General features: G+C 55.6%; 3 protein-coding genes across 6 annotated transcripts in view; 1 reads left to right on the top strand and 2 right to left on the bottom strand.

Moving 5' to 3' along the window:
• Nucleotides 1–37152: 37152 nt before the first annotated feature.
• On the top strand, nucleotides 37153–217880 carry EPHB2 (EPH receptor B2). 4 transcript variants are annotated; one of them, XM_070510731.1, is made up of 16 exons: nucleotides 37153–37382; nucleotides 96226–96290; nucleotides 99333–100017; nucleotides 173607–173762; nucleotides 174905–175240; nucleotides 192347–192471; nucleotides 200273–200435; nucleotides 201076–201184; nucleotides 202122–202189; nucleotides 209294–209416; nucleotides 210006–210253; nucleotides 211205–211420; nucleotides 212244–212393; nucleotides 213630–213823; nucleotides 215386–215541; nucleotides 216072–217880. In XM_070510731.1, the coding sequence occupies exons 1-16, from the start codon at nucleotides 37322–37324 to the stop codon at nucleotides 216178–216180; spliced, it is 2964 nt and encodes a 987-aa protein (XP_070366832.1). In that variant the 5' UTR covers nucleotides 37153–37321; the 3' UTR covers nucleotides 216181–217880. The 4 variants fall into 4 exon arrangements, with proteins under 4 accessions (XP_070366832.1, XP_070366830.1, XP_070366828.1 ...); XM_070510729.1 differs by having other exon boundaries at nucleotides 37188–37382; nucleotides 200366–200435; XM_070510727.1 differs by having other exon boundaries at nucleotides 37188–37382; nucleotides 202125–202189.
• Nucleotides 217881–242327: 24447 nt separating this feature from the next.
• On the bottom strand, nucleotides 242328–253988 carry LACTBL1 (lactamase beta like 1). Its single transcript, XM_044769332.2, has 6 exons — nucleotides 253925–253988; nucleotides 251397–251506; nucleotides 249443–249600; nucleotides 248229–248467; nucleotides 244292–244397; nucleotides 242328–243309 (listed from the first exon to the last, which is right to left on the bottom strand). Exons 1-6 carry the CDS (start codon nucleotides 253971–253973, stop codon nucleotides 242328–242330), a joined length of 1644 nt encoding a protein of 547 aa, XP_044625267.2. The 5' UTR covers nucleotides 253974–253988.
• Nucleotides 253989–270569: 16581 nt separating this feature from the next.
• The window catches only part of TEX46 (testis expressed 46), a 2942-nt gene continuing 2605 nt past the window's right edge, over nucleotides 270570–270906 (bottom strand). The window contains exon 2 of the mRNA XM_014855189.3: nucleotides 270570–270906. This exon is cut by the window's right edge and continues 76 nt beyond it. Coding sequence (XP_014710675.1) covers nucleotides 270686–270906 — 221 coding nt within the window. The 3' untranslated portion in view covers nucleotides 270570–270685.

The raw sequence follows: 270906 nt of genomic DNA, 5'->3' as shown, positions 1-270906 counted from the left end.
AAGCCTGGCCATCAAGGTTCTCTACGGATCGGCCTCCCAGTGTCACTCCCTCCTCTCCTGGATGAAGAACATCTCCGCCCAGACCAACCGGGCCCTTTCTGTCTTCTAGGCAAGCCCGTGCTTTCTTGCCTCTCGCTGTTCTTTCTCCCCGCTCGCTATGCCTATCTAACCGCCCTTTCAAACCTCCTTCAAGCCAGCCCTCCGGCTGAAGCCGCACCACTCCAGCCCTCCCAGCCCTCGCTCCTCTGACCTCACAGCTAGGCTGTGCACGCCTCACCCTGCCCGTCCCTGAACCCCGCAGAGCCCCAGATGCACAGCAGCCGCTCAATAAAGACTCGTTGCCTGATTGGCCAAGACCACACGCTCAGGACCCGCCCGCAGTCCCCGCGCCGCACCTGCTCTCTGCAGCCCCTCCTACCAGCCCTTCTCCACCGAGGCCGTCGACCAATCCTGGCCCGAGGTGGGCGGGGTTTGCGGTGCGCTAGCCGGTCACACAGGGTCAAGGCACCAGTCGGGACTCCTGTTTGGCTGCCGTGTTTCTCAGGACCCCATTCACTGGGCGAGCTTCTGACTCATCTTCTGGGTCTCAGGCCTGGCCTTTGACCTGCCCCACCTTCAGACTTTCCGACAGGGCGTCGAGCATTTTCTCCAAGGACTCAGCCTTCTTTTTGCTGCTTGACTCCTTTAGTATAAACTGCCTGCCTGCCCTGTGAGTGTAGTAATAGCAGTTAGAATCATAACAACAACACCGCAGTGATTTACTGTGCACCCAGTGCTTTAGGAACGTCAGCTCACTCAATCCCCACCGCAAACCCTAGGAGGTACATAGTATTATCCCCATTTTACAAGTAAGAATCTGAGGCTCAGAGAAGGCAAGTGATTTGCCCAGGGCCACACAGGTGACAGGTGCACAGCCCAGACTGGAGCCTGCTTCTGTTTGTCTCAAAGCTCTTGCTAAACGTGTAGACATACCACCTCCTTGCAGCCCCCCTCACCTGCTGGAATTCTCTTCTGCAGCCCCCCTCCACGGTCCTCCAGCCTCTTACCTGAACCCATGGGACCTCAGGAGTCCACGTTCTCGAGCTTCTGCAGGTGGGTCTGTCCAAACAGAGCTACACTGCACACCAGAGCAGATCTGGCTGCTCGTGTCGAGCACATGCAGAACACCCTGCCTCGCTGCAAGGCCCCCCCACCCCGACTCGCTGAGCCTGCCACCTTTGCCCCACCAGACGCCTGGCAGGACACTGAGCAGTGCCCCTCTCGTGCCCTCCCCACCCAGCTTCCGGGGTTTCTCTGCACATTCAGCCCGTTACACTCAAGCACCCCTTGCTTGGCACAAACACGGGTGTATCTAAACCCTTCACCTTTATTGCTCTTTTCCACCCGGTGGGGAGGGGTCACCTCCACAGCTCTCTGGGGACACGGCCGAGGTGTCATCACAGGAACCAGGACCAAGAACAACGGAGAGCCCAGAAGTGACCTCAGATGGGTCTCCAGACCTCGCCTACCCATCACTGCCCAGACGTCTCCTTTTCCCCTTCGCCCTTCCTTGTGTGGATGGGGACGGGGTTGAAATCCAGATCTCCTGGCTGGGCTAGCGGCTGGACAGGGGGAGGAAGGGAAGTGCTTCCCCTCAGGGCCGTGACCCTTGACCTTCGTACACCCACCTTGACCCTGACTCAGAGCCCTTTTAGTTGCAAGTGACAGAAACCTCCTCAAACCAACTTAGGAGAAAAGGAAGGACTCATCAGGCGAGCCCAGAGGTGTCCTTCAGGACCCAGGAGCAGGTGGGACAGCCCAGTTCAGTGGACAGGGACGCCCCCAGGCCAGGGGCGTGTCCCTCCGACACCTCCCACTCTGAGCCTCTCTCTGCAGATTGGCCTCAACGGTTAAGGCAGGTGGAGGAGGACGGATGCCAGCAGCACCAGCCTTGGCCACCAAGTTAGCCCCTCCCCTCGTGAAAGGGACATGAGACCAATATCTCCAATTCCAGTTCCCAGGAGAGGGGACCTGGAGCGAGGATCCTCCCGGCCTGGTCAGCCGAGGCCAAGAAGGAGCGGGCTATAACAATAACCCTAGCTCGCGATCGTGGATCTAAACGCCCGGCGTGTGCTCTCTCCTTTACTAGTCACGACAAGCCTGTGGGGGGAGATGTTCGAGTCCCGTGGTTCTCAGCCTTCATGAGCATCACCAGGAGGGCTCGCCAGGATTTGAGTTTCCCAAGGCCTCCCGCGTGATGCCGCCTGGAGGACCACACTCCAAGAACGGCTGCTCTAATCCTCTTGCTCCCATTCCACAGATGAGAATACTGAGGCTTGGGGAGGGGGTGTTCCTTGCCCCCGTCACACGGGAGATCTAGGGTTGAGACCCAGGCCTGCTTCGCCCAGGGATCCTGCGTTAAGCTCTGCGCCCTATTACCCAGACTGCAGGGCCCAGCCTGTGGGCAGGGGCAGTGGTGGGAGCAGTGTGGGCGGCCCCACTGAATGTCTGTTGCCTCCTGGCCACAGTGCCCCGCCCGGGCTTCTCTGCCTCCACCCCGGGGGATCCTGACCCGCCTGCCCCTCCCGGTGACCCGCAGTGCTCTGAGCCAGTTAAGAAGAGGAAAGGAGGGGAAAGGGCAAAGAAGAAGGAAGGTGGGGGCTTCCTGGGTGATAATGATAACGGCTCGCACAGTGCACGGTGCTGAGCCCTCAGTGAACTCACGTTCCATTTTCCAGAAGGGAACAGAGTCCCAGAGCAGTTAGTGACCTGTCCGACATCACACAACTAGTAAGTAATAGAACAGGGATTCAGCGGGAGGCAGCCCAGCTCTGTTGTTGATGCTCTCCTTGCTGCTCCATTATGGAAGGCGGGGGACCCCTGGGGGGCTGTGTGGTGTGGCAGTCGGGGGTACTGGCTCTTGAGTCGGAGAGACCCAACTTCAAATCCTGCCCAGGCTCCTTACCAGCTGTGTCAAATGACCGCCCCGGTCTCCTGTTTTACTCTTACAAATAACGCGTCCTGGTACGCATCCTCGATGCTTTTCTTGGATTAAATTCCTAGAAGTGAATTCTCCAGGGGAAAGGACGTGCAAACTTTGAAATGTGTTTCCAGATGGAGAGATGGGCTATTAAGGTTGAACATGCCAGGCCAGCTCCAGGCTTGCTGCCACCAGGGGGGAGCAGACACCAGGAGAAGAACGGCCTGGAAGAGGGGCTGGTGGGCGGGCGGATGAGATGGGACCCAACCATGGGAGCCCCTCCCTCTCCTCTCTCTTCTCCTCGAGCCCGTCCCACCTCCTGGGTGGGCTATGGGCTTCCAGGTGGGGCTGCGGGCCAGCTCTGAAGACCCAAGTCCCTCTAAACCAGGGTCCTCAGGGTGTGGCTCCAGCATCGGCACCACCTGGGAGCTTGTCAGAAATGCAGGTTCTCAGGCCCCGCCCCAGACTGGCTGAAGCAGAAACTCTGGGGTGGGGCCCAGCAATCACAGGCCCTCCAGGTGGTTCTGATGCGGCCACCATTTGAGAATGGCTGCTCTAGGCCCGGGGGTAGCCGAGTGGTTAAGTTCACGTGCTCTGCTTCAGTGGCCCAGGGTTTCGCAGGTTCGAATCCTGGGCGCGGACATGGCACTGCTCATCAGGCCGCGATGAGGCAGCGTCCCACATAGCACAACCAGAGGCACTCACAACTAGAATCTACAACTATGTACTGGGGGGCTTTGGGGAGAAGAATGAAAAAAAAAAAAAGCCACTCGGCCACGGGGCCGGCCCCGTAAAAAGCAATCTTAGCTAGCAAGCTGCACAAAGTCTGTGGGCTGGACCTGCTGCCCTGCTCTAAACCCAGGTCTGGCTCCAGCCTTGGAAGGAGAGGAGCAGGAATTTGAACCCAGAGCTGCCTGATCCCCAAGCCAGATGCACCGTCCGTTAAGCGAGGCTGCCAGCTTCCAGTCTCAGGACAGCGACTGAAAAACTCTCTGGGCCTCATTGCCCTTGACTGTAAAATGGGCCTTGCAGTCCCTGCCCTGAGTGATCTCAGGTGCTGGGTCCCCAATTTTAGTGGGCAAAGAAGTCGCCTGAAAACTTGCGGTGCCTGGGCCCCATCCCAGAGGTTCTGACCTGTAGGATCGGCGGGGGGACCCAAGAATCTGCACTTTCCTCAAACGCCCCAGGGGGTTCCACCGCAGGTGGCCCCCTGTCCCCCGTGAAAGGGCTGAGTGATGGCATGGACGCTGTGACTAGAAGTTGCCCAGCCTCCACCCTCAGGCGTCCAGTGGCTTTATGGGGTCAAGGGAAAAATGGGAAACAGACCTCTTGTCTGTTGAAACCCACAAGAGACGAGAAATGCAGCGAGGGAAGAAAGCCTGGGGGCTCAGGAATGAGAGGGACAGTGGTCCCAGAGAGGTGGTATCCAAATCCCACCTCTGCCACTTACAGGCTGTGTGTTCTTGGGCTAATCACTTAACCTCTCTGAGTTACCATTTCCTCATCTGTAACATGGGAGTGATAATCGTACCCACCCCAGCAAGCTGATGAGGGTTAAATGCGATTCAACGTGGGAAGCCCCCCAGCACACAGAATGTTCTCCACAAACGCGAGCTACAGTTATCGATGGTGGGCTGTTATCGGAATTGGGGTGCTGTGATGGAGCAGGGCTCCTCAAATTTAATGTGCACAACACCCACCTGGGGTCTTGCTGGGGGGCAGTCGGTGCTGCTGAGCCCAGGACCCTTCAAGCGGCGAGGGTCAGGAGCGCTGGCTCAGCATGTGGACGTGCCGTGAGCTGGAATTCTCTCGTCCGCGGGCAGCACAGGGGCCCGCACTCAGTGACGAGTCTCTTACTGTTATTGCTGCCGTGGTGGTTGTTGTGACTGTGTTCTGACGGCCATGGTGAGGGAGTTGATGGGCAGATGGAGGAAGGACGAAGTGGGGACAGTCCGTTTCCCCGACGCTGAGCACCCCTTGCTCTGAGCACTGTGGGTCTCACTCCCATTTCTCCTCTAAGTCCTCATCTTTCTGGTCTCCTGCTGACAGCGGGGTACCAGGTGCCCTGCCTTAACCCCGTACCTAACACACGCGCAGACACATGCCCTCCTCTCAGAGCAAGCGGCGAGCTGCGTTTATTTTTGCACGTAGCCAGGAGGCACGCTGTTGACCAGATCCTGGAGAAAAGGGAATGTTTGTTCAAGAAATCCAGCAGGGCCCACCCAGGGAGGGACACCCACAGGGAGGGGACCTGGCAGAGAGCAGGAAGCACCCTGGACGGCAAGTCAAAAGCTCCCAGTTCTAGGCTGGCCTTGGAACCTACTTACTGTGTGACCTCAGACAATTCGCTGCCCCTCTCTGAGCCTCAAATTTCCCCACAGAAGGAGGGGGTTGAACTAGATCAACTGCATTAGACTCACTTGTGACCGAAACAGATTCTCAGGCCCACCCCAAGCCTACTGATCAGGAATCGCGGGGAGCTTGTGACACGGACAGCCAAGGAGGACATGGTGGGCAAGTCCCCCGTCATCCTCACTCACCCAGCATCCTCACTTATACAGAACACACCCGGGACCCAGCAGGGAACGAAGGAGGCCAGAAACTGACACTTCACAGCCCAGAGAGCCCAGAAGACTCATGTTTATCAAATGACTGAATGAACTCATGGGTGTGTTAGTCAATCAACTGATAGATGAGTCTTTCTTACTCCAGAGAGTCCAGGGCCTAGAGACAGATATAGTGATATATGCTCAGAAAATAGTTCCTGAGTGGAAGGAACAAAGGCGAGCCAGAAGGAATGTCAAATTATGTCCTGCGTAGAGAGGGAATGTAACCATGTCTCGTAGGCCCTCGGGACAATTCCCACCAGAAGGCTCGGCACTTCCAGGGGAGACAGAGGCAGGCTGGCAGGGAGAACCTTGACCGAGATCGTGACTGTGCGGGTGGTACAGACAGTAACCATTTAATCCTCACGGAACCCCCCGACGCGGGCACGGTCCCCATTCAGACACAAGGAGACAGGCTCTTCCCCAGGGTCGCAGTAGAGGACGGAGGCCCCGGATCTCCAGAAAGAGGCGCCAGCAGCCAGTCTGCTGGGGGCGTATTTCCTCCTTCCTCACGTCAGTTCTAGATCTTTCTGCCTCCCCCTCCTCTTTTTCCTTGTGTCTTTCTCAGATTCTTCTCATCCACGCCATCACATCACGTATTTGTCCCTATAAGCAATTACGGCTTCTGGGGTGCAGGGAGAATGTAAACAAGCCGACGGCAGAAAGAGGACAAAAGAAGGAAATACGCCGTTCGGAGAACCTACCTGGCGCCAGGCACGGGCCCCATGCTTTGTGCGCGTTCTCACTGGCTTCTCACAAGAGCCCCGCCAGGTTCATTGTGGCTTTGCCACATTCTAGCTGGGTGACCCGGGGCAAGGACGTCACCTCAACCCTGAGCGTCTGTTCCATTGGCTGTAAGATGGAGCCAATGTTGGTTTGAGCCGTAAATGAGCCGGTGTATGTAAAGCGCCTGCCTGGCGCCTAGTAGGCACACAATCAAGAGTGGTTATTGTAAAGAACCGCACGCCACACCTGACACGTGGTAGGTCCTCAACAGATGGTGAGCATCCTCATCTGCATAACGAGACTTGTGGTTGTGGTGAGGTTCGGATGATGTACAAGAGGCGAAAAAGCTTTGCAAACTGAAAAGCCCTGTGCTCACCTTGGAAGAAACTTCGCTTTCGCCTTCCAGGCTGGGTCCGGCTGGGGTGCATGGCTGCGCTGCGGTGCGGGCTCTCGTTCCCGGGCTGGCACCTCGCGGACGGCCCTCCCTGTGGGCAACGGAGTCCATAAGACGGACAGTCGGGCCCTTGTTGGAGAGCTGTCTGCAGACCTCGTTTGGACCACGTCAGCGAATGTGATTCAAGACAGTACATAGAAGCCAGCCTCGCTGGGCCCCGCCCCAGCGGGGACGTCTGCCCTCCGTCGGGTGGGGGGCTGTGTGACCTGGAGTCACCACTCCCCTTTGAGCTGTTTCCTCATCTATACAATAGGGACAATGGTCCATGGGCTGTGGGCTATGAAGAAGATAAAGGTAACGTTTGTAAGGTACCCAGGGTGGTGCCACACAGGTAGGTGCTCAACGCAGCCAAGAAAGAGAAACGCAGACACCGTGGGGAATCGAGTTGCCCAATTTGTATACCCAGGTGCTCAATGCATGTCCTTTTAATTGGACCCAAGCCAGTCGGGCCTTGGAGACCCAGCGCAATGACGTTAAAATAGCTAATGGGGCAGAGTAAGTCCAGGAGCAGTGGTCCCAGAGTCATCGCCTCACTCGGGTAAGTGACTCTACTCTCTGGGACTCGGTTTCCTCATCTGTAAGATGGGGGGCTTACCCCTGGCCTGTCGGGCTCTTCCTTCTGGGGCACTGAGATGAGGCCAAGGACTGGCCTGCCCAGGTCCTGCTCCCCCGATGGACGAGGCACAGAGCTTGCTCAGGTTCTGGTGCTCCCCAGGCCTGGCTTTGAATCGGGCCCCTCTCGTGGGCTGTGGGGCTGTGGGCCAGTCCCCTCACATCTCTGGGCCTCCACTGCTCATCAGTGGGAGGGGCCATGAGTTATGGCCAGGCCCCCGGGGCAGCCTGCTGTGGAGGGGGAGCACTGGACTGGGAGCCAGGAGACCCGGGTTCGAGTTCTGCCTGAGCATCCACTTGCTGTATGACTTTGGGAACCACCCTTCCCCTCTTGAGCCTCAGTTTCCCTTTCTGTAAAACGAGGAGGCTAAACCAGATGACCTCTGGGTCACCTCAGCTCAGGCACATTAAATTTATTCCAGGAAGTGATCGATGGTTGGAACCAGGCTGTCCAAAAAGGGTGGATTAATGATTAACAAATGAGTTCACCAACGAGTTGGAGTCCCCCAGCCGGGTTGAAAGATAAACCCAGAGTGGGGAGTGAGCTCACCGTGCTACAACCCCAGGCCCCAGCCAAAGGTGGCCTGGTGACCTGCCTCCCAGAGCCAGGAATGGCGGGATGAGGGCAGGGGAGGGGAGTTAAGACACCTTTTCACAAAACGCCTCTTAACCTCAGAAGAAGAGAATTGGAGCAGCTACCGTTGACTGAGCTCCTCCTCTGTTCCAGGTGCTGTTCCATCACTTTCTGCGTCTTAACTCGTCTGATTCCCATGAGGCAGCTACCATTATTATGCCCATTTCACGGATGTGGAAACTGAGGTACAGGGAGGTAAAGTAACTGGGCCAAGCCCTCACAGCTGGTACGTGGCAGAGCTGGGACACGGACTAAGACAGGGTGGCACCTAAGCCACTCTCTTGAAGCATCAATGGTAAAGAATCATTTAATGAGCACCTACTGAGTACCAGGCTCTGTATTAGCTCCTTTGCAGCATGATCCTCGTTCACTGTAACAGCGTCCTTGTGAGGAAGGTATCTCATTAATCATATTTTGCAGATGAGGAAATGAAGGCCCAGAGAGGGAAAATGCTTGCCTCCGTCACACAGCTAGAATGTGGCTGAGTTGGGATTCTGACCCAGGTCTGTCTGAGTCCAGGGCCCATGCCCCTTGCATGCCACCAGGCTGGACAGGAACCCTTCCCAGAAACCTCGAGGGGGTGCTCAAGCAGGTGGCAGGAGGAGACACGCTGTGGCTTACACAGAATGTGACAAAAGCCCACCAGGCGCCCTCCAGGGCTGGAGAGGAGGGTCCAGGACATCAGCTAGGCAGCGGGGAGACCCCTACGAAGGATGCTGGGAGCTTTGAAGGGCTGTTACTGGGTTCACACCGTATCAGGGCCAGAGGGCAGGTCCCTTTATTGAGCACCTGCTGTGTCCCGGGCGCCACACTAAATTCTTTGTGTTGACTGTCACCAGATTCTTATTGGTGACGTAGGTGCCCTTATTATCATCCCCATTGTACAGATAAGAACACTGAGCCTCAGACAGGTGGAGTCACTAGCCCGGGGTCACACACTTAGCAGGAGCCAAACTCACGTCGGGGTGCCTCAAAGCCTTTCCCTCCCAAGTTCAAGTGCTCACGCCACCTAACGTGCACAGCACAGCATCCGCTGCGTGGCAGGTACACCTGCGCGGCCCCCTCCCGGCTCCCTCTCAGGGCCCTTAAAGGGTTAACTTCCCTGCAGCCCCTGGTTGTCCCTGTTGGTGCCCCATCCTCTCCCCTGCATCGTGAGGACCAGACCAGATCCTTGCTCCGGGCAGCTGACGGGTTCTCTGCTCAGTGGTTCGCGCTCCAGATATTAAATTACTCATAAAATATTTGGCTTATCCCCAAAGCGGCCGCACCTCCTCCCTGCGCCGGCATTCACCTCCCACCACAAGGTCAAGTTCTGCAGCGGAGGGGGCGCTCAGAATGGGAACCGGACTTCATCTGGAATTAGCCTACATTGGGAGATGGAGGAGCCCAGGAAGGAGGAGGCTCTGGTAGGGTGGAGATTTTCCGGGGGAGGGGGATCCTGTCTGTGACCCCCCACTCTTGGTTCCCCAGGCCTGGCCTGAGCTGAAGACTGCTCCCCCAAATCCTGATACTGCAGGGTGCGAAGAGCCCAGAACTCCTGGGGGCCCCCAGCCCCTCAGGACAAGGGCAAGGGTGACCTGGAATAGTTTCCCATTGTCTGAGGGGCAAGTGGTCTCTCCTCTCCTCCTGCCTCCCCCACTCGGTTGTCATGGCAACCACGGGGGTGGGGGAGGCTGGACCGCTCAGCTCTGGGCCGGGCTACCCAGCATGCTCTGCTTTCACCCAGTTTCTCCCTCGCTGCCCTTGGGGCAGGCGAGGGGGTGGGGCCCATCCCGCCCTGTCACCAGCGTGCCGAGGGTTCACATCCAGGGGTCACCACCTCCAGTCCGCTGGCTCCAGGCAGGAGGTTTTCCTGCACAGCCCTCAGGAATGGGACTTCTATGAATGTGGGTTGACAGAGAATGATTTGGGGGGTCTCCGTCAAGCCCCCTGCAGTTAATGAAGTCAGTTAAGCCCTGGGATTAGAAGGTCGGGGTCATGGGTACAGACCCATGTTTGCAGAGCAATACCCACCCCACCCCTAGCTCCCACCAGCTGTTTCAGAAATGCCTAATGCCGGTCGTCTAGGGAACTGGTGCGGGAGTGTGCACGGGGCCTGGCAACCCCATCCTGAGCCCCCACAGTCACAGCCCCTCAGAACACTCAGCATGCGGCCTGGGCACTGGGAGCCTCGACTCCTTTTCCTGCCCCACAGAGGACTTACTTTCACAATAGTCGTTTCTACCTTAGCAAGCCCTCATCACTCTGGCCTGGGGTTTCATAGATTCGACGCCCAAGGACACTGGGCTCGGCCTTTGCTGTGGGTACGCTGCCACCAGGTGGCGGTAGTCACTGCCAAGATGCAGGGTTTCCCTGAGACTCCAGAAGGCGGTTTTCCAGTTTACATCGCTCCGCAACAACCAGAAGACGGAATTCCATTGCTTTTCCACTTTTATATTAAGGTTCTAGAACTGTACCAATAGCAGGCTTAAACAAACTCTACATTTTGGCAGTCTAACAGCAGACAGCACAGCCTCTGGAACCAGACTGCCCGAGTTCAAATCCTGGCTCAGCCGCTTGCTGGCTGGGTAACCTTGGACAAGTTACTTACTCTCTCTGTGCCTCAGTGTTTTTCTCTGCAAAATGGAGATGATAAAAAGTGCCTCCTTATAAGGTTGTTGTGAGGACTTAGCAAGTTAATGCACAGGAAGTTAATGCACTTAGAACACGGCCTGGCACGGCATTAAGCTCTTAAAAAGTGTCGGTTGTTAATATTTAAAGATGATGCAGGAGAGCGAAGTTTCAAAAATAATTTGTGTTCTGAGATTCACAGGCATATCCTTCTCCACTCGCTCTGTGACCCGCTGTTTCTAATCTGGTGAGTCGTTTCGGGGCTGCACTGCCAGGCACCCGCAATCCACCCAGATGCCGCCCCCAGCTCTCTCAGCCCCACACTCAAGCCCGTATCCTAAGGGTCCGGGATCTGTCGCCTCCACTCCAGGCCCACTGCCGGCCTGATCTCACTCCTGAACTTCTGCAGCCGTCCCCTGCCTCTTGTCCCACTCCTCTCAGATCCAGTCTCCTCAATGCAGCCATAGCGAATTTTCTAAAATAAAATACTCCCCTGCTCGAACACCCTCTGTGGCTCCCCAGCGCCTCCAGGATCAAGTCCAGACTTTTTAGCCGAGTCCCTCTCCCCCACCTCCCGCTCCAGCCTTGTCCTCCTCCCTCTGCTGTCAGAATGCTGTGCTCCTGTCCCAAAAACCTCCTTGCAGTTCATCCAAACCCTCGGGCTCTCTCCCGCTCTGCAGCCTGTGCAGGGGCTGCTCCCTCCCTCCCCTGCCTGCCCAGCTCCTGCCTGCTCAGCCTCAAGACTGGGCTCCTGTCTCCCCTTCTCTGGGAAGCTCTTTCTAATCCCTCTGCAACCTCCAGACAGGGCAGAGACCTTTGCGCACCCTGAACCCTCCGCGTGCGGGAAGAGGCCTGTCTTAGTCCGTCTGTATCCCCAGAGATGCCCCTGCACGCCCTCTGTGAACCTCTGGGGACCAAACCCGGAATGGCCATCCCTCCCTGTTCAGCCTGGGAGGTCCTCTTTCCCACTTTGTTCCAGTACCTCCTACTGATCCTTCCAGGCTTGGCTAAATGGTACCTCCTTCAGGAGCCTGTGGGTACCCCTGGCCCCCATTTCAGCCCTGCATAGAATATTTCACTCCGTCCTCCAGGAGGCAGATGCAATAGGTATGAATTTGACACCCGTCACTCCACGGCTGTACCCCCAGGCCCTGGAAGAGCTCCAGCACACACTCGGAGCTCAAGAAACACGTGTTGAATGAGTGCACAGACGCATGGCCAGGGTTACCAACTAGACCAACGGTTCTCAACCGAGGAGATTTTGACCACCCCCCTCCCCACCTCGGGGGACATTTGGCAATGTCTGGAGACATTTTTGTTTGTCATAGCTGGGGGAGTCAGGGGGTGCTACTGAGATCCAGTGGGGAGAGGCCCAGGATGCTGTCAGACATCCTGCGGGGCACCGGACAGCCTCCACATGTCAGTAGCACCGAGGCTGAGAACCCCTGGTCCAGGGCTTGCTCCCTACAAATCCACCCCCTGCCCCAGCACACTGAGGACCCCCGAGGGTGGAACCTGATCGCATTTCTCTGTTTCCTCAGCACCCACCGGAGAGCAGGCACTCAGTCAACAATTTTTTAATAAACTCACGGGGTAGGTAATTCCTGTCCCTTCCTCTCCCCAGCTGCCACCTCTCGCTTGGACCTCGGCCCCAGACAGTGTCATCAGATGCCCCTCCTGGGGCTGTTTCTGGGGCTCAAGGCTCCAGCTTCCCAAGTCCCTCCAGTTTCTGTGGCCCAACCTTCCTTGTCTCAGATTCTTCTGAGCCCCACAGACATGAGGAATAAGCCAGCAGGAAAGGGAGACCACATTTTCAAGATGGCAGGGAGCCCAGCTGGGTGCTAGGGGCCCTGGGAGCCAACGCTGATGGGCCACTAACTTGCTGTGTGACTTGGCTGAGTCCTACCGGTCTCTGGGCCTAGGGTTGGGGGGGTGGAAGGGCAGGCCCCCTCCTCCTGCATGGAGCCCCTCCATGCAGACTGCCTCCTGCAACCTGGGGTGGAGCGAGGCCCTCGGGTCCTCCCTGGAGCCGGGTGCTCGGGCGCTCCTGCTCACACAGGGTGCCGCCGTCTCCAAGGGCGCCTCTGTCAGCCGTGACCCCTGCGCCCCCAGAGGCGGCCGAACAAGCGGCCTTTGTGGTCTGGGCGCAGGCGGCCGCGGGGAGCCGCACAAAGGGTGGGAAGAAAGGCGCCGATCCGCTTAGGGCCGCCGGCGCTCCCACTGCGGCCCATCTGCTCCGGGCCGGCGGCGGGGAGCAGGCCGGGCTGCGCGCATGAAAGCCGCCGGCGCGATCCCCTCGGCAAACACAGGCCGCCCGGGGCCTGGAGGGGCAGGGCTGATCCCGGAGGCCGCGGTGAAAAGCGCGCCCCGGGGGGACCCGGGGCTAATCCCCCTGCCCCCGGCTTCCCTTCCCACACCCCTGCGCCGGCGGGCGGGGACAGGAGAGGGGGCTGGGACGCAAGGCCCTCCCTCGGCGGGGCCCTGGACGCGCACCCCTGTCTGTCTCCAAGCGCCGCAAGGCCAAGTCACTTGCCCCAAGTCGCCGGTCGCGGCTGCGACGTGGCAGAGGCGGCATCTTAGCCCGGGGCTGAATCTGACTTCGTTCATTCATGGCACTGAGGTGTGGCTCTACAAACACCTGCTTGGTACTGCAACCCTTGGACATATGGGGAAACTGAGGCCCAGAGGCAGGCGGTGACTTGCCCAAGGTCGCAGACCTGATGAGGTCCGGGCTCTAGCCTGCCTCCTGGTCCCCGGCTGTGTGGCCCCACGTGCAACCTGGGCAAGCTAACAGCTGTGCTTGGGACCCTCGCCTGTAAAATGGGGATGAGATTAATCACCACCAGGGAGGCGGGGGAGGGGGGTTGTTGCAACCATTAAGTTAACTAAATCGTTATCATACTTGCTTAGAATGGTGCGAGGTCATGTTAAGTGCCCCAAAGGTGAGCTATTATTAGTTATGGAGAGTGGACACGTATTATTTGTCCCATTTTGTTGATGAAGAAACTGAGGCTCAGAGTGGGGAGGTGACTTACGTAAGGGTAGTAGCCAACCAGGACCTCAGCGCCCTGCAGTGCCAGAGTTGGGGTGATGTGGGGAGAGCCCTGGCCTTCGACCCAGCCAGACTCGCGTCCCAGGCTCAGCTCTGCCATCTCTGGCTTCCGTCCTCAGGCTGGTCACCTCGCCCCACGGAGCCCCACTTTCCTCGTGTGTAAAGTGGGCATCTGTTACAGAGGGTCATCCTGAGAGTTTGATGACATGATTTATTGAAGACTTTAGCTCCAGGCCAGGCACACAGTAGGCGCCCAATAATGGCAGCCACTGTTGGTATTAAATGGCCCAGAGCAGGATGGATCCCAGAACAGGAAGAGAAGGAAACAGTGAGTTTCCTCCGTTAATGACTGGCCCCAAACACTCATTTTTTCCATGTTGGAGTTCGTCTGGCAGTGAGGAGGGAGCCGGGAGCCAGAGGGAGGGAGGCGCTGGGATGAGCAGTGGGAGGCAGCTGGGGCCCTGGCTGCATCTCTTCCAAGGAGGGGACTGCGGACCAGCTGACCCCCTCCCACGTGAGGCCCAGAGCCCAGGAGTAGTGGAATCCAGAATGTCAGAGCCCAGGTGCTGTCTCTTATTCACGTGCACACATGCATGCGCGCTCACACACGGGGCCCAACTCTGACCATGCTACAGATGCCTAAACTGAGGCTCAGGAAAGGGTCTGTGCCTCCTTGAAGATCGCCCAGCTCCTGAGCACAACCCAGGCCTCCGGTCCCTTGAGGGGCTCCAGCCCTGAACCCCACCAGCCTCCCTCCACGCCTTGCCCAGCAAGGAGCCCCACGGGGTCAGGTGGCCAATGCTCTTACACTCCTGTCAACCAGCTGAGGAAGCCGTCCCTCCCCTTCCATTCCGTAGATCTGGAAATGGGCTCAGCTCAGAAAACGGAGGTGAGGCCATGTTCCGCCTTGTCTCTCTCCTCCACCTACCCTCCTTCCTTCCTTTCTATCTCTCCCTGCTTGCTCTCTCTGTTTCTCTCTTCATGTCTCTTTTTATCCTCTCACACTCTGCCTCTCCTCTCTCCGTTGCTGTCCCCCCCCGGCCCCCGCAGGCCACAAAACACTTTCCCCAGACACCTGGCTGTGTGTCCCTCTGGGTCTGGGCCTCCTGGGAGCTTCCCCACTGATCCTGTCCCCCTCTGGGCCATGGGGGTGAGGTCGGTGCAAGGTCATGGTTTGGAGCCAGTTCCAGCCCTGTCACCAGCCCCAGACTACTCTTGTCTCCTCCCTGAGCCTCTTCCTTTATGCACAAAGCTGGTGCCAACGAAGCACACGGCCCCACAAACGTTCCTGTCCCCAAGAACCAGAGCCGCTGGGTGACTGGAGGAGTTATGTGACGACTGTGTCCACCTTTGAAAGTGGGCCCTTCTCTACATCCTAGTGTCCCTTCCAGACCCCCCTAACAAAACTCCCAAGCCTTAGCCCCCAGCGACCCCACTCAATGTCCCAGCCTGACCTCTGCCCGGGCTCTCAGACAGCCCCCTCCCGGTGCAGAGTGGGCCTGCAGGTCCTGACACCCCAAATGTCAGCGGCTGACCACAGCATTCCCAGTTAACTTTGGTCTTAGGGTCATGGGAATAAGCCAGACCAGGAGTCAGGCGACCTGGGATCCAGTCCCGCCTCTGTCCCATACCTTGGACAAGCCGCATTAGCTCTCTGGCCTCACTGTTCCTCATCAGTGAGCTGGGGGGAATAGCTGATTTGTAGCTGAAATTTAAGAAGGGGACATGCCAAAAGAAACTGGGGCTAAGGCGGCATTTTGCTGAATTCATGGATTGGCTAATTTACATACAACAGAATGTCTGCTCTGCATGGGCCCTTTCGAGTTATGGGGAAACTGAGGCTGGGAGAAGGAAGGCCACCTGCCAAGGGTCCAACAGCGAGCGGAAGCAGAGGCCAGCCTTGAACCCCCGCCCGGCTCTCAGCAGGTGCTCAGTGCAGGCTATCAGAGACAGCCAGTGCCAGAAGGGAGATCAAAGGCTTGCTTCTTTATTCACAAAGAGGAATCCTCATTAAAACATGGCCAACGGCTGAGGCAGCCGGGGAGACGGCCACATATGCACCGAAAGAACATTAATGATCCCAGGCAGGCTGTGCCGAGCCGCAAGGGAGCCGTTCAGAGATCTGAGCTGGGAGAGCCGGGGCCGGGGCAGGGGTGGTCTGGGAGGGCTTCCTGCAGGAGGCAGGGACTCAGGCTAGCCTCGTGGGGAGGGTAGGACATCCAAGGAGAGTTGACTACAGCTCCTGTTTCTTGAGCACCTACTGTGTTCCAGGCACTGGAAGGATGGGGATTCTCTCCCCATTTTCCAAAGGAGAAAACTGAGAGATGAAGGACTTGACCGAGTCCTGTATGCTGTAGGGCAAGCCAGGGACACGATTTAAACCCGGTCTGGGGTCGCCAGGCCTCCAAGCTCATCACCAATGGGCTACACTTCCCCTGTCGCGGTAGCCTGTCTGGGTGCGTATCTCTGGGGACGGGGACGTGGTCTGCACCGGAGCAATTTGTCAGTAACAATCTGTCTAGGCGGTGGGGTGGAAGGGCCTGAGGAGGGCCTGGCTAGAGCAGCAGGTTTGGGCCGGTCTGAGAAAAAGGGTCCTTCGAGAATATGCATTCGCCCATTCTTTGACTCGACCAAATATGTCGGGAACACCTACTACACAACAGGTACTGTTCCAGACACTCGGAACACAGCAGTGACAAAGACAGACGGTCCCTGGCCTCATGGAGCCGATCCCTTGGGGAGAAGGATGGAGAATAACACATGAATAAATGAAATCATTTCGGATGATACATTCGTCTCCTAGGGCTGCTGCGACAAAATGCCACAAACTGGGTGACTTCAAACAACAGAAATTTGTCCTCTCACAGCTCTGGAGGCCAGCAGTCTGAGGGGAAAGGGTGGCAGGGCCGTGGTCCTTCGGAAGACTCTCGGAAGCATCCTTGCTCACCTCTCCCAGCCCCTGGGGGCTCCCGCCTTTGCCTCCGTCCTCACGCGGCCTCCTCCCTGTGCCCTCTCTTCTTGTAAAGACTCGCTCCATTTTACAGAGGAGGAAACGGAGGCTCAGAGAGGGGAAATGACTCACTCAAGGTCACACAAACAGGGGGCGGGGGGCCAAGCCGGACTGATCCCCAAGTGGTGTGTGGGTACCCCGGCTCTATACTGCAGGTCAGGGGAAGGGGGGACACGCATTACTTCCAGGCACGCAGGCCCTCAGCCCCGGGAACGTCAGCCCAGTGGGAATGGCTGTCACCTCTCCAAGGTCCAGCCCCTTCTCCCGGCAGCAGCCTCCTGGTTTTCCTTTGGGGACCTCCCGTCCTCACTTGCTGTCTATGCAATTTAGGGGGCCTGATGTTGCTGCCCCCACCCACCCCACTTCCCGTTCCAAGAGGGGGCCCACGTCTTAATCCTGGCCGAGTGGCACAGTCCATTCTCCAGTGGCCACGATGACTGGTTCAGAAATGGGCGTGTGACTCCTGTCAGGCCAACGAGAGTCTATCCAGGAATTTTGTGGGGGAATATTGAGAAAAGGGAGCCCTCTTTTTCCTGGGCTTACTCTGCAAGGAGCCATCTTGCCAACACATGGGGAGAGAATGTTTGGGGATAAAGCCCTTGGAGAGGAAAATAGAGGCAAGAGATGGGGGACCGATGACATCATGTGAGGGCCTGGATCCAGCCAGGCTGACGGGGGCCAGTACACGAGCAGAGGTCACCCCACGGCCTGAGGAAGGACCAGGGCAGCCTGGGACCGGCATTCTTACAACCAGATCAAGCGTGCGAGACCTCACGGAACAGAACCAGAGCGCAGGGCTGAGGTCAGGCCCACTGCTCGATGCTGGAAGGCCCACATTGGGGTCGCCTGGCCCAGCGCCTGCCTCCACTGGCAGGGTATCCGGATTCTCAAACCACACGAGATTCAAAGATGAGAACCCCCTGTGGCCCCTTTTCCACTGAAGCCCCTGAACATGCTCCTCCCCTGAATTTCCCCCACCCCTAGCTGGGCACATTGCGTACCCCCAGAACCCGGCCCAGTTCCTGGGCCTCCAGCCACCCCTCCTCCTGTGTCCCCAGTTCCCCTCTGGGCTGAGTCCTGCTAAGCCTCTCCTTGGCTGCTCCTTCTCGGAGCTGGCTTGCATGACGAGTGTCTGCTCAGCAAGGCCGGGAGGAGACAGGCCCTCACGTCCGCCCCTTGCCTGGCCGGTGCGCAGCTTCCAGACCACACACCCCTTCCCGTCCCCCTGTAGGTCTCACAACAGCAGTAGGTGTCCCCCAGCTTGGGGACCCTCCTCCCTGGTCCTGGCAGTTCTGTCCTCAGCGACACTGTCCCACCCACACAGACTCATCCTCTTTATGGCCAGGCGCCCATCTCTGGGCCCTGCACATGGGCGTTCACAGACACTCTAAACTCAACAAGTTCCAAGCATGATTTATCATCTCCTCCCCAAACCTGCTCCTCCACCAGGGCCCCAGTTCGGCAGCCAGCACCCCGGCACCTAAGCTGGAGCCTGAGCCTGCTTCCCAGCCCCCCAGTCAAAATCGTGCCCCAGGCGCCCTCCCAGGCCCCCTCCCAGGCCCCCTAGCATCTCCCAACCCTGCCCCTCCTTGAGGCCCCCAGTCTCCCCTCTGCCTCAGCTCCCATGAGGGGATGGGACGCGAGAACTGCCTCCTCGCCGGCCTCTCTGCCTCCAGGACCCCCTCACCCAATCCCTCCTCCTCAGAACGTGCTCCGGGATCCCCAAGACACTTTCGGGCAGTTTGCGAGGTCAAAATTTCATCACGATAATAAGCCAGACATGAAAGAGATCTGCAAAAAAGGTAAAACAATGCCACTCTGCCCGCTAAATACTTTTATTTTGGAAAATACACATCTTTCATAAAAAGATATTTATTTTACTGTGTAACGGGTTTATTATTGTTACTTTGAATGAATTAATAAATAAATAAGTTTACATTTTCTCCATCTGCTAGATGGAGTCCAAGCCCCAAGGTCTTTTTGGAGTTCCCGGAGGTGCTGTTCCCTCTTTCTTACCCAGATCTCTGCCCCAAACACCCCCTCTGTCCTTCTTCACCCAGCTGCCACCTACCCCTCTTCAAGGTGAGAGTCAGGCATCGCTTCCTCCAGGAGCCTGTGCTGATCTGGGCTCAGGCCCCCTGCGCTCCCACCGCGCTCACACTGCCCTCTTTCAGAGTGCCTCTCGCCCGATGTTGAAAGGGTCTGTGTATGTATCTCCCCCACACTGCAAGCTCCTTGCTCGTCTCCACATCCCCCGCCCTGGCTCAGCCTGGCACAGAGTAGGCGCTCAGTGCGTGAATCACGCAGCATGTAGCTGCGTGAGTAGCCTGTGCCAGGCTGATAGAGACTGCTGGGTCCAGAGTTTCTCTGTGGGACGAGCTGGGAGGCGGCTGTCCTGTTAGGAGGTGTTCTGGAGGACGGCTGGGGGATTTGCCTGGCGTTGTGGCGGTTCTCACAGGTGAAGCCACTCAAGCTCCCTGAGCCTCTGCTCGCTTGTTTGTGAGACGACACTAATGACAATACTCTCCTCTATTTCACAGAAACGGTTTGTAAACTGTAAAGGACTCTGTGCATGTGAGATTTTTCATTCTAGCTATTAGAACTGGGGAAGAACTTGTAAACGGGGTGGGGGGGTAGCCTTGATCTTAGAGCTGGAGAAGACCGGAGCAATCGACTCATGCAGCCTCCTCGTTTTAGAGGTGGGGAAACTGAGGCTCAGACAGGAAGAGTTACTCATCCAACGTCACATAATGACAAGGAACACAGGGGGGCATTTTCCATTCTCGATTCATCGCCTTGTATCTCCCTCTGTCAACTCAAGGGGCCCGAGAATCACGGGGAAACCTCCTCACCTGGGCATCAGAAAACCTGCTTTCCACCCTCGTCCTTCCCTAACTTTCTTGGGGCAGAAGCCCCTCACCTCTGTGCACGTTTCTATGGCTTTCAAAACGAAAAGCGATAACAGCCAGTGTTGGCAGGCATGAGCAGAAATGCGCGCCTTTGATCCTGTTCACGGCAGCGTTAGTCAGTGACGTCAAATCCTGTAGCCAAAGTCTCTTAAATACGGTATGCACACCCTTTGGCCTAGAAACTCCACTTCTGGGATTTCATAAAGAAATAATGAAAAAATTGACTTCAGGATCTGTTTTTTTGTTGTTTGTTTTTAAAAGATTTTATTTTTCCTTTTTCTCCCCAAAGCCCCCCGGTACATAGTTGTATACATATATATTCTTAGTTGTGGGTCCTTCTAGCTGTGGCATGTGGGATGCCGCCTCAGCACAGCCTGATAAGCGGTGCCATGTCCGCGCCCAGGATCCGAACCGGTAAAACCCTGGGCCGATGAAGTGGAGCGTGCAAACTTAACCACTCAGCCACGGGGCCGGCCCCCAGGATCACTGTTTATTGTTTATAATAGAGAGGGAGAAATTGAGAAAGAGAGAAAGAGAGAATAAGTGTCCAACCAAAGGACGTTGGTCCCGTCAACTGCCAAACACAAACCCCATGGAATACTCTGCAGCCACTCCAGCTGATGATACCGTAGTGCGTACAGAGAGGCAGAGAAATTGTTGAATGGAAAAAGCAGATTATAAACAATACAAGTGGCACATTCCTGCTAATGTTGTTGTTTTAAAATGTGTGTTAAAAAATAGGCAAAATATTCACTAAACTGTTAAAGGTGATTATCACTGGGCGCTGGAGTCATGGGTGATTTTTAAAAATACATATGTATGTTGTCTTTTGGGGGTTGTTCTGCAGTGATTGTGTATTACCTGTGAAATAAGAGAAAAAGTAGAATCCAGTCCCTTTCATCTCCCAAATGCTGCAGTGTGGGGCCCCTCCTTGGTTGCATCCTCATTAGAGTCAGCTTTCATTCCTAGTGTGAGTCATGGCAAACAGGTGTGACCGTCAACCCAAGAGGAAGGTGGATCTGGTGGGGAAATGCCACGAACCTTAGGGCAGGACATGAGCAGTGGAAGTTGCCCGTGTGTGTCATCCATGAGAAGGCCCTTCTGTGGCTGCAGAGGCAGGAAACCAGGTGTCAGTGGAGACAAAGGAGCCCTCGGTGCATGAAATGGGACTTGGAGCAGGGCCCACTGGGAGGGGACAGAGGGCGTCTGCCCAGCCGGACAGCCGGTTCCTGCCTCGGGGAATTCCAATGACCAGGGCACCCGGGGTGATGTGGCTGCAAGTTTTTCAGGGCATTGCTACTCAATCACCCCCTTCTGCACTTGGAGAAACTGAGGCCCGGCAAAGTGAATCGGAAATGCCTCTACACCCACCTGTGCCAGAGGGGCCCTGTCCTGGGCCCTGCACTTTGTGGGCTGTGCTTCTGAAATTATCTGTTGCACGGGACCATTTTGCTTTTTAAATTTCCAATCTGTCGCAGACCGATACTTTTATAAAAGAGAATAAAAATGAATTACTAGTAAGCTATCTAAAGTAGTCAAATTCATAAAAACAGAAAGTAGGATGGTGGTTGCCAGGGGCTGGCGTGAGGGTGGGAAGGTGAGCTGGTTTTTAAAGGGTATAGAGTTTCCACTTTGCAAGATGAAACATTTCCAGAGACTTGTTTCGTGACACTGTGAATATACTTAACACTATTGAACTATTGAAGTGTGCATTGAAAAATGGTTAAGATGGGGCTGGCCTAATGGCGCAGTGGTTAAGTGCACACATTCCACTTTGGTGGCCTGGGGTTCTCTGGTTCTGATCCTGGGTGCGAACCTACACACCGCTCATCAAGCCATGCTGTGGCAGGCGTCCCACATACAGAGTAGAGGAAGATGGGCATGGATGTGAGCTCAGGGCCAGTCTTCCTCAGCAAAAAGAGGAGGATTGGTGGCAGATGTTAGCTCAGGGCTAATCTTCCTCAAAAAAAAAAAAGGTTAAGATGGTCAATTTTATGTTACGCATTTTTTTACCACAATAAAAAAAAAAGTTATATAACTTGGAATGATAGAGATGCCAATATATAAAGTGCTATTTTGAAATGACAGTCAATGCTTCATATAGCAGTGGTACTGAAATTGCACAGGAAACAAGAGAAACCTATTACATTTGTCTTAGAACATTTTATAAAATAATTATAAAAAGATGAATGACTGGAAAAATGAACATGAGTTTGGCTGTAACAGCAATGCTATACTGCCGTGATGAAAGTTTTTAAACTCTTACTCTGGGTTTCTGCATAGCCAGCTCATGCCCCAGCCACAGTCCACCAGACCACACATGAGTAGCACAGAAACCCACCCATCACAAGCACAGACAACTGATTCAGGAACACGGGGAGCCTCTGCCACTTGGCCCAGCACATCCCATTGCCATCAACATCCACTCTCGCGACTAACACGCTTCAGGCCCCCAGGAGGCGAAAGGAAAGGCTTCTGCTCATGTGGTGCTCTGTGTGCTCGACGCAAAGCATGGCTGCGTCCAAATGTTTGTGGGTTGTATGGCCACTGACCTTGCCAATGGATGCTGCTTGGAACAGCGTAAGAAAAGCCTTTGCTCCTAGGTAAGAGAAAAGACAAATTAATTAACTTATTAAATCCTTCCTCTTAGACAGCACAAATGCAGTAAATTCCCAGGAGTCCTGAGCATCCGTGTGCTTGCTTCTCTTCATGTTCCAATTTGTGGTTCCAGAGGTGCTCAGAAAAGGGCGTGGCATCCGCGAGAGGTGCACGGGAGCGCGGAGGGACATTTTGCAATATTAAACAATTCGTATTACTCTTAAGTGTGCAGATATGTGGGTCCCTGTGTCACATGTTTAAGGCATGGCATCAGTTGCTTACCTGAACGTGGGGTCTAGAGGGCAGTCTGAGTAACAATAAAAACCAAGACATACGTGATAGGATTTACATGAAGAACTCCAATAGTTTGCAGTATTTTCTGCACTAATCATAATTTATCATCTGAAACCCTGTTACGACACTTAAGCTTGCTATGCAAGATTGATGGCTCGTTTCCTAACCTAAACATTGCTTTAAGAATATTGACAATTTCTTGCCTCATCCTCAACAGAGCAAGTGTTTTCCGACTGAAATTAATTAAGAACTATCTAAGAAATACAATAACTTGAGAAAAGTTGTCTAATTTCACATTACTATCAACGGGACAGAAATGATGTGAAAATCTTGATGATAACAACACAATTACTGATTTTGCTGGAATAAAGGCAAGAAACACAAAATTGATAGAATAAACAGAGACTCATTTATTAATCATGTTCTTGTTTATTTCATCACCCATTCAAACCCCATCAGCCATCAAGATGCGACCCAGGCCTTGCAATAATAATTAGATTCGTTGTCTTTGATACTTTGCTGACTTTCCATCATAAAAACCATAGCTTTACACATATTTTATCCTGTGTTATAATGAGGGTATATTTATCATAACTCATTTACTGTTGATTAGTTTGATTCATAACTTTTAAATATCCAGATATATGGTATGAGGAACACATTTGCGTGTTGCCCTGGACCCCACGAGGGTTTGGAAGGGTTTGCCCGAGGGACCACCCATCATTAAACACCACGTGTCTCATTCGAACTTGTGTTTAATGAGCACCTACTGGCTGCTAGGCGTGGGAATTAGTTCCAGACGTGTAGTTTACAGCTCCTGCTCTTGGGGGCACGTGGCTCACAACGGAGCCCAGACAGACCTGTGCACAGTCATTGAGCCCCCGGAGGAGACGCTGGCACACGGCTCCACGCACACCAGCTTCTAATCCAAATGGACCAGGGCTGAGGGCCCGAGTCCACCACGTCCTTACTGAGTGGCCCCAGGCAGTGGTCTCCTCCTCTCTGAGCCTTGGTTTTCTCATCTTTAAAATGGGCCATGATCACAGTATCTACATCATTATGTTATGAGAGTTAATGAGATGATGCATGTGTTCTAGTTGTCTATTACTGTGTAACAAATTATCCCCGAAACTTTGTGGCTTAAAACAACAGCTATTATTTCCCGGTTTCTGTGGGTCAGGAATTCGGGAGTGGCTTTGATGGTTGGCCCTGGCTCAGGGTCTCTCACCAGGCTAAGGTCAGAATGTCTGCAGGGGCTGCGCTCACCTGAAGGGTTGGCTGGGGCTGGGGGACCCGCTTCCCTGATGGCTCCCTCACTGGGCTGTGGCAGGAGCCTCAGTTCCTCACTGACTACTTGTAGGATGCCTTTGTTCCTCACCCCTGGGCCTCCCGCTGTGTGCCTGAGTGTCCTGAAGACAAGGCAGCTAACTTCCCCCAAACGAGCAGTCTAAGAGGGAGCAAGAGGAGGGAGCCACAGTGCCTTTTCACGACCCTGTCTCCAAGGTCACTATCCTCACCTCTGCTTTATTCTATTAGTTAGAAGCTAGTCACTGAGTCCAGACCACCCTCAAAGGGAGGGAATTAGGCTCCACCTCCTGTAGCGAGGAGGATCTAAGAATTTGGGGGCGTATTTTCACATCACTGCAGCATGAAAATGCTTAGCTGAGGACCTGGTAAATAAGCACTCATAGTGGGTGCCATAATTATTTCCCATGTTTGTATTTTATTTTATAGTTACCAGGGTTCTTTGCATCCCTGTTTGCATTTAATGTTCATAAGAACCCAGCGGTAGCATTATTTCCACTTTACATCTGAGGAAACTGAGGCTCAGAGAGAAGTGGCTTACCCAGAGGCACCGAGACGGTGGTGGCAGCCTGGCAGAACAGCAGCGAGTCGGGCTGCTTCTGGTATTGCTCCCACAGGAGTCGGGAGCCCCAGTTCTGCATTCTGAAGTAACGGGGGAAGTCTGAGACGCTGTAGAAATCCAGCAGGCCACCCGCAAGGGCAGAGGGGGGACAGGATGGGAGGGAGGGGACGAGACAGGGTGTGGCTGGCACAGAGAAGCTGCGGTTGGAGCATGAAGTGCTGAGGGATGCGGGTGGGGAAGGGGCGACAGAGCGAGACCTGCCGCAGGTGTGGGCAGTCCCTCAGGACAGACCGATGCAAGTGACCACATCTGGGGGTTTCCAGCAGGGCGATGGGAGTCGGGTGGGCTCTTGGTGGGGGTGGGGGGTGCAAGCCAGTGTTAGCCTTGGAGGGGCTCCTTGGAGACAGATCCCCCCGCAAAGGAGGGGGCAGACCTCGAGGACAAGGCTGGGGCTTGGAGCCAAGCCTATCTGACTCGACTGCCTCCAAGCTGTGTGCCCTTGGGCAATCTCTAAACCTCTCTGAGTCTCCCTTTCCACAACTACAATGAAGACAGTCACATCCACTGCGCCCCTCCCAGCGCCTCCATCCCCAGTAGAAGCACATCTATCAGGATGCTAACACACTGTAGTCCTTATTTATCATCACGGGGCAGGAAAGAGTAATTGTCCGGAGCTGTGCTGTCAATATGGCAGCTGCTAGCTGCATGTAGGTACTTAAATTCAAACATAAATTAATTACAATGAAATAAAATTAAAAACTCTTTTCTCAGTCCCAATAGTCATATTTCAAGCTCTCAATCGCCACATATGGCTCATGGCTACCACGCTGGACACGCAGAAGGGAACATTTTTACCGTTGCAGGAAGTTCTATCGGACAGAGCGGGTTTGGAGCGACTGTCAAATCGGAATCTAACGCAAGCCGCACGTGTAATTTTAAATTTTCTGGTTAAAAAAAGTAAAAGTAAATGGGTGAAATTAATTCTAATAACATTTCATTTAACCCATATTTAACCCAATAATATTATCTCGAATATTATTTCAACGTGTCACTAATATTTTATTTATTTATTTATTTATTTAAGGAAGATTAGCCCTGAGCTAACTGCTGCCAATCCTCTTCTTTTTGCTGAGGAAGACTGGCCCTGAGCTAACATCCATGCCCATCTTCCTCCACTTTACACGTGGGATGCCTACCACAGCATGGCTTGCCAAACGGTGCCATGTCCGCACCCGGGATCCGAACCGGCGAACCCCAGGCCACCAAAGCAGGATGTGCAAACTTAACCACTGTGCCACCAGGCCGGCCCCAGTAATATTTTTTTAAAAACTATTAATGAGATATCTTACATTCTTTTTTTTCTTACTAAACCTTTGAACTTCGGTGTGTATTTTACATTAATGGCAGATCTCGATGCATACTAGCCATGTTTCAAGTGCACAGTAGCCACATGTGGCCTGTGGTCACCATATCGGACCGAGTAGTAATAGAGCACAGGCCCAGGGACCTGCAGAACTGGGTGTGAATATTGCCTCCCTCACCTGCTGCAGTGCTGTGTGACCTTGGGCAAGTTATGCAGTCTCTCTGAGCCTCAATGCCCTTATCTGTAAAATGGCTGTGATATTGTATAAATGAAATTATTACACGGGTGACACTGTTCTACAGGTGACGTTATAGCATTATTGTTACGTCATCTTATAGCTGAAAGCTACGCCACCAGTATTTCAAATACCAGCAGGGTCATCCACGGGGGACAGGTTTCAGCGGAGCTTCCAGACTAGACAGAAGGAGACTAGAAAGAAGGACCCGGCCACCCACTTCTGGAAAAATTAGCCATGAAGACACTAGGAATAGCAGCGGAGCATCATCTGATACAGCACTGGGAGGTGAGAGGACGGCCCAGGAGGACCAGGCAGGGTTCCGCTCTGCTGTGCACAGGGGCGCTAGGAGTCAGAATCGACTCAACGGCACTAACGACAACAACAACAACAACAACACTATCTTATATATTATTATTATACCAGCCAGTGCCTGTCGTGAAGATTGAGGGAGAGAATGGCACAGTGCACAATGCTACACACGAGCTCTTGATAAAGCCCTCGTGGTGCTGGTTCCCGTCGCGGTCGGTCTGCCTGGCCAGACTGAGCTCCTGGGGGGCAGGGACCAGGGGCTGCTCATTCCCTCCCCCATAGCCCACCCCCTTATCCCCGGAACCTGACCCAGAGCTCCCCTCTCTGTCTGGGCCTCTCTCTGTGGTCAGACGGGTGTGACGGCTGTTTGGCTCTTGCGCCTGCCGCCACCCTGGGGTCTCGCTCAGAGCTCGTGACTCAAGCTCAGCAAACATTTTCAGCCCATGAGGCAGCTGGTGGTTCAGAAATCGATTCCCCGGTGGTGCATGGGGGCATGGAGGGAAGAAAGCTCCGGGCTGGGAGGCCAGAGACCTGCTGGTGACCTCGTCTACTGCCTCGGGCAGATGACTCTCCCTCTTTGGGCCTCAGTTTCCCAACTGTAAAACAGGCGGGTCAAACCTGATGGCTGTCAGGCCCTTCTGTGGCATCTACACGGCTGGTGACGAGGGCCCCTGACCAGCCAGGCTCTGCTCAGAGGTGGGGGCGCAAGAGATGCGTCCCTGCTGTACACACACTCCCAGGGACGCCGTATCAGGACGCCCAGTCCGTGCACTCACCAGCTGTGCAAACTTCAGCAAGTTTCTTAATCTCCCTCAGTTTCCTCATCCACAAAATGGGGGTATTATTACTTACCTCATAGGGTTGTCGTGGGCTTCAAATGAGCTCCTGTATGTAAAGAGCAGAGAGCAGTCTCCAGCCCTCGTAGGAACTGTTTGCTGTTACGTCATTTTTCACTGTTATATTATATATATAGTGTGTATAGTCACATAGTTTAATGTTACATTATTATATTATATGTTATTCTTTAAAGATTTTATTTTCCCTTTTTTCTCCCCAAAGTCCCCCGGTTCATAGTTCTGTATTTTTTTTTTAGTTGTGGGTCCTTCTAGTTGCGGCATGTGGGACGCCGCCTCAGCATGGCCTGACGAGCAGTGCCGTGTCAGCGCCCAGGATCCGAACCAGCAAAACCCTGGGCAGCTGGAACGGAGTGCCACTCGGCCACGGGGTCGGCCCTGATATTGTTATTTATATTACTCACGTTATGACATTACATGAATTACAGTTATATTCATTCCGCATGCAGCAGGTGGAAGAGGAGGCAGAACCAGCATTATCAGCCTCGCCAGGCATCTGGAGGCCTTGACCTCATCCCATCCTCGCCTCGGCTCCAGGAGGCTGTCGCTGCCTCCCATTTCACAGGCGAGGAGACCAAGGAGTGAAATGACTCACCCAGGGTCACACGGCCAGCAAGCAGCAGAGCAGGGATTCGAACCCAGTTCTGACTCCAAAGGGCTCGCCCTTCCTCCTAAGCCTCTGTCTTCTCGGAGAGGAAGAACTAAGCTCTGGGTTTTACGGCCGAGTTCCCGGGCAGCGACCCCTCTGAGCTCCTTTGTGCTGGGAAACCCGCTCCCCCCCCCACCCCCCCGCTTCCCTCTGCAAGCTCTGGCCTCAGGCCGGGCCCTGTCGAGTCAGGGTCCCTCCGGGCGCCTCCCCCACGGCCTTAGTTGCGGTTGCGGCCTTGGTGGGTATTTTCTGGACTGGCCTTAACTGCAGCCGGAACAACCAGGAGCTGGGAAATCTCCCTTTCTATGGCCTCATTTGCATAATCCCCACAATCCAGTGCAGACCGGCTTCCCTTTGTGATATTAATTAAGTGGAGGAAAATGTCCCAGCAAGGAGAACCAGCTCTCGATTTTCAACCATTGTCCCCTGGTGCCACTGCCACTGCTCGCCCCTCCCACATAGATCTTGGGCATGGCGCAGAATCAGAATTCAGCCGCAAGAGGTTTGAACCTGCAGCCCTGCATCCCTCATTCCTGTGTTCCCCTGGGGCCGCGTGGGGCCCTGGAGCCACTGCAGGGAGGAAGGCCTGGCCCCTGCTCAGAGATCGGCCATCGGTGGATGTTAAATGTGCAAATGTGTGATAAAACATACCATTCGCATTTAAAAATTAATCCCAGAGGAAATAATAGACTACTAGCTAATAGGTGGAATTGACAAGCTGGCTGCTTTCCAATGCTTTTACCGTGCCAAACTCTGCCCAACCTTCAAGATGGTCCTAGAAAGATGAGAACCACCCTGCTGGGCTCCTTGGACGCCCCCTGAGCTCCTTGTCCCAGCCCCGAAGCTGGAAGTCTGAGGCCAATTGCCAATTCCACCCCATAACCCAGGGAACATCTCACCACCATTGCCTACGAACTTGCTGTGTGACCTTGATTTAGTCACTTTCCTTCTCTGAGACTCAGTTTCTTCATTTATAAAATGAGAGGGGTGGAGAAGTCAATGCCAGGTTTTTCTGGATTTAAAACTTCTAGGATTCCTTCATCATCAACATCAAAGGCTTGGACTGAGGCACAACGTTTCGAGCCCACTTCTCAGGAAGAGAGTCCATCCAGGGGAAGTCGGGGAAGGTTGAGAAGTTTGGGCCCACAACCTCGAAGCCCATCCTCCTCGCCTCTTCTCAGAACCTCTCCTGGGCCCCAGGTGCCTGCTCCCCTCCTGGCGCAAAGAGAGAAAGGCACCAGGAGATCTGAGTTCTAGTCCTGACACGGCCCCCACCCACCACGAGACCCTGGGCAGGGCTGTTCCCTCTCCAACGAGACCCAGGGGCGGCAGGAGTTTGGACTGGCCAGGGGCCCTTGTGGTGGCCTGAACGCTCCGCCCACACTGGGCTCACGTCCTGGCTGGGCCAATCCCACCTCTTGGGAGAGGCCCGGAGTCAGGCAGTCGGGGTGGGTGCGGAGGGGAACGGCCTGCAGAGAGAGAGAGGAGCAAGGGCAGGGAAGCCTCAAGAAGCATCCTGAGGGAATCTGTTGAGGGGTGAATGAGACACCATCTGCAAAACGTTCACACGGCCCCCGGCAGCTATGGGTACTGCTGTCATTATCTCAATGGTTAGAAAGGCCCTAGATTCTGAATAAGCACAAATTAGGTTCAGGCCTCCTGAGGCTTTTGCTGGGTCCCATTAAGTCCTGATCACAGGGTAGCGATTCCTGTTTTTGATTGCAGATGTGTCCTTCCCAAAACTCCTGAGTCAATTTCTTGCAATCCAGAGAATTGCCACAGCTCATACGTCACCACCTCCTGGAAGCCTGTTTGTCCTCATCGTCTGTCCTCTGCACCCATCCATCCATCCTTCCATCCACTCACCCCTTTGGCTAATACCTCCTTGTGCCTGGTCCTGTTTCAGTGTGAACCAGTTGTTATCTCTGCCCTGTTGGGGCACTGTTATCCCAGATCTTCTCAGACAGCTCAGCTACTCCTGGCTTGAGGACTTCCTCTTTTCGTGTACAAGGGTCCTTCAGGAAGGCCTCACCCTTCCGTGTTTCCCCAACCCCAGCCCGCTCCAGCCTGGGTCTTTTCTGATCGTTCCCAGATCGGGGCAGCTCCCCTGGCCTTCAGAGCCTCCACACCCAGCCCCCCAGCCAGCAGCCCCACCCTGCGGCACCTCGTTGCCAGGCACCCACCGAAATAGCTCTTTCAAACTGCGAGAGGGAGGCGCGCTGGGAAACGGCTGGCCCAGGGAGCCGCCATAAAACCCTGTGTAGGGCCGCGCGGCGCAAAGATCAAAGCAACCCGTATCAGGGTCGGTGCGCGCCAGTAACAACCTTTTACCTGCACACGGCACCCCACAGTTTACAGAGGCATCTCCCATCTCCTGGCTCCTTTCATCTCACAACAGGGCACCACCCCTCTGCCACAAGGAAACTGAGGCTCCAGAAGTGACGCAACCCAAAGCCGTGCAGAAAGTAAACGGCGGCGGCGGGATTTGAACTCAGGTCTCCTTACGTTTAATCCGGTGCCTTTTCGACCAGATGACAACGACACGCTTCAAAGGACCAGCATCTGGGGATCGGGAGACCTGGCTCCCAGCCCAGTGTTGGTGAGTCTGTCGAGTGACCTTAGCCAAGTCCCTTCCGTTCCTGGCTGCTGTTTCCTCCCCTGGTAAAGTGAGAGGGCTACCAGGCTCCCGAGATTGCTGTGAGGATCAAAGCCGATGATGGATGGGAACAGGCTGTGGAGACAGGCTGCCCACTGCAAGCCAGACCCCCACCCACCCCTACCGGCACCCTCCCCGATGAGCTGGACCATCCAGGCCCCCCCAGCTCGCAGGAGGAAATGACTGATTGGCTCCAAGTGGTAATTCCCACGGCTCAAGGATATGGGTAGCATTTTACCACCCGTTTCCAGTGCCAAGAAAGTTCTTTTTGCTGATGGGAGAGAAGCTTCCATTCACTACAGGAAGCGATCCCTCGGTGCCCATGTGCCAGGCCCTCTGGGATCCAGAGTGAACAGGATGCAGTGTGCCCAGAGGGGCTTCCGTCCAGAGGGCATGAACTGGCAGGGGGAAAGGACGCTGACATCGCACCCGTGTCTAAGGGGCAGGCGCCTTGTGTGTGACCTCTGGTTCTACACTCATAACACACCTGTAAGGACGAGGCCCATGTTACAGACAGAGAAACTGAGGCTTCAAGAGCTTGAGTACCGTCCTGCTCAAGATCACACAGGATCTGCACACACACCCCTGTCACCCCAGAGCCCAGGCTCTTTCTACTCCGAGAGGCTGCTTTGCAAGAATACAAGATGAAGGAAATGGCGGGGGGCGGGGGTGTGGGTGAGGGGGTGCCGTGAGCATGCTGGGGAGCTTTAAAAGGGGGAGTTGATCAACAGCAGGACTCCTGGAGGAGGTGGTCCGAGAGGCGGTCTTTGGAGGGTGAGTGATGTTCTGGAAGGCAGGACGAGGATGTGGTCCAGCTCGAGGCTGGGCATGAGGAGAGCTGGGGTCGGGGGATGGAGGAGGCTCCTGGAGTGCTAAGGACAACAGTCTGGCTGCAGCAGAGGGGACCCGGAGGTGAACGGTGGGAGACGAGACTGGGCAGGTGGGCTGGGTACCATTCCTGAGGGGCCGTGAATGCCAGGCTAGGGAGTTTCTGTTCATTGCAGGGAGCGATGGGGAGCCGTTGAAGGATTTTGAGCAGGAAAGTGGCTCAACTAGAGCTTTAGAACTTCAGGAAAACTCTCCAGGGGCTGGAGGGTTAAGAGCAGAGAACTAGAGACAGAGGATGAGACAAAATAAGATCCATCCCCTCTATTCTGCATTTAGTTTCCCTCTGACGTCAAACAATGAAAAACATCAAGCTCTCGACTGTGGACCGGGCTCCCTGCTCAGCATTGCACGTATTACCACATTTCAGCCTCCCAATGCTAGGGGATGGACACCATGATTAGCCCATGCTACAGAAGAGGAAACTGAGGCACAGTAAGTGGAGGGGCTGGCCCACAGTCCCGGGGCTCCTAGGAGGTGGAGCTGAATTCAAACCCAGGCATTCTCTCTCCCAAAGCTGCAACCCTTCAGCATTAGAGCAGGAGAGAAGCTCTTCTCAAGAATAAAAGCTCAGATGACCTCCGCCCCTGAGGGCTGGTCACCGGGCGGGGTGGAGACCCAGGGGTCAAAAGTGGGAACCCAGGGCGGAGGCACCTGCTGCCTGGGGCCACGGTGGCTGCGAGGGTGCTCCCGGAGGGCGCGTTCCCATCCAGGGCCACCAGGTGGCAGCGGGGAGACGGGCTGCTCGCGGCCGCAGCCCAGCCCAGCCTGCAGCTCCGAGGCACAAAGGCCCAGGGCTGGCAGTGCAGCGTATGGCCCGGCCTGGCTTTCGGGGTCCCTCCTGGTCGCTCCTCTCCACGACCCCTGCAGCCTCTGTGCTCAGAGGGCATGCAAAGCCGAGCAGCGGGGAGGCAGGGAGGAGTCGCAGATCTTATGGCCGTCCCTTTCCTGGAATAGTACACAGCCAATAGCAATGCTGTCGCCTGAGTTTCAACGTCCCCAGGGAAATGCTCGCTCCGCGGTGCTAGGCGGGAAAAAGTAGGACGCAGCAGGGTGCATACGGCAAAACTATAGCTATGTGCAAAACACTGTGCCTAGAAAAACGCCTGGAAGGAAGTGGATCAGAAGGTGAACAGTGGCTCTCAGGCTGGGGAAATGATGGGTGGTTTTAGTTTTCCTCCTTAACTCTTCTATCTGTTCTTAATTTGCAACAATGAGCAGGTGCCACTTTTATCATGAGGTAGAAAAAAGTTTTCTTAAAAGAAGGAGGAAAGATATTAACTGTCAAAATTTTTTTTGAAGCTTTCAACTGTCCCCTCCTCCAGGGAGCCTTCCCTCTTTCTCCAGGCAGAGGTGGTGACTTCCTCCTCTGGGCCCCTGGAGGGTTTGGATAACCTCTGTCAAAGAGCACTTTGTACTCCATAGAGTAATTATTGCCGTCAGTGTCTACATCGACGCCGTTGAGTATGGTAACCACCAGCCACCAGCCACACGTGGCTACTGAGCGCTTGCAGTGTGGCTGGTGCGAACTGAGAGATGCTGAAATATAAAATACACACCAGGTTTCAAAGACTTAGTATGAGAAAAGAACGTAAAGTAGTTCATTAATTACCTGTTGAAACAATGGTATTTTGGATATATTGGGTTAAATAAATAAACATATTAAAATTAACTTCACCTGTTTCTTTTTACTTTTTTAATGCGGCTATTAGAAAATCAAAAGTTCCCTCTGGGGCTTGTCTATGGTGCTTGGTCCATGAGCTTCATTCCAGTGCAGGCCCAGAGAGGGGAAGGGGCCTATCTGAGAACACACAGCAAACCCGTGGCAGAACGAGACCTGAGCCAGGTCTCTACTGAGACCCCTGGCCTGGCACTGGCTCCAGGTGTGATCTGATCCACAGCTGGCCGTGTGCCCCCATCAGTCCCACACTGGGCAGGGAAGGGGCACTGGGATGGGGTCAGAGACCCAGGCACACTGCGAGGTGGCCTCCAGGCTCTGTCACTCAGCGTAACACAAGCATCTCCCCCCCCCCACCCCCCGCCAGGAGGAAGGCCTCAGGGAAGGCCGAGGGGGTCCCGAACTCATTGGCATCCCTTGATATGGCTGAGATGAGGATACAGGTCCTGCTGTCCCCACTGAATCCACCACAATGAGTGAGTCAGGTCTCAAAGTGGCCTCAGAGAAACCACCTTGGCTGGGGCCCTCATTTTGCATTCGTGGCAAGTGGGGCCCAGAGAGGGTGAGTGCCCTGCCTAAGGTCACACAGTGAGTTAAGAGAGGGCTGGGACATACCCTGGAGTCTCAGTCTAGGGGTATAGAGGCCAGGCCAGCCCCATAGGCCAGGAGGATGGTGGCAGGTTAGTACCCAGGCTGCCCCCAGGCCCTGCTAAACCAAGCTCACGCTGCCTCCCCTCCCTCAGATCAATTCATTCTCTACTTACGATCCTCCATGGCTCCCCATTGTGCTCAAAATACAATCCATATTCCTCCTCTACGACCTGATCTCCACACTCCAGGTGCTCGCCACCCCTCAGCTCCTACTCCTCCAGGGTACCCAGCGCATTCCCACCTCAGGGCCTTTGCATCTGCTGTTCCTTCCTTCCATCTGGAACTCTTTCGGCAATCTTGTGTGGCGGACTCCTCATTGTCCAGCTTTCAGCTGTCACGTTCCCCCTTCAAAGAGGCCTTCTCTGATCCCCTGGCTGGAAGCCCCTCCCCTCAGTCACCCACTGTGCCATCACCCTGCGCACTGTCTTCCTTGCATTCACCAGTGTCTTAATTATCTCGTCCATATAGAGGTCTTACAGCAGAACGCAGGTTCTGGAAGAGCCGGGCCTTGTCGGGCAGGTCCGCGGCTGTGTCTCTGCCTCCCCAGGGTCTGGCATGTGGGAAGTGCCCACTTAATGTTTGTTAATCAAATTTGATTGAAAGAGACTCGGACCAATCAGGTCACTGAAGCCTAGTTCCAGCTGCACCTCCCTAAAACCTGCTGTGTGTGTCCTTGGGCAAGTCCTTTTTTCCCTCTCTGAGCCCCGATTTCCCCTTCCGAAAGAAGGAGCTCCTGCTGCTGCCGGCCGCCTGGCAGGATGGGCTGGCTGTGTGAGCATCGTGGAGCTGACGGGTGTGAACGCTGCTTTGTAAACTGTTACAGTGTGATGGCAAATGCGAGGAGCTGTTGTCATTAGACAAATGAAGCTTAAGGCGCCTCTTCCTCCGCGGAGGAGGGGACGGGGTCAGATGCTCTCTGGGGCCGCCTGCCCCAGGGGTCGAGCGGTGTCCCGTCCTGGTGTTCCCAGTCGAGCACTGCAGGCCGCTCACAGTCTGCAGGGGTGTAGAGACAAGATGCAAATTAGAAACAAACAAACACCGACTGTGTGGGGCTGACCATCTTTCAGGAAACAGATAATAGGTGCAAATGGTCTGAGGCAGGGGTGAGACCAAAGTCAATTAAAGCTCTTGGTGGGGAGGGGGGGTGGAGTTGGGGGGGGGGGGCAATCCAAGACATTAGAGTGGAGAGGGCAACCAGGTGGAGCACACAGCTGGGACAAAGGCACTGCCACAGAGACCAGAGAGGACGGGCCTGGCCAGACTACAAAACCCAGCCATCCCTTGGGATCCCAAATGGGGCACAAATTCACGTTTGGGGAGAAAAAGACAGGAGAGAAGGGGCCTTACTCTATAGTTATCACTACTTTTCTTTTCAGCCAGTTAAAGGCCCTGGACTGATGTCTATTTAGTTACATAACGTTGAGGGTGTTGCTTCCTTCTTTTGGCCTTGGTTTTCTTATCTGTGAAATGGGATGTGGGAAGTTTGACAAATGACTCCCTGAGCTCTATGCGTCTAGGAAAGGCACAAGGGGAATTGGCGCTGGGGTTGGACAGGCCTGGGGTTGATTCCTGGCTCTGACTGCTGTGTGCTGTGTGACCTTGGGCAAATTACTCATCTGGTCCTCAGTTTCATCATCTGAAAAGGTCAGCACCTCCCTCATAGGCTTGAAAGACTGAGGGGAGCAAGGCACAAACCAAGGTCAGCCTAGTGCTGGTGCCAGATCCTTAATCAATGCCACTTCTGTTGCTATTTTGAGTCAAAAAGGGAGGTAGATGCCGCTGGGGTGGGTGATGGTGACAAGGGCCTGGGGCATAGAAACTGGTCCAAAGAACTAAATCTACCCAGTGCATAACAGGCGCTCAAGAAACCCATCTTGAATTGGCAAGGGGCGGGGCACCTGGATGTTGGCGCTGGTGAGGGCAATGGCCTGCGGCCGCTCTGTCCAGGAAAGGGAGTCTTGCCCCAGGACGGCCAAGCTCAGGGGTTCTCAAACCCTGGGTTCCCTGGAGAGTCTAACAAGCAGGGACTGGAAATAAAGGCCAGCCCCATCCCAGTGGATGTTGACCGGGTCAAGGAGTCTGGAGGCTCAAGAGGGGGAAAACCTCCCATCTGCCTCACCCCATTTCCTTTCTCTCTGCTCACTTCTGCTTTCCAGGCAGTCTCTCCCAGCTTCCAAGGCCCACTTCCTCCTGGTGGCTTTCCAGGATGACACCCATTTCAGCTGGAATCTTCAAGCTTCAAAAGATGACCCAATTTTCCAAACCTTAGTTGGGGGTTTCAGAGCCTGTGGTGCCCTTTTCTTGGTATGGATGGTAGGGTGGGCCCTGAAGGGAGGGGACTGCTGGGACATTTTGGTCATTCGTGGGACAAAGGGACAGGAGAGGTCTTGGCGGCATAGGCTGAATTTAAACTATCTGTACCTCCACTGGCCTCTTACACCCACTCCACAGAGCAAGAAGCTTCTGGCTAAGTCTTGTTTGTCAGGAGTATGGCTTCTAAAGGCCAAGGGCCCTGGCTGGCCGGGTCAGTCCCGAAGGCCCCCTGCAGCCCGCCCACCATCCGGCCTCAGCGAAGCCTGTTAATGATGACGGTGATGAAGGCCGTCAGAGCAGGGCTGGGCCCACAGGGATGGAACGTGGGGTAGCGTCTGCCCGGAAGGGACAGCCATGCACAAAACCATGGCTGCACAGACAGGTCCATTCCAAGGGGGGGAAGGGGCTTCCTCAGATGCCCCCCATTGGCCTGCGCCACCCCCAAACTGCATGGGGAACAAGATGAACAGAGAGGAAATACAACGTACAGTTAGAAGGCTGCGCAGGGAGGGGCTGGTGGGCTCGCTCAGAACAAGGCAAGGAGGGTAGGCCTGGGGTCTGCCTGCCAGGGCCCGGCCCACCTCCGCCGGAGTGACCCCCCCAGGCCCTCGTGCCCGCGCCAAGGCCCGCTCTCCCAGGCGGAGGCCCCAGCCCAGCCCCAGCGCCTGGGAAAGCCGCCCGTTTTGTTCCCATCTTCCCCCCCCGCCCCCACCCCAGCCTTTTTTTTCATTCATTGCAGTTCGGTCCCTTTCGGAGCCGCAGGGACCCGGGTGGCAGGGCTGAGGCGAGGGGGTGGCACTCCCGGCCCTGACAGGTAAGGCCAGCCCCCCGCTTTGGGCAGCCCCTTCCCAGTCCTACCCCCGGGTCCCCGCTCCCTGCCCCTGTCAGCCGCGCCAGACGCTCTCCGGCTTTGCAGCATTCAATAAAAATTCAGAAACATTTGGGCTGAAATCGCTGCTTTATCTGGAGGAGCCACAGCGCCGGGAGAGACCACTGCTGCGCGGGGGGAGACCTGGGCCTCCGTCTCCCGGGGCGCGCGTGGGTTCCGCGCTCCGGCGCCCGCGTGGCCCCCGGGTGTCCCTGCGGACGCGGGGGGCTGGAGCTCTGGGGGCGCGCGCGGCCCGCCGGGGTCCCGGGCGCGCGCGGGGGGCGGCGGCCCGGCCGGGCTCCCCCCGCTCCCGCGGCTCAGGTGGGCCGTGCCCGGCGCTGGCGGAGCCCGGGTCCCCGTTCTGCCCGGGCTGGATGGCTCATTCTGCTGGCTGCGCGGTGGCGGCGGCTGTGTGTGCGCCGCGCCTCGCCGCTCCCCCCGGCCCCCCGAGCCCGGGGCGCGCGCTCCCGCCCGGGCCGCCCGGGCCCCCGCGGCGCCGCGGCCCGAGGCCCCGGGAAGCGCAGCCATGGCCCTGCGGAGGCTGGGGGCCGCGTTGCTGCTGCTGCCGCTGCTCGCCGCCGTGGAAGGTGAGCGGGCGGGCGGCGATGGGGGCGGGGAGCGGCCGGGCGCGGCGGCCGGCGGCGCCCACCTCCGCCCCGCGGCCCGCAAAGTTTGCCCGGGGGCTCGCGCCGGGCGCAGGTGGCCGCGGGGAGGTGTGTCCGGCCGCGGCGGGGGGCGCGGGCCCCGCGGGCGCCCGGGGAGCGGCGGACGCTGATTGACTGTGCCAGGAGGAGGCGAGGGACCATCTTGCCGAGGCTTTGTAGCCAGCCCGGCGAGCGCCGCCCAGGGCCGGGGGCTGCCCACGCGCGCTCGCCGCCGGGCCCGGGCACCCCCTTCGCGCGGCTGGGCCTTGCGCGGCGCCGAGTGGAGGGGCGCCGGCCGGGGGGCCCGGCCGCAGTCGGGGCTGGAAAGTTTGGCAGGGAGCAGCGGGAGGGAGGCACCGCGCCGGCCGGGTGGGGGCTCCCGGTCCGCGCCCCCGGGAAGGGGTCGGCGCCCCGAAGAGCGGGGACTGGCAGAGTGGAAGTGAGCGCGCCAGCCCCCCGCGCCGGTGCCTGCCCATCGCCTGCGGCGTACAATGGGGTCCTCTCCCCCAGAGGACTACGGGGGGATGGGTCGGTGGGCATCTCTCCGCTGCGCGGAGTCTCCGGGCACCCCTGCCGGCCACCGCCCCTCTGGCGGCAGAGCTCAGCGTGGCCGCCGGAGCCCCGGGAACTCTCCAGCTGCCGCCAGGGCCGGACCAGATGCTCTTGCCATGTGTTGGCCTTGGCCAGGGTCTCTGAGCCCTCTCTCCGTGGCCTCGCGTGTTGGTCCCTCCGGAACCCCACGGAGACTGGGTGGCTGCCAGGTCTCCCGAGCCAGCTTGCTCTGGGAAAGTTAGTGGGGTCTGGGTGTGTCCACCAGAAATGGCCGAGCTTGCAGGGCAAGAAATGAATATGAATAATGGTTCTCGTGTTTACTGCACTTTACAGTTTTCAGAACACTTTACAGTTTATGAAGTAGTTTGCGCTCTACACAGCTCTCTGTGCTTTACAACGTGCTGCACAGTTGACAAGGTACTTTAGGCTTTATGAAATGCTTTCCCACCCACGATTTTGTTGGATTCCCCAAAATCAGTCTCCCATGGAAGCCAGGTGGGTACGATTCCTACTTCCTCTTAATAGATGGGGAAACCGGGGCCCAGAAAAGTCAGTGTCTCCTGCAAGGCCATCGGGTGATAAAAATAGAAGCCGGGTCTGAGGTCTCTGAAGCCTATGTTCTGTTCATTTTGCTGGATCTTCTTGTCCCTAAACAGGGCCCTAAACAGGGGGACCCCTTCCAGGATTCTGCCACTCCAGGCTGAGGGGTGAAGCATGTGTACCCCTATCTCGGGCTGCGTTGGGGTGGTGGGAAGCCCCATTCCCTCTTGCAGCTCAAAACAAACAAACAAACAAACAAACAAACCGATCAGACCAGGCATGGGGGCCGCAGCCCCTGGGAATGGCACGGTGGGGGACCCCGTGCTATAACTTCAGTTTCTCTCTCAGGAATGAGCACTGTAGGAACTCTGGTTCAGCGGGTGGAGGGGTGTCGCTGGATGGCAGCCACAGTTTCTGGCACCGAGGCAGCTGTCCTCCGGCTCCTGGCGGGTTTGGCGGCTGCCTGTGGTTTCCCGGAGTGGGGCCACTGGGGCACCGGTGGTGCCACGGGCCGTGGGTGTGGAGGGCAGCCCCGGGGCCTGGCTGCTGGCGAGAGCTCCCTGGAATAGGGCTGAGGTACCACTTAATAACTCCGGCTTTGGGGAAATGACTCACGCGTTGGCCCGCTATGCATTGCGATGTTTACAGTATTATGGGGAGCTTGGCATAAATATTGCTTTTTAGGTTGCTGTCAGCGGCTGGAGGGAGATTGGCCCCTCTTTCATTGGAAGAGGGCTGGGTGTGTTTCTAATTACCGTGGGGCAGATAGAAGGGCCTTGTCTGTCCGCCCATGGCCCTGGCAGGGGATGGTTGCAATCTGGTGGGCTTTGGCCAGACTGGACCCTGGGCCCTGGACACAGGGCTCATCAGCTGCTGATGTCACAGGAGGAGATGACCACTTGGGCAGCCACTGGGGGCAGGGTGGGAGGGGGTGTGCAGTGGGCACCCCAAACCTTGTTTCAGTGCGCCCTGGACACTGAGGATCTGGTCCGTCAGGGGTTACAGGGAGCTGGCCAAGTGGATGGGGAGACAGCGTGAGGTGGAGCTCAGGGGCCTTGCTTCTAACTTACGCTGGGACCCTGGGCCAGCTCCCTTCCTAGAGCGGCCTCAGTTTCTCCGGTGTGAATGGTCTAATTTCTCTCTTGGGATTCCATCACACGCACCCTCCTTCCCTTTTCTGGGTCTCGGTTTCCTCATCCGTCAAAAGAGGGTGAACATAAGGCTGTCCTGCCTGTCTCACCGGGGGGTTCTGAAATGCAGACCAGAAAGGGGTGAGAGAAGTCCACTTTAAGGAACTGTGTGTGGCCTTTAGGGGGCGGAAGATGGACTGGGCAGGGCTGCTTGTGGCACATCCCAGAAGAGACAGGATCCTTCCAGGAGCCGCACGGTCTGTGGAAACAAGTCTGAACCTTGGAGGGGTGGAGGCCAGCTCCTGGGGCTCCCCGTACCCAGAGACGGGCGGCCACCACGCCTCGCCCCTCCCCCTCCTCATACTCTGCAGTAACAAGGCTGTCCTGAGCATTGAGGCCCTGGGAAGTCCCAGCCTTTGGAACGTGGGAGAGGAGAGAGTGGGTGTATATATTGGGGGTGGCGGGGGGAAGCCTGGCATAGGATGACGAGCTTCATAGCACCCCTAAACCGTGAGACCCCTGAGGGAAACACAGGTCGAGCATCTGGAGTGGGCGCTTAGAGAGGGAACACGCCCAACAGGGGAAGAGGCCAGGGACAGACCAGCCACTAGATGGAATCCAGAGGTGGAAGTCTAGAGAAAACCGGTCTCCTTTGAGCGTTTCTGCGTTTGATCTCCAAATATTTATGGAGCTTCCTCTCTGGCTGGCGTGGTGCTGGGCCCTGGGGTGGGCAGGGCGACGGGGGACATGCCGATAGGGAAAACAGGTGGCAAGATCTGATGTGGGAAGTGTGTCCCAGAGTACCACCAGGAGGAAGCTGGGACCCGCCTGGGGCAGCAGAGGCGGCTTAGGCTGCAAGAGAGTTGTTTCATCTTCATGGCTTTATTCTTTGCCTCATTTTCTCACTACCCATTCTCCCTGCAATGAAACTCTCAGCCACCTGTCACACTCACGAGCTGTGTTCTGAAAAGTTAAGGTTGACTTTGGGACTCAGAGGGTGAGGAGGATTTTGCCTGGAAAAAGAAGGGCCATGTGTAAGGACACAGAGGCACCGCCTTAGGTGTATCTGAGGGGGATGGGTGCCGAGGGCAGCAGTGGGGGATGAGGCTGAGAATGGAGGGCAGGGCAGGCCCTGAAGGGCTAGGATGGAAGGCTGGGAAGTTTGAACTTGATGCTGAGGGCAGTGGGGAGCCAGTGAAGGTTCTTGAGCCACTGAGGGAGCTGGCCAGATTTGTCTTTGGAAAGATCACTGACTTCTAGTGTGCGGAATGTTTAGATGAGCCAGACCCCGTCTTGCCCAGTCTAGAAAAGACCAGCTTCTCTGTTCTCTGCTAGACTGTGAGCTCCCTGAGGGACCTCATCTGGCTCACTTTTGTGTCCACAGTAGTGGTGAAAAGAGCTCCGTCCAGATGCCGCCTCCCCAGAGGCCTTCCCTGATTGCCTCATCTAAAATAGACCCAGTGCGGCCGCTCTCGCTCCCGCCTGCTTTGTTTTGCTTCGTAATGCCCGGCGTCACCTGAAATGTGCTGGCCTCCTTTTTCAGTGCCCACCTCGCCCTCTAGCCTGTAAACTCTGGCAGGGAGGGAGGAGGTTTCTGTCTGCCATGTTTGTCACGGCGTCCCCGGTGCCTGGAGCTGAACCCACTCACGGGGACGCCCAGTAACTGAATGACACAGTCAGCTATGGAACGTTGAATGAATGAATGTCGAGCGAACGAACGAATGAATGTAGTATACTGCGTTAGGCGGTAAGTATCAGGAGAATGATGCAGAGATGGAGGAGAGAGTCCTCTGGCCCGGGAGATGAAGGAGCTCTGCCTGGGGAGAAGCCAGGGGCTAGTGTGAGCAGGGGTCCAGGATGTAGGAAGGCAATGACCGGAGCAATTCAGCCAGAGCTAGGGGTTCAGATGGACCAGCAGCAGCCAAGCACTCGACAAGTCCCCTTCTTTATGGGGGGAGCCTGCCTGCCCGCCCCCATTCACTTCTTGTCTCTCCCACCCCCGTCCCAGCCCTCTGCCGGGCCCACTTCTTGGGCATTACCTATCTAAGACCCAGCGACCTTGAGTGGGATTAATTTGGAATTGGTTTTCCTTTCATGTTTGTTTCTTCTGCTTCTCATTTTTAAAGGAAGCTGCTTTCATGTATCCGTCTTAGCCGGGAAATCAGGGCTTAGATTTAAAACCCAAATGGTGTAGAATTCGAAAGCAAGTCGACTTATTCATTCATTCCTCCATCCGTGCATATATTTTAAAAGAGTCACCGGGTACCCACTGCACGTCAGATGCTGGATGGGAGAAGGGATTCCGGCTTTGGTGGGAACAAGGCCAGCCGCCTTCAGAGGCGTGTGGGGCAGAAAAAGGCACAGCCTCCAGCGCCGTCAGACCAGGTTCCAGTCCCAGCACTGCACGCCGTGTGCCCTGGGCGAGGAGCGCGGGCTCCCTGGACTTCCCCCCGTAAAGTGTCAGGCGCACGGCCGTGTGCATTAGACGCTGTTCTAGGCTCCTCCACGGTCCCCTTCTTCGGAGCACCCGTGGGTGTGGTCAGTGATGGCTGTGTCCTAGTGACCCCCGTTTTGGCATTTGGATTGTCCAGGCAACGGATCAGCCCTCGGTGTCTCCTCCAAACCATGGCACAGGCTCCCAGCTTCCCCGCGCCTTGGGACGGCAACCATGCCAGCGTGGCGGACCCAGGACACTGTCTCTGCCTCCTTCTCCAGGGCCCCATGGGGGCAAATACTCCGGCTCTTACACTAAGGGGCTCTCAGCTGCGGTCCCCAGGCCTCCTTAGTTCTGGGCGTGTGTGATCACCCTGAAATTATAATAGAATGTTGGACGTTAATGTGGATTTTCCTGGGAAGAGGGGCCTTAGCTTTCAGAAGATTCTCAAAACAGTTGTGACGAGGAGCCTGCATGCAGGCACACGGTGGGGACTTGCTTCCCCGTCTCTGGAGCCCTCGGTTGGCCCCTCTGCCAGCCTTTCTGCCCTGCTCTGGCCCCTGTGCCCCTCAGGACGGGTGTCTTTCCTGCCTCTGGCCCCCTTTGCATCAGCCTCCCAGCCACAGTCGGTACGGGTTCTCTGGGCAGTGGTGCGGGGCTCTCAGCAGGGCCTGGCAGCTGGTCAGCTCTGCCTGCCCAGAGCTCACCTATGAGTTTACACTGGAGGTCGGACCCCTGCACGCAGAGAGACCCCTCCAGGAAGGGGCAGGTGGAGCTGGCTGGGCTGGGCAAGGCAGGGGAGTGTGCTCCCTCTGAGGGTGGAGGGGTGAGATCCGGGCGGCTTCCTGGCGGAGGTGGGCCTGGCCCGCCCCTCCGACCAAGGTCCATCCCATCTCGTGGCCTGGCCTGCTTGCCTGACTTGGCTGGAGATTTGGTAGGTCAGGAACGAGGCTGCGGGATCCGTATTTTTAACACACTGCCTGGGTCTTTGCATCCGGCAGGCAGATATGCCTCCCAGTGACCCAAGATAAAACATGGGACTCCTGGGAAAGAGGAAGAGAAACCTCAGCGGGAAACTGGAAAAGACTGAAATGAAGTGACATCAGTCAGAGTTCGTGCGCACCGCCGGGCTGCCTCCCGCTGGTGAACAGGCGGGCTGGGCTGGGGGAGGGCAGGGCGGGAGAGAATGTTTGCACAGCCCAGGGTGGGGCGGGCCGTTGATCGCGACAGCACCTAGAAGCTTCTTGATTGGGATCAGCTCAGGCTGATAAGGCTGCCTTGAAAGCGTTTTAGGGCCTTTTAAAGCGGCTGCCTTGCGAAGAGTGGGAGAGGGGACACCTGTCTCTCTGGCGCCCCTGTGTCACCTGGGGGACTTGCCTAGGCCACCTTAGCCTGGGCTCTGTGAGGCAAGCTCCCTGGCGCCATCTGTTGCCCTGCTGCAGCCCCTGGGGGAGGAGACCTTATCTGCTTTGTGGCCTTGAGCAGGTGATGCCCTCTCTGAGCCTCAGTCTCCTAATCTGTAAACTGGAGGCGCTGCCTGTTGGAGGCTCCTGGTGAGGATTCAGTGGGATCCTGTATACGGTGCCCAGCAGAACAGCCTGACCTGTGGCTCGACCCGCTGTTCATTAGTTGTCATTACTGTGAACTGTCAGCACCCTCACTCCTTGCCAGACTTGGTCCTTAGCCCTTTCGCCTAGCGCTGACCACTTTTTCTCTTGTTCGACGAGCAGCAGCAAAGCCTGGGGGTTACAAGAAGGGTGTTTGGAGTCAGACCGTCCTTTACTGTGTGTCATCTGGCTGGTTACTTAACCTCTCTGAGCCCTCGTTCCCTCCTCTCTAAAATGAGGATGCTCATAGTTCCTAGCTCTTGGGGTGGTTGTGGGGAATGAATGTGTTCATCCATGAAGCTGACTGACCGAGTGCATGCCTCACATGTGATAAGCACGCAGTGAATATTAACTGTGGCTGTTATTGCTCGATACTGATGGGAAAACTGGATTCAGAGTAGGGGACATGGGTGCCATTTTACTGGGGGGACTCTGCCTCCGGCTCCCCACCGGCCCCTCTTCACTCGACCACAGGGAAAAGCCGAAGATAGAGTTAAGCTCGGAGTCTGTCGGACTCTCGTGGGTGGCTGGGCGGCCCTCCGGCCTGCCTCTCTGGTTCCCATCCAGGTTTTCCTCAAAGGCCCCTTGCCCCCGGTCCGCCCCCGTCCCCTCCACCCCAGTTCGGCCTCCTGATCCCAGGAAAGGGGCAGGATCTTCTGCGGCTGTGCCTCCTTCTTGGCCCTGTGCCTGCCCGGCACCGACCTCCATGCCGTGCTGATGACAATAGCCGCCCATTCCCGTGCCAGCGGCTCCGCTGAGAGCACTGTCTGTGTCATCTCCTGCAGTCTCTCCGACGGCCCCACCACACGGTTTCGTTATTAGCCCATTTTACGGATGTGGACGCCGCAGCTCAGAGAGTGACTAGCTCGGGGACACCACCTGAGAGTGGGATGCAGGGATTCAAACCCAGGTCTGGGGGGCTCCGGAGCTCATGCTCTTCACTGCCACTCGAGCCACTTCTGGAATGTGCCTCCCGGCTCAGAGGAAGGGCCCGGCTCTGGCAGGGTCTCCAAGGCAGCCGTCCAGCCTCTGACTCCATCAACATCCTGAGATAATGCGAGCGGGAGGGTTCTGGAACTCACAAACCTGCCATAAAAATGCAATCTCTGTCATAATGGTCAGAATAATGTTGTTCTAACTTAGACAAATCGGGTGTTAAGTCGTTACGTTGTACGGGGCGCCTCCATGGAGAACTGAGGCCGTGGAACAGTCACAGGGCTGTTTGTAGCCTGTGCTTCCAAATCCATTAGCTCATCCGGTTTTCTCAGCAGCTCCGTAAGTGGGCAGGAGTCGCGGGGCCACTTTAGAGATGAGGAAACTGAGGCCTGGGGGGGGCATCACGCCGCTGGTCCAAGGTCAGTGGCCAAACCAAGCTCGAAGCCCAAGGCCAGTCCCAATGGCCCAGAGCTTGTCATTCTAATTTGCATTTTCAGCCAACATTTAAAACTCAAGAGATTTTCCAGAGAAATCCTGTTTCTGGCTTCTGTGAAAAGTCAGACAATCTGGCTTCGCTGGGCCCACGTTCCCACATGGCCACAGTTGGCTGGAGCCGGATGGTGGCTGCCTCTTCAGACAGAAGACGTGGGCACTGGGGGTAACTCGCCACCAGCTTGAGTCCCACGTTTGCATTCCTTGCCGGCCTCTGTCGACTTCGAGTTGGCCTCCTGGATCTGCCCGTCCCTTGGTGTGACCTGGAGTAAGTTGCTTCTCCTCCCTGGGCCTCAGCAGCCTCGTCTATAAAGTGAGGGGCTGGGACTCCGTGATTGTGGAGGCCCCTTCCAGCTCCAGGACTCAGTGCCCAAGGCCAGGGTCCAGGCAGGGGAGGGCAGAGCTATAAAACGTCCAGGCTCCACCCCTCGAAAGTGTATCTGTTATCCATCGCTGCCTAACAAGCCACCCCAAAACATCTTGGCTTAAAACAACAATGGCTGGGGTTCAGCTGGGCCTTTATTCTGCCCCGTGTGGTGTCCGCCGGGATCGCTCATGAGTTTGAACTCAGCTAGGTTGTGCTGGCAGGTCCATCGTGGCCTCACATTCATCTTTGAGGCCCTGGCAGGGATGTCTGGAACCTGGGCCCCCTCTCTCACCAGTCGGTAGTCTAGACGGAGCTTTTCTGCGTGGCAGGCGGCTCCCAAGAGGGTGAAGCAGAGGCTGCAAGCCTTCTTGAGGCTCTGTTGTCACAAAACATCACCTCTGCAGCCAAAGCAAGTCACAAAGCCGGCTCAGATTCATCCGGGCTTCCCTATAGGTTCAAGGTCAGGGAAAATCCCCTGGGCCTGCTTTTCTGTTTAGTCGTTAAAGGGAAGCCTCGCTTCTTGCTCAATGATTTAACACCAAACATTTGGCTATGCGTTGCCCATCGTCTTGAACCTGTCTCTGGGGTGATCTCAGAGGTCTGGGTCCCTACTTCCCACCTGCTTTGTTTGCGCACGTCTCCGCGTGCTCTGGGCCAACCTGTGGTCCGGGTTGGTCTTAGATTTAGACGATGCTGAATGGGAGGTTAGCGCTGCGTTTAGCCTGGCAGGCTGTGTCCGTGGCCGTATTTGGAGACTGTCTGCCACAAGCAGTTTACGGTCCATGCAGGTGTGGGTAACAGGAAGCCAGACACCTTACTCTCTCGCTTCTGTCCCGCCCTACCCCCAGCACTTACCTCCCGGCATTGGCTTCCAGTGTTATCTGTCTCCCCAGAGAGGGCGGGACTCTCCGCTTATAACCATCCCTGGCACAAGACTCCCTCTTGATAGACGCTAAATAGATGTTTGTGCAGTGAAGGAACCTACAAATTAATGAAAAACAGCAGCCCAGAGTCACAGCTATTCAAGACCTGGCATAAGGCTTGAAGCCAGGGGAGGCGGCCCTGGGCTGGTAGGAGTGAATTTGGAGGAGGGGGGTCCATGGTGCCCCTGTACCCTGGAACAGGTCATGTCATGCCTCTGGGCCTCAGTTTCTCTATCGGCAAATCGGGGATCATGATTTCAGCCACGTCAGAAGGCTGTGCCAGGAGCCACTGTGTTCTTCTTTCAACTAGAAAAGAACCTGTGACAGTGTGGCTGTGGTTTGTCACTCCCGTCGTGGCCAGGGGCCACCATGGGAGTAGGGAAGCGTTGGAGGAAACTAAAAATCTAAAGGCGTTGGTCAGCTGCTCTCAGTTCTGAGTTTGGACCACAGGTTGGCCCAGAGCACGTGGAAATGTGTGAAAATGGTGAAGTGGGTGGGTGGGGGCCACTGAGCTCTGAGCATCACCTCCAAAGAGACGTTGCAGACAACGGCGAGGCAGAGTCAAATTTTATGTGTTAAATCATTGAGCAAGAAATGGGGCTCCCCTTGCTGACTGATCAAGGAATTAAGGCCAGTGTCAGGTAGAGAGTAAGTAACAGGGCTCCTGGCCAGAGACCCCAGACTCTCACGCTGGACCCAGTTGTGAGTGAGGTGAGCTGGGTGTTAGACAGACAGCAGTGCCCCTGGGAGAGCACGGGTCCTGTCTTAAGAAGGCGGGCGCTACCCACCCACTTCTGACCGTGTTGCCAGGATCAGTGTCCTATTTTACCAGATCCTCTGATGGGTAAAGTACTGATGTTTAGGGAAAAACTGAGTTTTATTTTTATTTATTTATTTATGTATTTATTTTTAAAGATTGGCCCTGAGCTAACATCTGTTGCCAATCTTCTCTCTTTTTTTTCCCTTTTTCTCCCAAAGCCCCCTAGTACATAGTTGTATGTTCTAGTTGTGGGTCCTTCTAGTTGTGGCATGTGGGACACCACCTCAGCAGACTTGATGAGTGGTGCTAGGTCCGCTCCCAGGATCCCAACTGGTGAAACCCTGGGCCGCCAAAGCAGAGTGCGCAAACTTAACCACTCGGCCACAGGGCCAGCCCCCCCAAAAACTGATTTTTAAATGTTTGTTCAGTTTGTTCTAAAATATAGTCCTGGCCAAACCAAACCATGTTTACAGGCTGGATTTGGCTCCCTGGCTGGCAGTTTACAAGCTCTAGTTTACGTGTTTGGGGGAGAGAAATAGCAAGGGTCTCGTTACTACCATGCTACAGATGGAGAAGTGAGGTTCAGAGAGCTGAAGTGACTTACCCAAGGTCACACAGCTCGCAGGCAGTGAGGGTGTGAGAAATGTCTTCTAACCTTGAAATGGGGAGTCTCTTTTTCTGTAACTTCCCTCCGTGGTTCCTGTTTCTGCCTTCTAGAACAATCCAGCAGCATCAGCTCCTTCTTGCAGGCGTCTACCATGTCTGAAAGCAGAGAGCAAGGCTTCCTTTGGTTTCTCTTTTGAGGGCAGAGTCGGTGGGGTGGAAAGCACGGAGTCCTAGAGTCGGGCCATGCCGTGGGACCTCTTGCTCTGACACTTAAAACAGGATGACCCTGGCCCTTTCCACTTACCTCTTTGAGCCTCAGTTTCCTCCACTGTCAAGCGGGGTTAGGAAAGGCTTCCTGGAAGAGGCGGCTTCTAAGAGGATTCTTAAGGAGGAGCCCGGCGAAGAACCGGCGAGGCAGGCATTCCCAGCAACGGGCCGCCATCTGCGAAGATCGAATAGGAGGCCTGCGAGTGTGTAACGTACTGGGGGAGCTGGAAAGAGGCCTGTGTGGCTGAGAACAGGGCATGCCAAGCTCTGGGGCGGGGTGCAAGCTGCCTGGCCTCAGCAGGGAGAGAGCGTGGGGTCAACATTCCCATTATGGCGACGACATATGTCCACAGCACCAACTTGTCACTTGGCCTGAGTCCATGGGAAGCCGGAAGGACAAAAAGCATCTGAAACGTGTAAGTGGGGAGAAAGCGGCTTAGCGCACAGTGGGATGCGTCCCGCCTGAATGGGGCTTCTCCGCCTCTCTGGGGGAGGCAGAGCCTGGGAACAGCCTCAGCCAGAGCCCGCAGGGCCCTTCTGGAACCCGCGAAACGCCGTGGCCCACGGAGTCTGTTCGAGTCAGGGCCCCGGCCGGCACGTCCCCTTGCCTGTCCCCATCAGCGTCAGCTGTCACTTCCCGTGGCCTCAGATGGCAGCTCCTGCAGCTCTCGGGAGCACAGTCGAAAGGCCCCCGAGCTGCCAAGGAGACCCTGACGCTGGGTGTCCCCGAGCCGGCCCGGAAGCCCCGCCATGCCAGCAAAGCTCAGCCCTCCCTTCTGAGCGGCCCCTTCTGGAGTTGAAAGGGTTCCGATGTCCCCTTGGCCTGGGTCCAGGGACAGAGAGGAGGCAGGAGACATGGGGGAAGATCCTGGACTTCAGGGACAGGCAGACTGTTCGAGTCCTGTGCCTGGCACACCGCAGGACTTGAATACTGCCAGCGATTGGGAAGAACAGCCCGTGTTACCTACAGCCGACCAAATTCTCCCCCGTATGACCTCAGCCAGTCCTCGCCAGGGCCTGCGAGGGGACTCTCAGTGGCTGCTTCTTTCCGGAAGAGGGAAGAAAGACTCAGAGGTTAAGTAACTCACAGCCACATGTGAGCTTGGGACCTACAGCCGGTCTGCTTGGCAGCAAAGCCTGTCCCACCAAACTCTGGGGGCCCACTTTTCTCCCCTCCGGGTTCACCCCTGTTGTAGCCACCAGAGGACAATCCAGGGCAGCAGATGGCAGCTTCGCTCCCTGATGGAGTCAGACATGGGCCTTTCTCTCTGGGAGTCGAGGCTGGTGGACTTGGGAAAACTGGGGACTGGCCCAGGGTCCGCAGTTAACCAAGAGGCAATGAGGACTCAGGCCTTTGGGCTTCTGGAATCCACCATGCTGTTTCACGTTGCCTGGGTACCCTTCTCACTTTCTCTCTCTGGCTGTTTCCTGCTGCTGCTTATTAAGACCAAGCTTGCGTCTCCTCCTGTTTGAAGACTGCCATGTCCTCTCTCTCTGGTCCCTCCCCCTTCTGTGTGCAGGGTTGAACCTCCTGTCCTTGGTGGCCTCTGTGTTCTTGGTGGCACCTTGTATGTACCTCTTTTATGTTGCCCAGGTTAGGCCATACTGTGCACTGTGTCATCATGTCTGGTTTCCCCCACCCATAATGGGAGATCCTCAACCATACTGGCTGGATAGGGTACAGTTGGATAGGTGGGTAGCAGCTGAGTGGTTGGATGGTTGCTGGAGTGATTGATGGTTGGATGGATGAGTGGCTGGATGGATGGATAATTGCATGGATTGGATGGTTGCGTGAATGATGGGCAGATTGATGGCAGTTGGATGGTTGGATGGGTGGATGGATGGATGGATGGATAGATAAATGGGTGGATAATGGCAGGATGATTGCATGTTTTAGATAGTTGGGTGGATAAATAGATGGAAGAATGAACAAACACCAAAAACCAGAGTTCATTTCTCCCCCTCAGATTCCCTTTGGTATCTGGACTGTGATATTTCCTTATTCTCCAGTTTCTGGGCTTAGAAAGAGCTGGCAAACAGCATACTCCCCAGGTTTGGAGAAACCTTCTAAGCCTTTGACTGTGGATTTGCCAAAGTTTCTGCACTGGGGACTTCCGGAGAAGTTGGCCCCCAAAGTGGATTTCTGTAAAGTAAATCCTATTTTCCCATTGACTTGGCTCACGCTTTTGGAGACACGTCCCTGCTGTCAGAGGCCGGTGCTCTCGGAGGCTGGTGACAGGTGGGGGAAGAACTGGAACTCCCCTGGGCATCAGCTGCCCCGAGGTTCCACTCACTCAACCTTGAGAGCAGACTGATGCTGGCCAGGAGCACGGGAGCTTGGTGCCAGGGGAAACAGATTTGGCATCTGGTCCCAGAAGCCTCAGCTGCCAGTGGGATGCTACGCTGCTAGGCTTCTGGGATAGCACGCTCAGTCTCCTCCAGACTTAACTGTTTCCATTCAACTGTCCATACATCCTTCCTTCCTTCCCATAATCTCACCCTCTGTCCTTCCATCCCTCCATCCATTCATCCATCCACCCACTCATTCATCTGAATATCCATTCAACAATCATTTCTGAAAGCTTCCAGGATGCTGGGGAAACAGAGAGGAGTTAAACAGAATTGACGTCATAATTTCAGAGTTATATCCCTGGAGAGGGGGAGGCAAGGTCTCCTTCCTTTTCCATCTCTTCCTTCCTTTCTCTTTCTCTTTCTCTTCTCTTCCTCTTCCATCATCAGCATCGTCCTCATAGCAGCCTCCCACTATTAAGACCCTATTAAGTGCTAGGCACCATACTAGCTGCTTTTCTGACATGTTCTCGTTTATTCCCCTCGACAGCCCTGCATAATAGTTACTAACACTTGTTTTGCAGATAAAAAAAGCAGGTTCAGAGATGTTCAGTGATGTGATTAATACATACTTGTGTGTAAGATGGAATATGTTGAGAGCAAGGGGAAAGAGTTCTAGCCTGGGCTGGCAGGGAAGGCGTATCTGGCTGGGTAGGATTTTTGACACACAGTGAAAGGAATGAAGGGCGTTCTTAGCAGAGCCAGCAGCCTGAGCAAAGGCCTAGAGGCCGGAAAGGGGCAGGTTTGTAGAAGCCACAGTGAATGAAAGTGTGCGAAGGAGAGAAATGGGAGAAGAGGCTGGTGGAGGAGGCTGAGCCGCGTACCAGAGGCCTTGAGGGACAACCTTTGGCGTTTGGCCTTGATGCTGGAGGCAGTAGGGAGCCAAGGAAGAAACCAGGGAAAGGCTGTGGGCACCCTGCTGGGGCTCAGCTCTTCCACAGAACCCAGACAACCCAAGCAGCACCCTGGGGACCATCCCAGAATGCAAAATATCAGAGCTGGACATATGGGGAAACTGAGACCCAGAAAGGGGCAGCACCGGCCTGAGGTCACACAAAGCCAGTTGCAAGCCTGGAACTTGGGGCTATGTCTGTAGCCACTGAAACTCTTTCTGAGGGAGATAAGACCTTCAAAGTCAGTGGCTCCCTTTTCTAGCTGTAGAGACTTGGATAAATTATTTAACATCTGCCTCTGCCCTTTTGAGAATGAGATAGGATAAAATAAATAGTGGAAATTTTAAAATTTACTTAACCATCTGATCTTCAGTTTACCGTTCTGTAAAATGGGAATAATAATGATGCCAAAAGTAAAGCATCATTTCCTCATCGTCTTTCTCCCCGTAAGAAGGTAAGCTTCATAACAGCAGGGACTTTTGTCTCTAGTTTGCAAGTATCCGGCATGGTGCCTGGGACGGAGCAGGTGCTCAGTAATAACGAATGAATGAATGAGTGAGGAGTAGCCATCATTCATGGGCTCCTTACAATGTGCCAGATGCGGCAAAGAGCCCTCTACATGCAGAATCCTGCTTCATCCTCAGGACAGCCCCACAGAATAGGAATGATTACACCCACTTTACAGAGGAGGAAACTAAGGCTCACAGAGATGACATGTGACTTGCCCATGGTCACAGGCTTCCTGGGCGATGGAGCTGGGATTGACAGCAGGCTGCATGGCTGCACGGCGGCTACAGAGCTGAGCCGTTTCTGGGACTGTTTCTGGGCCTGGCAGAGAGCGGAGGCTGCGTGTACGGTGTCCCCTGCCGTGTTCTTCCCGTTCCCTTCCCTGGACCTCACTTGCCCTGTCTGGAAAGCCCCGAGGCTGGACTCTGACCTTCTCAGGGTCCTTCCACATGGGCCTCCTAGGCTAACTGCTCTAGATTGTTCTGCGGATTGTGACCGACCCTCATCCCGAAGGGAAGAGACCTGGAGGGTTCTCGACGGTCGCTTCTCCTCCCAGGACTGTGGCACCTCTGTGCTCTGTCTGCCCGCTTCTCGAGGGGCCCTGAATCGGCCCCCAGACAGATCTGCCTGGATGGCAGCCGCTGGTGGCCTTCGGGGGGGCATTTTCTCTGCTCCCCGACGGCGTCCGTCCCGAGGTGCGAGGCTCCAGCTGCACGCGGCAGGCCAGGCTGCTGCTGTCTGGAGCGCCGCTCGGAGAAACAAACACAGCTGTGTTTATTCCAGAAATTACACATCCTGATAATCTGCTCACTCGGGGTAATGCCTCCCAGTTAGGATCACAGGGGGAGCCGTGCCGAGTTTCCTGGATTTCTGGGCAGGTTTTCATTCTCTGTGACAACTGTGCTGTTGAGCAGACCTCGGCCAGCGGGCAGACCTCAGGCAGCGGGCACCTAGACACCTTTGGGATGCTCAGTCCTGAGGGTGGTGGATGTTCTCACCTGGGCATGAGATGCTGGGAGGAGAGGACCTTGTGCCTTTAAATTCTCCAATTTGAGAGACTTGAGCCAACTCTGGCCGCACGGGGACAAAGAGACACGTGGACCAATATTAGGAGAACATGGCCTGGGACTGGATTTTGCATCTAATCATGTTGTTTCTCTAAAACATCTCTATGACTTCCTCTTGCTCCCGGGATAAGGACCCACCCGTCCCAAGGCCCAGTGGTGGTGGAGATGACTCACGTCCATCACCCACCTCAGTCTCGCAGTTCCAGCTGCTCTGCCCATTCAATCCCTTACACTCCCTATGCTTCCTCCAATCACTGGGGCTTTGCACTGGCTGATCCACCTACCTGGAACACTGTTCCCCTCAGTCATCACCTGGATAACTCTCACCCATTTTCCACTTTTTTTTTTTTTTGAGGAAGATTAGCCCTGAGCTAACATCCACCACCAATCCTCCTCTTTTTGCTGAGGAAGGCTGGCCCTGAGCTAACATCCATGCCCATCTTCCTCTACTTTATATGTGGGACGCCTACCACAGCACGGCGTGCCAAGCAGTGCCGTGTCTGCACCCGGGATCTGAACCAGTGAACCCGGGGCCTCCAAAGCGGAATGTGCAAACTTAACCGCTGCACCACCTGGCTGGCCCCCATTTTCCAGTTTTTAAGGTTTTCCCTGAGCAACTGACAGCTCCACAGGCTGATGTTTTGCAGCATTTGTCAAAGTCATAATTTAAAAATAATTGGTGTTGAATCTTTGACCATCTCTCTCTCTCTCTCCTGCCAGACCATAAACTCCACGAGAGCAGGGGCCGTGACTGAGCTGCTCCATCACTAGATTCCCTGGGCCTGGAACGGTGCCTGGCCCGTAGTAGGTGCTCAATAAATGGGTATTGCTTGGAGCAATGAATGAATGAATGAGCGAACAAACAGTTCTCAGGATACGCAAAAGAGGGTACGCTTCTGTTTGTTCTTCTGGGTGACAGTTGGCAGAGTGCTGTGACATCCATCATCTCCCTTAATTGAACAGCCTGGTATTGAAGTCTGCAGGGGCTTGGCACCGGGCCAGGCCCCCAGTGGGGGTGGGGGAGCCGAAGTGAGTCAGGCATGGTGGGCCTGGCCTTCGGGAGCTCACGCACTGGATGAGCACAGCCCCTGGAAGGAGGGCGCGCCGGGACTGCTCTTCTGGGTGGACGAGGAGGCTTCTGATACTCAGCGAGGTGGAGTGGCCGGGAGGGTGGGTAAGTGGGGGCAGATGTACATTCAGATCCGGGGGCATCAAGTCGGCTGACCCTTCCCCTCCTTCTCTCTGGTGTTCAGCTGGGTGGTGCCGGGGGTCCCTGGCCCCTGGGGGTCTGCAGCCTGGTGCCTTTGACACCTAAGCCTCTTGCCAGCCATGCGACTGTGAACAGGTTACAGTGGAGCTTTCCTTCTAGTGGGCAAGACTAGGACTGACGTCTGGTGAGCCGGTCAGGTGGTGACAGTGCTGAGAAGAAAAATAGAGCAGAGGAAGGGTGATGAGGGGGCGGGCCGGAGGAGAGGGGCCAGGAGGGGCCTTTCAGAGGAGGCCGTGTTTGAGCAGAGGCCCGAAGGAAGAGAGAGAGGGAGCCCTGTGGAAACCTGGGGGAGGGTGTACCAGGCGAGGAGACAGTCAGGGCAAAGGCCCTGAGGCAGGAACGTGCGAGGAGGCCAGTGTGGCTGGAGCAGGAGGGCGAGGGGAGAGTGGGAGGAGGTGCCATCAGAGGGCAGGGGGCCTCGGTCAGGACTTGGCTTCACCTGGTGTGAGATGGGAGCAGTGAGGGTTTTGAGGAAGTGACAGGATCTGACAGCTGTGCAGCGAATAGACTGGGGACACGAGCTAAGCCGGGGACAGAGATGAGGCTCCGCAGAGTTCAGGGGGGCTGAGGTGGCAGGCTGGGAACCCGCTGACAGACGGCCCTGGGCTTCTCCCTGCTGTGCTTCATTGGATTTGGGGGGAAGGAGAAGAGGCGAGGAGGCACCGTGAGCGTCTTCTCACCCTGACCCTTTGCCCCCCCTCCCACCCTGCGAGGCCCTCTCTGCGTTTGTGATGTGGAAGCATCTGTCTTTTCGTTTCTAACATAAATTAATAATTGATTGACACTGCGATACCTCGGCAGCCGCGTTGGCGACTCCAGCATGTGCTAGCCGTTCTGGGGGGTCTGGAGGGCAGAGGGGCGGGCAAGGGCCTGGCCTGCTTCCAGGTCCAACCTAGTCAGGACTCGCTGGGTGACTGTGCACAAGTCCTTTCCGTCTTTGGGCTGTGGTTCATCTCTCTGTGGGACGGGAGGATGAGACTTGGCACCTTCTATGCCCTGGCCAGCCTAAGCTCATGGCCAGCACCCTTGGATCTGCACACATTAAGCACCTGCTGTGTGCCGGGGTCCTTAGAGGGGTACAGAGAGGACTAAGCCTTTTCGCCATCCTCAGGGAGGTCAGAGGCTCAGTAAGAAGTCTGGGTTAAACAAGAGACGTGTGTTGGGCCCTAGGTGGTTGAATAAAGCGGGGCTGGGGCTGCAGTGCGAGGCAGCTGGCCGAGGGGCTCCACGACCACACCAACGGGGTTCGAGTCCCGGTGCCGGCTTTTTCTAGGCATGACCGGGGACAGCTTGCTTGCCGTCTCAGCCCCAGTTTCCTTATCTGCAAATGGGGATAATAATCGTCCTCACCTTATTAGGTTGTGACACATCCTAAGTGCTCAGTGAATGATCAGCATCAGTGTGTTGAGGGCAGGGCACAGAAGCCAGGGCTGGGAACACCTTTATCCAGGCTGTACCCTGACCCAGTCCACACCCTGGGGGAATTTGCCTGCTCCTCGGTCCAGCATCCTACGGTTCACGCTTGGGGGTCGGAACCTGCGGAGCCCGGCAGCAGTGGCCCCGGGACACAGCGCCCTCTAGAGGAAAGGACTGGGCTGCAGGGCCCTAGACCATTTGCAGGCTGTGTGACCTCAGGCTAAGGACGCAGCCTCTCTGAGCTCCAGGGGTGATGAGCTTCCCCATCTGTGCAGTGGGGATCATAAGGTCTGCCTCCCAGTGTTGCTGTGAGGATGAAATCAGAACCCATTTGGAAAGGGCTCTTTCCAAAGAGGGTGGGGCGCGCGAATTCTGGCTCCCTTCTGCCCAGATGTGTGGGCCAGTTGGCTCCCAGGAGTGGGAGAGAAGAGCTGCGGGGGCCTGGGAGAGGTGAGGGGGCATGGGGAAGGTGGGGGGCTGATGCCTGGAGGTGGGGGGCCAGAGGATCTGGGGGAGCGCCTGGGGGGCGGGGCAGAGGGCGGCTCTAACAGTTCTCTTTAACTTTGGAGAAAATCTTTCCATCTTCATATCATTAAGAGTATTTTTAAAATGCTGTGTTAAAACAAAATAGTCTGATTCCACATGACCTCATTGGTTCCATGCCCCCCAGCGCCTGCGCGCACACACACACACACACACAGACACACACACACACAGAGGCAGGACTAGATGTTAAAACTGCCTTTTGTGCCTCTGCTAGAGGGTTCTTATTTTTGTGTGGCAGGTGAATATTTAGGGACCCCCCTCCTTTATTTTCTGATTTGCAGTTGGAGGGCCTCTGGGGACCCTTAATAGCAGTTGACAGTGCAGCTCTGTGCAGTTCATGAGGCCTGTTCTCAGGCACTGTCTCAGTGGCCCCTCCTGGGAGGGGGTGTCACTGTGACCCACCACCTGGAGGTAGGACTGTGCCCTCTTCATCTGTTTACCAGCAGCATCTGCCCCAGGACCTGGCACGTGACACGCTCAACAGCCAATGTCAGCTGAATACAGATGAAGAATGAGGCCCATGATACAGAGGAGGAAACCAAGGCTCAGAGAGGGGAAAGGATTTGCCCAAGGGGGTTTTGCTCAGATTCAAACCCGGGACTGTCTGGGTTCTCTGTGTGTCGCCCTCCTCAGCTGCCTGTCTAGTCAGCCCCTTCATACTCAGACGGGGCGACCAGGACCCGGAGAGGACAGAGGACTTGTCAAGGTGACATGGTGATGAGTAACGATGTGAACGGCAAAAACCGTGAGCACAGTGTTGACTTTACAGAGCAGGCTCGCGTCGTGGTAACTGGCGTATGCTTCCTCTGCGCTAATTACCTTGCCTTGTGGAATCTGCTGCTGTGAGGCAGGACTATTATTACCTGTTTTCGAGGTGAGAAAACTGAGTCTCGGGGGGGATTCTGTAACAGCCAGTCGCTGGCAGAGCTGGGATTCGAACTCCCATCTCCTGACTCCAAAGCCCGTGCTCATCGCTGCTACATCGGGTTGCTGGGACTCGTGGGGACGGGGCAGGAGTGGACCCGGGACTCTGGACTTGGACTTCTGGCTTCTAAAGACACAACTACAGCCAGGAGGCCACCCCCATCAGGAGGGCCTGAGCCAGGGGAGGACAGAGCTCCGCCCTGGGCCCCACTTGGAGGCCAGCCCGGGGTGGGGCTGGGGGCTGATGTCTCTCTCAAGGGTCTCGGGAGCAGCCGCAGGGCTCCCCAGTCTTCAGATGGAGAAACTGAGGCTCTGAGAGGGGAGCGCTCGCCGAGCCTGCCTAGCGGGGCTTTGAACCTGCTCTGCCCCTCCGGCCTGGGCCCAGGGTTGCAGCGTCCTCCGGAGGCCGCTGGCAAGAACCAGGGGAGCCGGGAACTCCGAAGTCCGCAGTGAGTTTCCCTTTGGAAAAGGAGGGCGGGCTTCCCCCGGGGCCTGAGCAGGGGGAGCGGCTGAGGGCGGCCTCTCTGGCTCCCGGGACCTCCCTGACCTCCCTGAACGGTGACTCTCCTTCCACTTCGCGTGGGTCTGATCCGAGGGCCCTGGGGAGAGCCCCGCTCTCAGTTCTACGTGACTGGAAAATCTTCAATTTAACTGGACTCATTTGGCTGAAATTATGGGAGTTTGTCGCCCCTCCCACCCCAGGACAGCCTAAGGATTCGTGTCTTTGGAAGTCAGTCTGCCTGAGGGCTGGGAGTGGACAAGGCCACTGGACTTAGAAGAGAACCCCCCGCCTATTCGCCCCTCCTTAGCAGACGTGGTCTTATGTGGTGGTTAAGAGTGTGGACTCAGGAATCTGACGGACTTGTGTTCAAATCCTGCCTCAGCCACTTCCACGCTCTGTGACCTTAGATAGGCTGCTTTCCCTCTCTGAGCCTCAGTTCCCCATCAGTAAAATGAGGATGATCATATAGCACAAAGAGGCACATAGCACCGTGCCTGGCACAGAGGAAGTACTCAATAAAGATAATAGTAGTTGGTCATCATTATTGTTGCCCTAAGGGGGTGGGGGATGGCGTGTGGAAGGGAGGGCGCCACCCCGCCGCCTCTAAAGGTACGTGCAGACAGGTGTCTGCAGGAGGCTGGTCAGGTGAGGCCTCCCTTTTCCTCCTTGGCAAGACTGACCCTGGAGGGGGCTTGAGTGAGGAGCGAGCAGGCGCGTCTGGGGGAATGTTGGAGACCAGGAGGCCCCTCTTGCGTGGCTGGTGTAGGGATGAGGCCCAGGGGCTGGGCTCAGAGGCACAAAAGCCTTTCCCCTTCAGCTCTCCTCCCAAATAATTCTGGAGGCCGGACAAAGACTTCCTTCCAGTGCATAAGAAGGGGCTCTGTTTAGCTGCCCCCACCCCACAAACCCGCCTTGGTCACCATCCGGGCCAGAGCACGATTCCTCGGGGGGTGGGGAGGGGCCTGGGAGCATCAATGGGGCCCGCAGGCCGCAGTCTGGTTCCCATAGGCCCCAGGGGGAGGCCCTTTCGCAGCTTCAGCACCAGACCCTCTGGGGGTGGGGGCAGACCCTGCAGCCCGCTGCATTTGTGCCGCTGACACTGTGCAGGGTCACTGTGGATAAAGGCGCTGTCCAGACCCCAGGCCCGGTCTGGAACGCGGCTTTCTTGTCAGAGAGGAGCTTTTCTTCCCAGCGCGCTGTGGGGCGGCGGCAGGGGGTCCCCGGCCCCGGAGGATAATGGAACTTCGTTGATGGAGACGCAGGGCCCGGCCTGCCCCTCTCCCCGTCCTCCATCAGAGCTGGAGGGGAGGGGAGGCTGGGGGAGGCTGGTTGGCTCAGAAATCTGGGCTGCCACCTTGGCAATGGCTCTCTGGGCAGATTCCGAAGGGAAGACACAGCCAAGTACGTGGGATGCCCCCAGGGGCCTCTGGCATCTTTGAATCCAGCCATCAGCCCAACTAGGAGTCCTGGGCATCACCCAGTGCTCCCGTCTCCTAATCCGGCTGCCTGGTGGATCTCGGGGCAGAGGCCCTGGGCCAGAGCCAGCACGTGAGTCTCGTCTGCGCCTCCGTCTCTCCCTGGCTGATCCCACTCCTCCTTGACTCTCCATCCTTGCCGCCACCACCTGCCCTCAAGGCCTCACCCTTCCTCTCCTGGACCCCACGAACCATTGCCACTGAGTCTTCAGAACTGCAGCTCAGACCGTGTTACTGCCCTGCTCAGACCTTGGGCTCCTTATTATCTAAAAAATCCAAATCAAACCGCTTCCCTGGTTTACTAGCCCAGGTGATGGTGACCTGACCCCTGCTGACCTCCCTGCCTGTCCCTGTCCTTCTCATCCATAAGTTCCAGGTTTCATACACTTATGTCATAAACTCTTGTGCCCCCAGACCTTTGTTCAGGCCATAGCTGCTGCCTAGAATGAATGCCCTTCTCTCCTGTCTCTGTCTGGCGAACTCCTAGTCATCCTTCAAGGCCCAACTCAAATGTTCCCTCCTTAGTATATCCTGCTCTGTACCCACCCTCAGCCCTTTATCTACAAGTCTTTTATCGATGACCTTCTAACACCAGGGTGTGGCTAATCTTGTCAGCATCGGCCTCCCCACTAGACGGGAATGGAGAGACTGTCTGATCTTAGTCGTTCTTGGGCTGCCAGTGCCTAGCACAGGGTCTGTCACCAGCGGGCTCTCACCGCTGTTTTATGAATGAGGGCATGAATGAATACACTGTCTGCCCACAAAAATAACTTCCTCTCCTATCCTAGAAGCTTTTACAACTCAGCGTGACACCCCCTCAAGACCTTGGAAGTGGGAGGAAGTGATGATAATGCACAGGCTGTGTGATGCCTCAAAAACTAGGTGGACCCTGGAAGGGACTGGAGCGGGGTCTCAGCCAGAAGAAGGTGGCTCTGTCATCGGCCCCACCTGGCAGAGGCCTTCAGGGTCATGCTCTGCCTTGAGGCGGGACCCGATCAATCCGCTGGAAGGTGACAAACACCAGCTCATCTCAGAGTTGAGAAATCCCCACTTTGGGGCCAGAAGGATTCTTGGGGGTCCCTCCTGGCCGGCCCCCTCTTTGGGGGTGGTCTGCACAGAAGCACACACGGCTTTATTCGCTTGGGGGTCTGGTCCTCGCTTCCCTTTCTCTCTTTCCGTTGCCGTTTTCTTGTCCCTGAATAGGCCTGGCCGTGTGCGTGTCTGCGTTGATGGTCTTTCCGATGCCAGGAAACCTCAGGTGTGCTTGGTCTGAAGCCGTCGAGGACCAGTCGTAAAGGGTGATGATGGTCGTTGGGGTGACAGTTCCCGTCTCTGAACCCAGGTGCCGGGTGCTGTGCCAGCCTCTGCGGGTGCCTTATCCTGTTGCATCTTCATGACAGCTCCCCGTGGTCAGTACCACCACGGTCCCCATCTCATAGATGCGAAAACCAAGGCTCATGGAACCGAAGCGGTTTCCCTGAAGTCGCCCACCTGGTAAGTGGCAGAAGCGGGGTTCACGTCCACATATGCATCCCTCGTGCCTTCCTGTTTCAGGACCGCACCTCACCCAGCCAGCCACTCGTTTAGTCCTTCAGTAGCCACTTACGCAGCTCGAATGCTGTTGGTGGTCATTTTGATCATTTATTCCTTGCATTCAACGAATGTCTACTGAGGACCTACTGTGCGCCCGGGCTCTGCTGCAGAGGTTTCCAGGAGGGATGAGACTCAAGCTGGGCCTTGAGGTTGGCAGAGAGGAGAGGTGTTCGCAAGCTGTGATGGAGGAACCCCTGGGGCCGAGGTGCCCCCACATTCCTTGAAAGGTTGGACCAGTGGCCTTGGCGTCCTGTAGTCCCACAGGTTGGGGATGGCACCCCTGGGGCATCGGCAGTGAGCAAGCATTCTGGGGAGTCTTGGTTGGCTTACTAAAGCCGCTCAGAGCTTGGACCCCTATGGCTTCTGGCCTTAGTTCTGCCACTTTGCTTTTCACCCTGAGCCTCGTCTCTGAGATGGGCTAACCAGCCTGAGCTCCCCTGGCTGTCCCGAGGCCTCGAGGAGCTCATCCACCTGGAGGGCCTGGCACAGTAGATCAGACCTACGCCAGCCTGGGCATTTCTGGTGTCCCCAGCAGATCACCCCTGGGGAGTCGGAGTCAGGAGAAACTGGCCCGAGCCGGCACAGCAACCCTGGGGCTGGGAACAAGGCTCCCCGCCCCCACGCCCGGCCTGGAATCAGCTCAGATTTGATGAGTGATTCATAACCTGACGCTGCAGAAAGCTGCGCTGCGCTGCCCAGGGTTTGTGGTTTTGAGCGCAGAGAAGAATTCCCTCGTCGGCTCAGGGCAGGATAACTTACTTGTTGAGAGAGACATTTTCACAAAATAAATCCTTAGAGAAACCAGGCGCTGAGGCAGGGGGCCTGGGAGGGATTAGCTAAATAAACCCCGTTTTTGAAGCTTCAGGCCCAAACGATTTGCCTGAGCCTTTTGTTGCTTCCTTGTACTCAGCTTGTGGTCCCCAATGACCCTGAGATCTTTTTCAGTGGTACCAACGTGGTCAGGCCCTTTCCATCTGGGGGACGTCCCCATCATTGGCCTCACCGACATTCTCTTCGACTGTGGTCATTGGGTGTTGTTCTTCTTTTGGGGGGTGAGTGTCACGATTGGTCTAATCTGTTCTTTTTAAACAAGGTCGCTGTTCACGTTTTGGTCAGGACAGCTCTTCCTTTTGTGGGATTGTCCTGCTCCTTGCAGGACGCTTACCACCCGAGGCTCCAGCCTGTGGCGGCGCCTCCCATGGTCGTCCTGCCCTGACAGTCCTCAAAGGGTTGGACCCGTGGCCCTGGGGTCCTGCTGTCTGGCGGGTTGCAGGTGGCACCACTGCGGTGGCAGCAGTGAGCAAGAGCGGTCACAAGTCTCAGTTGTCATCGTGACCACCAGACCTGCCTCCACACATTTCTAAATGCTAACTGGCAGCGGGGGGCACGGTGCCCAGTTGAGACCCACTCATCTCACCCCAGCCGTGTGTCCTGCCACCCTCAGTGTCCTGCCATTCCCAGCACTCACCCTACCCTTTCATAGTGCCGGGTCCTGGCTACTGCTGTTCCCTCTGCCTGGATGCCCTTCCCCACCCCGCCTTCTCCTCCAGAGCCCGGTGTCCCTCAGCCCAAGAAGCACCCAGCAGGGCCAGCTCCTCCGCCCTTAGTCGTGGGCGGCCTTGGACTCATTTTGCCCGGCAAGTGTGAGCTGCCCCTGCCATCGCCCAGGCTGCCTTAGTTGAGGCGGGATCGGTACCTGGGCCCGAGCACCCTGCTCCCCTCTGCCCACCTCTGTTCCCCGAGCCCCAAGCTTCCCTTGAGCGGCGGAGGGGGCGGTCCCAGCTTCCACGGGCTCCTCCTCCCCAGCGACAGTGGCCTGGCTACCTAGGGTGCGTGTGGACCCACGGGTGCGGCCTAAAGGTGGACGGGGGGGGCTGACTTTGGAGACCCCCCAATCCCGTTACTCCATCCCCTCGCCTCCGCAGGCTCTCCCCTGGCGGCCGCATGGGAGGCCTCTCCTCTCACCCTGGGGCTGCTGGGACTTGTCTCCCTAACCTGACACCTCGAGACTCCGTCCCCTCCACTTTATCCTCCTTTTCAGTAAAACGCCTGAAAACCGCGTTCCTGGAGCGGGCTGTGTCCCCCCTCCCATAGCTGGCTGCTCTGCCCCAGCCACGCCCCCCAGGCTCCCTCTTATCTAATCCCAAGCCGGCTTGTCTCTCCTAGGGAGATAAGGGGGCCCCCTGGCCCCAGCCCGGCGGAGACCAACTAGTTACCTGTTAGATGCTCTTTGCCTGACACTTAGAATAGCTCCTGGCACACAGTAGGCACTTAAATACTTGTTGAGTGAGTGAGTGGACTGTGGGGCCATCTGTTCCTCCTGTCTGGAGATCTGGAAGGAAATCTAAGAGCCTTGGGAGCAGGATGTCTTCACTCGGACAGCCTGGTTTTCTTCCCAGCAAGGGAGCTCGGCCGGTTTCTCCCGTTGCCTCTGGCTCCATGTGATGACCGTGAGGACCGGAGCCGCGAGAGCAGTCACCCTGCCGGAGAGCGTCAGGTGCGCCGTGCGCTGGCTGCCTGCCGTCCGGGCCCGTCTCCCGGGGGTCTCTGTTCTTCCGGTTTTAGAGACGAGCCGTGAAGCTCAGTGTGGTGAAGGCACCTGCCCTCAGCGGGGAAGTGGTTGAGTCGGGATTTGAACCCGGTCTGGGCCTCTTTTGAGTGGGTGGGCGGGGGCCAAGCCAGGGCCTGACCCAGGCCCCCTGCCCTGAGGGCCCTGCACATCACCCTCCTGGCCCGTTGGAGCCCAGCGCCTGTAAAGGCCTTGCAAAGTCTGGGTTCATGGCAGTCACATTCTGTGATGTGAGACCGCCGGCGGATGGAGGAGGACGCCCAGAACGAGGCAGACTTCTCATCTGGGGTGGGCACAGGGCCAGTGGGGAGCAATGGAGGAAATGCCGATAGAAGGGGTGAGGGGTGAAGCTGGGAGCGGGAGCTCCGAGCAGTGATCCTGGCTCCTAGGCCACCCCTGGATCGGAAGGGGAATGGGGTTCATGGACTCTCTATTCCAAGGGCTTTCATGTCATCTTTCTGGGCAGAGAAGTTCAACCCCCGGGTTCACCCAGGGGTCCTTGTTCTGTTCCCACTTTGACATCAGCTACGCTCATTTGGTCACTCAGTTACCAACAGGCATTTATTGAGCACAGACTGTGTACTAGGCATCATACTCTTGCGAGTGCATTGGCTGTCAACAGTCACATTGACCCAGGGCTCAGGAACGTCCTGATGGGCTGCCAACCCCCAGTACCAGGAGGCCTCCCTTTCCAGAGACTCACTTCCTGTGGGACCCAGGCCAAGGCACTTCACCTCTCTGAGCCTCAGTTTCTTCCTCTGTAAAATGAGGTAGTCATGGGGCCCGCCTGGGGGCACAGCAGTTGAGTTCGCACGTTCCGCTTTGGTGGCCCGGCGATCGCTGGTTCGGATCTAAGGTGCGGACATGGCACCGCTTGTCAAGCCATGCTGTGGTAGGCGTCCCACATATAAAGTAGAGGAGATGGGCACGGATGTTAGCTCAGGGCCAGTCTTGCTCAGCAAAAAGAGGAGGATTGGCAGCAGTTAGCTCAGGGCTAATCTTCCTCAAAAAAAAAAAAGGGGGTAGTCATGACTGCTTCTCATACGGTTGGGAGGGTCAAAGGAGATGAGAAAGAGCTGTGAGGATGGTACCTGGCGTGTAGTGGGCTCTTCCCACCCCTCCACAAGTGGTCATCTCATCCGCTTCTGGCCTGCAGCCCCCAGGCTCTGCGTCAGGAAGCCTGACCTGGTGTCCAGGGCAGCCGTTAACGGAGCCGTGAAATAAAGGGGTTCATTTATCTGAACCCCTGAACCGCACATGGAAGGCCTGACAGAGAGTGATAATTGATCTGTGAATGTGTTTCTAATGGAAATCACCCAGTAGTATTAAGAATCAAATCTCATTTCATTGTTAACACAATAAATCACCTTTATCCAAAATATTAAAATCACCCCACATCATGATTTCCTGAAGAAACAGATTGGGGCAATGCTGTGAATAAAACCAGCCATAGAACCCCTTTGGAAAACAGTTCCGTGGTTTCCAGTAAAGCTAGATGTGTGCCTACCCCATGCCCAACCGTCCATCTCCTGCTTAGCATAAACGTCGATGACATCAGGGCACGTGAGCGCCGGCTAGGTGCTAGACTGCAAGGTTCGTGGACGCTTTGCTCATAACAGCCCCAGCTGGAAAAGACCCGAATGCCCATCAACAAAGACTCGGGAAATAAAGGGTGGCGTATTCACACGGTGGACTACGATGCAGCCATAAAAAAGAACAAATGCGGATACCACGCAGCGTGATGGATAAATCTCACAGTCGTTACGCTGAGCAAGACGGGCCAGACACCAAAGAACCATACTGAGTGATTCCATTTATAGGAACTTCCAAGGCAGGTGAAAGTAATCAATGATGGTGGAAGTCAGGCTAGTGATTGCGTGTGGGGGGGGTTATTGACGAGGACGGGACACGGGGAACTTTCTGCGTGGTAGCCGCACCGGTGTACACATTTGAGAAATTCATTGAGCTGTGCGCCAAAGATCTGTGGCTTTACTGTGTACGTGTTATTTCTCAGTTAATCTGAACACCCCTCTCCACTTTCTAATATGTGGCTCTGAGCCAGTGACTTCACCTCTCTGAGCCTCAGTTTCCTTCTTCTCTAAGAGAGCGTGACAATCCTTACGTCACAGGGTTGGGAGAATTTAATGGGTAATCATGGTCTGTGCAGGGCCCTGGCACACAGTGGGTGCGCAGCAGTGGCAGTCAGGTTGGGCCTCATGTGGGTCAGTAGCCGTGAACACAGAGGGTCTGGTGTCTTCGCACTGATGGGACTGGTGTGTCATCTGGCTTCTATGACAACCTGCAGCTTATCTTTCAAAGTCTGTCTGCCCACGCCCTGCCCCTGACCCCTGCCATTAGCCTGCAAAGTGGGGACAGAACACGATCAGTTTAACTTCTCTATAAGCCACCAAGGCCTGGTGGGAAAGACCGCCAACCACCGAGAGATCAGCTCTGCTCTGCTCAGGATCCGTCATGTGTGAGCACCTGCTGTGGGCCAGGCCAGGCCGGGGGCCAGGGGCAGCAGTGGGAAGACCACGCGAGAGCCCGGTGGCAGAGCAGACAGTCATCAAAGAACCTCCCAGACATGGGCCACTGCATCTGGGACCACTCCTCCAAAAGAGGCTGTAAGGGGGGATTGGATCTGGTAGGGAGGCCAGGGAAGGCTTCCTGGAGGAAGTGATGCACGAGTGCCACCTGAAAGATAAGTGAGAGCTGACCTGGCTCACAGGGAAGGCAGGGAGCACCACGCAGGGGGAACAGCCTGGGCAGACACCCATCAGGAGCGTGGATTCCTGGAGCTGAAAGGACCCAGAGTGGCTGGAACTGGGAGGGGGAGGGGGTGGGCTGAGTGGGGAGGCCTGTGGGATCCTGGTCCAGCCCCGCCCTGTGCGCTCTCATCCTTGGAGCAACAGGAAGCCATTCCAGAGTTTTCTGCAGGGGGGAGATGAGATGGTGAAACTGGCCTGATGGACCACCTATGGTGGGCCATGCTCCGTGCTCCGTGCTCGGCCCTCTGGCCATGCTCCTCACCCACACCGCCCCCTGCATGGGGGGTCTCACTCCCACCTTTCGGGGTGGAGAAGGCGGGGCGGGAAGGTGACCTTCGAGCTAGGGCGTGCAGGAGCCGGGAAGCAAGCCCAGCTCTGGGGCCGTGTCCACACCTCCCACCGCGCCCTTCGGATCCACGGCAGCCTCGGGTGTGGATCCCTTCTCTTCTCAGCCTCACTCTCCTCATTTCTGGAAGCGGGTGGGGACCGGCCTGCCTGCCTCCTTGGGGATGTTGCCAAGTCGGAAGAAATAAAGGATGAAGTGACAGACAGAGTGGGCGAGTCCCTCAATCTGAGCCTCTTATTTTGTGGAAGGGGGAAACTGAGACCCGGAGGAGGATTGGCCGGCCCCACATCACACAACCAGTCAGACGCAGGCCCGGGACTGGAACTCGGGTTTCTGCACCAGCTGCTTCGTACCAGAAATCCAGGTGGATGGGAGAGAACTGCCTTTGGCTCCAACCTTGGTCACTGGACCTCGGCCCCGTAAAGCAGGCTCGTGTCTGTCCATCATGGTCAGAGCGGCCGTGGCCCACAGATAGGCCCGGGCCAGGTTAATTGTAGCAATAATAGCTAGAATTGATGAAGCGTTATCTGTGTGCCCGACAGCGTGCTAAGTGCTTTCACTGAGTTGCGTTACTCAGTCCTTGACGTTGCTGCCGCCGGTGGAGCGGGCCGAGGTCAGACTCAGTCAAGGTCTGTTGACTCTGGACCAACCAGGCCTCTTTGTCATCCTGGGAGGGAAAATGAGAGGGGTTTGGGGTCCCCCAAGTCCCGTCTGCCCATGCCTTCACACGGCCATGGGCAGGGGGCAGGGGCTCTGAGATGACACACCCCCCTGGGGCAAAGCAGACACCTCAGCATGGCACGCAGCCTGTGAGCTGGCATTGCCAGACCCGCAGTCATCAGGGCCGTCTGCCAGCAGGGATTCCACTGCCTTTAGGGGACTCAGGTGTGACCTGTCTCGTCTCCTGAAATGAACTCTGCTTCCTTTTGTTGGTGGCATGAGCTCCAGAACCCATCGTGCTGTGGCGCTGAGCCAGCCTGCCAGCAGGCAGGAAGGTTGGGCAGGCCCCCTCTGCCACTGACATGCTGTGTAACTTTGGGCAAGTCACTTGGCCTCTCTGTGCTTCTGTTACGTCTTTTAGTGAATGAGGATAGTAACACAGCTCACCTGGGAGAGTTATGCAAAGCCAATGAGAAGGCACCAGTAAGGGGCCTGGCAGAAGAGTGTGGTGGCAAAGCTAGCCACTGAGCTGTGACTTGTCCTCTCTTGCCTCAGTTTCCCCATCTGTTAAATGGAGCAGATAATCTTATCTATTTCAGGGGGTTGCTGTGAATATTCAGTGTGTTTCTACAGATAAAGCTCTTAATACCTTGCACAGAGTAAGCACTCCATAAGTTTTGACTGTTGTTCTTATTTCCCTCATCTTCCCCTCTCAACCTGCTTTCTTTCTCACTTAGGCTGCTGGGAAGCTCAAAGCAGCAAACACTTTCATGATTATAGTCATTATCTCATCCCAGATTTATGGAACGGTTCTCTTTCTCTTACCTCTCAGGGCTTTCTGCATGCTCTTTTTATATAAATGTCATTCACATGTCACATATGTATGTTTTTTAAATTATAAACTTCCTTCCGATTCTTCTAGAAGTGGCAGAGTGTGTATTATTTGACGGAAACTAACAAGCTAGGCTACACATGTCATGGAGCCCGTTGTCTGTGAGCTCCTGTCTTCAGGGCCAGCCTGGTCCTTTGTACTTTGGGAGTTTGATGCCAGCACATGCTCGTGCCCTGGAGAAAGAGGAACGGAAGGCGGGGCCTGGGACTCGTGTTTCCGTTGGAACCCTGTCCCTCACGCTGCCTAGCCCAGGGCTGGGCCCCTCGTAAACACCCAGCAGAGGCCTGGTGAAGAGAGGGGTTCAAACCGTGTGTTCAGTTCCACAGGTGACGACAGAAGGTGTTTTTCTGGTTGTCTGATGTCACGGATCCCAGCATGACGTCAGCTCCCGCCGAGGAAAGCCGTCCGTTCTGGTTCCTCTTAGAAGGAAAAGGAAAGGAAGCTGAGGGTGTGGGCCCAGGATGGAGAGGGAAGGACACCACCTCCTCCCCAGCCTCTGGGGAGACATTACTTCAGTCATTCACTCAGCAAACATTCACTCAGCTGGGTCTCCACTGGGTTCCAGCCCTACACTGGCGGCTGCGGGGCTGAGAGGAGTCAGCTGATCAGAGGACGGACAGACAGAAGGATGGGCGTGAGGAGCGAATGCACGAAGGGCCACAATGACTGCGATCCAGACACGTGCTTTGACAAGGGACCTTTTTCTTGCACTTGGGGTTTATTGCTAACAACAACAACGTGAAGTTCTTGAGCGCCGTGTGCCCCGAGCTGTGCCAAGCCCTTAGCCTCCCCCGCCGCTCTGAGGGAGGCGGTTTTGTCCCTATGCGGCAGATGAGGAAATGGAACGGGGCAGGGATGTGACTGACGCGCTCCAGGCAGATCAGCCATGGGGTGTAAAGTGCAGAATCCTTGCTCTTAACTTGTGCCCTGTCCCGCCTCCCCGTGAGAGGACGTGCAGCGGACGGTTTAACTAGGGGCTGGCCGAGACGATCCAGGGCACGCGGTGGCTGTGGCGTAGGAGGGTTTCAGCAGACAAGGGGCAGGAGAACGAAGGGATGTGGGGTCCAGGGGGTGCCTGGCCCAGACCGTTCTGTGGCATCAGAGCTTTGCTCTCGTCTCTTCCTGGAGTCCCGGGTCATCAGAGTCAGACGTCGGACGTGCTTTAGTCCCGTGTTTACCAGGGTGTTGGACAGAGCAGACTCGGGGGGGACACGGAAATGGCATTAAATAACACTGAGTCACGGGGCAGGACGGCCCCTTCCCCTCCTCTGGGCCTGCTGATTACTCACGAGAAAGTCTCTGTTTCCTGCCAACATGTCTCTAACACCTCTCTGACAGCCCCTAATCTCCCTTTTCAGTAGGGAAAAAACAGGCCTCGGGCTCAGACCCTATTAGGGAGCTGGAATGCCTGGGCATCGTCTTGCTTTCCTTGTGCATAGTTGTTTATGTATTTTTATTCAGCAAACACGTCGCAGCACTTACCAAGTGCCGGTGCTTTGCAAATATTGACTCCTTTCATCCTTATAACAACTTTATGAGATGCGCACTATTATTATCTTCATCTCTCAGATGAGTAAGCTGAGGCACAGAGAGGTTCAGTCACTTGCCCGAGGTCGCACAGTTTGTGAGAGTCAGAGCAAGGATTATGAACCCAGGCAGCTGGCTCCAGAGCCCATGTTCTTAAGCACCTCTCCACACTACTGGTTCCAGGAATCGGTGCTGGCTTCCTTCTAGTTACAGTGGCAACCTGAGTTTTCCTTTGCTAATGAATTTCTTTCAGTAGAAATAAGGGAGTCAATTTAAAAATAAAGTGTAGTTCAGGTGGTCACATGGATATGGCCAATGTCCTAAAAACAATCTAGGAATAACTGAAGTTTGAGGAGCTCTGGTCTCATCCAAGTCCAAGCTCCTCACATGCCAAATGGGGAAGCTGAAGCCCAGAGAAGGATGGGATGTGCCCAAGGTCACACAGCAGGTGAGCCTGTGAGCCGCCAGGGCAGATGGGGCCAAGCTCGCACCTGCAGCCCACACCGTCTGCTTCCTGCACTCAGGGCTGATAGGCGCCAGGCGGCAGGAGTGCTGAGGTGTGCTCACCTGCCCGGAAGTGTCCCGGGGCTGTAACGTGATCCCCCGTGTCTCTGATGATCCCTGCAACACAGGAAGGCCCTCACCCCGAGGCCCAGGCCCGCGTCAGCATTTTGTCCACCACTGAGCTGACTTCCTCACATTCTCCCCCAGGTCTCATTGCAGCCTGCTCTTCGGTGCCCATCTTCCCTGCCTCCACACCTTTCCAGAAGGTTCCACGCCTCTGCCTCGCAGAGATGTGAGCTGACCTGGGTTCAGATCCTGGGTCTTCAGCAGGTGCTTGGCCCCTCCGAGCCTTGCTGTCCCCGTATAGAAAGTGAGGATGGACGAGCTCGAGGACACTTGCCTGGGAGGATGCACGAGGTGGGGTTGACCTGCTGCACAGAGGCAGGAGCTCGTGTCGCTGAGTCACCGAGCTGGGGGGGCCCCTCCTCGTCCTGGAGGGACATGGGGCTCCAGCGAGGAGGAGAATATTGGGGTCATCGTCCCCATCATAGAGAGGAGGAAACCAAGGCCCCAGGTTGGGGCCAGCTTCTCCCCAAATCCGGCCGTGGCCCTGCAAGGCTTTGGGCCCTGGCTGATCACTGGCTCTCGTGGCCCCGGGTGGGTCCTTTCTCCTCTCTTGGCCTCAGTTTCCTCATCTGTCAAATGAAACCTACTCTGCAGGCTCCTTGTGAGTCTGCAGTGTGATGCGTGTTCTTCGTAACGTCTGCGGCTCCCTTCAGATGTGATTTACGACCGTCTGGATGACTTGTGTAGACAGAAAAGCACTGCGCGGCACTCCTACTGTGTAGACGGGACATGCAGGGGAAATAAAACCCCCTTTCCCATAAGAGCCTCTGACAAGGGCCTGATGGGGTCGGATCCAGGCTGACATTTCGTTTCCCATGCATTCTTCCAGTCAACCATCTTTTTTCACCTGCTGGGTGAGGCATCCTGGTGCGGAAGAAAGAGCGTGAGCTCCCAAGTCCGGCAGCCCTGGATTTGCATCCTGGCTCCCCTATTTCCTGACTGTGTGACCCTGGGCAGGTGGCTTCACCTCTCTGAGCTTCAGGTTCCTGAAAAGTGGGAATGATCAGGGGACCTGCCTCACCATTCCGTTGTGGGGATTAAATGAGTCGATGCATAGATGCATATGAAACACGTGGCCCATGAGGGACGCTCGATAAATGGTCGATGTTCTTTGCTGTCATATAATTACTACCCCCTGGGCCCTCCAGTGTGCTCTCGTGGCCGAGGCTGGTGGGTTCGGCAGACATACAAGTCAGTCCGTCCACACCCAACCTGGGCGGCCGGAGAATTCCCCTGAGCCGAACGAAAGGGGAGGGGATGGCCAAGCAGGCAGAAGGATCGGCCCCTGGCAAAACCTCGGCGTCCTGACAGGGAGCTGGCCCTGCTCTGGCCGCACTCGGGCTGCCCGTTGCGGGGCCAGGAGAGGAGGCTGCTGAGTCGACGGCCCCCGGGGGACAGTTTGTCGGTGAGCTTGACAAGGTTAAGGATCTTCCTCGAACATCCTTTCACTTCCCCTCCGTAACCTGGCGCGGATCTCTCATCCCTGTATTTATCTAAACCCTTGCTGGACCCATTTATATCCTCAGCCTTTCCAGCTCCTCGGCGTAATGAGCTCCAGATGTGCGGAGGGGGGCCTTCCTGAAACCTCTGCCTCGAGCCCAGAGGGTGCTGGGATTGGGGAGACGAGGGGAAGGACCTTGGGCCTGCTCCCCAACCCTGGCTTCACCCTTACATGAGCCTATGACACCGAGTAGGGTGGGCGCGGGGCGTGGGGTTCCAGGCCACTGCAGGACCCCAAGTCCTGGGCCTGAGCACCGTGCCTGCCAGGGTGTTCCGTGCGCTCCCCATGGGGCACCCCACAGATGCTGCACCCACTGTGGCCACCCTGGGAGAGAGACGGGGCAGCCAGAAGCTCTTTCAACCCACAAAGATAATAGGAATGTCCCCAAGCCCAACCAGAAAGCTCGGGCTTGAAGGAGCGTCGGTCCTGTGGTTCCACGTTGTCAGCCTCAATTTCCACTGTTGGAGCTGTGTTCTCGCTGTTCTTCCTGAAATGACTCACTTTTCTATTTACTGGAGTAAATGTATTAGGAAGGAAGGTCCACATGCCCGCCGTAAATAAAACGCCAGTCTCTCTCGACACAAACGAGGTAACTGGCTGTAGGACAGCAGACCCGGGGCCCGGCCGCGCTCTGTCCAGCTCCAGCTGCCGCTCGCTCTCTCGACGGGGCTCCCTCCCGCCGAAAGGAGGGGCTGACACAGAGGCTGGGGGCCCAGAGGGACAGGGGAGCAGCAAAGGCAATGCCAGGGCGTGTCACGGAGCCGGTCACTGCTGTGGGCACCATCTCACCAGGGCGTGGCGTGGGGCCGTGGGGCTGACCCCAGAATCTCCACCGCCCTCCCTGGCCAAGGCTGCCCGCGGGGAGTGGCTTCCCTTCACCTCCCATTTGCTGCATGTGAGAGCCAGAGGCCCCCACAGGCACTAGGGTGGCGGCCAGAGGTCCACAGGGGAGGGGTGGTCAGGGGAGAAGGGGTGAGCCCCAGAGGCGGCCTGAGGCTCCCTCCAGCGTGTTCCAAGAGGTGTTGAAGCCTCGCGGCCCCAGTGGAGACTTTCTCTTTGAGGGATAAGGGGATTGAAGAGAACTCCAAAGGGGGAGCGTTCTTACGGAATAGTGTTCTAGAATGCAGCATCGGGTCCCCGTGAGGACACAGGTCCAGCGAGCAGGAGGGACTTGTCTGAGGCACTGGGACCCTGAAAGCTCCGTTCTCCTTGACTGCACTGACCTGCCTTCCCCAAGTTCATTTTCACTCCCTTTTACAGTTTTTTTTTTTTTTTAAACAAAGATCAGGAATTACTTTTAGATGGATGCAGGGAGGGGGTCCCCAAAGTGAATGTGTAGGAGGCCACCTTCAGCCAAGCTGTGGTCTGTGGAAAGGAAGGCCCATCTGTCCCAGGGGTCTGTCCTTCCCCATCCCCAGGCCCGGTGCCCTCAGGGCGAACCTCCGAATCCGTGTTATTAGAGGATGAGCAGGACAGAGAGGAGAGACCTCTCCCTGGCCTCAAGAAGGCTTCCTGGGGGCGCTAGGTGCATCAGTTCAAATCTTCATTCTGCCCTTGTCTGGTCACATGACCCTGGCAATGACGTCACTGCTCTGTGCCTCAGTTTCCCCATCTGTAAAATGGGGACAATACGCTGCCCGTCTCCTAGGTATTTAGAAGATGAAATAAGGTCATACGTGTAAATGCTTCCAGCTGAGCCCAGCACAAGCACTGTGTGCGTTTGCTGCTATCATTATTATTATTATTGTTGTTATTAGGCACAGAAAAGGCAGGAGGGAGACTAACACTTACTTAGTCCTTATGAAGGGCCAGGCACTGGGCCTGCAATGGGCAAAGCTCGTCCCATGCGGTCTTCAGGACGGCTCTGGACAGGTGGTTCTTTGTCAGATGAGAAGACAAGGCTCCGAGAGCGGAAGTGATGGGCCCAGGGTCACACTGCCGGGGGTGCAGCCCGCATTGTCTCTGGGCACACGGTGTTCACTACGGGGACTCAGCCAAAGTGGGGAGGTGGGAACCGCAGGGGGAGGAGCCAGCGCAGCGGCTCGGGGGCTGGGGGGCGGGGGGGACATGGACTGGAGGGGGCGGCTGGGCTGCCTCAGGAATTGCGGGGGAAGAGGTTTGCGCTTTCTCCCACAGGCGCTGGGGAGCCACCAGCAGGCCACGAGCAGGGAGTGACATGATAAAAGGGGTGTTCAGGAAAGGTCTGCGCGGCTGCGGTTTTGGGATGGATGGGCGGCAGGAAGGTCCGGAGGGGAGGCAGGGGGCTCAGCCGGGCGGCTGGACTGGAAGGGGCCCCGGAGATGTGCACAGGGAGCCTTCAGCCAGACTGACCCCCAGACCCCCGGGGAAAGGCCCAGCCGCGTCAGCGCCCAGGGACCCAGGCCTCCTTCCCTTTGCCAGCGTGTGGCTTTATCTGGGCGTCTAAGGAGGGCGGCCCGGCTGGGCTAGCAGATTTATGAGGTGTGGGGGAAGTGGGCAGGGCGGGGAGGGGGTGACAGGAGGGGAGACAGGCCTGTGGGAAGACGGGGGAGCAGGAGGATGTTCTCCAGCCACGGACATGCTCCGACCCCACTTCCGCCAGGGAACCCAGCTGGCCCCTGCAGGTGGCGCAACCCTGGGCCAGGCCGCAAACCTGGCACCTGTTGCCTCAGTTTCTCCTCCAGACACCCTGAGGGGTGAGTAGAGAGGGGCTACATACAAGAATCTTAGGCATGAGGAGGCTGTCCCCAGACTAGATTATCAAGCCTCCAGTAGAAAGAATGTGCTAGAACCTTCTGTACCAGGGTCAGAAGATGTCTATGGTACGTCGAAAGCAGGTTAGAAACGATATGTGGAGTGTGGCTGCGTTTGTGACTTTCAAAGGGATGAATATGCATTGGTGCCTCTCTCTCTCTATTTTATGCACAGTGAAACGTCTAAACGCTGTCTAATTATGACTGGCTCTGGGGAAACAGCATTAACTTTTCACTTTATACCCTTCTAAATTGTTTCAGTGTCTCATAATAAGCATATACTTTTTTCACTTAAAATCTATTTTGTTAGGACTCAGAGTAACCGCGGGGTGATGTCAGAGGGCGAGAGGAAGGCCTTCTCCAGGCTCGTGTGATCGGTGGGCTGCTCCTGCCGGGGGCCTGGGGGTGCTCGGAACTTGGGTCCCTCTCTCTCTGCTGGAGCCCTGCCCTCCGGGAGCCCCCACCCTCCCTGGGAGCCCCTGCTGACCCATGGGCACCAGCTCACAGGGTGACACAGGTGCAGACAGGCTCCAGGGAGCACTGAGGTCAATCAGGCAAGGAGTCTCCCGAAGGCAGTGGTCCTTGAAGGATGGGAGGGTTGACCGGATGGGAGAGAGCTGAGGGCATTCTAGAAAGGAAGCTAAGAGCAGACTCTGGGGCCTGGAGTCAGGTAGGAATCCACATCCTTGCTCTTCCCCGACCAGCTGGGGCACCCCGAGCCAATTTTGTCATCTCTCTAAGCCTCAGTTTTCGCATCTGTGTAACGGGGATCCTAATGTTATGAAAAATCAGACTGTGCTCACTGTGTGTAAGCTATTATTTTTTAGATATGGGGATCCCCAAAACTGGGGGATGGCCCCGGAGAGCTTGAAAGCACCCTGCCAGGTGTCCAGGACCCCAAGCTGGGAAGGCAGAAGGTCAGGGAGTGCTGTGCGAAGGGACACGGCGGGGAAGCAGTTCCTCCCAGGAGGGGCTTCCAAGCAGCTGGACGAGGGCAGGGAGACAGGTGGCACCTCACCAGGGCACCAGGCAGTCCTTGGATCTAGGCCCCCACAGGTCTGGGTGTCCAGGGACATCTGGCACTCATTTGCACAGGCACTGCCTCATGCATGGGGCTCTGGGACGTCCACACAGCAGGCACCATCATGCTCACTACTAGTAACACACCAGACCATCGAATCCAATCACTAAGATGCCCTCCTCAGGGCCTTTGCACTTGCTCTTTCCTCTGCTTGGAAAATGCTTTCCCTAGTTATTTTCCTGGGTCATTTCTCCACCTGCCACGAGGCATCCTGAAAGAGCACAGCCCAGCTCCTCATCACCACTGCCTTGAGCGAAGCCCTTGGCCTCACTGAGCCACAGTTATCTCACCTGCGAGATGAGCATGCCATGGCTTGCCTGTCTCCTGTGTGCCCCCGTGCACCCCTCAATGGTGGCACCTGTTACCCCGTATTGCGCTTAATGGTGGTCAGTCTGCCCCTCGCCCTTCCTGGCCCCTGCCCTGCCCCATCATCTGCATTCCCCCAGCACGAGGCTCAGCGAAGGTCTGATGAATGAATGAATGTCCATGTCGTAGGGTTGTAAGAAAAGCATGAGACGGTGAAGGGGAAAGTGCCTTGCAAACTGTGAAGTGCTGTGCCTGAGTCTGCTGCTGTCATTTTTAAGGAGCTCAGCCCACGGCCACGTCCATAATAACCGGCCCTCCGTGGCTGTGCCTCGGGCTACCTTACTAGGTGTCTCTGAGCCTTTGGGCAGAGAATCAAGGCAGTTTCCCCCACCCCTACCCCCTTGTGTTCTGGGACAGCTTCAGAGGAGGTGTGGGGACTGGTGTTCGCACAGGGGCGAGTAGCAGCTCACCTTCCTTGATGACAGTAGCACGTCTGGAGGGGCCCTCTCCCCACAGCCTGGTGGCTCCTGCAGCCTGCGGCCTGCAAAGCCAGACCTTGGGCACAGCAACAGCAGCCCTGGGTGTGGGGGGGGACCTCAAGGGCCTGCCCAAATCTCGCCCATGCAACACTCTCTCTGCCCATCAACTAAGGTCGGTGCCCTTTACAGTTTTCAAAATGCATCCACTTCCTCTAACTGCTGCAGATGCCGAACCTCTGAGGCAGGCGGGGCAGGTAACAGGACGCACCTTTACAGCCAGGGAAACTGAGACTTGGAGAAGCTCATGCTTAGTTTATTTAGACGGTGAAATTGGACCAGCCCTGCCCTCCCAGACCCCACAGTTTGGTGGGGGTGGGGCACTCAGAAAGAGGGGCTGAGGGAGCCCAGGAGGAGGACCATTGAGCCAGGCCCTGAAGGCCAAGCAGAATTTTGGCATGTAGGGTGGCCTGGGGGAGACTTTTGGCTAAGGTCAGCTCTAGGCGCGGCAGTGGTGACCTGGTTTTTAAGGACGGAGTGCCTGGTGTACGGAGTAGGAAGGGTGGGCTGGAGCGGGCAGGGGAATGGCAGGAGGTTCATTCCTGGAGCCCGGCACATGTCGGTGTTGATGGACGTGACCACCAGGCTCCTTTGCACCTTCACCTGTGGGTAGTGGGGAGCCAGTGACAATCCTTCAGTGAGGGGGTCTGAATTGTGTTGTGGAAGGGGACGCTCTGGGGAGGCAGAGGCAGGGCCTTAACCGACATCTCCGTTGGTTTTGCTCCTCAGAGCACCTCCTGCGCCATCTGTGCTCCCCTTCCCTGGCTCCAGGTGGCTCCCCCATGGCCTCAGGAAGCAGCTTCCTGTCCTTCCCAAAGCCTGAGCCCCTAAGACTCTGCGTCCTGCCGTCCTGTTCCCAGGAAGGACAGTGAGTCCTGTGGCTCCATGTGCCCTCATGTTCAGGGGGCTGATGCAACTGGGGAGAGGAGGCAGGTGGAGGCCCCATGGCCTGCGGTGGTCGCTTCCCCCTGTTGTAGTCCATTTTTCTCTCCTCCGGGGGCCTCTCCACCATACCAGCTGCACCCCAGGAAAGTGGCCTTAGGACTGTTAGATGGTGGCTTTGGGACAGTTATGACGACAGCGTTGGGAGGGTGGCAATATCTCAGGTGGATATAAGCTCCTGTTTGGCCTTTTTCTCTCATCCTCTCCACGGCCCTGCAAAGGAGGGCCCCATTTTTCCAGATGGGGAAACTGCAGCTCAGAGACGTGAATTCACTCACCCAAGGCCACACAGCTCAGACCATGGTCTTGCCAAGTGCAGGTCTGTGGGATGGTCCAGCTGGCTGCCTCAGGAACACCTGGGAAACTTGTTGAAAATACGGATTCACAGCCGCCAATTGCCCACCTGCTCCCAAGATTCTAATTCTTTCTGTCTTTTGGGGTAAAGGACAGCCAGGACTGGTGTTTTTAAAAGGCACCCGAGTCCATTGTGATGCTCAGCCAGCTGCTGCCACCAAAGGATGTGGAAAGCATCACAAATCATGCGAAGAGAAAAAGAATGGAAAGAACAAGCCAAAATGTTGGCTGTGGTCGTGAAGGGACGACGTGGGGAGATGATTATTGTTTTGTACTTTACATTTCCTTCTGACTTTTCTACATTTCCAAATTGTCTTTAATGAGCATGTATTGCTTTTATAATGAGAAAGATAAATAACAGAGCATCTGGCCGGGAGCAGTTTGGAGAAGGGCAAGCATGAGAACCGCAGATGTGCTCACGCAGACCTGGGTCCGGCCGGCGCTGGGCTCTTGGGCAGGGCTCTCCATTGCCTGAGCCTCAGTTTCCCCATCTGTAAAATGGGGATAGGAAGACCTCCAAATGGGGCTGGCAGTGTTACTGTGTCCCCCCCCCCCCGCCATGCCTCTCTTTCCCTGACAACGGTGCCCTTGACACTGGGTGCCCTTTGCTACCCGCGTCCAGTTGGCCTCCCCCCTCCTCCAGCCGAGACCCTCATAGACTGAGGGGCTGGCGGGGGCTCTGGGGGCCTCCTCAGCCATCCCCATTTTACAGCTGGGGAGACCAAGACCCGGAGCGGCCGCGGGACTCGGTTGCTGGCTCCGGTTCCCCGGGCGTGGGAGGGCCGTCCATGTGTCTGCTGCGCATCTCTCCTGTCAGCGCCTCGCTCAGTGTGTGTGAGGGGCAGCGAGTCACCATCTGTGTTTTCCAATAAAAGAAAATGAAAATTAAAGCACGTTAAAAATAGCTCGATTGGGATTCCGAACGGGGCTCTGAGGCCTGCTGTGGCAGAGATGCCCCGCCTCCCTCCTCCCAGCCTGGCACCGACGCCACCAGGACGTCATCTGAGGTGAACGTCTCCTGGGAGGGTCCAGGGTGCAGGCAGTGTCCCTGAGGGCACCAAGAGCCACTGGGGACCCGTGATTCCGACTTCCCAGCTCCCAGCTGCTGGGGTCCAGGGTCTTGGGTCCCACTGGAGGCAGGAGGAGATGGATTTAGAGCCATACGCCACCCCGCTGGGCAGACGCTGGACCCGCCTGTCCCCAGGGCCCTCAGCTGGACCTCTGCCTCCAGAGGATGTCACACCAAGGATGCGCTGTGGCCGAGAGGAAGGCAGACTCACCTCGGGGCCTGGAGATGCAGGTTCCCAGCCCAGCCCCACACTGAGACGCTGGGCCTTGAGCAAGCCAGGAACATCTCTGGGCCCGTGACCTCCTCTGTACAGTGAGGATATTCGCAGAGGCCGTGGGAGGGAGGGGTGCCTGAGTGGGCTTCTGAGCTCCAGCGTGCTAGTTAGAAAGGAGGGTGGTTTACGAGTTTCCTCCTAGGGGCTATGTGAGAGGACGGAAGGAGAGGGCATCAGTAAGCTCTTAGCTTGGGGCCTGGCGTGGCTAGAGGCTCCGCGAATGGCCATGATTATCATTGTTCTCATTATCGTTACTTTCTGAGGAATGGGAATGTGATGGCTAGCTGTAGGAAGCCTGCATGAGGCCGTGCGGGAGAGGACGTCACACAGGCTGCAGGCTGCTCGCCCTGAGGAAGGGCTGGCATCCGTCCAGGAGTGCTGGTTCCGTGATTCTCAGAGCAGCTCTTCCTCCCCCGGGGGGTCCGGCTCTCCGAAGGGTCTTCCTGCACCTGTGACCTCAGCTACTGTGCAGACCTCTGTGAGGCAGACAAGGGGGCACAATTTCTACCCCCGAGGCCCAGAGAGTGCTCAGGCAGGAGTAGCCCCGGTTTCCACAGCCCCGCCTGCAGCAGAGGTCCCCTGCCCGGAGGGCTGTCAGGAAATGAGTGGCCTGGGAGTGGACAGGGTGTCCAGGGAGGGCCGGAGCTGCCCATGCCTGGGCCTGTGCAAGCAGAGACCAGACCACATTCTGCTGGATGGCCTTGGGAAAGTTGTTTCACTTCTCTGAGCCTCAGTTTCTCCATCTGCAAAATGAGGCTGATAATAGTTCCCAGGTTTGGGGAAGATTGGGTGCTGGGCAGGGCTTGGCACATGGTGAGCACCAGATAGAGGGTAACCCCGAGAGTAGACCACGCCCATCCTGCTCTCCCATCCGTCCAGAACAGAGACGGTTGCTGGGCCCATGGGTGCCCAGTGACACAGGGTCAGCATTGTCCTCCCACAACCCCCAGCCTCTCCTGGAAGCGCACACCAGTGGGCAGGACGGGAAATCCTGGAGGGGAGGGCTCTCAGCCTCCCCCACGGTCCTCTCCGAGCAGGGGGTGGGCTTTTTCCCAGCCATGGGAGTGAGTGTGTGGGGTTCTTGAGGATGGAGCCGTGGCTGGGGTGCAGGAGGTGACCGTTTTCTCTGTTAAGGACCGTGTATTAGTTTCTTATTGCTGCTGTAACAAACAGGCGCAGCTTGGTGGCTTAAAACAACGCAAATTTTCCATCTTACCGTTCTGGAGGTCAGACGTCTGAAATGGGTTTCACTGGGCTGAAGTTGAGGTGTCCATGGGGCTGTGCTCTCTCCAGAGGCTGCAGCGGAGAACCCGTCCCCTTGCCCCCTCCAGCGTCTAGAGGCCGCCTGCATCCGGGGCTGTGGCCCCTCCCTCCAGCTTCAAACTCCATACCGGCACCCTCTGCTCCTGTCCTCGCATCTCCTCTCTGACTTGCCTCCTGCCTCTCTAAGGACCCTTGTGATGTCATTAGCCCCCCTTGGATAATCCAGGCTAATTTCCATCTCAAAATCCTTAACTTAATCTCATCTGCAAAGTCCCTTTTGCCAAGTAAGGTAACATTCACAGGCTCTGGGGACTAGGATGTGGACCTCTTTGGGGGGCCATTATTCTGTCCACCACAGATGGCAGAGCTAGGGTCTGCCTTAGCCTTGACCAGAGGCGCCTGGCTGATGTCGATAATAATTAGCAATGTTATAACTTCCATTTATTGAGTGACTGCTTTGTGCCAGGTCGTGTAGAAATCTGAGTTGTAATCACGACAGTCAGTATTTTCCTGAGCACTTACTATAGCCAGACCCCAGGCTAAGTGTTTTCCACGCATGATCTCATTGTCATAACCACCTGCAAGGCGGGTTCCACTGTCGTTCCCTTTCCACAGCTCAGAATGGGAAGGAAGTTGCTTGCCTGAGGTCACGGGGTCAGGAAGTGGGGACAAATGTGCATCTGACTGCTGAGCCCACGCGCTCAGTTCCCCGGGCTACGCTGCTTCTCCGGCGTTTGGACCCGACCCCTGGGTGGCACCGCCGGGCTGCCGCTCTCCTGCCTCTCATCCTGGCACCCAGCGTGTGCTCCTGCTCGATGGCGGGGACCAGAACTGCCTGCTCGGGTGTCGCCCTTGCTGGTCTGTTCCAGGCGGGGCCTTGGTCAGGGAGTGTGTGGGAATCGGAGGAGTGGAGAGGGGAGTGGGCATATGTCTCGATAATTCTGTGTCCAGGCGGCAACATGCGGCCTTGTCCCAGACCTTCTCTGAGGCTGTTCCTCTGTAGGATGGGGCTCCCTTTGTCCTCTGTCACCTCACAAGGCCTCCAGGAGGCACCTGCCCACTGAAAACCCCAAACCCATGGCTGTGAGTACCGTACTCCGTTCCATCCCTGGGGCCCTTCCTCAGTTCCATCGTTCCACCTCCCCACGAGCTTTCGGGGGCCCATCTCTAGGTCTGCGTCGCTCTGAGTTGCAGGCCCCACACACTGTGGCCTCCCCCTGGGATCTTGGACCAATCCCCCCGGCTGCCTCAGCCTTCCCATCTCTACATGGTCAAGCACTATCTTCACACCTCAGCTCATGGTGTGACCCCTTCAAGGGCCTCTGCAAGACTGACAAGGAGCCTTCCCAGCCAGGGGAAGCCCCTCCCAGCCTCCCCGCTGGCCCGGTCAGCTCCCCAGGGCAGGGACAGAGGGGAGAGAGGCCCAGGCACGGGGCTGGGGGGAGCGCATGTCCTCCGGGCTCATGCAGTCACAGGCTCAGGAACGATTCCTTGGGAACTCCTTGTTCGTGGCATGCTCCATTAGGGTCTCCCCGCCTCCCCGGAGAGCTCAGCCATAACCAGTGGGAAATGGGACAGATAATTGCAACTTTAAATAAGGCCAAGTTAACGCTCCCTGCCAGGCCTAGCACGGGGGACTTTCTGAGCTTTGCTGGGAGACAGCAGGAAGCCCCAGATGGCGCTCGGAATCCCCGTGCTGCCACCAACTCCCTGGTGACCCCAGGCAAGTCACTGCCCTTCTCTGAGCCTCAGTTTCCTCATCTGTTAAATGAGGACCAAATGGCATCACCCGAAAAGTAGCTCACACAGTACCTGGCACATAGTAGGTACTCAATCGCTGGAAGTCAGGATTATGATTGTTATCCCTGTTCAGGGGCAGCTGTGCCTCCCACCACACCCCGGAGATTTCCCTGGGGGCTGTTGTCAGTCCCGTTGGCCTCTGGGTGATGAGGGGAGTGACAGAGATGGTGGTACTACCCTCTCCTGAGCTACGCTGGCTGTGCCAGGCCTGTGCCAAGAGCTTGGCATCTGTGCTTGTGAGCGAGTCTTGTTAAGGGCTCTCAGTTCCCAGATGAGGTCGCTGGGGCTGCAGACCAGGGGTGGGGGTGGGGAGCAGAGGGCCCGAAGGGAAGCCCTGGTCGGCATAAGGGGACAGGACCACCCACCACACACCTTAACCCCGTCAGAGAAGCATCCATCCCCGCGGGTGCACGCCAGTGTGGCGGGATGCTTGAGGTTCCAGATCCAATTTCTCAATTAGAGCAGGAATTCCTGAGCCTGCTCCCAGCGTCAGCGGGTCTGCCAGGGCCGCCCCAGGCCGCCGATGCCGCCGCCACCACCACAGGGTTCCTGGCGAGGAGGAGCCCACATGTGGGCCTGGAGAGAGGAGGGCTGATCAGGGCAGGGAGCTGGGCCAGACCGTGCCCCGTGTGCCTGTGGTCTCCCGGGTGGATCAGCCGAGTGGCACAGCCACCACCTTGGGAAGGCTGCTCCTCGGTCCAGCTCTGAGGTCGGCCCAGCCCCATCGTGTTCATGGGCTTGACACGGACCACCTGCTCGCCGTCTGACATGGCCTCTCTTTGTGTCTGAGGAGAGCTGGCTCCTGGTCACACTGGACACCAAGGGCCTCTGTGTTCTGCTCAGCAGCCAGCATTGCAGGACCCCAGCCCCCATCCAAACACCAGGCGGGGAAAGGGCATAGACACACTCTGGAGGGGTGTGGCCCAGAGAAGGGGCATCTAACCAAGCGAGGAAAGAGGGGATGGTGGTCAAAGAAAGCTTCCTGGAAGAAGAGATGCTGAGCTAAGTCTTAAAAGGTAAAGAGGAATTTCCCGGGTGAAGAAGGTGGGCATCCTGGGCAGAGGAAGTGACTTGGGAAGGGGGTGAAAGGAGAAGCTGGCACGTCTATTTAAGCAGCCCTTCTTTCCTGCCCTGGGCCTCAATCTGCCTGCCTGCCTGCCCCCAGTGCCCCCATCTTCACAGAGAGGGTGTTCCAGGCAAGGGTGAGACCAGGAGCAAAGGCTCGGCAGTGGGAGACAAGAAGGCGTGCGCTCAACAGTGAGCAGACTGGCCCGTGCAGAGGGGAAGTGAGTGGGGATCAGAGGCTGGGGCCAGCCCACGCAAGGCCTTGACTGTCAGGCTGGTCTGGATGATCCTCTCAGCACAGGTGATGGAGGCATCTCTGCCTGGCCCGTCAGCACCCGGTCAGTGTCCCAGGGCAGCACTGGCCTGGAGGCCTGTAAAGCCACAGGTGAGGAAGGGGGCCCTGCCCCCCAGGATTGTAGCCCACCTCCCCTTGGAAGCCTTCCGTGATTCATGGAATGGTCTCTTGCACGGGCAAGAAGTCTCTGCGCCCCCACGCCCACCCCTCAGAAGCCCAGGAAAGCCCATTGTGAGGGGACTGTGCCAGCCCACCTTGTGGACCTCCTAGAGCGGACACCACCCTCCTCCTGACACTCCTCACGCTGCAAAGGCATCACAGGTTATGGCGGGAAGAGAACTGGACGGGTGGTCAGGTGGCCTTGTCCCCTGGCCACTCCTTCCTGGCAACAGCCTCCCACCTCCGGCTCAGACCATTCCTGCTCGCCGATTCCGTGCTGCCACCTTCAGGCCTGGAAGCCCCTTCCCGACCCCACCACCTGCTTCAGCCCTCACCTGAGACTGGACTCCCAAAGGGCTCCTTGGGGTCACGAGAGGAGTTTGGGTCTCACAGCCCAGAAAGCAAGGTCCGCTTTCCCCACCAACTTGCAGGACATCTTGGCCCGCTAACTCGTCCTCGCTGAGCCTCAGTTTGACTATCTGCAAAGTGGGGACAATGACACATGCCTTGAAATCAGGCTTAGATGAACTCAGATGCTGTCCCGGATGTCCGCTGCACCGCAGGGTCCTGGCCTCCAGTCAGTGGTCACCATGATGATGGAAATGCTGCTGTGGGGGTGGGGTGCCCCCCTCCTGGCCGGTCTCCTCCTCCGGGCCTCGTGCTCAGGGTGCCCCTTCCCCGGTGTCTCCTCCACCCTCAGGACCCCCTTCCCTTCAAGTCCTGTTCCTTCTCAGGCCCGTCCTGCTGTCATTAACCCTTCCGTGCTGGCCACGTCACGAGCCCCAGAGCTCGTGCCGGAAGCCATCAGGCCAGGCTCTTTGGCGTCACCTCGCAGGGTGTCAGGGGCGTTGGGGAGTGAACGGTAGCTGACGATGACGACACGGTGGCTTTGATCGTGAAGGCGACGATGGGAAATTGCTGGGCGACCCTCCTGTGAACATCAGCACGTGAGCAAACACCCCAGCAGAGTTGGGTCTGCTTAAGCGCGTGAGATGCCAGGCGTGGTTGGCAAGCGAGCCAGTGAGGGAGGGGGAGCAGGTGGAGTCTTGCTGAGCAGAGATGGCGCGCTGGGGGTTCTGTCCCTGGGCCCAGGCAGCCAAGGGCTACAGAGGCAGAGCTGGAGGGGAGTGTCAATGTGGGAGGGGTGCGGGTATTCTGGAAACGGCTCCTCCGAGGCAGCAGCTGCTCAGGCTTTGGAGCCATCAGACCTGGAGTGGAATCTCTGCTCTGCTCCTGACCGCTGTGTGGCCTGGGGCAGCTCCCTGACCTCTCTGGTCCCAAGGCTGCAATTTCTTCATCTGTAAAATGGATCAGTTACACAAGAGAATGCAGTGATAGCTGAATCAGGCCACCCCACTTCGATGGCTCCCTGCTGCCGTTTGGATTGTCTTAGCCCTTCAGCCTGGCATTCAAGGCTCCTTGTGGTGTCTGGAGTTCTCTCTCCTGGGCCTGGTTTCTCCCTTGTGGAGCTCCCTGCGGGGGCCATGGTTATTCTCTCCTCCCAGCCTTTGCACAAGCTCTTCGTTCACCTGCACTACCCTCTCTCCTTCTCTCCTTCCCATTTCCCTCCCCCAAGCCTGGCTGTCTCCTACTCAGTATTTGGGGTTCAGGTCAGGTGTCACTTGTTTGGGAAGTCTCCTCTGACTCCAGGTGGAGTTTGGGTCCCCCCTCTACCATGGGGTTATGTCTGTTTATGCCTGGGATCCCCCTTCCAGACTGTGCAGCAGGGGACCACAGTGGGGGAGAGGTTGAATCTGGGCTCAGGTTCTTCACTGGGTCCTCTGTGGAGTGGGACAGGCCTCAGCCGTATCCGTGCTGGATCTGATGGGGGAAGCCAGGCCTACAGGCCCAGAGGGGCCCCTGTGAAATGGGCAGAGGGAAACCAGATCCAGAGGCAGGAGCACAGAGGCTGGGATGCCAGCCTGAGCAAGGGGCCAAACGCAAGGGTGGAATGGGGAACCTGGAAAGTCCTTGGGAACTGGGGGAGGAGGGGCCGCTAAGCGTTTAGAGTTTGTCCCAAATCAGCACATTTCTTGAGGTCAGTGACTGTCTGTTTTTGATTCTTTGGTACCTAGCATGGGCCTGGCACGTAGTAGGTATTCAATAAACATAGCCTGGCTGGATGGGAGGAGTGGATAGATAGATGGGTAGCAGATTTTTAGATGTACAACTGAGTGGTGTGAATAGATGGACAGGTAAAATGAATGGTCAGGTGGACAGATAAAAGAGAGAAAGGAAGGGAGGGAGGGAGGTTGATTCAGTGGGAAGATGGATGGATGGATGGATGGATGGATGGATACCTAAGTGGGATGCTAGATGTATGGGAGAGCAAATGGGTGGTGGATTATTGGGTAAGTGGAATGATAGATGGATGGGGTAAATGAGAGGGTAGATGGATGGGTGGGCAAATGGGTGAGTGGATTGCAAGTAAGCAGAATGATTTCATAAATAGTAGCTTGGATTGGGTGGTTCAATGGATGGAAGGGTATGGGAATGGATGAGTGGGTCGATGGATGGGTGGCTGGATTGTTGGGTAAGTGAACAAGGGGATGGCTGGATGGAAGGATGAGTGAATAGAAAGGCATGCAGGTGGGTAAACAGGTAGGAGGGTGGCTGAGTGGACGGCGGGATAGTTCATGGATGATTGCAAGGATTGGGTGGGTGGAAAGGTAGATGATGAGTGGGTGTGTGGGTCAATGGGTGAATGAGTGAACAGTAAAATTTCATGTGGCTAAATGCCTGACATCTTGCCCGGAAGCAGAGGGGTGGTCTGGATTCTGGGATTTGAGTTAATTGTCCTTCGCTGGGAGAAACCTGTGCCAATTAGGCAAATAGATCCAGTCCCAGCAGGTCCTGCAGCAGGCTTGCTAATTGACTCCAACCTGACAGACCCCAGCCTCGACTTACAGTGGCCTGCGTCTTATTGATTTGTAATTAACACTCCACTCACATCCAAAAGGATTTGAGGTGACTTACAGTATTAAACCTGAATGCAACAGGACCGTTAAAAATAAAGCGAGAAAGTGAGAGACCACCTAGCAGCGTGGTTAAAAGAGTACCCAGTTTAACTCCTGGATCTGCCCCTTACTAGCTGTGTGATGTTGGGCAGGTTGCTTAACCTCTCTGAAGCTCCTTTTATACCTCCACCTATAGGAAGAGAGGAAGGAAGAGAAGTTGGTTTAGTGGGGAAATGTATGAATGGTGAATGGATAGCTAAGTGGGACACTAGATAGATGGGTGGGTGGGTGGATGAATGGGTGGTAGGTTATCGGGCGAGTGGAATGGTAGACAGAGGGATGGGGTAAGTGAGAAAGTGGATGGATGAATGGATAGATGAAAAATGGGCAGATGGGTAAACAGAGATAATAATAATTCTATCTCATAGGGTGTTGTGAGCATCAAGGGAGGTAATAGATGTGACAGTCCAGTGCACTTGGAATTGTGTGTGGCGCTGTCTTGATACCAGTGACCATATCTCCTGGAGGGAAATCCCAGACCCCCAGACTGATGGTGTAGATGGGAAGGGGCGTTGGATTCCTGAGTAGGCTGGGAGTGGGACGTGGGGGCGGGCAGTTTAACAGAGAGCCTGAGGGTACCACAGCAAACCAGACTCAGACCTGCCCGCAGGGCGCGTGGGGCAGAGTCACAACGGGAGATACACACAGTGCTGTGGGAGCCCCGGGGCAGGGGTTGTCGGGAAGGCTTCTCAGAGGAGGTGACATCTGAGATGGGTCTTGACGGATGTGTTGGAGCATCCCAGGCAGGCAGCAGGGCAAGCGATCCTGCAGGAGAAGGAGCAATGCCTTGAGTGCCGCACTGCAGAGCACGAGCTCTGGTCCAGCGGGCAGAGGCGAGATGCCGGATACTTAGCAACCGCTCAGAAGGGGTGCTGCTGTGAGCAACTGGGGTGCCCAGGCCCCTGGCCTCCATTAGCCAGCCCGAGGGGGGTCCTGACTCTGCCACGTCTTGCCAGGTGACCACCTCTCTGAGTTTCTGCTTCTCTTCTGGCAGATGGCTGTAACGATTGTTCCCACCCCATCAGCTCACTGTTAGGATCTCTGGACAGCTCAGCGCAGTGCCTGGCACACAGTAGGTACTGAGTACAGTGCCTGGCACACGGTAGGTGCTCAGTACAGTGCCTGGCATGCAGTAGGCGCTCAGTAATGCCAGCTGCTCTCGTGTTTTTATTCCCTACTTCATGGGTTGGAAGGTTCTGTGGATTCAGCAAAGTAAAAGCCCTTTAAGGATTAAAAGTCACAGGCAAAGGCTGACTGTGAGAGGCAGCCTGGAGTGTTGGGAACACTTGAGGGCAGTGGGCCTGGGTTCAATTTCTGACTTGCTGTGCGACCTTAGCCAAGTCACCTAACCTCTCTGAGCTTCAGTTTCCTTGTGTATAAAATGGGACCAGTGCCGGGCGTCCTTCAGGGTTGTCGTGAGGACTAATGGAGCTCTGACATGTTCAGGGCTGTTCCCATCCTCACCTCCCTTCCTTCCTTCCCCAGCAAGCCCTGGTATTCATTTACCGCCCACCCCACCCCCAGCAACCCCTTCCCAGACCCCCATCCATCATCCTGTCCTTTGCGGAGGTTAAGTGGGTCCCCAAGCAGCGAATCCAAACTCTCCCAGAGCCCTGGCTGCACAATGCGGCCCGCTGTTAGCGAGCGGCCCGGCTGGCCCGGAGGATTGGGTTTCAGCCGGGCGGCCGGCGCTGGCGGATGCCCAGGCCAGCGGTGGGCAGGCGGGGGACAGAGCGGAGGAGCCGGCGTCGCGGGGACTCCTCCGCCCCGGCCTGAGAAAACACGGGCAGGCTGCAGGCAGGCCACCAAGGCAGCGGAGGGAGGACAAGAAGGGGCGTGCGCTGCGGGTCCTGGGACAGAAGGATTTTGCATTAGCTGAGTCCCCTCTCCGCGCGCCCGAGGGCGGAGCAGGGGCCGAGCTGGAAAAACAACGCGCTGCCTGTTGGCAGGTTTCACTTTGGAAAATCCACAGCCTGCCCCGAGCTGGCCCGGGGCTGCTCTGGCATCGCCACCCCCTGCCGCCTTGCTTTGGACCGGTGACCCCCAGGCCCTCTTAGCCGCCTGATCCTCATCTGGTTTCCAGAGGAGAAGCCTAGGAAACCCAGTCGGGCTGATCTGGGTTCAAACCCAGCTCTGCTTCTTTCTGGCTGTGTGACTTTGGGCATGTCTCTTAGCCTTTCTGGGCTCGGTTTCCTCTTCTGTACAATGGGGATAATAGTGCCAGCCTTGCAGGGTGTATGGAGCCACCCACTCAGGCGCCGTGGGCGTGGGCATGGATGTGAAAGCTGTGATGTGTTCCCCGCCGTTTTGTGAATCAGCATAACCTAGTGTAGCGGTTTCTGGGCTCAGACCAAGCGGGTCAGATCCTGCTGTGTCGCCTAGCAGCCATTTGGCCTTGGGGGAAACTTTGGTGTCCCCGAGCTTCGGTTTCCCCATCAGGTTGCCCTGGGATGTCGACGTGCCTGCCCACTGTCGGCCCCCGCAGTGTTAGCGATGCTCGCTGCACCTCCTGTGGTCCAGCCTCTGTGCCCACTGCCGCCTCGGATCCTCACGGCCACCCTGTGAGGTCCACAAAGCGAGGATCTTGTGGTCCCCATTTTACAGATGAGGAAACGGAGGCTCAGGGAGGTGAAGTGACTTTTCCAAGTCGCCCAGCTTATTGATGGTCTTGAGCTTTACCTCCTGACTCCTGACTGTCGCCTCCTCTTGGAGTTTCCTGTGTGGACCGTGGAAGGAATGCTCCGACCCCCAGCCCGTGATAGGCCGCCGGCCGGGCCTCCAGGCTGCGGCTGGCACCTCGCAGGCTGTGGTCTGGGAAATAGGCCTGTGTTTGAGCCATCTCAGCCCTTTAGCCCCAGACAGGGAGCAACCGGAGCTGCTGGAAAGGGTCCACAGTGGCCTCTGCTGCTTGGGTCACAGGCCAGGCCGACTCGCTGCCTGGGTTACGGGCTGCTGGCTGATCTGTAGCAAAGACCCTGGGGCAACAGCTACCGTGTGTCCATCCATCTTCACGATAGACGGTGTTCTCCTGTCCATGTGCTCAGGACAGAGCACGTCACTACCCTCCTCAGGAATCCTTGATAGCTCCCCATTGCCTATGGGACAATCCACACTCCTTAGCCCCACATTCGAGGCCCTCCGTAGTCCGGCCCCATCCTGAGCTGCCATATCCTCCCACAAAGCATTTTGCTCCCACTTTGTGGGCCAGAAATTGCAGCGTGGTGCAGTGGCTGGGAACACCAGCTTAGGTATAAGGCAGACGCAGCCCCACCACCTTCTGGCCGTGGAAACCTTGAACGGCCTCCCCTAACTAGTTTTCCATCTGTAACGGGAGATACTAAAGTGCCTGCTTTACAAATATTTCAATGAAATGAAGTAATGATGGCTAAACGCTTAGCCCAGAGCCCACCGCTGAGAACCAGTCATCGCGCTCACAACGGCCCAGCCTCGCCCTGCACTTCCTCCCTCCGTGCCTTTGAGGCTGCTGTGCCCTCCACGTGGCGGGCCCTTCCCCTCTTCTCCCAGCTCAAACGCCATCTCCTCTGAGACGCCTTTGCTAATCTCCTGGTCAACGCTAATCCCTTCTTCCTCCGGCTTCCCTGGCTCCCGGCCCGGGCCCGCCGTCTCGCTCTGCGTCTCCCTGTGGAAAGTTCACGTCTCGGGCTCTTGTTTCGAAGCTGCCTGAGGGAAGGACCTGCGATCTGTTTCTGCGTCCCCAGCACCCAGCACAGGGGCCCGGCACGATCAGGCAGAGTAGATGTTCGCTGACTGACTGTGATCTCGTAACCTAACCCAGGAGAATTCAGGCACAGCCGCCAGGAAGAAGGTGCCTTTGAGCTAAGTTTTGGGAGAGAAGTTAGCCAGGCTGACAAAGCTGGGAGGGCCAGGCATTCCAGGGAGAAAAATCTGGGATGGTCAAGTCACTGAGGCCCCAGGAAACATAGTGCCTTCTGCAAGCAGAAGGAAATTCAGGATGCTGGACACCAGGGACGTGGGAGCGTGCGGCTGGCAGGTCACTCGCTGGCCCGGTTGGCAGGGGCCTTGAATGCATCGTTGGGGAGCTAGGACTTTGTCCTGCTGGCAGCGGGAGCGCTGGAGGGCATTCAGCTCAGTTAAGACGTGATCAGACGTGGGCTTTAGAAACATCCCCCTGCGGCCGCGTGGAGGTTGACACATCTGCTGTGCACCAGAACAGTGCCCGGTGCTGGGGGCACAGCAGCGAGCGAGTCAGACACAGAGCTGAACGAGGACCCGGGAGATGTCACATCAGCAGGACTCACCTACATGACGTCACTGAATTCTCACACAACCCATTTTACAGATGGGGAAACTGAGGCCCAGAGAGGCGCACAGGCCTGCCTGCAGCCACACACTAGAGAGTGTCAGGGCCGAGTTCTAGCCTGGACAGTTTGTGGCCTCCTCCCCTCCCTTCCTGCCCTCATGCAGGCCCACACAGAGGGAGAGAATAAACACACGCAAAAAGTCCCAATGAGTTTTTTGTTTTGTGCTGCATTGTCTGTTTTTTAAGCCTGTAACTGCGGCATCTTAATGATAACACAGATGTGGAGTGAGACAGATGTGGGCTCAATCCCAGCCCTGCCTGTGTGCCCTCGTGTAGGTCGTTCCACCTCTCTGGCCTCAGTTTCCTCATCTGTAAAATGGGGCTGCTCGTGTGTACCCCACAGGTTGTCACGGGGTTGCAACGGTATTTAAGTGCCCAGCGCAATGCCTGGCACACAGTAGGTGCTTAATGAAGGCTCCTCCACATGTCTTTGGAACTGTCACACGCTGTCATTAGGGCAGATGAACAGTGTCTGTGGCCTGAGAGAATTATGGCCCGAGAGCCAGGCAGACAGCTGAACAGGGGTGGATCGGGGAGCCGAGGGCAAGCACCCGCCCCAGCCTGAAAACGGGGTGGTGGGAGCGTCCTCCAGGGCTCCGAGCAGCCACCCGCCTGTCGGCCCAACGCTAACGACTTCAGTGTGTCTCCTCTTTGAGCTCAAATATTTCTGAAATGCACACTGCTCGTTCACACATAGCCGGAGGGGCCCGAGGGCCTCCCCTGCCCGTGCAATCAGGGCCTCCTGATTGCTTTCTTCTGTGCAGTCTCCAGGAAGGAGAGGGGGTGCGGTCGCAGAGGGGCTACAGCCAAAGTGGCCCCCATCGCCGAGCCCTGTTTTCCCACCAAGGAAGGCACGCTAGCCTGGTGGCCAGAGGTCCCAGCCTTTGCTCGGATGCTAAGGATATGTCCACACAGCCTCAGTTTCCTCATCGACCCCTGGGGATCGGGAACTGGACATTTCCGTAGGGCCAGCTGGGGTGGGAGTGCCCCAAGGCAGGAGAAGGGCAGTGTCAGGCGGGGTGGAGGGTGGCACCAGGGAGGCTGGCGAGGATGCAGGCAGGGGGACGTGGTCCAGCAAAGGGGCCTCGGAGAGCTGCTGACCTTTACTGGGCAGCCCCTGCTCCAGCTCTCCAGGTTCGACCCTCAGCTCTCACCCCTCCCTGTCTGCCCCCCCCGCGCCGCACCCACCACTCATCCCCACCAGCCATGCTATTGTTCATCTTGCCTTTGCCTCTCTGTCCTCTCTGCCCAGCATGGCCTTCTCACTCGGCCTCTCCCGACTCCCTTCTAACTTTAAGCCCCTATTCAAGTGTCACTTCCTCCAGGAAGCCGACCCTAAACCGGGCATTTCCTCCTTTCTTTCCACACTCAGTCCCGTAGCCCACGTGCCCCGTGCACATCCCTGCTGCCGTCTTTGCCACATCGTGCGGCGATTAATTATCTGTGTACATAGGAAACAGCTTCCCCTGCGTGAGGGGTTGTCATTGTCACAGTGGGGATGGGGATGGGGGCATTTCCAGCCCTCGAGAGACAGCCTGATGGAGCCTAGTGGTCCCCAAAGTGTGGGAAGTGGAACAATGTTAGGTAGTTTGGGGACGAACATTTTTCATTGTAATAGTCTTGGGTTATTTTCCTTCTTTTTATGGCAAGGGATATTGGTTTTCCATTTATAATAATGATTCCTTTTTCCTCTTTAAAATGCACTTAAGAAAAAAAGAGTCAACTGGAAGAAAAATAGTAACTAAATAACAGTACAGGTTGTAGGGGGAAATGGCTGAAGTCGTGAATGTTGTCCCGATGGAACGGAACCCTAGCATGTGCTCAAGTCCTACAGTTTAGGGGGAATTTCAGCCTTTGGCTGAAGACCTACTATGTGCCAAGCCCTGTGCTAGTCTTGGGGGCTCTAGAACCAGGACCCAGCACCCACCCTTCAGGAGACCATAGACCATTGGAACAGGATGGCAGGCGGGCAGCACCTGCCCAGGATGTCTGCAAGTGCTGGGACTTCTGGAAACGCCAGCAGCTGCAGAGCTGCGGGGGTGGTGGGGATTCAGGAGGACTTCCAAGAGGAGGTGACCTGGGTTGAGACTTCCCAGATGAGAATTCGGGCAGGCAAAGATGGTGCGGAGAGGGAACAGTATGCGTGAGGTGCAGGGGCGAGAGAGGGCAGCACACTGTCTGCGCAGCTGGAGCACAGCTTGTGGATGGAGTAGACGTGTGAGCTCCGGCGAGGCCCTGAGCCTTTGGAAGACTCGGTTTTCCCGTCTGTGAAACAGGACAGTATCAACTATCTCTTGGCATTGTTGTGAGAATGTCTGTGAGGGTATCTGGCTCCCAATAGTCAGGGTCTCTGTCTCAGGGGACATGACTTCCCTCCCTTCATAGATGTGTGGGATTAGAGGGGAGGTGTCTGGGGGTGATGAGGAGAAGGAAGGAAGTGCCGGTGGTAGAAATAGGGCTTGGCTTCCTGAACCCCCCTGGGGTCCTGAGGCAAGAACTGCCAACTCCAGACTCCCCCCGGGAACTGAGTTTGACTCTTGTGCTTGGTTTGAGAGGAACAAAGAGGCAACGCAGGGCATCCAAGAGGGCCGCCTCCCCAGAAACTGCGGCCCTCAAGCGAGAGGCTGACGTTTGTCGTCGTTGGCAGACATGGTCTGGGGGGGAGCGGGGAGCCAGGCAGCCTGAGCGGGAGCCTCTTGGACCCGCCTGCCCTTCTGGGGCCACCTGATGAGCTCAGAGGAGATGCGTGTGTTCAGGGTCAGTAGCAGTCGCTTACTGAGGAGCTGCTTGTTCTGGGCTCCAAGCTAACACACTTCCCATCATACTGAGTCCTCCTGTCCACACTCGGAAGGTCTCATGGATGTTTGCCAGGTGAGCAAACCGAGGCTGAGAAAGGTTACAAGTCCAAGGTTACAAAGCAAGTAGGTGGCTGAGCGGGGGTTAGAAGCGAAGTCTCTGACCTCCTGACCCCTAGTTATCTGCTCTGCTCACTGCCTTTTCTGCAGGGGGTGGAGGGACATGTCGTCATTGAAAAGCAAAAGGCCCGGGCAAGTGGGGGGAGTGCGCCCGTGTGTCCCCTCCCGCCACAGCCCTGAGGGCAACAGCTTCCAGGCAGAGCCCGGGACTGCCGTGGCAGGAAGGGAACACGGTGGGCGCCCGCCTTCTCGCATCCTCCAAGAAGATGCACCCACTGCACACTCCCCCTTAGCCCATTCCTGTCTGAACCGGCCAGCCCACCCACCTCCAGTCCTTTGAGATCCTCCCCTTGCTGGTTCCAGGTGTGGTGGGAGGCAGAGGGGGCAGTGGGGCCCCAGGGTCCGAGCACCCCTTTCAGTGTGTGACTTTTGGCAAGTCATTTGCCCTCCCTGGGCCGAAGTTTCCACCATACAATGAGGATGTCAGTTCATGGCCCCTCCTCTGGGCCGTGGAATCCTCTAGAGCTTGGCCTCTGGGTCAGCCCAGGAATCCAGCCAAGGGGTGGGGCCACCTGCTTGGCGGGCTTGCCTCCCCCGCCCGACCCCATTCTCGTCCCAAGCAGAGTCTCTCCTCTTCCTTGTTCGACACAGCTCCCAGCAGCTGTTCCTCGGGCCCAGGCAGAGAGCCCGGCCTGGCGCGTCTCTGGCTGAGGCCGATGAGAGAAAACAGGTTAAAAGTTCAGCCCTTGTTCTCTCCAGGAAGAAGAATCTGTAGCATTCGGAGTGTGAAAAGGAACCCTTTTTTCAGCTCCAAAGAAGCGCAATAGAACTTCCCTCCAATTTGCCATTAAAAAGACGCCCTTGGCACTGGACTCCACTGTCCCTGGCACCCCCACCCCCGTCTCCAGCCCCCAACGCAAAGGGACACAGTGACCGCAAACACGAGCCACAGGCGGTCATGGGGACGCTGCTGCATCCTCTCTTGTCAGCTCGCGGGTCTGACGGAGGTCACCTCCGGCTAAGTGCTTCCTCCCATCCCCGCCCTCCCATCCACACCGCCCCTGCCCCAGTTCAAGACCTTGTTACTCCCATTTCCACCTTCACAGTGGCCTGGAGACGGGGCACCCTGCCCCCACGCTCCTTGCCCTAGTTCATCCAGCCCAGGCTAAGTGTCTAGAAATTTACAGGGTCAGAGGCAGAATACCTGCACCACCCACTCTGCCACCAACTCCTCTGTGATCTTTAGGAAGTCTCTTCTCCTCTCTGTGCCTCAGTTACCCTGTCTCCAAAAGGAGGCAGTTGGGCTGACCAGCGATAGCATCTGTAAAGGTGGGTCTCGGTCACCTGGAGTGCCGTGGGAGAAGCATCATGTGCCACAGAGTGTGGGGATTGATTGGCGATGTCTGCCCTGGCACAGAATTGGAGGATGGCAGCAAGCCTGCCTCTCATCCACCCTCCCTGAGCTAGGTGGTGTGGAAGGGTCAGCTCTGACTTTCTAGGTCTCTCTGCCTACTCTCTCGTAGCTATTTGTATGCACACCTCATTTCCACACCAGACTATGAACCGCTCCAGCATAGGGTCTTGGTGTTCTCCCTTATCTGTCTTAGGGTACCCAGCACAGCGCCTGGTACCTAATGGGCATCAGGATGTATTTGTTGAATGAATGCGCACAAGAGGCCAATTTAAATCTGCTCAGTGCGTTGCAATTCAGTTCGAAGTGGTTTGAAGCCCCTGTGGCAGGGAAGGGATGGCGGGTCCTGAGCCTGATCTGGGATGAATAGGGGTCTCTCTGACCCTGTGGTCTCCTTCCCTCCGGCTGCTGGAATGAAGGGAGGCAAGTGGGGCCCTGGCTGGTTCAGAAGCTGATCTGAGTCTCTTGAGTCCCCGGAGGGCAGGTGATGGACTGGCCCCACTGGGCACAGTGCTGGCCCTCAACACATCTCCACCCCCAGGGCCGTCCTAGGGGCGGAGTTGGTCAAGCCCTGGGGGAAGGGGCCCCGGGATGGGGACTCGAGGGAGGACTCCAGTACCCAGAGAAGAGGAGAGGGTATCCCTGACAGGAAGTGTGGGCCAGAGGGCTGAGCTGGGGAACTGATGGGGCTCAGCTGGGACACAAGGGCAGCCCCTCTAAGGCCCATGTTCCAGTTTTTGAAAATTTGATGCAAGCGAAAAAGCACACAGGCGCCCTCGGTTTGACAACATTTCGAGGGTTTCCTTGTGGACTCTCTGAAGCCCACCCTGGAAACCCAGGTTAAGACCCTTCCAGATCAGAAAGGGAGGGAAGGGGGCGGTACCTAGGTTGGTGGGACATGATTGGTCGAGAGGTTGGGCGTGGCCATATGTAGAAGGGATGGAATTGGGCCCTGGAGGAACGGAGCCAGACAATTGGCTGGAGCGTGGGAGTGGGTAGGGTTATGGAGCGGGGGCAGGACCTAAAGGGAGGTTGATCTATAGAATTAGAGCCAGATTTGTTTGGAGCCATGGAAGTAGGTGGCGCTCTGTAAAGAAGACCCTCGAGGGGTGGGGTCTTGGGGTGATTGACAGCTCTTGGCAGGAGGGCCTGCGTGACTCTTTGCTCTCCCCGCAGAAACGCTGATGGACTCCACCACTGCCACGGCGGAGCTGGGCTGGATCGTGCATCCTCCATCAGGGGTGAGTCAGTGGTCCCCAAACCCTGCCTGGTCCCCCAGGATACCTCGGGTTCTGCTGCGGGGCCTGGATGCTCCCTCACGTTCCAGCCCTTTTCCCTTTTCAGGGCCCAGGGCGCGGCCTCTCATTGCCCCACCTGCCTGGTCCCCTACCGTTGATGGAGCGCCAGTTACCATGACAACATGCTGGATGCATTCAGCTCCCCCATGGAATCCTCAGGGTGAGGCTGAGAAGTAGGTGCTGGCACTACCCCCATTTTACAGATGAGGGAAGTGGACTGTCACTTCCCGAGCACCCACTGTGTGCCAGATACTGTATCAAGCACCTTACACACATCCTCTCCAGTCCCATGGGGAGGAATCACCTCCGTTTTATAGGTGAGGAAACTGAGGCTCAGAGAGCTGTAGCCACCTACCAGGAGCCCTACAGCTGGTAAGTGATGGGGCTCAGGTTTGTGTCCAGGGCTGTGACCGAGTTTCCTGGGCGTTCTTTCTGGGTCCCCATCACCCAAGGCTCTGCCTGCCTGAGCTCTTATCATCACGCTTCCTTGGGTCCAGTGGTCTGAGCCCATCTGACACCCAGCGCAGTGCTTACACACGGGCTGTGGAGTCAGATACTCCTGAACTTCTGCCGCAGTTTTGCCACTCACAGCTGTGTGATCTGGGGTCAGTTCCTTAACCTGTCTGAGCTTCAGTTTCCTCATCTGTAAAATGGTGATGATAATGTCTTCCTCACAGGACCGTTGTGAGGTTTTCCTGAAATGTGTCTAGCACCGTGCCTGGCGTAGAACGGGCTCCCAATAACACGTAGCTCTAACAACTGTCACCATCGTCACCGTCATCGGCTTTAATATCATTCCTTCCTCATCTCCCTCGTCTCTGGGGAGGGCCCTGGGCTCCCACAGCCCAGCCTTCCCCTCCCCCCATTCCAGCTCCTCTGCTGGGACTCAGCTGCTGCCCCAGGAGCCGCCCCCCACCCCCGCCACCCCCCTCAGGCCTCGCTCTCAATAGGCAGGGCCCAGGGTCAGGCCTCTTTCTGTGGCTCTTTCTTGTCACCAATTTTCCATCTGCGCAGGCGGCTGGGCCCACAGCCCCACCCTGCCGGTAATGAGGCCAGGCCGGGCTGCAGGGCCCCCGGACGCAATTATTTGGGGTGTTCAGGCTGCAGGGCCTTTGCATGTTAATTAGAGAGAGGGGAGAAAGGCAGAGTGCTCTAATTAAGTGCTCTAATTAAGTTCTGAAGAAGAGCAGTGGTTGTAACAAGGGGCTGACTTTGTCACATGGTGCCACCAAAAAAAAAAAAATTAAATGCAATGTAGGGAGTTTCAGAGCCGCCATTGAAGTAGAGGCCGGGCCAGCAGGCTCCAGCTCGGCCTTCCCCACGCACGCCTTTCACAGCATCGTCCCTCCCCAGCCCAGCAGCCACTGCTCCGCCCTGCGCAGACTTGGCCCAGGGAATATGAAAGAGGCAAAGGGACAAAGAATGCCCACTTGGGGGTGACACCTCTCCCATCACCTGCCTCCCTCACCAACAGTCACATTTGGCAGCTGGGGAAATAGAGGCCCAGAGAGGGGAGGTGACTTGCCGAAGGCCACACCTCAAGTTAGCAGAGCTGGGACAAGACCCAGGACTCCTGGCGCACTGTTGGGTCCTCGTGCATCAAGGCAGCCTGGGCAAGCATGTGAATGGGTCTGAGTCTGTGTGACTTGGGCCAAGTGGTCTCAATTCTCTGGTCTCTACTCCGTCATTTGTAAAATGGGGATAGCCGTGCGTACCACGTGTGCTAATTATGACAAGGAAATGAGAGCCTGTCCCAGCCCCGCCCCTGGCCCCACATGGGTGGGAGGCGGCGCTCCGCTGTTGGGGCTCTTTGGGGACTCGCCTTTTTGGGTCCACCCCAGGTGAAGCCAGCCCCACACCAAGGAGACACAGGAGAAGGCGGGAGCAGTCGCTCCCCTCAGCGAGCGTTCAGTCCCCCTGGGGAGAGCAAGCCAGGAGGGCTGGAGGGCCCAGCTCTCACCCAGGCAGATTGCGCCCAACACCCAAGGGAGGGTCGCTGAAGGCAGACGCTGCCGCTGGAGGGAGAGCCCGCGGGAAGAGATCCCAGAAGGATGGACTGAGAAGTCGAGGGGGTACTCAAGGAAGGCACAAGAGTGTGAACGGAATAGCGGTGCGAGTGAGCTGGGCCTGTGAGGAGAGAACATGGGCCCGGGGCCCCTCTACTCCCCACTTTCCCCAGCCGGCCCGGCCCCTCTAGCAGGGGGCTGGGGAGCACTCAGCTGGGTGCTGAGAGCCCAGGCTGGGTCCGGGGAGGGCACAGAAGCACCTGCCCCCGGCAGGAAGATTGGGAGGTCTCCCTCCACACACCAGCTGGCCACTTCAGGCTCCAGAGCAGAGCTGGAGCCCGGGGAAGGGCCCTGTCTCCCCGTCCCTGGGGTGAGGGCTCTTCTTCCATCGGACTGGGACTCCCCAGCAGCGAGGGCTCTATCTCCCTGGTCAGACTTGGAGCCCCCAGCAGGCAGAATCTCGCCCTCCCCATCAGACTGGCAGCTCCCCAAGCACAAGGCCGTGTCTGCTCTCAGAGAGGGAACTGGCTCGGGGCGGGCCGCTCCATCTTTTCCCTTCCAGGTGGGTGCTTCCCAGGAGCAGGGGCCTTGTCTCCTTTATCAGATTAGTGAACCCCGGGGGGAAGGGTCACATCTCCCGTACTGACTAGGGGGGTACCAAGAGCAGGTGTGCGCCCTTCCCAGCAGATCGGCGTGTCCCCCTCACAGATGGGAGAGTTCCTCAGGGCTGAGGCCATGTCTCCCGCTCAGCTTGGGAGTTCGCTGATGGTAGGGATCATGTCTTCTTCATCAGACTGGAAGATCCCTGAGGTAGAGTCTGTGCCTCCCCCATTAGTCTGGGAGGCCCCTGATGCTAGGAGTCCTGTCCTCCGCCATCAGACTGGAGGATTCCCTAAGGCAGGGTCTGTCTGTCCCCTCTTAGGGCATTCCCTGGGGCTGAGCCCCTGCCTCCCCCACCTGACTAGCATTTCGCCCACAGTGGGAAGAGGTGAGCGGCTACGACGAGGACATGAACACAATCCGCACGTACCAGGTGTGCAATGTGTTTGAGTCGAGCCAGAACAACTGGCTACGGACCAAGTTCATCCGGCGCCGCGGCGCCCACCGCATCCACGTGGAGATGAAGTTCTCGGTGCGCGACTGCAGCAGCATCCCCAGCGTGCCCGGCTCCTGCAAGGAGACCTTCAACCTCTATTACTATGAGGCCGACTTCGACTCGGCCACCAAGACCTTCCCCAACTGGATGGAGAATCCGTGGGTGAAGGTGGACACCATCGCGGCCGATGAGAGCTTCTCCCAGGTGGATCTGGGTGGCCGGGTCATGAAGATCAACACCGAGGTGCGGAGCTTCGGGCCCGTGTCCCGCAGCGGCTTCTACCTGGCCTTCCAGGACTACGGCGGCTGCATGTCCCTCATCGCCGTGCGCGTCTTCTACCGCAAGTGCCCCCGCATCATCCAGAATGGCGCCATCTTCCAGGAGACGCTGTCGGGGGCCGAGAGCACGTCGCTGGTGGCCGCCCGGGGCAGCTGCATCGCCAATGCCGAGGAGGTGGACGTGCCCATCAAGCTCTACTGTAACGGGGACGGCGAGTGGCTGGTGCCCATCGGGCGCTGCACGTGCAAAGCGGGCTTCGAGGCCGTGGAGAATGGTACCGTCTGCCGAGGTAAGGACCCCAGCGCGGCAGGTGCGCTGGAAGGGCGTGGAGTGGGTGTTGGCTGCAGACTCGGGCCTGGCAGCTGGGAGCGCAGGCTGGCGAGGGCGGTGGCCTGGAGTTGACCACGTGGCAGTGTGTGGACAGGGTTTGCAAAGCCGCAGCCGTGGTTCTGCTTCTCAGAGCAAGGTGTTTGAAGAGCGTTTCTTGGATGGTGGTACGTGTGCGTTCTGCAGAGGAGATGAAGGTGATTTTAGTCGGCATGAGGATAAACATTTCTCCTTTTAATTATTGTATGAATATTAACGATGGCAAGTGGTACTGTATGTCTTTGTTTACAAAAGGGATATGGTTTCCTTTGTAAGGAAATTCATGTCATAGTAAATAACATTGGTAAGTATAGGCCAGGCTGGGGTGAAGTGACAGAACAGGAGGAGTTTATGTCTTGCTCCGTGTTCCGCATCCATCGTGGGTCAGCTTGGGACTCCTCCCTCTGGGAGCCAGGCGGGTGGAGGAGCCGCGGAGGAGCCTGGGATGCTGGGATCTTCGGGAGAGGTGGGGGAGAGTGTGGCGGGCCGTGCGCTCTCCACAGCTCCGCCGGGAATGGCCCACACACCACCCTGCTGCCCATTTCACTGGCCAAAGCAAGTCACATGGTTCCTTCCGGTTCAGAGAGATGGGGAACGGCAGCCCTACTGTGAGCCAGGTGTCCTGACAAGACTCTCACTGTGTGATGATAGCTGTAATTCATTTCATCCTCACAAGAACCCTGTGAGGGGAAGTGCCATTTTCTATGAAGAGGTTGAGGCCCCGAGAGCTCATACAGGCGTCTTACCCGGGTCCTGTGATTCTAAGCCACCCTCTTAACCATTGTGCCACTTGAGTTCATTTAAGGAAAAATATTGACTAAGCAATAGTACAGGTAGTGCTTGATTATGGCAAAGAACCGTGAGGGTGGTTTGCAAACATGAGTTTGTAGGAGGTACTCGTGGTGCTGAGGAGGCTGTGAAGGCAGACAGACCTGGGTTCAAATCCCAGCCCTGCGGTTATCAGCTGTCTGTCCTGGGCCGAGTGTGAAACCTTCTTTCATAGGGTGTTTGTGAGAATTCAAGAACTTAAGACCTGTAAAGCATTTATACTGGTTTCTGGTACACAGTAAGAGCTTAATAAACGTTAACTAAGTGAGATGATGTATGCAAAGCCCAGCCTGCCGCAGGTGCTCCATGGCGTGAGCTGTGATGGTGATGCTGGAGGTATAGGAGATTTGAACCTCTCTGTGCCACTTCCTCTTGCCTTCTCCGTTGGACTCGGATCCTGGGTGCTTCAAATGCCAGGCTAAGAGTTTGGACCCTGTTCTGGGGGCCCTGGAGAGCCAGTGGAAGTTCAGCCTGGGGCGATTGCAGTGACCCTTGTCTTGGTAAAGTGCTGTCACAGCCACCGTCTCTGTGGCTCCTCCTCCGTGCTCTGAGGCAGCATCTAAAGGTCTCTGGAAGGATAAGGGGGGTGCACGGGACGGGAGCAGCAGCCTGTAGGGAAGCTGTTGCTGTGATCTCAGAGATGCTGGCTGGTTTGACTGGGCGTCCAGGGTGCCTGAGAAGAGGAGGGGCGGAACCATGGGGCGTCTTGGCAGTGAGTCGGACGAGACGTGGAGACCGGTTGGAAGGGGGAGGCAGGGGAATCCGACGGATGGGGAATTCCAGCTTTCGGGGAGATGATGGTCCTGGACAAGCACTGGGAAGCTGGGAGAAACGGCTGGTTTGTTGCGGGAGAGAACAGATTGGGTTTTCTGTACTCAAGTGTGAACGTGCACAGCCTTGGGAGATGGCAGGCCACGGGGGCAGAATCAGTCACTCACTGCTCATTGTTTATTCACTCATCAAACCTTCCCTGCGCCTGCTGTGTGTCAAACCTTGTGCCGAGTGAGCATCAGGTAAGACAGAGAAGAATCCAGCTGTGGCCCTGCCCTCGAGGAGCTGACGATTAAATGAACAAGCAGGGAATGTGTCAGACTTGCTTTAGCAGGAGCTGCTCAGGCTGCAGTGGGCACAGAAAAAGAGGGAGGGCTTCACAGAGGAGGTGACACTGGAGCCAAGTCTTGGGAGATGGATGTGTTGACTAGGTGGCCAGGCCTTCTGGAGGATGGATAGGCATGAAAAAAGACCTGGGGCTGTGAATGAGTGTGGCCCTTTCGGGGGACCCGTAAACTTTATGTGCCTGTGGCTAAGGGCTCGGGGGGCTGTAGGAAGAACTATTGCTGGAATGAGATGAGGAGGTGTATTAGTTCTCTCTTGCTGCATAACAAGTCACCCCAAAATTTAGCAGCTTAAAACAACAAACGTTTATTATCTCTCAGGGCCTGAGGGTCAGGCGTCCAGGTGTGGGTGCCCCAGGCTCCAGGTCTCCCCTGAGGTTGCAGACAGGCTGGCGGCTGGGGGCTGCAGTTTCATCTGAAGGCCCGACTGGGGAGGGATCTGCTTCCACGCTCGCTCTCGCGGTTGTTTGCGGGCCTCGGTCCCTCGCCACATGGCCTCTCATGTGTGCAGTGGCTTCCCCAGAGTAAGCAATCCAAGAGAGCATGAGAGAGCACCCAAGACGGAAGCCACCGTCTTTCTATAACCTCATCTCAGAAATGAGGTCTTATCACTTCTGCTGTATTCTCTACATGAAAAGTGAGTCACCAAATTCAGCCCGCACTCCAGGGCAGCGAGGTGCACAGGCTGTGAATGAGGGGGGGAGGGGGTCACGGGGGCATAGCAGAGGTTGCCCGTCACAGGCAAGTCATTGGAGTCCAGCTTCTCCTTGCAAATGGTGGGGCTCGAGGTAATGCTAGGACAGAGTTTCCAGCACTGGCTCCCTGCCACTCCCCTCTTCCCCCCACCCCCCCAGATCTACAGCTTCCCCAGGCTCAGGCCCAGCCCAGCCGGCCGCTGGGTGTGAGTGGAGGCCAGTTAAGGTGTGATTAATGAGCTCCGGGAGCCAGAAGGACACCAGCTGCTGCTGTGGCCTGTGCAGCAGCCACCCAGATGTGGGGCTGCTCCAGCCCAAGTCCCGCGGGCCGGCCCAGAACGTGTGGGAATGGTGATTGCAGCTCACATCTGAGTGCTTGGCACAGTGCTTTCTCCCCCTCTCGCTCAGGGGTTCTCAGCCCTGACTGTGCCTCCGAATCCGCTGGGAAGGTTGCTAAGACGCAGATTCCTGGGTCTGGCATGAGCCCCTCCCCCAGGTCTGGTTATGTGGCTCTAAAGTGGGGCCAAGAGTCAGCATTTTTAAGCAAGCAGGGCTGATGCTTTTGTAACAGGACCATTAGCTCAGACACACGATGCGATACCACATCCTTGGCCAGACGGAGCAGGAATCAAGGCCAGACGATGACCACAGGCCCAGCCCTGCGGCCACCCCAGGGAGCATCCACCCTAAGGGGATGGGAGGGGACGTTAGCAGAATCTCTGGGTGGGTGAGGTTTGGAAAGATCCATTTAATATGGAAACATAATTCGATAGGGAAACTCCATGGCTCTGTTAGTACACACTAGAGAACAGAAGGCTGGAGAAAGTCTTCTCGGCGGATGGGGAGGCAAGTCCTTGTGGGAATGGGAGCCATCCCAGGGGTGGGCAGTGGTGGGTGGGGGCGTCCCAGTGCACTGGGTGGTTCACGAAACTACAGGTTAAATGTACTCGATCTGACCGACTTCCTCAGGTGTCTGCTGTGTGCAGGGCACAGCGGGGCGGGAGGGGCCTGGGGAAGCCAGTCCACCGTTCATGTTAACAAGCATGCATCGAGTACCCTCTGTATGCCCCTTAGCCCTCCAACAGACACTTACTGAGTACCTTCTATGAGTCAGGCACATACCGGTGCTGCAGGACACACAAGTGAACAAGACGGACACGTTCACTGCCCTCCCAGAGGTTTTAGTCTGGGTGGGTGGATACGGGAAAGATGGAGGGAAGAAAGTAAATTAAGAAATAAGTAAAATAGTTACAGACTGTGATGAGTAAAAGGAAAAGAAAACCGAGGGCAACAGGGGCCGGCCCAGTGGCTCAGTGGTTAAGTGCGCATGTTCCACTCCGGCGGCCCGGGGTTTGCTGATTCGGATCCCGGGTGCAGACATGCCACCGCTTGGCAAGCCATGCTGTGGTAGGCATCCCACAAATAAAGTAGAGGAGGATGGGCATGGATGTTAGCTCAGGGCCAGTCTTTCTCAGCAAAAAGAGGAGGATTGGCAGCAGTTAGCTCAGGGCTAATCTTCCTCAAAAAAAAAAAAAGGAAAATTGAGGGCAAGAGTAGAGGTCAAAGGGAGGACCTGCTTCAGCCAGGTGGTTCAGGGAAGGCTCTTGGAAGAGGTGTCCTTTCAGCTGACAGGGGCCGCCCTGGGAAAGCTGGAGGAGAGCACCTGAGACTCAGGGTTTGGCCTGAAGTGGCTCCTAGGCGAGCCGGGTACTCAGACACCCTGGGAACAAGGCAGAGCATGAAGTCTATCCAGACAAAGCACGTTGAGAATATGAGGAAGATGGCATCTTTTCTGACTGGGAGTCTAGGAAGGCTTCAGGGAAGAGGTGGCATTTGAATTTGGCCTTGAAGAGCCAGTAGGATCTGGATGGGTGAAGAGGGGAGGGCATTGTAGGTCGTGGAGCCGCATGAATAAAGGCCTGAGGTCTGACGGGATGGGGCATGTCTGTGGGTGTTGTGTGCCCTCCTGGGTGCAGGGGCTCAGGCACGGCTGTCCCTCTCCGTTCATCTGCTCAGTTTATGGCGCCCCCACATACGCCTGCCAGGTGGGGCACTCCTGGGACTTCCTTCAGAAGAACTCTCCCCGCCATCCTCCAGGCCCCAACCTCCTCAAGATCACAATCCCTGCTTGGCCTTGCCCGCAGTGGATCCGCTGGAGGTGACAGGACGGTGGCCCTGGAATCCCTGCCCTGCAGCAGCTGCTCCCACCCAAGACCCCGAGTCTGTTTCCCAGATGTTTATGGGTTTGATTATGTGTGTGTCCTGCCTCGGTGTCTCCAAGTTTGTCTCTGTATCCCTATTTCCCTTGGTTTCTCTTTCCTACCTCAGCCCCCACTTGTCCCTGTCCATCGGGAGCCCCCACTCCGCCAGCCACTGTTGGGGGCCCTGCCGTCCTCTCTCCCGCTGCCAGACGCCGCCCCCCCCCGCCCATCACCCCCCCCCCCCCCGACGGACCAGGAGGCGGCTCCACAGAGGGTGTGGCTGCTGTGGTCCCATCGGGGCATCATGGGATTTTTAATATTCGGCTTGGACAGCGAGAGGGGCTGCGGGCCAGCGGGAGGGGGTGGTTGCACGCACGCACACGTTGCTGCCCTGGCTGCAGCTCAGACTTCCCAGCTTCCAGCTGCCGGGCTTCTCCTCCCAGCCTCTCCCCCGCCCTGCCCCACTTGGCAGCCCCCGGCCCGCTCTCTCCCCCACCCATGGCCTCTCCTTGACCTTGGAGACCTGGTTTCCAACCCCAGCTCTGCCCCTCACTAGCTGTGTGACCTTGGGCGAGCAGCTGACCCTCTCCCAGCCTTTATTTTCTCATCTGTAAAACAGAATAAATAGGAGGGCTGCTGTGCAGAGTCAATGAGAAAATACCTAGAAAAGTGTTATAAAAACAAGAATCAGGACTTTTACCAACACCGTCTTTTGCCTGTGAATGTTTTTTTCCCTGATGAGCATTTTGTTTTGAGGAAAAAATAACTTCCTTATCACGAAAGCAATGCAGCTTATTCGTAGGATCTTTAGACATTACTGAGAAGCAAAAAGGAGAAAATTAAAATCACCCAGAAAGAACCACTGTTAACAGACTGGGGTGGATCCTTCTAGGTGTACTTATGAGTTTTTACATGTATTGATTTTTTTTAAAGAAAAAATAGACTCCTGATAAAAATACACGAGGGATTTTGACTAATTCATATTTTGTGGACGTTTTTCCACGTCATGTTAGATCTACAGCATCATTCTGGGAGCCTCTCAGACTCCGTAGGTGGAGCTCGCATCATTTATTTACCAATCCTCTGTTGATGGACATGAACACTGCTCATGGGGCGCGGTTTTCGTTCTTAACCACGATCGTGAGGCTGGGATGGGCCCCGTGGTCCTTCTGTCGTTTGGCCCGCTGCTAGTATTTGCATAGGATACATCTCCGGGTGTGGAATTGTGGGGTCAAAGGGTGTGTACTTTTTTTAGAGCTTTTGACACGCTTTGCCGAAGGAGCTCCAGAAAGGCTGGGCTGAGGTACCCTCCTGGCCGCAGCCTTCGCGGGCCTGTTTCCCGGCGTGCTGACCAGCCTGGGATCTTATGCCTGTGACTTTATTTTCTGTTTTTCTCCCAGAATCTTGTGTTTCCCCAGCCAAGGGAGGGAGGGGCCGGGAGTCCTCTCTGGACCCTCAGAGTGGGATCCTGGGCCACCCTCGGGGCGGCCTCTTTCCCGCCCAGCTCTCGGCTCCAGCCCTTCCCACAGAGGCTGGACCAGTGGCCCAGATGTGTCTGGCAAGTCTGCGGGGGTGGGGTGCGGTCAGTCTCCGGGGCAGGAGGAGAGAGGCCGCCAGCTGGCAGAGCTGTGCTGGGGGAGGGTGTGCGTGTTGGAATGCTGGGTGGGAGGCAAGGCCCAGACCCCCACATGGAAACAGAAAGTTCTGCTGCTTCTCTTTAAGAACAGGGCGGAGATGCCCAGCTGAGGGGGGCGGGGTGCTAGGCACTTTCTGCAGACCCCCAAGCTCAGGCCTGGGCTGAGACCATGCAGCCCAGCTTTTTGGGAGGGGCATCGGATGGGGACCCCGGCCAAGGCACTCAGGCTGTTCAGGTCTTTGTTCTTAAAAATTAGAAGTACCCCAGTCCCCCACGTCTCCTTTCTTATATGGTCTCAAAGCATCTGTGCTTGTTCACAACTGTCCATCCATCTGTCCATCCATTGGTCCACCTGTCCGTCCATCCAGCCAGCCAGCCATCAGACATCCTCTGAACACCAGCTTCTGATTTTTTTGCTGCTTAGAGGGGTTGGCGATGTTTTCATAGAGGACGGGGACGCTAACACATATCGAGTGCCTGTTATGTGCCACGCATTGGGGTCCTTGGAAAGATCAGTCATGGCCCCCACCCTCAGGGACCACCCAGTCTAGAGATGTTGACAGACGTGTCTGCGGATCTGCGGACAGGGAAGGTGGACAAAGCACCCAGCCCATCCAGGGGAGTGTCAGCCAGGGCTTTGGTGGTCAGAGGAAGGCTTCCTGGGAGAGGAGCTGTTCAGGTGGAGCTGAGTGAGGAGCAGGAGCTAGCCGGACAAGGAGGAGGTGCAAAGGCCCAGAGGCAGCAGGGTGGGTGCTCCTGAGAAGCGTGGGAGGCTTGCTTCGGCCCTCTGTCGTCTCCGAGTCGGTTGATTGGAAGGATCTGGGTGTCAGGACATGGGATGGATCTTAGTATTTCTTCCGGCGTCTAGGCAGGAGATATTAGATACTTTTGGCTCCAGAACCTCGTAACAGCTCCATCATTTTTCACACAAATAACACTCCCCAGGCACCGACTGTGCAGCCGTCCCTGGGCCAGGCGTGGGAACTGCAGAGATGAGGATGGCCCTTCTTGTCCTCCAGTCTGGGGTGGGGGAGACAGCCCAGCCATGGCTACAGCCTTGGGGCACTTAGCAGGGAATCCAGGGAGAGCTGGGGAGGCTTCCTGGAGGAGGAGCCATTTTCTCAGGGCTTCGGAGAATGGAAGGAACTGAGGGCAGGAATTAGTCCAGAAAAAAGATGTTCAGAAATGATACTGATTTTTTTTAACCCTAGCCTCTTGCTGACCCCAGACGAGATTCAGCCATCCGGGGGCGGGAGAGTGGAAGAGCCGTGTTCCTGGCCACAGGAGAAGGCCAGAGGGCTGGGCTTTAAGTCCACGCTGTCAAAGGGCCGAGTGAGGCAGAGGCTACAAGGAGTCCTGAGAGGCTTGGAGAGGGCCAGGGCTGGGGCGAAAGGGGCCTCCGGTGCCCAGCGCTGGGCTCCGTTATCTTGTTGAATCTTCTGTTGATATGCTTAGCTCTGTTTTACAAATGATGAAATTGAGGTCCAGAGAGGGTCAGCTAGTTGTCCAAGCTCACACAGCCAGTGAGTAGCAGAGGCACAATGTGAACACAGCTTTCTCCAACTTGCTGGGACAACTTATTAACCAGAGGGGGCCGAAGCCTGGAAGGACTCTGCCCATTCCCACCGCTGTTACCGAGGGGCCCCTGAGATGGTGGAGGTAAAGGGTTTGACAGATAACCGACAGAGCGGCTCACGTGCGGGACTGAGTGACTTCAAAGGACGAGGGGGCCACCCTTGTGGGGCAACCAGAAGGGCTTCAAGGGGGAGGAGGGCGGCCCGTGGCTGAACTTTGAAGGAAGTGTTGCTTTCGTATCAAGAGACATCGGGCAGGATGGAGCTGGGTCCCCGGACGAAGGCTCCTGGGTGGGGAACCGGTATGGGCCTCCTCTCTCTGTGCCAAGAGAGCAAAGGTCCTCCTGGAAGGCGGCCCACCCGGCCCTGGCTGACCTCTGGCCAGAGAGAAGATTCCCCCCGCTCCCCACACAGCTTTCCCCGAACGCCCCCTCCCTACAGGGCCCCTGTCGAATCCCCCACAGATCAGGAGACGGAGACCGGGCCCAGAGTCACAGCCTCAGAGGGGGCAGAGGCAGGCGTGTGCTCTCGTGCCCCCCATTTCTGATTTCCCCTGCTTCTCGGAGGAGGTGGCAGAAAGGCTTTGTAGCAGGAGCCCGGGGCTCACCTGTGTCAGGAGCCTCCTGTGGACCAGGCAGCTCCTCCCTCGGGCCTCCCCTCGGGGTTAGGCATCCTCGTTCCTGTTAACAGAAGAGGAAACTGAGGCTTGGAGAGGGCGAGCAGCTTGTCCAAGGTGACACGGTTAGGAAGGGGTAGGGTTTGAACCCAGGCCGCCTGACCCCGGAGCCCCTGCGCTGTCCTCTCTCAGCCCCAGACCCGGGTCAGACCCCAAAGGCACGGGGTGGACAGGTTTGGTGGCGGCTGCCTGCCTCCTGAGCCATAAACAGCTGGGGCAGCTCCCTCCCTCCAGCCGCGCCTTTTCATCTGGGCTGCTTCGGGATCTGGCGAGAGAGGCCCGCCCGTTTATTGAGGAAGTTTATGCATTTAACAGTTTAAGCCTTTCTAAGCCTGCGGTACAACAGGATTTGGGAGCCGTTAACAATTCTGTGTGGTTAAGAGATTTTCATTGCTCTGCAGCTGCTGGCTTAGGCCCACAGGCCCGCTCAGGCCTCAGCCGCACCCTGCTGGGGAGCCCCTCCCCGGGGCCCTTTGTCCTCAGCCTCCCTCTCCCAGCTCCAAGCCTCCATGTAGGAACTTTGACCTCAGAGGAGGAACGGAGGCCCAGAGAGGGGAAGGGAGTTGCCCAAGGCCACACAGCAGGTGAGAGGCTTGAACGGAGACCTGCCTAGCAAAGCCTGCCCCCACCCCCAACTGCCTTTCCCCGGGATGGGGGGCTTACAAAGCCCCCCTAAAACCAGCCTCGATCCGAGGAAGGCTTCCGGGCAGGGAGGGGCTGGGGGGCTTGCCCAGGTTCGTTCACCTTGTCAGGTACAGAGCCGGGATCAGAACTCGGGGCTCCGGAGTCCTAATGAGAATTCTTCACACCACACCGAGCTGGGGTTTTTTCCATAGCTTGGGGGGAAATGCCATTTGTAATTATAATGTCTTACATATGCACAGTATTTATTTACTTACACCCTGCCTTGTTCCAGAGGAGATTAGAGGCTGCTTTTGTGTAGCGTTTGGTCTCACCCTATGAGATGCTTTGATCTGAGTGATGTGGAGGGAGAGAAGCAAGGCGAAGGGCATTACGCTGTTCTAGAGACCAGGGAACCCAAAGCCCAGGGAGGACCAGGGCCGCCCTGCACACCGCGGGCAGAGCTGGGACCAAGCCTGGTGCTCCTGGCTGTCCCTGGAGCCGCTCGTCAGCTCTGAGATGTCCCGTCACACAGCTCCCCTCTCCCCCGCCTTGACCTGCACCACTGCCGGGATGAGGCCCCCGGGGTCCCCCAAACGCCCAGGACACCTTCTTCTCCATCCTGGGTGGGAAGAGGTGGGCGGCCTCAGGGAGGGTCCCCACGGCCCAGAGAGGAGTGTGGGGGTCTGTGGCGGGGTGTGAACCGGCCCCCACAACCATGCGGACGCACTGGCCCTTGGCTGGGCTCAGGGGGGCGGTGGTGGCAGGGGTCCCCGCGAGGGGCGTGCCAGCCCTGGGACTCCCACCCGCCCTTGTATCTCTGGCTCTTTGCTCTTCACCAGGCCTCCCTGCTCTTTCTCCGCGGACCCCATGGAGTCTGGATGGTGCCATTGGTTTTTTGTTTTTGTTTGTTTTTAGTTGTGTGTCTGTGTGAGGAATATTGGCCCTGAGCTAACATCTGTTGCCAATCTTCCTCTGTTTTGTGTGGGATGCTACTACAGTGTGGCTCGACAATGGTGCTAGGTCCATGCCCGGGATCCGAACCTGCTAACCCCAGGCCACCGAAGAGGAGCGTGCGAACCTAACCACTATGCCACCTGGCCAGCCCCAGTGCCATTGTTTCAATCACAGGGGTTTGTTTTCTGATCATCAGCCCGTCTGCCCCATCAACCACAGGCCAAGGAGATGGCCTCTGATGCACAGTCACTCCTATGTCACCAGCTTCCAAACCTGACACACTTGTCTCTCGTCCTCTCTGTCTGCCCCTCACTGCCAATGAAGGGGCCTTGGGTGACGGATCACCAGCTTCTCAGTTATGAAGAGGGAGCCCAAAGACCTTAGATGAAACGACTTGTCGGGGACCCAGCACTCAAAGTCAGGCCCCCCCCCAGCTCCCTGTCCCCCACTGGGAGGAAGTGACATGCGGTAGCTGAGTGCCTGCTGTACACCAGCCTCATGCCCCAGGCTTGGCGTATGGTACTTTCCTGAATCCGTACAATTTAGGCATGGCTGTTATTCTCGTTTTATAGAGGAGGAAGTGGAGGCTCAGAGAGGTTAAATAAGCAGCCTAAGATCACACAGCTAATGGATGGTGGAGCCAGAAATGAAATCCAAAATCTATCCTCTTCCCACTGGAATATTTATAGTGTTTCATCATTAGTAAAATGATGAATTTTCTCACAATTTTTGTCTCATTTGGTTCTTAACAACCCTAGGAAGTAAGAGGGGCATTAACCACATTCTTCAGACGGGGAAATGAAGGATCAGCGAGGTGCAGTGAGCTGCCCAGACTCACCACTGGGAAGGGTCAGAGCTGGGACTGGCACTGGGTCAGCGGGTCAGTCTGGTGCTGACGCCCAGGCTTTGAGCCTCCCGGCCCCCTGGCTTCTGATTCCTGTGCCAGGGCCTCTCTTGAAGCCATTCGTCTCAGACCTCTGCCCCAGCATTCCCCTAAAACTGCTCAGAATCAAGGCCACCACTGATGTCCATATGGCCGATGCACTGGGCAGTTCCCAGGCCCCAACTTCCCTGACCTGCCCTCAGCGTTTGACAAATGACCACAGTGTCTTCTGGGGCCACCCTCTGTCCTGGCGTCCCCCCTGCCTCTCCAGGTGCTTTGGGGCCAGTTCCTGCTCATCTCCCTCCTCTCTACCTGGTCAGCTGAGCCCGTGACCCCTCACCTCTCTCCCTCTGCGGCTGATTCCATCCAGGCCGATGGCTTCACGTGCCCTCTCTGGACTTCTCTCCAGCCAGGACCTCTTCTCTCAAGTCCAGACGCACAGACCCAGCTGCCTACTGGCCATCTCCCCGGCTCATTCCCTGCCCCTCAGTGTGTCCTCCCCCTGAGTAGAGGCCCCTCCGCAACTGAGTCAGGTCACGCCCTCCTCTGCTCAGAACCCCCTGAAGCCCCCCATGTCACACAGAGCAAAAGCCAAGGTCCTAACAGTGGCCCACGAGGCCCTGCCCCATCTCTCCCGCCCCTCCCCCTCTGACCCATCTCCCATTTCCTCCTTGCCTCCTCCACTCCAGACACGGGCCTCCCTGGCAGGTTCTTCTACCTGGAATGTTGTTTCTTCAGCTGTCCACGTTGATTGTTCTCTCACCCTCTTCAGGTCTCTGACCAAATGCCACCTTCTCACCAAGGTCCCCCATCACGCTATTTTTTAAAGGGTGCACATGCATGCACACACGTGTGCGTGCATGCAGCCCAGCCCCCCTCCCGCTTTGCTTCTCTCCATTGCCCTATTGCCATCTGATGGACTGTGGGTTCACCTGTTTGTTCCATCACTACCTGTCTCCCAAGCTGGGGTGTAGGTTCAGCTCAGAAACGTGGGGACAGACGTCTTGTCCACCACTATCTCCGGTTTCTAGCCTAGAACTTGGCTCATAGAAGGTGCTCAGTAAGTATCTACTGCACAGCCCGCCCGCCCCGTCTCAGCACCGTACCCTCCCAACCCTGATGTGAGGGATGTTACGAACAAAGGCCCTTGCTGGGCTCCAGAGGGACCAGCATGGCCAGATGCCCAGCAGGTCTGTCTGTCTGTGGTTGGGACAGATGTTTCTAGGCACGGATGGAGGGTCCTTATTCTAATACTCAGCATTTCCCATAAGATCACAAATCCTTCTTGGAGCTGGAGGCCTCAGAAAGCATCTTTTAGTCTTACTCATGTTTTCACAGGAACAAAGGTAACTTCAGCCCTTGCTCCCTTGCCTGCTGGGGGTCCTAGACCAGAGCCTGCTGGGGGACCCGTCTCCCCACAGGAGCTTGGGGGAGCCTACCGGCTGCCCGGGTCTGTGCAGACACAGAGCCGGAGGAGGGGGAGAGGCACTGTCCAGCACGCCGAGTTTCCTGGTCAGGTTTAGACTCTGGCCCGCTGCTGTCTTGCTTGGTCAGGTCCTTTTTCTGAGCCTCAGTTTCCTTGTTGTTAAATGCGGCCGACCATCCCAGCCTCACGGGGTTTGGGCGAGGCTCCGAGGAGTTTAGGGAGCTCAGAAGATACGAGAAGGATGGGGAGGGGGGTGTTCCTGCTCCAGGAAGGGTTATTTCTCCGGGGGGCACCAGCCCCGTGCCCCGGCAGAGCTCCAGGAGTGTGTTCACGTCGGGGGGAATGGTGGTTGGTAATGCCCTCCCAGTCACAGGCAAGCCTGGGCACACAGTGGGCGCCGGGTATGTGCTGGGGGAATGGCATGTCTTAACCAGACACAGTGCTTTTATTGGGCAGCACAGGAGGAGCTCAGAGTCGGGGGGCCTGGGTCCAGATTTGACCTCTGCCCCGTCGCCCTGGGACCCTGGCAGAGCACCCCCCCAGCCCCCCGGAGCTCAGTGTCACCCTCTGTGGATGACACTAATGCACTAACAGCCTCTGATTCTGCTCTGCTTGGTCCTCACAGTGCCAACCTCGAGAGGCCAACAGTCAGCCATGACTGCCTGTGACATGGGGATAAAGACCCCCCATTACCTGTCACACCCCAGATGCCCGTGAGCAGGAAGGTCTCACCCGGTAGGTAAGAGCCAGCTGCCCAGGTTCAAATACTGCCTCCGACATTTACTACCATGTGACCCGGGACGGGTGACTCACTTCCCGAAGCTTTGATGGCCTCATCAATAAAATGGGTGTAATAGTAAATGGAATGTTACAGGCGAGGCGTGAGGACTCAATGAGATGATGAAAGGGAAGCGGGGACACAGCTCCCCGCTCATGGCGTGTGGTCAGTGCTGGTCGTAGCCTGGAAGTTGCTGTATAAATGCTCAGGGCTGTTACCATCCCCTTCTGCAGATGAGGAAACAGGGGCTCAGAGAGAGTAAGTGACTTCCTCCAGGCCACACAGCAAGTAAGGCCCCATCACCCCTGTTGTCCGGTGGAGCATGAAGAGAGGGCTGAGTAGGGCTTGGGGGCCAGTCAGAGCTATTTCCCACCTCTGTCCCTATGTCCCCAGGGAATTCTGGGCCCAGGGCCTTATGTTACCCTGGCTGCTTCCAGGAAACCAGACTCAAGGTTCTTCCCTTAAAGGCGTCACTGTCTGACTGGCAACATTCTAAGGACCTAAGAGTGGTCGCTGGCCTGTTGCACTGCCTGGGCAGGCTGTGCAGCTTTGGGAGCCCCACAGCCGTATCCCTGGCAACCCCAGCCATGGGCTGCCCTCCCCCCACACCCCATTGTCAGAGCTGTCTGTGGGAGCTCCCTGGAGGCCTGGGGGGATGTGCATGCGCGCATGTGCTGGATCAGTGCAGAGCACCCCCAGCACGCATGCGTGTGCGTGTGTTCTGGCCCCGTCAGGCGTGTGCGGGTGTGAGAGTGCTTGCTGGGCCTGCTGGGAGTGTGTATGTGTGCCTGTGAATGCACAAGTGTGCCCACTGGCCTAACACCCATGGGTGCGGTTGGAACAGCTCTGGACATACGAGCAGGTACATACATTTCAGGTGTGGGGCATGACCTTACCCGCACAGGCCACCCGGGAGCCTGCTGTAAGCCATTGCTGCCCTTGTATTGTGTGTTCCTGTGTCGTGCACATGTGTGTGCAGGGAGAAGCATACTCGTGCGTGTGCTGGATCAGTCGGACCAGGGGATACAAAGGAACATGAGTGCCACCCCAAACACGTGTGTGCCTCTATCCTTGCATGTGTGGGTCCCTGTCAGTGTCCTTGGGTGTGTGTGTGCACACCCACCCACAAGGAGATCAGGCCTGCGTGTAGGTATTCAGGCGGACAGGTGTACATTATATCAAGCCAGGCGTACACGAACTCGAGCATGGACATATGTGAGCATGTGTGTGTGTGCAAGGGATCAACTAGCAGAGTGTGTGCGTGTGTATGTGTGGTGGGCACACACGCGCACACACACACGCACTTTCTGGGGGCCAGGATGTCAGGGCCATTGATTTTCTGTCTCTTAGAGATTCCCCTTGAGGCCCTCTTCATGTCTCTTGCATGAACCAGAGTCAGCAGTTCCGACGTTCTTAGCAAATAGGGCCCGTTTTGCAGCGAGGCAGCGTGCCCGCCCACCTCCCCCGCTGGTCCTGTGCGCAACACGCACACGCAGAATCTGCTCATCATTCACGGGAAAGCATGGGGGCCTGGGTGGGGAGGCGGCGAGAGCGCTGGGCGGGGGCACCTTCCTCGGTTGGGCTCCGCTGGTCTCCAGCCGGGTGGCCTTGGGCATCTCCCTCCACTGCCCGGAGCCTCCAGGTTCTCGTCGCTCAGAGGCACGGGGCGGTGGTGCAGCCGGGCCGGCCGGAGATTGTCATTCCTCTCACATCTGTCTGGGGCGTTATGTTTACACAGCACTGGCTCCTTCTTCCTGTGCGGGGAGGCTGTGTCTACACAGTACCCCAGAGCAGGGCCGGTCCTGGATGGGCCGGCAGAGGCACAGCGGTGCATCTGGGAGGAAGGGAGGGGACACACGTGGAGGAAGGGAGTTGTGTGTCCTACTGTGTGCCAGCCCTGTGCCCTGAGCCCTGTGCTAATGTCTCTTCAATCTCACCCTGGCCACTGCCCTCTGTGGTAGCTGGTGTTATCTTCATTCCACAGAGAGGAAACTGAGGCCAGAGAACTGCAAGGACCTGCCTGCACCTCTCAAGGGGTGACAGGTGGCAAGCCAGGGTAGGGACCCAGTCTTGCCAACCCCTGAGCCTTCCCGCCGCATTCCCGGATGGCTTCCTAGAGCAGGCAGGAGTCAGAGGGCAGGCCTTGAAGGATGCCCAGAGCCCACAGTGGGCGGGATGACGGACGAGCCCAAGGCACCATGGGAGCAGAGGTGGGGAAGCGCCAGGCCAGAGGAAGCAGGCCCCTCAGCCCCTGCCGCCTCCTCGGGCTCCCCCAGCCGTCCCCCTCCAGATGGGCAGCCCCTCTCCGCGGCAGTCTTTGTGGCCCAGGAAGAATGGCTCTCTTTATCTCCGGACGCCCCTTCTCTTTGATTCTCCTCTCCCCAGCGTTTCTGCTGACCTCTGCGTGTTGGGAATCCAATTAGAGGAGCGGATGGAGAGAGTGACAGGCGCGCCGAATCCCGCCTCGGCCCCTCCGAGCACGCCCGCTGGAGCTGCAGGCAGCGCGGGGCCTGCTTGTCATGCGGGGCCCAGCGCTGGGCTTTGTGGGGATTAGCTGCCGAGGGGGTGGGGCGCTCCGCGGATGGGACCAGAAGTGATGCTGGTGAATGTCACGTCCCAGCGGAGAGTGGAGGGCCCCCCTGCTCGGCCCAGAACCCAGCTTGGGGAAGAGGGGAGAAGTGGGGGAGGAGGCTGGCAGGCCTTGTCAAGGAGTGGTCCCCCTGGCCTACCAGGGTGCTTGGGGAAGTGGTGGCCCCGTTGGGTTATTGGGTTCCCATTTGAGCCTTGGAGGGTCCAGGCCCAAGGCTAGACTGGAGCAGAGCTGGCAGCCAAGCCCAGGTCTGCCTGCGGTGGGGGGACAGGCCAGAATGTCCATCTCGGAGGGCCTTTGGGGGGTTGACGTGGTTGCAGAGACAGGCTATTGTCTGGAAGCTTCATTTGCAAAACACTGTATATGACTGTGGGGGAAAAATCCCAAGGAGGGGGAAGGGGCAGCCACTGAGAGATGGTGTCTAAAGAGCCGCCCACCACAAGCCTCTCCTTTGGCCAAGACCCTCCCTGCCCTTCCCCACCCACCACCACGAAATTACCCGCCTGGTTTACAGCTAAGGAAGATGAGGCTCCCAGCACATCAGGCCGGTTCAGGGCAGAGCTGGGATTTCTCATCCCCTCTTCATATACCCCTGTGTCACCCTGACCCCACCCCTAACCTTCCGAGTGAGGAGAATCCTAATGCCCCCTCGCCAAGGAGGGATACAGGGTCTGAGGAAGTGGAGTTTTGGTCCTCAGGGAAAGCAGCAGCCTCATCCCCATCCTCAGGAGCACCAGGCAGAAAATGGTCTGACTCGTGGCCTGTGGACCAGCAAATGTCCCAGCCCCCCCGGAAATGGCTGGAGCCTGCAGCGTGCTGGACCTCGTGCTGGACCTGAACACAAAGGGGGACCCAATGACATGGCCTCTGCCTCCAGGGGCTCACAGTGGGGACTGGAAGGTACAGGTAGGACTACAGTTAGCCTGGGCGTCCCAGAGGGCTTCTTGGAGGAAGGGGCACCTGACTCCGAGACCTGGAGGACAAGCAGAAATAGCTTGAGGAGGCCCCGAATGTTCCTGAGAGGTAGGCAGGTGTGGGGCTTCCCAGGGTGGGGCACCTGCCTTCCCCCATTCCCATCCTCATTCCACAGCTGCCTGGGCTGGGCAGGGCTGACCCGCCTCCCACCCTAGCGCCCTAGCGGGGCTGCACAGCTGTGGCCGTCTCCCGGGTCTAGCAGAGTTGGCAGCCTCTGCATGCTCAGCATCTTCAGTAAGAATCACCCCGGCCGTTGGATTGGAGAGTCAAGAGCATCCCAAGGCGGTTCCCGGCCCGTAGTAGTGGTTTGGAGGCCACAGTGCCTGAGCCTGCACTTTAGAGACCCGTGCCAGCCCTCACACACTGTCTCCTCCAGTCCCACACTAACCCCAGGGGACAGGAATCACCTCCCCTTGTGACAGGTGAGAAAATGGGTTCAGAGAGGCAAAGGGGCTTGCCCAGACTCACAGAGCATGTTAATTTATGGGACCAGCATTTAAACTCAGGACCCCGTAGACTTTTCCAACTACTCCAGGCTGCCGCAGACAGGAGCTTATTGGGTTTGTGTTTTTGGTACTCCTGCCCCAGCATGGTGCCTGGTACATGTTAGGTGCTTGGTGAGTGAGTGGCAGGTGGGTGGATGGTTGGATGGATAGATGGGTAGATGCATGGGTGGGTGGATGGATGGATGGATGGATAGATAGGTGGATGGATGGATAAATGGATGGATAGATGGGTGGATGGAGAAAACCAGTTGATCAATTGACCAATTTCCTCACCTGGGGCCTTTTGTTTAGAACAAATCTGCACCAACCCCCATCCTGCCACTGAAGGCCATATTAAATATGACTTCATCTTTCAGTTCAGTTCTTCGTGAATACAAAATGAGAAGGGTGTGTGGATCCAAGAGAACAAAAAAAGACACCCCGGTCTGCTTCCCACACCTGCCTGGACCTGAAAACACACTTTCACACCCTGAAACACACACGTAGACACACAAACCCACTCACTTTCGTGTGGTCTCACCCACGCACCCACCCTTCCTCACAGCTGGTGCCTCCGGCTAGGACAGCAGCTCATATGACAGCCCCCTAGGGACCTCATCCTCCCCCCACCTCCCCCTCCAGCCCCCCTGCTCTGCTCTGGGCCCGGCCCTGGCCCTGCCAGCCCTCCCCACCCTGCGCACACACCCTTCCCGCCCCTCCGCTCTCTCTGAACTTCACTCCTCCTCCCCTTTCACCTTCTTCCCCCCCCACTCTTGGCTCTCCGTCCCCTTGTCCTGTGTTCCCCTCTTGCTTCTTCGCGTCTCTCAGGGTCTACCTTGATTGGGCCTCTAGTCTCGTCCTCGTCTGACTGCCCGTCATGCTGCACCGTCTGACTGTCTGTCGTCTTGGGGTCTCCACCTCACTTCTCTGTGCCTGCCCCGCCCCCAGGATGTCTCCAGCCCTCTCTCTCAGGCCCTAAGGGGACCACTCGCCCATGCCTGGACACGACAGGGGCCCTGGGTGAGCCGTAGGCTGGAGAGGGAAGCCTCTGTCCTCAACCAGACACTCAGGGGTCAAGCTGGGCCCCAAAAGTGGTCCCACCTTCCCCTTTAGGAGGGGGCGTGGGTGCACACATCCCTGGGCGGCTGCCTCAGTCTCCTCCCCTGCCAGCTGGGGGAATCGTGGGGCCAGGCTGAGCACACGCTCCTTCTCGCAGTTTGTTTGCTGTACACAGGTACTGAACAGCCCTGGCCCCATGCCCGGCCCAAGGGAGGCCTGGGGGGAAGCCAGCCCAGGGTCCCGATTTACACAGCCCCGGTTCAGAGGCTCTCTGTGCCCTGAGCAGGTGCCTCCACTCCTGAGTCAGTTTTCTCATCTGTAAAATGGGGACAAGAGAGTTGGCCTGGAAAAGCTGTGTGAGGCTCAGATGAGCTAAAGCCGGCAGAGTGCCTGTGTTCTGCCTGATACACAGTGGGTGCTCAGGGTCAGAAGAGAAGATGCGGGCTCCACCCTCAGAGGACCCACAGCCCAGTGGAAGGCGGACGACTGGGTGTTTCACCCCCTCGGGCTCTAGGGAGCTGGTGGAGCCATGATCACAGCCCGTTTCCCCTGAGGTCAGGGGTGAGGGCAGACCGAGGGGCTGGGGGTCAGGAGTCATAGGGAAGAGGTCACCCAGGCAGGTTTTGGAGAGCTTAGTCCTGAGTGATGCTGAGGCCGGGCCTCAGCGGGAGCCACTGCTGGGAATTCACCCTAAGGCCTGGCCAGCTCAGAGTCTGTCTGTCAGTCTAGGGGATCTGAGTGCTCATGGTCGCCCCTTTCCTTCCCGCCAAGGCTAGAATCCCTCAGGTTCAGATTGGCGCCCCCTGCAGGCGGGGGATGAGCCACCGCATCCCTGGAGTCCATATCATCCACCTGTCATCTCTGGCCTCTGCTGGCCTCGGGGAAGCCTGGCCTGCTGCTTCTGAAAGAACTTCAGAAAATGGGTTCTGCAGGGCCAGAGTGTGCCCTGGTTTGGCATGACCCCATCTGAGCCACACCCGTCCTCACTGAGCCTTGGTCTCCTCATCAGGGCCTTTGAATAGATTGAACAAGGGGCCGTGGGCCCAGAGTGGGCATTGGGTAAACGTCCTCAACCTCCCGCAGTGCTCCCCAGGGTGGGAATTCCAGACCTGCCCCTCCCCTGTGGCCTGACGTGGGCCCTCCCTTTCAGGAGCCGACCTCCCCTCCCACCGCCTGAGAAGTCTGGCCCCAGGACGCTCGTGCCCTCTGCCCCCCCCCCCCCCCGCCTCCGCCTCCCTGCGACCACCCAGCCCAGCCAGCTGGGTTGGAGGGGATCAGAGGCCGTGAGCAGCCATCTCCCTCCCGCCCACCCTGGACCCAGGGGCCAGCAAGCCTTCGAGGGTGGGAGGGCCGGGAGACTCATTCTGTCGGGTGGGGGTGGGGGCGAGACTCAGGCAGGTGCGTGCATATGTCTGTGTATGCGTGCGTGAGAGAGAGATCGCCAGTGCATATGTGCCTGCAAGGGGGGCTGCAGATGTGTCTGAGGACCTGGGAGGGTGGGCCTGGTGAGAGAGAAGACAAAAGAACGAGCGAGCTAAAGGAGCCGCCTTGCCGGCTGGGAGGCTGAGCCATTTGTATGCAGCAGGAGCAGGAGCCCAGCTCGGTGGCCTTTCAGAGGAGCCTCGATTCCCAGGGCGCTGGAGGAAGCCGTGAGACATCCGTGCCTGCAGAACCCTCCCTCACATGCTGCACTGCCCCACCCTCGTTGTGGGGTGGGGAAACTGAGGCCGGGAAGCCACACAACAAGTGACTGGCAGAGCTGGGACTGGAACCCAGCCAGCCTCCTAGACCAGGGCTCTTCCCATCAACTGAGTGCCTCTGGGGACTCCAACCAGGTCTGGAGCTGGATAAACGAGGGAGTGAATCCTGACCGTTGGTGTTTGTAGAATGACTCGACGAACATTTTAGGAAAACTCAGGGATCCTCACACAGCCTGTAAAGGATGTGCCGTTTTTATCATCCTCCTGCTACAGATGGGAAAACTGAGGCACAGAGAGGTGAAGAAACTTGCTCAAGGTCACACAGCTGGGAAGGGGCAGAGCCAGGGTTCAAACACAGGCATGCTGGCGTCAGAGTCCATGCTCCCAGTCACTGTCCCATGCAGCCTCTTAGTATGGGAAGTTCTTGAAATGCAGGGACTGTTACATCTCTGTGTCCCCAATGCTGACCACTGGCCCAGCACATAGTGAGCACCCAGTGATGCTGGTGAGGAATGAATGAATGAGTGCGTGAGAGACAGGCTGCACCTCCAGGAGGTCTTCCCAGCCCTGGGAGCCCAGCTCTCACAGCACGGTCCTCCTGCTTGTTCTTGGCCCCCTCCCCATCCCCACTGGGCAGGTGTTGGCTGTGCCCTCCACGGGGCCAGGCCCCACGGGGACAAAGCCGGGGGCGCGCCTGGGCGGCCCAGCCCTGGCGCAGGCTGAAGCTGCTAACAGGCTGGAAATCTCTTTTGTCAGAGCCTGCGCTGCCTCCAACCTCCTTTAATTAAAGACAATTAGTGCTTTCAGCCCCTCTGCACAGCTCAACTCCCCTGTTTGCAAACACACAGCTGCGGGAGCTTTGTGGGCCCCCCCTCGCCGCGCCCCCAGCCCCGCTTCCCCAGAGACACACAGAGGTGTCTTTATTACCAGCACTCAGGCTGCCGCACCGCACCGAGAGGCAGGCGCCCACGCTCGAGGGAGGGGCGGGGCGCTTCCCAGCCAGGCGGGGGAGTGCAGAGAGCCAAGGACCCTGGGGTGGCCTGGCACACGTGAGCCATGGGTCCCACTCTTTGCAGATCAGCCTGCGGGTGCCCAGTCCAGCTGGGGGCACTTGGAGGGACCTGCCGCCTTCCTTTCTTCCCCTCTGTCTCCTTGGTCCTCTGGGCCCTGCAGCTGAGAATTGGAGCTGCCCATGTGTTTTCTTCCAGGACCTTGTGTCTGCTCTGGGTACTGCAGGGCACAGATGCTGGCCCTGAGTGGCACCTTACGAAGGAACAAAAGGGGAGAAATGGCTTTTATTGAGCACCTGCTGTATGCTCAGACTCTGACTCTGCGCCACATAATTCTGAGGCATCCCCATTTTATGGACAGAGATGCCAAGGCTCAGAATGGCCCAGTAACTTGGCCAAGCACGACTAGGAAGTGGTAGAACCGGCATTCAACACAAGGCCTTCTGACCTGAGCGTACTGGTGGGATCTAAGCATAGTAGGAGCCCAACTTCTTAGAGGTCAAAAGTCATCTGGTCCAGGGGCTGGCCCCGTGGCCGAGTGGTTAAGTTCGTGTGCTCCGCTGCAGGCAGCCCAGTGTTTCGTTAGTTCGAATCCTGGGCGCGGACATGGCACTGCTCATCAGACCACGCTGAGGCAGCGTCCCACATGCCACAACTAGAAGAACCCACAACGAAGAATACACAACTATGTACCGGGGGGCTTTGGGGAGAAAAAGGAAAAAATAAAAAAAATCTAAAAAAAAGTCATCTGGTCCAGCTCCCTGCCTGCTTCAGCCCCCGTGAACTGAGCCTGTGCCATGTGCCAGGCAATCTCTAGCACTGCTGGGAGTTGAAGAAGAGGATGCAGACACAGCCGTGCCCTCCAGGAGCTCCTAGTCGAAGGGCAGATGTCCTGGACAGCCCCGTGTGCACGCTGGCAGTCCCCTGCAGTGTGGAGGGCTCTGCAGATTCTCTGGCAGCACAGAGGCAGGAGTGACTGTTTGCAGGGAGACGTAGGAACGTCTGAGCTGGTGCTGGGGCATGAATAGTTATTCTCAAAAAAGAGGACAGTGGAGAGGCTGGCCTGGTGGCGCAGTGGTTAAGTGCACACACTCCGCTTCAGGGGTTTGCCAGTTCGGATCCTGGCACTGCTTGGCACGCCATGCTGTGGTAGGCATTCCACATATAAAGTGGAGGAAGATGGGCATGGATGTTAGCTCAGGGCCAGTCTTCCTCAGCAAAAAGAGGAGGATTGGCAACAGATGTTAGCTTGGGACTAATCTTCCTCAAAAAAAAAAAAAGAGGACAGCGCGAAAGAGCATTCTAGACAAAGGCCATGGGCATAAAAGAAAAGCAAATTCCAGGAAACTTGAGCACTTCCGGCCGGAAAAGGGTCACTGTGCCCAGTGGATGAGGGGACAGAGGCGCAGGCGGGCTGAGTGCCCAGTCTAAGGTCGCACAGCTAACTAGTGCTGGAAGGGCCCTGCCCCCCTTCCCTGCACCTGTCACAGTTCTAGCACACGTGTACCTGTGTGGTCAGTTGGTGAAGGTCTTCCCCACTGGACGCTTGGCCCCAGTGGGAAACCATGTCTGTTTTTGCTCACGTTTGTATCCCAGGGCCTCGCCCAGTCCCGGCACAGAGCAGGAGCTCAATAGTACCTGCCGAGTAGATGAAATGTCCCCGTGAAGGCATGTGAGAGGGCTGTGGGCTGCCACTTTCCCTTCCCGGGCCCAGGGCAGACATCACAAATCCATCACCACACTCCTTCACCCGGTCCAGAGGGGCTGCAGGCAGTCTCCTGGGAGCTGGGGTGTGGGGTGAAATTGATGTGTCACCGCAGAGTCAAGTCCAGGCTCACCATTTGCAGGTGAGAACTTCCAGGTGGGATGCTTCCAAATGGGGAAGAAGGAACGATAAGAATAGTAGCTTGAACCTCCTCTGAGCGGTTTCCACATACGGGGCACAGTTCTAAGCTTTCCGTGCGTGTTTAACTCCCACAGCACCCCTACAACATGGGTGTCCTTCTTCTCCGTCTCATTTCGCGGAGGGGGAAGCTGAGGCACAAAAGTTAAGAGCACACGTCACTAATTTGCGGGGCCAGGATTCAAACCCAAGGAGCCTCGCTCCAGAGTCCTGCTCTCCACTGCCATGCCGCGCTGCCTCTCCTCTGTCGGCGGGGTACCTGCAGGCCCCGGAACCGGCCACCCTGAGGGCTGGTGCGTGTCCAGCCTCTCTCTGAGGCGTGGCCTCCTCCCCACCAGCGCAGACCCGAAAGCTGCGTCAGAGCCGCAGGGCCAGGCCGGGCCTGGGATCCATCTGTCTTTCGGCAGCTCCGGGCCCGCTTCCTCCAGCCTGGACAGCTTCCCAGTGGTGCCTCTGCAGGTCCTTTCAAGTCCCCTGGCACCCCCAGCCCCACTTCCTGCGACCCCTGGCCCCGGCCTGACCCGCTCCACTCAATTTCCCAAGATGAGTTGCAGAAGCTGCAGGGTCTGTGCACGGAGACGGGAAAATTAACGAGCTGCTCCCCGGCAATTGGCGGTTTCCAGGCACCAGCTGGCCTGGAGTATTTACTCGGCACCCTCAGAGCAAGACAATTAAGTGGAGCTTAGGCTGGGGTGCAGAGATGTCTACAGATCAGACGGAAACCCTCCTAAGATGTTTTTCCAAGGGATCAGTGCCTGAGAACAAGTTTCTAGGGAACTGGGGTCTTTATTCATTCTTATTAGCATTTAATAATACATATAACACATTATATATATATGAAGTATTTTATGTGTATGTATAAATTCATTTATTTAGCATTACTCTGTGTCAGGCTCCTTAACCCGGGTTGCCTTGTTGAATCCCCCCTTTTCTCTGCAAGGTAGATTCAGTTACTCCCATTTTGCAGATGAGGAAACTGAGGCCCAGCAAGGTTAGGAGACTTCTCCCAGGTCGCACAGGTCTGTCTCCAGGCTGCTTCTTGTCATTGAGCAGGTCTTCTTCCTGGTCTTTTTTTTTTTTTTTTTTTGAGGAAGATTAGCCCTGAACTAACTACTGCCAGTCCTCCTCTTTTCGCTGAGGAAGACTGGCCCTGAGCTAACATCTGTGCCCATCTTCCTCTACTTTATATGTGGGACGCCTGCCTCAGCATGGCGTGCCAACTGGTGCCATGTCCACACCTGGGATCTGAACCGGCGAACCCCGGGCCGCCAAAGTGGAACGTGCGCACTTAATCACTGCACCACGGGGCCGGCCCCAGCCTTCCTGGTCTTTGAGTGTACCTGGCACTGTGTTAGGCACCAAGGAGGAGCCAGTAGCAAGGGAAGACCCAGCGTGTGCTGTGCACCTGCCCTGCGCCAGGCACAGAGGAGAATAAGAATATGAGCCCCCTGCCCTGCCCTGGGAAGTGTCATGTTAGAGGGACATGCTGTATAACACGTGAGCCCAAGAAGGGCTGGCCAGCTTCAATCAGTTTTAAAGGTGGGGCAGGGCTTTGCTGAGGAAACCAACCTTGTTTGGGGCTTTGAAGGCTGAATAGGAGTCTGCCAGGTGAAGATGGGCCAAAGGGCATTCCAGGGGGAGAATTCAGCATGGACACTACAGTGCTTTGTGTGCTGGGAAGTGGCCCAGAGCTCAGTCTGGTGTTGGGTGAGATGGTTGGGGTCGGGTAGGAGGAGCAAAGAGAGCGCAGGGGGCAGGTGGTACAGGACCTTGAAGTCCTGGCGGAGCGATTTGGACTGGGTGGCTCCTGTGCCACAGACCTGGGCGCTGGCCAAAGAGAAGAGGCCTAGGAGACCGGAGCTGGAGCTCAGCTGCAGCCAATGGCGTCCCACGGCAGGAAGACACCCCCAGTATCACTCAGCAGGGCTTCCCCGTCCTCCGCCCTTTCTTCTGTTCCCTGGGCCTCATGGTGGCAGGGGTGAGGTTGGGGGAGACAAGCTGGTCGCTTGGCCATTGAGCCACCTCCTCCTTGCTGTCTTCCAGGAGCTACAGATCCACCTGTCTTCCCCCACACCCCAAATCGGGCCCCTGCTAACTCACTCCCTGACCTGGGCCAAGTCGCTTCTCCCCTCTGGCCCTCAGTCTCCCCAAAAGTCAAGAAGGAGCTAAACGAGAGGCCTCCGACGGCCCGGACCCCTCTGCCTCCCAGAGCTCTCTGGGAAGATTGAGACAGCTCTGCTTCTTGGGACGGGCGTGGGGCAGGGAGCCTGGGGACTTCCCGTGACAACGGGCTGCAGCAGAGTGTCCTTCCAAGCTCTCTACCTCCCCACCCCATCTTATTCCTTGTCACCTCGTCTCCCCTGAGGTATCACTTGGGCCCTGTCATCCTACCCCAAGGCTGGGAAAGCTCCCATGGGGGACTTCCAAACGTCCTGGCACACCAAAGAGGGTCGACATTTGTGCAGGGGCCCTGGCAGCCCCTAGTCCTCCTCCCCAAACCCACCCAGCCCACTGGCAACCCTGAGTGGCCTCTTATTGAAATGCCCTCTTCCCTGCCTCTGGGGCGAGGTGACAAGGCTTAAACTGGGTCGTCAGAAGAAGCAGGGTCTGGTCTCAGCTTGACAACCACTTGCTGTGTGACCCTGGGTGAGTTCCTTATCCTCTCTGAGCCTCCATTTCCCATCTGTACAATGAGGGGCGTGGACAGATGAGTGGTTCTTAGCCCCGGGTGTAGATGAGAATCACCCAGGACCCCACTTTCGTCTCTGATGTTCTTGGTCTGAGAATGAGCCCAGCCATCCTGGCTGTGAGCACTGCCGGCCTAGGAACCCCTGAGGGCCAAGTTCAGCTCGAACACGGTGAACTCGGGCTCTCCTTTGACCCAGGTTTGACCCCTCGTGCCCTGGTGATCAGGACCGCAGAGCGAGTCAGCGCCAGCCCCATCAGCACCGCCACCCTTGGGATGTCCAGGCCGGAATGTCGTCTTCCCCCTCACTTTCACTCCCAGTATGGCCCCAGACCCTGGGCCCGTCCTCCTCGTGGGTGGCCTGGGTGAGATAAGGAGCTAAAAATAACCCTGCCTGGGCCCTGGGAGCGGGGAGCAAAAACTGTGTCCAGGAGGCCGAGGGGAACAAGCCTGTGGAGTCAGGTCCGGTCCTAAGATCTCAGCCCCAGCCCTGCTAAGCTGTGTGGCCCGGGGCAATGAGTTCACTTCTCTGTGCCCCTGGATGTTTGTTGTAAAATGCAGGCATGGCACCCACCTCTCTGGACATTGGCAGGAGGATGAAATAGCAAATTTAGGCACCGCTGGTCAATGCCTCCTTGACCCAGATGTCCCTCTGGCCAAGGAGAGAGGACAGCCTTGCAGGGAGCAGAGAAGCTGCATCTCTGGGGGGTTGAGGGGGTGGCAGGGGGTGGCCCAGAGCCGCCTGGGGGCCCTCGGGCCCGCCTGGGGATTTTCTGCAACCCGGAGTGAGCAGCCGTGTTGTCAGTGAAATCATGGAACACATTTTGTAAGAAAATTAATAAGGAACGGATGGAGATGGAAATTATGAGTCCTTGGAAGCCGGTGGGGAGGGGGTGCGGGGCTGGTGCTCGGAGGTGCCAGACCCACCCCACTGAGGTGGGGGTGTCTTTCAGAATGAAGGGAGTTGGGAGCGGGGGCTGTGGAGAGTGAGGGGCTCGTAAAAGACGATGAGATGACGTTGCCGGTGAAGGCAGGAGGGGACTTCAATCCCACGGCCAAGGGCGCTTCCCAGGCCAGCCAGTGGGAGAGAAGCATGTGGCACCCGGTCAAGAAGGGCCTGCCGAGAGGCTGGATCCTGGCCTCGGCCTCTCTGGGCCTTAGTGTCCTCCTGTGTGAAGCGGGCGTGCTAACGGCTGTGAGGATTAGCGGGGCCTGGGAGCCAGCGGGCATTCCGGGGGCTCCGTGAGCTGTGGCCGGGATGGGTCTTCATCACGGGTGGGGTGAAGTTTGCTGCTCACCCATCTGAGGCTTCACCAGCACCCTGCACCCGGCAGGAGTTTGATGAGTGTCGATAGAACAGCCAGATTGATGGATTGGCCATTGTTGGATGGACAGACAGACTGATGAACAGACAGACGGATGAACGAATGACTACAGGCCACACTCACTGGGCTCAGGCACTTAAATCTGTGTGTATATTTTTCTTTTATCACCCACAAGCCCCTAACCAGAAGCCGACATCTAGTTCCGTTTTAATTGATTATTTGTAATGTATTATAATCGGGCATATTATATGCTTGTGCTATGGTTTGATATTATAATCCATTATAGTTCTTTAAGTAAAGTCCACCAGGTACCTAGTACTTTTCACCCGTCGACTCACCTCATCCTCACAACAATTTGTCAAGCAGGTCCTCTTCTCCTGTTTTCCAGAGGAGGAAATCCAGGCTCAGAGAGGTTCAGTAACTTGTCACAGGTCACACAGCTTGTAAGTGGCAGGGCCAGGATTCTCACAGGGTCTTTTGTCTTTAAGGGGCACTGCCTGCTGGAGCGGGTCATTCTGGGAGCGACATTTCAGGCAGTTTGGAGCCTGACATGCAGGTGGAAAGGAGGGGAGGGAGGCGCTGGGGATGGGATCAAGAGAAGGGAGTGAAGTCGGGCATCAGAGGTGGAGGCTGCCGGTGGGGACATCTCGGTGCCTGCTCCAGGGGAGGGTCTGGCTCCTTGCGGGGGCGTGAGGGGCCTGTGCTGCAGGAGGTTGACCTCGAGACATTTGAGGTGGGTGGTGGTGAGGGCAGAAGAGAGAGAGTGACGGGAGGCCAGCTGGGAGGCAGGGTCGGCAGCTGGCGCCACCGGCCTCGGGAGACAGGTGGGCACGCCCAGATCTTCGAGGATGAAGTGCGCGGCGCCGGCACCGCGGTCCACCAGCCACACGACCACAGCAGATGACTTGGCTTCTCTGAAACTGCTCCCTCCCGCAGACTGGGAGCTCCAGGGGGACGTCAGGAGCCTTCACCCGCTGGGCACCGGGGCACCCCGCACATGGCATCCGGGCTTCCTGTCAGTTACCAGAATAACTGTTCTCTCCTGCCACCTGCAAACGTGCCCCCTGGCACTCCCCAGGCCACACCCCTAGATCTGAGGTTCAGGAGCCGTGTTTACTCGCTGGCTCTTACTCATTTTCCGAGGACGTGTTGAGCGCCAGCCTTGAGCTTGGCTCAGTGAAGACAGTCGGGCCCATTGTCAGTTACTCAAGCTTATCTGGGAACTGAGTAAATAAATAGACTGTTACAGGTCGATGTGCCGAGCGCTCTAATGCAGGAGGAGGGGACCCGCGCTGCCTGGAGGAGGTGGCCCTATGCACCTCTGCAGGGGCAAGGCTGAAACAGGGCACGGGGAGGGAAGCCAGCACCTACTGTGTACTGTGCTCTGCCCCTTGTGTCCATTTCTCCGTCAGTCCTCCTTGCATTGCATCATTGTGGTCCCCTCCTGCCCGCTTTATAGCTGAGGATGCTGAGGCTCAGAGAGGTGAATGCCCTTGCTCAAAGTCACACAGCCAAGAAGCCAGCTACAGCTGAGGCGCAACTAACGCAAAAGCTCCCAAGATAGGGTGGGTGGGCCTGAGTTAGGGCCCAAGGATCCTGGGAGGAAGCAGGAGCTCCAAGTCTGGCAGCCCAGAAACCGTGTCCTCACCAGGCCAGCCGAGGCCACTGGCAGCCGTGGTTCACAAGGCGCGGGCCTGGCCTGGGATGTCGTGCTTCACAAAGCTCATCGGGGGTACGCTGGCGCTGCTGCGAGTGTTCTTCAAAAGCCCAGCTTGGCTCCCTGCCCGTCGCCGTGGAGACAGCTGGGGTGGCTGGAACCAGCTCCCTCTGTGGTCACACGTGAAGGTGCCTGGGCTGGGGCCGTGCCACTCGGGTGGGACCCCCACAGAGGGGCCTCTCCTGAGAGGCTCTTGTCCAGGGCAAGGAGGCGGGGCTTAAACCCAGCTTCCGTGAAGAGTGACAAGAAGGAGTGCCCCTCACGGGCAGCAGAGCCCTGGGGACTGGGGGCTGCTCTCCCACAGTGGAGCCATGCCCTGCGCCCGCCCACTGCCCCTGGAACCCGGACAGCCACAGCCCGGGGGGGACTGGATCTGAATCCCGAAGATGGGCTGCCCACCCACACCCTAAAACTCTCACACGGAAATCCTGTTTTGTAAATGGGGAAACTGAGGCCCAGAAAGAAGTGACTTGCCCAAGGTCACCCATCGAGCTGGAGGCCGGATGAAGCATTCTTGTCCCCTCCTCTGAGTCCAGTGCTCATTCGGGGCCCCTGTGAAGCTGCTTGGTCGGCCCGGGGGGGTGGTCAGGCCCCTTCAGGCCGCGGCCCAGCCAGCCTGAGTTGGGAGGAGGGCTGGTCGGCAGGCCGGTCGGCTGGCCGGTGGCCTGAGCCCCGCCTTGGCCCCAGGCCCTGCTTGGCCCTCGATTTTGGGCCAAGTTTGGGGGCTGTTCAAAGATTCCAGAGGCATTTGAACATTTTGGAAGCAATTTGTCAGTTCTGGAAGCTGTGTGCCGGCTCCAAAAACTATTTAAAGCTTCCAGAATCCATTATGTTATGTTTGCAAAGGCTGTTGCTCATGGTTTGCAGAGTTTCTGAAGTCCCGGCGCAGGTCGCCGAGGCCGCGTGGGGGCCTGGGGCCGGAAGCCTGCTCACAGCCCTGGGCGGCATGGAGCTGGAGCTCCTGGTTTTCTGGCCAAGGGTTCAGCCCGTGAGGCTGCCGAGTCTGCCCGGGCATCTGCTGTTCTCGCGAGCAGAAGGTGTGTGGGCGTTGGCAGCAGGGGAAAGTTGAGAACCCAGCTTTATACTCGCAGGCTGTGTGACCTGAGGCCAATTTCTTAACCTCCCTGGGCACCTCTTGCCCCCATCTGTAAAATGGGGTAATAACACCTCTTCCCCAGGCCCGATTGCCCCGCTCCCCTCTCACCTCAGGTGCCTGTGGGCTTAGCCAGCGAACACCCCCTCCAGGGCTGGTTAACACTTTCCTTGCAGCTCCTGGGTGTGGATTTGGGGGTCTCTGGGGTGGAAGCTGACCTGCAGTCATCCGCCTGCCAGCCCGCCTCCAACCAGACGCTGAGACCCAGCCCTGCCATGTGCTGTCATCAGGGAGGAGCCGTGGGCTGGCCGAAGGCCCTGCTTGACCGGGGTGCCCGGACTTGCCCCCGCCCCCACGGGAGGCTCTCGCTGGTCACAGGCCCAGTCCTGCCCCTGCCCTCTCCGTACCCCACCGCCATCCCCGGTGTCCCCGCCCCCACCCTTTGTCGTTGGCCCAACTACCCCGTCCGCCCACCTGCGCCTTATGTCTCAGATTCGCATTCCTCCTGCCTGCAGTGCCCATTCCCACTCTGACACGTGCACACACGCACACGTGCACGCATGCACACACGCTCACCGGGGCCCTCTTGGCTCCCCCGGCTCCTTCTCCTCTGGCCCCTGCTGCCTCTCCTGGCGCTGACCAGAGTGCTGCTGTCCACTCTCTGGCCCCGTAAGCTCCTTGGCCACAACTCTTGCTGCCCAGTGACTCCCCACGGCCCCTGTGTGGGAGGGGCCTGCGGTGCGGGGTCAGACAGACCCGACACCTGGCTAGGCCGCTCACCTGCGGTATGGCCTTGGGCAGGCTCGTGGCTCGGCCCTCCTGAGCCTCAGTTTCCCCTTCTATAAAGTGGGAGTTATAAGTCGTACTCTGCCCAACTCCCGGGCTTATTATGAGGATCAAATGGGCTGATGGGTGGGAACAAGGTGTGTAAACACCACAGTAAGGAGGCTGATGGTGGCTGAGTGCTTTGCCTAAGGTCATCCTGGGGAGTCTGGTGCCAAACCAGGACCTCTGTCCAGGGCTCCTGCGAGGGCACCGATGAGGGCATCTGCCCACGGAAGCCCCGGACCGTCCTGGGGGCCCCTCTGAGAAGTTTTACTCTCCTGCAACTCTCTGACCCACTTGCGGAGCTGCAAGCAGGCCGGCCGGCCCCCAGCTGGGGCGATCTGCCAGCAGCTGGCTGGTGCGCTAAATGCATCGTGCCTTCCTGGGAGGCAGGAAGATCGATACCGTGCTGGATGGGCAGCCTCGCTCGATGCCACAGCCAGCCCCCGGGGGTGAGGATGAGCCAAGACTAAATATAACCAGGCCGGCTCCCTCCACAGGGTCAGTCCAGGCCAGACTAGAACGACGTGGATTTGATGTAGCCACTTGTGGCATCGTCACCGTCATCATCATCATGCCTAGCAACATCGTCGTGCCGTGCACTATTCTCGGTCTGTGGTTTGTTTTCAGCATATGTTAACTCGTTGGATCCTCACAACCACCCTAAAGGCAGGGGCTGATATTATCCTCATTTTACAGATGAAATGTGACACAGAGAGGTTTAGTGACTTTCCCAGGGTCACACAGCTAGAAACTATCCCAGCCAGGATCAGAACCCACACCTGCCGGGCTCAAAGCCATGCTGCTGCTGGGTTACTCTGCTGCCTTTTTGGTCATACAGAACACTGTGGCCACACACACCCACGGGCTCCTTTCAGCTCAGAGCACTCACTTGGGGCCTCGTCTCCAGCCGTCTCTGTGCTCCGCACACTGGGGCTTTGGCTTCCAAGCTGCATTTTCGGGTCTTGGAATGTGCTGTGGCCAGGTGCTCCCTGCCAGGCCGGGGAGGCACCTAACCAGCAGGTGCCCATCCTCAGCCTCGTTCTGCCAGAGCTCAGAGCCCGCGGGTTAAAGGTGGGCCTGGCCCCCACAGGCACTCTGGGCGTGGGAGACCCCCCTGGCTGCTGAGAATTCTCAGGGGCACAAACCGCAGACTGGAGTGGTCTCAGCCTCACTGCTCATGTGCCGAAGGGCGGTGAACCCAGAACCAAGGATGGGTCGGCCTGAGGTTCTGCCAGCTCCAGACCTCACAGGTGAAGCGGGAGAAACCCAGCCCCAAGCTGCCTGGGGTGAGGCTGGGAGGACGGACAGGTGCTCAGGGCATAAGATGTGGAACTGCTGGGTGGGAAGGGCCCAGCCCTTCAGGCTTCCCCCTAAAGGGCAACTTGAGTGGCAGGAAATGTGTGGGCTTTGGGGTTAAATCAAGCTGGGCCCCTCCTGCCTGTGTGACCTTGGATAAGACACTTAACCTCTCTGAGCCTCAGTCTGTCACCTCCTTCCACCCTTCCCCAAAGCCGGTGGTCCGTCTGCCTTCAGGGTCATTGTGCTCGTCCCTTCCGCCCTCAAGCCCAGGACACCTGGCCAGCACCCGCGCCTCCTCCTCATCCCACCCCCAAGTTGTCCTCCAGCCCTCCCTCACCCTCTCACCTGTCATGCATCAGACACCTAATCCTGTCCATTTTCCCTCCTAAATATCTGAGTGGTCACCTCACCTTCAGGCCCCACTGCCTCCTTGCCCTGGTCCAGGCCTCGTCGTCTTTCTCCTGGATTTCTCAGCAGCCTCCTAACTGCTTTCCGCCTTCCCCCTTCCCCTCGGTCCGTTCCCTTCTGCTGGTTCCAGAACCATCTTTCTAAAGCGGAAATCTGGTCACGTTGTGTGTCTCCCTAAGACACATCCTGATTGCACAGGACAAACCTCAGACTCCTCCCCGTCCTACAAGGCAAGCCGGTCACCGTCTGGCCCCAGACACCTTCCCTTAGCACCTGTCTGCCTCCAGCCATACTCTGCGGCCTGGTTGTGCTTGGTCCTACCTCTGAGCCTTTGCACACGCTGTTCTCTGGCCTAGAATTCCCTTCTTTCCTTGCCCTCCTCCTCACCATTTCTCTAACACCCACTTCAGGCCTCAGTTTTGACATCACCTCCTCCAGGAACCTTCCTTAGCCGCCACTCCCCAAGACGGGGATAATCAGCCATCCTGAGCTCCCACACCCTGGTCACAGCAGCTGTCCCTCTGGAGCATCATTGTCTATTTACGTGTCTCCCTGCCCACCAGGTGGGGTCCCCATCCCCAGGCTCAGAGATGGCCCCAGTAAGTGAAAATAAATGTCCCCCCACCCACCCCAGGCCCTCATGTCCCACACTAAATCTCACTTCCCAGCTCACTGGACAGCTAGTCAAGTTCTAGTCCCAGCTTCCCCAGTCTGTGCTGTGAGACTTCAGGTCAGTGCCTTCCCCTCTCTGAGCCTTAGCTGCCGAGGATCTATAGCAAGGCATGTCTGCACTAGATGACTGCTTAGGGCCCTGCCAGCTTGGCAGTTCCGCAGCTTGGTCTCTGGCAGATGCCTCTCTCTGCTGTTCTTTGTGCTGTCTCATTCTGTCTCAAAACCCTGTCTCCAGCCGCTGCCTCTCAGAACCTCATTTTGGCCTCTCTGGCGACCCTTTCTCTCCCTTTCTGCCCCCTGACTTCCTGTGAGGACTGAGGCCTCCTTTATGCAACTCCAGATCCAGGTCGAAGGGCAGGCCTGGAAGCCTGTCCGGTCCCCCACCCGTCCTTCCGTCACAGGACCCGCCATCTGCACGGCCCCAGTAGGGCCATTAACTCACCATGAGTCAAACGAACCTATAAATAAGTAAAGGGGTGAGGGTCCCCAGGGGGCTCTACCCCAGCTGGCTGCCCCGTCTCTGACCAGATCTGGGGTCTTGACCGCCCCAGGACAGAAAACCTGACAGATCTTGATGTGTCATCACTGTCCCCAGAGAATAATGGGGAAATCACTAGGCCTCTGCAGCCCCCATTAGTGTCAGTAATTGCCAATCAATTTCCTGGGATCCTGGTGGGGAGAGGCCCCTGGGTCTCCAGTGGGGAAGCCACATCTAATGGCTTTTATTTGAATTGCCGCAAATTGATTGGGTTTTTTTAAATGGAGCTTTGGTTTTTCTCCTTGCATCCTAACCACCCCCACTGGACTAGTTAGGCCGAAAGATGAGTGATGGCCTGACTGTGCTCTCCGGAAGAGCCAAGACCAGGGCCAGTCACACCCTCACCGTTCACGGATCCCCCTTTCAACAGATGCTTCCCAAAGCCACGGCCACAGCTCCCGCTTCTCCAGCAGGAACCCCAGCCTCGGCCCTTCCCGAGGTGACAGAGTTGAAACCTCGCCACAGCCCTAAGGTGATTTGTGTCACCATCTCCAGGAAAAGATGAGAAACAAGGAGGCAGGCTCAAAAAGGTGGCAAGGCTTACCACAATCACTCAGCTAGTAAACGGTAAAGTGGAGGTTTGAACCCAGCTCTTTCTGGCATCGACGCCTCGCTCTTCCCATTCGTATGTGGACCTCCCCAAAGTGTCACGTGTGAAGTAGTGATGATTCCCCTAAAATAGAGCTACAGGACTTTGAGCTTTCATGGAGCTCCTGGGGAAGACACTAGCTGATGGTAATAATAATGGTAATAGCAACAGCAGCTGTTATTTACCGAGCCCTTAATTATGAAATAGAGACTATGCCAGTAGCTTTAATTTATATTTCATTTCCTCCTTAGATCTATGCTGAGAAGTACGCGTTACTATAGCCATTTCACAGATGGGGAAACTGAGACTCAGAGACATAAGATCACTCAGATGGTCAGTGGTAGAGCTAGGATTCAAAGTAGGTATGTTTGAATCCATGGCATGCGTTTTTAACCAGCTATTTCTGTTTGGATTGTGAGTGACAGAAAACCGTTAACAATGGCTTAAACAAGGTAGGAGTTTATTGCTCTCTCAACTAGGTCCAGAGGTAAATATTCCAGTGCTGTTCTGGTGGCTCTGTGATCACAAAGGTCCCAGGCTCCTTGTATCTTGGTCTCATGATCTAAGTTGGCTGCTAGAGCTCCAGCCATCACATCCACATTTCAGTCAGCAGGAAAGAGGAAAAGATAAAGACAGATGTGCACATTTCTTTTAAGGATACTTCCTAGGAATTGCACCTACCATTTTTGCTAATATCTCGTTGGCCAGAACTAAATCACATGATGCTATCTATCTGCAAGACAGGCAGGAAGTATAGACTTGATTCCAGGAGGCCATGTGCCCAACTAAAGTCAGGGGCTATTAATTAAGGAATGAGGGGAGATCAGCTATTGGAACAATCATCAGTGACTTCCGTTAGCATCACTCTAAACTGCCTCTCTAGATGTATCGACAGAATTTTACAGTGCAATCTGGCAAGTCACCAAACCCAGCTTTCTGGTATCTCGGAAGCAGAGCCTGAGGCCCAAAGAGGGGAGATGACTCGCCCAGAATTGAATAGAAAATTGGAGCAGAGCCGAGTTCAGAATCCTGTCTTAGTAACAAAACCCAAGCTCTTGGCACAACCCCCTCCATCCCTCCAGCTTTCAGGGACCTTTCTTCTGGTTCTTGGGTTTTTCCTCTCACGTTCCCATTTCTCTGCTCCCTTTCCTGGGCCTTAGGTTAGTGGCACTTTGGGACTTCTTTTAACCCCTGGATCGGGTAGCAGAGGATCCAATTCATCCCCAACATCTATACTAAAGACGTCTGACCTTGACCCTCGGTATCCTGGTGTGAGGATCTGGAAGGTCTTTCCTGTGCTGACAGTCGGTTTATGAGGTACTCAGAAGCTTGGGTTGCTTTTGCTCAGCAAATGTAATCCTAGTGCCAATAGGGCCATATATCCCCCAGCATATGAGGTTCAGAAGTGGTACTTGTGGGAGCAGAGGGCACTTGTGAAAAGGGGAATGGATAAGAGATGAGGGGCAATGGATAAGGCCCTTGGGTGATGCTGGAGGAAAGAATAATCTTTGTTAAGCATTTACTATGCACCAATTACAGTACTACAATAAATGTGAATAGGCCATATCTCCTTATTAATAGACAATGACTCTTAGATAAGGTTAAAAAATAGAATAAATCCAGCTTTCTGCTCTTTAAAAAAGATACATCTAAAGCAAAATGATGAAGGATCAAAAGTAAAGGGATGGAAAATGGCCCACCAAGCAATGTTAAAAATAAATTAAAAATAAAGGCAGGAAAAGAAGGCATCGTCGCTATTTCACAGCTGAGGCTCAGAACCGTAAGGTCACTCCCTTCAAGTCAGGTCACCCCTAAATGGCAGAGGTGTGATTTGAACCCAGGTCTTTGTCTCCTAAATCTGTGCTCCCCTGGGGATGTTTAGTTGCCTCCAATGAAGCTGACCAGTGGTAACCTTGACCTGATGGCATACTGATGTGGAGCCAGGTGCCCACCACCATGGAGCAAGGCTAGAGTTGGCAAGAGTGAAGGGAAGGCTGAGTTGGCCCACAGGGACCAGCACGGGACAGGGCGTGCACCAGCCTCTGGGCCAGAGCCTGGTCTGACGTCCGGAGAGGCTGCCATTCACCGCTCCAGCTATCTCTCAGCTGGTCCCAGCGCAGCTCCAGGCCAGCGGCTGCCGAGACCTCCGCCCCTCCTCCCCGACTCCCACCTCAGACGGAGGCTAGAATGAGGGAGGACCCATCCCACAGAGCCACGTGGCTGAGCTTCATGCCTGGAAGGGAGCTCCTCTGCCTGGCAGAGGACAGCAGGCCCAGGGGCCTCCAGGAGACAGCTTGGCAGCAGTCAGGGCCCGGCCCCAAGCCGAAAGGCACTGAGGCGTGTCTTACCCCAGCCAGTCCCAGAGGAGGGGCGGAAGTAGAGCCAGGAGCAGGTCCTTGTGTCCTAGGAAGAACTGGGCAGGGGGCCTGGATCCAAGTCTTGACTCCAGCACCTCCCCCAAATGCAGCAGGATCCGGTCACACCCCAGCCAGCCAGACGACCCCACAGTTCCCAGAAAAACCCTCAGCTGCGCCCCACCTCTAAGCTTTGCATGCACAACAGAAAATGCAGATGGAGGTTAGCTAACCTCCATTCGGCTAACCCTGCCCATCCTTCACAACTCAACTTGGGTGTCGCCTCCTCCAGGCCCATCCTCACTTTTGTATTATAATGTGTAGAACACTGGGCTTGGCGTTCTATTTATCTGGGCGGCTCCCAAACCAGCACCATGGACCTCGACCTGAGGGGTGTGGGTAGACTTTAAGGAGGTTTGTAAACTCGCTAAAATTGTCCACAAAGTGTTTTCTGTGCGCGCATATGTGCATTTGGGGAACAACAGTGATAACTTTCATCAGATTCTCTTGAGAATCTCTGCTCTAGACCGTGATGCTCTTAGAGTCAGGAACTGTGTCTGTCATATGCAACAGGCAGGCAATACAATCAATAATAATTGAATGAATGATAGATGAATAATTTGATGGATGACCTTAGGCAAGTAGCTTCACCTCTTTTGACCTTGGTTTTCTCATCTGTAAAGTGGGAGTGAGAGTAGAGATCCTACTGTCCAAGCTTTTCCTCATTTCTGCATTCCTCCTCTACCCTAGAGCCTAGCCTAGTCCCTGGCACGTGGTAGGTGTTCAGCAGATGTGTATGAGGGGAGTGGGTGGGTGGGTGGTCTGGTAGGTCGGTGGAGAATCAGTGTTTAGATGAGTGGATGGGAGAGCGGCTGCTGTGTTTGCAGATTCAGCAGACGGATTGGTAGGTTCATTGGATGGATGGCTGGGTTGGTGGGGGAAGACTGGTTGATGGCTGGGTGAATAGAGTGAGTGGATGGCTGAACAACTAGACGAATGGATCAGCAAAGGGAAGGATGGGTGTGTGGGAGGGGAGGGAGAAGTAGGTGGGTTTCAATAAAAGGATCAATAGACAGGTGAAAATGCTGAATACATGACTAGATGGATCAAAGACAGATTGGTGAATGGATGGTTGGATGGATGGATGGAAGGGTGGATGGGTGGATGGATGGACAGATGGATGGATGTTCATATGGAGGGATGGATAGAAATTGTACACCAGATTTTTATGTGTGCATATAGAGGATGATGAGATGTTTCGATGGATGAACTGATGGACAGTTGGATGGACAGACTGAGGATTGAATGAACTAATGGATGGATGGATGGATGGAAATCGTACACAAAATGTGTGTGTACGTTTGTGCATATGGGAGGTATAGAATGTTTGGCCGGAGGAACTGAAAGATGAATGGATGGGTAGAGGAATGAATAGAAGGAAGGGAGAGAGGGAGAATGGCCTTCATCTAACCCAGACGAGAGAACGATGAGGCAAGGACGGGGGGTTCCCTGTGCCCAAGGCCGGCTTGCAGAACCGACAAGCCACCGTTCTTCCAGAGCCTGTGTGTTGGGCACCAGCTGAGCTCTTGCTTCCCATGAGTCCAGGGTCTTGCTGGCGGTGCCAATACTCAGAAAGTGATGTGGGAGGGAGACAAACGGAGTGGGCAGATACCAGGGCCAAAGGGAGGGCGGGAAGATGGGTGGGGGCTGGGACAGCCACTGGGCAGCCGCCCCTGTTTATTCAGCTCCGGAATGAAGCCCCAGAGAAGGGCTGTTCATATTTCTCTCTTGAACAGGGAGCTGACATTAATGAACAGCTAATTAACATCTTGGAGTGCGATGGTTCCAGTGTCAGTGTCCCTAATTAGTCTCGCGCTAATCTGCTTTAATTAACTGTCCCTGTCATGGTTTTAATTTAATTTTCAGCTCCAGCCCAGGATGGCAGCCCCGTGAGCATTCTGTCCCAGGGCGCCTGTGGCCTGGGCAGGGTGGGCTAGCCGAAGCCAGGTTCCGGGGGCATTGTCAGGCAGCCCAGGGTTGGGCAGAGCTGGTAACAGAGAGCCTGGCTCCTGCCTGGCCCCGCGGACAGAGAACCCTGAGATGGGACACTCTCCTCCCCTTCTCAAAGGAGTGTTCTCAGGTCACCAGTTGCTCCCGGAACATTCATAAGTCAGGAGCACAGTCTGTGACCGAGCCTGGGTCCCCAGCAGACCCCGTAAACTGACCACACTTTCTGGACATGGCCTCTGGGTTCAGGAAGACCTGGATTCGTGTCCTAGTTCTGATACTTTCTTGCTGTGTGGCCTTAGGAAAAGCACTTGGCCTCTCTGAGCTCCTGTGAAATGGGGCTGATACTCTAGGTGTGGCATCCTCCTCCCACCAAGGATACAGTTTTTCCCCGGTGATCTGCATGCCCAGCCCCCTCATGCAAACACTGTGACAGCCACCCTTCAGTCAGGAGTGGAGGAGGCTGGGAGGGAACCTGTATTGGGGTGAGAAGAGCACTGAGCCAGGAGCCAGGATGCCCAGGTCCCAGTCTTGGCTCTGCTACTGCCTCCAAGTCTCCCAGCCTCTCTGGGCTTCTGCTGGGTCCCCCCCCCCCCCGTAATTTGGAGGAGGCAGGGAGGGGAGAACAAGATGCTCCCTGAACCCCTTCCTGCTCTGAGCGGGCTTGGAGAAGGGACGTGCAGCTGGCCCAGAGAACCCGAATCTGGACAGGAGGTCAGAATGGCAACTGGGTGCTCGGGCCACCTGGGGGCCAGGTGAGGCCTCTGTGTTTTGCAAGGCAAAGCAGGCACCCTCGGGGAGGACTTGGCTGCCTCAGGGACGAGATCCTGCTACAGGTGGAAAACAAATCAACACTCCTGCCCCCTGGCCAGAGCCAGAGAAGCGTCTGCCAAGAAAGTTAGACAAAGGAGGATCGTCGGAGGGAAGCTGGCTGGTGGCAGAGGCAGAGCTGGGTCAGGACCCCTTGTCCACCATGTCTTAGCTGGGAGGTAAGAGTGGAGGGCAGGGCATAAGGGCTGAGGCTGGAGGAGTGAGGAGGCCCTCTCTGCCAGCTGAGGGGTTTAGCTGTAACCCTGAGGGCACTGGGGAGCCATGGAGGGTTTTGAGCAGGAGAGTGGTGTGGTCCTGTGATTGGCTACTGGCGGGGGCTGATTGAAGTGGAGCGAGGAGACAGGAGGCAGAAAGGCTGTGCTGGGGCTGCTGCCTCACTCAAGGCTGTGGTCTTGCAGAGGCCGAGCAGGCTCAGCCAGACTCCGGAAGCAGCAAGCTGATGTATGTAGGGTGCGTGCCCTTCAGAAAAGGTGGGGTGCACCTCCCTCCCCACGGCCTTGGAGTTTGGAGTTTGGATACGTTTGGAGTTTCTCTGTGGCTGCAGCTTCGGGGCTGTATCTCACAAGGTTTCTCAAACTGGGTCTGCAAACCCCAGGGTGGGGGAATCCCAGATGTATTTTCAGGGGGTCCAGGAACTCCGAGAGAATTAAAAATTCCTGTGTTTCGATTTTAATGCTGATCCAAAATACCCACCCCGAAATTGCGTTGACCACTTCTAAAGCAACATGGATTTCCCAGGGGTCCCTCCCAGCGGGCAGGCAGCCTTGTTTCCCAGCCTGGCCCCCGAGGTCTGGAGAGAGGACGCTTCCCTTCCCGAGGGGCCGGGCCTTGTCCAGCCTTGAGAGATGCTGTCCCACTGCCTTCCCCGGGCCCGTGAGCCCCTCCAACACCGGACCCGCTTCTGGTTCGTCTCAGCGTCCCTGCCTGACTCAGGGCTGCACCCGGGGAGGGCTGCACGGTAACGTGAATTCTCTCGGATGCCCCACAGCCCCTCCTCCTGCCTTTGACCCCCAGTTGATCCTTGTTTTCAGTCCAGTGAAGCCAAACCAGTTTTTCCTGAAATTCTCAGTAAATTAGTGTGGAATTTAGAGTTCCTGCTCCTCCCCCCAAGCCCCACCACACACACACACACACACACACATACACACACACACACTGGTGCACAAAACTCCTATGAAAGGAGAAAAAGCTTCACCTTTCTCTATTCCCCAGCCCCGAGGCAACCCTGCGCATTACCCCAGATCCAGGTCAGATCTTGCCACCTCCAGGACCCCTCCTGGTTCCCCAGACGAAAGTCTCAGTCGGAGCTTAGAGCCCCCGGAGCACGTGCTGTCCCCTGGGCCCTGCGCCTCTCTTGCCTGTATTTGCGGCCACGTAGTAGATTGCATGCATCTCCGTGTCCCCTGCTCCCTCCCTTCCCCACCCCACCAGGTGCCCGGCCCACAGCGAGGGGCCTGCAGAATAGGTGGAAGAGACTCACCGCTCTCCCCAGGCCAGGGATGGGCGTGCTCCCTGAGCCGTGTTCTCAGCAGAGGGGCCAGTGGCCGCCAGCCTGGCCTGTAGCATGGCAGTCGTGACAGTGGCTGTGCTGTCCATCCAGCCCGGGTTTCCACTGCAGCTCCACCCCTAGTCCACCTGCATCTTGGGCTGCATCCCTTGATGCCTCCGTTTTCTCGTCTGGAAAACGGGTAATGGTAGCACTCACCTGGTGGGGTCTCTGAGAGGCCTTAATTGAGCAAACCCTTGTAAGATGCCCGGGACACAGTAAGTGCTCAATAAAAGGAGCTGATGACCGTGATGGCTGTGATGAAGCTCTGGAGCCCCAAGCCCGAGCCCTGGCACCCCCACATCCGGGGGCGGAGTGATTCACGCAGACCTGGCGTGGATTCTCAGCTTAGGGGCCGGCCCTGGACGCGACGGCCGACCCTCCCCCTCCCACTCCCACCAGGAAGCAGCACCAACCAAAAGGTGCCCAGACCCCGGCCTTGTCCTGTGGGGCTTTAACGTGAGACCCACACACAAGGGACGTGCACAGAGACAGAGCAGAGCTGCAGACTTGGGACCCCGAGTCCTGTGTGTGCATGTACACACTCACACATACTCAGAATAAGGAGGAGGCGGCCACACTGACCCCCAGACAAACGCAGACCCTTCCGAGCAGGAGCGCATGGGACAGAGGACTCCGCCGGGCTGCGTCCCCAGCCCTGCTCGCTCCATCGGGGCTGAGGCACTCCTGGGCGTCGTGGCTGTGCTAGGTCTTGTGTCAGCACCCAGAGCAGGGGTGCCATCAGGGCCTCGGCTCGAAAGGATTTGGGGGACTGCATGGGACTCGGCGGTTTCTGACTGGGGGCTCCTGTGGGTGCACGTGCCTCTCCGTGGACCCTGGTGGGACGTCCAGCAGCAGCGCCTGGGCTGCTCCATGACCCTCCCAACAAGGGTAGCATCCAGGGCTCTTCCAGACCCGCCACCTCCCGCCAAGCCCTGCCCCCCGCCCCCCCACCGTTGCTCTGGGCCCTCTTCCGCATCTGCACCGATCAGCATTTAGTTGGCCTAATCCTTGTTCTGGCAGCAAGAGGCCAGAGGGTCCAGACTCTGGAAGAAAGCAGGAGACCTTTCTGAGGGAGCTGTGAGTCCTGCTGGAGCTGCCAAGAGCCAGGGGCTGGCCGCGGGGGAAGGTCGTGAGGTCACAGAACCCGCATCGCCAGCTCGCCGGATGTCAGAGTCCCTGCCCCTTACAGCCACAGAGCCGTGCAGTGTTCAAGCCGCAGTCAACCAACAATTTCAGAATGTTACAGGAATGCTACGAAGGTTATAATCACAGAATTACAGAACCTTACAATCGTGTCCTCATGGAAGCACTGAGAAGTCTAAATACATCAGACTGAGAAGCAGCAGTTTTTGAACATTGCAGGCAGAAAAAGGTCATAATCATAGAATTGTGGAATTTTCCAACCATAGAATATTGAAAGTTTAGCTTTACAAGCAGGAATTTTAGAATGTTACGGTCAGGGAACTGTGGCCTCTTACAGTAAACGCGCGCGCACACACACACAGAATGTTCACTTGGAGGAACTGTAGCCTGCTGTGGCAGTGGAATTTCATAGTCAAAAACCGTAGAGTGTTTCACCCTCCAGGTGCTGTAATGTCACACTCAAGAACGAGAGCGTGTGAGAGCTGGAAGAACATCTTATGTGCTTGTGCCGGATTCTATGCAAAGCACGTGACGTTGGCTAACTCATTACCCTTCCCAGCAGCCCGTGCGGTGGGCCACTCCAGGCCAGGCAGGGGAGGGCTGGGGGGCAGGAGCCACAGGCAAGCCCCCCAGGCCCTCAAGTCTTGGCAGGGAAGGCGGGAGAAGTTGCCTGGGCCTGTCCTCGGCCCCTCCCCACTCCCAGCACAATCCAGAGGGGCATATTTCTCCTTTTGTTACTGGTGTCTTAGGGGCCTGCTGGATCAGCTTGTAGTGGGGGGCAGGAAGTTGGCTCTGTGGGCCCCACCCAGATTCCCAGCCAGGGTGTGAGGGGCCCTGGGTGCATGAGTCCCAAAGGCCTTCCCCCACCTGCCCTGACCCTCACCTGCCTGCCAGGTACACAGATGACCACGCCGATTTTCGCCGAATACTCTGCCCCCATCAGTCATTCATCCATTCAGTCAGTCATCATTTTCGGATCCCCTTCTGAGGGCCAGGCCCTATTCTGGGCACTGGGGAGATGGATGTGAACCAAGATACCCCCTGCCCTAAGAAACAGAATGGTGGGGCTGTTTAGGGAAGCAGACAAAGAGCTGGGGTCAGAGTGGAGAGAAATGACCAGGGCATCATGGAGGCCTCCCTGGAGCAGGGGGTGGGTCTTAGAAGTAGGCAGAATTTAGATCTAGAGGGATGGTGGTGAGGGCACTGCGGGCGGAGGGAGCAGAAGGAGCAAAGGCTGTGTGGGTAGCGTTGGAGAATCATTAGGAAGCTTTCACTTGGACAGCGTGGAAGGTGCCGGATGATGGAAGTGGGGCAGGAGGAGTGTGCTGAGGCGCTGGGCGGAGGTTTCGATTGCCAGGCTCAGGCGGTTGGGATTTGTAAGCGGTGAATGGCTGTGCAACTTTGTGACAATGCTTGGGTTTGACTGGAGGGGTGGGACTGGAGCTTACAATTTGCTTTTCCTTGCTTTAGAAATGAGGAGCTACAAATTCCTTCCCAGGGCTGGTGGGCCAACCCTGGGCTGGGCTCCAAAAACAGAGAAAGGGCTTTCGCAGGAATTCCATGGGTGCTGAGCGGTGCTAGCTACGGAGCCTCTGTCCATGGAGGCTGGCGGCCGACGCTGTGCTCCAGGGCCAGGGGGTGGTGCTCAGGCACTGAACGGGACCCACACGGGGCCCGCACGATTCCTGCCAGGTCTTTGCAGCCTCTGCAGCTGTCTCCTCAGAGCAGGAGGCCGTGCGCACCAGGAAAAGCGCCAGACGGGCCTGAGCTCAAGTCCTAGACTGGCCTCATATTGCTGAGTTAGTTGAGCAAGTGACATTACCCCCCCATGCCTCGGTTTCCCCATCTGTAACATGGAGCTAATAACAGTGCCTCCCTCGCAGGGTTACCAGGAGGGCATGCATGCCTGGCCCCCATAGACTTGCAACTCATGTTTGTTCCTTTTATACCAACAGTCCCAGGGTGAGGAAACATTTAGTCCAGCCACCCCATTTTACAGGCAGGCAAACAGAGGCCTGGAACTACGCAGCATCTCAGAGGTGGAACGGCCGTCGTGTGGTCGCCCGGAGGTGGGGAGCTGGGTGCGCGAAGAGAGCTCAGTGTGGACTGTAAAGTGTGAAGCCCAGAATCTGAACCTGGGATCACAAGACAAGCGGTGACCCCAGGGCCCCCCAGAGAAGCTCAGTGGGCGCTGCCCGTGTCTCTGCAGGTCCACTCTGTCGAGGCAGAGCAGCAGTCCCGCCGAGGGTGGGGGCGGCCGCAGGGCTGGCGATGGGCAGTAAGTGAGGTGATTTCTGGAACGCGCCTCGCAGAGTGTCTTGCACATGGTAGGTGTTCAGGCCCTGGGAGGGGTTATGGTGAGGTTAAGTGAGCACTGGATAGAAACCCAAAAGTGGGACAGGGTGACTGCCCCCTGCTGACTCCACCCCTCCGAAGGGCAGCATTTTGCACAAAAACTCATCTGTAGGCGCTCTGCACCCTCTCCAGACAGTAACATCTGTCTATTCAACAAATAGTTATTGAATTCCTACTATGTGCCAGGCAACCTGGTTGGCCCTTTGCATGAATCATCTCATTTAACCCCAACAACCCTTATGAGCCAGTCCACCGTTATTCCCATTTTACAGATGAAGAGACTGAGGTTCAGGGAGCATTTTGCCTAAGGTCAGACAGAGCAGGGCAGGCATCTGGGGCTTTCCAGATCCAGAGCTTCAAGCCTACACCACGCCGTGCTGGCATAGATATCAAGAATCGCTGATGGAGATGTTTAAAAGGGAGTGTCCACAATGAACACTGAAATCAAATCCCCGTGGTAGCTGTGGGTGGGAGCCGCCTACCTGGGCTCCCTCGGGCAGGAGTGACACCCCCACCCTGGGCTCCTCAAGGGCTCAGGAGGGGCTGGGCTGGGCTGGGCTGGCAACAGAGGGTGACCATGATGCGTTCCAGAGGGGGCTCTCGCCCCCCTAGCCAGAGGCAGCCAGGATTCCATTAACCTGATTCTCTGCCCCACATAAGCCTGCAGAGGGAGCCCCGGGAGGGAGGGGCGCTGGGGCGGGAAGGAATTGGGCTTCCCCAGGCCCCGCACAGAGCAGCCAATGGCATCGGTTTCCACGCTTGCAGTCCAGGAGGATGGTAGGGGGGGCCCTGGCTCTTTGAGCAGGGAGTGGGGAGAGGGATGGAGAGCCAGAAAGTGGGGACAAGAGAATGCAGGCTAGGGCGCCAGGCAGGAGCAGGTGCAGGCCTTGGAACACAGAACCCTGAGTGGCCATGCCTGTCCTGCCCCTGCATGGCCTTGGGGGAGTCTTGTCACCTCTGATCTTTGGGTTCCTCTTTGGTAGTAAGGGTGAACCAGTGCCACCTCTTCACACTGGGCAGGTTAGCGATACTGTGCCTGACACATAGTAGGGACTTAAGACATGGCGCCTGTACCCATTGCTATGATTTTAAGATCTTGACCCCGATATAGCCCTTCTCAGCTCGCTGGGCACATTCACACCCGTTTTCTCATTGGAGTCACAATACTTCTTCAAGGTGTGAAAGGATTTTTATCAGAGAGGTTAAGGGACTTGCTGAGAATCACACAGCTTCTCACCCTCAGGCTAGGATGCAACCCCAGTGATTGTCGCAGTGTGGGCCACCCTAGCCAGGCCACTCTGCTTTAGTCCGTTCCTCTGTCAAGATTCAGGTCAGGTGCTTCTTCCTCTGGGAAGCCTTCCTTGACTACACAGCCTGGTTAAGTACTCTTCCTCTGTTCTCCTCCAGCCTTCCAGACTTCTGTCAGGGCATTTATCAGATATTGTCACAATTGTTAGGCACCCCCACCTAAGACTCCGAGGGCCCAGCCCATGCTTTCTATAGAAGGGGAGGGGCACAACAAATATTTGGTTAATGACTGCAGCTACTCCCTCACAGAGGGGCATGCAGGTGTACTTAGACTCATGTCTCAGTACACGACTGTGCACATACACATTTATGCACATGTGGGTTGGTGAGTACACATGTGCACAGATAGAGGGTGAACTTTCTGGAACTTGGTAGGCTGGGCTGACATGGACGCCCCCATCTCCCTACGTCCGTCTGAACACACAAAAATACTGGAGGTGATGTTGACACAGGCTTGGAAGAAAGGAAACTCCTTGGGTGACTGGAAGATAGGAGGAATAAGATTGGAACTGAAACATGCTCAGATTGTTTGGGAGGTAGATGGCGATATCAGTTAACGTTCAACTTCATTAAAACAAATGTCCGTGTTAAATTTGTAAAGTGTAGCCATAAAAGACTAGAATATATAATTTCTGAACCAGTAGAGGGGATTAAAAGGCAAAAAGAAAATTCAGTCAACTCCACAGAAGGCAAGAAAGGAGAAAAAGTTTTAAATGGATGATAAATAAAACACAGTATATAAGATAGTATAAAAAGGTCAAATATATTGGTAATCACAATAAATGAAAATGGATTAAACTCAAGTGTTAAAAAACAGAGATTCTTAGTTTAGATGGGGAAAAATCTCAGCTCTGTTTACAAGAGACACAGATAATGTCTAAAAGATAATGATGCACAAAGGGCATAGGTAAAGGGATAGAAAATGGTATATCAGCAAATATTCTCTATAATAAACTGGTAGCAAGAAAAATATTAGGGAGTAGAAAGACTTTAACACACAAGAAGCGTTACTGGGGACAGGGAGGCTTGTTACTTAGTGGCAAAATGAATAATTCACCAGGAAGATATAATAATCTTGAACTTGCATGCGCTCACAACACAGTGTCAAAACACTTAAATTTAAAAAAAAAGAGAACCAATATGCTTGCAAGAAGAAATTGTCAAATCCACATTCTTAGTGAGGTGTTTCAGCTTAGCTTTCTCAGAGATTGATTGACTAAGTAGACAGAAATTATTACATTTGAATGACCTAGGTAATAAGAACCCTGATCCCAACAAATAAAACCTGCATGTTTTTTTCTGATAGACTCATACAAAGAGGGTCCCACAGACCTTCCCCAGGTGTGTGAGCACAGGACAGGGGGTGACAGGTTTGTAGGCAGCACTGCAGTTAACACCCACAGAGACACCCAGAAGCGGGAGAGCATCTGTGCGTGGCCAGATGTTCAGTTCACTGAACACTCACCTGGTGTATGACCTTGGGCTTAAATACCCGATCGGAGTCTCAGTTTCCTCGTGTGCAAAATGCAGATTAGCAGTCAGCAAACGGTAAAGATGCAGAGAGTTAACGTACAACTGAAGTCTGCCATGGTAGCATAAAAGCATCCATAGACAAGACGTAAATAAATGGACGTGACTGCGTTCCAGTAAAACTTTATTTTCAGGACAAGTGGCGGGCCGAATTCGGCCCGTGGGCCGTAGTTTGTCAACCCCTGATGTGGATAAGACCATTTGCCTTGCAGGATTAGTGATAACATAAAGAATAGTAATAAACGTAAAGCATCTTATACAGAATGAGCTCGATAGACGGTCCCTATTGTGAATAAGGACATCCCATGAGGGCGTGTACACACGTCTCTGTACCTATCTGCACAGAGACACGCGGACATGTGTTCATCTGTTTGCGTATGGATATAGAGAGAGAGGCTCAGGTGTACATATGCACACGTTCTGTGCACACAAGTAGGCATGTGCATGTGTGAGCGTGTGTAAGGGTAAGGTGAAAGGTGCTTGGCGCCCTGGCTGGCGCATAGGAAGCACTCAGAAGTTATATGATATATGTTTTATGAACATATATCATGTTTTATGATGTATGGGAATGGGTTCTGGAGACACAGCAAGGGGTGCCTGACACCACACACGCTCACACGCGTCCCCGGAATGCGACTTTTGTGCGCTTGTTTCCAAAGGAAAGCCGGGCTAATGAGGAGGTCGTCTTCTCTGCCAGCAGGTGCCCAGAACAGCCCTGACGGGGATGCAATTTAGCTTTCTCCTGAGATGTTGGGCAAATGAGGAGAAAAGGCGTTTTAATCCCTTGTCACGTCTCCGAGGGCTGGAGGACATGTGCTGAGTTGGAATTTTTCAACTTCAGCCTTTTTTTTCTTGACACATCCATCCCAGAAACATCTGTGAGATAAAACAGAGAAGGTCTTATGAATTCAGCTCATACTCGGCTTGCGCTCCCACCCCAAGCAGGCGAGACATGAATCACCGGCCTGGGGGCCCCAGGGGCCCGCAGAGCGGCCTCTCCAGCGGCCCCGGCCTCTCCGGAGGAGCTCTTTTGATCCCCTGGAAGCCTTCTGATCGTCTGCACTCCACAGAGCGTGTGTGTCCGAGGGGCGGTGTGCTGGGAGCTCAGCTTGCGTGCCGGGGTGGGGGGTCAGCCACTCATTCCCCCGGCTTGCTCAGTCCTGCTCTGCACCAGACACTGGAGGTGCAAAGATGAACCAGACAAGGAGTCGAGGTCACCTTTCTTGTCCCCGTTTTCCCATTGTCTGAAAACAGGGTGGAGGAAAACGGCTACTGTGGTTTTGCGAGAGGTGGCTCCGTGGTACGTTGACCCGTAGAATATTCTGCACTGGGAGTTTTTGTCCTTGCAAGCAGGAGCGAGTGCATGGTGGCTGCTCAACCAGGGATCGACCAGCTGAGGTCTGATGGCCAGCCATTAATTGGACTTGACCTTCTAGGGGCCCTTGTGTGCCCTGCACCTCATTGGGAGCCTGAGTCCTCTCTGCCTGGGCTCACGTTTGTCTCACCTTTTCTGTGTGTGTCAAGAAAATGAGTGGATTTCAGAGCTGTGGCGTCCCCCCGGCCTTCTGTCGCTTGCACCCAGAGCCGGGGGTTGTGACCGGTCCTCTTGCTCATTTCTTCTATCCAGTGAACAAAGCCATATTGGGCGTCTGCTGTGCTCCAGGCCCTGTGCTGGGCACCGGGGAGACTGAGGAGGCTAAGTCAGTGCCCAGCCTGTCAGAGCCAGCTGTCCCAGGAGGGGGCCAGCTCAGGACCCTTTTCCTGTTCTCGGAGATGCAAAGTCCCGTGGGGGTGCAGGAGGTGGAAAGAGAGGCTTAGAGTTCTCGGGGGCTGGGGCCAGACCAGGGGAGACATTACAGAAAAGGGGGTCTCTGAGCTGGATTTGAACATGTGGCGTTGGGGGACACTGGGGAAATGAAGGCACAGAGGTGGGAAAGCGCAGAGTCCTTCAAAAGATGTCCCACCCAGGAGGGGCTGATTCTCCTCAACTCACAGGGGTGATGAAGAAAGCACCTGAGTCCTGAAGAGAGGAAGTGGGTTTCCCACGGCCTGGTGTCCCCCGGTCCCTGTCCAGGACCATTTCCAGAGTTGGGAGTGAGAGGCTCGCTGACGTGACTCCACACACACAGCCATCTGGTCCGGGCGGCTGCCGTATGGGGTGGGGACGATCCCCTGTTTACAGAGTCACAAGTTTTTAGAAGCTGCTCCTTCTGGAGAGATGGGGTCTTGGGAAAGGGTGCACATGGGAGAAAAAAGAGTTTCTCTAGTCCTGAAGTATTTGTCCCCAGGCCCATTTGCAGGTGGGTAAGTTGAGTCAAGGAGACCAAGTAACATGCCCAGAGTGTCAGAGTGTGGAGAATAAGCTGAAAGCAGGCTTCTGTGGAGCTGGGGGGAGGGGAGAGGGTGGATGCCAGACCAGTACCGCCATATCCTATCTATTTCTAGGTCATCCCTGTCTTCCTGGGGGCAGTGCCAGACCAGTCCTTTTGTGTGGCTGGTCCGGTCAGCTTCTCCCCTTAGCTTTCCCCGCCTCCTTCCCAGAATCCTTAGCAACAGACAGGCGGTGTGAGAGGGGCAGGAATGCCCCCGTCCTTGGAGGGCACCAGCTCCTGTTTACCCAGCTGGTGTGAGCCCAGGCCGGGGTCGCGGAGAAGACCTGGGAGGCCCGTGGTCCAGCTGGCGCCCCGCTGCTCAGATCTTATGACCCCATCTCTCCCCTTCAAGGCCGCTCCCTCAAAGAGGTGGCCCGAGGTGGGGCTTGGGCTCATGGGAGCAGGGAGCTTGGCTCCTGTTACATCCCCTTGATGTCTCTGCTCCTTCATCGTTCCTGAAAAAGCAGAGGGGGTCGTGAGGGAAGAGGACGTGCAGGGGAACACACTGGTGAGGTGGACATCGCGTGGGGTTTGGAACCAGAAGACCTGGGTTTGAGTCCCAGCTCTGTGTGACCCCAGCAAATCACATGCCCTCTCTGAGCGTCAGTGTCCAAACCTTCCGACTGAGGACAACGGTCACCTCTCTCACCAGAGTCCTTGTGAAGCTCAAGCACAATAATGAACATGAAAATGCTTTGAGGAGTCAAAATGCGGTGCTGCTGTGACTGGGAACATTATTTGATTGACGTCAGGGGGAATATCTGTTTAGACAGGTTCGTGCGGCTAACTAGGGACAGGAGCACTGGCCCAGGAGTCAGAGGACCCAGGTCCTAGTGGAGGCTCTGTGTGGCTCTGGGCATAATCTTCACTTCCCTCTCAGTCATGCTTTCCTCATATCAAACTAGAGTAATAAGTCCTATTCTCCCCACAGAGTCTCAGGGTGACAACATAAGAGTGTTCATGCCACCAGCACCTCCTGTGCGCCAGGCCCAGGGCTGAGCTGGCATGTGGCTCCCGTCCCCAAGGAAAAATCATCCTAGAGGAGGAAGTGGGGCACAGATCCTCGAGTGTCAGATAATTAAGTCTAGTCTCCTCACTTTGCAGATGGGAAAAACCAAGCCTTAGAGGAAAATGACTTTCCTAGACTATCAAAAATGAGGAGCACCCACCCGCTCCTCTCCTGAATCCAAAGCAGACATTGCAAGTCCATCATGATGCTCCTCCCACTAAACCCAGATGCTACTTCAGCATCCTTCTCAACACAACACTCTAGGCAGCTACCAAACAATTGATAGGAGTTGGAGGCTGAGACGAAACTATTTGCATACCAAGTCTAAATCCTAACCTTGACTTGCTCAAGGCCGTTGGCCAGAATTATCAATGCCAGGACTCAGACCCAGGTTTTCTCGCCTGCTTCATTTATTCTGAAACCAACTTTTATTGAGTACCCACCATGTGCCCTGCTATGTACTAGATTCAGAGATGAATACAGCTTGCTTACAGGCTCCTAGTCTACTGGGGAAGAAAGTCAAAGGGGAAATCATGATGATATGGGGAGATCGTAGGACGTAGAAACAAGTTCCTGTGGGAACTTGGAGAAGACAGCAACCTGACTATTCGCAGACTAGTTTGGGTGGCTGAGTGGTGGTTAAGGAATACTTCCCAAAGGAGGGAACACTGCAGTCAGCACTCAGACAGCAAACAAGTGACAAGTGTGAGGTCCAGCATAGTGTCCAGATACATTCGCTTCTCTGGGGATGAATGATATCTATGGCCTGTAAGATGATCAGAAGGTGTCTTAGGAGAGGCCACCGATCCTGGTGAACGGGAGTTTGCAGTGTTGACAAGGGGCAAAGATGGGACTTCAGAGAAGTGGCTTAGGGGTAGAGGAGGAAGTTTCTAGGCTGGCTTTCCTAGTAGGGCTGAAGCCCAATAACATGCACTGTTAGGCCCCTATTGAACTCACCCATCATACCCTGCCCTCCTGCACTTGTGGCCCTCATCATACTGCTCATTATTTAACATTGGTTGGTCTTCCTTGACTAAACTACAAGCCCTGATAGGGCAGGGACTGGGTCTCATTTGTTACTACCTGGGACTTGAACCTAGCCCTGGCACAGTGCATGCCTGGCTCATGATAGGTACTCAGTAAATCTTGGATGGATGGATGGATCGATCGATCAATGGATGGATCGATGGATGGATGGTTGGTTGGATGGGTGGATGAATGGTTGGATGGGTGGATGGATGGATGGATGGTTGGATGGATCGATGGATCGATGGATCGATGGATGGATGGTTGCATGGATGGATGGGTGGATGGATGGATGGATGGTTGGATGGATGGATGGATCGATGGATCGATGGATCAATGGATGGATGGTTGCATGGATGGATGGGTGGATGGATGGATGGATGGGTGGATGGATGGATGGATGGGTGCATGAATGGTTGGATGGGTGGATGGATGGTTGGATGGATGGATGGTTGGATGGATAGTCATGTGGTCTCTCTAAGCCTGTTTTCTCCTCTGCAAAATAGGGGAAATAGTGTCACCCTCATAGGGATGGTATGAAGATTAAATAGGATGATGTGGCTAAAGCCCCTAGAACAGTGCCTGGCATTCAAGAAAATATTTATTGAAGGAATAGTGATCACTTTAAGCACAAGTGTAAACACGTTCTCTACAGATATCTCCTGACAAATGAATTTTGCATACTCTCTGCCAGGATGCTTAAAAGAGGAGGAAGCCTGGGGCACAATTGATAGGAATGAAACCCAGTGGTGACCATCAGGACAGTAAGACCTTGGTTGGGAAATCCTATGTGTCCTTGAAAACGTGAAAGAACAGAGCTAAGCACTTTACACATATTAACTCATTTCACCCCCACAGTGACCTTACGTGGTGAGCATTGCTATTATCCCCATTTCTCATATGGAGAAACTGAGGCACAGAGAGGTAAAATAAGTTTCCCAAGGTCACACAGCCAAGACGTGGTCTGACTCCCAAGGCCACTCTCTTAGCCACCTGTGAAGCTCACTGTCGAGTGGAAGGACAGAGCTGTACCACCGGGTGGCAGTTACTAAGGGCAGGGGTTGTATCTGACGTCTTTCTGTCCCAGTGGTGCCTGCCACAGGGCAGGTTCTGAATCAGTGTCTGTGGAATGAGTGAATGAACGAGTGAATCTGTACACCACCAACCACGAGAGCAGTGTGACGGCTCTGATAATGGTATCCGTAGTCAGAGGGCATGTGTTAGTGCCTACGTCGTCTGAGATGGCTGTGTCATATCTGAGCGGATGTCCTCGCAGTTGATTTTACAGCTCACTCGGGACACGTGCCTTGCTGTCCATTCCTGTCTGTTGCTACCCATAAACGGCCTTGTCAGTTACTCCTCTGATGTCACCAGAACCTCCTGCTGTCATTTCAGTCCTCATAGGGCAGGAGGGAACTGGGTGGCAGAGAGGGCCTGGGGCCAAGGAGACCATGCTCAGCTCAAAGCCAGAGGTAGAGAACTTGACCCACTTCTGCCACCACCATCTGTGTGTCCTCGGGTAGCCGCTCCCCTCTCTGAGCCTCGCCTTCCTCATCAGCATAATAACACCCCCTCACAGTTCCGTTGTGAGGCACAGCTGTGGCCACCTCAGGAAACACAGAAGCAATAGGCATGGTTGTTCTGGAAGGTTGGGATTCACAGGCTGGCGTCAGGAGTAGGTGCGTCCGTCTTGAAGTTGGGAGCAGTCAAAGGCCGTGGGAGACTTGAGTGGCAGCCCCGTGCCCGGTGGGCCCCAGGGCCGTTCCTCCGCTGCCTGGCCCAGTGGCTGAGAGGCCAGAAGATTAACTCGGGGAGGAAGGCCTGCGCTCTCCAGGAGGAAGCCTGTTTTGACGCACGTTGGGTCCAGACAGGGTAACAGCTCGGTTCCCCGGCAGACGCGTCCTTGGCCTCTCCCAGCGTGAGCCGAGTTCAGAGGGAGGGAGACACGGCGGGGGGCAGAGGGCAGACACCAGGAGCTGGGCGAAAGCAGCTCCAGCAGGGGTCTGGGGGGCCCTGGGGCTGCTTGGGGAGCCACATGCCTGCGCTCGGGGGAGGGGCAACCGGGGGGACTCTAGAGATGGAGCAAGGAGCTGCCTGGAGCAGCTTTCTTCCCTTTCAGCCGTCTGCCAAGGAGCAGCGTGGCCACAGGCTCCACAGGGCCTGGAGACGAGGCTCTGCCAGCCCCCTGGGCACCTGTCCCAGAAGCCTCATTACCGGCTCTCGATGGGCAGCCAGCTCGCTGATTGCGCGTCCTTGGGGAGAAGGCACTGCTGAAACAGTGAAATCCTCTGAAGGAAACACTTTTCTTGCTTCACGGAAGCAGAACATGGAGTCTCACCTGTCACCCGTCATGTTCATGTGGGCAGAAGAAGCTGCCCACGGGTCCTCGGGAAATCTGACCCCCTCTCTCCACTCTCACAGTCCCTGCGCGGTCCACCCGCCGTCCTCTCTGCCTGGACCACGGCGCAGCCTCTCTGCTCCCCGACAAGTCCAGGCTCCGCTCAGCAGACAGAGGGACCTGCTCCCGTCACAGGGCATTTCACAGCCCTGCCTGAGGCCCCCAGTGATTTCCCATCACACTCACAGTCCACCTGCATCTCCTTTCTGAGCCCACAGGGCCTGAGGCTCTGGCTCGTTCCTCCCGCTCTGCCCCCATCTCCCACTCTTCTACCCTGTTCACCCCTCTCCAGCCCCACAGGCCCCTGCAGCTCCTCAAACACGCTGGGCTTATTTATTCCCTCGTGAGGAAGGGCCTTTGCACGTGCTGTTCCCTCTGCCTGAATCCTCTTCCCTGTGCTCTCCTCACAGCCAGCTCCTTCTTGTCCCTCAGGTCTCAGCTCCCGAGTCACCTCCTCAGAGAAGCCCTCCGGGACCGCCCCCCCCCCAGTATCCTCCAGCGCATTATCCTGTGTTTATTTTCTGTTCATCGCCCATCTTCCTCATTTGATCATAAGCTCTAGAAGGAGGGAACTCGCTCGTTTTGTTTGCTGCTGTGTCCCTGGCAGCTAGAACAGTGCCTGGCACATAGTAAGGCTTCGAGTCTCTTGAAAAAATGATCCCTACAAGGAGACATGGGTAATACTTACAGCCACTTCATGAGCCCCTGCAGGCACCTGGCATCGTCCAGCTGTAACCGCATTTTGTCCTCACAAGATAATACCCAACAAGGGAGTGTCTCTATCTTACAGCTGAGGAAACCGAGGCCCCAGGGGTTCAAGCAACTGTCCAAAGGTCATGCGAGAGCACGAAGTAGAGCCCCAGGTCTGTCTGAGTCTAAGCCCCTGCTCTTACTGCTGTGCTGTTAAAACAGCTGTTCTGGGGCTGGCCCTGTGGTGTAGTGGTTAAGTTCGCACACTCCACTTTGGCAGCCCAGGTTTGCAGATTCAGATCCCGGTGTGGACCCACACACCGCTTGTCAGCCAGGCTGTGGCAGCGTCCCACGTACAACATAGAGGAAGATTGGTGCAGATGGTAGCTCAGGGTGAATCTTCCTCAGCAAAAAAATAAAATAAAAACAGGTGTTCTTACCATTGTTTCACAAACAATAGAACAGAGACTCAAAGGCGGGTGTTCATGTGCTCAGCCTCTGCTCGGAAGAGCCAGGGCTGGGATGTGAACCCAGCGTGCTGCTTTCTACAGGGACGGGGCTGCAGGAGGCCGGGCAGCTCTCTGTGATGCACGGGGCTTCAGGGGTGGGCAGGAGGCCGTCTGGTTTGACAGCAGGGTCCCCAGTGCAGAGTAAGCCCCTCCAGGAGAGGAGACCACAGTAATAACATTTAACACTCATTGAGTACTTCCTGCACGCTTGGCAGTGTTCTAAGCGCCTCACGTGGGTTAACCATCTTCTCCACGACCTTAGAGGGAGATAGCGTTAAGCGTTATTACCTCCGTTTTGCAGATGACAAAAGGCACAGAGAGGTCACGTGGCTTACCCAAGGTCACCCAGCTAGGAAGTGGTGAAGCTGGGTTGAGCCCAAGCACTGACCACTGCTCTGTACTGCCTCTCTGAGGAGGCCAATCTGGGCGGGCTCCAGAGCCCTCAGGGTCAGAAAAGGGCTCCAAGCCCAGCAGAGCAAACAAAGCCTGCAGCCCGGTGCCACCGGGTTCTGATCCTTGGGACCCTGGCAGATCCCAGCCCCTGGGGGCTCTCAGTCTGGTCAGATCTGGGGGCTGGGTCCCAGCACGGCTGAAGGCCGCTCACCCGCTCTGAGCCTCTATTTCTTCAGCTGTAAAGCAGGGCCAGGAGTTCATCAGGATGTTGTGATGAAAAGAGGGGAGACAACAGAGCTGCGTTAATCCTCCCCAGCCTGGAGCCTGGCCCCTGAATGATGGGCGAACTGTGAGTGAGACAGAGCACATGGCTTCCATCGCAGCTTAAATCCCTGCACGGCCACTCGCCGAGTCAGTGATGCTGGGCAAGTGACTTTCCCCTCTGTACCTGTACCCACCACGTAAATGAGGATAATTATAGTCTAATTTGAGATTACGTGAATTAATCCACGTAAGGCACTTAAAACAGCGCCTGGCCCAGAGTAAGCTCTAAGTGTGAGCTGCTATTTATCAGACGATTACAAATGTTAAAATGTTAGTTCTGGCCTCTCTTTTAACGAAGTAGACTCTCAAACAGGGTTGCCGTGAGGTCAGAGAAAGTAAGCGAGGAAGCTGTGCTCTCAAGCCCTCACTTGGTGACAGCGTGGGCTTTCTCCGCAGGCTGCCCTTCACCAGAGGTTGCCTCCCCACCCTTCATCGCCACTTTTCCCAAGGATTAGAGTCCTTCCCTGTGGGTGCCAGGATGAAGTGCTTGTCAAGTTTATGAGCTTTCCGAGCCACTCTGAGCGACAGCCGGGCCTCCTCATTTTTATAAGGACTGAGATAAGAGGAGAGTTTCTGAGATTAGAGGTTTGTCATCATCCTCGGCTTTGATGTCTGTCTGTCTCTCTCTCTCTGTTTCCTTCTCCAAAGCACAAGCTGAGAACGGCAGCCCGGGCCCCATAAACACGCTGTTCAAATAAAGGAGACGTTTAGGGGAAGATGGAAGTGCTATTTAAAGGTGATCGCTCTAAAATGACCGCGTCTGGGCAATTTGTCACGAAGTACCCCAGCCGTTGGCCGAAGATCACTTGTTCTGCAGATCTTGCTGTTGGCTCATAATTTTCAACTTTTGACCCTTTGAAACTGAGAAGGCGTGGGATTTTTGTAAGATTCAGAATAGGCGTGTTTTCAAAGTCGCTTTTTCAGAAGCCGTCTGTCCCTGGGAAAGCTTGGGATCGGTTCGACTCCAAGGAGCCCTGCAGAGGAGTCTTGGAGCCCTGCAGAGGAGGTCCCTGCTCTGCCGGGGGCACTTAATGATCCAGGAGTGTCCCATTCCAGCGACTGGGCAGGCTTCTCTCCGATTCCCTGTGGGCTCACAGGCCGTCGTGCCACAGGCAGGCTATCTGACCCACAGACAGTGGGCACCGAGGCGCTGACGCATTGTCCGGTGCTGGGCAGCAGGCTGGTTGCTGCCCCCCCACCGCCTGCCTGTCCAGCCAGCCCCACATCCTGAAAGCCCGCACTCAGAGGGGGTTCCAGCTGCAGGCCCTCAGCCTCGCTGTGCAGTTTCTCCTCTCCACACCTTTGCACAAGCTGTTCCCTCTGCCTAGCATGCCCTTCCTTTCATTCTTTTGTCTTGACCTTCTTCGTTAGCTTTCAAGACAGCTCGTATTATCGCCTCCAGGAAACAACCAGGTTAAGGTCCCCTCCTCTGGGCTCCCAGGACCCGCCCTTCCTCCCCCCGCGTCCCCTGGCGCTGATCACACTCTGTGGAAGCTGCCTGTTTGCTTGGGCATCAGCCGCACCAGGCTGGGAGCCCACTGAGCTTTGGGTCCCTAGGCCCAGCCCAGGCGCCAGCCTGGAAGAGGTGAGGCCATGGGATAGACTCGTTATCCGCCTTTGGCCTGAGATGCAGTGCTCCCCCTCCCCTCCCAGCTCTGACGCCAGTAACTGCCTGTGGGTTTCTTAGCCTCACAAAACCTTGTCTCCTCTATAAATGGGAATATCAATAGTATCTGCCTGGCAGAATTGCTACAAGGATTGTTGACGGAAGCTAACACACTCCATGGTGTTAACTCTGAATCTTCACCAGGTAAGTCCTATTAATAGACCCATTTTCCAGATGGGGAAACTGAGGCACAAAGAAACGTTGAATAACTTGCCCAGGGTCAGTGGCAGAGATAGGGTTCAAGGCCAAGGCCTAACCACTGTGATGCACGGCCCCCCAATAACTTACATGAAGCCCTCAGCCTGGCACACAGTAGGTAGTCGTTAGAGATGGCGGCTCCCGCTGTTAATAGCTCGGTTCATTTGTAACAGTGGGAGAGGTGGGACTGGTCACAACACGGGAGAAAGGGCTCAAGAACTGGGGAAACAGCGAGGAGGGGAAAGAGTTCAGACTCGGGAGTGGGCCAGTGGAGGCCAGAGTGGGAGGGCAGGCCCGGCCTGGCAGGCTGCTGGGAGGAAAGGGTGAGGGCACCGGGGCTCCGCGGCCATCTGCGCACCCACACGGGATCACCCCTAGCTTCCTGCTCTTAGAGGATGAAACCCCAGACTCCGTCACTGAGCACGCAAAGCGCATTGTGACGGAACCCTAGATCACCTTTCCTGCCTTGTGTCCCACCCTTTCCCCCATACATCCCACGCTTCAGCCACCGGCCGTGCCCTTCACCCCTCCATGCCTTCACACACACTGTTCATCTGCCTGAAATGTCCCTCATCTCTTCTGGCCCTGATGGACTCCTACTCATCCTTTAATACCCAGTTCAAATGGCCCCCCCCCCCCCCGGGAAGCTTTCTTTGATACCCTCGCTGATCATATTCACTCTCCCCCTTCTAGACTGTCAGCCTCAAGGCCGAGGACGATGACTGATTCCACTCTGTGCCTTGTGCTGGCACAAGGTTGTGCTTGTGCCCAACACAGAGCTGGGCACAAAGTCATTACTTAGAAAAAACTGGATGGGGCTTTTTAAATTAAGTCTGTACTCAAGTCAGGGGCAGGCCCTCGTGAGACCACCCCCATGCTCTCAAAGCCTCGGTGTCCAGCAGGGCTCTGACGTGGAGGCAGAAGCTGAGCAAGATTAAGGAGGGACTTCACACTTCCCGGGGATCCAGACTAGAGAATGCTCTAGAGCAAGTGGGGCTCCGGAACCCTGCTGTGTGCACAGAAAATGCTGCCCAGGAGAGTTCGTCCCTGACACCTCACGCCGAGCTCCTCCAGCACCACCCAGAGTTGGCTGCAGATGGAAGACAAGCTGGAGGCCTGAGAGGTCCTGTCTGCTGTCACTCATTGGACCTCCTTAACATGAGGAGCTCAAAACGGACCTTGCCTGGGAGGCAGGGAGCACGCTGGGCTGTCACTCTGCTTCTGGTCCTACAGTCTAAGACCACATTGGCTTTTGCAGCAGCTTTTGGCTTGTGGTCAACTCAAACCCCCAGATCTTTTTCACTGGGATGGCTGCCAAGCCACATCTTGTGCATTTGATTTATGGCTTGGGTTAGCTGAGCCCGCTCGTGCTCCCCAGAAGCTGACAGGAAGAGGGCGATGGTTTCTGGACCCCTAGGAGGGAGAGCGATTGCAGGCCCCCAACCCAGGAGCCTCGATGTGAAGGCGGACAGGCCCCCCTCTCCCTATTTGTATTTCCTAATCCTTTTTCCTTGAGGCGCCAAATGCCAGGACCTCTTGAGTGTGATTGTCATTAGCATTCAAGTCAGGCCACCAGGGCTCCAGCAGATCGACCTTTCGGGTTCCTGGGGGAAGCGGTGGTTCTGGAAGGCACCCAGAAGGGCAAAGAGAGAGGGGTGTTGGCGGCCTGGGCTCCTGAGTCCGGTGTCCGTGTGCCCCACAGAAGGTGCTGTACTGCTCTGAGCCTCAGTTTCTCATCCGCAGAATAGGAGTAACAAACCTCGACCTCATGGCATTGTCGGGACAAAGGCGCCCAGGCAGGAAGTGACTTCCCCAGCACAGGAGTGTCTGTCTGGGGTTGTAGACAGCTGGGGCCAAACAAATGGATTTTAGGGGCCCAGAGATGTCCTGCTGTTACCCCACACACTGAGCAGGAACCGAGGCGAAGCCTTCCCCGCCTTTGCAAATATTGTTCCCGCTCGGCCAAACGGTCCTGTCCCCAGGGACCGCCTTTTAAATGCCACCTTTTCAAAAAGGCCTCTCCTGACCACGCTCCCCAGGGTGACCCCGTGGCCCCGCCTCAGCCCCGCTGTCTCCCCTGTGACCCCCACTCTTGTGTACAGTATCTGTGTTTTTCGGCTGCTCTGTCCCTCTGTCGTTCTCGCTAGGCCCCAGCTCCATGAGGGTGGGCACCACGTCTTCACCATTCCCTGCTGTCCTCCCCTGGCCCTGGCGTGTTGCGTAGTCAGGACTCGTCAGTGGGCGGAGAATGACCGTCAGGAACTTTGACGCATTACCACAGCCTTTGGCTACTCCCAGTTAAGCGAGCCGGGGGACCCTATAGAACGTAAAAGAGGAGTGCGTTTATTTCCTTCTGTCACACACAAGGTCACTTCCCCGCCCTGGGCCTCAGTTTCCCCAGCTGTAAAATGTCCGGTGCAAAGTGAGAAATGGGCCTGCCTCTTCTCTCTAGAGTTCCAGTTCTGAAAGCCTGAAGTCGGCCCAGGAAGGGGGAGAAAATGGTATTGAATTGTATTGCCTGTTGGGTTGAAAAAAACAACTTCTGCCAGGAAATCTCTCTTACTCTGTCACTTTCTCCACTGGCCTGGAAAAAACTGCCCCGCGCAGGCCCAGGCCTGCGGAACCGACACAGAAAAAGTCACAGGCCCCTCCTGCCCCGGGTCCGGGCAGAGGGGCCCCTGAAAGGTGTGTGGCAGCTGCTTTCCCGGGGGGTCCGGGGGTTTGTTGCCTTAACCGAGCTTACCAAGCAGGTAAAAAATTCCAGACATGTTCTCCGCTGACAGCTAATTGTGTCCTTTATTAATGACCATGGCTTTCTGGGGGCAGGTGAGGGGGGGGAGGCCAGTCTCAGCCCAGGGGGCTCCTTCAGGTGGAGCTGATGACCACGTTTCTGGATCCCGGAGAAGGGGAAGTGCTACGTGAGGTGACCCCGAAAATGCACCCCCAGCTGGAGAGGGGAAGCCCCTTCCCCGGCTCCTCGAACCCCAGCAGGGGCAGCTGGCGCCGACCGAACGAGGCAGGGGTTCTGGAATCTGGCGGCCCAGGCTCTGGGTCCGAAGTCGGCCTCCCAGAACACAGCCTCCAAAGCACAATGACGGCCTGAAGGGGGACCCACAGGGGGACTATGGCCGTGGGTAGCCTGGGAGATGCTCCCAGCTCCATCCGGCCATCACCCCCCCTCCTGGCACCAGGACTGGGCCCTCCAGGCCCTGCCTCAGTGACCCATGACACCACCTGTCCATACAGCAGCCAGATGTGCCGGGGGACTCAGGCCTGGCCCTGCCAGATGTGTCAAGCTTTCCAAACACATCCGGCTTCCCCTCGGGCACATCCAGACTATTATTTAACACTCGCTTTTCCAGCATCTGTGAGTCCTGAGGATTACAGGCTGGGAGGCCCCGGCGTGTCGATCCAGCTTAAGGTCTGGGAGCCTGGAGCCCACTACTCATCAAAGGCCCTGTTTTCTCAAGGACCCAATGAGGATTTTTACAAGCCCCATTGCAGTGATAGCCTCGAGCTGGAGGGAGGGCATTTGTGGAGCTGTCTGTTCCTCATTTTCTCACTAGGATCCTGTGTTAGCCTAGGAAGGAAGGTGGGGTGTGCAGCATTAACCCCAATTATAGATGAGGGATGTGAGGCTCAGAGAGGGACATTGTGAAGAGGTAGCTGAGGTAGGACTTGAACCAGGCAGAGGAAACAGCACGTGCAAAGGCCCTGAGGCTAGAGGAGGCCTGACGCACTCCAGGACAGCTGGGAGGCCAGTGGGACTGGAGTGGAGTGGGCAAGAAGGAGGGTAGTAGGAGGTAAGTTCATAGAGGTAAAGAGGATACAATTATATCAAAAATAATGAAATACTTAGGGATAAATTTAACCAGACGGGTAAAGGGGGCTTTGCAGGCTCTTGGTTTTTACTCCAAGTGAAGGGGGAGCTGTCAAAGGCCTTTGAGCAGAGGAGCCACACACAGCTGATTCCTGTTCTGCAGGCTCCCTCTGGCTGACGGCTGAGAGCAGACTGCAGCCAGAGGAAAGTGGGGAGCTAGGATCACAGGGGTGAAAGCAGGAAGCCAGTTGGGGGCTCCACAGAGATCCGACAGCTGCCACTCCCCCCCCCCCACTTTCTTCCCTTCCAACCTGTGCAGCGGAACTCCTGGGCTGCAGCCCCAGCCCTATCAGCCACTAATTGCTGTGTGACTTTAGGCAAGTCACTATCCCTGTCTGGGTCGTGTAGCTGTAGTCCTATAACAAGGAGCTTGGACCAGAAGATCTTGAAAGTTCTCCTGACTTCCAGTGACTCAGACCCCCCTCCCAGCCCGGCCGGCCTCTCCAGCCTCATCTCCCGCCTCTCCCAGCCTTGAACTTCACGCTTCAGCAACCCTGAACTATTCGCAGCTCCCCACACACGCACGCACGCACCGTGCCGTTTCACGCCTCCGTGCCTTTGCTCAGGCGGTCCCCTCTGCCTGCAATGCCCTCTCCCGCCCGCCGCCCCGCACATGGAGAGCCCGTGTTCTTCAGGTCTCCTCGGGGCTCCTGGCACTTGGCAGGCCATCCTGACCTTTAAGAGACAATAGAATGAAGTGGATGTGGGCTCAGAGCTGCCTTCAAATGCCAGCTGCGTCTCTGGAGTTGCCTGACGTTCTTGAGCCTCTGTTTCCTCATCTGTAAAACAGAGATAATTCTATTTCCTACTCCCAGGGTGAGGGTGAGGGTACGGGAAGATTGTAAAGCACCTCGCCCGGCCCCTGGGACCTGGAAACTGGGATCTGTGAAGCCGTGAAGACTCTGGCTGCGGAGAAAGGGCTGTTGAGTGAACGGGGGGCGGGGGCTCACCCTGGACAGGGTAGCCCCCGATCCCTGGAATGACCCTGGCCAGGACCCCAGCCTCCCAGCAGCCCCGTGGCCCAGGGGGATTCCTGTCCACCCCTCCTGTCACCACCCCCTCCCTCTGCTCACCTCCTCCGTCAGGGCCTGGTCAGAGCAGCCTGCCGGCAGCCACACAGCACTTGGAAATGTCCTTAATTGCTTCACCAGAGTGGGGAGTCACCCTGCGGGCAGATAATTAAAAAGTTCAGAGCTTGATTAATTGGGAGGAAATTGGAGGAATGGGGCTGCCTGCTGGGCAGGCGGGAGCTCTCAGCCCCTACCGTGGGGATGGCGTGAAGGGAGGCAGGCCAGAGCCGGGATGGGGGGCCTAACGTGGCATCTGGGGCCTGGAAGGGCCGGCGGATATGAGACAGGCTCACCCACCTTTGTAGGTGGTGGGGTTCAGGACCCAGCTCCCCCAGGAGACTGTGATCTCCCCCACCACCCCCACCCACACACACACAACTGGGGAGGAGACGTCAGGAGACACAGTAGTGGTGAGAGTTCCATGACTCCGGCCTTGGGGCCAAGGGCCCCACAGGCCTCCCAGCCTGTCTGTCGGGAGCAGCTGCGTATGCCTGCTCTGCGCCAGGTGGTGAACGGGGCAGGTGTGGTAGCTGCCTTCATGGAGCTTGCCGCTGGGCAGGTGGGAGATGGAGAGACAGATGTTAACCAAATGCCAAGAAAGACCAACGTAGGATGCCTTGAGAGCTCCTCATAGGGGCACAGGGAGCAGCTCTGGGGGCTCTGACATGGTCTTGGGGGCTCCAGAGGCCTAGAACAAAATCTCCAGTCCACACACAAGCTGAGTGAGCATAAGCACAAGATCCCACCATTTTGAGCCTCAGTCAGTCAGTCAACAAATGCTTCCTGAGGCCTTGTGTCCATCCCCTCTCGGCCAAACAAGGACTGAGCGGTTCCAGACAGTGTGCGTCCCTTCTGTCCCTCGGCATGCAGCCTGGTGTGGGAGGCAGACAGTTGCAACCGTGTCATCGTGCAGCCAAAGGCAAAGTGCCTGTGCTTCAGGAGCACAGAAAAGAGCCCCAAACCCAGCCCTGGTGGGGGGTGGCATCCACGGAGAAGGACCAAAAGGGAGTCTGGGCTGGAGCTGAGATTTGAAGGATGAAAACGAGTTAGCCAGGCTGGAGCTGGGACAGCGTCTCAGGCAGAGGGAGCAGCCTGAGCAAAGGCCGGGAGGTGAAACCAAACATAGCTTGTTGGGAGCTGGAAGCTGTCTGCTGTGATGGAGCCCAGGGTGTGGCTGGGAGGGCGGGGGGAGCTGAGGCTGGCGAGATGGATCGCGGAGGGGAGGCTGAAGCAGGCTGGACTCGGACAGGCACGAGGGAGCCACTGAAGAGCGTTGAGCAGAGGAGGGCCTCGGCAGCTGGCCGGTGTGGAGGCTGGCCTGGGGGGGCCTGGTCCACCCTCAGAGAGAGAGGACGTGTGTTAACACAGTCCCTGCCGCTGCCCTCTGACTTCTGTGGTCCTGCCAGCTGCAGGTGGGACCCACAGAGCCGGTCCCAGCAGGGGGAGTCGGATGTGTCGGGGAGTGGGGGGCAGCATGATGACACCCCCCGGGGTGGTCCAGGAGGAGTTACCACAGCAGGGGAATGACCCTGAGGCGCTCCCTGGACATAAGCTGGCCAGGCAGGGCCCCCTTCTCCGGGGGAGAAGGGGAGAGGAAGAGGTGGAAGAGAGAGGAAGGGCACCTCCATCAAGGTGGGACACGGGGGCCTCAGAGGTGGGTGTCAGAAAGGACATGGACCCTGGGCTCAGGCTCTGCCCTGAAGCCTCTGAGTGACTTTGACAAGGCACTTCCTTTCCGCGAGCCTCAGTTTCCTCATCTCTAAAGCGGGCGTGGAGCCTCCTCTGTGCAGGGTGGTGTCAGGACAGAGGGAGGTCGCAGCTCACCCGGGGGCATGGGCTAGATTGGCAGCTCCTGCCTCTAGCCCGGGAGCTCACCGCCTGCTTCCTGCGGGGCTCTGCCCAGGACAGGGGGTTCGGCACCCTGCCCAGCCTGGCCCCCGAGGACTGACTCCACCTGCCCAACCTCAGCAAAAGCAGGAAGCGTGCAAAATGCACAAACCACTTTGCATGCAGGAGACCCCCCAGCCCCGCCCACCTGCTCACCGCGAGCTCAGCCCTGACATGTGCACGGCACAGGCTCTGGAAACAAATTGGGTTTTCCACAGTTCAGGGAGAACGTAGGGCCTGGGGTGGGTGGGCGTGCCCACAGCTGGAAGAGGCCCTAGAGATGGCCCCAGCTGTGCCCAGGGTGGGCAGGAAGTGGCCTGGGCTCACAGAGCAAGGGAGACCACAAGGCCACAGGGGCAGCCCAGCCTCAGCATCCCCCTTCTGGGCCCAGGACTCTTTCTTCTATCCCAACTCCTCTCCCGACCCAAATCCAGAACTTCCTCAAGATGCCAAGGCAGGAAGGTGAGCCAGCTGCCCTTCCACCCGGCACTGCTGAACCTGGGCCCCCACCCGTGCCCCGCTGCCCATAGTGGCCAGCAGTCAGGCCTGGTCAAAGCCAAGTGTGCCAGCCCCTGCTCAGCCATGGCCTCTCACAGGCAGGGCCTGGGCCCCTTGTCCCCACATCCCAGTGCTCGGCCCATCATCGGGGCCTAACTAAAGCCTCTTAAATAAGTCATAACTCCCCGAGTGGAGTGAAGTGGAGCCGCGCTCCTGAGGGCAGAGACCACCTCTTCATCCCTGTATCCCCAGGGATGAGCACGTAGCAAGTGACGGGCCGAGAAGGAATGACTCTAATACTAACACTGTATACCGCTTACGTGAGCCTGGCAAGTGCTTTCTCCGTGTATAACTCAGGGAATCTTCCCAACAAATATAAGGTCAGTGTTACCATTCTCCCCGTCATCCAGACAGGGAAACTGAGGCACTGAGAGTTACGTAACTCGCCCGCGATCACACTACTGGCAAGAGGTGGCCGTGGCTTCAGCCCTGGCAGCCGGCTGTGCAGGTCGTGCCCGGGCTCCGCTTCCTCAGTCCTCCTGCCCAGGTCCTCGGGAGGGGGCCAGGCTGTGGTGAGCTTGCCTCTGCCCGGAGCCACAGACCAAGCCCTCAGGTCGGCCGTTCCCCCAGGAGGACAGAGACGCACCTTCCCCGCTCCCGGGGCCTGGCACATGGGGCCTGGCTGAGCCTCCACTCCACCGTGGCACTGGTCGGTTTGCGGATTAAGCCGGAGTCTCTGGGAGGAGATGGGGAAGCAGCAGCAGGCTGGCCAAGGAGGCCTCGAGGATTGCCCGGTGCCAATTAGCGGCCCCGCCGTGCCAGGCCCAGATGGAGCCCTGCCTTGGCCTGACTCAGGGCTCGCTCGGTCAATTATCACCTATCCCCGGAGCCCAGGGGGCAGGCAGGAGGAAAATCTGTTTCCCTGTAATCCTCCCTCCCCTCGAGGCCGGCTGCCATCCTGCCGTGGGTTGCCTGGCCACCGGCTCTGGGCGTCTGCAGGAGGCAGGTGCTGGCTGGCTGCTGGCCCCAAGGCCTGGGGTTGGGGCCCAGGTTTTGCCTCTCTTGCGGAGTGACCCCGACCAGCCCTGTCCCCTCCGTAGGCCCCACAAGATGGTCTCCAGCCCTGACATTCAGCCACCTGATGATTTCTGTGTCCAGTCATCGGAACCGCAAAGGCCTGGAGTCAAACCTCGGCTCTGCCACTTGGTAGCTATGTGACCTTTGCAGGGAGGGGTGGGGGGGATCACTTCATGCCCTCTGGGCCTCAGTTTCATCATCTGTAAAGTGGGGGCGATAGTGGTACCCACTTCAGGATTCAGTGAGAGAATCCATGTAAATTGCTTGCACTGGGCCCGGCCCCGGCAAGCACATAATAAATGGGAATTATTATTGTCCTGACATGCTGGATGCATACAAAGAGCCAACATTAATACGGCACTTGCTGTATGTTCTAAGCACTTTGGGTGAATAACCTCTCAAACCCTCAGCCCCTGCCCTCGAGTTGCTCACTGTCCAGTTGGGGAGACAGACCTGCCTTCATCCGGCAAACTGCATTGGCTGAGCACCTACTGTGTGCCAGACCCTGTACTCGGTGCTGGGGATGTGGGGATTAAAGACCCAGCCCCTGCCCCAGCCAGGGTTCACCGAGCCACGGGCAGAACACAGATAAGTCACATCTGGGTCACATCCAGTGGTGGGGTGCAGCGGCTTCGTGCCGGCGTGGCTCGCAAAAGCCGGCTTTGTTCATTTCTCCCCAACTCAGTGTTCAGTTATCTCAAATTGGTAGCTTGAAATAAGGGAGCCTTAGAAATTGGGAAAAACAACAAATCAGGGCTTTTTTTCCCCAGCCGTTTACCAGCACACCAGGGCCTACAGAGCGTGTGTCTGGTGCTCTGCACTGGAGGTCTGAGTGTCTGCAGTAGTGTGGAGGGCGGGCCCCCGGGGCCAAGCGTGTCAGATTCACCAATCCCCGGGGCAACATGATGGGTGAAGGGCATCCAAGCAAAAGGACGAGTGCGTGTGCAGCCAGGGCATCTGAGGAACTGCAAACAGAAGACAGAGGTGACAGATGGGGCTGGAGAAGTATCAGGAGGGTTGGCCAAGACCAAGGGTGTTTCCGGGAGGCGGGAATTCTGGTTTGAGAACAGGAGGAGCTGGTCACCCTAGTGGAAGACCCCTGGGGAGGGCAAATGAGCAGTGGAGAGGGATCTGAGCATCCTTGTGACCTGATGAAATCGAGATGATAATTGTGGCACCAACCTGGCGTTCACTTGGCTGAGCCTCTTCTCACCCGCTTTCTCGTCTGGGTCTCACGACGCCTGTAAGGGGCATATTCAGTCATTCAACAAGTACTGAGCACCTGCTGTGTTCCCACCACTCTGCCAGGAGCTGGGGAACCAATGAGAACCGGACAAAGCTGGCTCTCTTCCCCTCCCCATGGACTTCCAGTGCGGCACACAAGTGTATAAACTCTCTTCTAATATAATGACAGGTTGTGATGAGGGTCGATGAAGGAGACAGACAGACAGAGCGCAACAAGAGAATTGCTTTAGCCAGCGTGGTCAGGGAGGGCCTCTCGGAGGCGGTGACATTTAAGCTGGGGCCTGAAGGATGAAAAGGATCAGCCATGGGAAGAGCAGGGGCAGCATCCAGGCAGAAGGTACAGCATGGCCCAAGACCCTGTGGTGAGAACACTCTCAACGACCGATGGGCTGGAGCCCAGTGAGCGAGGGGAGTGGCCGGAAGCAGCAGGAAGGCTGCAGAGCCAACCTTGCAGGCCCGTGGATCAGGGCGAGGTGGCGGAGTTGCTGTGAGGGCTGCAGGGAGCCACTGGTGAGTCAGCAGGTGCGGCGGGTCGGAGTCGCTCTCATCAGATGTGGGGAGGTGGACACAGAGCAGGGAGACCCGTTCAGAGGCTCCCACTGCGTCTATACCACGCAGGTGCCACCAGCTCCTTCCAGAGGACACTGAGTGTCAGAGAGGGCGGGAGGCCTGTCTGCTCCCACACCGCAGCCAGAGGAGCAGCTGCCCAGTCTGTGTCTTCAGGTCTCATTGTTCTCTTCCCGCTTCTGCATGAGACTCAGATGCTGGCAGGACCGGTGCCCTGCCCGCTGAGAAGCTGGGGGCAGCGTGGCCCCTAGGGTGCCGGGCACTCTGGATGGGCAGCTGCCCTAGACCTGCCTCCATGGGAAAAGCGGTGGCCGATGGGAGCTGAGGCCCCAGCACACCCCCCAGCCCCTCAGGACTCCTGGGATCAGAATCTGCCTCTGCAGGGCCGGCCCGGGGGCACAGCGGTTAAGTGCACATGTTCTGCTTCTCGGAGGCCTGGGATTCACCGGTTCGGATCCCGGACGTGACACCGCTTGGCAAGCCATGCTGTGGTAGGCATCCCACATATAAAGTAGAGGAAGATGGGCATGGATGTTAGCTCAGGGCCAGTCTTCCTCAGCAAAAAGAGGAGGATTGGCAGCAGATATTAGCTCAGGGCTAATCTTCCTCAAAATAATAATAATAATAATAATAATAATAATAATAATAATCTGCCTCTGCCACTAAGAGCCACCTGTGGGGCCGCCCCGTGGCCGAGTGGTGAAGTTTTGTGCACTTGGCCCAGGGTTTCGCTGGTTCGGATCCTGGGCATGGACATGGCACCACTCATCAGGCCACGCTGAGGTGGCGTCCCACATGCCACAACCAGAAGGACCTACAACTAGAATATACATCTATGTACTGGGGAGCTTTGGAGAGAAGAAGAAGAAAAAAAAAAGATTGGCAACGTATGTTAGTGCAGGTGCCGATCTTAAAAAAATAAAAAGAGCCGTGTGTGTCTGCTCTCTCTGGGCCTCAGTTTCCTCAAGTGTCAATAAGGTGGTTGAACTGGATGCTCTCCAGCTCCTCCTTTCATCCCCCCGTCTCCCACCTGGTACCCGGCATCGTACTGAGAGTTCACAGTTGGGCCAGTACTTACAGATTCGTGAGTGAGTCATTGAAATAGGCACCTGCACCCTGCACGCGGGCCCAGGGAAGGCTTCCTGGAAGAGGATGCCCGTGCTGAGGCTCAAAGGGACATAGGAGTTCGCCTGATGACAAAGGGAGGGCCTTCCAGGAAACGAAAGCAGGAGGACAAAGGCTGGAGGTGTGCAGGTGGGCCTGGCAGCGGGCGCCATGCGTGGTTGACTGTGGAGTGTCAGGCTTGGGGTGGTGGGCACTGAGAGATGGGCAGGTGCCGGCCCTGGGGTCCCGGGGTCCTAAGGAGTTTGGGGAGTTGTTGTGGATTTTTTTAAATAGCAGCTTTATTGTAATATAATTCAAGTATCATGTAATTCACCTATTTAAATTGTACAATTCAGTGATGTTTAGTATGTTCACAAAATTGTGCGACCATCACCACAACCACTTTTAGAACATTCGCATCGCCTCGGAAAGAACGCACATCACCCGTTAGCCGTCACTGCCCATTCCCTGCTCGCCCCAGCCCCCGGCAGCCCTCCTTTCGGTCTCTGTAGATGTGCCTCTTCTGGGCGTTTCCACATAAATGGAAGCAGACGCTGTGTCGCCTTTTTTGTCTGGCTTCTTTCACTCAGCACGTTTTCAAGGGTCGGCCGTGTCGTAACATGTGTCAGTACTTCCTTCCTTTTTATGGCCGAATAATATTCCATTTATGCCACTGTGGATTTTTAAGTGACACGGAAAGGTTTGCACTTTAGAAAGCTCTCTCTGGAAAGTGGGCAGGAGGGGGCCAGATGGCCAAGAGAGGCTGAGGAGTGGGTGGGAAGAGCTTTCTGGACACCTGCAGGGGTGGGAGGATGGCAGAGAAGAGCCGTGACGGGCACTGCTGAGGAGGGAAGGCCTGGTAACTGACTGGCTGCAGGAGGTGAGGGGAGGGAGGGGCTGAGGTTTCCTGGTGATTGGGGAGAAGGATGCCGCCTCCCAGGACCGAAGAGCAGGTTTTATGAAGCACAGTGTAGGCAGATGCCGAAACCACGGAGGGCCCGGTGGGAGGGCCCAGTGGGAGGGCCGAGGGGGGTGGGGCACACCCCTAATGAGGGAAGGCTTCTGGAGGAGGCAGCCTGACCAGGATGTGGTGACGGGAGAGGACAGCCGGGAAGGTGGTCCAGATGGAGGGGTTGGCAGCGGGCAGCCCCCGCCAGCCGGGCTCAGGGAATCGCTGGCAGATGGAAGAGGCGTGCGAGCGGGACAGCCTTTCACCCGTGAGGGAGCCAGGGACCCTGGTCTGGGGCCATAACCCTTTGGCATCTGTCAGGCTGATCCTAGACCCTCACAGGAGCCCTGTGCCCCCATTCTACAGCGGGGGAAACTGAGGCTCAGAGAGGCCAGCTGCTTGACCAGAGCCAGGCCTGCAGCCTGCATGTCTTGACTGGACAGAGCCAAGGTGCCGAGGCTGCCCCTTCAGCCAGCTGGCAGGGAAAGGTGGGTGCCTAAGAGGAAGGTGAGACGGAGGCAGGACAAGAGGACGCGGGGGCCCCAGAGCCAGCACGGTGATGTGGAGAGAGCCCTGGGTGGGATGGGCACCCAGGGCAGGAGCTGCCAGTCCCTGCCCAGCACTCATGGACCGTTGACGCAGCGCAAGTCACTTAAAGGCAGCATGGTGTGGTGGTTAGGGCAGTGGCCTCTGGAGTCAGACCGCCTGGGATGGACTCCCAGCTCTGCGGCTGTAAGCCCACATCCTTGGCAAATTACTCACCCCTGTGCTTTCCTTCCCCATCTGAGAAGGGGGGCGACAGCGGTGCCTGCATCACCGGGCTGGGTGAGGCATTGGGCTGGTGAGGCTGGGAGGAGCTGCTCTGTGTTAAGTGCCTGGAACAGCGCCAGCGCTTAGTAAGTACCCAGTGAACGTTGGCCGGCTCGTGTTGACCCCCTCAGAGCCCTGGTTTCCCCCTCTGCACTGGGGAAGCCCTAGTCACTCCCCAGGGGCCTCGCCATCCTCGTTGGTGTCCCTGAAGCCTGGTTGGTTGTGTCACAGTCCTGTCTTCCCCTTCATGGACAGGCTGGTGTGGCTCTTCTCCGAGACCCCACAGGCCTGGTCAGCGGCGTCAGCCAGGGCGGTTGTTGATTAGGATGCTCTCTCCAAAAGGCAGGCACAGCAGGGCCGGGGGGGGCGGTGAGGGGGGACTGTTTTCTAGCGTCCCCATCCCCAGGGTGTTGTCCTTGGCTTGTTTGCTGAGCACTCACTTTACCTGGCAAGCCCTGAGATGATAAGTGCAACCCCTCCCCAACCCTGCGCCAGGCACCGTTCATCGCAGGCAGTCCTCACGGCTACTTTATGGGGTGGAGGCTTTCTTACCAATGAGAAAACTGCAGCTCAGAGAGTTTGAACTGCTTGTCTGAGGTCACCCAGCAGATTGGTATTTGAACCAGATACAGTGTAATAATGCCAGGAATTGTTCTAGGCATTTTTGCCAAAATTAACCAATGTAATCCTCACAACAGCTCTAGGAAGTGGATACTATTGTCCCCGTTTTACAAATGAGGAAACAGCTTAAGTGACTTGCCCGAGGTCACGCTGCTGGCACAGGTGGACCTGGGATTTGCCAGGCAGCCTGCACGCTAACCAGCGTGCTTCACTGCCTTTCTCCTTGCAAGCTCTCCAAAGCCCATGCTTGTTCCACTTACGCAGGCAGCTTCAGGAAGTGTTTACGGAGCGCCCACTGTGTGCCCGGTTCTGTGTCAGGCACAGGAGGAGCAGCCGTGAATCAGACGTGGCTCCAATCCTGGGGGGCTGCAGCATGCCGGGAGACCCCTTGATGGATACTGATGGCAGGGGAGTAAAGCACTCTGAACTCCAGTGCGTGAGCACCGAGGAGGCGGGGTCTTTGAGGCCCGAGCTGATTGGGGGAGGTGGGGAGGGCGGTTTGCTAAGACCTGGAAGATAAGCTGGAAGACTGGGGCTGGAAAAATGATTTAGGGAGATTTATGTTAGCCATTTACATATGAGGAAACGGATGCTCAGAGAGGTGGGGTCGCTTACAAAAGGTCACACAGCACATGGGCATGGAATGTGATCCAGGTGAGGTCCCCTGGTCTGTGGACAGTTTAACCGCATCTGATCCCAAGGAGGAACTTGCCCCTTGCAAAACTCTTCCCTGTCCTCCTTACCGCTTACTCTTTCTAAGATCCCCCAGCAGCACCACAGCAGAGCTGGGATTATGAACCCCCGTAAGCAGAAGAAAAAACTGAGGCCAGGAAAGGGGCAGGGCCTAGACCCCGGGCCTGCGGATTCCCAGCCCAGGGCCAGGAGGAAGCGTAGGGTGGATTTGCACACAGGCCCACACAGGAGCGGTCACCTCTTATAGAACCTAAGCCTGTGCCCTGAGCTGCAGGGCCTGAACCCAAATCCCGAGCATCCCCCGGCGCAGGGAGGAAGGCCAGAGGCCCTGGGAGAGCCTCGAGTGCAAACACTCCCTCCTCGGGCTGTCCCTGGTACTGCAGGCCCCCTTTATTTCAATGAACTGATCAGACCTCTGCTATAGCAGCTGCTGCTAGTCACTGGGCTCCGACACTGTGCAAGGCCTGCTGTGCCTTACGTGCCTGTGCCACGTGCTCACCATGGGCTGCAGAAATGGGCCTTAGAATCATAACTTTACAAACTAGGAAACTGAGTCTCAGAATGGCTAAGCCACTTGTCTAGGGCCACACAGCTGGTAAAATGCCAAGCTGGGAGTTGAAGCCGGCATTCTTTCCTGTTCCACCACATCGCCTCCCTACCTGCCCAGCTCCGTGCTAGACCTTTCTTCTGTGATGTAATCATCTTGATCAGCTGGGACCCAGGAATCTAGTTAGGAGAGTCAGAGCCCAGCCAGCTGTTGGTGAGCAAGTCTGCACCATGGGCGCTGACCCAGACCTCCTCTGGGCCTCCAGTCTGAGTCAGGGTGGATCCCAGAAGCGGCGGCACAGCCAGGCTGGGGGAGGTCAGGAAGGGTCGCCGAGGGCCCAGCCAAACCCACAGACAGCTGCAGAGACAAGAAACCAGGTAGCCCAGAACATTCTGGACACAGCTAGGACTGCCATGCTGGAGCCTGGAGACCCCAAGAGCTTCAGTAGATGGGTGTCCCAGGCATGATGCTGCCTGGGCCCTCCGTGAGGCTGCGTGGCCCCTTCGTGAGGCTGTGTGGTCCATCCTTGATGCCGTGTGGTCCTCCCTGTGATGCTATGTGGTCCCTCTGTGCCTTGTGGCCTCTCTGAGTCCTCCTCCGGTTTCCCCAATGACTCCCCTTGTCTTCTCTCCCAGGTTGCCCATCTGGAACCTTCAAGGCCAACCAGGGGGACGAGGCCTGCGCCCACTGCCCCATCAACAGCCGGACCACGTCTGAAGGGGCCACCAACTGCGTCTGCCGCAACGGCTACTACCGAGCAGACCTGGACCCCCTGGACATGCCCTGCACAAGTACGTCCAGGCCCCTGCGGCCGGCGCCTGACCGAGGCCCGAGGCCGCCTGCAGGGAAGCACAGGGCAAGGGCTGGGCAGCTGTCCAGCTATCGCCAGCCTTGCCTGAGTGAGAAGCGGCCAGTTTCCTGGTGGGAGGGGAAATGGAAAACGAGCTGGAAAAGGACAATCCTGGGGTAGTCGTGCGGCCGACGTGCAGATACCACGGAGCGGGCATCTGGCTCCTTGCCCCCTTCTGCTAAGTCACATGGAAGATAAAGTCAAGGACTTGATTCACACAGGGATGGAGAACGGAAAGCTTGGCAGAAGAAAAGGCAACACAGGTGGTATCTGTGGCAGAAAAGGCTGCCCAGTGTTCTCACCTGGCAGCTGCTGCCTGAGTCACAGGCCAGGGTCCTCCAGGAATGGGGTGACTGTGAGGGCAGTGTTACAGCCCCTGTAGCAGACAGGAATGGCATTCAGCTGCAGGGAGCAGAGAGCTGACTCCAGGGGCTTAAACCATAAGGGTTTATTCTCTCACACGATAGGATCCCAAAGGCAGGCAGTCCTGGGATAGTGTGACCAATCCCTGAAGTTCTCTGGGACCTGGCTCTTTCTTTCTGCTCTGCCTTCCATAACAGGTGGTTTCTATCCTTCAGGTCACTTCATAGTCCAACATTGCTGCTGACGTGCCAGCCATCACACACATCCTAGGCAGCAGAAAGAAAGAAAGGGACATAGGGATATGCTATAGCTGTCTCCTTTTAAGAAAAAGTCTTAACCAACAACTCCTGCTGTATATCAGTAGCCAGAACTTAATCACAGGAAGCTGGGAAATAATCATTTTTCAGCTGGACATACTGCCACCCTGAACAAAATTGAGCTCTGTTATATGGAAGAAGGGGAAATAGATATTGTTGGGTATCCCCAGCACAAAAAGACAGTTATTGGTCACAGACATTGAGGAGGAGGGAGCCTGGGGAGAAAGGTTTAAGTAGATGTGCACCAGGATAAGAGTAATATTCTAGAAACTTCTCTCTGGGGGTGGAGAGGAGAAAGGATCTGAAGGCGGCCTGGCCGGAGCCAGGGCAGTGGGCACACAGTGGTCTCTTGGGGAACGTACTCCCCCAGCCCCCACTGACCGACACCTCTCCCCCTCCCCAGCCATTCCCTCCGCACCCCAGGCCGTGATCTCCAGTGTCAACGAGACCTCGCTCATGCTGGAGTGGACCCCGCCCCGCGACTCGGGAGGCCGCGAGGATCTCGTCTACAACATCATCTGCAAGAGCTGCGGCTCGGGCCGGGGTGCCTGCACCCGCTGTGGGGACAACGTGCAGTACGCACCCCGCCAGCTGGGCCTGACCGAGCCGCGCATTTACATCAGCGACCTGCTGGCCCACACCCAATACACCTTCGAGATCCAGGCCGTGAACGGCGTCACCGACCAGAGCCCCTTCTCGCCTCAGTTCGCTTCCGTGAACATCACCACCAACCAAGCAGGTGAGCGCTTCAAATGCAGGCTCTGGGGCGGCGCGCGCCACGCGGTGGCAAACGGGGCCTCCACAGGCGCTGGTCAAAGGCCCCCTCCGTCTGTGGACTGGCTTCCTCTTTGCAGAGGCCGTTCCTGTGATCCCAGCACCTGGGAGGGTCCGTGTTCCCTCTCCACTGTAGAGGTTTTTATAATCGTTGCTGTCACTTATTGAACAGGTATTTTTGAAAGTAAAAAGGAAGCTGCTCCAGCAAAAAGGCCCAGGGGTGGGTGGCTTAGCGCACAGCAATGCGTTTCTCGCTCACGTGAGAGTCCAGGACGAGCGGTCCAGGTTAGCGGGGTAGCTCTGAGCCACTCGGAGATGCAGGGACCCAGCTCCTTCGACCTGGTGTCCCGCCACCCTCCACGCTCCTGGTCGGCGTGGTTGAAGCCGGGTCGCAGGCCGGCCGGTGCTGCAGCCTGCAGGAAGGGGGAGGGGGAGGACCCAGGGCACCGATGTGTTTGAGCCAGCGGAGGTGGCACCCGTCGCTTCTCTGCACATCCCACTGGAGAGATCTGGGTCACGTGGCCTCACGGAGCCACAGAGGAGGTTGGGGATGTCCTTCTCCCGACCTTACGTGAACATCTACCACAGTGGACGGTGGGGAGGCAGACTCCCGTGGACATCCAGCGGTTTCCACTGGTGCCTCTCTGAGCCTGCAGCCCCCTCCAGTCTGACTCCAGCAAGACTCCTCCCCTAAGGTCACCTCTAATCATCCTTTCGGTGACCCCACGTCGCCCCCCGTCTTCTGCCCTGCTTTCCTTCATGCAAAAAAGTTACCAACAGTGCCGTCTCACACACCCCCACTCCCTCTTCAGTCCACCCCACTGAGCTTCCAGCCACTTCTCTCCACCAAGACCACTGTCCTCAGGATCACCTGAGACCGCCACATGGCCAGGTCCAGGAGACACTTCCCAGCCTCATCCCCCAAGTGAAGGCCGCATGAGATTTTCAAGCACTTATGGTACCTGCAGGTTGAAAACTTTGTGGTTGGCACTGTGAATGTGCCTCTCAGTTATTCACTCAACAACCCTTGCCAAGCCCCTGCCGGGAGCGTGGTCTGGGCCCTGTCTAAGGAAGAGCCAAGAGAGGTCAGGCTCCAGGAGGGAAAGTGAGCGGGCTGCTCAGCTTATCTTTCTGATACCTAGTGGAGCACGCACAGTAAGCGCTCAGCGTCTCCAGAGGTGGAGAGCCAGGAAGACTTCCTGTAGGAGACAGGATTTGACCTGCAATTTGAAGGACCAGTAGAATTTTGAAGGAAGCAATAGAAAGAAATGGAATTTGAGAAGGGGGAAGGGCATGCACAGGGACATGGAAGGAGAGGGGGCAACCAGCTCCACCTGGTTGAGGGGTCTTCCCACGCATGACGTCACTGCATCCCCCTGGCCTCCTTGCATAGGAGGCATCCGCGTCCCCGTTTTACAGATGATGCTCAGAGAAGTTGAGTCACAAAGCAGGAAGGGTAAGAGGCAGGATCAACTGGGTCTGATGGACTCCAGTGCTCGGGCAAAATACAGGGTACATCCGAGGAACCCTGAGTGTGACTGTGGGTCTCACCGTGTGTGAGCGTGTGTGTTTGTGGGAATGTGTGGGCGTGTCATTACATGTGTTTGGGTGACCGTGGCCCTGCGGCTTATTTGGACGTGTGTTCGTGAGCATGGGTGTGTCAGAAGCTGAGGGGTGTGGAGGGGGTGTTGAGCACGAGGCTGTGTGTCTGAACGTGGCTCTGCCCGTCGGTGCGTTGGCATCTGCGAAGGAGTGCGGTTTTGCTTGGGAACGGTGGCGGTGTGGCCATGGCTGAGGACGTGTTGAGCACGTGCCTGCAGTTGGAGCAGGGCTGTGGGGGCATTTAAACCCCGGCGTCCGGGGTCCGGGTGGGGCTGACTCAAGGCGGCAACCTGAGAGAACCCTCAAAAGCCAGCAGCTGTTGGCAGAGACACCCACCAGATGGTGAAGCTTCCACCGGGACTCTCCCCGGCTTGACAAAGCTCCGCGCTGGGGACACCCAGGCTCCCGGCGAGGGTGGAAAGGAGGGAACTCTTCCCAGCCAGGAGAAGCTAGAAATTCCCAAGCCCCTGGCGCCCTTTCCCTGGCTGTGGGGGCCTCCCTGCCTCCCTCTGGGAGCCCCGAGGATGGACTGCCTCCTCAGGGCAGCTCTTCACAGCACAGAGCAGAGTCTGGGCTGCTGGGAGAGAACCCTCCCATCCCGAGCTGGACGTTCCCGAGAATAGAGATGGGGCGGAGTGGAAAGGAGGGGCTTCCAGAGAGGAGGGTGCCGGGGTGCCCTCAGGGCTGAAACTCAGAGCAGTGAGAAACCAGCACTGGCTTAGGGGCAGGGCTCAGTCTGAAGCCCAGCTTTGACATTCATTTGCCCTGTGACCTTAGTGTATGAGTCTGTTATGGCTGCAGTACCGCTGTGTAACAAAACCACCCCAAAGTCAGTGGTCTCCGACCCTAAGCATTTATCTTCTCACTCGCTAGTCTGTGGGTCAGCTAGGGTTTAGCTCTTCTGCCCCAGGCGGTCCGTGTGGGGCAGGCCTCCAGAATGTGGGTGGGATTCACTCTGTTCCAGATGTCCCCTCATTCTCTCTGGACCAGCAGGAGGGGAAGAGCAGAGATGATGGATCCGACCTGTCACACTTGAGAAAGTCGCTTCCTCCCTCTGGGCCTCAGTTTCCCCACCAAATTGTGCCTCAGAACTAGAGGAGAGCTTTTGCAGGACACAGGTTCCTCGACCCACCCCAGGCCTGCTGAATCCAAAGCCCAGGCATCAGCCCTGGGAATCTGCATTTTTAGCAAGTGGCTCAAGTGTTTCTCACCATCAGACAAATTTGGGAAACTCAGGTCCGCGTGAGTCTCAGTGCCCTGAGCTTTCTGGACCTTAACCACACTCCCCGCCCCTTTGTTCCAAGCCCCTGGACAAGCCCCGCGCTCTTAGATGCCCAGAGCAGCTGGGGCTGTGCAGCCACACCACACCCTCGCCACGGTATCCCCCTTTGCCAGATGAGGAAACACTGGCCCAGAGAAGTCAAGCCGTTTATGCAAAGTCCCACTAATAAGGGGCCTCCACTAGGATTGAAACCCAGGACGGTGGGACTCCAAGTCTACACTGGAGGAGACACAATTCCTGCCACTGAGGATTTAAGCCCTTCGTGGGAAGATGAGCATGGACAGAGTCAACATACAAGATGGCACGAATGAGGCCCCAGGAGGGGTCAGGAGGTGAGGTTATAGGCGGGGGAGATCATTTCCTCCTGGCGAATGGGAGAAAGGCATTCCACGGAAGGCTTCCTGGAAGAGGAGGCATTTGAGCTTGGCTTTGAAGAATGGAGAGGCTTCTAACAAGCAGAGATGGAATCGTGCAGGGAGAAAGGTGTCCAGTGGAGGAGAGAAGCGCAGGAGCAGGCTGGAGGGAGAGTTCTCCTTTCTGTTCCTCCTAAGCACCAGGCTCCTCTGCCACAGGGTCTTTGCACATGCTGTTCCCTCTGCCTGGAATGCTTCTCCCCCTGACTCTTCCTTCAGACCTTAGCTCATCTTCATTGACCTTCCTGACTTGGTCACATGCCCCCATTTCGTTCCTGTCTGTCTCCCCCACCATCAGTTCTGGGTGGTACACTATGGGTCTGCTTTTTCCCACTGCAGTTTTCCCAGTACCTAGACAGGGGGCACACCCCAGTGAAGGCTCAGTGAACATTTGCAGAAGGGTTCAGAGAAGCGTGGAGTGAAGTGGGTGTGAAGAAGTACGATAAGGCTGGAGAGCAAGTTTGGGGACTTGATTTCCAGACAAATGCTTTCAGTGGTCTGTTTTAATCAGACCCTAAAATTCAATATACAAATATCTAGCTCATTGCCTTAAAAGGGAAAAGTATTTCTTTGGGGCAAGTGACTGGGCCTTGCTCGCAATCCCTCGGCAGTCCCCGGGGCCGGAGCTGTCTTCTGACTGCATAAAGCCGTCACGCCGCCTTCGAGCTACACTCCGCCATCCCATAATGCCTTTCTGCCCTGGATTCGAGAGTCCTCTCGGGCCCCTGGAGGAAAGGGGCTGGCCTGCGTGTCCCCACTTAAGCACGAGGAAACAGGCCTTGGGAGAGGCCAAGCAGAGGCCAGGCTCACTCGGCTGGGAAGGGGCTGACCCAGGATTCGGTCTGGCTGTGCAGAGTCCTCGGCCTCGGCACACAAGGCCAAGACAGCGTCAAGAGGGAGGGGAAGGGAGGGCAGGCCTCGGGGTGGGCATCGGAGGAGAGCCTCTCTGAGGAGGTGGTGTTTCAGCTGAGACCCGAGCAGCAACGCAGAGCCGGCCGCGCAGACCTGGGGCATGTGCCGCACGTCAGTGATGGGGACTGGTCCTCAGGGCCACCTGCAGCGCTCCTGCCCCGGACAGCATCCCACCCCGAGCAACCTCTGAGCGGCCACACCTCTGCCTGGCCCCGGAGGTGGGGGAGCGGGGCAGAGGAATTGGAATCGGGCAACAGACCTGGCTTCAAATCACGCCTGGCTGCTCACCGGCCCGTAGCCTCCAACAAGTCCCTGAGCCCGCGTCTGACCGCGTCTTCCCGCAGGGACCGTCCCTCCCTCCTTGGGGGCTGACGTCAGGCTCTGAGCTGGTGTCCTCCAGGTGCCTCCCAGGCTGCGCTCAAAAAAGAGGCAATCTGGGGCCAGCCCGGTGGCGCAGTGGTTAAGTGCGCACGTTCCACTTTGGCGGCCAGGGGTTCACCGGTTTGGATCCCCAGTGCAGACATGGCACCGTTTGGCAGGCCATGCTGTGGCAGGCGTCCCACATATAAAGTGGAGGAAGATGGGCATGGATGTTAGCTCAGGGCCAGTCTTCCTCAGCGAAAAGAGGAGGGTTGGCAGCAGTTAGCTCAGGGCTAATCTTCCTCAAAGAAAAAAAAAAAAAAAAAGAGGCCATCATTCCATCTTCACACTCATCGTCACAATGGCTTCCATTTATGCAGTCTCGACCGTGTGCCAGACACACTTCCAAGTCCTTAACGATGCATCTTCACAACCACGCCGTGAGCTGGGGCCTGCTAGTCTCCCATCTTACAGGTAAGGAAAGTGAGGTGTTGACAGTTAAGTGACTTGCCTGCAGTCGCCAGGCCTTCAGGGGCAGAGCTGAATAATTGTGTCACTGCCTACTCGGGGCCATGTTGGCTGGACCCAAGCCTTCTGCAGTGGGGGGTTAGCTGTGCACATGGACCCGTCCACACGCAGCCTGCTGGGCAGACACCCAACTGAACGGAAGAGTGACCCATCGGAAGGTGAAGGTGCCCCCGCGGCATGTCCTGGTCGGCCGGGTGGGAGAAGGCATCATGCTGGGCTTGACAGACTCAGCCCCCATCCAGCCCTTTCCAACCACGTGACCAGGCTGTCTAAGAAACTCACTTCTCCGAGCCTCAGTGTCCGCGCCTTTGTAATGGGCACGTATCTGTCCTTCCAGCTTTCCCAGATGGTTGCCATTTGCAATAATGTGGACAGAGTGCCCAGCCCCATACGTGGCGGCTGGGCTTAAAATGAAAGCCGGTGTGATCGTTCCTGTGGCTGCTACAAGATACCACCAGCCTAGCAACTTAGAAAGACACATGGTTCTGTCCTTACAGTTCTGGAGGTCAGAAGTCCAGTGTGGATCTCATCAGGCTGGAAGCGAGGTGTCGGCAGGGCTGTGTTCCTTGCTGACGGTTTAGGGGCGATCTGCTTCCCTGCTCATTCAGGTGTTAGCAGAATCCGGTTCCATGTGGTTGGAGGAGTGAGGGCTCCATGTCCTTGCTGACTGTCCACTGGGAGCTGCCCTTCGCTCCGGGAGGCCCTGGCCCACTCCTCGCACTTGGACCCCTGCCTCTCAGAAGCAGCGATGGTGCCGGAGTCCTCCTCACACCCCGGCCCTTGGGGCTCTGACTCGGCTGGGAGAGAGTCTCCTCTTAAAGGACTTAAGTGATTAGACTCGGTCCACCTGGATAATCCGGGATAATCTCCCCATCTCCAAGGCCGTAACCTTAATGACGTCTGCAAAGTCCCTTCTGCCACGTAAGGTAACATATTCACAGAGTCCAGGATTAGGACGAGGACATCTTTGGAGGCCATTATTCTGCCTATCCCGGAAGGCAATGGAAGTCAAATGAAAGCAGATCAGCATTGCCAGGGCCTCGGGGTTCACCCAGGGCAGACGCCCCCTTTTATAGAGAAGAACTGAGGCCCAGAGAGGCTCCAGGTGGCTGCCCAGGATGACACAGCGGGTCTGTGGCAGGTCTCCAGCACCCTGGCCAGGTGCCCCAGCCTCTGTCCATGAGACCGCTCCACGTGGCTTTCTCCTGGAAAGACTTTCAACTTTCCAAAGCCGTTTTTCTGCTACCCGCGCTCTCTTCTGATCCTCCACCCTCCCGGGGAGCGGGCACACGGTGGCTCGTCTCTGGAACTGGTGCGAGCAAGGACTCACCTCCTTCTATCCCAGGCTTCCAAGAGGATCAGAGAGAAATGGGCCAAAAGAGCCCCTGGCGAGGCCGGTGCCTGGGAAACAAAGAGAGAGGAAGAGGGCACTCCTCTCCCTGGACGAGCCCTCCACACGCAGGTCCCCTCTGATCCTCCCAGGCGTTCTGTAGGGAAGGCACTGCCGGCCCAGAGCCCCCGTTAACATGGGGTTTGGCGGATATAACAGGAGGAGCCATAACAGAGAGCCACCGCCGCGGTGATGCTGTTTCACCACCAGCCACAAAACCAAAAGCAGGAAGCGCTTCCCAGCTCGGGAGACCCTGGGTCTGCCGGGCAGGGCTTGGCGGGAGCGTTGGTGTTGGCACGCGGTCTGCTCTGGTCACTCGGCAGCTCTCTGGCTGCTGTTAGGGCTTCAGCACTGTTTGAACTGACTCTGGCAGCTGGTCAGGAGTGGCCCTGGGTGGGGCGGTCGGGGCAGCAGCTCGGCTGCGTGGTCTTGGCCTCCAGCAGGCTGCTCTGGGCGTGTCCTCATGGCAATCCCAGGGGACCAGGGCCGCCGGCCGGCACATTCATGTATGCAGGGGCTTTTTCAAGCCTCTGCTTAGATCTGCTTGCTGATATCCCACTGGTCAGAGAAGTCACCTGGCCAAGCCCTGAGTCAGAGAGAGAGATGATTAAACAATCTATAGGGCAAAGGGTTTTGGTACAGAGAGGCGATTAATACAACCAGTCTACCATAGTGGCTGAGACAAAACAGAGGTTTATTTTTCTTATGTGTAAAGGATGTGAGAAGATAGGAGTTAGGGCAACTCTGTGAAATCATCAGGGATCCAGGCTTCACAGCACACAGCTTCTTGTCCTTGCAGGCCAAAATGGCTGCAAGAGCTCCAACTATCATATCGATTTCCCAGGCAACAGGACGGAAGAATGAGAGTGAGAAGGGTGGGCCCATCCCTTTTAAGTCCTAGAAGTCCCACAGAATACTTCAGCTCATATCTCCTTAGCAAGCCTGTTGTCACATGGCCAATTCTAACTGCCAGATAGTTTGGGGAAATGTAGTCTTTTATTTGGGCACAATGTGCCTAGCTAAAAACCAGGATCTGGTGAATTTGAAAAAGAATGGATCTTTGTTAGGCAGTGAGTAGTGTCTGCCACATCCCGTTTTACAGGTGAGGGCTCAGAGGGAGAGGTCACTTGCCTGAGGTCGCACAGTCCCCTGGGCCCGAGGGAGCTGGGACCTGAACCCTGAGGGCTGCCTCTTCTCCCCTGCGTCACCATCACCACCACCGTTCACAAGCCCTTGCTGAGCGCCTGGCTGCTCAGGAGCTGCTTGCGAGCCTGCGGCGCAGACGGCTACAAGGCCGACATCCCTGACCCCTGGTTCTGGACCAAGTCTTATGCCAGGCGCTTCCCGTGCCTGTCTTCATTTAACCTCTCAACATCCCTGCCGTCGTCCCTGTTCTACAGAGGAGAAACTGAGGCACAGAGGGGTGGGGGTGGGTTCCTGGGCCACCTGACTAGAGCCTCTGTCTCTCATTACCTGGCTGGTCCAGGTGCTGGGGTAGGACTGGGTCCCACCGGGCAGCCGCAAAGAAGACCAAGGGGTTCGCAGCCCCCGCAAGGGTGGGCGGTCGGATGACTGCACAGTGCAAGCCCAGGGCCTGGCCTCAGCCCACCCAAATCCCACACTGGACCGGGCACGGGGGGCGAAAGGCAGCTTGGGCTGCCAAATCAGGCCAGCCTGGGCCCTGACCCTTCCTGCCGCCTGTGGGCTGAGGCGCCCTGGGCAGGAGACTGGAGCCCACCGCCACTTTCCTCGCCTATAGGATGGAGGTCATGACCCCCGCTCCACTGACCGCACGGCCAAATCTGCCGCTGAACCAAGGGAAGAGTGAAGGAGCGAGTGAACAGCGTCACACCCTAGAGAGGAACTTTCTCAGGTTCAAGGAAAAAAATAACACATCCCCTGGACCCGATTTTGGTTTTTTTTTCCCAAAATATGTTCCACAGATCCAGTTCCAAAAGACATTACTAACTATGATGTGAGAAAACGGTTCTGCAGCCGGATGAGACCGGGACTGCCGGGTTAAACCAGGTGACCTGGGCCGCCTGCTGTCAGAGCCTTGAAGAAAGGGATGTGCACGTGGCCCCCACAAGCAGGGGTCTAGAACTCTGTGCTTCTGGACTTTCTTGGCCACAGAACACCTTTTCTTCATAGAAAGTGTCACCCTCGCACCAGTTCTCAGCTTTCCCTCTTTCCGTCCCACACCACGCTCTGAGAGTCCTGGTCCAGTCGGAAGGAAACGAAGGCCCGTGTTCTGGAAGAGTTCTATTTGTGGAAATTCTGTTGTGAAAGTTACGGTCAGCTCACCCAGAACTGCAGCCGGATCGTCGAGAGTTCAGTGCGTTGGTACAGGTTCAGGAGACGCACGCTCAAAAGGGCTGTGCCCTCCTCGGAGGCTCCAGGAGTCCTGTTATGGTACAGACCCTGGAGAACGCGGGCACAATAGTCAACAACTGGTGCGGTGTTGTCGGCTGGCTGCTCGGTAGGAGGCCCATGTCATGGCATCGGGTCAAATTGCAGGTGGACATGGGGTCTGAGGAAGAGGGAGTTGTTAGGCACTGTCATACACGCCAGCTGCCTTCCCCTGGCTACGCCTGAGGCCGCTGCTCCAGGGTCCAGCCCCCACGATCAGTGGACTCAGCCAGGTTCCTGAAGGGGCTAGAAAAGGCGAGAGCCTGCCCTCTTTCCTTCCTTCTTTCCTCCAATAAGTATCGACCAAGTGTCTACTCTGAGCCACACACTGTTCCAGGCACTAGGGATAAAAGATTGGATAAGACAGACAAGGTCATTGCCCTCAGATAGTGTTAGCACTAGAAAGAAAAGAAAGAGGGTGTGGGATGGCGAATGACTGGTGGGGGTGGTCAGGGAGGGCTTCTCTGAGGAGGCGGTGTAGCTGAGACCCGAGTGAAAAGGTGGAGCTGGCCCTGGAAGATCTTGGGGAAGAGGTTTCCCGGCAGAAGCACTGCGGGGCCAAGGCCCTGAGAAGGAGCTCAGTGTGATGGGAGCAGAAAGGCAGCCAGTGTGGAGGGCGCTGGGGCGAGGGGGCTAGTGGAAGGAGGCAGCGGGTGCCAGGCAGGTGGGCCTGGCGGGCCTGTGGAGCATCTGGGTTTTATTCCGGGTGCAGCGGAAAGCCACTGAGGGCCGTCAGCAGAGTGAGGATGTCAGAGAGGCAGCAGGGTCGCAGAGGCCGGGCTTGGGGTGGGGTCCCAGGCTGCCCAGTGCCCAGACTTCTCCCCACTGCCTCTATGCCCCGGGGGTCTTCTGACAGGTGAAAGGATGAAGGCGAGTGGAGGGGGTCTCCTGCCTTCCTCAGAGCTCAGAGATGTGGGGGCCCAAACCCCAGACTCTTGCAGGAGCCAGAGTCACAGGCCTCCTGACTTCCTGCCCATCGCAGGATCCTCGTGCCAGAGGGACCTCAGAGACCACCTCGGTCAACCCCTTCATGCCCCGAGGGGGAGACGGAGGCAGACAGAGGAATGAAGGGACTGGACGCTCCCCCAGGGCTCACTGGGGGCCGCAGGGCCCTGGACCACCTGCTCCAGCCAAGCAGGCCCCGCCTGGCCGGCTCCCCTCCCCCTCTCGGCCACAAGCCTCTTTTGTGCTTGCTCCCTGGGGCTCCATCTCCTTGCAGGGGTCACGGGGCACCACTGACCCCATCCCCGCCGGCGCGCCCGGCTGGTAATTGAAAATACCAGAATTCCCTGAAGACCAGCTTCCAGGGAAACCTGACACCCCAGGGTGGGCGGCAGGCAACAGGAGAGATGGGAGAGCATCCAGCTGTTCCCTTTTCTCCGCCGTTAATCCCCCCGGATTCCAGGAGAAAGGCCGGCCCTGCTTGGCCCCCACTGGCCCGGGTTGATCATCTTCCCAGCAAATGCCGCCTCCTTGCCACGCCCAGGGTTACGGGGCTTATGGGATCAGAGTCCGGGTTAGCTGCCCGTAACCCAAGCCTGCCAGCTAAGCCCACCAAGCCCAGACCCCCATGGCCGTGGGGGACCTGCCTCCGTCAACAGCTGAGCTCCAGAGCCGGGCGGCCCGGGCGGGCGGGGGTGAGTGAGTCAGCACTGGGGGGAGTTAGCTGTGCAGGCACAGGATGGGAGCTGGACCAGGGTGTCCTCAGAGGCCCTCTGAGGTCCACTGGTTCCCAGACCTCCCTGGTCAGCCTGCCTCTGCCGCAGCCAACGGAGGGGAAAGGATATGTGGACCTGGGCGGGCCTGGGTTCAAACCCCAGCTCTTGTCTGCTGTGTGTGCCTTTGAGCTAGTTAGTTCCTACCTCAGTGCCTCTGTTGCCTCATCTATAAAATGGGTCTAATAGTCACACGAGCCTCATAGGGTTGATGAGGGTGAAATGAGCTAACTGACGTGAAGCGTTTGGAAAAGTGCCTGGCACAGAGTGAACAAGGACGTGTTACAGGTGTTAGCTGTGGGGGCCATCCCTTTGCTTTATTTGCTGGGCATCATTGGCATACAGGGGTTGTCAGAATGACAGCCTTGTGTTTTAGTTGAGGAGCAGGTTGCCACCCCTGCTGCTGTCCTTCTGTGGCTCCCCAGTCCCTTCAGAGCAGGGCACGCTCCTAGGCCTGGAGGTCCAGCCCCCACCTGCTTCGACAGCCTGGTCCCCACGCCTCTCTTGGAACTATGGGTACCACTGCTTTGGGGCTCTCTGGGCCTGAGCGCCCGGGGGCATCGTTTGGCCTGGGCAGGTGAGAGGCCGTCTTGGGAAGAAGCCCGGCTGTGAGAAGCTGCGTGATGGCTGAAAACATTCTAGACCAGGACTCGGCTGGGCTGGGCTCCAGTCCCAGTCCTGGCCCCACCTCTACCTGCTGGGTGACCTTGGACAGGTCGCTTCCCTTCTCTGGCCCCGAATCCGCTACTGCTCAAAGTGTGGTCCACACGCCAGCAGCATCGACATCATGAGGGAGCTTTTAGAACTGCAGACCCCCAGGCCGCACCCCACACTTTCTGGATCAGAATCTCTGCTGGGTGGCGCCTGCAGTGTGAGTTCTAACAAGTCTCTGGTTCTCTCCTTATGCCCCTCAAGTCTGAAAAGTGCAGTGATCTCTAGGGACACATTCTGCCGCTTTTCTTCGCTGCTGGAAGTGAAATCACCGGGAAAGTTTGAAGGGAGCAGGAATGCCCCTTCTCGGGCCCAGATGACCTTGGCCAAGCCCCGACCCAAAAGCTCCAGCCTGGAGTAGGCGCACCCTGAGTCAAGACAGATATGCTGTCTGCCCTTAGCCAGGAGCCCCCGGAAGGCAGGGAGCCCGCGAGGTTCCTGCCTCGAGCCCCAGCCCCCAGCGTCACACCGGCACCAATGCCGGCCTCAGAGCGACTCTGAACTGAAATATGTTTTCCAGCTTTATTGAGATATTATTGCCATATAACATGTAAGTTTAAGGTGGACAGTGTGGTGTTTTCATACATGTACATATTGCAAGACGGTTCCCACAATAAGGTAACACTTCCATCCCCTCATGTAAGTACCACTTCTTACGTGCGGTGATAACATTTGAGATCTACTCTCTGAACAGCTTTCACGTACACAGTACAGTATTGTTAATTATAGTCACACACTGTACTTTGATCCCAGAACTTGTCCATCTGATAGCTGGGAGTTTGTACCCTCTCACAGCATCTCCCCATTTCCCCCACCCCCAGCCCCTGGCACTTAATTCTTATTATTAAGAATCGAGGGCTGAGTGAGAGAAGGATAATCTGTGTATGACTCCACTCATATGAGGAATTTAAAATTATGGACTAAGAACAGTTTAGTGGATACCAGGGGAAAGGTGGGGTGGGGGGTGGGCACAAAGGGTGAAGTGGTGCACCTACAACATGACTGACAAACATTAATGTACAACTGAAATTGCACAAGATTGTAACCTATCATTAACTCAATTAAAAAAAAAAAAAAAAAAAGAATCGAGGGCTGGCCCGGTGGTACAGCGGTTAAGTTCCCACGTTCTGCTTCAGTGGCCCAGGGTTCGCCGGTTCGGATCCTGGGTATGGACATGGCACCGCTTGGCAAACCATGCTGTGGCAGGCATCCCACATATAAAGTAGAGGAAGATGGGCACGGATGTTAGCTCACGGCCAGTCTTCCTCAGCAAAAAGAGGAGGATTGGCAGCAGATGTTAGCTCAGGGCTAATCTTCCTCAAAAAAAAAAAGGAATCGAAATGGTGTTAATAATATCTCCGTCCCGATAGTGCCAGGCACTGCACTCAAACCTTTACATGCATTTCTTCTTTTAAACCCATGGCATCCTTGCCAGAGGAGGGTCCCCATTTGACAGGTGTAGAAACTGCAGCTCAGAGAGGTTAAGAGAAGTTGCTCAAGGTCACGACATGAGAGAGTGGAGGAGTGGGGAGTTGCAGGCGGGTCTGTCCCTGGGCTCCCAACCAGTAGGCTACACTGCCTTTTGGGGCTGGGTTGGAATTTCCTCAGCTGAGCGTTCTGCACGTCTAAGCAGGAAGCCCTAGGTGTGTGAGTGCACACACAGCAGCGGCTCACCGAGAACACTCCTTACCCATCCTTGCGGGCTCGGTGCGTGTCTGATGCGCCACAGATACAAGGGATGTGCAATGGCAGCACGCCCCCCCCCCCCCCCGCACACACCCCTCCCCGCCTTGGTGAGGGACCCCAGCGTTCCAAGGAGCCCTGGAGATGCCCGCACCCAGCTCCTCCCACCAGAATCATCCTCAGACTCTTGGAGGCTGGGGTGGAGGACATCCTCTCCGAATCCTTGGTAGCTGAGTTTAAAACATCCTCGCAGACTTCTCAGAGCACGTGCGTGCACACACATGTACACACACACACAGAGAGACCTGAGCGGTCACTGCCCTGTGGGTTGGCTGAGAAGTTGGGGTGGGAGTACCTCCTGGGCCAGCAGGAAGGGTGAGCCCCCTCAGGATCCCCCAGATTGGTCCAGGTCTGGGACACTCCAGAAGGGACTTGTTTGGTTGTTTTCAGTGGGGAGCCGACTAGCACAGGCCAGAGAGAGCGGCGGCCGGCCCGGGCCTCACGGAGGAGCAGGGCCGCCAGCAGACAGGGAGAACGGAGCGCTCAGCTCCACGCCAAAGTGGCGTTGGAGTGAGGGCTGGGGCCACGGCTGCAGTCAGGTCAGGCAACGAGGGGCAGGAAGTAGGACCGGCTCTGAGGGCAGCAGGGGCATAGCTGGGGCAGGACGACTCAGCTGCAGGCCCCGCCCGGCACCTCACTAGCTGTACAACCCTGGGGAAGTCACGGTGCCTCTCTGAGCCTCAGTTTCCTCATCTGCAAATTGAGGATATGGACCGCCCCCCAATCCCACATTGTTGTTGAGAAGATCAGACGACATGACACAGGTTAGCTCTCAGTGCACAATGGCGGGTGCCCAGTGACCCCCGTGGACATTCGCAGCGCAGACCACAGGCCAGGCACCACACCGAGCATTCGACGCCATTTCATCATTCGTTCCTCACAACAGTCCCGAGGTACATCACCGTTGGGCTCATTTTACAGACGAGCTCTGAGCACCCCTCCCTCAGCTCCAGCAACATCCTCATTCATTCCCGGTGCGCAGTGACCTGGAACCGGGCCCACCGCGCAGTCGCCAGTGCTGGGCTGGCGAAGAGCCTGAGCCACCATCTCAGGTCCTAGCCCTCCACTGCCTTGCTGTACAACCTTGGGCAGGTGACTGAGCCTCAGTTTCCCCACCTATAAACTGGGATGTTAAGAGCCCCCAGCCCATAGGGCAGTTGCGAGGATTCTGTCATGCCTGTGTTAATAGGGCAAAGAGCCTAGAACCGTGCTTGACACAGATAAGGGCTCAGTAGGGGTAGGTTAGTGGCTTTATCGTTGTTGTTGTTGTTGTTATTATCACGCACATACACATGACTTCATGGAGCATGAGAAACGTGGCTTCCTGCCCCCAGGCCTCTGGTGAAACTGTGTTGCTTTGTCCTGCCACTTACTATCCGTGTAGCCTCGGGCAAGGCACTTTATTCCTATTCTCAGCTTCCCCATCTACAAACTGGGCCCAAGGATGTCTGCCCCACCGGTTGTGCCTGTCAAGTGGGTTAATGCACATCAAGGGCAGAGCCCCATACCCAGCATGTGGTCAACACGTGGTCAGTGGGCAGCCTTCGGACTGGGTCTTCCCGACGCCCTGGGAGGGAGCTGGGGAGCCGGAGTCTCCCTGTTTGACTAAGGAGGAAACTGCAGGGAGCCGGGTCCCTGGGTTTCTCAAGAGGCTGCCCTGATGGGGCTGGGACCCGAGCTGAGGGCCAGGCAGCACTTCCTTGGGGAACAGAAGGAGCAGAGACTTGTCTGGGATGCCTGGACCAGCCTCCAGGTCCTTCTTGTGGGGGTTGCCACCCGTCTGGGGTGTCTTAGACCAATTTTCCATGACTCCTGGAGTGCTGGAGGGAAGCCCAGAGCCGTCAGGCCCACGCTGGCCCTGGGCTGACCCAGCTTCGGGCCCAGGGCTGCGCGGGAAGCACAGGCAGGGAGCACTTGAGCTGCAAGACCCCAGAGATCTCCCAGCCGCGCCCGTGGTGCAGAGGAGGGAGCCAAGGCCAGAGAGGGGGGCAGCTTGCCTAAGGTCACACAGCCGGTTAGCCGCAGGCCAGAGAACAGAGCCCGGGTCTTCTGAACAACAGACTATTTCCCTCCACCCTTGGGGACGAAGGCACAGAAACAGGTGCATCATCACCAAGCTTCAAGCTGCCATGAGCCCCTGCAGGTCCCCGGTCCACGCCCATGTCCACAGGTCAAAGCCTTTGTGAAGTGTGACTGGTCGGAGGAGAAGGTGAGCCTCAGCATTCAGCTGCCCTGTGCTGGCCAGGACAGCACACCTGCTCGTCACAGCCCTGCCCAGGGGCCAAGACAGGCTGCAGGCACTGCTGCCTTCCTCCTCGAGAGTCCTCAGCCCCTCCTGGGACCAGGAAAACCTTGGGCCCAGAGCGGCAAGGGGGCTCCCTGCAGCCACACCACAGGAAGGGACCGAGTCGGGAGTCCCTCTCTGCTGGCCCAGCTCTCGGGCCCAGCACTGCTCTGGAGCACGGCAGACCTGGACCCAGGCCCCAGCTCCCCTGCTGACAGGCTGTGTGGCCTCAGGAAGCTGCTGGCCCCTCCGAGCTTCCGAGTCTTCACTGGACAGCGAGGCTGACACTGTCCCCCCCCCCCCCCCACCGACAGTCAGCTCAGGAAACACGTGTGTAAAGGGCCCAGGCCATGTCTGACACATAGTAGGCACTTTGCACAGGTTTGTTCCATTGAGAAAAAGGCAAAAAATACAGACCGGGGTGCATTGTGAAATCAGGACTCACGGAAAGGGCTGCATGCCGTGAACTCACTGTGTGGTCTTGGGCAGCGCACAACCCCTCTCTGGTCCTCAGTTTACACATCTGTAAAATGGGAGAATGGCACTAAGTTATTTCTGAGAGTCCTTCTAGCACTAAACACAGCCTCCCCTGACTTGTCACCTTCCATGGGGCACTGGCAACAGGCGAGGAGGGAGGAATTCATTGATTGAGGGGAAATTCATATAATGTACAATTACCCATTTTAGCATGTAATTTCAGTGGCATTTCGTGCATTCACACTGTTGGGCAATTACTGCCTCTATCTAGTACCGAAACATTTTCATCACCCCAGAAGAAAACCCCACACCCGACGGTCCCCATTCTGCTACCCCCAGCCCTGGCACCACCCATCTGCTGATCGTCTCTATCCATTTACTTATTCTGAATATTCCGTATAAATGGGGTCATGCAATGGGTGACCTTTTGTGTCTGTCCTTCACTTAGCATATTTTTGAGGTTCATCCACGTTGTAGCATATGTCAGTTCTTCATTCTTTTTTATGGATAAATAGGATTCTTTCGTATGCGTATACACAGTTTGTTTATCATCCATCCGCTGAGGGACGTGGGTTGTTCCCACCTTCTGGCGGTTGTGAGCGGTGCTGCTGTAAACATTCGTGTACAAGGATTTATTTGAATACAGGTTTTCAGTTCTTTGGGGCATATAAGTAGCAGTTGAATTGCTAGGTCTTACGGTAATTCTATGTTTAACTTTTTAAGAAACCACCAAACTGTTTTCCATAGTGGCTGTGGATTTGTTTTTGTATCTTTAATTTAGGGGGTCAGTTTTCTTCACTGCTGAATCCCTGGCACATAGTAGGTACTCACTGCAAATTTGTTGAAGGAATAAGTGACTCCCCCACCTTCTCTGCTTCCCTCTCCCAGAGCCCCATCGCCATGGCTGGTCCAGCAGACTAAACTCCAAGAGAGAACAAACAACCTGTCACCCAGCCCATGTGGGGCCAGGCCTGAGAAGGGCCCAGTGCCTGTCTCTTGGCTTGAGATGGCTTGAGCTTCCCCAGGGATGGCCACAGTTCTCTAAGCTGCCCCACGAGAGCACCTGTCGCCCCCGCACGAGACCCTCAGCACCCTATCAGCTACCCAGGCTGACTGTGTGGCCTCAGCCAGATGCCTTCCCCTCTCTGGTCCCACAGCTCTCTGTTGGGACACCTCTGAGGTTGGACCAGAAGCTGCACCCTCTCATGCCTGCCCCTGACCCCTGACCTGTGACCTCTCTTCCAGCTCCATCGGCCGTGTCCATCATGCACCAGGTGAGCCGCACCGTGGACAGCATCACCCTGTCGTGGTCCCAGCCCGACCAGCCCAATGGCGTCATCCTGGATTATGAGCTGCAGTACTATGAGAAGGTACCTGTGCTCCCGGGCGCTCCTCCACCCTCCACCTCCCTGAGGGCCCCCTGGGGCCTGGTCTTCTACTGACCTGCAAGATGAAGTGCACTGATGGAGCAGAAAGAGCACTGGCCTCAGAGTCATACGGCCTGGCTTGCATTCTGGCTCCACTCCTCCCTGGCTGTGAGACCTCAGGCAGGTGCCTTGACCTCTCTGAGTTCTGCTTTTCTGGTCTAGGGGATCAGACCAGCAATCAGTAAAATGCAATGGTCACAGCCCTTTCCCCACGAAGACCCACTTCATCTTGACTTGAGTGGGCCTGATGTTCTGAAAAAACAGGTTTTCCAAAAAGCTGCATCCATTAAGCAATAATTCGTTATTCATCCATTCTGAAGCAGAGATTTGCAGCTGCTCAGAGAGCTTCTGTGCAGGCTGAGAGCGCGGGGCTTCCGCTCGTGTTGCTCTGATTCAGCTACACTTGTTTTCGTCTGCTGGAGTGCCCTGTGTGGGGAGAGTGGCTGATCTTTGAGCTTATAACTTATTCCTGCCTCAGGGACGACCGGGACCCAGGGGCCCAGGCTGGGAAGCCACTGGTGTGGTGGAAGGAGCACTGGACTAGGAGTCAGAAATCCCAGCTCCATCCGTAACCACCACGTGGCCTTGGGCAGGCATCTTCCTCTCCGAGCCTCAGTTTCCTCCTGTGTCAAGGGTGAATGAGAGTGGCCGTCTCGTGTGGGGGCCATGCAGATCAAGGGGAAAGGAGGAAGGCGCCCAGCGCAGGCTCGGCCCTCAGGCACCTCCCTCTTCTACCCGGCCCGCTGCACAGTGGACAAGGGCTGCCCCATGTGAGGCCAGGGGAGCAGCACATCTGAGTGTCAGGCCTGCACAGAACAGGGGCCGGGCGGGACAAAGCGGCTGGACATCAGAGGCCCAGGAAACTCTCTCTTTTGACTGGTGATTTTTCTTACCTGTTCCCTGAGGCACCAAACAGCCACAGAGGCTGCAAAGACCCCTGGGAAAAGTGTCACTGGGCTCCCATTCAGACTAAGCTGTAAATGACTATAGGAAGTGCTTTAGTTGGGGGCAAGCCCACTGGGAACCAGAAATCGATGGAAAGGCTGTCCCTAACCACTGAGAGCCAGCCCTGCTGGAGCCCCACCTTCTGAGGCCCAGCCAGGCCCTTCCACTCTATTCACTGCCGGGTCAGCCAAACTCTGGTGGTCTCAGGGGCTTGTCAGACACCTGTCCAGCCTCCCCAGCTGGTTTATGCTTGTTAGTTCCCTTGCTCATCCCCTCCTCTAGGCAGTGCGTCCCAAGAGGCCAGGGACCACACCTGTCCCACTCTCCACCTGCCCCCCAGCACCCTGGGCCTGGCCCCAAGGAGACGCTCGATAAATACTGGTTGAATGAATAAGGGAATGAATCCCTTTCCGTGGCCTGTTCCTTGAGGGTGGAGCCCTTGCCTCATCCCTGCGTGTCCCCAGCCTGGCGCACAGTAGGTGCTCAAGAGGTGTTGCGTGGCCTGAGCTGGGAATGATGGAGGGGAAGCAGCTCCACCCCTCGCCAGACCCTCGAGGGCCTTGAAGGAGCCAGGCACGGGCATCCCGATAGCCAGACCATCCCGATAGCCAGACCGGCTGCTCCCCGGCCCGGCAAGCCCAGGCCCTGCAGGAGCCAGCAGGCCCGCACCTTCTGGCAGGGACGGCTTAGCGACTCAGAATTCAAAAAGGAAAAAAAAACTAATTAAGAAGCTTTATCATTAAATGAAACTGAAAGTGTCTGTCCCCAAAGACCGGAGCGGAAATGAGGAATCCCAGTGCGGGCCCTGCCTACGACCCATTTCCTACCAAGGCGGGAGGGGCTGGGGAGGCTGACGGAGGCGGGAACCGGGAGGCAGCGCTGCCCTACTTTCTGCCGCTGCTCAGGCATTGCCAGGCCCCTGGCCGGGGTGGCAGGACCAGCAGGCCCATGGCAGCACGGGTACCACCTGCCCACATGTCATGAGCACTCAGTATGTGCTAAGTGCATCAGCTCCAGTATCTGATTCATCCTCACAGCAGTGCTATTCACCCTGTTGGACAGGAGGGGAAACTGAGGCACAGAGAAGTTGTGTGACTTGTCCGAGAGCACCCAGCTGCTAAGTGGCAGAGCAAGGATTTGGCCCTGTGCTCTCCACCTGGCTCTCCTGCCAGTCTTCTCCCAGGGATGCTTCTGGGCTGACCATTAAGAGGTGCACAGGACCAGGCTCTGATGGAGGGTTTTAGGCACAAATGGTGAAAGAGGGGCTGGCCTGCGGCCTGGCTGTGCTGGGACGTGGCCCTACTTCTGTCAGCCCCTCCTCCCCGGCCTGGGGTGAGACAGAGGCGGCTTGATGTCTGACACTGGGGAGATGGACGCTGGTTCATTCCACATTCACTGTCACCAACTTTGGGCTGGGCCCTGAGCTGGGTCCCGGGAATACTGAGAATAACCAGACAGGCCCGGGGGCCTTGGGGACTTCGCTGGAAGAGAGGTCACAGATCAGGGGTCAGGGGCAGGCATGAGGGGGTGCAGCTTCTGGCCCAACCTCAGAGGTGTCCCGACAGAGAGCTGTGGGACCAGAGAGGGGAAGGCATCTGGCTGAGGCCACACAGTCAGCCTGGGTAGCTGATAGGGTGCTGAGGGTCTCGTGCTGGGGAGACAGTGGACTTCGCAGTCCTGGGAGAAGGACAGATTCAGAGACAAATAGCCATTAGACAAGATGGGATTCAAGCCTCAGAAGGGCCAGCAAAGATCCTACAGAGGCCCCAAGGAGGGACCTGTAATCCTGGCATGGGGAGAGGAAGTCTTCATTCAGGTGACATTTGAACTAAGCCTTGAAAGATGCTGGTTCACCAGACAAGTGATGAGAGCAAGGTCATTCCAGGCGGCAAGAATGGCATGTGTAAAGGCCCTGGGGCAGGAATGTGCTGGCTGCATTCAGGGAACAAAGAAGGTGCGTGTGGCAAGAGTGACATGAACAAGGGAGAGATCGGAAGGGGAGGAGTTTGGAGAGGGAGGCAGGGCTGGGTTTTGGTGGGCCTTTCAGGCCTTTGGAGTCTGGATTCAATTTAAAGTATGATAGGAAGCCATCAGAAGGTTGTGGAATGATGTGATCTGACTCAGATTACTTTAAAGATTTCTGTAGCTTGCTATGTGGAGAATAGACTACAGTGGGGTCCCAGCGACACAGGGAGACCCTGTACAGGGCTCTCACGGGACACCAAGGGAGAAGCAATGGTGGCTTGGAGTTGGAGGGCTGGCGGTAGAGATGGTGAGAAGCTGACAGATTCAGACAATATTTTGAAGCTCAGAGGACGGGGATGGTGGGGCCTTTTCCTGGGGCAGCTGTGGGTGCGTGATTTGCAGGTGTAGTCATGGCGCTTGCCGGGGTGGGGAGGCGTAGCCGAGAACAGACAAGAGCATGCGGAAGAAAAACGGAAGTGGAAGGAACAAATCCAGGGGAATGGCAAGATTGAAGGAGAGAAAGAAAAAGGAGTTGATGATGGTGTTGGAGGAGATGCCAGCAGGGGGCTAGGAGGAGCAGCAGGAGCCGTTTCTGTACCTGACCTCTAGGCAAGGCTGGGACGTCCCAGCTGCCACCCCTCCCTTCCTGAGTTAGCCCGCCATGGGGACAAGCCAGGCCACAGGCAGGGAGATTTATTTCTGACGAGTCCACGGCCGGCTCTTCCCTAACTCTTCGGAATCCTCCTGGTGCCTGCGATTGATTTCTTTAATGAACGCTCAGGATCTTCCAGGCAGGGAAGTTAGACCCTGGGCCTGCGGCCCCCCCCCCCGCCCCCCCCCCCTTCCCCACTCCTCCTTTCCTTCTTTAGAAACGGCTCTTTCGGAGCGGGCTCTCGCTTGCCCTTTCCCCAGCTCCACTGGGATTCCCCAGCCTGCCCGGAGCCCGGAGCCGGAGCCGGAGCCGGCAGCCACTGTGCTGGAAGACTCCTGGATGCGCTGACCGCACCAGGGCTGGCCGTTTCCGTCGGTTCCAGCATCCCCGGGGAGGCGGCCTCCTTTGGCAGCTGCCCCGAGGCACACAAGCCCAGGCTCCCTTTGGCTCCCGGAGAGCTCGAGGAGAAGAGTCATCTGTGAGGCCACCTGTGGCCGACAGGCCCTTGTAGACCACATCGATTTACGTTTTTATTCAACAGAAATTTCTACTTGGCAGAAGCGAAAGGGAAGGACATTCCAGGCAGAGGGAGCCCAGGTTGCGGGAGGAGGGGTGACCTCCGACGGTTCAGGCTGCCTCCGGGTGGTTGCCCGGGTCCGTGGAGCGGTATCTACGTGGAGAGGGTCTTCCCTCAGTCACTGAGTTTCGCATTCCTTCAGTGAACGCTGGGGAAGGCTTGCTGTGTCGTGGTGTCAGTGACGATGACAGTGACAGCCAGCATGGAGTCCTGATGTGTGTCAGAGTCTAGGCTAAAGGCTTTACCTGTTTTTTTCCTGTTGAATCTCCACAACCACCCTGTGTGGTCCATGTGGTGTTTTCCCACTTTAGAGATGAGAAAACCAAGGCGGAGAGGGTATAAGAAATGCAGCCAGTACCTCACTGGCCCTTTATTCTGGGTAAGGACTCAAACTGAGGACTCGTGGATTTCATACGAAATTCCTTCCCGTAATCCGTCGGGGCTTACTCCTCGTTCGGAGGATGGAACTTCAGAGAGAGAGGATGGGGAGCGTCCCCAGTGTGCGTGGCGGGCACTACCTGATCACGTTTGATCTTTACAACCCTGAGAGCTTGGCATTTATCGTTCCATTTTCTGGGATAGAAAACGCGGGCTCAGGGAAGTGAAGGGTCCTCCCCGAGATCGCAGTGCGGGTACGCGGAAGAACTGGTGTTGGAAACGCCTTCCAGCCCACCGCTCTGTCCTGTGCCTGGCTGCGGAGAAGGGATCCATTCAAGTTGGTTCCTCGTTCTCCCGAGGCACCTGTGCCATCTGTGGTTTCCTCCCGTCTCCCTCGTATAATCAGGAACTTAAAACTTCCGGCCCCCTAAGGGAGCGCCCACCCGGGCCGGCCTGGATCCCTGTCTGAGCCCTGGAGGATCCCATGTTGGATGCCGGCACCTAGTGGCCAACCCTGGTGCTGCGTCCCTGGCTGGGAGATCTTGAATACGTAGCTCCAAGTTGGTTCATTACTTATGTGAGTAGTTAGAGAGCACGTGCTGTGTGTGGAGTCTGGGGGTCCCAGATGAACCAGGTAAGGTCCCTGCCTCAGGGAATCCACCGTCCTGAGAGAAGACACGTGTCTGTCAGAACAGTAGGTGGGAGAGGAGACAGTGGACCTGCGATCTCTGGCTGGGGCATCTGGGAAGCCTCGCCAGCTGAGGGGATGCTTGCGCTGAGTCTTGAACGATGAGTAGGGAACTGGAGGCGAATGAGGAAAGGGCATTTCAGATAGGGGCAACCACACGTGCAGAGGCTCAGAGTGTCCGGGGAAGGTTGGGTGCCAAATAAAATATGGGACAGCAGGTTACATGTGAATTTTTTAAAGTAAATTTCTAGTATAAGTATGTCTCCAAGATTGCATGGGACATACTTACACTAGAAAATTATTCATTGTTTATCTGAAGTTCACATTTAACTGAGCATCTGGCAGCGCCACCAGGAAAGGGGAAGCAGTCGGGGATGGCTGGAGCCTAGGGGACACTAGGATGTGGCAGGAGAGACGGGCAAAGGGCGGGTCACGGAGGGTCTGGAATGCCAGGCTAAGGAGTGCAGTCTTCATGTTGTGGGCACTGGGGAAGGCCTCTGTGTGAGGCCCTGTATGTGAGGCCCCTTCCCTCAGGATTTTACAGTGAAGGGGGTGAGACGAGCCTGGGCCCAGGGTGAGGGGACAGAGCGGAAACCCCTCCTATGGCACCCACAGCCAGGGCTCCGGGGCTCAGAGCAGGCACATGTGGCTGGGAAGTCAGGAAGGCTTCCTGGAGGAGAGGGCGATGCTGACTCAGGAAAAGAGACTTGATATCTGCTGCTGCCCCCTGGCGTGGTGAGAGGGGATGAGGGTAGCATGTCCAGACCGGCCCCTTCAGCGCCCACGTCCTGAGCTCTTCCTTGCCTCCTGGCCTTTGCACCTGCTGCTGCTCACTGGGAATGCCCTCCCCCTTCTTTGCCTGGGTGACTTCTGTTTGTTCCTGAGATCCCCCACCCAGGCCAGGCCACATGTCCCTCAGCTCATTGTGCTTACCCTACCAGTGTAAGCATTTATACCTATTAATTCATCTTATCCTCTAAACAGCCCTCTCAAGTAGCTGTTAGTACTATCCCCATTTTACAGATGAAGAAAAGGAGGAGAGAGAAGTTAAGGAACTTGCCCAAGGTCACAAAGGTAATTAGCAGAGTCCAGATTTGAACCCAGAAAGTCTGGCTCCAGTTTGTGATCTTGACCTCTACCCCTTAACATTGTAATTACATCATTGCAATGGAGTCACCCAATTACATAATGACACTGGAGTTACAGTTATGACCTGGGAGACCGTGGCCCAAACATTGTTTCAGGAGAGTCTCAGGGGCTCTGTGCACCCCCGACACGTCCATCATTGGCTGTACAATCAGGTGTGCACTTTTCTGCTTAAGAGGTCATAGCTTTTCATCGGCTTCTTAGAGGGCTCCGTGATCCTCAAAGGGTGAAGCTCGCCACACTATTGCTTTTCTGTGCTCAGCTCTCTGAGGCCCAGGCCTGTGCCTTAGCCCACGTGGGTCCCCAGGGTCCAGCCCAGGGCCTCATGCAAAGAGGGTATCTGGGGAAGGCTTGCTGGAGAGCTGACAGATGCTGAATGAGCATCATCTAGGCCGGTGCCCTCTGCGTCCGACTCCACCACATCTCCGCTCCTCCCGCAGCGCCTGGCTCTGTCCTGTGCAGGCCCTCGGGTCACCGTGGGCAGTACTCAGGAGGTCCAGACTGGCCTTCTGCATCTCTCAAAGGAGGGAACATTAGGTCCTGGGTGCTCAAAGGCTGGACGTTAGAGGTGGCTCCATGTGGGAGCCTGGTTTTGAGTCCCAAAGCAGCCACCGGCTGGTCTACTTGGAGCATCATTTTCCCTTTCTGAGCCTCAATGCTCGCCTCTCTCCAGTGTGCTGAGGCTGAACAGGGGTCCTTCCGCTTAACCCATCAAGGCACTGGGCAGGGAGGGGGACGCAGAAGTGGATCAGCTGGGCCCCCTCCCTGCCGTCTCCAAGAACTCGCAGTCTGGTCCTCGGGGTCTGCGCTCGATGACCACTCAGCACACGCATTAGGTCAGCTGCTGCTGAGAGGACGCGAGGGAACAGCTACCCACCCCCGAGTCCAATGGCTACGACAGCGAGGGGCTATTTTTCTTGCTCGTAGGTTTGTGTCTGTGGGTCAACAGGTGGCCCTGTTTCAGCCTAGGAGTTAGGTCAAGGTTGTCTCCACATGTTTCTCATTCTGGAACCAGCGTTTACCCGGGTTAAGCCCCCTTCATGGCAGAGAGCAGACGCACAAGTGGCCAAGCTAAATCAACAAGCACTTGCTTGAAAAGCCTCTGCCTGCATCTTGTCCTCTAGAATATTCCAGCGGCCAAAGCAAGTCACCTGGACAAATTCAGCATCCGCAAGGCAGAGAAACGTACTCTGCCTTCTTCAGTGGGAAGTGTTACACAGCCACACGCGGAAGGTGTGGGCTATGGTTCTCCTGCAGGGAAGGGAGCGAAGGGTCGAGAACCACAGGCGTGTATCCAGTGGCCAGACCCACTCCCAGGGGCAGGAGCGGGCGGTGGGCTCTGGGCCTGCTGTAGGCACCAGCCTCGCTAACTGTCTTCTCTGTTCCCCGGCAGGAGCTCAGTGAGTACAACGCCACAGCCATAAAAAGCCCCACCAACACGGTCACCGTGCAGGGCCTCAAAGCCGGCGCCATCTATGTCTTCCAGGTGCGGGCACGCACCGTGGCGGGCTACGGGCGCTACAGCGGCAAGATGTACTTCCAGACCATGACGGAAGGTAGGCGGCGTGCGGAGGGTGCTCACTCCCCAGACAGAGCAGCTCGAGGGCCACCATTCCTGCAAAGTGCTTTGTGCAAATTAGAAAAGACACCTCCCTTCCAGATGTCAACCTTTGTGCACTGTGCAAACTGCACAGCCATAGATAGAAGTGCTGTTTCGGTGGCTCAGGAAGTCTCTGGACGCCCCCATTGCCATCCTGTCAGCCAGGCCGCTTCCTTTCCTAGGACTCTTGGGGGCTCAGCCCTAACTTGCCGAGCCACTCTGAGCAAGTCACTCCCATTCCCAGGTCCAAAGTTTTCTCATCTATAAAATGAAAGCATTGTATTCAGTCTGAGGGCACAAACCTGTTTTATCTGTACGTTGCTCCAGCGCTTGCAGCTGGACTGAGAAGATTTCTGAAGCCACGTCTGAGTTCAGCAGGAAGGAGTGCTGGGATGGATTAGTAATGTCTACCCTGGGCAAGAGAATGGGAGGTTGCAGCCCGTGCGCTCCGTGTCTCCTGGTCCGGGACCACCTGATCTCTAAGCACCCTCCCTGCTCTAATCATCTTGGAGGAGCAGCATCGTTAGAGTGTGGGTTCTGATGCCTGACGATGGAGATCACGGGGCTGAGAACGCTGTGCTGTGCTCTCTCCCCAGCTGAGTACCAGACGAGCATCCAGGAGAAGCTGCCACTCATCATTGGCTCCTCGGCGGCTGGCCTGGTCTTCCTCATTGCCGTGGTTGTCATCGCCATCGTGTGTAACAGGTGGGTGGGTGGGTGTCCCCCAGCCCCGTCCGGGCTGGCTGTCCAAGAGGGCCGTCCATCCATGCAGCCATTCCCGAGCAGTGTCTGTGAACAGAGGAGGCATTCCCATCACTACCTGGGGCAGGGAGAGGCTCGGGGAGGCCTGGACACCCTCAAGCAGCCTCCCACTGCCTGAACGGCCACCATTAGCGTCCATCCCCGGGGGTTAGGCATTGCCCTTGAAACTATTCAACGAGGTGCCCCGTTGAGACACTAACACTCCGGCATGAAGGAAGGTCTCAGAACGGTGGGCAGGAAGGACCGCAGGATGCTGGGCGCCAGGGGATGACAGCGAGGGAGTGCAGCTCGCCCCACTGTCTGCACTAGTGGAGGCCATTCATGAATAGGGCCACAGGCAGAGTCTCTGATGGGAGGCTGAGGACCTCGGGTCAGGCCCCCTGGCTGAGGCGGCTGGAAAGACGGAGAGGACAGAGACAGGCGGGGGAGGGGGAAGGGGCATCCCAGGAGGCTCGCACAGCACGTGCCAAGGCGGGAGCGGGACCGGTCCCCTGGCTTCTGCTGGGCATAATGCAGAGAGAGGCTGTCTTCTTCCTTAGAGAGTTCCCCACTTTAGAACAGACTGGCTCGTAAGGTCAGATGGCCCGAAGCCCCTGGGGTTTCTGGGGCCGGGGGCCATGGCCAGGGGAGATGACTTTGCTCTTTGACAGGGGCGTGGCTGGAGAGGGGACAGGGGAAATAGTGAGCCTGGATTGAAGTGGGAGAGGCGGGAAGGGATGGGTGGGCCAGGAAGGGTGAGGCTGCTAGGCGAGGGGCAGACAGGGAGCCCTGTAGCAGGGGTGTGATTTCAAGGGCCTGCCCACCCTCTCCCTATCACCTACTGTGGCTCCCAGCTCCCCGGGCATCTCCAGGTGGCTCCAGCCCTTTGCTCTTGTTCCAGAAGACGGGGGTTTGAGCGTGCGGACTCGGAGTACACGGACAAGTTGCAGCACTACACCAGCGGCCACAGTACGTACACCCCAGCGGGACCAGCGCCCTGGGCCTTTCACTGTCAGCTCCCCAGCAGCCTCTCCAGCCTGCTGTCAGTTTACTTTACTTTACTGCAGCAGCCAGACTGAAAGTCACGCCGTCCCCTGAACGGCCAAGCTTGCGCTCACCTCTGGGCCTTTGCACATGCTGTTCCCTCTACTGGGAGCACTTCCCCCTTCCCTTTACCTGTGTGACCCTTCCTCTCTCTCAGGCCTCATCATATACAAACCCCCCTGGGACGCCTTCCCCAGCCCCAGCCCACTTCACCCTCGTTTATGCTGGCACAGCCCCCCAACCTGGCTGCTGTCCCTCCCCCGTGGCAGTGGGTGCACCTGGAGCGCTGACACTGTCTGGTGTCCGCCCCTCACCACCGCCTCCTGCACAGCTCGCTGCCCAGCGCGCAGGAACAAACACATGAGCTGAATGATGAGGACCCCAGGCTCTGGCCCAGGACCGGAGAGAAAGGAGGCGAGATGCCCCCTGCGGTCCCTCCCCAGTGACCTCTCGGGCAGCCACTTCCCCCCACCTAGTGCCTCCATTTCCCCTGCTGTCCCATCCTACCTCAGGCCAGGGCTGGGGGCCCATGTGCAGGTGGGGCCCCACGGAGAGAAGAGCAGAGCACAGGTCCCTCGACCCTGGCAGAACCACCAGTCGCAGGGAGGACCTTAGTCCTCACTTCAGCTCACTCAGCAAACAGCAGTTCCAAACAGGTCTGAGGCGGTTCTCCAACTGTACTCAGTGGGGTCCCCTGGGGCTCCTCGGATGGCCACCCGGTCAGGGGGCCGTCAGTGTGCCCCTTCACTTGTCACATATGCGTTGTGGCTTACTCTGTATGTTTTAGGTGCTGGGGACACACAATTAAGCAGACCAAATACCCCTGGCCTTGGGGGACTCATATCCTAGTGGGAGGGACAGGAAATAAAAAAATACATGGAATAAACGGGTAACGTATGATATAGTAGAAGATGAAGGTGCTACGGAAAAAGGCAAAGTAGAACAGGTACTGGGTTGAGAGTTGTGGGGGTCAGGCTTCCATCTTTAAATAGGGGCATTGGGGTTGGCCTCATTGAGAGGGTTTTGTTTGAAGACACAAAGGAGCTGAGAGTGAACTTATGTAGAGATACCTGAGGGAAGAGCATCCCAGGCAGAGGGAACAGGCAGTGCAAAGGCCCTGGGGCTGGAGCGTGCCTGGCAGGTTTCAGGAAGAGCCAGGAAGCCCATGTGACTGGAGCCAAGTGAGGGAGTAGGAGGGGGAGGTCTGAGGGGGCCACAGCTTGCAGATCTTGTCAACCACTGTGGGGCCTTGGTTTTTACTCTGAGTGAAGCGGGGAGCTCTAGAAGGGTCTGACGTGCTCTGAGTCGCTGTTGACAGGACTTCTCTGGCTGCTGTGTGGAGAAGGGATGCAAGGGGCTGGGTGTGCCGGCAAGGACAGAAGCCAGGAGACCCGGGAGGCGGCTGTGGGAAGAATCCAGGGACAAGATGACAGAGGCTGGGCCAGGGCAGCCGTGTGGGGGTGGTGGGGGTGGTGGGATTCTGACATATTCTGAAAGGAGAACCACTGGATCTATAGGACCAGTTGTGGGGTCTGAGGAAAGGGCAGTCCAGGAGTTCTGCAGCTTCTGGCTGAGACTTTGGGTTTAAAAATCATTTTAAGATATAAATGTAAAAATAATTAAACCACTAACATCTCCAGATCGTTCAGTAACTATTTAACTGATCTGAGGATGGAAAAGGGCTTTCTAAGCATCAAAGCAGTGGAAGGATCACAAGAAAACAAATCGAACTACACAGCGATAAAAATCACCTGTAAAAAGAAAAGTCATAAATTCCGTCACCCCCCCCCAGTCCCCAAGTAATAAAATCACGATCGTAGACGCAGCTAAACACACTGAGTGTGTTCTATGCGCCAAGAATTGTTTTAATGCTTTACGTGTGTTTATTCATTTAATTTGTATAATTTCCCACTTTGCGTGTGAGGAAACTGAGGCACAGGGAGGTCACACAGCTGCTCAGGGCAGGAGCCGGGGGTACGAACCCAGGGTGTCTGGCTCCAGAGCACATGCTTAGCCAGGCCGTGCCATCTACACCCAGCTGACCTGGAATGAGACAGGCTCGCACGCTCTGTCACCTGGAGCCGTTTGGGAGCGGCGCTATTTGGAGCATGAGTCAGTAACAAGGGAACAGGTGACAGCAGGGACTTATTTTAAAAATAGACCCCAGGACTTGTTCACAGATCAACACACTCTCTAGCTCCAGCTCCCACTCCTTGCATCTGGGCAGGACTTGGTTTCTGCAAAGCCCTGCCAGCCCCGGGACCCCGCGTCCACCGGCCACCCTGTGTGGCCGGGGCAGAGGAGGAAGCAGAGGCAGTGATGTGTGGCCGGCTTGAAGCCTCCCTCCCGGGCTCGTGCTTTCCATCGTTTAGCAGGTGCTTGGCGTGAGCACCAAGGTCTCTGGTGGCTGGATGTGGAGCCGGAGGGACCCACGTGGTTTCTCATCCCTACTCCGCCCCTGGCGTGCTAGGTGACCTTGGGGAAGTCCTTGAACCTCTCTGAGGCTTGCCATCTTTACGTGGGAAGTACAGAATGATACTTCTTCCACAGAGCTGTGAGGATTAAATGAATTAATGGATATTAAAGTGCTTTCTAATAATAATATTTAATAATAGCCAACTCTTTGTTACAACAGGTAGTAATTATTCGGTGCTTTCTATTTGCCAGCTACTGTGCTAAGCCCTTTAAAAAGATTCTCACTTAATCTTTGCAATCCCCTTAGAAGGTAGGTACTCTTTATTATCTCCAGGTTGTAGATGAAAAAAGTGAGGCAGAGAGAGGTTAAGTAACTTACCCAAGGGCACACAGCTGGAGCAATCCAGCGGTTGATCCTGAATTCAAACTCATAAATCAGCTTATTTGTGATCCTTATTACTGGCAGATCCAGAATTCAAACCCAGCTCTCTGAATGCCTGGTTCCTCCCTGCTCATCCTGAATTTCCCCGTTTGGGTTCAGGACGGCTGCTGGTGGCCCCAACAGCCATAAATCATCCAAACGCCAGCCCAGTATTTTCTGAAAACAGCCTGCAGAGGTCCCCATTCGACTTCACTCCACAAAGGCCCCTCCTGGGAGCCAGACCCTGTGCAAGGCTCAGGCCACGAGGAGCTCACCGTCTGTTCCAGGAGACGGGTTGGAGAAGCCCCTGGAAGAAACTGGTAGCCTGGTGGTTCCAAGTGTAGACTCTACAGCCAGACAACCTGCATTCAAACCCACTTCTGCCACATATTAGCTGTGTCCCTGTCCTCTTGGGCAGGTCACTTAACCTTTCTTATGGCACAGCGTCCTCCTGCAAGAAATGGGGATAATATTAGGATGGACCAAATGAACTGCCATTTTTGTAGGTCAGAAGCAGTCAAACATCGATAGCTTCATAAGATTCAGCCTAATAATGGCATTTCCCTGGTAGGGTTGCAGGGAGAATTAATTGGGTCGGTACCTATAAGAAGTGCCTAGAACAGAGCCTGGTTCTTGGTACCTGGTACTCTGAATCCACACTGAATTGTGAGCCAATAGTGTTATTAATGGCAAAGTGAAACCGAAGGGTCACAGAAGCAGAGATGGCTTCACTCAGAGCCATACATTCAATAAGCGGTTATTAAGCATCGACTGCATACCACCTTCACCTATGATGACAGAGAAAACATTCTAGAGCGAGAGTCCATGCCCTGGGTTCACAGACCCCTGGAGCTGCGAGGCCCTGTGAACACTCCATAATTATATGCCGAGTATGGGAGGGTGTGCACATCTATGAATACTTTTTCAAAGAGCAGATGCATAGTTTTTGTCAAATTCTCAAAGGCATTCCTGACCCCAAACAGGTGGAGAGAGAAAAAGAGGGCCCTTCAATGAGTGATGATTATTCTTCCGATAAGCAATTATTGAGCACCTGCTGTGAGCCAGGCCCTGGGATGCAGCGTGCACGAGACAGACACTTCTCCCTGGGGGAGAGAGGGTAAAGGAAGCCCTCGCAGGCAGCAGAGTGTTCCAGAAAGGGGTGGCAAGAGGCTGTGGGCATGCATATCCAGGAGCCCTGATACAAGGCAGAAAAGCCAGAGAGACGTCAGGCCCGTAGGAGGGGCTGTGGCGATGGGGCTGCGGGAGCCTGAGGAAAGAATGTGGACCTGTACTGGAGGGATCCAGGCAGGCTTCCTGGAGGAGGGGGCATTTGATGTGGACACAAAGAGGATGAGAAGGCTGTTCTGGGTGAACTACATGCAAAGCACAGAGGCAAAAACTCGTGAGGCGTGTCTGGGCCCCTTTCTGCTGGCACGTACAGGAGCAGGGAGCTGTGAGTGGGGCCGGCACAGAGAGCCTGGAATGCCAGGTGAAGGCCTTGCCTGTGTCCTGTAAGTGACAGAGAGCCCGCCCGGCCAGCACTCCTGGCCGAGGCTTGGGGACGGCACCTGATCGGTTGGCAGCACCCAAGCAGCCTTTGAGCTCCCGCACGCCTTCTCCTTAGCTCCTGGAGCTGGCCCGCCCCCGTCCCCCCTCCCCAGCGGCCCGGCAGAAAGGGCTTCCCCCCCGTGCTGCGGGGAGAGAAGCTGAAAGTCAGCTGCCCAGAACCACAGGCCAGGCACTGACTCTTAGCAAGCGAGGGAGCAGTCCAGGGAGCTGAGGGCCCTGCTCCAAGGAGGGCTGACTTGGGGAAGGAGGAGTCAGGGCTGAATACGCCAGGAGGAGGAGGCGGCATGGACCAGATCTGGCTGGATTTCATCCAGGAGGCAGTGAGCATGGGGATCAAGAGTACTGGCCCTTGGCTCAAGTCTGACAGACCTGGGTTCAAACCCTGGCTGTGCCATTTGCTAGCTGTGTGGCCTTGGGCAGATTACTTAGCCTCTCTGAGCCACAGTTTCCGCATGCATGCAATGAGAATGATCCCTTCCTCCAGGAGCTGTCGAGCAGAGGAGATGAGATAAGGCATACACAGAGCCTAGCACGGTGTCAGGCACAAAGGGCCCAGTGGGTGGCAGCTGCTATTACTCTTAGTCTCTCTATCGTCCGGCTTCTGCTCAGCTCTACAGACACTGAGTGTCTACTGTGTGAGGAGCTTTACGCAGCCTGCCAGGGGAGGGGGGAGGCAGAAAAGACCCGCACCCACACCCTCCTCCCAGGCTCCCACCGTCCAACATGTGGCTCCTCGGGTCTCAGGCTCCTCTGAGTCTGCGACAAATTTTGGCTCCTGTGGCCAGAGAAACACAAATATGCACAGGTGTGTATGTAAAATTATAAGACAGAGGGGCTGGCCCGGTGGCACAGCAGTTAAGTTTGCACGTTCCGCTTCGGCAGCCCGGGGTTCGCTGGTTCGGACCCCGGGTGCGGACGTGACACCGCTTGACAGGCCATGCTTTGGTAGGCATCCCACATATAAAGTAGAGGAAGATGGGCACGGATGTTGGCTCAGGGCCAGTCTTCCTCAGCAAAAAGAGGAGGATTGTCGGCAGTTAGCTCAGGGCTAATCTTCCTCCAAAAAAAAAAAAATCTATACTCTATATAGACAGAAAAATCTATACTCAGGGATAGATGTTGGAGAACTTTTACTTTCAACAATATTTATTTCCATAATTTCTAGACTATTTATAAGGAGGATGAATTACTTTTCTCATTTATAAAGGCAATAATAATAAATGCATTCCATTTCAGGAGGTTTCCTGGGCCTGCTGAGTGGTTCGCAGACCCAAATTACGAAACCCTGACCAAAAGAGCTAGACCGACACCACACAGATAGTCCAAGATAAAGCTAAGGTGTTAGAGCAGCTTTCCTTTAAAGGGTCAGATAGCGAATATTTTAGACTTTGCAGGCCGTATGGTCGCTATCGTGACTACTCAATTCAGTTGCTGTAGCGGGAAAGCAGCCACAGGCAAAGGACTGTGTGTGGCTGTGTTCCAATAAAACTTTATTGACAAAACAAGAAGTGAGCCTGTTTGCCAACTGCTATGTGGAGGGGCCAACTCCTAGATTCCGGAATGTCTGAAACAGAAAGTGGTCAATTAACATATCCAAGGTCAGGGCCGCTGAGCAGAGTTGATGGCCTCACTCACCAACCAGCCAAGCCTTCCTTGGCCCAGGGACTCCAGCTCCCAACTCCTAGACTTGCTGCCTCTGAGTGACAGTGCCCAGAGCAGCGGGAGAGTGTGGGCAGGCAGTGGGGAAGCTCGAGGGAGGCCTGGACTGGGAGAGGGCCAGAGGGTCTGGGGGCAGAAGACCAGTTATCTGGGAGGGGGATGTGGGATGGATCATCTTCCCCTTCCTTCAGAGCGTTCTGCTGACTCAGTGCTGGGGCCAGAAGTGGGTCTTTGACGTCCACGTTACCTCCTTCTCTTTCTGCATCAAAAAATAAAAATCCACATCATATCGGAATCAAATTAATAGCCCCATGTCCAGCCTCATGCCGATCGCCAGGGAATTTGAGATCCAGACTTGGCTAGTAGGGGACCGGGGATGTGGCCCAGGAGCCGCGGGTACTCGGGCCCTGGCAAAGCAGCCAGGAAGTCTCCTGAGGGGAGAGGAGGCTTGAGTTAGGCCTTGAAAGACAGGGAAATCCTCTTATCAGAAAACCAGGAAGAGGGCCTGTTACCTGCTCTTTCTGTATCTTCGTTCCAGTTCTCTCTCTTCCATCTTAACTTTCTCTTCCTTTACTTTCCAACCTCCCCCCTCAACCACCACCATTCTCCATCACGGAGTGGCAAACCTATCCTTTTACGGCCACACCCACAACAGACATTGCTTATCAATCATGACAGTCTTTTAGCTGCTCCAGGAAGCCATTACTAATCAATTAGAGTTGGAACAAGAGCTAGAACCTATCTGCTGTCCTTGCTAAGCTCTCTGTTCCCCTCACCCTTCTATTCAGCTCAGTGTCTAGCTGCCCACCAAGGCCCAGAGAGGTCATGTGACCTGCAGGGCATTGCCCAGTTCCTACGGGGGCCACACGGGAGTGTATGTCCCTCCCTGGATGGACTGGCTCTCACCTTTCCGTTGGTCCACATCTTGAGTCTGTGCATGTGACGAGCGTGGTCTTGTCCCCCAGTGACCCCAGGCATGAAGATCTACATCGACCCTTTCACCTACGAGGACCCCAACGAGGCCGTGCGGGAGTTTGCCAAGGAAATTGACATCTCCTGCGTCAAAATTGAGCAGGTGATCGGAGCAGGTAGGTCGGTGGTGTCCTCCAGGTATCATGGCCTCAGCCACGGGGAGGGGAGACCACCTCGTTGTTTGCTCCTGGGGCAAAGGGTGGGATGGGGGGGCAGGAGCTTCAGAGGACCCTCCAAGGCCTGAAGGCTCAGAATGCCCAAAATCAAAAGGCCCTCAAAGGTCATCCAGTAAAACGAGCTCATCGACAAATGAGGAAACTGAGGCACGGGGCTGGGAAGAAGCTTGCACATCGTGTCGGAGAATGAGCTAGGTCTGGGACCCGGTTCTCTGGGCTCCTCTAGTGGTTTGTCTTTCCCATTCGTCCCAGGTCCCCGTCTCCATCTCCCCAGGTCCCTCTATATCCTCACCCACGCCCAGCCAAACACCACGGGACAGCCGTGGAGAGTTCACTCTTACTCCCGAAGGTGGCTGGGACTTTTTGGGGGCCCCCACGTTCTACAAAGGGGTTCTGTGTCTGAGAGGATGAGTTGACCACTGAGGAGAAAAAGTTCCTGCAGGCCCAGGAGTAGGGGTTACAGGGAACGGGGAGGTGGCACTTCCACCTGGCAAGTGACATCCTGCCCCTCTCGGTGTGTCTGCCCCAGGGGAGTTTGGCGAGGTCTGCAGTGGCCACCTGAAACTGCCAGGCAAGAGGGAGATCTTTGTGGCCATCAAGACGCTCAAGTCGGGCTACACCGAGAAGCAACGCCGGGACTTCCTGAGTGAGGCCTCCATCATGGGCCAGTTCGACCACCCCAACGTCATCCACCTGGAGGGTGTTGTCACCAAGAGCACGCCTGTGATGATCATCACCGAGTTCATGGAGAACGGCTCCCTGGACTCCTTCCTCAGGGTAGGGGAAGCTATGAGCTCCAGGGGCCCAGGGGTGGGGCAGGAAAAGGAGTGGTGGACACAGCTTCATCCTGACAGAGCCTGAAGGGATCTTGGAGAAGATCTGGGTCAGGAGTGGCTTGCATGCCACCGCATCCCATTCCCTGATCATGGCAGGCATTGCTAATCAACCCCAGTACTCTCTCCCAACAAACCCAGAAGCAATCTCAGAATCCTTCTTAATCCAGGAAACCACAACCACTGATTAAAGTTGGCGTATAAGCTGAAACCTGTTGCCATCTACACTCTTAACCAGACTTCTCCTCTATACAAGAGGAAATTGAGGCTCAAAGAGAGGTTGAGTTTGCCCAGGGTTACCTAGAGGGTCAAGTGGAGAGCCAGGACTGGAACCAGATCTCTTGACCCCTAGTCTGGAGTTTTCACCAGATACTGGAACTCTCCAAAGCTGTCTAGGCCGGAGGGAGCAGTTCAGAGCACAAGGCCAACAGAGGAGAGTTTCCAGCCCCCCCAGGAGATCAGTCCACCAGCTAGACAGAGAGCACAGAAGCACGCAACCAGACCAGTCACCGATTAAGCACCTAGTATGTGCCAGGCGCCTGCCCTGCCCCTTCCTGGTTAACTCAGACCGCCCCGGGAGGTGGGTGTTACCTACCCCGATTCAACACACAGACGAGCTGACTCAGGGGGTTAGTTCCCTTCTCCAAGGTTGCACAGCCAGCGAGGGGCAGAGCAGAGTCAGACCAGCAGTGTCTGCTCCAAAGACCGTGTTCTCCCCACCACCCCGAAACCCACCTCCCCAGGCCTCTCTGAGGCCCCCCAGCGTCTGAGTCCTTCCCACGGGAGCCCAGGCCAGGGTGGCAGCGTCCTGCTCTGCTTCCTCGCTGTGAGGATGACCCGGAGCTCGGATTCATGACTTCCCATCTGCTCTGTGTTTTCTCCACTCCTCCCAAAGCAAAACGACGGGCAGTTCACAGTCATCCAGCTGGTGGGCATGCTCCGGGGCATCGCGGCCGGCATGAAGTACCTGGCGGACATGAACTACGTGCACCGCGACCTGGCCGCCCGCAACATCCTCGTCAACAGCAACCTGGTCTGCAAGGTGTCTGACTTTGGGCTCTCACGCTTTCTGGAGGACGATACCTCGGACCCCACCTACACCAGCGCCCTGGTAAGATGCAGGCAGGGAAGAGTGGAGTCACGGTGCCAGGGAAGAGGGCATAGAGAGCCATCTCTCCCTGCAATGCCAGGCCTGTGCCGGGCCTGGAGACATAGAGACGGGAACCGCGGTTTCTGCCCTCTTGGAGCTCACGGGCTGGTGGGGGACACATGGGGTGACAGGCCTGTGAGTCAGGACACCAGCCTGGGGAGAAGTGGAAGGCTTGCTAGAGGTGGTGATGAAGGGCCCGTAAAAGTTGGTCAGACGCCATGTTCTCATGGCAAGGGGTGTCTGGAAGACAGGCTGTCAGGGGGAAGGTGGTGAGCAGTGATGCTGGAGAGGTGGGCGTGGTCAGAGCTTGGAGACCCTGGAATGCCCAAGCTCAGGACTCTCTCCTGAAAGCAGTTCGGGATGTTGAAGAGTTTTAAACAGAAAGGAATAAGACAGAGTCTCTGCCCTCAAAGGGCTCAAAGATAGTACAAGAAGAGCTGGGCAAGTAGGCAAATCACTTGAGTACTGCTGTGTGTGAAGTGCCTCCTTGATGGAGAGATGTGGAGCACAGTTGTAGAATTAGGAGAGTGAGCATAAGGAAAGATTTTCAGAGGGACTTAAAGGAGGAGAAGGAGGTTTCCAGATGGCAGAGTGGGAAAAGGCTCTTCATGCAGAGGGAAGAGCATGTGCAAATGCCCAGGGGTCTGAAGCAGCACAGTGAGTTTGGGGAACAATAAGGCACTCGGTGAGATGGTACAGCACAGGGCAGAGGGTCGGAAGTATTGAGAGGAGAGGTCAGATGGGTCAGCCTCCCACCGTCAAGCTTCCTCGTTCTGTTCCACAGGGCGGGAAGATCCCCATCCGCTGGACGGCCCCAGAAGCCATCCAGTACCGAAAGTTCACCTCGGCCAGCGATGTGTGGAGCTATGGTATCGTCATGTGGGAGGTGATGTCCTACGGGGAGCGGCCCTACTGGGACATGACCAACCAGGACGTAAGTCTCCAAGGGGGTAGGCCGAGCCTCTCTGGCCAGTGAGATGGGAGGGGAAGATCCAGGGTTCCTGGCCTTCTGCCCGTCTCCCAGGGTCTCTGAGATTCTGCGCTGGGGCAGCTCCCAGCTGGGTAGTGGCTGATTCAGATGTCTGCATGAGACCCTGGACTCTCCAGAGGGTCAGCAAGTCTTCAGGATGCATTCACGTTGTGGCCAACCCTGAATGAGGCCATATTTGCCCCTCAGGTGTCTACCACCTAATTGCAGGACAAGACCATCATTCTTGGAACAAGATGTAGTTATCAGGAACTTTCATGATTGGTTGCTAAATTGGAGAAGGCCAGTGTCAAGCCTGTAGGTGCTGAAGCAGGGGCAGTGTGGGTAAGATCAGCCAGGAAGTCTTCACCGGACAAGTGGGATGCAAACAGGAGTGGGCCATGGAGATGTGAGGGCATCCAAGTGGAAAGAACAGCCTGTGCAAAGGCCCAGGGGTGGGATGATGAGGGGCCACATTTGGGGGCAGTGGAGAGGAGAGTTGGTGAGAAAAGTTGATGAGGGTCAATAATGGGGTGACTAAAAGTCAACCCAAGGACTTTTGATTTGCAACAATGCAGAACAGAGAGGACTTGAGGAAGCTTCTTGAGCAGGGAGCGTGACCCACAGTCAAGCTGGAGAAGATGAGTCTGGCCCCGGTGGCAGGGCAGATTGGAGAGACGTGTTTGAGCTCCTTTCCCTGGCAGAGGAGCTAGGCTGGGCCGGTGGGAAGAGACTACGAGGCCGTGCTGTGGGGCCTCACAGGGGAGGTCTCTCTCACCTGGAGCTGGAAATAGCACTGAAATCAAGAGGGTGGTCACCCTAGGGTCAAGGGCCAGAGAGAGGAGTCCTCAGGCCCATCAAAGCCAGAAAGCGGCCCAGAGATGGGAGGGAGGGAAGAGCTGGTGGAGTTACCCACAGGAGGGTCAGCCGGGTGGGCCCTGAGGCAGAGGCTCCCTCAAGGTGCTGGATTTCCCAAGATTGCAAGAGGAGGGCAGGCACCCAGCTGCCAGGTCAGACTGAGGCCAGAGATGGTCGGAACCCAGGTAAGGCCCATCCCTGGGGCTGCCTCAGGGAGGTGGAGGCAGTTGCCATGGCAACCAAATAGGTCTGTCCTGCAATGCACTGGGAGCAAGATGGGCCAGGCCAGAGGGCAGATGCTCTTCCCCACCCACCCAACCTTACCCCACCCTGTGTGGTCCCCAGGTCATCAACGCCATAGAGCAGGACTATCGGCTGCCGCCGCCCATGGACTGCCCCAGCGCCCTGCACCAGCTCATGCTGGACTGCTGGCAGAAGGACCGCAACCACAGGCCCAAGTTCGGCCAGATCGTCAACACGCTGGACAAGATGATCCGCAACCCCAACAGCCTCAAAGCCATGGCGCCTCTCTCCTCTGGGTAGGGCCCCATCCCGGCCCTGGGCCCTCCTCCCCAGCTGGCTCCGCCCCAGCCCCCCAGCCGGCCCTTCCCCTCTCTGAATACCCTCCCACCATGGCTCCCCCTGCTCCAAGCAGACACTCTCAGCCACACCTTGGGATCCGGGAGGGACAGCACTGGTGTTTGCGGACTGTCTGCCCTGCCTGGGGGCGCAGAGGAGTGCAGCACACACACTGTCCACTGGGGGAGAAGGAAGCTCATGATAGGTGGCAGAGGAGGCGCCTTCTAAAGCGGGCTCAGAGAGGACACTGTTTAAGAGAAATTACCAGAATCTCGGCTGGTGACGAGATTTACTCGTCACTGTTTCCTCCCTAGCTACCCTCACACTCAAAGCTGGACCCTCTGATGTGCATCTGCATCCTCCTCAACACAGCCACGCACATGCAGGCACACACAAACACAGTCCTGCACACGTACGTGAACACGCAGTTAGGCACAGATGCTCCTGCTTATGCTCACGCACACACAATCTCGCACACATGGACTCACATCCATTCTCAGGCTGTCACACCTACACATACCCATCGGCATGTGAGCACACACACATTACACATCCGGCAGAACATACTCACCACACACACACACGTGCCCCACACTCGGGTCACTGTCCCTGCCTCAGAGACTGGCTCCGCTGGACTCGCATTAGCTCCAGTGATCCTAATGCTTCCCCTCTCCCAGCGCCCCCAGGGCGCGCTCCCATAGGCCTGCAGCCACCACCGCCTTGTCTGGGCGGCTGTCACGGGCTGCACTCCTGCCCCTGCATATTCTTACTCTTAGGGACCCTCCATCACACAGGTTTCTGAGGCGCACCCAGCTAGCTATCCTCAGGGTCCGGGGCTGGCTGTGTCCAGAGACTCTTTGGACCCAAGTCCTCCACCTGCCAAGTTCTTGTGGCCAACAGTGTTCGCCTCTCCTGTCGCTCCTCACCACGACCCTGCGTCAGCTGCTCCTGACGGTCCGGATAAACTCACTCTGAGGTTTTAGCCTCATGAGGGTCATTTCACTCCTTGCCAGCCAGGAAGTCATTCCTGTTAGCGCCACCAGCTTTGTCTGGATGTTGAGAGGCAGTCCGCAGGATCAGCTTCCTGTAGCACAACCCGGGTAGAGAAGGATGGAGAACGGCACAGAGGAGGGAACAGCAAATCATTTGCACAGTTGGCCCAGCTGAACTGTCCCCTGCTGAAGCCAGGAGGCATGGAGAAGTGGCCGCCTCACCATGGGGGCCAGCCTCTCCACGGCCCCACAGAGGCTCCCTAGACCTCCCGGGTCACCCCAGCTTGTGTCCCACACACATGCTCACTCTCTCATATTCACACACAGACATGTGTACACTTACATGGGTTCAAACTCACACCTGCACTCACACAGAAATAATCACGTACACACACACTCACCTGTGTTCACGCAGATGGATACACACATGCAGGCACACACGCAGCCCGCAGCTGTGCCCGTGCCCACGCTTACCCTCACCCCATGCCAGCACATGCCCTGACTGTCTCTGTTGCCCACCCCACCCCCAGAATCAACCTGCCACTGCTGGACCGCACGATCCCCGACTACACCAGCTTTAACACGGTGGCCGAGTGGCTGGAGGCCATCAAGATGGGGCAGTACAAGGAGAGTTTTGCCAACGCAGGCTTCACCTCCTTCGACGTCGTGTCGCAGATGGTGATGGAGTAAGTGCCCGGCCGCCTCCACGGCCATTAGCACCCCTTCCCGCCCACTGCACCAGGCAGGGGCTCTGGAGGGTGAGGAAGAGACGGGGTCCCAGCAGGGATGTGGCGGACCACAGGGTGAGATGGCCAGCTTTGGAGTCACATTTGGATCGACACCCAGGTCTGCCTGCCACCTACTGGCTGTGTGACCTTGGGCAAATCACAGAACCTCCCTCAGCCCCCGTTTTTCCTTCTGTGAACTCTGGGTGGGTAGGAAGATCAAAGGAGACAGGGAGTGAGTGGGTACTTAGCCAGTGTGAGTTCCCTCTCCTTCTTGGTAGCAGAGGACACAGGTGCACCTGGGTGCTGGGACTCCCAGGCACGTGCTCCTTCCACCTCAGTCACTGGCTCCAGCCGCCACCGGGGCCCCTCACCCCTCCCTTGCTCTCTCCAGCAGGAAACCACCCCCCCACAGAAACCCAGGCAGCTCTCTGCCTGGCCCCAGTCCCCTCTATCCACAGTTCTCTAACACACGTGCTTCTCTCCCAAAGGGACATTCTCCGGGTTGGGGTCACCTTGGCCGGCCACCAGAAAAAAATCCTGAACAGTATCCAGGTGATGCGGGCACAGATGAACCAGATCCAGTCCGTGGAGGTTTGACGTTCACCCGCCTCGGCTCACCTCTTCCTCCAGGCCCCGCCCCCTCCGCCCACGCCCCGCCCCCTGGCTCTCCGTCCACCGTGGGGCCAGCCCCTGCAGGGAGGCCGCGGACCACAGGGAGAACCACGCAGCGCCCCGGCCGTGAGACGTCACCACGAGCACGTGCAACTCAGATGATGGAAAAAAGGGAATGGGGACAAAAGAAAATAGATCCTGGGAGGGGGCGGGAAATACAAGGAATATTTTTTAAAGAGGATTCTAATAAGGAAAGCGATCATTGTTCCTGGGGAAAAAAAGGGCTTGGGAGATCCCTGCGATTTGTCCAATCGGAGACCAAAAGCAGTTTCTCTCCAACTCCCTCTGGGAAGGTGACCTGGCCAGAGCCTAGAAACACTTTCAGGAAAACAAATGTGAAGGGGAGCTGCACGGGCCACCCTTCTCTCCTGTCCCCAGGCTGTTCTTCCAGACCCCGCTCAACAGCCACGAGCCGGGCGGACGGGCGGACGGGCAGGCGATGGACAGGCAGCCACCCCAGCAACCACTCTGGGAAAGCCCGTTCCCACTGCCACTGGGCAAACAGAAGAATTTTTCAGTCTTTGGAGAATATTTCAGAAACTCCAATGAAAGAGACTTGTTTCTCCCGTCGGCACATGGGGCTGAAAAGGGGCTTTTGTCCTCCTGGGTCAGGGAGAAAGGTCACCTTCCTGAGGATGGCCGCCCCCAGGTCTGCGGCTCCACGCCCACCCCGGCCCGCTGGGTGCCCACCCCGCCAGCCCCCACCTGGAGGACTGCAGTGACTGCCGTCAGCTCCGACTGCCACTGAGGATTGCTCCTGCGTCTGGGTTTGTTTACAGCGATTGGTGGACTCGGGGGCGTTTGGTCAGGGGCGGATTTGGTTTGGGGGGGGTGTGTGCTGGTTTTTTTATGACAATGAAGTGACACTTGGACATTTTCCTCCCTTTTGAGGACTTGATCCTTCTCCAGGAAGAAGGGCTTTCTGCTTACTGACTTAGGCAATACACCAAGGGCGAGATTTTATATGCACATTTCTGGATTTTTTATATGGTTTTCATTGACACCCTTTCCTCCTCCCCACCGAGTAGAGTTCCCACCTGCTGCCAGGCCTCACCAAAGCCAACTGCCACGGGGCCATCGGGGCCTTTCCGAGACTGAGCGAGATTGGGGCAGAGGGTGGGGGGCCAAGGTGGGAGAGCATCCCACCCCGGGACTCTCTGAAAGCGACAGATTGAGAAGCGAGCGGGCTCTGAGGCTGCAGAACCAGAAGTCTTTGCCCACATCTCCACTCTCCTTCTGCCCGAGTCTGTCCAGTACTTTCCAGGCAGATAGGCCCCTCCAAGGTTCCTGAGTGCCCTCAGATGGCCAGAACCCAGTTTCAGCTCTGGGAGCCTAAACCAGGCTGCATCAGAGGCCAGGACCCAGATCATTCACTGTGATACCCAGCCGACCAGAGCGTCACCCTCAGACACGTGCAGGCATGCTGCTTTGCTCCCCTGGGGAGAAACTGTGTGTTTCTCTCCCACCTCCTTCCCTCCACCAGAACTTTGCCCAGGTCTGAAGGTCGTGGCCTTGGGAAAACCATCAGCCAAGGGGTCTGCCCACAGACTCTCCTGTGAGCAAATGCAGGCACCTGAGCAGAACAACCGGTTAGTGAATTGAATGGAAATAAACGCTTTAGTTATAAAATGACCCCTGTTCTCTGTAAGTTCCAAGAGAGGCCCTGGCACCCTGGGGACCTGTCAAGTGACCCATGATGCTCTTCTAAGGGACCCTTCCTTCCTCAGGGTTTGAGAAGGCCCAGGGCTGAGAAAACACATGAAGGACATCACGGGTCCATGTGGCCTTTCTGGCTCTGGTTTGTCAAAAGCACAGGCAACAAAAGAAGTGAGTTGAAAGTGGCTCCAAACTCAGATGCCCTGCAAATCAGGGTGAGCCTCTGCAGGATGCGTCAGGAGCGGGGAGCGGATGGGTGCCCTCAGCTCTCCTTGGCCAGGAGAGAGGCCTCCAGGCATTAGGTGAGCTGTGATAGTGGCAGTGTGAGGGTCTCGGAGTATCCACGGACCCCTGAAGCCACAGGTATGACCACCTTATCCTGGTCAACCCTAACCTTCTCTGAGCAAATGGGCTCCTACTCACATACTGTGAGAATTCTTTGTGTGGAGGGAGAAGGCTAGGGAGGGGCCAGGGACACCACAGCTCGGGACCTCTCCCTTTGTCCAGGGGACACTGACCAATGGGAAAGATTCAGGCCACAGGTGGCCAGCCAAAGGCCCGCGGTCAGAGCGAGCATCCAGCATGGACCAGCCTGTCATCTGTCACTCACCTGTTCTCCAGAGCCCGAGATGCAAGGGGAAGGAAAGGATTAGATGGGGGCGTGGGCCCCCGGGGGGAACAGCAGAACGAGCCACAGGCAAGGCACTGGCTGGTTTCCCACAAGCTGGCCAGCCATGGCCCAGCCGGCTGCCCTTTGTGCCCCAAAGATGCCCAGTACGAGTGGCAGCTGTCCCGGCACACAAGGTCACCTTCTGGAGGGAGCTGCCCTGATGCTCTTTAGATTAACTCTGTCTCCCCAGCCCACCCCCCACTGCTCTGGGGGCCAACAGGGGGCTGGCACTTGGTGCTTCCTGTCAGATGGCTTCCTGTCCTAAGCCGCTGGGCTGGTGCCTGCTCGCCAGCACGTCTGCCCATCCTCCCTCCAGGGTCCGAGTCCGCGGTGGTCCTGGGCTATCACGTGCCTGCTTCTCAGGGTGAGGGTTCTAGCCCGACCCTCCATGTCTCCACTTCAGGGAAACAGACAGACGTCACTGTGACCGTCCAGGGCTGCGGGGCGATGCTCACCTCCCCCCGTAGCTGGGGCAGCTCCCCCACCACCTCTTGCTTGCTTCTAGGCTGGGAGTGGCAGGCCATGCTGCCAAGCGCCTTCCACTGACGCTGCCCACTCGCCCGGGCACACAGCTCTGAGCCACCCGCTGCCTGGTTACTAATCCCTTCCTGGCTCGCCCTCCCCCAGTGCCAGCCCCCACCTGCCCAGCATGTGAGGAGTTTCTGGCTGCTCTGCACACAGTTGATACTTAAGGAAGGAAAGCTGCCTTGTAAACGTGGGCCAGGGCACCGTGGAAATGGGGGCCAGCTGCTCTGAGAGGGTGTGACAAGCAGATCTGCACAGGGCCAGGCTGGCTAACAGCGGAGCCATCACCCCCGCCCCTGCTGCCCCAGAAGCCCCCCAAATGGGTTATTGTTGATGGTCAGTCAGCCTCTTCCCAGGGGATGATATTCAAAATATCCATCAGCTGGCAAGACGTGGGCAGACCCATCAGAATAGATGACAGCCTTAGGGCTAGACCAAGAGCCCTCAGAGTCGGGGCTAGGGTGGCAGCAGCTGTCAGGGACACTCAGGGACTCAGGGCAGTGGCTGTTTACTAGCCAGAGGTGCCTCCTGCTCAGATGGCATCTGCTAGACTTGCCCCATCTTTCTGGTTGGTCCCCATGCTGCTGCTACCGCTCAGCTCTCTGCCGCCCCCTTGTGCGCCGTCACTAGCCTAGTACCCCTCTCGGGTGAGTCAGGGGCTCGTCTCCAAAAGACTGGGGGATCCCACCCCTGTCCAGCTCTTCCTCACACCTGGCTGAAGCACAAGGAAGACCCAGGCCCTGGCCACCCCGCACCCTGTGCTGGGCCCTCGGCCACTCCTGGCTGTCTGCTGGGCCCCTGTAGTTCCAAGACGGTAACAACGGCTGGAAGACTCCTGCTGCCAGGGAAAGTAATGTAAACACAGTCAAAGGACAGGACGCCACGTGACGCTAAGGAAAATACATCCTGCCACCACAACAGCAGCCTTGCCCCGTCATTGACTTGAGCCATGGATCTGGGCAAGCCATTTCCCCTCCCTGAGCCTCAGTCTGCGCTGGGTAAAATGAGAGCCTTGGACTAGGTGAGCCAGGCATGCAAAACACTTTACACACTCCGGTGAGAAGGGGAGAACTGAGGCTCAGGGAGGGGAAGTGGCTTGCTCAGGATGACACAGCCAGGAGCGGGCAGAGCAGGGCTGTGTTCACGTGCTTCCGGTGCCCACGCCGTCACACTGAAGTGGATGACATGAAGCACTTGGTGTCTGATGCTGGCTAGTCAGAGAAGGGAGAGCTCAAATGGGCCAGGATTGTCAGGGAGGGCTTCACAGAGGAGGCCGTCTTAAAAATGACGGAAGTTGAGAGACAGGTCATTCCACGTGGGAGGTACAGTGTCACCAAAGATGCACAGGGGGGAATGGTCCAACAGTGAGGAGTCAGGTCTGGATGGGCCAGAGGAGTGGTGGGAGGTGGGGCTTGATTTAAGGAGAGGTTGAGGCAGTTGGGATGTATGCATCATCCAGCCACAGAAGGTTCTTGAGCAGAAGAGTGGCAGAGGGAACATCGGGTTCTAGAAGGGGGAGGCAGTTCAGCCATCAGGTGGGGGCATGATGCTCCCTCTCTCCTCAGGGAGGAAGACCCCTGGAGAGCTCTCCTTTATTCCGGGAGAAGCCAGGCCCTGCTGCTTTCTTTTCCCTCCTCACTCGCTGGCGCAGATAATCCAAAGAGTCATTTCAGCGGCTTGGAACAGCAGGGTTGGAGTCTGTGCTACCGGATTCTTAATTCGGCTGCACTCCGCTGATGCCCCCCTCCACCACCGGGCCCTCCAGGCCTCTCTGAGAGCCGCCACTCACGACCAGACCAGAGTAGATGCGAGTGGCGGTAACGGCACGGAAGGCGGGCAGGCGGACGTGGCAGAGCCCGGGGGCACGGAGCGGAGGGCTGGGGTGAGCAGGGGCTGGGGTTGGGGCGCGTGACATGCGAACTGCTCAGGAAGCCCGTCTCTACCTGGGTCACCCTGGCCCTGGAAGGATCGCCCAGACAGGTTGGAAGGGTCTGCGGTCCTCCCTTCTCAATCGTGGGTCGTGCGGGGCAGACCCAGAGGAAAGCTAGGAAGCCACACTGCGCATGCGCACGCCACCTGCCGGCCTTGACCCAGCCTCCCGGGAAATGGTTCCTGCCACAGGGAACGGCCTCAAAGCTGTCCAGCTTCCCCTTCAGGGAAACCAAGGTCAGAGTGCTGGTCCCAGAAAGTGACTCGGCCTTTGTTCTGTGACCCAGGAAGGCTCAGGGACATCCCGTCGGAGGCTGGTCTAGGAGGTTGACGCCACAGGGCTTCACTAATCACTGAGCACTTAGCATACGCCAGGCCCCATGTGGGGACCTTACCGGTATTATCACCCCAACTTGACACGTGGGGAAGCAGGTGAATCCTAGAGGATCCCAGGTCATCTGCATTTCGTGCTCCCTCCTTCCCACCTCCCAGGATTTCTCAAAATTTTTGCCATCACCCACCTGTATTAGAATCTCCTGGGCTATGACAATGCCACTTGCAGGTTTCCAGACTCCACTCCAACCCCCTAAATCAGAATCCCAGAGGTCGGGCCCAGGAGCCTCCAGTTAACAAGCTCCTCCAGGAGATTCCTCCAGACACTGAAATCCTCTCTCCATGCCCCCACGACGCCCTGTGCCCTGCTGGCTGCTGAGGGAGGGTCTGGCGTAGACAGGGATTAGGGAAAAGCAGGACATCGTCAGATAAGATGTCCAAACTCAGACACGGATTAGGACCCATGAAGGGGGCGGGGGGGTGGTGGCTGACCCTCAAGAATGTGTTCAGACTGAGCTAAGCTTTCAGGAAAATTAAAAAGACCCGAGACCCAGAGTCTGTCTGAGTTTAGCTTTCCAGCATGCAGCCCGCCTCAGGAAAGCTGATACAGCAAGAAGCAGCAGGAGCTTAACCCTTCAGAAGGGTCCCGCAGCCCACCCGGGGCCACCCTATGGGGACCCCAAAGACCCCCAGGTTACTATCCAGGCCTGCTCACTCAACACCTGGCCAAGTGGGCCAGCCAAAGGCAGGGTGGGGCTCCCGGCTGGACCTGCAGCTCCATCTGCACCCCTCCAGCCCCTGCTGCCCAGGCTGAGACTCGGCTTTCCCGGGGGAAGGAGAGGGAGTGAAGGGCCTTGTCCCTACTCAGGATCTGACAGCCCCTGCTCGAGGGGGACAACGGGAGGGGGGTGGGAGGAGGTCAGAGCCAGGACCACGTACACTCTGGGGGCCATGCTGAGGCTACAAGGGTCCAGAATCCTAACATTCCATGGGAAAAGATTCCAGGATTCTAAGATTGCAAAACCCCAGCATTCTAAGATTCTCATGTTTTTAAGATTCCATCACCCTATGAGTCTATGCTGCTAATTCTTGAGACATCAAGTCCTGTTGTTCATCTCTGGTCCCCAAACTGATGGCCCTCGCAGTGAAAAAGCACAAAGAGAGAACGAGGAGAGAGATGGCGAGGGAGACAGCTAACAAATCCTAACAGCTCCCTCCTTTGAATCTGGGTCAGAGATGGACCTTGGCAAGGGCCAAGCCCCTCCTTTTGAGTGTGACGCTGACTTTGTCTCCCTGGTAGACTGGGAGACACCTGGCTGTCCCGGTGGCCGGGGGCTGATGTGGGGGCGGTGCTGGCTGCTAAGCAATGCCTTCTGGAGGCCACGGCGCCCGCTGGCTGGTGGCCAGGCAGCTCAGCTCAGGAGCCAAGTAGGGGCCCCGCTGGCTCGGTGTGGGGAGGGGCTCCTCTGGGGTGGAGCCCCCCAGAGAGGGAGCTGTCAGGCCAGGGATTCTCCACGGAATCTCCCCCGGGCACACCACCTTCCTGTTCAGGGCCCAAGTCTTAACACCGGGCAACCCAGGGTCTTGCTGCAAACCTCAGAGCCAGGTGCCTTCTCTCTGACACTCGGGACACAGCGTCCATGGCCACACAGCCCCTCCCATTGCAAGGATCCCATTACCCTTTCCAGTTGAGGCCACTGCCTTGGGGATCTGGGAGGCCAGCCCGGGGAGGTGCCTCTGGATTGCTCAGAGAAGTCTGGCTGCTTTCTCTTCCATGGATGGGGACTCTGGTGGGCAGGGGACACGAAGTCAAGCCCCTGAGGCTGGCCCGGGGTAGGTCTGGCAGGGACACTCCCTCACAATCAGCCTCTTGGACTGCAGAGAAGAGCAATTTCTGCTTGGTCATGCCTAGCCCCAAATCCTAATCATAGCTGCTATGTCTTGAGTGCCAACAATGTGCCAGGTGTCATGCTTAACTTTTATACACCGTGTCTAGCTTAACCCTCACGCACTTCAGCGAGACAGGCACAATTATTCCCACTCCACAGACCAGGAAACTCAGAGACGCGACCTGGTGGTGTTCCCAGGCCACACGGTTGGCCAGTCTCTGACCCCAGCTTCTGCCCTCGGAATCACTATGCTATGCTGCTACCGGTGGTCCTCACTCAGCCCCTCTCCACCGACAGGCCCTTTGCCAGTCAAATCCCAGGTCCCCGGGACGCACTCCGCTCCGGGCATTTGGACACCCTCTCTGACCATGGCCTCCAGGACCTGCCTTCAGAGCCATGTGCAATGGGAGCCTGGACTGCCCCCCACCAGGTGTTCACTCAGCCTGGACCCCACAGACCAGAGCTCTCAACCAGGGGCCAGGGGTTCTGGTGGGGTTTCACAGAACCACGCCTCCTCTGGTCAGAAACGTGGGTTTTTCTGACAATGTTGGGGGTTGGGGAGTGACATGGCTGGGGTTCCAACTGGCCGTGGGTCAGACCTGGCTCCTCCGGACCCCCACTGCCGTGACCAAGGAAATCTTACCAGCTGTGTCCATGAGCACCCCTGACCCTGTTACTCCAATGCCTTTGTAGGAGTATTTTTAGCAGAACCTTTTTTTTCCAAAATAAATGTGAATTGTAAAAATTATCACTTGGACTCACAGTATTTTTTTTTTTTTGCTGAGTTTCCCCAGGGAACAAATGGGGGCTCCTAGTCGTCCTCAGTAGGGTTCTGAAGTATGACTAGGAGTTTTCCTGGCTAAGGATGGAGCTGGGACTAGGGCTGGGATCTGGGTTGGGGCTGGGGTGAGGTGCTGAACTCGAGCAGTAACTCCTAAGTGTTCTAAGAACACTCATTCGTGTTTAAGAGTTTGACCTCTGCTCTCAGTAACCCTCAGGTTTGAGTCCCAGCTCTGCCATTTGTTAGCTATGTGTCCTTGGAGGGGTCACATAATTGCTCTCAGCCTCATTTTCATGTGTCTTTAAAATGAGGCAACAATATATAACTCCTAGAGTGTAGGTGAGGATGAAATGAGATGGAAAGTGCTTAGCACTCACGAACCTTGGCTCCTAGTATCTTGCTGGGCCCATGTCTGCCGTACACTGTGTGTTCTCCACCAACCAGCGCAAGCCTGGCCCACAGCAGACTCTCATTAAATGTCTGCCAAATAAATGATGTTCTGCTAGAAAATAAATAAATAAAGCATTTCGGGAGGGTGCCATGGTCAAACACATTAGGGAAATTCTGGGCTTAGGCCAGTTGATCACATTTCTTTAGGATACTGCAGAGCCTTAAATACGCTACAAGTGCAAGGTGGATCTGTAAGAAGGTATTATCCTTTGCAGGGTTTCCCACTTGGGAGGGAGCATCTCGTGGGACCAGTGTCCCCAGGAGCACACCTGGAGAAGTTGATGGCACTTGGGTAACACTGTGGTTGTTAGAGGTAGAGCGGGGCTGAGGATGAAATTGGGCCTGGAAACATGAGCGGGGAGAAGTCAGAGGAGCATGGGATCCAGGAGGCTGTCTGTTGATTCACTCACTCACTCACTTATTCATTCATTCATTCATTCATTCAAAAGTACTCCCTGAATTCTTGTTCCATGAAAGGTGCTGCGTTAGACACCATGGGGAGACAGAAACCACTCACATGTGCATCCCGCCCTGGAGAGCTCACCAGGGCATTTGGACCACTTCACCGCGCATGAATTGGGCCCCTTGGAGTGCCAGACCCGAGGCTGGGACTGGGAAGGTGGCAGTCAGAAACGTGCCTGAGCTCACAGAAGGCCTCAGTCAGTAGGGGAGACCAGCAGGTACTCAGGTCATTGCAACTCAGGGCGACGTGTGCAACAATCCACGTGTCCACAGCTTCTGAGAAGGGTGTGCGATTAACCCTGAGTGGGAGCCCCTATGGGTCCTGACTGGGGTTCTCAAGCATGACTGGGAGCTTTCCTGGAAACTAAGGATGGGTAAAGTATTCCAGGCAGAGAGGACAACAGATACAAAGGTATGAAGTCCACATTGATATAACAGATTTTGTGAATTACTATGTAAGTAATTCAGAAGCAAACATCACTACCATATTAAAAATCACAAATGACTCCTTATACCAGTTTGTACACCAAGCGGCAGGGCTGCCAGCTCCTGTGAGCTGCTCATGGGTGCTGGGCGGAGGAGATTCTGAGAGCCCACAGTGAGGCCAGTCGGGTCACACCCCAGCCCCAGGTGCACAGCAGTTAGAGGCCAGCACGCAAACTCAAGGCCTTCCTTGGAGTGCCTGGGTCCTCTGACCCATCGCCCAAAACAGCTTCTGTCTGTCCTAGCCCAGTTCCCCTGAGCAGTCCAGATCACCTGCCCCAGTGCCCGCCCACACTGGGCTGCTGGTAGACCCTCCTGCCCATTCTAAGATCCAGCACAATCTCATGGGGTCTGCTCCCAGCTCAGGGACGCTGACCCAGGTGTCCCTGCCCCGCAGGTCGCTCACCAAACCCTCACTTCTTCCTCTCCACCTTCTTCTCTCTCTTCTTTCTCACCCATGGGACAGCCGAGACCTCTCTTTGCCCCGACCCCTGGCTCTATATGGGCATCCACAGGCTCAGTGATTTCACAGGGACAGAGTTGTCAGTGCCACAAAAGATGTCATCAAGGAGAAAAAGAGAATCGGGAGGGGGGGGGGTTTCCCCATCATCTCTCACTGGGTTTGGCTTCCGGCTGTGGAGCCCCTCCCCGCCCTGCCCCAGGTGGGACTGTAGAAATGGTCCACCCCCCACCCTCCCACCAATTCCTTCAGACCAAAGTGTCTGGCTGGACCAGCCCTCCCCCAGAAACCCTGATGGCTCAGCATGAGGAGGCCTGGGGCCACCAGCCCCCTGCCCACTGCAGGCACCTCCTCCCCTGCTGCCCCCAGATGGCACAATGGTGAAACTGGAGATGATGTCACTACTTCAGCTGCTGCTCTGGCCCCTCCCCCTCCCTGGTGGTGGAGGGTCCCGCCACTTAACTCGCTGGAGCCTGCCCCAATCCCTTTGCCCCAGTGCCCACCCCTACACACTCACACACATGCAGAAAGACCCCTCTCACCCAGGGGCACCCACACATTTATACGTGCTCATTTCTGCCAGCAGCTAAACACAGACACACATTCACACACAAAGCCATAAACTCCCAAACATCCAAACATTCATGCATACACACACCCCACATGCTGATCAAGTTACATATACAAGCACTCACCCCGTATCCTGACAACAGAGAACATTCTCCAAATGCCTCTCTCCTGTCAGGTGTGGTTCTGAGTGCTCTGCATGTATCATCCTGCTTAATCCTCTAGACCCGTGCTTCTCGAACTATCTGTAGTGAAAGACTGGGTTTGTTTTTAATTTCCAGCCTTTTGCAGATCCAATATCTGGTCTGACTGTGAATCAACACCCAGACTTGTCCGTACCCTGTTACATGACACCAGTCCCCTGAGCTCACACTTGAATGTCATGGCAACATCATGATGCCACAAAAGTTTCTAAAATTTCTATACCTATCTTGTCACAGACCAGAAACATACAGTTCTAGGACAGGCACCAGTCCTGTCTGCATTTGGAGTAGCACTGCCCGAAAGTACAATTGGCACTATCCCCATTTTACAGATAACAAAACTGAGGTTTGGCATTTTGAAGAAACTTACTCAGTTACATAGCTAGGAAGGACAGGAGCCAGAATTAGAACCCAGGTGGTCTGCTCCAAGATTCTGCCGCCTCGCATCCCTACACACTTGGGCACAGAGTTACACTCACATACACAACAGAAGACACACACCTGCAAATACACATGTGGACGAGCATGCAGACAGACATGCATGTATTTTCCCACTGTAGCCGGCACACATGTGCGCATGCAGACAAACGGACAGATGTGTCTGCTTTGCTAATTAGCATGTCTCCGGTGCTGCTGCCATGAGTGCCTGGCACACAGTAGGCACTTTGAGAACATTTCTGAATGAATCTATACCCTCGTGCCCATTCACATTCCTTCCACAGGTGGACACACTCTCAAACATGGAGACACTAACGCAGCGGGTCAAGAGCACGGTCTTTGGGTTCAGGCAGATGACGGTTCAAATCCTGTCTCTGCCACTAACGCTGCGTGACACAGGGAAATCACACTTCACCTCTCTGAGCCTCAAGGTCATCAGCTAGAAAGTGGAGATTTATTATTTACTGAACAAATATTTATTGACTGCCCACCTGTGATGGTCAGCTCGCAGGTGCTGGGAATACAGCAATGACCAAAACAGACAAAAACACTTGTCCACATGGAGCTCACGTTCTGGTGGGGGGCAGACAGGCACTTAAGCTGTTGAACAGAAATAATACGTTAGGTGGGGATGAAGCCATGAAAAAATTGGGGGGAAAAGAGTTTGGGGAGTTCTCAAAGGGGGCTGCAATTTTAAAATAGAGTAGTGGACACAGAAGAGCACATAATCTAAGATCCCACTGTAAACAGATCGAGAACAGCCAAACCAATCAATGGGGACAGAATTCAGCAGGGGAGGTGCTTCCGGGGAGTGGAGAGGGGAACCCCGTGGCGGCTGGGAGCTTTCTACTTCTTGATCTAGGTGGCGGTTACAGGTACAGCCATTTTTTAAAAATCCAATGTAAAGATTCATGTGCTTTACACACTTTACTGTATCTGTGTTATCCCTCAATTTACAAAAATAGGGCGGTCAGGGAAGGCCTCACTGAGGAGACTGAGTGCAGAACTGACTGAAGGGGTGAGGGAGGGAGAGAGCGGCGGGCGAGAGGAAGAACTTCCCAGGGAGAGGGGACAGCAGGGGCAAAGGCTGGAGGATGCCTGGCATGTTGAAGGAGGAGCAGGAACGCCGGGGTGGCTGGACCAGAGAGAACGGGGAGGAGAGTGGGAAGAGCTGGGTCCTCTGTCGGCCGTGATAAAGACTCAAACTCGTCTCTGAACGAGATGAAAGCCAGCAGAGTGACTGAGAATACAGGTGCCGTGATGTGACTTTTAAAAGGATCGCTCTGACTCCTCTGCTGAGTGATGGTGGGAGGTGTACCAGCCAGGGTTCTCCGGAGAAACAGAACCAGTAGGAGACATATTAAGGGATTTATTTCAAGGAATTGGCTTAGGCGATTTGGCTGGCAAAGCCAAAATCTGCAGTGCGGGCGGGCGGGCTGGAAACTCCCGACAGGCGCTGAGGCCGCGTCCAGTCCAGAAAGGGAATTTCTTCTTCCTCAGGAAAACCTCAGTTTTGCTCTCAAGGCCTTTCGCCGATGGATGAGGCCCACCCAGATTATGGATGGAAAGCTCCTTTACTTAGAGTCAACCACATCCACAAAATACCTTCAGGGCAACACCTCTTGAGAGTGTGAATAACTGGGATTATATCCTAGTCCCATTGACAGTAAAACTAACCATCACAGGGGCAAGGGTGGAAGTGGGAGACAGTAGGACATCCGTGTAATAACCTGGACGGAGGGGATGGTGGCTTGGAGCAGGGGGCAGGAGCAGAGGTGGTGGGAAGGGACTGGATTCTGGACGTGGTGTGAAGGCAAAGCCAAGAGGATTTGCTGGCGGACTGCATGTGAGAGAAGGTGGGGATCCAGGAGTCTGGGCTCAGCGCCAGGAAAGACAGAGCTGCCACAGACTGACGTGGGCCGACTGCAGGAGGAGCGGGTGTCAGGGAGACTGCAAGCTCCGTTTTGGACATATGTTAGAGATACCCCTGAAACCTCAAGTGGGCAGTTGGACATGTGAGTCTGGAGTTAGGGGATTAGTCAGGGGCAGAGACATAATTTTGGGAGTCTGAGGTTCGGCCAGGGAAGTACGATAAAGCCAGAGAGGAACGATGTTGATGAGAGTGAATGCAAGAGTGACGACAGCAACAGATCCTGGGTGCAGAGCTGGGTGCGGAGTGCAGGCGGTGTGACGGGTGACAACTACATAAAGGGTAGGACCAACGCACTACTGCTGGGGTGGGAGGGCAGGTGTCCGAATGAGGATCCTGGAGGAAGTGGCCTAGAAGGTAGGAGGTAGTGGTTGGAAATTGGGGTGCTGAAAATTAAGATGATGGAGGAGTTGCTGTTGTCATGGCCAAGAGAATGACCACAGGAGGTAGGGTGGACAGCAAGAGACGAGGTGGAGGAGCCCAAGGGCCAGGTGCTGGGAGCACCCTCCTGTGTGGTTATGGAAAGCGTCAAGGATCATGCTGGAGTGGTTGGAGGGCGTGACAGGAAGCCAGGAGCTAAAACATCCAAGGCATGAGGGGTAGGGACCCCCAGGTTAGGGGGAGGCTGAGGAGGATGCAATGAGGACGGCAGTGGGAGGTGTACCTGATGGCCTGAGATGCAAGCAGGGAGCGTGTGACCGACCCGACCTTGCAAGACCTTCGTGAGGGTGAACTAGTTAACGGGCACCAGAGAGCCCGGCACACAGCAGGGGCTCACAGGTGTCACTCCCTTACTGCCCCCAGGAGCAGCCCTGCCACCGCCTGTCACTGGAAGACACGGGGATGGACGGAAGTTGAGCGCAGCCTTCCGTCCGTGGAGCCACTCTGCCCCCTGGAGGCCGGGGCCGGTAACAGCCCAGAGCGGAGCTCCAGAGAGGAAGCTTGGCATCCTGGGGCTGGGGGGCACGGTGAGCGGTCATTCGCCGCCCCTGCTCGCCCCCTTGCTGAGGTCCAGGCCAGTGTGTGTGGAGCCAGAGACACAGTGACGGGGCAGGAAGCAGAGAAGGTTGCACTGAAGGTTAACCTGTTATCAGCTGCCCTAGAGACCCCTTCCAAACGCCCTACTCCTGACTTATTCATAACACTATGTCTCAGGTCCAAGCTGTTGGCCCCAGAATTTCTCTATAGTAAGAACTCAGGGGGCCCGGCCCGGTAGTGTAGTGGTTAAGTTCGAGTGCTCCGCTTCAGCGGCCTGGGGTTCGCTGGTTCAGATCCTGGGTGTGGACCTACACACCGCTCATCAAGCCATGCTGTGGTGGCATCCCACATAGAAGAACTAGAAAAACTTGCAACTAGGATACCCAACTATGCACTGGGGCTTTGTAGAGGAACAACAAAAGGGGGGCAGATTGGCAATAGATGTTAGCTCAGGGCCAATCTTCCTCAAAACAAAAACGAAAAATAAAAGAACTCAGGAGCAGCCAGCACGGTTGAGATGGGGGACTAGGAAATTTTTCTTGAGGTTGTAGTTACCTGGCCAGCGTACTCTTTTGCCTCTAGATTGGGAGCTTCCTGGGGGAGGCCTGGGGAGGGGGCAGCTGCTGAAGACCGCCACCCCACAGCACTGCCAGCACACACATCTCATCACTGAATGCTCACAACCAGCCAGAGACGGCTACCACCAGTGGTGTGCAGCGTGTGCGAGTGTTTACCAACCAGCTCTCCAAGTGAGTTCATGAGCATCGGCTGACGTTTTCATGTAAGTTAAGGAGTAAGGTAAACGTGAAGCAATGAAGGTGTCCCCAGAAAGCTGCTCCTTGAAGCCCCGGGGCCCAAGGCAGTGCCCAGGGGACCTTCAGGAGGTCAAGGGCGGGTCTGTGGGCCGGGCTTCACCTCCCAACTCTACTCCTCCAGAATAATTCTGCTTTTAACTGTTTTAAGGATCGGATTTGGATGTTTGAAACAAAAATCACACCGCTAAGGACTCTGCCCTTCTAGATCTCAGGATCTCTGCATTCGTGAAGAGCAGGTGATGGCTGGGCCCTCAGAAAAGGGAGGGAGAAGTCCACAGATGCCCTTGGACGGGCGGGGCGGGGCAGGCGAACCCCTCGTCCACAGCCGCCTGAGCAATAAGGCCGGCTGTCAGAGCTGCTGGCTGTGCAACCTCGAGTGGGTTGCTGGACCCCCGGATCCCAGGCTCCTCTCCCGTGACCTGCGGTGTCTAAGTGTCCAGTTGCTGCCATAACAAAGCACCAGACATTGAGCGCCCTGAGCTACACACATTTACTACCTTACCAGGGTGTGGGTTCGTGTCCAACGCAGGGCCCCCGGGCTACAACCAAGGCGTCTGGGGGGCTCTGCTCTGTCTGCAGGCTCTCGGGGGAGTCTGCTCCACTGCCTGGTCCAGCTCCTAAGGCCGCCGGCACCTGGCCCATGGCCCCTCCTCCATCCTCAAAGCCGGCTATGCTGTCTCTCTCCAACTGTCCTTCCACATCTAACTCTGTTCTTCTGTCTTCTACTTTTAAAGACCTTATTGATTACATTGGGCCACTCACATAATCTCCCTATTTCAAAGGGCAGCTGATTAGCAACTGAATTCCATCTGTGACCTTAATTCCCCTTTGCCATGTACTCTCACACATTCACAGATTCTGAAATTAGGACATGGACATCTTTGGGGGGCCATCATTCTGCTTACCACAGTGGGTTATATTCCCATTAACAGCCAGCATTCTGATGCTCACAGCACCCCCAACCTCCTCAAAAAGAGGGTCTCCTTTGATCCCCCTTCTGGGGCCCCCTGCTGCCACCAGGATCTCTGGGGGAAGGGCCTGGGCAGTGTCATGTCGCCTGTGCCCCCCATCTTTTTGTGCCCCAGCCATCACGTCCCCTTCAACCCATGATTCTTCCTATGCACTCCAGTTCTCCTTTAGCTGCCGCAAAGAGCCACAGCAGCTGTGCACATTAAACTCCTGTGTGTGGAGACACCGCCTGGAGTCAGGCAGACCTAAGTTTGAATCCTACTCCAGCATTTTCTAGTTGTATCATCTTGGGGAAGTGATTTTTCCTACCTCTGAAGCTCAACACCTTGTCTGTAAAATAGAAATGTTCCTTCTTCCATGGGATTTCTGTGTGGCTAAAATAAGATGATGTATGTAAAGTGCTTAGCGTGGAGTGTGGCAAACGTCCACTCATCCACTCATCCCTTAATTTATCCATCCATCCATCCATCCATCCATGCATCCATTAAACTCTCCATTGGGCCATCCATCCATCTATCCATTAATTTTCCCATCCATTAACTTATTCATTCATTCCTTGATCCTTTCATTTATCATCTGTCTTTTTATTCATTTGTTCATTCATTAACGTATCCATCCATCCACTGAGCCATCCATTCATCCATCCACTCATCCAAAAAAAAAAAAAGAGAGAGAGAAAGCATGCTACATGGGTTAAGTACATGGCCTCATTTAATCCTCACAACCGCACGAAGGAAGCAGTATTAGTGTTATTCCCATTTTAGAGATGAGAAGACTGAGGCAAGGAGAGATTAAGTAATCTACGCAAGAACCAATAAGTGGTGGAGCCCGGACTGACCCCAGCAGCCTCACTTTAGAGGCTCAAGTCCTAAGACCACGCTGCCCCGCCCCCACACACAGGCCCGAGCAGCCTCTTCACCCTCTGGAAGCAGACCCTTAATTCCCCAAAGCCCAGGCCACGCACCGGACGGTCACTCTTGACAAGGCTTCACTGAAGGTTCAGGAAGAACAAGAGGAACGTTCAGCACAGAGAGCACAACCCGAGGGCTGCTACAGGGTCTGTCTCAGGCCCCCAGGCTCAGCCCTGACTTGGTCCCCCTTCCTCCCCGCCCCCCACGCAGGAGGCAGGGGACCGCCCACCGCCGCTAACAGGCGTGGCCTGGAGCTGCCTCCACTCCTGAGCCAGGCCCAACCTCGTGAGGCCCGGAGAGAGGGGAACTGCGCTTCACACGCGGTCAGAACGACACAGCCTCAGCCCACAGCACAAGGGCAAGAAAGGGACACATCTTTACGTCCTTTGAAATAATTTAAACCCAGTGAGCCCCTGTCCTACCAGGCAGGAGAAAATTTGACCTTGGTAATTATTGGGCTCCTTCCCACTCGTACAAAGGTCCAGGGGCCTTTTGCAGGGCCCCCACTGAGCCATATGGTGCCTCAGTGTGAATTAGACAAAGATGTCCACTCTGGGGGGGTGGGGAGAACAGAGGTTTACACCAGGACACATGACAAGTGGCACGTTGCTGGAATTTGGTCCCTGCCTGCCTACTCGGCCCTCAGGGTGTTGCCGTCAGCTGCCCGCTCCATCCCCTCTCGTACCCAGGGATGTCTCCCTTCTCCCCTCCCAGAGATGCTCCTCTCCCTCCCTGCCCAGCCCAGGTTCCCTGAGAGTTTAGGCTTTGACAGAACAACTAGAGTATTTGCCTTTAAGCAGCTTCTGTTTCTCACCCAGCAAAATTCCCAGAGAGAGAAGAAAAAATACTGCAGCCCTGGATTCCTTTTTAAAAAGGAGAGAATATGATGAGAACAAACACAAATTAATATTTCATGTATTATCCTGCCCATGCTCATTTCCATGAGAGTAAACAGGAGCATAAAGGCTGAACGTGGTTTATATCAGTGTTTTCAAACCATGGTTCATGACTGAGTGTCCACTGGTGCCTCATGACTAACTGTTCTAGTTATCTCTTACTATGTAACAAAGAACCCCAAAACTTACTCACTCAAAGCAACTGTTGGGGCCGGCCCAGTGGCGTACAGGTTAAGTTCGCGCGCTCTGCTTTGGCAGCCCAGGGTTCGGGGGCCCACATCCCAGGTGCAGGCCTACACACTGCTCATGAAGCCACGCTGTGGCGGCACCCCACATACAGGGTAGAGGAAGATTGGCACAGATGTTAGCTCAGGGCTAATCTTCCTCACCAAAAAAACAAAAAGCAAAAATCAACTATTCGATTTTTTATTACCAAATCATTATTATTATTATTATTATTTGTCTATTATATTATTGTTAATTTTAATTAGTTATTCATTTTGCAGGTCAGGAATTCAGTCAGGATTTGGCTGGGCAATTCTTCGACTCCACATGGCATCAGAGGAAGTCACACAGGGTATTCAGCAGGCGGACAGGCCAGTCTGGAAATCCAAAACGGCTTTACCCACAGCATGTTCGGAGCCTTGGCAGGGATGGCTGGGAAGCTGGGTGCTACACGTGCCCACTCCAGTACCGTGGGTCTCAGAGTAGCCAGACTTTTTTACATGGCAGCTCAAGGCTCTGAGAGAGAGTGGTCCCAGAGAGGAAGTGAATCTGCCAGTGTCTCAAGGCCTGGGCCCAGGGACATGTATCTCATCATCTCCATCTATTGGTCAAGCAGGCCCAGGGCCCACCCAGATTCAAGAACAGGAGACAGAGATCTCACCTCTCAATAAAAGGAACAGCAAGGAATTGGTGGGCATCTTTTATCTACCACACCAGCATTTTTTGCTTAATGAAATAGAATTAAAAATAATAGAATTCCCAACTTGAACTATAGATGCAATGCCATCCCAATGAAAATCCCAGCAGGTTATTTCATGGATATAGACAAACTGATTCTCCAGTTTATGTGCAGAGGCAAAAGACCCAGAACTGACGACACAGCATCGAAGGAGAAGAACAAAGCTGGAGCACTGACGCTGCCCGACTCCAAGACTTTCTATAAAGCTCTCAAGACACAGTGTGGTATTTGCAAAAGAATAAACACAGAGCTCAGTGGAACAGAATAGAGAGCCCAGAAACAGACCCACGTACAAATAGTCAACTGATCCCTGACAAAGCAGCAAATGCCATACAATGGGGCAAATATAATCTTTCCAACAAACGGTGCTGGAACAAATGGACATCCACATGCAGAAAAACAAATCTGGACACAGATCTTATACCCTTCACAAAAATTAACTCAAAATGGATCATAGATCTAAATATAAAATGCTAAACTATAAAACTCCTAGAAGAAAACATATGAGAAAACCTAGATGACCTTGGGTATGGCAATGACGTTTTAGATACAACACCAAAGGCATGATGATGAAAGAAAGAATTGATAAGCTAGACTTCATTAAAATATAAAGCTTCTGCTCTGCAAAAGATAATGTCAAGAGAATGAGAGGACAAGCCAAAGACTGGGGAAAATATTTGCAAAAGACATGTCTGATAAAGGACTATTAGCTAAAATATACAAGGAACTCTTAAAACTCGACAATCAGAGAACACACTTGATTAAAAAATGGGCCAAAGACTTTAACAGACACCTCACTGAAGAAGATACACATGTAACAAATATGCAAATGCAAAGATGCTCCACATCACATGTCATCAGGGAAATGCAAATTACAACAACAAGGAGATAGCACTACACACCTATTAGAATGGCCAAACTCTGGAACCCTGACAACACCAAATGCTGACAGGGATGTGGAAAAGAGGAACTCTCATTCATTGCTGATGGGACTGTGAAATGATACAGCCACACTGGAAGACAGTTGGGCGTTTTAACAAAACAAAACACACTCTTACCGTATGGTCCAGCAATTGTGCTCCTTGGTATTTACCCAAAGGAGTTAAAAACTGATGTGCAGACACTGCACACAGATGTTTACAGCAGGTTTATCCATAATTGCTAAAACTTGGAAGCAACCAAGATGTCCTTAGTAGGTGAATGGATAAATAAACTGTGGCACATCCAGACAATGGAAATTATTCAATGCTAAAAAGAAATGAGCCATCAAGCCATGAAAAGGAAAAAAATTAAATGCACATTACTAAGTGAAAGAAGCCAATCTGAAATGGCTACATCTGAATGATTCCAATTATGACCTTCTGGAAAAGGCAAAACTATGGAGACAGTAAAAAGATCAGTGGCTGCCAAGGTTTGGTGGGGGAGGGAGAGGAATGAATAGGCAAAGTAAAGAGAATGTTTAGGGCAGTGAAAATACTCTATATGATACTACCATAGTGAATATATGTCATTACACATTTGACCAAACCCATAGAATGTACAACATCAAGATAGAACCCTAATGCAAACTACGGACTTTGGGTAATGATGATGCGTCAATGTAGGTTCATCATTGTAACAAAGGTACCACTCTGGTGGGGAATATTGATAATGGGGGAGGCTATGCACGTGGAGGGACAGGGAGTATATGGGAAATCTCTGTACCTTCCTCTCAATTTTGCTATAACCCTAAAACTGCTCTAAAAAAATTAAATCTTAAGGGGCCTGGCCCCGTGGCCGAGTGGTTAAGTTCTCGCGCTCCAGTTCAGCAGCCAAGGGTTTCGCCAGTTCAATCCTGGGCACAGACATGGCACCACTCATCAGGTCACACTGAGGCAGCATCCCACATGCCACAACTAGAAGGACCCACAACTAAACATATACAACTATGTACTGGGGGGCTTTGAGAAGAAGAAGAAAAAAAAAGAAGAAGAAAACTGGCAACAGTTGTTAGCTCAGGTTAGCTCAGGTGCCAATCTTTAAAAACAAAATTAAATCTTAAGAAAAAATGAGAGAATTGAAAAGATCGAACTCCAGCTGCACATGACAAGGGTAAATATTATTGCATTGAATTGTTTCAGTTATATAAACATGTATGAGTGTAAAATCTATTTTCCATTTAAGGTCTACATCAAAAACGTTGTAAGAACTCTGGTCTAATCCATCCCAAGCATTCAGGCTAACAGGGACACACAACAAAGCTGCAAAATATATGAAGCAAAAATTGATAGACCCAAAAAGAGAGAGCGACAAATTCACAATTATAATCGGAGACTTCAATTTCCCTTTCTCAACAACTGAGAGAACACCCAGATGAAAAATGAGCAAAGACAGAGAACTCAACATCACCAACAACCAACGGGGTCTCACTGACATCTCCAGAACACTCTGCCCAACACAACACACCTTCTTTTCAAGTGCCCATGGCACATACACCAAAATAGACTATATCCTGAGCCACAAAACAAACCTCGACAAATTTTAAAAGAATTGAAAAAAATACAAAGTGTGTTCTCTGACCACAGTGATCAAACTAGAAATAAATAGCATAAAGATAATAGGAAAATCTCTAAACATTTGGAAACTAAACAACACATTTCTAAATAATCCATGTGGTCAAAGAGGAAAAATACACTGACCTTAGTGAAAATAAAAATACAACATATTAACATTTGTGGGACACAGATAAAGCAGTGCTGAGAGGGAAATTTATAGTACTAAATGCTTACATCAGAAAAGAGGAAAAGTCTCAAATCCATAAACTAAGCCTCCACTTCAAGAATGTAGGAAAAAATCTAGAAAAAAAAGAGCACAATAACTAATCAGAGGAATGAAGTCATAAGATAACAGAAGAAATAAATGAAATCGGAAACAGAAAAGCAATAGAGAAAATCAATGAAACAAAAAGTAGTTCTGTGAAACGATCAATAAAGTTGACAAACCTCTAGCAAGACTAACAAAAAAGACAGAGAGAAGACATAAATTACCAATATCAGAAATGAAATGGGACATCACTACAGAGCCTGCAGATGTCAAAAGGATAAAAATACTATGAACAACTCTACACGCATAAACCTGACAACTTTGATGAAATGGACCAATTCTTTGAAAAGCACAAACTACCACAACTCACTCATGAAATAGAGCATTTGAGTAGCCCTATTACCATCAAGGAAATGAAATTAATTTAATGGAATTATTTTTTTAATTCCCCAGTAAGAAAATCTCCAGGCTCAGACAGCTTCACTGGGAAACAGCACCAAATGTTTAGAGAATTAATAACAATTCTACACAATCTCTTTCAGAAAATAGAAGAGAGAAGACTTCCCAATTCATTTTATGAAGCTAGTATTATCCTGATACCAAAACCAGACAAAGATAATACCAAAAAAAAAAAAATCTACAGACCAATATCTTTCATGCATATAGACGCAAAAATCCTTAACAAAATATTAGCAAACAGAATTCAGCAATATATAAAAAGAATTATACACCATGACCAAGGGGGGTCTATTCCAAGGACACAAGGTTGGCTCAATATTCAAAAACCCATCAGTGTAAACTACCAGATTAATAGGCTAAAGAAGAAAAATTACATGATCATATCAGTTTATGCAGAAAAAATATTTTACAAAATTGAAAGCCTATACATGATTGAAAAAATACCCTCAGAAAATTAGGAATAGGAAGAGAATCTCCTCGACTTGATAAAGAGCCTCTACAAAAGCCTACAGCTCACATTATATTTCATGATAAAAGACTGAATCCTTTCCTCCTAAGATGGGGACAAGATAAGGATGCCCGCTCTCATCACTCTCATTCAACACAGTACTGGAAGTTCTAACCAGTGAGAAAAGAAAAGAAACGAAATGAAATGCATATAGATTAAAAAGGAAGAATTCAAACTGTCCCTATTTGCATGTGACATAATTGTCTACATAGAAAATCCCAAGAAATCTAAAAAAAAACCAAAACCCAAACTTCATAGAATGAATGAGTATAGCACATCACAGATTTAACATACAAAACTCAACTGTATTTCTATATACCAGCAATGAATATGTGGCTAAAATTAAAATATAATACCATTTACAGACACTCCAAAATAAATGAAATAGTTAGGTTTAAACCTAACAAAACATATACAGGACTTCTATGCTGAAAATGACAAAATGTTGATGAAAGAAACCAAAGAAGATGTAAATAGACATATGTTGAAAGACTCAACATAGTAAAGATGCCAGCCTCTTCAAATTGATATAAAGATTTATTGAACTTTGTATCAGAATCTCAGCAAGATTTTTGTAGATATAAAGATTATTATAAAATTTACATGGAAAGACAAAGAATAGCTCAAACAATTTTGAAAAGCAAGAGAATAAAGTGGGAGGGCTCAGTCTGCCCAATTTCAAGATATACATATAGCTATAGTGATCAAGACTGTGGCATAGGTAGGAGGATAAACACACAGATCCATAAAAGAGGATGGAGAACCCAGAAATACACCCCCCACCTCAAAATATGCCCAATTGATTTTTGACAAAGGTGCAAAAGAAATGCAATGGAGGAAAGACAGCCATTTCCACAAACGGCGCTGGAGTCACCAGACATCCACAGGCAAAACATTGAACTTTGACCTAAATTTCACACCTTATACAAAAATTAACTCAAAATGGATCACAGACTTATACGTAAAACATAAAGTGATAAAACTTGTAGGAAAAAACCCTAGGAGAGAATCTTTGGGATCTAGGACCAGTCCAAGAGTTCTTAGACGACACCAAAAGCAAGATCCATAAAAGGAAAAATTGATAGATTGGTGAATTAGTTTCCTGAGCTGCTGTAACAAATTATCACAAAGTTGGTGGTCTAAAACAACAGAAATTTACTCTCTCGCAGTTCTGGATGCCAGACGTCTGAAAGCAGTATCACCGGGCTCAAACCAAGGCGTTGGGAGGGCCGTGCTCCCTCTGTTGGCGCTAAGAGAGAATTCGTTCCTTGCCTCTTCCACTCTCAGAATTCCCTGCCTTATGGCTGCATCCTTCCAAACTCTGCCTCCATGGTCACGCTGCTTCTCCTCCTCCGGCTGCCTGAATCTCCCTCTGCTTCTAGCTTATAAGGATACTTGTGACTGCATTTAGGGCCCATTCCAATAACCCAGGACAATCACCCCATCTCAACATCCTTAATCACATCGGCAAAGTCCTTCTTTGTCACATAATGTAACATTCACAGGCTCCAAGGCTCAGGACCTGTGCATCTTCGGGGGGGGCCATTATTCAGCCTACCACAATTGGACTTGATCAAAATTTAAAAATTTTGCTCTGCGAAAGAACCTATTAAGAGGATGAAAACACAGCTATAGACTAGAAAATATTTGGAAACTATATATCCAACAAAAGACTAGTAGCTAGAATATGTAAAGAATTCTGAAAACTCAACAATTTAAAAAATCCAATTAGAAAATGGGCAAAAGACTTAAAGAGACATTGCACTGAAGAGGAGAGACAGATGGCAAAAAAGCACATGGAAACATCATTAGTTATTAAGAAATTAGAATTACAAGAATAAAAATAGTGATGGGGCCAGCCTGGTGGTGTGGCAGTTAAGTTTGCAGGCTCCGCTTTGGCACCCCGGGGTTCACCAGTTTGGATTCTGGGCACGGACCTATACACCACTTATCAAGCCATGCTGTCGCAGGCATCCCACATATAAAGTAGAGGAAGATGGGCGCAGATGTGAGCTCAGGGTTAATCTTCCTCAATAAACAAACAAACAAATAAATAAATATTTTAAAAAAGGAGGATCAGCGGCAGATGTTAGCTCAGGGCTAATCTTCCTCAAAAAAATCAAAAAATAAAAACAGTGACAATACCAAATGCTGGCAAAAATGTGGGGAAACTAGATCACTCATACATTGCTGGTCAGAATATAAAATGGTACAGCCACTCTGGAAAATAGTTTAGCAGTTTTTTAAACAAAACTATCATTCAACCCAACAGTTGCATGCTTGGGCATTTATTCCAGAGAAATAAAAACTTACGTTCACACAAATACTTGTAGACAAATGTTCATAGCAGCTTTATTCATAACAGCCCCAAATTGGAAACAACACAATTGTCCATCACCAAGTGAAGGTTGAACCAACAGCGGTGTGTCCACACCAGAAACCACTGCTCGGCAACAAAAAGAAACACACGATTGATACTTGTAGGAACTTGACTGACTCTCCAGAGACTGATGCTGAGTGGAAAAAAAACAAACCCAAAAGATTACATACTCTATGACTCCACTTATATATTCTTGAAGTGCCAAAATTACAGAAATGGAGAACAGATGGGTGGTTGCCAAGAGTTAAGGAGGGGGTGGCAAGCAAGCCGGTGTGGCTAGAAAAGGGCAACAAGAGGGATTCTTGCGCTGATGAAAATGTTCTGTGTCTTGATTGTATCAATGTCAATAACTTGCTTGTGATATTGTACTCTAGTTTTCCAAGATGTTTCCATTGAAGGAAACTAGGTAAAGGATACACCAAATATTTCTTACAACTGCATTTGAATCTACAATTATCTCAAAATAAAAAGCTTCATTTTTAAAAGGACATGCAAAATACAAGCCCAAATTTTGTATTGGATTTAATAGGCATATTCATCAGAATTTTAAAACGCATGCTCTGCAAAAGACATTATTAGGAAAAGGATTTGCACCCAGAGCATATAAAGAACTTTACAATATGATAAAATACAATTAAAACCACAGTGAGACTCTGACTTCACAACCGCTAATGTGGCTAAAATTGAAAAGACTGACAATGCTAAGTGTTAGCAAAGATGTGGAGCAACGAAACTGTCACATATTGCTGGTGGAAATATAAAACAGTACAAGTGTTCAGAAAACTCCATGGCAGTCACTCCCAGATATTTGCCCAAGAGAAATGAAAGCATGTATTCACAAAAAGACTTATCCAGGAATGCTTTTTCACAATAGCTCCAATCTGGAAACAATGCAAATGTCCATCAACAGGTGAATGGACAAACAAATTGTGGTATATCCATACATGGAATATTACTCAGCAATAAAAAGGAACAAACTATTGAAACACACAAAGACATGGATGAACCTCAAAACACCATGCTGAGCACAACAGACACAAAAGACTACACAGTATGATTCTAGAACAGGCAAAACTGATCTGTAGTGATAGAAGGATCAGTGGTTGCCTGGGGCTCAGTGCAGGGGAGGGCACTGACTGCAAAGAGGTAAGAGAGAAGCTTTGGGGGTGATGGAAATGTTCTGTATCTTGATTGTGGGGGTGGGTATAAATATTTGTCAAAATCATCCAGCTGTACCCTGATAACATGTGTATTTCATTTTCTGTACTTTGTAACTCAATAAGGTTGATTTTTAAAAGACAAAATGCAAGCCATATTTTGTCTTAGATTCAACAACCACAAAAGTACTCTGCCCGCTCGCTGTTAAAGTTTCTCCATGCTTACTCTTAATTTCTGCACTAAACTCTTCCACGCCCAGGGATAACGAACAGTTTGCAAACCGGCTGTGGTCCGCAAACCACACTTTGAGTAGCATCACCCTACCCGGCTTGGCCCACTCCTCGGGTCTCTAAGGGACATCCCTGCAGCCTTACCTTTCAAACCCAGGTTGGAAAGCTGGGAGGCGAGGAAGAGGGGACCGGGGGAGGGGAGGGGGACTCTGGACAGAGCCCGGGGTCACTGGCTCTTGAACACGGGTTTGTGCGGCAGCCGCAGCACGCCGTACGTGTTCAGGCCGGGCACGTCGAAGCCGGGGGACAGCCCGTGGCGGTCCAAGGGGTAGAAATGCACGAGCTGCCCGTGCTGGGCCTCGAGGGAGAGCCAGGAGTCGCCGAGCGGCAGCGCGCACGGGAACTCGCGCGCGACGTGCAGCTGGAAGACGCGGCCGCGCAGGTGGCGCAGCGCCAGGGTGCGGAACGCGGGCGGCACGAGCGCCTCCACGCGGGGCCCGAACTGGTGCAGGCGCAGCTCGCCCGCCGGCCCGGCGCGCACCTCGTAGAAGGTGAGGTTGGCGAAGGTGAAGTAGCCGGCGAAGGGGCGCGCGCGGGGCGGCGGGGCCGGGCGGCGCTCGGCCTCCCGCAGGGCCCTCTCCACCGCGGGCAGGAGCACGTCGTAGGCCTGCGCCACCAGGTCGGGCCCGGGCGGCCGCGGCCCGGCCAGGAGCAGCACGAGGCCCAGGCGCAGCGGCGGCACCAGGGAGAAGGTGGCGGCGTAGCCGTCCAGGTCGCCGTCCTTGCGCACCACGCGGTAGCCCCGCTGCGCGTGGAACTCCCACGGCGTGCCCGTCTCGTTGGCGAAGTAGGCGCCCGGGCAGGCCAGCAGCGGCGCCAGCAGCGTCTTGGCCGCGTCGGGCCGCAGGAGCCGCCGGGGCCCGGCGCCCAGGAGCACCATGGCCAGCTTGGCCAGGTCCGCGGGCGTGGAGTACATCTGGCCCGACGGGCGGTACCAGCCCAGGTCGTAGAGCGGCGCCGGCCGGCCGCTGCCGTAGAAGCCAGCAGCCAGGCGAGCGCGCACGAGCGGCGTGAGGTCGAAGCCCGTGTCCGCCATCCCCAGCGGCTCCAGCACGTTCTCCGAGATCCAGCGCTGGTAGTCACCCTGGGCGGTGTGGGCTGCCAGGACGTGGGCCAGAAGAGAGAAGGCCAGGGTGCTGTAGTGGCACCTGGGGGAGGGGGTGCGGAAACTGGGATTTAGCCGTGGATGAGCATCTCCAGGCCCTGCGTAGCCCCCTCCCACCTGCTCGGACTGGCTAAAATGCCACCAGAATTCTCTGGAGTGGGTGGGGCTGAGAAGGAACCCCCTTCCCCGCATCCCAAATGGTCAGACCCAAGAGAGACTTCGGCGATCGTTGATACAGCTCCCTATTCAGCATCTGGGAAGACTGAGGCCCAGAGAGGGGCAAAGAATTAACTAGAGTCACACAGCAAGTTGGGGAAAAGCTGGGCTCAGCAGTGCACCTGGGAAAGTGGTAAAACAAATCTTATCGGTCCTTTACACTTTAGTATGATTTACTTTATGAAATGGAGTACTCGAGTCTTGGATGATTGTGATCATGTAGGTCAAGGATTACAAATATGAAACGGGATTTCACCCCTGCCTTCTTCCGAGCCACGCCAGACACCAATAATCAGTAAGAAGTCTCTTTTCTTTCCCAGAGCAGATGTAGGTTCAGAATTGCTAAAATACTGCCTCAGGAAAGCACAGAGATGGATGAAAATCCACAAATCCTTTTAGACATTCCTGAACTCTAGCCGAAAGTCCTTTTTCTGCAGATGAAGAAGGCAACGTCCACGAGGAGGGACCTGGTTGGACTTGTTCGCTGCTGTATCTCGGTTGAGCACCCTCCTGGCACAGAGTAGGTGCTCAACTCAACTCGTCATGTTGAGTTGATGAATGGAAAGAACCTGCGGCTCAGACAGAGCTGGATCTGGGCCCAGCTGCCCCTCCCCCACCCCCCCCCCCTTGCTGTGCGGCCCCTCCGCAGTCCTCGGTCTTCCAGCCGCGGAATAGGGTTGTGTTCAGTGATGCCCGAGGTCTCTTGCAGCTCTGCCCGCCTAAGATGTGGTGACACAGGCTCTCTCCCAGGAGGGTGTGTCCCCTCGAGAGGTTCCCGGCACTGGTGGGGCATCGGGCACACTCCTCACCTGGTTCCTGGGTCCGCCACCAGCACGTCCTCCTTGAGCAGGCTCAGGGCCTCCTGGGTGCTGCCCCTCCACAGCAGCGAAGTGGAGCGGAGCCTTCTGGGAAGCCCTGCAGAGAAGCAGTGGTCAAACATGCTGGGCCAGCTGAGGGTGGGATGGGGGCCCCTGGGTGCTCTCCCTCCCCCACCTTCCGTGGGTTGAGAGATAACAACAAGATCACTTATTTTAAAAAAGTCTAGCATGGACTCTAGTCCTGCCTGTGTTTCACTGGGCAAACCACTCAACCTCTCTGAACCCCAGTCCCCTCACCTGTACCATGAGGGGACTAATTCCTATGTCCTAAGGCTGATGGAGGACTCGATGAGATCAAATGCTCAGCATGGTGCCTGGTCACAGGAACTGTTCAAAAATGATCATCATCGACCATGGAGGTTTGAGTCCATGAGATTCTTGAGGTCAGTGCCCTAACAGGTTTTGCGGACCTGGCTCCTCTGACCACTTGGAATTTTCTGTTTACTGGGTGTGACAAGTACTGGGAGGATCAGAGGACTGTGGCGTGGATTCTTTCCATCCATCCATTCAACAATAGATTTCCAGCATCTGTTTTGTGCCAAGGACTGTTCTGGGTACCGGGGATTCAGTAGTGACTCTACCCATGGAGTTTAATTTCTAGTGGAGGGCACAGATGATAACCAAATAAATATGTGCACTATAGAGAAAATTAATTGCATGTAAGAAGGGAGGGATTGTTGCTTTATACAAGGTCGTCAGAGGAAGACCTCACAGAGAAGGTGCCCCTTGAGCAGGTGAGAGCTGGAGGAGGTAAAGGAGAGAACCACACAGTGCTCTGAGGAAAGAATGTCTCAGGTAGCGGGTACAGCATGTGCAAAGGTCCTGAGGCAGGAATGTCTTGGCATGGTTGAGGGACAGCCAGAAACAGCCAGTCTGGCTGGAGAGGAGTGAGAAAGGGGGAGACTTGGGAGGTGAGAGATATTGGGGTGCAGGCACAAGATCCTATAGGGTGCTATCGGCTACTGGAAGGACCTGGCTTTTTCTCTGAGTGGGATGGGGCTGCTGCCGGGGTTTTGAGCAGAGGAGTGATGGCAGCTGGCGCATATTTTCTCAGGGTTGCTGTGGCTGCTGTGGGAAAACAGACATTTGGGGACAATGGCAGAAGCAGGGGAGCCCGTGAGGACACATGCACAAATCCATGTTTAAATGATGGTCACCTGGTCTCGGGTGCCAGCGTGGAGGTGGTGAGGAGTGGCTGGATTCTGGACATATTTTGAGAGTGGGGCCAACAGAATTTGCTACTGGAGGGGATGTCAGAGGGATCAGAGATGGCTCCAAGGCTTTTGTCCTGAGCAACTAGGGGCTGGAGTCCCAAGTCCTGGCTTTAAGTTCTGACTCTAGCACTTGTTGCTGTGTGGCCACAAACCACGTGCTTCACGTCTCTGAGCCTCGACTTGCTCACCTAAGTGTGCTGAACCACCGGCAGTGGTTTCCCTGTGAGGTGTGGCAGGCTTGACTGAGAGAACGGATGAATGCTCCAGGAAGGGGAGCAAGCTCTCAGTCCGGGTGAGGGTTGATCGGAAAAGACACGGAGAGCCTAGAGCAGTTATTTCAGGCAGCCGTCGGATCGGCTGGCCCCTTTGGGACAGGGAGGGGACATGTAGGGTGTCTTTAAACTGATCAACCACTTAGAGCCTTGGGCTGGGTTCCGTCGGGTGTAGACAAAGAAGGGTCCACAGTGTACCCCTAGAGGGAGCCCTGGAGTCAGATTAGAACCCAGTGGATGTAACAGCAGGCTTACGGAGGTTGAGCCTCAGAGCTCCTCGCCTGCATGGCCCCTTCCAAGGCCCATATCCGACTTTGAACTTATCATGTATTTTTAAAGAGGACCCCCCAAATTATACCCACGTCAGGCCCCACTTAACCGAGGTCTCCCCCTGGCGGTAATAACCAGAGCTGTGCTGACAAGTGCCTCTGTGTGCCCGGTGCTGGGCTGCGTACTCATTTAATCCCCCAGAACAGCCTGACTCACAGTCATTTCATTGAGGAGAAAAACAAGGCTCAGAGAAGTTGTGACCCGCACGAGATCACACAGCTGGGAGGAGGCAGAGCTGGAATTTCAGCGCTGCTGCCCTTAACCACCGGGCCGCCCTCCCCCAAGAACACGCGGATCCTGTCCCGCCTGGGCTACCTCAGGAGGCTCCATCCTCTCCCTGAGCCTCAGGTTCACCATGTGCGCATGGGAGTGACAAGCAGCCTTGTCCGTTGACTGAGACCTCAGGCCCGAGCACACTTGGTGAAATGACAGAAGGGTGGGCACTTGGGAGGGAGTCCTACCATTGGGGGTCACGGGTTGATGACTGCACATGTGAGCCCTGGAAGGCATCTTGGAGTGGGGCGGATCCTGCCTGCCCCCTCCCCCTTGGCTGGGTCCGTCACCACGAGCACAGCCCCTTCCTGCTCCCACACACCTCCTCCTTAACCCAGTCCTCTCGTTCACAGGTGGCAGGTGAGCATAGAGGCCAACACAGGGTCCTGTAGGATAATGAATGCTCCAGAGCAACCCCTCGGCATCCAGCCCACTCCTGACCCAGTCCTGCCAATTCCTGTCCACTGGCTTTGCCTCCCAGTACCCCGGCCTGCTCCTGCCCTTCCACCATGTCAGCTTCATCCTGGCTTGGAGCATATCTTATAAGGATGATGATGATCTAGTTTATTTTTAATAAGTAACTCATTTCCATGATTCAAAATTCAAAAGACACCAAAGGCTAGACAATGAAAAATGTTCCTTCCACCCTTCTCCCCAGCCGCTAGTCCTCCCTGGGGGCAACCCAGTGTTTCAATGTCTTTCGTTCCCTTCCAAAGATATTTGACATGCATATGTGTGTTATATATATTACACATATAAATTCACATACACATACGTATCATATGTGTATATATCATTTTGTTTATTCACGTAGTAGCATACAAGATATGCTGTTATGAGCTTTTGTCCCCACTTAACGATGTATCTTATTTCACCTCAGTGCATAAAGAACGTTATTACCCTTTTTTTTAGGGCCGCATAGTATCTGATTGTATAGCTGTGTCATAGTTTATTTAGCCGTGCCCCTATTAATATTTAGATGTTTCAATGTTTTGCTGTTACAAATAGTGCTGTAGTGAATAACTGTACATATCTCACACCTCACATGTGTGAACCCATCTGTGAGAGAATTTTCCAGAAGGGTAATTGCTGAGTCAAAGGATATACACATTTTTATTGTGATAGGTGTTACCCATTGCCCTCCATACAGGTGGCACCAATTTAAATTCCCACCACGGATGTAAAAGGGCCTATTCCACCATCACCTCACCAAGGTGGGGCACCCACCATTTTGACCTTTGCCAATCTGCTAGGGGGGAAATGTCTCTCACTGTAGTTTTAACTTGCATTTATTCTGTCATGAATAAGGTTGAGCATCTTTTAATATTTTTTAATATTCTTGAGAGCCATCCGTATTTCCTTTTCTGTGAACTGTCTATTCTGTTCCTATCCTTTACCCATTTTTCTGTTGGCTTCTTGGCCTTCATATTGATTTGTAGGTGATCTTTACATTGAGGGAAATTAGATCTTCATTGTAGAATTGCCTACAAATATTGACCTGTTGACTTGTTCTTCACCTAACAAGCAGATCTTGACTGTCAACTTATTTTGACCTGCCAACTGATCTTAATTTCCAACTTGATCTAAATTCTCAGGCTTCACCTCGCTTTTACCTCACCAGATCTTTCTACCTCTGGCCCAACCGCCAGGGAGAAGGCGGTATGGCCAGTTCCGGAAGCAGAGCAGAGAGTGGGCCCAGCCTAGCTGGCTGAGAACCTGATCCTCTGTTCCCGCCCTGAAATGGTTTGGGCTGAGCTGGATAAGTTCAGAGCCACTCACCTGAGAGCTGGCTGGCCATCCTTCGGAGGGTGACAGGCGACGGCCTTGGGACCGGGCCCGCCTCCTCCAGCCCATCCACCAGGCTCTGTTGTTCGGGGGCTGATGCCGCACCCAGGGGGTTATTAATGGTGAAGGAGCTGGCATACCGTTCCAGAGGGTCATCCAGAGAGGCCACGATGCCCTCCTCCCACAGACGGTACAGCATGAGGACGGGGAAGATCTTGGAGACGCTCGAGATCCTAGACAGCGTCGGGGGCACGAGGGTGCGGAGGATATCCTGTTGGCTCCACAACCCACCTCCACCCCGTGCCCCAGCTGCCAACTGTCTAGTATCCTAGGAAAGCACTCAGTCCACCCTTACTCAGCGTCTCAGAGAGAAATTCCCCAGCCTCTCTAGAACTAGCTTTGGGATGCTTAAAAGCCACAGCTCAAGGCAGTGGAGCTGGATGGATGCTCTCGAGCTCCTACCCCATGCCAGGCCCTCCCCCAGGTGCTTCCCATTCTGGGGCAGACCTGGGTTTGGGCCATACCTCTGCCTCTCACTGGCAGAGTGGCCTTGGGCAAGTGCTGAACTTTCTGAGATTCAGTTTCATTGTGTGTTTCATGGGTTGGAGAAAGGAGTGAACAAGATTGTGCGGGTAAAGTGCCCGGCAACACACTTGGCAGGCAATAGGTGCTCAGTAAGTGACAGCAAGTATAACTGTTGGCCCATGCCCGGCACCAGCAGGTGCAGTGTGCTGGAACCCCGTAATCCTCACCGTGTCTCTGGGAGCAAATGTGTTCACTTTGCACTGTGAGCTTTGAAGATCCTGCAGGCAGCCCCCTGGAGGGGCACTCTGGGTGTGCAGCAGAATGTCCCAAGTAACTTCCATCCTGGCCACTACTGCCAACTGTCGGGACCTGGGGTGAGGGCCCAGGAACTGGTTACAGTTCCTTTGTGGCACATGGAAGTGGGGCAGGGTAGGACACAAGAGAGCGGAGGCTCTCCAGAAGGATTCCTTCCTGACCTATTACCCCTGTGGTGTGATGTTGGGCACTCACTGGTCCTCTCTGGACCTCGGTCTCCTTATCTATAAAATTGTCAGGACTAAATAAAGAGCCCTAGCAGCCTGGAAGCCCAGTCATGATTCTCTTGAGTCCCCCTTCCTCCTAAGTCCCCTTTGTCCTCCCATCCCTCGCTCCCTGCATAGGACATTGGAGGTCCCCCGGCTGACCGGTACATGGTGTACTCGTTGGGGGGCCCAGAAGCCGGGTCTGAGCCATTCTTCCTCCCAAAGTTCCCGGTCCAGAGCACAGTGTCGTTATGGATAATAACTGCAGACATGGCTGCCAGGCCCGGGGCAGACAGTGCCTGGCGCAGGATCCTGTCCACCTTGGAGGAAAAGAGCTTGTGAGTGGCTCGGAGTACAGGCGCAGAGAAGGCCGCCTCCCCCTGCCCACATGCCCCAATTCTCATCTGCACGCGCCACCCACTCCCACATCACACCCTGCACACGGCCCTCTGCCAGGCTCCCCCCTTCTCTCCCCGCAGTTGCTGGAGGGCCCTCAGAGCAGCTCCCCTAGAATCTGTTTGTATGTAGGGCTTCTTCATGAGACTTTTGTTCAAAGAAACATTTCCTTACCAAAATATAGAAGGAGGGAGGGGTTAAAACTACTGATCTAGTCAAAGCCTTGTCTGACGCCCTAGAAAATCTCCGACAGGCCTAGTCTGACCTCCTGGTGTTGGAGAATCCACTATGTAGTTAATGTTTATTGAAAATACCTCACTATTTTCAGTGACGAAGTATGATGATGACAACAGCTAACATTTAGTGGCCATCTAGAACGTGCCAGGCACGGTATAAAGTGATTTTCATACAGTGTCTCATTTAATCCTCTTACTAAGTCAGTGCCAATTTCTCCCCATTTCACAGATGAGAAAATTGAGTCTATGAGATATGAAGTGACTTGCCCGAGTGGCTCTTGGTTACTGGACTCAGGATTAGAACCCCCTGCGAACTCCAGCCCCAGCTCCTCAGTAACGGCTGGACACCCTTGCTGAGCGATTTCACAGATCCTGAATTGAGCTCTGTCGACCTGTAATTCCCAGCCCTGCACGACTCCCCCCGGCTGAACCTCAGTTTCCCCCTCTGTAGAAAGGGATTCACCAGGTATCCATGCAGAGAGGTCAGCACGGTGCCCGGCGCGTACAAGGCGCTCACTCGGAGGCAGCCATGGGTATCGTTGGTGCTTTTTTTTTAAATTACTATGATCCCTGGGCACACATGGCACCCTTCTGCTCCCACCCTTCACAGAAGCTTTTCACGTCTTTGCGGATAGCGACTGTGTCCCTCTGTGTCGCCCGCACCTTCTCTCATGTGACCTCGTCACCTTCCTTCCCTTAAAGGGTTCCTCGGACAACAGTTTCAAGTCCCCCCACCAGGCTGCTGCTCAAACTCTTCCCATCTGTTTCATTTGTCTGTATGTCCCCTAAGGTGGGTGACCCAAGTGGGTGGGGTCTGACTGGCACAGAGTAGAGCTGGCTGACACCCTCCTCCGGTGTCAGGTCACCCTGCAGTGGTAAAAGTTGCCCTGTATGGTGCGTGTATTTAATCATATTGCAGTGGCCTCTGTGATATGGGCTCTGTCAGCCTTTCCCATCTCATCTTTCTCCTCCCCCTACTTGCGGCTCCACCAGACTCAATTTCCTCACAGTTCTCTGTACGTGCCTTGTACTCACTCTGCTGCCTCAGGGCCTTTGCACATGCTGGTCCCTCTATCTGGAGCACACCCTTCACTGCCCCAAGCTCCCTCACTGTACACATGCACATCACCTGGGTATCTCCTACTTGTTCACATCTCACCTTAGACACCACTTCCTCCAGAAGCCTTCCCTGACCCCAAAGCCAGTTCCTTTGTGCCACCATAGTCCCCTAAACTTTCTCCATCCTCACTGTTGTCTTGACTGGTCCCCTCACTTCCAGACGAGTAGCTTCTTGACAGCAGGACAGTATCTGCTTCCTGCCACACCCCAGTGCCTAGCACAGAATAGGTGCTCCAGAACTATATGTTGAATGAGTGAACGAATGGATGGATGCATGGATGCCACTACCAGTGTACAGAATGTGCCCTCCTCTTCATCACCCAGGCCTAGCCACACACCCAGTTCCCTCCTGGGTCCTCACTGACCTTTTCCAGGGCCTTCTTCAACACCGGGAGGGGGTGGGCCAGGGGCACAGGCTCAGGGTGCTGGGGACACATCCTCACAGAGGCAGAGGTCACCTCTGGTCCCAGGGAACCTGGAGGGAACATCACATGGTGAGGGGGACAGAGGTCAGGAAGGGAGTCTAGGGGGCCTCCTAGAGGAGGTGGGATGGTGGCAGCAGAGGCGAGCCACATCTCCGGGCCAGCCCTCCCACTGGCAGGAGCCGCACCAGGAGATATTGGGGTGCAGAGTCCAGCCATGGGCAGCAAGGGGCAGAGGGCAGAGTGGGCCTGGGAGGAGAAGGGACAGTCCCACTCTCGCCACTTGCTCCTTGGCCCTCAAGGCACCAACTAGGCCGCAGTCCTGGCTGGCAGCCCTCCTCTCTTGCACGACCAGCTTCCTCCCTCCGGGTGGGCAGCAGACTTAGACACGTTCCAGCTCCTTGGGGCAGGCTCAGCCACGTCTATCTGTTTCCCTTCCCAGTTCTGATTATAGATTTGGGTGGAAAAGTGGACGTGGGGTCCCACTTAGGCTTCAGGCCTTGTGAACCAGAAGGGCCAGTTCATCCTATGGACAGAGCCTGGTGTCGGGGGATTGAGTCCTGTTCGCTTCTGTCTGGGTGTAAGGCTTCCCGGTAACCTCGGGGAAGAAGGTGTGGGCCTTGGCAGGGCTGTGAGATCATCCAACGGCCCCCAGACCTCCCCTCATCCTCTCAGGATGCTGTGGGGTAGTAAAGGTAGGAGCTTGCCCGCCACCTCAGGACCTGCCCCCTTCTGGAATCCTTCCACTGCCTCCGAGACGACTGAGAACTGAGAACTGAGAGGAGGCTCCCGGTGGAGGGTCACTGTGGCCACAGATTCTTAGCTCCTCCCGCCTCTCCACTCTGGCTGGCTCTGCCACTTGCTTTGGCGCATAGGATGAGGCCGAATTGACCTTGCGCCTCCCAAAATTGGGCCTTAATCTGCCTTTGCTGCCTGGGAATACCGCCCCTCGTGGACAAGCCTGGGACAGCAGCCTTGAGAGGGAGCGTCCACGCGGAGGGAGGGCCCAGCTCTGCCCGCTGACCTGCCGGCTGCGTTGGAGAGAGCCCAGGTTAGACAGCGCAGAACTGCCAGCCAACCCAGATTCATGAGAAAAAGTAAATTACATTGTTTGAAGCGAGTAGGCTTGGGGGTAGTTTGTTACTCAGCAAAAGATAACTGATATGGTCCCAAACAGGAAAATTACAGACTCAGCAAGCGGAGCAGTGAGAACTCTGCAGAGTCGCAGCTTTGCGCAGCCTCGGGTGCAGGCGGGCCGGGCGCGCGCAGCCACGCATCTTTGACGTCAGTGCGCACGCGCACCAACAACGCCCACCCAGAGAACCTCAGAATGCAGATTTGATTCAGCAGATCTGGGCGGGGTCTGGACGGCTTCGTTCCTCATGGGTGATGCCCATGCGAGGAGGGGACCTAGATCACGTGGTCCACGGACCCAAGGACAGTCCCTGAACCGTTTGCTTCCCACTGGTGACAAAGGAAGTACAAAATTGGAGAGAAAGGGTTTAGAAACTTTTATAGCAGTACGACAGAGTAATTTTGTGTCTGTTGAATCTAATTATTCAAAACCCCCCAAGTGGCTTCCAGTTTGTCTTTTTTTTTAAATTTTACTTCTCTAATAATTTGTTTTTATGTATATATAGTAATACTGGTCTGCTATGGATTGAACAGCCCGACCTGCTCACTTGGGGACCCCTTGTTTGAGGGACTAAGAAGGCTCTGATAAAGGAGTTTACCCTAGAAAGGCAGGATGGGGTGGGAGAGGAAGCAGCTGGCAAGAAGCTAAAAGGAGCCATTTCTGCAAAAATCTCTGTGGAACTTTGGGAGCCCAGGGCACCTCTCTGAGCCTTCAGCATCCGCACCCCAGGATGATGCCGAAGAACAGAGAGAGATTCTCCCCAACTTCAGCGGAGACCTGGGATTCTGGAGCATCCATCAGGTTGGAGGGCCCAGCGGTTGTTATAGCAACAGAGGGCCTGGTAGATAGCCGCAGGGGTGGCTCGTTTCCTGAGCCTTGACCAGCTCAGGATGGAGAGGCTCCAAGAAATGGCAGCTGCTGTCTGTGGATACGTGGTTCCTCCCAGGGTCTCAGATATAGCTGGGGGAAGATCTTTAAAGGGGGGTGGTGGAAAAAAAAAGAGGGGGTGGTGCCTGAGGGGGGCTGAAGGCAGAGCAAGAGAACCACTGTTGGTACTTTTGGGGGAACTCTGAGTTTTACCCCAAGACTGGGTGGCTTAAGGAAACCCTGGTGGCATTGGGACACTCATTTTATGCACAAGGGAATTGAGGCACAGAGAGGCCACGTGACTGGCCCAAAGATGCAGTTAGTGAGAGTTGGAGTCAGAAAGGAGACCAGAGCTTCTGAGTCTAAATCTTATGGGCCTCCCCCTACACCCTCGGATTAGGAGAGGCAGCTCGAAGCCCCTGGGGACCCTCAGGGGCTGGGAGAATCTCCAGGATGTTTCTGCACTCACCGGTCTCCAGCTTGGGGAGGTGGTACTGCCAGAGGAAGCAGCCAGTCATGAGCACAGAGAGCAGGAAGAAGAAGCTGCAGGAAGCTGGGAAGAGCCACTTCTTTTTCACTCTCAGCAGTCTGGGCTGCCGGCCAGCCTGGAAGGGGAAGGACCCAGGGCACAGCCCCCGTGGGGGGTCCGTCAGAGGGAAGAGAGATTGAGACCCCTGTCCTGGCCCCTCCTATGCGTCAGGTTCGCCCAGACATCACGAGAGCCCACAGCCTGGGATGAATTTCACGCCTGCAGAACCAAGGTCCTTCCCAGTAGAACCCCTTCAACAGCTTTGCCACGTGTGTACCTCTGCAGCTCTGTGCCTTTGCACAGCCTGTTCCCTCCTATGGACTTAGAGAAATAGTTAAGGCCAGCTGAAGTGCCACCTCCTCCATGAAGCCTTCCCCAACTCCCTCACCCAGGTCCGCTCCGAGGCACTTGGTACAGGCCTCCCTTCTGGGGCAAACCCCACTCTCCGTCTGCTGCCGCAGTTGTCCTCCTCCTGTCAGCTGCTCCACCAAAAGCATGCGAGTTCTCCAAGGCCAGGACTGCTTCTTTCCCTCCTCCGGGGCCCCTGATTTATCCTGGGTGCTCTTACATGTTTATGGAGTGAATGTGTGGGTCCTGAGGACACAGGACAAGGCTGCCCAGGAGACCCGCTTCCCTCCCTTCGTCTCCACACACCCACTTTCCAGAACATCCGCCAATTTTGTGTTCCTGAACCTGGGAGCGCGCACGCAGCGGGCGTGTGTAAAGCTCCCAGCAGGCGGTTGGTGTTTCACAGCAGTGGCTGGTTCTGGGAGGCTGTCACATCGCCACGGCCCCCATGTTGCTCTGCCAAAGGGAGTATAAAAACTCTTACAATGGAAAGGGGCCCGTTTGGAGACCTGGAGGAAGGAGGGAGCTCAGAGAGATCAGGGTCCTTTCCCGTGGGCAGGTGCGGGGGCTGGGGAAGCGCAGATGGGGGCAGGGCGAGGGCGGGCACCAGGGAGATGATGAGAGCAAATCCTACAGCCTGAGGGCGGAGGAAGAGGGCAGGCGGGAGGTGGCCAAGGTATCAGGAGAGAGAGTGTGTGGTGACCTAGCCCCCAGGAAGAACCGTGTGTTCCCTCACAGCCGACAGAGTCTTGGAAACACAGTACCACCTCCAGTTAGAGTCGCAGAGACTGTGCTAAGCCTTTTAAGAGGAGTCCACAGCACCCTGTGAGGTAGGCCCTGTTAGAGCCCTTATGTTACAGAGGAGGCTCAGAGAAGTTAAGTAACTTGCACAATGTCACACAGCTGCTTGCAGAGCTGAGATTTGAACACTAAGGGGTTTGAACCCGTCTCTGACCTACTCAACCAAAGTTCTGGAAGACCCTTAAAGGTCATTTGTCGAAACTTCTCATTTCCAGGCGGGCAAACTGCAGTTACAAGAAGGAAGGACTTATCTAAGAAACAATAACCGTCATATATTGAGTACCAGCTTTATGTCCGGCCCTGCGCCGGTCCCTTAACAGATGTTATTTTATTACACGTCACAATATGCTTGGGAAGTTGGTTTGGGGACCTCCATTTTAGAGATGATCAAATGGGTCTCAGGGAGGTTAGGTGACTTGCTCAAGGTCACAAAGGGTGGTAGCAAAGCTGGGATTCAAATGCGATCTGCCTGACTCCCAACCCTTACGTCTTAATGTGACCTCCTTTGAACTGTCTCCATTGTTCCTGTGACCCAACCTGTGATGTGACCAGGACCCTCCCCTGGTCTCCCCTAGTCTCTTTCCATCCCTCTTGGGGGGCCTGGGAACGAGAGAGCTGGGAGGGAATTCAAGACTTACTCCTTCAGGACCCTCATCTAGGGGACTGAGGGCCCGACTGGGCTGTCTCAGCTATTCAGCCTCCAACACCTCTTGACTGAGCGTCTCCCAGGCGCCAGGCACTGTTCTAGCCCTGGGGATTCAGCAGTGAACCAGGGCCACGAATTCCTGCCCTCAGGGAGCCGGCGTTCTGGTGTCTAGGTCTGTCTCTCCTGGCTGACCCCGCTCTGCACACATCCCCAGGCTGAGCTCAGTGGCTGACCGGTGCCGGGGGCTTGGTGAGGATTGCTGAATGACTAGGTGAGTGTAGTACAGGCCGTTGAAGAGTGAGGAACAGCGAGCTGGTGGAGAGCTGGACCTCAAACTCGGGCCTCTGGAATCTTCAGTCACGAGACAGCCTTGCAAAGGAAAACCCAAGTTCAAACCCAGGATCCACCATGCCAGGACCTGTAAGACTTTGGGCAACTCCCAGTTTCCTCATTTGAAGTAAGAAAGGTAACAGTTTTCCTTGTAAGGTTATTTTAAGACAGTAAATATAGAAAGCACCTTTTGAGGGCCAGCCTGGTGGCGTAGTGGTTAAGTTCACATGCACCCCTTCAGCGGCCCAGCATTTGTGGGTTCGGATCCTGGGCACAGACCTACATACCACTCCTCAAGCCATGCTGTGGTGGCATCCCACATACAAAATAGAGGAAGACTGGCACAGATGTTAGCTCAGCAACAATCTTCCTCAAGCAAAAAGAGGAAGATTGGCAACAGATTTTAGCTCAGGGCCAATCCTCCTAACCAAAAAGAAAAAAAAGGAAGAAAGAAAGAAAGCACTTATGTGTAGGACATTATTCTGAGCACTTTAAAATACATTATACACATTAAATCATTCAACTCCCACAGTATCCCATGAGATAAGTACTATTATGACCTCTATTTTACAGGTGAAAAACTGAGTGTGTGCTGGGCCATTTGCCCAAAGTCACATAAAATTATGTGGCAGAGCTGAAATTTGAACCCATGCAGGGTGGCTCCAGAATCTAGCATCCATAACCACTGGGCTAGCTGTACCACTCCTGGAGAATGAAGTAACATGTTCACACAAAAACTTGTCCAGGAATGTCCGTAGCAGCCTCACTCATCATAGCCAAAAAGCGGAAACAACCCAAATGCCCATCAAATGAAGAATAAACAAAATGTGGTATATCCTACGGAATCCTATTCGGCCATAAAGGGGAATGAGGTACTGCCACATGGATACCCTTGAAAACATGGTAAAGCCAGACACAGAAGGCCACATGGTATATGATTCCATTTATATAAAATGTCCTGGAACATAGCAGGCTCTAATAAATACTTGATAAATGAATGAATGGATGAAAATAAACCCTCTAGGGAGGGTCAAAGCCCTCTCTGTGCCCTTTGCAGCTCTCAATCTCCTCCCCCATCCCCAAATGTGACACCCATTCTGATCTTGGCATTTGTCATTATCGTGCATGTTTTTGCCCCTTTACTGTGTGTTTACGCATCCGTAAATAGCACGTGGTATTGTTTTGCACATTTTTAACTTCTATCAATGATACCCTACTGGATTTTCCTCCTGCAGCTTGCTTTTTTCCAATTTGATCCATGTAGTTCTGGATTATTCTTTATAACTTCTGTAAGCATGCTGTTGTATGAATGCAGATCTTCCGTGACTTATGATAAACCCACCGTAAGTTGGAAATATTTTAAGACAAAAATGCATTTAATACACGTAACCTACTGGCCATCACAGCGGGGCCTCGCCTACCTTAACTGTGCTCAGAACAGTTACATTAGCCCACAGTTGGGCAAAGTCACCTAACACGAAACCTGTTTTATAATAAAGTGATGCATATCTCACGTAACTTACTGAATACTGTACTCAAAGTGAATACCAGAAAGGCTGCCTGGGTACAGATGGTTCTCAGTGTATCGGTTGTTCACCCTCAGGTCCGCCTGGCTGACCGGGAGCCGCAGCTCGCTGCCACTGCCCAGCATCATGGGAGAGTGTCGTACCCCACATCACTAGCCTGGGAAAAGGTCAAAATTCGAAGTACAGTTCCTACTGAATGCATATCGCTTTTGCACCGTCATAAAGTCCTAAGTCAGGGACCATCTGCACACTGTGAATTGTGGTCGTTAGAGCATGGAGTCTGGGACAGACCACCTTAAACATGTGACTATTTTATACATTTGAGTGGGAGCACCGTGCCTAGGAGTGAAATTTCTGGGTGGTGAGCCCTGGCCATGGACGGCTTAGCCAGATACGATCCGGCTGCTCTCCAAACTTGTCTTCCCAATGTGCCCTCCCACCACCTGGGATTCCACTGCTATTTTTAATTTGAGTTTTCTTGATTTCTAATCAGGTTGAACACCTTTTCATGCATGTACTGTATCTATTTAGGTTTGCTTTTCTGTGAATGGACTGTTCTTATTCTTTGCCTGTTTTTTTTCCGTTCAATTTTCTTTACCTATTGGAGTTCTTTGTAAGTTCTGGATGCTCGTGCTTGTGGCTTGTCTTTTCACATTGTGTTTACGATAACTTTTGTTTACAATAACTTTTGTTGAGAAGCGGAATAGTGTAGAGGTGAGTCTGTGGCCAGATTGCCTGATTTTGAATCTCAGTTCAACCACCTCCTGGCTGTGTGACCTTAAGAAAATCACTTAACCTCTCTGTTTCTGTTTCCTCATCTATAAAATGGAGATGATAATGGTGCTTGCCTCATCAAATTGTAAGGCTTAAATGAGTCAATATCTGTGAGGTGCATTTTGTCTGACACACCGTAAGCCCTCTTAGCTATTGTTGTTGAATAGACGGCTTTGGTTTGGGTTTGGTTGCTGCCAATCAAATTTATCAATATCATCTTTTCTGTTTGCAGTGTGTGTGTTGTGCGCACTTAAGAAATCCTTCTTGGGGCCGGCCCTGTGGCCGAATGGCTAAGTTCGTGCGCTCCACTGTGGTGGCCTAGGGTTTCGCTGGTTTGAATCCTGGGCTCGGACATGACACTGCTCTGCAAGCCATGCTGAGGTGGCGTCCCACATGCCACAACTAGAAGGACCCACAACTAAGAATACACAACTATGTACCAGGGGGCTTTGGGGAGAAAAAGGAAAAAATAAAATCTTTAAAAAAAAAAAAAAGAAATCTTTCTTTACACAGAGGTCATAAACATAGTTTTCCAGACTTTCACACAGAAATATTTGGGGTGACAGTGTAAGGAAGGGATCTGATTTTATTTTTTCCATACGGGTGATCTGTCGTCTCAGCACCGTGTGTTAAGTCCTCCGACCTGCCCCCCCACCCCGACTCGCGCGCCCCTGAGACACACCGAGCGTCTGTATCTGCCGGCACCTGTGCTCTGGGCTCTGATCCGCCAGGCTCACTGAGTCTCTGGTCCCTTCCTGTCTGTCCGATCCTACACTCTTTCATAGCGAACACAGCTCACGCGTCAGCTATGGAACACGGGCCACGTGCTGTCCTATGGGAAACAGCCTGGCCTGAGAGGCTTCCCGCGATCTGACCCCACCAACCCCGCCAGCCCATCTCCCGCCTCTCCTCCCCTCCCCCTGCATCTTTAGGCTCCCACACCGGCCTTGCTCCTTCTCTCTGTGCCTTTGCACCTGCCTTTCCCTCTGGCTGTGAGGCTCTTTCCATCCTTTTCCACCTCACAAGCTTGTGTTCTTTCCTTAAAACCCATCCTTGAAGCCCTCTCATTGTGCCCCGGGCAAAGCCCAGGTCCTCTCCTCTCTGCTTTATGTGCATCCCGTTACTGCACAGCAACAGTAACCTGCGCTGGTGACTGCTGGCTTCTTTGTCTGGCTCCCTCCTAGGTGGCAAGTGTCTCTGGCACCAGAATCATTCCTTCTCAGCTTTTATGCCTGCAACACCTGGCACCCCGCCTGGCACTGCAGGTTCTCAGGAAATGTGTTTTGAACTTTACATTGTCCTACAGGTTGAAAGACCGGCGTTCATAGGTCGGCCCCACTCCTGAGTCAGTTGTAACTGAGCAAGTTCCTTCCCCTCTCTGGGCCTCCATTCCTCCAACTGTTGGAGAGGGCAGGGCTGTTGGTTAAGGGTTTACTTTGACATCTGGAAACCTCATTGGACTTCGAAAGTATCTTCCAGCTCTAGAACTGGGAGGTCACACTGAAGTCATCCCTCATTCACAACTTCCGAAGACTGGAAACAATCCGAATGTCCCTCACCCGGTGAATGAACAAACTACGGTACATCTGTGCAATGGAATATTACTCGGCAATGTAAAGGAACGAACTACTGAAACACGACAATGTGGGGGACTCTCAAATGCATCGTGCTGAGTGAAATAAGCCAGACTCAAACGTCATTTTCATAACATTCTGGAAAAGGCAAAACTATAGAAACAGAAAACAGCTCCATGGTTGCCTGGGGGTAGAGAGAGGGGTGGACGAGAAAAGAACAGAAGGGAATTGGGGAGGCGATGGAACTGTTCCATATCTCGATTGTGGTGGTGACGGGACTGGATGCATTTGTCAAAACTCATAGAACTGTACACCAGAAAGAGGGAATTTTATTGCGTGTAGACTATGCCTCAGTTTCTTTTAAAAAACGAAGCCGTTATCGATCCCAAGAGCATTCGGCTGTCCCCGCCTGGGTGTCGGAGGAAGGACATGAGACACATGGCTGTGCCTCAGCCACGAGGAGAGAATGGGGCTCTCTGGCGTTGTTGTAGGTTCCCATGGGAGGGAGGTTGGAAGGTGCTCTCCCTAGAGCGAGAGCAGAGGGCCCCTGGGGCGGGCCCAGTGCAGGCCTCTGGGGGAGGGCAGCCTAACCCCCCTTTACAGGCACCCATGCGTAAGCAGGGTGTTGTCATCTCATTTTCAGGTGAGGAATGAAATTGAGAGACATTAAATGACTTGCTGAGATCATGGGCAGCGAATGGCAGAGCTGGCAGCTCTGTACTATGCACCCCCCCAATATGTGGCTGAGGTCTCTGCACCCCCAATTTCTAGCCCTCCTCTGGGGCCCAGCCTCATCTCATGTCTGTCTCCAGTCTCAGGATTTATCCCAATAGACCTGAAGGTGGGGTCAGTGTTTGACCTCTAAGCTGGTCACCAGCTGCTCACATTTCGACTTGCAATAGCCGCTAGGAATCCCTGCCCTCCCCCTTCCCAGCTGGAAAACTCTGGCGGGGGAGGGCTCAGGAGGAGCCAGGCTCTCCCACAGCCCACCCACAACCCGCCTCCCCCAGCTCCCTCCCTGGGTGGTCTGCAGCCCAGAGACCCCCACCTCTTTTCTCTCTCTCACTGCCCACTCTGGGGCAGCCATCCTTGTCTGGTCATTCATTCAGAAACAATCCCCAGGGGGCCAGCTGTGTGCTGGGCACGGTGCTGCACTCCGAGGGCACAGAGCCTTTGGCCAACATCCGTCCGCCAGGGAGCCAGCAGGATGTTGGAGCGGTGACTTCACTTCTTTGAGTCTCAGTTTCCTCGTCTGCATAATGGGCGTAGCCATCGTTCCCACACCACACAGAGTTGAGGTGAGGGTAGATGAAAGAATGCATATATATGCAAAGCCCCTGAAAGCGGACCACCCGGTGGTAGCTGGCGTTGTAATAATCTCTCTGGGAGAGAGACGTAAGGAGATCACGTGCAGCGAGGGCTCTGGGGGCTCCGAGGTCCCCATGAGCTCAGCCCACGGAGGGACGGGGAGGCAAGCTCCATTGAACAGGAAGCTGGGGACGAGTTGGGGGCACTCCAGTCAGAGGCCTGGACATGTGAAAGGGAAAAGGAGCAGTTTCTGGTTTGTTTTGAGAATTTGATGAATTAATACACGTAAAACACTTGAAACTGTCCCCAGCCTGCAGTGCAAGCTCTAGAAATAGTGACGACGACAAAGGTGCTGTGGGGCGATTTAGGCCAATACTTAGAGCAAGGCCTCACGGGGCTGTGCCTCACCTGGGCCTTCATTCTCTCCAAGGCGTGCAAGAGTCCTGCTCCCTGACAATTCAGGTCTACAGCCCAGGAAACCCGGTGAGCAGGAAACTGAGTCAGAGGAGTGAAGGCAAAGAGAGGTCCAAGCGGGCTGGAAAAGAGAGGAGGGGACAGAGAAAGACTAGAAGACAATCAGCCGGGATGAGGAGGGGAGCCCCTGCAAGCCCTGCAGCCCCGGGAAAGCCAGCACGGTGGTCACCCTCGCTACCACGGCGCCTCCTTCCAGTTCTCCTCCCCCTCCCAGCCCTGTCAGCGCCCCGGGGAGTTAGCCCCAACTCACCCTCTTCTGGAAGGCTCAGGAGGGACAGGGCAATTCAGGCCCCGCCATTGCTGGCCTGCACCTCCGGGAGTGCCCCGTGTTCCAGGGGACAGGAGTGGCCTCCCCAGCTCTGCGGCGCAGGCTTCACCCAAGCTCCCCAGGGGCCGGCAGATGTGGCGCCTGATTTTCCCAGCACTAATCCATGCACGCCCTCCGCTTTGGGGATTAGTTCCTCGGGTCCCCACGCAGCAGGGACGGGACACATCTGTCAGCGAGACTGGGCAGCACGTGACCCAAGATGCTCCAGGCTGGCGGGCTCTCTCCAAAAGGAGTCTCTGCCGAGCCCAATGTAAGAGCGATGGGGTGGGGGATCTTATGGGGGATGGTTACACCCTGGTTAGTGCAAGGATTAAGCTGCAGCGTACTTGTAGGGCAGGTAGCCCAGGGCCTGGCACCCAGTAGGGCTCCATAAAGGCTGGCTTCTTGCTACACCTTGGCTTTTATGCCACAACTTCTACCCAGCCCCAAAGGCACACACCAGCTCTTTCTCAGTGAACATTCTAGAAAGTCACTATCCATTCATTTTAGTTGGCACAAAAGAGAAAATATATTTGCCTTAGTGGCACTAGATATGGCTGCACTTTGGAATTACCTGGAAAGCTTTTAAAAACCACTGGTGTCTGGGTCCCACTCCCAGAGCCCCCAGGGGTACATCCTGGGTACGAGGACTTTTGAAGACTTCTTGGGGATGCTCTTGTGTGGCCGAGGTTGAGAACCACTGCCCCAGACCAGTGTGTCTCCAACTCATTTAAATGTGTGTAGGAATAGCCTGGGAACCGAGTTAAACTGCAGGTTCTGGGTCAGTGGGTCAGGGTGGGACCTAAGAGTCTATATTCCTAACAAGCTCCCAGGTGATACCGGTCCATGGACCACACTTTAAGGAGCAAGACTCCTCTGCAATTCATGCATCTCACCAGCTTCCACATTGTTAGCTCGACAGAGCCTCACAGTTGCCTCCCAGCTACCCTGTGGTTGGATGGGGCTTGAATTATTACGTCCATTTTGCTGATGCTCTGGGCTGGGTATGTGAACGGGTTGGGGCAAGCCTGGATCTTCTTCTGTATGCCCCATGGCCAAAAATCTGGGCTGGCCCAGAAAGGAGGCTTGATAAATTAGAGCAGGAAGAGATCTGATTTCGTCCAACCTTCACCTTGTATGACTGGTGAAACAGGCTCTGAGAGGGGAAATGACTTGCCAAGGTCACATAGCAAGTTTAGTGACAGCAATGGAACTGGGCCACAGGTCTTCTTTTCCATTGTACCTGGCTGCTTGGTTAATCTTTACTGAGGCTCAGAGCCGGCTGGGCAGCCTGCCTCTGGCCACAGATGGAGCGCTGACAATGTGCCAATTTAGTGTTTTCCGTGTCACCTTCTTTGGTCTTCACAACCCCACAGACAGGCTCTATTCTGTCCCCATTTGATATACGAAGAAACTGCTGTTCCGGGAAGTGAAGTCCCCAGGAAGTGGCAGGACTGGGACTCCGACCCAGGAGTCCTCGCTGTTCCTCAGACACCAAGGCGCCTCCCCCGTTGTCTCCCCATCGGACTCTGAGGTCCTCTTGGGCAAGGACCGCGTCTCATTAGGGTTTGGGTCGCCAACCTAGGGCTGAATAGGTGAGTCGGTTAATCCACTCCAGGATTCCGCACCTCTGCCCACACAGGCCCTCACCCAGCACTCCAGCCCGGCTCTGGGAGCTCCTCCCTTGCTCTTGCCCCAGCCCCGGATGCAGCCGTTTCTCCGCGCCGGGACCAGCCCCGCCCCTCGCGAATTTGGCTGGACCGAATCCATGGCATGTCATACAGCGAAGCGGCCACCGGGCGGCAGCAGATGCCCACGTGTAAAATCATGTGCACCATCTGGCCGGCCTGAGCCGCCGCCTCCAGAAGGATCATTTATTCGTTGAGTGCTTCTCTTCCTCCAGGCACTTGTCCAAGGGCTTTCCATCCACGAACCAAGATAATCCCCACAGCAGCCCCGTAAGGGAGGAGTTATTCGTCCTCTTTACAGATAACAGATCATATTAGTCCTTGCTTAAATTACCTTCCATGGCTGCCCACTGCGCTTCGGAAAAGTCAAAATCCTCACCTGCATAGTCTAACCCCCGCCCGGCGGACCCCTGACTCGGACTGCTGGAGTTCGAAACCCAGCTCCACCGCTTATTGCTTACGTGGCTTTGGTCAGTTTTCTTGGCTTCTCTAGGACCTCAGTGTGCTGATCTGCAAAACAGGGTAATGAAATAGAACCTACCCGCTTGTGGTGGGAGTTAGGATTACAGGAGACAAGACACCGGAAGCACGCGTCTCCGCGGCTGGCCCACAGCAAGCGCTCAGCAAACGTGGGCCCCTGTGATTACATTCGACCCCCTGCCCTCTCCTCCTCAGCCCGCTCACCCCTTCTCTTTCTCTCTTCCCCTCTCCCCCTCTCTCCTGCTCCCCCCGTTCCTCCTTCCACTTTCTCCCCTTCCTCTCCCTTCCTTTCCGTTCCCCTCCTGCCCCCTCTCTACCACTCTGTCTTCTCTCCACCTTTCTCCTTCCACTTCAGAACCCATTCCAACAGTCCCAACGCTTCTTTGAGACGTTTCCTGATCTCCCTTCTCTGTGGCCCGTGTTTGGGGTTTTAGAACTAGGAGCAGGAGCTGACATGCTGTTACAAGGTAGAAGGCTCCGGAGTTCAGGTGGACTAGACTTCAGGGACCCCTGCGTGCCTCCTCTTTTGGCCCCTCTCTTGAAATTCTTTCTTCTAAGATCTATTTTTCAAGGTGGCTGCTTTCCCAGATTTTTTTGAGGTCACTCTTTTGTCTCATTCCAGAACATCCCCTGAGAGAGAAAATGGCTGTCCCCACCCTCAGCATCAGGGCTATTCAGAAAGAAGAATGTGGCTGAAGAGATGTCAAGGACAAAGTAAACTTGAAGAAAGAACCTGTGCCTCTTAAAGGGTCTATGAAGATACTCAGCCTTTTTCCCAGTCGGGCTTTGATTCATTGATTCATGCATTCACTCACACACCCACTGTGTCAGTCAACTGACACTTGCTGAAGGTCTGTCATATGCCAGGTCTTACACCTGCGTCTGGAGGAGGATGCCATGCCAAAGTAGACACAGCAACAAATGCCCGTTGTTAACACCTGTTTATTGAGCACCTGCTAAGGGCTAGGCCGTGTTCTAGGTGCTTGGGAAATACCAGGTAACAACAGGGACAAAGATCCCCCACCTCACAGAGCTTATATTCCAGCAGGGGCAGCATAATACACAAGTTAAATGGTCTGTTAGAAAGTGATGCCTGCCGTGGAAAATGAGTAGAGCCAGGGGAGGGGACAGATTACGGCATGAAATAGGGCAGTCGGGATGGCCTCACTAGGAAAGACACGTCTAGCTAATCACCTAAAGGAAGTCAGAGGAAGGGAGTCCCTGGTGAGAGGCAGGGGCCTGAGGGTGAGAGTCACCCAGCGTGTTAAAGGGCAAATGAGGGGGCCAGTGGCCGGAGCCGACTCAGTGAGGTCAGAGGAGTAGGTGAGGTCGGAAAGGTCACAAGAGGGGAGGGGCGCAGGTCATGGAGAAAGTGCTAGGCCACAGAAGGACTCTGGTTCTTGCTGTGAGTGAGATGGGGGCCCTGGGAGTTTGGAACAGAGGAGCAGCGTGCACTGACTCACATTTCTAAAGGAGTGCTCGGCTCCTGTGTTGAGAGCAGACTCCTGGGCAAGGGAGTGGCATGGAGGCTTGTTCAGGGGAGAGGTGGTGGGGGCAGCGTGGAGGCAGTGAGGATGTCCCAGACTCTGGATATGCTTCGAAGGTGGTGTGAATCAGGGCTGGTGATGGAAGGAAGAGCGAGGAGTCAGGATTAGTCCAGAGTTTCTGGCCTGAGCGGTGCAGGGGGAGTTGACTTTTGCTGTGAGACGGGACACCTGCAGGTGGGAGGGGGTTTGTGGGGAGGGACAGGCTTCAGGACTGGCCGTATTAATTCTGAGATATCTGAGTGAAGGTGTGCAAGTAAGCAGCTGGACGTTTGAATCTGGAACTTAGAGGTCTGTATCAAAGATATACTTTAGAAAATCACTGGCGTGTAACAGTAGATGATATTTAAAGCCAGCACCAACGGAGTGAGATGCCCTAGAGAAGGGATCTGAGCACTGAGCCCCGAGGTCCAGGAGATGTGAGTACTGGGTGAAGGCAAGTTCCACAGAGCCACGCACTGTAGACAAATCGGGCTTTCCTGGGGAAACTTAGAAGCGGAGGGCCAGCCGCTGAATGAGGCTTTGGGTCGTCCATCCCGTCTCCCATCGTCATTGTCATCGTGTGGAGAGAGGTGCAGGGGTCGGGGCATGGCCCGAAACATCCTGGGGTGTGCTCCAGAAGAGGGACTCACGACTCTCCTTTTTTATAGGCAAGCGTGAGGTCAGCCTTGCAAGGCAAGAAAAACTGGTCTGAGCTCAGGCACCGGGGAATTGCTTGCAGTGCTGAGGGCACCTGGAGCCCCGGGAAGTGGAGACCATGTGCAATCATTTCTGCTTTGGGGAGGGGAGCCCGCTTTGGAGCCCACCTGCTGTCTCACGGCTAAAACCTGGACTGAGCCCCCAGGGTCATCCGATAGAATACAAATAGTTTTTCCAAGATATGTCCCCTGACCTAGGGGCTCATCAAACATCAACAGAGATACAATAAACAATAGGGGTAGGAATCAACGGGGCTTATAGTGGGATTTCCAGTGGTTGTGGGCAATGCCAGAGGAGACACTGTAGAAGGAGGGAGGCCTGGAGTAATAGTACAAAGCCCGTGATGGAGGCCCGAGCATCTGGCCATGGAGGCCATGCCCAGCCTGAGGGAAGAGCCTGAGGTTCAGACAGAGGAGTGGCCTGGAACCATGGGGCTTGCTCCTGCAGTAGCTGCGTGGGCTTCTGGACTCGGCCAAAGGTGTTAACCTGGAAGCAGCAGGGGATATTGTCCAGTGTGGCTACTCCCCTGGCTGGCCAGCAAGTAGTCCAAAGCTAAGTGGTTATCCAGCATAACCTGAGCTCGGGAGTCACGATAATCTTCTTGGCAGTGAGAACCCGGGCTGTCCCCGTGGGAACTTCCTTCAGGATAGCTGAGCAATTGTGGATCATGGTTCTACCATCTGTGGGAGGAAAACCTGCATAAAATGGTATTAAGTACAAGGAATGTCTTGTCAATGGCACCAGAGGCTGGGGCTGGGAATACTGCCCAATAGAACCCACAAGTCCTGGGTTATTGTGAGGGCTCGTACGCAGGCGGCACTATGTCCAAGAAGAAAGCAAGGAAGGACCTACATCCAGAGCACAAAACAGCCGTGGGATACAAAGGGCACTGCTCAATATTCTGCCAGCGGGCCTCAACGTCATCCATGCAGGGGCTGGGAAGAAGCTTGTGGAGGTCCAAGACACAGCAGTTGGTGGCTGTGGCCAGCTAGGAGCAATGCCCTTGCCATTGTCAGAGAGTGAGTCACTGATAAGGTCTCCCGTAACTGGGTACAGTGGGCAGGGGTGGGGGTGATGGTACATTCAGTACTGTGATATGTTCCTGCCGTGGGCCCTGGTTGGGCAACTGTTAGAGGATGTTCTGCATTGCCTGTCCAGATCCAGAGGAGGAGGGGAGGGGTTCTTTACCCCCCACCCCGGTCTGTTTCCTGAGATTACTTGCATATGTACTTGCTAGAGCAGCTGGGGCCTGTCATGCGCCTGGGATGAGCCAGATGATCTGTCCTTTCTTAGAGCATTGACCTCCAGAGGAGCCCAGGAGTCACCATTCTCCTGACACACAGGTGTCCCCTTCCCCCTCATAGGTGCCCGGAAGATGATGGGGGAGCGGCTGATGTAGCTGCTCCTTGACCCAGCCATACCAAGGCTTAATTGTAGGTGGCAAATGTGGAAGAACAAGCGAATTCCATGTTGACAGGGCCCACAGCTGGGGAACAGCAGCTGTAAACAGAGCTCCATCGTCAGCTTGTATCATATCAGGAAATTCTAGCATGTGACAAAGGTGCTCATGAGAGCCCCGAGTCCAGGTGAAACCCTCTTGGTGGAAGAAAACAGCCACCCCACAGCCTAAACCAGGTCCACGGTGGTCAGAATCCACTGCAACCAATTTGCCAATTGTGAACCGGTCAGATCCCCAGGCCAACATTTCTGGCAAGTAATACATATTCCCTGAGCACCAGTGACTTCCTAGGTCAAACGGATCTTCATTGGGCCACCTCAGATCTCCATGATGGCTTTGCTATTGCAGCAGGTCCAGGCATGGATCTAGGGCACCAGAGTGCATGTGACAGCCACAGCGTCTTGATCAGCTTTCTGCGTCCTGATGCTCTCTTCAGGATGCAGTGCCTTATTGTGGGCTTGTTCATGTCACATGCGGATTGAGTTTGTGGCTGAATTGCTGTGTCTGTTTCCACAGCAGGGGTACAATATGGGTATTCTCCTAATGGTCCAGTTCTAGGTGGTCCAATGACCTCACCATTCAGCAAGACCATTAGCAATGGCCTGTGAAGCTGGGTAAAAGGGCCTATCTGTGAAGGTGTCAGCAGGATATAGGGAACCCACAAAGATAGTGCAGTACCCCTGGCTGGTAAGTGAGAGGATGCTACCAGCCCCGGGCCCAAAGGGAAACTGGAAGAAGAAAGTCTTGTAGAGAGAGGCTCCCTGGGAGCAAGAGTGACCTTCTGTGAAGGGACCCAGCCAGCCCTAAGCCAGCCTGAGGCAACCCCACAGAAGACAGCTGGGAGAATAAGTACCTCAACCTCCTCCTTCCCTCTGACCTCTGCCAGGGATCCCCAATGGCCAAACCCAACTGGAAGCCACAGGGCAAAGGAAGCTGACGATACAGCCCATGCAGGTTGGGCCCCTGGCAGAAAAGGCAGGAGAAGGATGGAGAGTGGACCTGGACGGGCAAAGAGCAGGTATCTAACACACAAGGAGGGTTGTGATTTTTAAATATGGAGGTCACGGGAGTCCTCACTAAGAAGGAACGTTTGAGCACAGACCTGAGGGTGTGTCGTACCTCATCTAACCCTCACAACAATCGGGGAAGCCAGTGGTGTTACTCTCCCGGTTTTACAGTGGAGGAAACTGAGATGCAGCAAGAATAAACAACTTTGAGTTGTCCAAGTTCACACAGCTGGGAGTTCATCGAGGTGGGGTTTAACCCCAGGCTGTTAGGCTCCAGAGATCCTACTCTTAAACGAGAGAGGATATAGGAGAGTCATCATAAAATGAGAGGGCCGAGAAAATGTCAGGACACATAAGACTGTGATCAACAATCATCGATGTTATTTATTGAGCACCAACTGTATACCAGCCGCTGTGTTGGGTGCCATGGGGGATATACAGATGAAGATGAGGCTGTGCTTGCCTTTAAAGAGCTTATAATCTAGTTAGAGGGTGGGGAGGAAACATAGAAATGTGTACAAATCAAATCCAGCAGACTGTGATACATTCTACTGTAGAAATACAGAAAAAATGCTGGGAGAGCCCTAAGGAAAGAGACGCCTCACAGCTGGCTAGAGGGGAGCTTCCTGGAGGTGGTGACTTTGGATGAGGTGAGTCACCCGGGGTCCCACAGTGAGGTACCGATTTCCTTCCCAACGCTCCTGATGGGGGAAAGACTCAGCTTGGTGCTGGCAGATCTTTCAAACTCTAACACTTGCTAATCTCCTTCTTTAAGCCAAAATTCAGGCTCAGATCCTTCCGTGGGCAACCAAGCTCTAGCTGGAACTTAATAACATTGTTTTATTTTCATTGTCTTTTTTTTTTGACAGTTATGATCTATTTCAGACAAGTGATACTTTTCTTAATTTACAGATAAATTATTTATTTTATTATTATTTTCCTTTACAGATAAATTTATTTAAGGAAAAAAATCGTTGATTTAAAGGGAAAATATAGAGTTAAGCTTTCAGGTGGTTCATGGCTATGGCCAAAATTTACAAGGGTGGTGGTGCACCAATGACAGATGTTTAGGATACTCTGGCATAGGGTATAAAGCATGTGAGAGGGCAAAATCGGGGGGAAAGGCTGGAAAGGTGGTCAGATCATGGAAGGCCTGATCAACACAGTAAGGAGTGCGGCTTTTATTCTGTTAACCATGGCGAGGTGTTTGGTCAAGAACAGGCAGTGAAGATGCCCAGAGCCGTGCCGGGCTGGGCTTGCCCTGGCCTCTGAGTGCTGGGTGACGGGGAGTCTAGGGGCTGGGACAGCACTGGGGAGGTTGTTCTAAGAGTCAAGGTGAACAGGTATAGGGCCGTGGACCAGGGTCAAGGTGGCCCAAGTGAAAGAGAGGGAGGGCTGGGTTCTAGAGCCCATCAGGTGTGTCATAGGGTGCCCATCTTCCTCTACTTTATATGTGGGATGCCTGCCACAGCATGGCTTGACGAGCAGCACATAGATCTGCACCCGGGATCTGAACCGGTGAACCCCAGGCCGCCGAAGCAGAATGTGCAAACTTAACCACTACACCACCGGGCCGGCCCCAGGACAGACTTCTTTTCCAGAGGCGACGGACCTTTCAGCCTCCAATCCTCCTCTCCAGTGTCATTTACTAAGAAAATTCAATAGTCTCTGAGTGGGTTTTACTGAGTAAAGGTAACATCAGAAGAGGCCAGCCCACGCCCGTCTCTCCGGCCTCGTTAGGGGGAATTGGAAGTGCAATCAGAGACGATGGAGAAAATGGACTTGTGCCTCTTTATCCTGTATTTCCCCATGGGAAAAGTCCGCTGTCGGCCCAACCTCTTGTGGTGATCCAGTTTATTCCATACAATGAACATCTGATTTTCTAAGACCTTCAGCTTCATTTCACTGAACATAAGCCGTTCGAGGATCTTGTCCTGGAGGGCAAAGCATGCGTGCA

Source organism: Equus asinus, chromosome 5 (genome assembly GCF_041296235.1).
Source record: "Equus asinus isolate D_3611 breed Donkey chromosome 5, EquAss-T2T_v2, whole genome shotgun sequence".
Classification (NCBI taxonomy): Eukaryota; Metazoa; Chordata; class Mammalia; order Perissodactyla; family Equidae; genus Equus; species Equus asinus.
This window is presented reverse-complemented; position numbering and strand designations above follow the sequence as displayed.

Bases quoted from the DNA above. Each gene is read 5' to 3' on its own strand.
- EPHB2 (XM_070510731.1), top strand. From the start codon at position 37,322: ATGGCCCTGCGGAGGCTGGGGGCCGCGTTGCTGCTGCTGCCGCTGCTC. The intron at 192,472-200,272 runs GTACCTGTGCTC...GTTCCCCGGCAG, and splicing joins AGCTGCAGTACTATGAGAAG to GAGCTCAGTGAGTACAACGC. The intron at 210,254-211,204 runs GTAGGGGAAGCT...CTCCTCCCAAAG, and splicing joins CCCTGGACTCCTTCCTCAGG to CAAAACGACGGGCAGTTCAC.
- LACTBL1 (XM_044769332.2), bottom strand. From the start codon at position 253,973: ATGACTGGCTGCTTCCTCTGGCAGTACCACCTCCCCAAGCTGGAGACC. The intron at 248,468-249,442 runs GTCAGCCGGGGG...GACGCTGTCTAG, and splicing joins AACGAGTACACCATGTACCG to GATCTCGAGCGTCTCCAAGA. The intron at 243,310-244,291 runs GTGAGGAGTGTG...CCCCTCCCCCAG, and splicing joins GTGGCGGACCCAGGAACCAG to GTGCCACTACAGCACCCTGG.